This window comes from Oryctolagus cuniculus, chromosome 5 (genome assembly GCF_964237555.1).
Source record: "Oryctolagus cuniculus chromosome 5, mOryCun1.1, whole genome shotgun sequence".
NCBI lineage: Eukaryota > Metazoa > Chordata > Mammalia > Lagomorpha > Leporidae > Oryctolagus > Oryctolagus cuniculus.
Window position 1 is genome coordinate 64,662,487 of NC_091436.1, and position 224,552 is coordinate 64,887,038.

The 224,552-nt window shown below is 46.2% G+C and overlaps 1 protein-coding gene across 3 annotated transcripts; it reads right to left on the reverse strand.

The window, feature by feature from the left end:
- Positions 1-1,234: 1,234 nt before the first annotated feature.
- CRYBG1 (crystallin beta-gamma domain containing 1) lies at positions 1,235-206,764 on the reverse strand. Of its 3 annotated transcripts, XM_070073735.1 has the most exons (22): positions 206,485-206,764; positions 114,881-115,019; positions 52,679-54,240; positions 45,156-47,370; positions 40,983-41,030; positions 40,777-40,895; positions 38,841-39,006; positions 35,612-35,751; positions 25,152-25,278; positions 21,274-21,309; positions 20,593-20,750; positions 19,838-19,964; positions 19,601-19,746; positions 15,141-15,267; positions 14,902-14,934; positions 13,890-14,002; positions 11,364-11,493; positions 8,467-8,606; positions 7,108-7,231; positions 6,552-6,710; positions 4,502-4,664; positions 1,235-1,821 (listed from the first exon to the last, which is right to left on the reverse strand). In XM_070073735.1, the coding sequence occupies exons 1-22, from the start codon at positions 206,655-206,657 to the stop codon at positions 1,733-1,735; spliced, it is 6,234 nt and encodes a 2,077-aa protein (XP_069929836.1). In that variant the 5' UTR covers positions 206,658-206,764; the 3' UTR covers positions 1,235-1,732. The 3 variants fall into 3 exon arrangements, with proteins under 3 accessions (XP_069929836.1, XP_069929837.1, XP_069929839.1); XM_070073736.1 differs by lacking the exons at positions 114,881-115,019; positions 206,485-206,764 and adding an exon at positions 105,184-105,474; XM_070073738.1 differs by lacking the exons at positions 114,881-115,019; positions 206,485-206,764 and adding an exon at positions 68,894-69,034.
- Between the last annotated feature and the right edge of the window lie 17,788 nt (positions 206,765-224,552).

Here is a 224,552-nt window from a genome sequence, read left to right on the forward strand (position 1 = left end):
ACAAGTGAGATGTACTCCCCTCCCAGCAGAGCCCAGGCTCACCATGTTCTGAGCTCAAAGGCCTGCTGTGGCTGGGTCTCGCCCGGGAATGCGTCGAGCTGTGTGCTCCCGCGTCACTCAGCTGCAGTAAGTCGTGCGTTCCTGTCACCCTCATCTCCATTATTGCACTTGGATACTTGCAGTCCGCTTTTGAGGGAGACCCGTTTTGAGAAACCTTCGACTTGGCTTATTCCTCTCGGAGACTCACTGTTTGAGGTGGACTTTTCTCTAAGATGGCTTGTTTAACAAGCTAACGTTTTTCAGTTACAACCCCCTGCTCTCGACTTCACTTCCTCTGAGGGTTCCCTGGTGGTCGCGAGGGGTCAGTCAAGGGAGGGTAAATGAGCCCAGACCCCTCCCCCTCTGTCCACCGCCTGGGATAGCAGGAGCGCGGTCAGCCACACGCCCGCCGCCGCCTCCCCTGTGCGTGGCTCCTGTCCTAGCTGCTGGCTTGCTCTGATGTATCGGAGTCCCTTCAGCAGCCCTCATCCACCAGATCGCACCAAGCGAGCCAGGTTTACTCCAGGGATGAATTCCGCACAGGCTCATGTAGAATGTCTTACCCACCCTGTTCTAATGACACTCAAAAGGTCTAAAGTCGGCGCTGTCCATCTGAGAGCAAGACAGACATGTCAGACGCTGTGTGCACGTTGTTTTGAACCTGAAGGCAAACTACGCTAAGGACCATGATTTACTGCGAGGCTCACCGAGGGTCACCGTTTTAGAACTGGAGACACGCTTGAACAGGCGACAAGAGCCCCAGTGTTCAAGACGCGAGGCCTGAGGGAGGAGGAATACAAAACTGACGCCCACTGTGTGAACAGCAGCGTACAGGCCAGTGCCTTGGCAGCAGTTAAGTCTTGATTTCCATCCTGGAAATGCTGACTGCGTGCATTCCAGGGTTCTCCGAGCCCCGAGACTGGAGCAGCACACCTCTGCAGCGGCAGCGTCTCCTCTCCGGCACGGTCTGGAGAGGACTCTGGGCATCCTCTTGAGCCTTGCACATCCAGGGGCTGCAGAACTCCCCGCCCCGAGGCTGGGCAGGCAGGAGACCAGGCTGGAAGGTCTGCGAGCGACGGCTGGCAGAACCTGGCTCGGTCCCTGGGCAGCAGTGCAAGACGGCGGTAGTGCTGTTGTCACTGAGCACCACGTGTGAGGGAGCTCTAATCACTCTTAGCAGACAGGGACATCAACGTTTGTAAATGTATAGGTTTTTAATATTACCTGAAAGAAAATAGGATTTTGTTGGATTTTATTGAGTTCCTTAAAATATGAGTATCTAAGGCTTCCTTACTTTGCTATACAAGATAATTAATAGTCCCGGTAAACAGTAAGGCCACTGACCAAACTTGCAGGCCACTATGGCCCTTCCCTCGGGGGTCTGGAGGTCACTGAGACAGGTACGTGGTCTTGAAATCTTGGAGTGACGTGTGTACAAAGCCCCCAGGAGCTGCCAGGGAGGAGCTCCCGCGAGGAGAGGCAGACGACTGGCTTCACGCGGTGGTGGCCTCGGAAGCGGTGAGCCGGACGCCCTCCCCGCCGCGCCGCCTCACTGAGACTGAGCTCGTGGCTGCTGAAGGAGCCGGGTCTCGCTTTCCACTCGGCTCTTTGTGGGCCTCGTGCTTTTGTGAGTCTTAAATGAGGTGACCGGACAGGCCTCCAGGAAGATTCCTCCTGCGTTCCTTGCCCAAGGTCATAGGACCATGGCCTCCCACACCTGTGTTAACTTCTCTTTGCTCACGGTGTTGAGGATGATGTGATTCTGATCATACTGTGCACCCCCTGAAAGGGAAGAAGGGAGACAGTGAAGGGAAGTGCGCGAGGGGGGCAGTCACCACAGTACCAGCGAGCACCAGCCAACAGGGTGTGAACACGCAGGGGGCGGGGAGCACCAGTCTGCTCAGGCCCACGCTCTCTCATGAGGTTCCTGAAACTGGGGGGTGCGGGGGACAGCTTAGAGACGGAGGAGGGAGCAGAAGGGACCAAGATGCACTCAGGATCAGAGCTGCTGGGTGCCAATGAGGCAAAGGCCGGCCGAGCAGGCAGAGATGGGAAGGGAGGAGGGGTGGAAAGCAGCGGAAACTGGCGGCACGCAAACTCGTGGCCTTGAAGACGCTGAGTGCCACTGCGCCATCAGTCGGGCATCGGGAACTCCGCCGCCGTCTCCTGCCAGGTTTGCTTACTGGGAACTTCAGGTAAAGACAGCTCGAGGCTTCTGTGGACGGGGAAGCATCACTCACGAGAACAAAGGGTGACCCGAGCAATTTTTCCTTTCAGAGACCGTATCTTTTTTTAGCGTTAGCCTCTACTCTGAGGTTCTGACACCGATCTGTGTAGACACAGGGTGTGACTGCTATTAAATTGATGCCTCAGGCCAAGAAGAAATAAACACAAACCTTCATGAACTCCCAAGGTCTGAAGATGGGCGGAGGAAATCCTCTTGTGTAAGCCTCTCGGGAGAAGCAGGTTTGTATCGTTGGTAACCCAGAGCCTCTACCCAGGTGGGTGTGGGTGTGGGTGTGGGTGCAGGTGCAGGTGCCGTGGGAACAGGAAAGTTGCCACCGCCATACTCTCCAACTCTCCAACATCACTCACCCACACACACACACCCCCGGACAGCACTGGGGCTACAGGAAGGATGGGGCCCTTCAGGAAGCCCGTGGAAAACCCCTCCTGAATTTGAGATCCATGCAGGTTTTTCATGAGACCGATTTTCCATGAACTTTTTGAAGACTCCTTGTATGCACGGATTTTAAAATTTTTTGCACCAAAACTTTTAATTACATTTTCCATATTTTTTTTTTTTTGAAAGATACGCTCATTATCTGAAGGGCAAAATGTCTCTTCATTCTTCAAGAGTAAGGTATCTTACGATCCTTTTTGTATACATCACATTAATTAGAAACAGGAAGACGAGGAAGTGCATGAGAAATAATCTGATTCAGTCTTTTGCTTTTAAAAAGGAAGGACCTAAGTCGTCACAGACTGTTGATGTTTTTTAAAATGAACATGAGTCAGTGTCTACTGTCGTTACAAGGTATGGCGTCTGGAATACAACTTGTTTGCCAAAACAGCTCATTCTGCAAACACAGGAGATGGCTGGAAGGGACAGAACGTGATCAGCTCGAGCTCCAGGCAGTTTTAGCAGGGAACAGGTGGCTCAGCAGTGTGAGCAGAGGCGTGCTTCGCCCCTCGCGCGGCTGTGTGGGGCGCGTGGCCCTACTCTCTCATGTCCACAAGATGGCACCGTTCTCCAGCGTTCTGAAAGTTACTCAGTTCAACAAGAAACTGACTGTCGTAGCTACCAGAGACAGTGGTCACAAATGAACGAGGACTTGATTAATTTATAACTAAAGGATTATTATGCATTAGAACTTACAGCTTGGAGTTCCCAAGTGCAGCCCTAAAGAGACCACCTCCTAAAGCCCCACTAAGTTGGAGCTAAGACTAGAAACCAGGTGTCCTTACTTCTGGCCCACTCCTAGTGTAGCAAGGAGGGGGGGGGGGATCCTATGCTGGGAGCCTCTGGCATGTTGTAGGAATTTTTTATTTGAAAGGCAGAAAGAGAATCTTCCATCACTAGTTGATTTCTCAAATGGCCACCACAGCTAGGGCTGGGCCAGGTAGAAACCAGGAGCTAGGAATTCCATCCAGGTCTCCCAGCTGTATAGCAGAGGCCCAAGCACCTGGACCATCAGCCGCTGCCTTCGCAGGTAGATCAGCAGGTTGAGCAGCTGGGACTGCTGTCAGAAACTACAATGCCAACCCGATTTTGCTGCAAAATACTGGGAGGCAGTGGTCATGGCTCAAGTCATTGGGTTCCTGACTCCCATGTGAGAGGTCTGGATCGTGTGGTGTATTTAGGGAGTAAACTCTCCCTAAATGGGAGCACACTCTCGCTGTTTCTGTCCCTCTGCTTCTCAAATATATTTTTTAACTGAACTACATGCATATGGGAGTTGTCAAAAAGTTCATGGGAAATACACTTGATGAAAACATTATGCATGGGTTTTCAAAATGTTTTGCACGAAAATAAACCTCTTAATTCTATTTTCCACAAGGTTTTTGAAGTGCCCTCCTCATATATGTTGAAAAAATTCAAGAAGAGGGGCTGTCATTGTGGCGTAATGGGTAAAGCTGCCAGCATCCCATGGGGCACCGATTCCTCAACTATTCTCGCTGAGCCAGATCACGGCCCTTATAGTAAAACCCATAGTTTATTAGAGCCCAAGGGTGTTAGGGTGACAAGTTCAGCCAAAATCTCACTCCTGCCTCTGGGCCCTCGGCCTGCTGTGAGGAGCACAGGGGATAATACATGTCAAGTGCTACAAACAAGGGCTGGCACGTAGTGTCTTTCTCGCTGTTACGAATAATAAGATACTAACGATTTTCAAAAGTTAAGTTTTTTTTTTTAAATTCAAGAAAGGCACGTTATAATAAAGAAAACAAACATCATTCTTACCTTTGATATCCAAAACCAAATTTGGCTTTAACTTGCTGTAGATCCTGCCGTCGGATTTCATGCACCAGAACTGACTCTCAGCGTTTTGGTCGAGGGCCAGGCCAAGCTTGGAGCCAGATGTCACCAGGCTGCCCACAATGGTCAGGCAGCAGTCTTCCGCTATCTGCTTAGAGGAACCAACCAGATGCGTCTTAGCAGTGGAGACGTATTTAAGTCTCATAGCAATCAATCCTCTCGTTAAATTGATCTGTACAGTTATCCCGGTCCCTGGCTCCACATGGCCCACGTTAGACACTTCAGCTTTCGGTGAGGGGAACTGGAACCAGACATCCAACATTATGCCCTGAACTTTCGATGACATCAGTGACGGCAAGTTCTCAATACTTGTCCATCATAAGGGATCTCTGCCTTTGGTAAGACTCCCTGTCTAGTGGTGAGAAAAGCCTCGGGATGCTGCAGCTACCCTTTGTGGTAACTTCCCCCATCAGAAGAATCTGATCAAGGCTAGGCCTGCCCCCCGGGCTCCCGGGCCCATCACCTCTGCCAGACTGCCTGTCCGGTATGTGACTGCACTTCAACCCTGTAGCAGCAGAATGGCCAAAGGGCATTTTATCATTTCAAGATTGAAACTGCATTTTTTGGCATCTCTTGTCCCTTCTTCAGGAGAAATGCCTAAATTTTCCTAAATAGCCATGCTACCCAACTATAAAGAAAGAGAGAGAGAGGGGAGGGGTGCGTGCTGTTGTTCAGTGGGTCAAGTCACCATCTTCACACCAGCATCCCAAATGAGTGCAGGTTTGAGTCCCGGCTGCTCCACTAACGCGCCTGGGCAAGCAGCGAATGATGGTCCAAGTGCTTGGGTCACTGCACCCACGTGGGAGATCTGGAAGGAACTGCTGGTTCCTGGCTTCAGCCTGGGTTAGGCCCAGCCGGTGCAGCCATTTGGGGACTGAACCAGCAGATGGAAGATCTCTGTTTCTTCTTCTAATTCCAACTTATAAATAAATAAATCTTAAAACTATAGACTCACTAGAGGCTGCTTTAATGAAAAGTTTACGAGTCGTTCCCTGCCCTCAACCTGCCCTTAACCCGAGGGTCGGCACGTGTGGGGCACCACGTGCTGAGAGACGCTTCTTCGCGGCGTGCTGTGCTACACGGAGACCAAACCCCGCGAGGGCCCGTGACCCCGCACTCCTCCGCCTCGGTCGGTCGAGTGGTTACGTAAATCACCAGGACGTCTGTCAGCAACCGCTGGCGGGCCCCACTCTCTTGACTTGTTTGAGGTTGGCACGCTGTGTGTTCTCGCGTGCCCCGACAGTACGTCTGTTTGCTGCAAGGACGCGTCTCCCTCCAGCCGGGTCAGGCTCAGTGAACAAGGCGTGCTCCTCTCCCAGGGCCGTCTCCCGTCTGCTGACTCATGGCGCACTGCGTCTTTAAACATTGGCAGCCCATGAAAAGCATGCCGTAAAAGAGAGCCCCAGCGGGAGCGCGGCCTGCCCTCATCACGTTCAGCTCTGCAGCGCCCGTCCCAGTGGGCGTGGAGCTCGAGGAGCTGGGCCTGTCCCAACTCTGCAGCAGCGCGAGAGCACCGGGCGTGGGCGGCGTGCGCGGCGCGGGGCCTGCGGGTATCTTCGCCGCCTCTCCCTGCCGTGGGGTTCTCCAAAAGCACAGGCAGACCCAAGAGGGGCTTTCATTCACTGTGCTGGGGGTGGGGGGGTTAAGGAAAAGTGGAAGGGCAACAGAAAAACTTCCTTTTTCTATTGCTACATAAAAATCAATAACAGATAAAAATATTCTCACTGGACTGACCTCCTTTTAAGTTCCTAGACTCGTTCTACCAGAACCAGGAAATATTCTCATTAAAAAAAAACCAAAAACAAACAAACAAACAAAAAAACACACAAAAACTTCAAGTTTCTCTCCCCGAGTGCTGCAGGAACTGTGCAAGAGCACACGTGTCCGAGGACAGGTGAAGAGCCTGCTGCAGGACGAGTCAGCCCCGGCGGAAACCCCGGCAGAAGCCCCGGCAGACCTGGAACCCCGCGCTCACCCTGCACTTGATGCAGCCTTCCTGGTATACCCAGACCTGATCGTCAGCACCGACGTCCTCCATGACCTGGACCCTCAGGAGCTTCAGGTCCTCCAGGTTCCCGTTGGTCGACAGGAATAACCCTGTGGCCTTGTTTCGAAGTCTGAAATAAATCCGCTTCTAGAAGACAAAAATCCCAGTGATAAGTCCGAGGCGGGTTGCGCCGTGGAAGGCGCAGGGCAGGCGCTGACCCCGCGGGCGGGCGGGCGGGCTCGGTGAGGCACAGCCACACTCAGGAGCCGCCACAGCAGCTTCAGGATTTCCTCAGTGAGGTCATCTGACAAGCAATTTCAAGGGGCCCAGGGTAGGGCCTTGTCTGCGGACAAGCCAGGGCATGGGATGGCTGGACAGCATAGATTCTGGAGCAACCACACGGCTCCTCGCCCGCAGCAGCCCCCCCCCCCCCCCCCCCCGTTCGGGAGGGGAGCGCGGGAGAAGGGGAGGTGAGGCCAATGGCGGAGTTGACACTGGTGCTAACGCGCTGCCTTGCATAGGCAAGAGGAGGAGGAGGAAATACCTGAAGGAAAGGTCGTAGGGAGCCGATCTGGCGACAGCCACTGAACTCGTACCAGTTAGGCACTTCAGCGGGGGACAGCAGGAACTGTCGGCCTCGGTAGTTGCCGAACTCGTAAGTCACCCATCTGCAAAACGAAGCCGGCGGCCACAGTGAGCGCCAGTTCCCACTCAGCAGTGGACCCGACGCACTCTCTCTCCCACTGCCTGCAATTTCTAGACTGAACGACCCCATCTCCTGGGACACTCCCAGCAACTGCTTCTTGACAAATAGCATATTTTTAGCAGAAAGATCCATTCTTGAAGAGGAATAGGTAAGTTTTTTTTCCTCCAATAAAGCACAGAGATAGTTTTATTGGGACTCCCCAGCCTTTGCACGCACTGTTCATAAAACACCTCCAGTTGTAACAATGGATACTAAGTCATTTAAACAGTTAATATTCACAAAGGTACATGGAAATGAGGACTAAATAGAAAGTAGTTTTTCTTGTTTCAAATGAGAGTAACCTTTAAATCTGGAAAACCCTGGAGACTCAGGTCCCTTCCACCCAGAAGTGCTGGGGCCACACACATGGGGGGTGTGGGCTCCGGCATGGACCGCTGGGAGCAGCCCTGGACCCTCCCTCCTGCCCAGACGCAACACACTGCAGGGAGAAGGCGCTCTGCCTTGCATCCTGCAATTCTACAGTGTGGTCATTTAGGGAAAACTGTCAGCCATAATTCTACCACCCTGACGTTCCAGAACTGTGCTGTTAAATGGCCAAGTTCCTCTGCAACATTTGATAAATACAGGCCGACAACACCCAGTTTGTGGTGAGTAAAAGAAAACTACTTTCTTGAAAACACTTAATGCATCGATGGTGCTTAACTCATTTTTATATCTGACTCATTTCAAAATTATTAATGCTAAGAAAAAAAAAATCTTCCCAGGTTGACCTTTAATCATTTGTCCTGCAGTCGCTCCTACACAAAGGAAAATCTCAAGTCTGAACTGCAAAATCAAAGGACTTCATCTTTCAAAAGGACTTAAAAATTAAGCTCTTTCTTACTTGCTAAAAGAGCGCTCAGTACATTTGCCGAGCACCTGGGTACAAAGCATTCCCCCAGGGACTTTTGGAAGCCGTTAAAGACAAGGTCTTAACCCAAAAAAAGCTAGAAAACTGAATAAGGAGACAGAGGCATCTTAAACGTGGCTTTGCCCAGTGGGAGAAGTTACTACCAAGGTGCATCATTATTAACTATTACAGAAAATAAGGTGTTAAAATGTCAAGTTGTTTAAAGTAATGCAAGAGAGAAACCTGATCAAATGGGATTTAAAGAAACTACCTGCTTTATTGAGTCAACAAGGAATTACGTCACTCACATGCCACCAACGACCTGAACAGAGCGAATCTGCGTGTTGAATCCCAGGGATCGGAGATTAACCGTTTCTGCATTAAGTTCAATCTTTTTTCCTTTGAAGTTTTCTCTTTCAAAGAGAATAACCGTCGGTTCAGAAAATTCCTGTCGGGGAGCAAAAGCAATGTTCTGTTGCTCATTTTGCTCACAAATCTAATGGATACCCAGGAGAAAACCACCTTGTTGGAAGAAAGGAGCACCAGCTCCGCCTGCTTCCACCCATGCCCGGGCTCCCTCCCCAGGACCGTCAGAGGCGCCGAGGCCGCAGAGCACCAGGCTGGAGGGCAGAAGGGCAGGTGTGTGGGGTTAGGGTCACAGCCCAGGAGGGAATACCTGGGCACAAAAAATGGGAGTGTTTCTGGAATATCAACCTGTCCAACGCAATTTATTTTTGTATTTATTTGAAAGATAAGCCTAAGACAGAGGAATTCAGGTAGAGGGGGAGAGAGACATCTTCCATCTGCTGGTTCAGTCCCCACATGGCCTCACAGACACGGCTGGGCCAGGCTGGAGCCAGGAACTCCTTTGGAATTTCTCTTGGACTTGGCTGTTTTCATGGGGACAGAGGCTGGAAAGCCATGGATATGAAAAGCAAGGGCCAGAGGACTGCAGCAGGCCAGGGTCTGGTGGCCTGGGGGCAGACAGATGGTGCCAACTCAAGGCGCCCTGTACCCATTTTCAAATGTTTTGTTGTTGTTATTGTCTCCTTTGACTTATCAGCAAGACAAGGTTCTGTAAAAGCCATGCTTCCAAACCTTCCTGCAGGCGTCACCACGAGGTAGGAGCCCCATGTTCAAACTGTCAATCATTTTCAAGAAGACAGCAGTGTAAAAAGTTCACGGACTTTCAGAAACACGGGAAGCTGGCAGCTTATGTTTTCCAATTACAGAGCCTTCTGTGCCCTTACAGACAGCAGTCCTGAGAGCAGTGGTGGGGAGAGCACGTGGGGTTTCGGGGACTGCCCTGCCTGCCTCAAGCTTAGCGGCGGGGCTGTGGTGTGGCGACACGAAGGGAAGGGCGGTGGGGACAGGCGACAGAGAACGTACCCAGGAGACACCAATCAGCGTGGTAGCGGCTCTGCTTTGTACGACCACGCTCTTTCCTCAGAGATGGCATGTGAAAAATGTTCCAGACGCTCACCGTGAGTATCAGAAATCAGCCACACAATTTTGAAGGACTGAGTCACAATTCAAGAGGAACAGTCCCTGTATGGGTATGATCCTCACTTCCTAACCTGAACCTGAAAAGGCGGCCGGCCCTATGACGCAGTGGGTTAAGCCTCTGCCTACAGCGCTGGCATCCAATATGGGTGCTGGCTCGCATCCTGGCTGCTCCACTTCTAATCCAGCTCCCTAGTAATGCCCCTGGGAAAGCAGCAGAGAATGGCCCAAGCGCTTGGGCCCCTGCACCCATGGGGGAGACCTGGAAGAAGCTCCTGGCTCTCGCCTGGCCCAGCCCTGGCATTGAGGCTATTTGGGAAATGAACTAGTGGATAGAAGACCCTTCTCCCTCCCCCTCCCCTTCCCCCTCAACTCTGCCTTTCAAATAAATAAAATCTTAAAAGATGCCACGTGGCGTGCCTACATCCCATATTGGAGTTCCTGGGTGCAGGTCCAGCCTCTGCTTCCAGCTCCAGCTCCCTGATAATGTGCACCCTGAGAGGCAGCAGGGTGATAGCCCAGTAGGGTCCCTCCACCCGTGCCGGAGACCCAGATGGAGCCTGAGCTCCCAGCCTCAGCCTTGCCCAGCTGAGCGGACGGGAGGCTTCTCTCCCTCTGTGTGTATCTCTGTCTCTCCCCTTCTACCTTTCAAGTAAAATTAAATAAAAAATGCTTAAAGCCTTACAGCATTCTTTATAAGCTGATGAAGTTTATCACATCTTTCTGTGCCTGTTGCTGTTTTCCTGCCTCGGCAGCATTTCAGTTAAACAGGCAGGCCCAAAACAAAAATCACCAATTACATACGCTTAAGGTTTTTTATGAAAAAACCACAGACATACCCAGACTGCAACTTCTGAGTGTTCTCTTGCAGTTTTGCTCTGATTACTGCGCTGACACTATCAGAGCTTTCTGTCCACAAGGAGGCACCATATTCTGGATTAGCCCACGTGATAAACAGAGTTGGTGAGGGATTACAGATCTCTAACCCACAAACTGACCCAGTGGTGAGGTGGTAACCTGCTACTCATTCTATCAAACTGAAATTAGGAGGACAGAACGTGGGGACAGTGTGGGAAGCAGGAACCCACGGGCAGCACCGCTGGGAGTCTACAGTGGAGGGAGCTGGTGACACTGAAATTGCCTGTTCATATACGTTAAATCCAGCACCTCCATGGCCCCAAGCCACCCATGCAGGTCCCTAGGGACACACATCTGAGGATTACCTGGGTAAGTCAGGGTGGCTAGGTATTAGTGCCAGTTAGAATCAATAAACATACATAGAGCAAAACAGAACTTAAAAAGTGGTTAATGCAAGCATTCAGTTACGTTTATAATGCAATGAGAACTGTAGCATAATGTTTATAGGAATTAAAAGCCAACATACAGTTTTTAGAAAATATCTTTGGCAAGAATACCCAAGCTGTATCCCAACACATCAGAATGGGTGCCTGTGAAGGGGAGAGGGATGGAAGTGGGGAGGGGGCCAGAGCTAGCGGAGCACCCCACCCCCGGGCTGGGAAGCAGCCGGCAGGAACATCTGTGACGCTCAAGTTGGGCAGGGACCTAACGGCACAGCACGGGCAGCGCCCGGCAGCTGTGCTCCCTCTGCGTCCAGCTCTCACCCCGACAGGTTCTTGCTGCTGGGGTCCTGCTCCGAGACCCACCCGCTGGCACAGTGCTCCGTTCAGGCCGGCATACTTACAACATCTATAAAACGGAGGGACTTGAGAGTTGCTCCGGGCAGGCATCCCATGGCGGAGAGACAAGGATAGTGACCTTCTTCCAGCACATACTGATTGCCCGAGAAGTTCTCTCCATCATAGGCAACCCAGCTACGGGAGGAAAAGCCACACACACTGAGTATGCAACTTGAGTACTTCCTGTGAGGCGCACGCGTTTTTAGGGACAGCTCGCTATAGTTTAAGTACAACACTTGTGGCTATCAGGGCTCGCTCTTCAGAAACATCCGTACGTACATACTTACTGCATTTCATCTTGTGACCAACTAACACGCCAAGTCAGTTAACTCTGCATTTGGGAAGTAAAACCTCTCCACGAAATCACTTTTTACCTCTCCACCTGCCGCCTGCCTTGCTCCTCTCAACCTGCTACCAGGCTGCCATCCAAGGTTGCTTCGAGCCCTCGAGTTCGTTTTGAAGAACCACCTGCTGCAACTGCTGTAGCTACTCGGGCATCAGGGCCTGCTGCTTTCCTCCCCGACCCTCCGAACACTCCCAGCCCCTCTGCCCTGGGCCAGGAGCCAGGACATCCCAGGGGCTTGGTCTCTCCAGGCCTCCCGTGGAAGGATAAGCTGGGTTGGTGATGCCTCTCCAGAGGGCCTTGTGTTCTGTTGTCCAAACCCAACGCATGCTTGCTAGGGACCCACTGTGTAGCAGGTACTTTTCTGTGGCCAGAGATTCAGCAGAGAACAAACCCAGCTCCTTGTTCTCTGGAAGTCTGGCCAGAATAAGAAGCAGGGTAGGCGGGATAAAGAGGAGCTGGGCTGTGTGGAGAGGTGTGAAGTTTTACCTCTAGTCAGTGTCTGAATGCAAAACCAGTGCTCAGTCCCTGTGCAAGGCTACATGGTGGGACAGTGCTCTGTGGACCATAAAGACCTCTGATTGCAGCCAGCTTCACGGTTCAACTCTCAGCTGCTCCACTTCTGATCCGGCTCCCTGCTAGTGCACCCGGGAAGGTAGCAGGGGATGATCCAAGTGCTTGGGCCCCTGCACCCATGCTGGAGACCAGGATGGAGTTCCAGGCTCCTGGCTTGGGCCTAGACCAACCCCAGCTGTTAGCAGCAATTTGGGGAGTGAGACAGTGGATGGAAAATTTCTCTTTGTCTCTCCTGCTCTGTCACTCTATTTTTCAAATAAGTAAATAAATCTTAAGAACAAACCTCCATGATGAAAGGCACCAATACTGTTATTATCAGTGCGAGGCACGGAGTGCTCCTAAGGGTTCCTAAGTTCCCTTAGCCTGGGGCTCTCCCTTTTGTACTGGAGCTTTTGTCCCACTGCGCTGTTCTGCAGGGCCCTCTGAGCCCGCTGCCGGTCCTGTCTTGTTTTCTACTGCATCCATCGAAATTCAACACGCCTGGGGGATTCTTACAGCCTGATCCCACCATCCCCTCCCAGTCCAACCCGGCTCTCCTCCCCAGCACAAAGCCCCGGGGAGACCAACTGCCCTCCAGCCATGGACTTATCTTCACTAGCCAATCATGCAGCGTGCCCATTCTATTCCTAGCTACCTGTCTAAAAGAAAATCTAGGGGGCCAGCGCTGTGGTGTAGTGGGTAAGCCACTGCCTGCAGCACTGGCATCCCAAATAGGTGCCAGTTCGAGTCCCAACTGCTCCACGTCCAAGCCAGCTCCCTGCTGATGTGCCTGGGAGAGCAGAAGATGGCCCAAACGCTTAGGCTCCTGCGTCCACGTGGGAGACCCAGATGGAATTCCAGGCTCCTAACTGGCCTGGCTCAGCCCTGGCTATCCATGAAGTAAACCAGCAAATGAAAGATATTCTCTCTCTCTTTTCCCTCTCCCTCTCTCTCTGTATCTCTGCTTTTCAAATAAATAAATCTTTAAAAAAAAAAAAAAAAAAAGCGAAGGTTCCTGGAGAGGAACCTTAGCAAATATCTAGAGTGCAGCTCTCCCGTTACAGATGATGGAGTGTGTAGAGAGCACAGAACCTGGTCTGGGGCCAGCACTGTGGCACAGTGGGTTAAGCCAACGCCTGTGACGTGGGCATCCCATATGAGCACCGGTTTGAGTCTCGGCTGCCCTGCTTCCAATCCAGCTCCCTGCTAATGCACCTGGGAAAGCAGAAGATGGCCCAAGTGCTTGGGGCCACTGCCACCCATTTGGGAGACTTAAATGGCATTCCAGGCTCCTGACTTTGGCCTGGCTGTTGTGGCCATCTGGGGAGTGAACCAGTAGATGGAAGATCTCTCTCTCTGTCTCTCCCTCTGTAACTCTGCCTTTCAAATAAATAAACCAATCTTTAAAGGGAAAAAAAAAATCGTGGCCTGAATTCCATTGCACAAGGAGGTGATCTTCAGCTTCCCCAACCCACATTGGCACCCATATGTCTTGTGACTTCAAGCACACTTTCCAGCTAAGGTGGTGGATTTGCAGAGGGCCAGGCACTCAATGGGTGTCCCTAGGTTCTTGCCGACGTGGGAATTCTCTTACCCCAGAGGTCTGGCTCTGTCACACCACTGTGTTGCTCACCTGCCTCCTAAAACTCTGCAAGACTTGGTAGAAAATGAGTCGTCAATTTGACTTGTTGTTTCTTCAAAAATTTCACAGTGACCTTGAAACTGTGGCTCCGAAAACAAGTGGATCTTTGAGAAAGCAGAAACACACACAAAATGATTTTCCTAAAGTCGCAAACTACAGCTTGTGAAATGATGACCCTCCCGTGCCGTGTTAGCGCTCATCGTGGTAACTTGGTGTGAATTTTATGAATGCTGCACTTTTCTGTTTCTGCACTAATGACCAGTTAGAAACACGCTGGCTGCGCCGTTCATGGCTGTTTTAATTCAGAGGCATCAAAGGACAAGCCAACAACAGAAGCGACTTTCAGTGGAACACCCTCTTGTTAACAAGCCGTGAGCCACTTTAAAGCTTTGCCGTGGTCCCCAGTCCTCACATTAGCAGTGATCCCTGTTTTGGAAACAGGTAGTATCGGTGTCTTCTCTCAATGGAAGACACTTGCTGACTCATGACAATGTTGTACCTGCCCATACGGGAGGCTGCGGGTGGTGGCTGTGCCCCTGTAATTATGGCTGGCTGAACACTTCCAGTAAAAGGCCCATGTAACAAATGTAATGCTTCAGCGGATTTAAAGACTCAGCATTCAAAGGGCTTGAGTGAGACCATATAAAATGTTTGATGCAGACACAGCAAACAGGAAAATTCACTCTACTACTTAGCAGATGAACTGCATGCTGTTGTTTGAAATATTAGTTTTAGTTTATTAATGTAAACTCTGACTTGATGTTATGCTATAAAGTTCAATGTTAAATATGAGCATTTTATCAGAAATCTTTAGACATGAGTCAGTGTTGTCAATTAAGCATTAAAGTCAACTTAAATTCCATTTTTAAAATATAATTGTGCTTTCAGGAATAAAAATGGATAAAACTAGCAAAATGTCTCAAATGTCTGATGTTTTACATGTAAGTTCAGCTTCCTCAAGGGAAGCCTCCCATTTATAAAATATAACATATTTTAAAGTTACCTGATTTCGTCTCCTTGGCCCATTGAAAGAATCCTAAAAATGTTGAAAGGAAGAAAAAAGGGAATGAATGGAACAAACATGTTGGAAAGCAGTTTTTTTTTCCCTCCCAGATCATCGCAATTACTGTTAAAAATAATCTGAGTATTTTTCATTACAGTCAATGTTATATGAACCAGAAGCACACATTACAGAAGTCCAAATTCAGTTAAATATCCTCATTTAAAAATATAACTCCTTACCAAACTTATAGGTTGAACGGAAGAGATCTTACAATTTTTGCCTCCCCAGTCCTCAAAAGTAGTGTATAAGCCTTTATCCAGTATATACTGCTCTCCTGTGAAATCAGGATTTTCATAGGCTACCCATCTAAAGAAAGAAAAACACCTTCTTAGTGGAGTTCATATTTTACACATCAAACTGTCACACTGTCCTCAGATGCACTGTTCAGAAGTTTCCATTTGTTTGACTAAGCAGGCTCCTTAATTTTTCTGATTCTCCATTAACCTTTATGAGCAGACAGACTTATCTTCGTGACAAATGAAAGTGTTAAAGGAAATCTGTCGATGTCAACTCTTGAGGTCTTCATTTATCAAATCCTAGTCCTTGAGAAAGCTCCAGTGGGGATACTTTGTGTTTTCCTAATTCCATTAAACAAGCAAACTGGACTAAGAAGAACCTGGTTCTTTAATAAGCAAGGATTCTTTGTGTTTCAATACTGAAACAATGTTGCCGGAAGATCCTGGCAGGAAGCAACATCTCTGTTACACCACAAACCACCCACACAGCAGGGAGGAGAGTCAACAGAAAAAAAAATGCTACACAAAATGTAGCGAAGGAACTCAACTTTTGTTTCAGTAAGTATTTCCACGAAGACACACTTATGTAATAAGCAAAACTGAACAAACTCCCAGGAATACTAGACAAATCTCTTTGAGGGATGTTTTCATTTGTTATCTTTTAAGTGATCTACACTCAAAGGAAAATCAACAAAGCCAAGTGATGACACTGTTTCCTATCTCAGGACAGAGTCTTTGAAGGGAGGAAAGTGGTTCCATCTGTTACAGGCACACATACTCAGCGCCCACTCAGTTAATGCACCGCTCTGATGGTGCTTGCTGCCTGCAAGAACGGCACCTGAACCTGCACGGTGCTTGGAACGGTCTAAAGCGCTCCCACATCTGCCATCATCCTGAAGCCCGTGCTCCCACGTCACAGATGTGAGGACCGTATGCATTCAGTAAACTGCCCATTTGCCACAGGCCAGCAGCCAGGCTCACACTTGGAATACAAAGAGGCAAAAGACAGCATCCTTTCCCTGCAGTGTTCACAGGTGGGAACGCAGCATCCAGTGGGACTTCTGAGCAGTGAGTGTTCTGGACAAAAAGTGATCCAAACAGGGGGACACAGTCGATCCATGGCCAGAACAGGTTTGCGCCTTCTGAGGCTAACCGCCCTCTCCTTTGCTTTGTGACCCGAGCTGCCAGGTGCCACGGTTCCCTTCCACTGACTGTTCTATCAAACCATACCTGGGGCCGGCATCATGGCTGCAGGAGGCTAAGCCACCCCCTGCAATGCCAGCATCCCAGATCACAGCACCAGTTTCAGCCCCCGCTGCCCCACTTCCAGTCCAGCTCCCTGCTAATGCTCCTGGGAAGGCAATGGAAGATGGCTCAAATACTTGGGTACCTGCCACCCACGTGAGAGAGCTGGATGCAGCTCCAGGCTTCTGGCTTCAGCCTGGCCCAGCTGTGGTCACTGCAGCCACTGGGGGAGTGAACCAGCAGACAAAACATCTCTGTCTCTCCTTCTCTCTCTCTGCCACTCTGCCTTTCAAACAAATAAATATTTTGAAATTACCTAAACAGTCTATACACTTTGTACACTGGCTGCTTGGCAGGAAGATCTGACATGAGTTAGAGAACAGAGTGTCATGGGCCGTGTGGAATCCAGGTTTGGAGGGCCATCAGCCAGTGAGGAGGGGAGGCCAGAGCCCACAGCAGAGAAGACAGCAGCCAGGATGGTCCCAGAAGCAGCACTGGCAGGGCTGCCTCCTCGCAAGCATGCAGCCTGCATTTCCCTACAAAACTACTCCTTGTGAGGTGGCACACGACACCCAGCTGAGGCCAAGCTGCCGAAGCGGGAGAACAAGGCAGTGAGATGGGACCTGCGTTGACACAGTGCTGTTGTCACCCCATGATGCAGCCCCGGATGAGTCACCCATGAATACGAGGGGCAGAGAGGTGAACCCCAGCAATCCAGATCAAGATTCTCTGCTCTGTGACCTGGAGCCTGCTGACAGCTTATACTTGGCACTCGAGGGAACTCCTCACTGTCCTTGCTCTGAGCCACTGCACACAGGGGAATGCACCTTCTAAGCCTTCGATTGCTGGGTTCCTAAGGGTTCTTCCCAAAAGCTGCTCACTGCTCCACAGCTGATACCCACGTGACCAGGGGCACCTGGTAGACACTGCCACAGAACATGAATTGCAAAAACATTTTTGGTTTTGTTTTTACTTTGGGTTCCATGCTAAAGAATAAAGAACTAAACTAAGATGCTTATTTATCAAAAGAAAGCCATTAAAACAAAATCACTGCCTGTGAGACTAGTCTCCCGCTCTCATCACGAGCCATCTCAGCTGTCCTACCCTGAGTCTGGAAAGTAAGCTCTCTCTGCAGCAGGTCCCCAAAGCACTCAGTCTGTACCTCTTTGGTAGGAAGAACAACTATAACTGCTTTGCACAGAACAGGCCTCCGTAAATATTTGTCAAAAGTCAAGTTGAAATAGAAGGAAGCAGCTGGCGCTGGTATGTGCGGAAGCCTCTCCACGTCCACAGACCGTAAGAAGAGGCACCCATTGGATGAGTGTGTGTGCAGGTGCGTGTGTGCGTACATGCGTCCCCTTCAACTCCCCCCACAACATGAAATCCAACGACTACAACCAGAATGCATAAGCCAGGAAACCTTCTGAACAACTAGAAATGACTCACATAAAAGCAACATTGTATAAAGGAAACCAGCTTCCTCTAAGCAAGGGCTGGGGAAAAAGGAAAGGAGACAGGTCCGTGCACAGTAATTCCACCTGTGCTACCAGCATAATCAACATAAATGCCCCAAGAGGATTCTACGCAGCATCCCTTTGCTTCCTTTGCTGGGCTGGATGACTGGCCTCTCAGCAATGGAACCAACACACCTGGTCAGTTTCAGCAGCCTGAGCAGGTCGCGGCATTTGCCTTCTAAGGAATAATCAGTAAAGACAACCTGTGATACTGCAGAGCCGCAGCAACGTTCCAGATGACCTCGGCCTTCTGCAAATCACCCACCAGGATTCTGAAACGCCAGGGCTTCAAAACAGGCCCCGAGAGAAGGCATTTCCTTCCAAGAAGGGAAGACTCAGAAGTCATGGATGTCATTCTGCCGAAAGGTGGCACCACAAGCAATAGCCTACGCTGCTTAGATTTGGTGAGCGTGAGTAATAGTCAAGGTATATTACCTCGTCGACACATCCCACATATCCAGGCTATTGTGGGAGGCCCCATGAAGTACAATAGAATGACTCAAACAGCCTAGGTCATGCATGGATGGCATCAAACACTTGCAACAGAACCAATGTCAGATTACCTCACGTGAGCATTTAGGGAGACTCTCACTTTCCAGAACGTAGAAGGAACACCAGCATGGGTCACACAAATACTTACGCGACTCCCAGCAATGCTCTGGTTTTGCCCATCTAGTGTCTATCCCTGCTCTCCCTGCGTTCCCGGGGAAGCCCCTGCCCGATCATTCCCCACGGCTCCCAGGGTCAACGTGCCTTATGTCTCAGCTCTCAGAATGGGCGCATACTCGAGCCCGGCCATCTCCCTGACTGAGGGGCTTGGCTCGAGCACGTGCGCATGACTCAGGCATCAAAGTCAAAACTGGCACTTCCGAGGGAGAGAGCAGCCCTTTTCACTGTAAGCACTGAGCGAGAACAAAGGTCAGATGCAGCTCTAGGCCAGCAGAGGAAAAGAGCCCGCCTAAGGTGAAGCCAACAGAAGAAAAAGAAACCCGGTCAGGAGGCAGAGACCACATTCTGAGCACCGAGTTTGATCCCTTGCATCCAGCCAGGCCAGAAGCGGAATCTTCCCCCGGAGTTCTGGTTACATAGTCGCCTGAGCCAGTTTAGCTTGGCTTGCTGTCACCTGCGTGCCAGAGAGTCCTCACTGATCACCGTTCAACGTGAACTTGTTCTGTCACTCGTAAAGCACTCAACTGCTAACTCCAAGGACACTGAAACAATCACGTTTATGTCCAAACGACAGCGAGGAAATGCACTGGAGCAGGGGTGGCAAGTCGGGCGATCTAATGGGACTTGGTCCCACCGCAGGCTGCCATGTCAGGTTACTACTGTTGCTCAATTCCCATAATCAGAAATGCATGCTGTTCCATGCAGATCGACAAGGGAAGCAGATTTGTGGCTCTCCATCATGAGGTGCACCCAAAAGCCTACTCCAATGTTTTGCTACATTTAAAAAAAAAAATATCATATGAGACATTTTAATAAAATTAGGAAAATGTTGTGGCCATGTATTAAAATGCCTGAATTACTGTTTAGCTACTGACATACTTATTGAGAGCTTATTTGATGTCAAAGGTTCTATTGGTTTAACACAAACCAAGGTGAAATCCATGCTGAAAATTCCAATTGAATTATTTTACTTACACTCCACTCAGTACATTAATAGACTGTGTCTTCACTCCATATCCAGTCTCCTTTAAATTAGCGACAATTCCCAACACATCAATACTGGAACCTTTGGATCCAAAGTTTTTCTCACTGTACATTATCATATGAGCATTTGAGAAGTCCTATTGAGAAAAAAAAATTCAAAATTCAAAAGCTGGCCAACTATTATCCAAAACAGACCAGGTTTTAGCCACTAGCTTCTTGAGAACTTACACCTAAAATGGGCCGTAGAGACTGGAGTTCTCCACTGTAACCGCCCCAGTCTTGCCAGTCCTTGTATTCTCCCTCTTCCAGCAAATACTGATGGCCTGTGAAGCCAGGCTTTTCATAAGCCACCCAGCTGCAGAGAGAGAACAGGAAGAAGCAGTTGCTTTCAGACACTGAAATTTCCCCGTGTACATCTCCGTTTTATTGACAGATACAAATAGTTACGAAGCTCCAGGTGAACTTCTGTATTAGTATTTGAATTCTCTAAAATTTGGGAGAGGAACAGGCTGGACCCTACCTCACAGTTCCGCAAGGGCGCGTAGGGAACGCATGTGCACAAGCCCATGTGTGCGTGTATGTTTAATAAGAACAGACTCAAAAGAACACCAGAGAAGTGAAGCTAGACTTTCTTCAAGTAGTCATTACAATTTTATGAATTTTTGACTATTTCTATGACCCATTTCAGTGTGTGCATCTGCAGGGAATGGCTAAAAATCTATAAATGCAAAACAATGAACGTTAGAAAGCACTAACAATTCAGTAGTTTGGAGATCATTCCAATAACGGAGACCCTAGGTGTCCGCGATCAGGACAGGCCAGGTCATCACTGGCCTTTGCCAGGGGACCCCACCCACGCCAGGCCGAAGAGAACATGGAGACAGGCGTGGACACCACGGTACCTTTGCGGGGGAGGGGAGGGAGGCATGTGCAGTGCCTTGTTAAGGAAAAGAAGCGGTGCTCGGTGACCCTCGTCTACTCACATGCCTCTCAGGACTTTCATGGAGCCCACCGATGACAATGGCAGACAAGCGTCTCCTGCCGTTTCTCCCGTCTCACCTCCTTCCACGCTAAGACTACACATATCTGTCTCCAGCTCCACACATTTCCCCTCAAAGAAAGGCTTTTCATAAATAACAACCTACAACGGAGATGAGACACAGCCACAAGTCGCAAGGAGTTAAATATCCTGACAGATAAATATTCAATCAGTCATTTGATATCATTAAGTCCTGGAACACAAATTAAACCTCTGAATCATGTTTTTAAAAATTAACTAGATCCCAACCTATGATAATGTAGCAAAAAAAAAAAAAAAAAGGCTGTTTTCCCTGGTGTGGTATAGCCCAAAGCCAAGTTTCAAAAGCCTGTTTTTTGTTAATTTATTTTTGTTCAGTGCCTAGAAGTGGCATTTAGAATGTTAAATATAACCACCAATTACAAACCTAACAATGAACGCTTTGAGCCACGGCTACACATCCTGTTAGTGATGACCAGCATGATTAGCACCCTGCTCTAGCCTGAAGGATGGCACGTGTGAGCTGAGTTTCCTTCCGCTGTAATTACGTTTGACGGAGGTTTGTATGTGAAGCCACACAAGCATGATCTGCATGGAGACAGAGTGGGGATAGATGGTGGGTGGGTGTGTGTGTGTATGTGTTTACCTTGGGATCTGTAGGGAATTCAACTTTACGGCCACCCTGGAAAGAAAAACAACAAAGAAAAACAGTTTCCCACTGACACATAAACCATTGTATATCACCCACAGCAGTTTGTGGTGAGCTGATGAACCTCACAGCATAAATGCATCCCAGTTTTTTTTTTTTTTTTTTTTTAAGATCTATTTATTTATTTGAAAGGCAGAGTGACAGAAAGGGAGAGACGGAGATGCTCTATCCACTGATTCATTCCCCAGATGACTGCAGTGGCCTGGGCCAAAATGTTTCAAAGCCAGGAGCCAGGACCTTCATCCAGGTCTCCCACGTGGGCAGCAGGGGCCTAAGCACCTGGGCTGTCTTCCACTGCTTTTCCCAGGCCATCAGCAGGGAGCTAGACCAGCAGTGGAGTGCTGGTGCCTATATGGGATCCTAGCAATGGCTTTACCTGCTATGCCACAGCGCCAACCCTCCCAGTTTAATGTCTGTGCAACAGTTCTAAAATTGCCCTCAGGCACATGAAGACACAAGAGAAAGCCCCGTTAGAGTAGTCTCTCACAGTGGTCTGTTGTGTAAGCAGAATCTGCATGTTCAGTGTGTCTTTTTCACTTAATTCTTTTTAACTCAACAAAACTTCTCATAAAATTCTGAATTTCTCGGGGCTGGCATTGTGGCATAGCAGGTAAAGCCACTGCCTGTGATGCTGGCATCCCATATGGGTGCCAGTTTGAGTCCTGGCTGCTTCACTTCCAATCCAGCCCCCTGCTAATGCACCTGCATTCCCAGAAGATGGCCTAGGTATTTGGGGCACTGCCAGTTATGTGGGCACCTGGCTCCTGGCTTCAGCCTGGCCCAGCCCCAGTCTTCCAGTCTTTGCAGCTACTTGGGGTGTGAATCAGTAGACAGAAGGTCTCTCTCTCTAACTCTGTCTTTCAAATAAAAAAAAAAATCTGAATTTCTCACTGCTCTTGATAAATAATCCTAAAAGCTAATGTCTGGGGACCTGGATCCCCACCTTGACCTTCAGCATTTGTTAATCCCACACTGGGTTCATCGTTCAGCCTGGCACAGGCCCCAGTTTGCCTGGCCCCACCACTCCCTTTGGTGCAACTCCCAGACAGCCTCACCCATGTGTACTTGCAGCCGACTCCTGGAGGCATTTAATTTTGCAACCAACTGCCTACAAAGCTGTTGAGGCTCATTCAGTAAGCTCTGGAGAACTACTGGAATAATTAGACAAACAAGTAGGCAAAATTTCAAACGTTGCCAAGCATGGGTCTGGGGTAGAAGAGGGGGGAGGCTTGTTATCTTTTTATAATTAAAAAAAAAAGCCGGCGCCGCGGCTCACTAGGCTAATCCTCTGCCTAGCGGCGCCGGCACACAGGGTTCTAGTCCCGGTCGGGGCGCCGGATTCTGTCCCGGTTGCCCCTCTTCCAGGCCAGCCCTCTGCTGTGGCCAGGGAGTGCAGTGGAGGATGGCCCAGGTGCTTGGGCCCTGCACCCCATGGGAGACCAGGAAAAGCACCTGGCTCCTGGCTCCTGCCATCGGATCAGCGCGGTGCGCCGGCCGCAGCGCGCTGGCCGCGGCGGCCATTGGAGGGTGAACCAACGGCAAAGGAAGACCTTTCTCTCTGTCTCTCTCTCTCACTGTCCACTCTGCCTGTCAAAAAAAATAAAAATAAATAAATAAATAAATAAATAAACAAACAAACTTTTTAAAGGTTTTGAAGGTGGGGCCGGCACTGTAGCGCAGTGGGTTAACGCCTGGCCTGAAGCACCGGCATCCCATCTGGGCGCCAGTTCGAGTCCTGGCTGCTTCACTTCTGATCCAGCTTTCTGCTATGGCCTGGGAAAGCAGTAGAAAATGGACCAAGTCCTTAGGCTCCTGCACCCGCATGGGAGACCCAGAAGAAGCTCTAGGCTCCTGGCTTCAGATCGGCACAGCTCTGGCCATTGCGGCCGATTGGGGAGTAAACCATCGGATAGAAGATCTCTCTCTCTGCCTCTCTTCTCTCTGTGTGTAACTCTGATTCAAATAAATGAATAAATCTTAAAAAAAAAAAAAAGGTTTTGAAGGTTTCTCACCAAACTACCCAAATAAACCAGAGAAGAGGTACTCCAAAAAACATTAAACAGGTCAAGAGTTGAAATCAGCAGTGAGAAAGTCAGAATATTTTTCACCTATACACCTCCACAGCTTACAAAAGGTGACAGCTTATAAAAGGTGCAGCTACAGATACTCAAATGCATCAGAGGAATTCAAATTACAAAGGCCTGTGGCTGATTTTCTCAGCAAGCCAGTGCTTACACAGCCAAGTAAGTCCCTTTGCTAAAGTAATCCTTTTCAAACACCATCAATCTCAGGGTTCTAAAATCATTATTACATACTACTGTTTTCGAAACCTGGGAGAATTCTTTGATACAGTCACACGCCTAACAAAACTTTGCTCTTTGAAAGTGGGTTTCCTCTTAGGAAAAAAAAAAAAAAAAACAACTCCTTTGTGTTGAGTTCAGCAAACATGCAGACAATTAAACCAAATGCTTTGTCAGGAGAGGTAAATTTAGGGTACAACGCTGGCATCCTAACTTCCTCAGACGGGCTTTGAAAACAACTGCAAAGTGAGTTTCCAAAACATGCTGGTAACAAGCGCCTCACTCTTTTTGGTTTTCTGTTTGTTTAGATTGTGAACTTTATTTGAGAGAGAAGCCAAGAGAGATCTCCCATCCATTGGTTCACTCCTCCAAATGGCCACGATGGCCAAGGCTGGGCCAGGCTGAAGCCAGGAGCCAGGAACTCCATCCAGGTCTCCCATGTGCTGCAGCCCAGGGCATGCTAAGTTACCAGGAGGCTTGGATCAGAAGTGGAGCCAGCGTGGGATGTGGGCATCCCAAGCAGCCCCTTAACTGCTGTGCCCAGCCTCCTCCCTGCCCCAGGGCCGGCCCTCCACGGGCCCTTTCCCAGCTGTGCACTCTGGCTCATGCAGTGCCTTCCCTGATAGCTCCATCTACAATCACCCTAACCTCCTCTTCCAAAATACATTTTTCACTCATTTGAGAGGCAGAGAGAGAGACAGCTAGAGCTCCCATCCACTGGTTCACTTCCCCAGTGGCTGCAGTGACCACGGCTGGGCCAGGCAGAAGCCAGAAGCCTGGAGCTCCATCCAGGTCCCCAACATGGTGGCAGGAACCAAAGTACTTGAGCCACCTCCTGCTGTCTCCCAGCACTGCAGTAGCAGAAGGCTGGAGCCAGGCATCAAATCTAGGTACTCCAGTGTGGGATACAGTCATCTTCTTTTTTTAAAAAATTCAGAATAGTTTTAAATTTATGAAACAGAAGTTGTTGAGGTAGTAATACAAAGAGTATTACCTCATTCTAATTTCCCTGCTGTGAACATCTCATATTCGTACCTTTGTCAAAATAAGCCACACCCAGATTCCCAAATTCCTTTGAACCGCTGCACCAGATGCCAACACCCCCCTAATCCTTGCTCATTTTTAAAGACCAGCTTATCATGATGCCTTCCTCATCATCGCACACTGTCACTTGACCCACACATTCGCGTTTTATCCCTCCTTCCTCCTGTTGTCCACAAATGTCTGATTCTTCAGCCACTTCACTTAAGACACCTGCACTGGGCTGAAGTTCCTACACCTGCAGTGCAAGGCCGGCACTGCCTCCAGGGCCAAGGCCACAGCCTCTCCTTTTGTTTACTGGTGGCCCCTGGCAAGTTATCGACTCTCTTATGGCTACGAAGCCAGAGGTGCCGTCTACTACAGATGTTTTGAAAGAGTCGGCTGCATTACTGCAGTCACACCCCGCAAAGGATGGTGGGCCAGCTGACGGGGCACCACCGCCTTCGACCACGCTCAGGCTGCCTTCACGTTTACCATTTTCAGCGGCCGCATGGATCCGATGTAGGCTTCCTCCGTGTCCCAGAAGGACAAGTCAGGGTATTCTCCGGGCTCCAGGATGAAAGGGACCCCTTGAAATCCGGGTTCTTCATAAATCAGCCATCTACAGCCACCATGGGAGGAGAAAACAGACACAGCGCATCACTTACTTTGGTTTTTCCTGCCCTCAGGTGCATAGCACCCCGCTGCCGAGAGACCACTCGGACCCCAGAGATGAGAGGTACACACAGAGTGACCTTCCACGCAAGGAGGTACTAGGCATCCTGTGTGCCTCTTCCCGACATTTCATTTTCCTATGTCTGGCTTTGCTCGCTGGTTTTAATTTAGACTCATTGCCTCTAAGTATAAGTGCCTCTGTTACTTCCAACTAAGAAAGTGAGTTATGGGAAACAGCACGGTAGTAATGCTGGCATCCCAAATTGGGGTGCCAATTCGAGTCCCGGCTGCTCTGCTTCCAATCCAGCTCCCTGCTAATGCACCGGAGCATGGCCCAAGTTCTTGGTCCCCTGCCACCCATTTGGGAGACCTGAATGGAGCTCGTGGTCTGGCTTCAGCCTGGAACAGCTCTGCCATGGTAACCATTTGGGAAGTGAACCAGCAAATGAAAGATCTCTCTTTGTCTCTCCCCACCCTCTCTTTAACTCTGCCCTTGAAATTAATTAGTCAATCCTAAAGAAAAAAAAAACAAAAAGGAGGTATCTTGTTGCACTGTATGTATGTAGAGAGGCCCTGGCTAGGAAATCTCAAGCCTGGTTTTAAAAGGCAAAGAATGGAGTGTCCTACCTACCCATCTGCAACGTGTCAAAAATCACTAACAGCTAACATCTCCCCAGAGCTGGGGGCAGCCCAGAATTTCACAGCATCCTCACAGCAATGCTAAGAGAGGAAGGAAGACTGCTACTCCCACTTTGCAGATGAGATTAAGTAAACTGCCCCAGGCCAGACAGCTGCAAGTGCCAAAGGCAGGGCTGACCCAAGCCAACTCCACGACCAGGCTCCCGATCAGCCGTGGGCAGCGAGCATCCTCCTGACAGGGGGTGCAGCGGGCGGGGTCTCTTCTTGTGCAGTGGCTCAAGATCATCACGGTGAGCCTTACTGAAAGCTTGGGGCCGGGGCAGCCAGCGGGCTGCCTGTTCCCAGGCCGTGCAGCTCCCCGTGTTCTTGGTTCTGATTCTCAGGGCTTTTCAACACCACACCTTCTATCAGGCTTGGCAGCTGTCACTTCTGCTTCAGGAGCTTGGCAGCCCCGCCCGCCTCTGTTGTGCTCGAAGCACGAAAGCAGAAAATCGTGCCTGTTAGAACTGCCCCTGAAAACAGCACCTGCCGCAAGACAGGGGTGAATGAGCCCTCTTTGCAAACAAATGTGGGATTCTGGCCAGCCGGTCAGGCAAGCACTCTGATTCCTTATGAGCACTGGCCCCTGGGATACCCTCCAGACACCATGCCAAGAAGAGGATGCATGTATACTGTATACAAATGAAATCTTCTACAAGCAAAACAGGTCTGATGCTCCTCCTCTTTGCAATTCTCTTGCTCCCAATTTTGAGAAGGCACACATCTTTCTTTTGAACTGAGAGGAGGGGGAGAGAGGGAGGGAGGGAGGGAGGGAGCGAGAGAGGAAGGAAGAGAGAGAGAGAGCGCGCACGAGCGAGCCCGCAACAGCCCCCGGCCAGGATAGGCTGAAGCTGAGAGCCAAGAACTCCATCTCGGTCTCTGGTGGGTGGTAGGGACCCAACGACTTGCTGCCTCCCCAGGTGCACCAGCAGGAAGCTGGAATTGAAAGCAGAGCTCGGATTTCAATGCAGGCACTTCAATATGGGATGCAGGGCTCTTTACCGCGGTACCACACAGCGGCCCTTCCAAGGCACGTTTCTGATGAAGGTTTTTGTTACAGATCCCCCTGGATAGATAACTTTTGTAGCTGCAATGGTTATCCAGGGATTCACAATCAGAGTCCTACTGAAGATCTGCCCCTCTACACACACACACATACACTCACTCACTCACTCACTCACAGAATGCCGGGAGGCCAGGTGTGGAATGTGGAATGTGACTGTTGAATCAAAGCTAACCTATAGCCCTAGAAGCCACAGCAACACTGGGTGAACTGGGTGTGAGTGTGACCTGCGAGAGGGCACCTAAGATGTTGGAATATTCTCTGTCTTCTTGGCCAGGGTGATGGTTACATGTGTATGTCACTGTATGAAAATCCCTCAGCATATACACATAGGATTTTTCTAAAATGTTATACTCCAAAAAAAAAAAGAAAGAAAAAAGAGGCTTATCTGTTAAATGCCCCTAGAATGACTCCTTGCCACAAGAGAGCAGGCTCCACAGGCTTTGTAACAAAGTGGATGCAATTGGAGATCACTATGCTCAGTGAAATAAGCCAGACCCAAGAGAGAAAGATATCACATTTTCTCTTCTTTCTGGTAGTTAATATATATAGATATACTACTGTAGTTTTAATGATCTGTGATTACTTTAAAAGTTACTGGATATGAGTGAAATGGACATCTTCTCATTTGATTATTGTTCATGTCTTTTTGCTCATTCTTTTTGCTTTTTACTTATTGAACTCTTCAATGGAGCAGACAGCCTTTGATGATAATGTAAACTGAAAACATGCTATTAAAATTGAAAAAGAAAGGAAAATTAAAAAATTAAAATTAAAAATAAAGGAAAGAAAGGAAGATGGAAGGAGAGGGTGAGGAAGGAAGGGAGGGAAAAGTATCACTATATTCCTAGAATTGTATCTATGGACTACACTGAACCTGTTCTCCTTGTGTTAAAATCACATGAAAGAGAAAACTGATGAAAACTGTATGTGTACTTATCATGCATTTGCTGTAATCCTGAGAATCTAATGTATGCATCAATTCCTTAAAAAGAAGAAGAAGAAAACAGGCTAAGATTGAGGTTCTTTAAACTTCCTCATGTCTAAAGCATGATGGGTAAGGACTTATTGCATAATTTTGGAGCTCAGAGTTGCAAGCGGCACAGCTGCATGGATTCCATGTTGTAACTGAATGATAGCAGTCCGGTGAGAAACTGTGTGATTCGGCTACCAGGTCAGAGGCCCAGAGTCAGGCTGCTCACCAGTGAACAGGCAGCATCTTTCATAAACACGTGATTCCGAGATTTCTGAAATGATGCTCCTTTTATTAAATCTGTACTTCTAGAGTTCTTCTAAAAATATTCAAAAGGGAGAGAGAGAGAGAGAGAGGGAGGGAGGGAGGGAGGGAGGAAGGAAGAGAGGGAGGGAGGCAGAGGTCTTCTAGCCACTGCTTCACCACCACCCCCACTCCCCGGCCAAGGCCCACAAGAGCCAGGGCTGGGCCAGGCAGAAGCAAGAAGCCCACAACTCAATCCAGCTCTGCCACCTGCGTGGCAGGAACCCAAGTGCTTGAGCCATCACGGCTGTCTCCCAGGGCGCACATTAGCAGGAAGCTGGGATTGCAAACGGAGAGGATTTAAACCCAGGCACCGCGACATGGGGTTCAGGCACTCCAAGCGGTGGCTTAACGCTGTGCCGAACACCGCCCCCTCCCCTTTATAGTTTTGAGTCCTGAAGGGATTTATTCATCTAATATTAAATCCTCACTGCCCGTGAAGCATGTGGTACAGTCACTTAGCATTTTAGAAGGCAGGCAACTTTGGGCAAAGGGGAGTTTGCTAACACCCTGGACGCACAAACGGCTACATGTGAAGCGGCTGCTGCTGGAGGGCACCGCCCAGTGAGTGTGCGCGGGGCCTGCTGGGGAACTCACATGCGCATGGCCGGGGGGAGACTCTGGAATCTGAAAAGCCAGGCACAGAGTGTGACTCACTTCTCAACTCAGTTCCCATGAGAGACATTACTCACGAGGCCATAGGAGAAGCCAGACTACCCCCAGGCAGTCTCTCGTTTTCCCTCTTAGGTAGTGAGCTTTGCCTACACACTCAGACATAACAAAGTATGATTCTAGCGTCATACTTCATGAACAGTACAACCACAAAGTGCGATCCTAGGTTGCAAACCCAGGTATACACACAAATGGATACTGAAGTCACGATGACCATGGATGCTCATTAAAAGTACTTGCATAATTTCTCTTGTAGGAATACCCTTTGAGTCATACAAGAAAAATCAGTCTTATCTTGTTCATTTGTTCCTAAACCAAATACAGTGTTTCCTGCTGGATCCCAAGTCTCATCGCCCTAACCCCAGACATGGCCGTACATGAATCCCACTGGATTCTTGCAAGATTAACTAGGAATGTGCTGACTTTGAGGTTGTTCACAGGAGGGTAGGCTGGAAATCTCAAAGGGAAAAGGTACTTTACAATAGAGGGCTGTGGGAGGCACCACTGCAAGCAAGCAAGTTTGGAAGCAGTAATGGGTGAACTGGTTAGCACATGCCGCTGTGATGCAAATACACGGCACGACCTACATGAAACACCCTTGCCAAAACTGTTCAACCTGAACCTGATCAATCCTCCAGACCCAGCCCCCTGCACATCCAAAATCAAGCAGTCAAAATTAAATATCACAAGGAAACATTCCAGACAAATCCAGAATATCACACCTTCTGGGAAAATCTGGTTCTGGACAACAAAGTAGCTAGTCTCAGGGGCACACTGTTCATTTTCTTAGGTGTAATCTTGACAGGCAGGATGATGCATGAGATTCAGGCTAAACGATGACTGAAAGGTCATGGCATCTACAGCTTCAAGGACTCAGGAAAAGATAACACAAATATGGCAGAATGCCAACAGTTGCGGAATCTAAGTGGATGGTACCTAGTGATCACTGAATTAGTCTTTCTTGTGTCTGTGTTTGAAAACCTTCATGATAAAAAATTGGGTTCTGAGTGTTAAGACTCCTCAATGAAATATACATGGTAAATATTAAATAGCAGGCCGGTGCCGCGGCTCACTTGGCTAATCCTCCACCTGTGGCGCGGCATTCTGGGTTCTAGTCCTGGTTGGGGTGCTGGATTCTGTCCTGGTTGCTCCTCTTCCAGTCCAGCTCTCTACTGTGGCCCGGGAAGGCAGCGGAGGATGGCCCAAGTGCTTGGGCCCTGCACCCACGTGGGAGACCAGGAGGAAGCACCTGGCTCCTGGCTTCAGATCAGCACAGTGTGGTGGCCATTTGGGGGGTGAACCAATGGAAGGAAGACCTTTCTCTCTGTCTCTCTCTCTCTGTCTAACTCTGCCTGTCAAAAAAATAAATAATTAATTAATTAAAAAATATATTAAATAGCAGTGAAAAAAAGGATCAAATGCAGCCAACAGTCATCATTATGGGACATCTCATGAGAACGGTTTCATGTGTGGAGGAGTCAGGGGTGGGACCACAGGGGGCCACACAGGGTTCTGCAGGTCTCGAGGTGGGCAGAGCGCCCATGGGGTTTGTTTCACTGTAGGCTCCATTACTTACATATATATGAGAATGCACTCTCTGGTGTACATCAGATTTCATAGTAAAAATGACCAACAAACGTGTGCCCACTGGGAAGTTCCTTTGCCTTTGGAACACTTGCATTCTAGCCCACATTCTGTGATCGATGGCCCCAGTCTGCAGAAAGTGGCCAGTGCCTGCCTTCCTTGGCTAAATGAGGGTTTTGGCAAGATTCTCTTTATACAATCTATGAAGTTCTAGAATCTCTGCTTTTATTGGAAATTTTTTCCCTTTTTGGGAAAAGTACTCTTTCACCTCTGGGAGGGTGGGTGCTGGGACTGGCCAGCTGCTTGCAGACTTAAAAACAAAGTACACTCAAAAGAATCAAAAGGGCAAACCGAGTTAGAAATTACTCATTTCCTCAAATAACAGTGTAATAGGACAAACCCTTCTGCTGTGTGTGTGCAGAATGGGCCTGGAATAAGGAAACTGAATCTACAAAGGCCAACTCTACAAAGCAGACTTCTATGCCAGCTGAGGGGACAGGCACACTACAGAAGCAACATGAGCTCGTGTACTGCGTATCTGTTAATTCTCTCCGTGCATCAAGACTTTCCTTACAGATCTGTAAAAGTACTGATGGCCCAGTGCCCAAGCTCACCTACCAAGTTCAAGGAGCGCAGACTCTGAGTTGCCACCCAAGGCAGCTTTCCATTCTCCTAATGAAAACAGAAAGGAACTCAAGCCCATTATAAATTCCAGGCTATGACAGCTGGGAACTACCGCCTGTGAAGCAAAGCCAACCTTACTGCAAAGGCGGAAACACAAAGGCTGTGTGGCTTCAACACAGCCCAGGCTTGAGTCATCCAGTCTTCCAGACACTGTCATGAGCCCAGTATGGCAGGTGTCTTTTTCATTCCTTCCTAAGGAAAGTGATGCTTCCCGACTTAAAGCTAACACTTTCAGAGAGGAGAAAAGAGATGCAGAGATTCCTTTCATGTGACACAACTGAAGACAGCAAGCAAGAGATGAAAGCATTTCTTTAGCTCAGATTCCTTTTCTTCCCAATCAGAGGCGTGAAGGGTCTTCAGAAAGTTCTGGAAAATGGGTCTTGTGAAAAAAAAAAAATTGGCATGGACTTCAAAATTTTTTGCACTGAAATAAAGACATCTTTTAAAAAATGTTTATTTTCATCTACTGAAAGGTGGAGTCACAGAAACACAGAGACAGAGATTTCCCATCCATGAGCTCACTCCCCAAATGCCCCCAACAGCCAAGTCAGGGCCAGGCTGAAGCCAGGAACCCAGAACTCCATCCATCCAGGTCTCTCTATGGGTGGCGGGGGCCCAGGCACATGAGCCATCATCTGCTGCCTCCCAGGTAAGTTAGCAGGAAGCTGCACAGAGAGCAGAGGTGGCACTCAACCCAGGCACTCCATCTGGGCTGCAGGCGTCCAAGCAGTGGCTTGACCAGCTGCACCACAACACCTGCCTGTCCCTAAACTTATCTTTTAATTCCACTCTGCCTTGATCATTCTGAAGTACCCTTGGATAAACGTGCCTAAGGCTCATCTTGCTCCTCTCCCCTTAACTGCACTCACTCTGCTTTGGGACCCCATCCTGTGCCTGCTTAAAATACTGTCTCTTTGCCAATGACCCCTAAATTTATATGTCCAGCCTCTCCCCTGAACACCAGCCTCACACATCCAGTCAGCTTCCTGCCATGACCCTTGGGCTCAGCCTGTCCAAACCTGAACTCCTGAATTTCTCTCCCTCCCCATCTGCTTCTCCAAGCCGCCTCCAGCTCAGCACATTCTGAGTTTATGCCCTGGACATTTTTTGCCCCTCCCAACCAAACACACCCGATGCTGTTGGTTCTACCTTCAAAGTGCATCCGCACCTGACCATTCCCTGCCACCACTATTGATATGGGGATGGGGGAGAGCAGGCAGGGAGTCGGAGGAATTTCTGGCAGCCCTGCGTTGTCACTTTATCCCCTCCCCTGTCAGTTTGAAACTCCTAGTTTCCCAAGATGCACCTGCGTCCCCTCAGAGACTAGGCAGGAGGAGGAGAAGGAAGTTAAACTCCAGGTGAAGGTACCATGAAAACACCAAAAAAAAAGTCTAGGGCACACTAAACTCCACCCAGACCCCACCTCAGCCGTATATGTATATTCAATTAAGGCCCCACCCCTACCTCATAAAAGAGGCTGATAAGGTGGGAGGGGCGCCTGGGGATCTTCCTGGGGCGGCCTCCTCCTGGGGCGGCCTCCTTCCCCTCTGCCCCCATAGGCTGTCCTGCCTGTGACCCCTCCTTGCCCCCTCCCGCTCCGCAGCCCCAGGCAGGTGCCCTCATTTCCTCCAGGCCCCAGAGAGCTGCCCCGCCCCCCCCACCCCACCCCCATAGCGCTGCCTCTGCTCCTGCTATAACTGAGGGGCCCTGTAACCCATCCCACCTGGCGCAGCGCACCTGTGTCATCCACGCCCAGCAGTGCCACTCCCCAGGAGGGCAGGGACACCTGTGCTCCCAGTGCTCAGAAAAGCACCCGACACACAGCAGACTCATCATTCAGGAGCAGACTGTGGCAATGGACACAGCTCAGTTGCTGTTGGAGGTCTGTATTTGTGAAAGCCTTAATCCCTGACCATGTTTTAGGACGTAAGATGCCCGTGCCCTGCATCAGAGTAGGCGCCTGGGTCTGCAACCCGGTCTGGCCCTGACAGGGCTTCCTGCAAGCGCAGACCCTGGAGGTGGTGGTGATGACTCAAGTGAGGGGGTTCCCGTGGCCCACCCTGGAGCTCTGCAGTGGGGTCCCAGTCCCCCACCCCAGGGCCACTGTGGACAGGAGCTTTTTCTCCTTCTCTGTCTCTCTGCCTCTTAAATAAATAAAAAGAATAGAAACACCAGAAATCAAGCCAAGCATCTACACCCAATTTATATTTGACCAAGGAGCTAAAACCAATCCCTGGAGGAAGGACAGTCTCTTCAACAGATGGTGCTGGAAAACTGGATTTCCACATGTAGGAGTATGAAGCAGGAACCCTGCCTTACACATTATACGAAAATCTATTCAAAATAGATTAAAGACCTAAATCTATGACCTGTGGCAGTGCCTGCAGTGCTGGCATCCCATATGGGTGCCGGTTCTAGTCCCGGCTGCTCCACTTCGGATCCAGCTCTCTGTTATGGCCTGGGAAAGCAGTAGAAGATGGCCCAAGTCCTTGGGCCCCTGCACTTGGCTTCAGATCTACCCAGTTCCAGCCATTGCAGCTAGTTAGGAGGTGAACCAGTGGATGGGGGAACCTCTCTCTCTGCCTCTCCTTCTCTCTGTGTAACTCTTTCAAGTAAATAAATCTTTAAAAAAAAAAAAAAAAAGCAGTGCAGTGTACCATGCTCTAGGACAGAGACTTTGTACAGCAAAGGAGCTATCTGGATTAACACTGCTATTTACACCCTACCTCTGCCCAGCTGAATATGTCCCTGTGAGTCAACAAAGAACCACCACAGTCCTCCCTCTCACTCGACTTGTCTGGGTGAGGGGTCGGCACAGGGGACGCACGCACTGGGACACCTGGGGCTGGTGGGGTTCCTGCTCTCGACTTGAGTGGCACCTACTTAGGGGTCACTTTAGCTGCACACTGACCTTCTGCAAACTCTCTTCCCAGGTGTTGCATTTCAGGTGTCAGAAGCAAGCACACACGTCCATGAACCAACAGTCTCGAAGGAGCCATCCACCTCACACTTTTCTCTCAGTGCAAAGACCCCTGCAGTAAGCTGCTCCCCCTCCTCTGCAGGAAACCTTCTGTGACGAGAAACTCTCCCTTCGGAGGCAGCCCACCTGCATGTTACCCACCCTAACCGCCAGCAAGGCCTTGCCTGGGTCAAGTCAAAACCCACCCTTCCTAATGTCTACTGGCTTTTCCTGGGAGCTCCGAGGACATATCGGGGAACAAGACTGCCTTCCCAGCCTCAAGGGTCACACTCCTTAGTTAGACGGCACTTTTTAGTTCCTTATTTCGGGAGGAACCAAAGTCAGAGTCTCTGAGGTCTGATTTACCCAGCTCCTACGTTCTGCATAATCAAATCATTCTTCCAAGAACAGCGGCACGCCAAGACTTCTAGTGATCAACAGAACGCAAAAGACACAAAGAAGGAGCACCTTGTCATTTGCGGCAGAGACAGTCCGTAGCATGGATAGGGGAGACTACACACCTGCTTAACTGCACATCCCATTAGTAAAAACTCATGAACAGTCTCTGAAAATCAGATATCACCACTGAATTAACACATTATACATATTAGAAATCATACATAAAAATCAAATCTGAAAAGGGAGAAACTTCCAGCAAAACGCAACGAGGCTGCGGAGTTCCATCTGCGTCTCCACAGCCCCGGGCTGCACACTCCATTGAGAGGCCGCGTTTCTGCAGGACTGCAATCTGCACCTGCTGGCCCCATGCCTCCCCTGTCTGAGATTTTCCCAATTCCTTCGCCCATTCCCTGTGACTTGTGAAACCAACACCCTAGGGGCTGTGGGCAGCATCGTGTGCAAATCCTAACAGAAGTACCCTGCGTGCTGGCTGCCAGCCCAACTGAAATACCAGGCACACAGGCTCCAAGTTACCATCTAAAAGTGACCAATCTGTAACGGAGCCTTGAATGAATCAGGTTCCTCTGCGATAAGGAAAGCCTCCCACTAAACACTTCCTCTAATAAATGGTTATTGTTTCTGAGAGGTGAGTCACAGTAACACAGGGGCCAAAGAGTCAGCATTTTATGTGCCTTATGAAGAATACATAAGTGAGTTTCTCGTCACAGAAGGTTTCCTGCAGAGGAGGGGGAGCAGCTTACTGCAGGGGTCTTTGCACTGAGAGAAAAGTGTGAGGTGGATGGCTCCTTCGAGACTGTTGGTTCATGGACGTGTGTGCTTGCTTCTGACACCTGGTTAGTCAACAGGACAACAAATCACCGTATCTTGTATCTTCTTTCCAGGACTACACTCAAACTGCACAAAAAAACATGTGGTTAAAATCGCATTTGGAATAAAATACTCACGTGCCCCAGTGTACTTTAATGGAACACGTCTTCTGCATGACACCAAATCCTTGCATTTCTTCAGTGTCATCAAAGTAGGAATTCTGGAGTCCTAGCCCCTCTGGTTCAGTAAATAAGTCAATCTGACTAATTCTGTAATCCTGAAAAAAACACACAGGCACATAGAACATTATACATGCACTTAACTCATGGTCACCTCGTTGTTCTTGCTTTACATATTCCCATGTCATGGCGCACTTGCCATGTCATCCTGCCCCATCCCACCCGTGACGTCACAGTACGCTGCTCAGTCACGCAACTCCAGGTCACAATCAGACCAAGATGATCAGAAATGGGTTTGACTTGAGTCCTGAGACGTTTCTTCCTCTCATCCTCAGTTGGCTCTCCTTGGTCACCGGAGTCGGTGCTTGGTTCTGAGCTAACTCTCCACGTGCAGGTGCAGGTGCAGGGACTCTGGGCCAGAGCATGGCTGCACGTGGCTTCTCCCTCAGCTCTTTCCTGTGCCCATGAGCCCTCCTTGACTGTCACTTTGTCTCCCATCTACACAGGTAAGAGCACCCATTCATGGTGGTTTACAACATCTGCACCATGACCCCTGTTCTAGGCCCTGCAGGTCCATGGTCCTTGCACACTCTTCAGCAGGCCCTCCTGGCTGACAGCCCAAGCGCCAACTCAGGATTTCCTGAGCTTCTCCCATGCTGCGGAGCTGGGTGAACTGCAACACGGAGGGAATACTAGCGCCTGGGTCAGGTCAGGCAAGGCTCTTTCAGACACTACCAAAAGGAACAATGCTAAGGAATTATAAAGGTGACCCCTTCACGTATATCTTGTGACGCATCCAAGGATCCACACACCCAGTCTGCAGAGAGAATGTAATTCATGACACTGGCATCCCATATCAGAGCGCTGGTTCTATTCCCAACTGCTCTGCTTCTGATCTGGCTCCCTGCTAACACGCCTGAGAAGGCAGCCGAGGAAGGCTCAAGTGCTAAGGCTCCTTGGAGTCCCAGATAGAGTTTTCGGGATTCTGGTTGCATCCCTTTGGGGAGTGAACCAGTGGATGAAAGATCTCACTTCCTGTCTTTCCCTTTCTCTCTCTCTCTCTAATAAATAAATTTTTAAAAATAGAGCACCGTATCTGTATTATGATTACATGTACAAAAACAGATAGAAAATGGCCAACAAAGGGTAAAGAATGAAGGGAGAGGACATTTGCTCTGGGTGGGATTCAGGTGATATTTTAAGCATTGTTTTACTGCCAATGTTATTGGACAATAAATAAAAACTGTAAGTAAAATATTCCACTAATGAGGACATTTTGAAATAGGGCTCCTCATGTATTACTTCCTATCACATCACTTAGGACACCCACCAATTATCATCTAAGTCACTCGGAAAGGTTGACATAGGAGACAAGGATCAGTTTCCTCTACCAAAATCTGCTCCTCGTTCTCATTCAATTTGGAATCTTCCAGTTTCTCTCTACTGCATCTCGAAATCCATCTCTATTACACAAACTTGGGACTTTAATTTCCTCTTGGAAGATACCATTAATTATATTAAAATATGTTAATATTTTTGTTTAATTGAAAGGCAAAAAGAGTGATAAAGAAAGAGCTATAGAGAGACAGACAGAGAGACAAAGACAGAGAGACAGAGAGAGAGAGAGATGGATGGTCTCCTGCCCACCGGTTAATTTTCCAAATGCTCACAACAACTGGGGCTGATCTGAGCTAAGCCAGGAGCCAGCTCACACTAGGTCTCACCCGCTTCCTGCCAGGGTGTACATCAGCAGGAAGCTGGAATCAACAATGGAACTGGAACTTGAATCCGGGGACTTCAATACAGGATGTGGGCATCCTAAACAGTGTCTCAATTGCTAGGCAATGTCACTAATTATGTTTTGAAAAGGTAAAAGAAATAATAATCTCATGAGCCACAAAGATTCTGATAATATCTTTCTCCTCAATGAAAAAAGTAGCCAAGAAATTGTACCAAATCCAAAATGTAGTCTCAAATGTCTCAAATAATATTCTTTTCAACCTACATGAAACCCCAGAGTTGCACTATCAACTTGGATAGTTTTTGGATTATCGGTACAAAGCTGAACAATTATAAACCACTCAAAGCAATCAGAAATCATGAGTAACCAAAATACTAAGTAAATGAAAATATGATCATATAGGGCTCACCACAACCAGGTTACTAAGTAGAAGATGAGAACAAGGGCCAGGAGTGAAAGATTTACATTGAGGATTTATGGTGAAAAAAAAAAAAAAAAACACTTCATCAGTTAGACCGTTTTCTAATTCACTCTAAAGTATACAGACACTTAAATTATAGAAAATATATCCATAAAGTATCAATCAAATAATACTTTTCCTTATCATTCATTTCATAAAATGAAGTTTTCCCTTAAAGTAAGACTCCTTCCTGGGGTAGGCACAGTGGCAGAGGGGACTGAGTTGTCACTTGGGCCGCTGGCAACCCCATATCAGAGTGCCAGTTCAAGTCCTGGCTGCTCCACTTCCGAACCACACTGCTGCTAATGCACCTGGAAAGGCAGAAGGCCTTGCAGCGCTGGCACACCGTGTTCTAGTCCCGGTCAGGATGCCAGATTCTGTCCTGGTTGCCCCTCTTCCAGGCCAGCTCTCTCCTGTGGCCCGGGAGTACAGTGGAGGATGGCCCAAGCGCTTGGGCCTTGCACCCCATGGGAGACCAGGAGAAGCACCTGGCTCCTGCCTTCGGATCAGCGCAGTGCACCGCGCAGGCCATTGGAGGGCGATCCAACGGCAATGGAAGACCTTTCTCTCTGTCTCTCTCTCTCACTGTCTACTCTGCCTGTCAAAAAAAAAAAAAAAAAAAAAGAAGAAGAAGAAGAAGAAAAAAGGCAGAAGATGGCTCAAGGAGCTGAGCCCCCACTCACTCGTGCGGGAAACCTGGATGGAGTCCCTGGCTCATGGCTTTGGCCTGGCTGTTGCAGGCATTTGAGAAGTGAACCAGTGGATAGAAGACCAATCAACTGATCAACAGCTCGATTGATTTCTCTTTCTCCTCTGTCTCTCCCTCTCTCTCTCTCTGTTGTAATTCATTAATTTGAATAAATCTTTTAAAAACACGAAATTAAAAAAAATTTTTTTGAATAAATAAATCTTTAAAAAATTATTCTCTCCTGGCATTTAAAAAACACACTAAAGAACGAATGAAATCCAGATTTAGGACAACCCACCTGGACCACATGCCTGATGGAGCCAATTACCACGGGCTTCTCAGACTCCTCTTCCTCGCTTCTTTCCAGAAGATCTTCCATACCCCAGAGACCAGAGAGTTCCAATTCCCCTTCTTCTAACGGAATGGAGTGCCCTTCAAAATTTGGTTTCTCATACAAAATCCAGCTAAGGTTAAAAAAAAAAAAAAAAGAAAGAAAGAAACCATTAGCCAGTTTCAGTGAAAGGTTTTGACTACTCAGATACTCCCGCTCACTTCCACTACATAGAACTTTATGTTACTGACAGAGTCTCTAGCAATTAAAATAACAAACTCTCCTTGAAACTAAAATTTGACAGGGTCTAACGAAGCTTCTGATAATTCAAGAACTACATCAGGGTCTTAGAGAACTTTCCAATGATCAAAATGAACACTGTACAGCTACTAACGTCCTATGGGATTCTCAGCTGGTTAAGACCTCCAAATGAGAACACAACAGGTAAACGAGGGTTGGCCACAGTGCTTCCCCCCTCTTTTTATGTGTAGAAAACATTTCTCTTAGAGGAATTCTAACTTACATGGTACAATCATATCAACGGATGTTGATAGAAAGGACTCCATGCATGCTAGCAGAAAGCATTCAAAAAACAGTCATCCCAAGAACAGCCAAACACTAAGAAAAACGTCAAGTCAATGCAAGTGCTGTCTTTAAGTGCTTATGCTTCCAAGGAAACAAAATAAGGTCACTGAAGGCAAAAAGCACTGTTCCATTAAAATCAAAAATGTGGGAATGGCATTGTGGTGTAGCAGGTTAAGTTGCCAACTGCAACGCCATATGGGCACCAGTTCATGTCCCAGCTGCTCCACTTCTGACCCAGCCCCCTGCTAATGTCCTGAGAAAGCAACAGAAGATGGCCCAAGTGCTTGGGGCCCTGAAGTCACATGGGAGAACCAGAAGCAGCTCTGGGCTCCTGGCTTTGGCTTGGCATAGCCTCGGTTGTTGTGGTCATTTAGTGAGTGAAACAGTGCATAGAAAACCTCTCTCCTTCTCTGTCTCTCCCTTGCTCTCTATAACTCTGCCTCTCACATAAAAATATAAAATCAAATTATGATACATTTTAAATGTAATTTTCAATCTTTCAACTTAGGAATAAAAGCAGGGGACAGCACTGTGATGCAGCAGGTAAAGCTCCCGCCTGCAACACCAACATCCTGTAAGGGCTCTGGTTCTAGTCCTGGTTGCTCCACTTCCAAACCAGCTCCCTGCTCATGTGCTTGGGCAAGTAGTGGAGGATGGCCCAAGTGTACCCATGTGAGGGATCCAAATGAAGCTCCTGGCTCCTGGCTCCTGCCTGGCCCAGCCCTGGCTGTGGCTGTTGTGACCATTTGGGGAGTGAACCAGTGGATGGAAGCTCGCCCTCTCTCTCTAAGTCTGCCTTTCAAATCAATAAATCTTAAAAAAGCAATTTCAGAAACTGTCAAAGTACTCCCATTTTTACCAGTTTCTTGATTTAATCAAAACTATCTTTTAACCAAAAGAAAAATGAGAAAGTAAATTAAATTTGAAGCTAGTCCTTCACTGACCAATCATTGAAAAGTCAGCAAAAGTGTCTGTCCTTACACACTTCTGAAGTCACATTTGGCCTCTCAATATGACAGTGCAGTTCTTAGTAACCTCGTTTACTGACCAAAATTATCTGATGGGCTCTGACGTATGATCAATCCACAGCAACGCGTTGGGGGACACATAGGAGAAAGAAGCTTGTTCTACTTTATTCTTCTGATATTTCTACCATAACTAGGAACCATTCCTATAATCAGAAACTTGCATCAAAGCGGTATTTCTTAGAAATGAATTCCTTATCTGACCACGACTGGTTGTTTTCTGAGCCTGGCGTTGCTAACGACGGCTTCACACAAGCGGTGAGGGAGACAGGGAGGGGAAGTGCCATTCTCACCAGCCTCGAACCACTTTGATGAGTATCAGTGGGGACAGGCTCCAGGAGCTGCAATCCTGGACGTCGCTAAACACTTCCATGCACTTCTCAGAGACGTCAGGTTCACTGTAGATCACCACCTACAAAACGGGAGGCGGGCAGTGCACTTGGTTGTACTCTTTGTGGACCAAAATGAAATCCAGACTAGAAACGGAAAATGAGCTCACCTTTCCAGGTCGGGGGTTGAGTTTATTTTGGACTCCTCCTCTGAGTGTCTGCAATCAGAAGAACAGAAACACGATGCCAGTTACAGCTCCATAGGACAGTCCTCGGCTCCACCCAGGGGCCTTCCAGGAAGATGGTATTTCCCTCACTGTTCACCTGAGCTATGCCAACATTCTGTTAAAACTCTTTGAGTTTATTCTACTAAATTAAGAGCTTTTTCCCTCTAACTGTTATTGCTCATTTACATTTCTAGGGTAGGGGGCCAGTGCTCTGGCCTAGTAGGTAGAGCGGCCGCCTGTGCCAACATCCCATATGGGTGTCAGTTTGAGACCTGGTTGCTCCACATCCAATCCACCGTCCTGCTAATGTACCCGGGAAAGCAGCAGAAGATGGTCCAAGTACTTGGGCCCCTGCACCCACATGGGAGACCCAGAAGAAGCTCCTAGCCCTGGATTTAGCCTGGCCCAGCACTGCCCATTATAGCCATCTGGGGAGTGAACCAGCGATGGAAGACGGATCTCTTTCTCTTTCTCTCTCTTACTCTGACTTTTGAATAAATACATAAACCTTTTTTTTAAAGATTTATTTATTTATTCGAAAGGAAGACTTACAAAGAGGCAGAGAGAAAGAGAGAGGTCTTCCATCTTGTGCAGGTGCAAGAGCTTGGGCCATCTTCCATTGCTTTCCCAGGCCATAGCAAAGAGATAGATCAGAAGTAGAGCAGCCAGGACTTGAACCAGCGCCCATACGGGATTCTGGCACTGCAGGCAGCGGTTTTACCCACTACGCCACAGCATCGGCCCCTAAATAAACCTTTAGAAACAAATTTCTAGGCTATTTCCAACAATGTTAGAAAATTCAGGTCCCCAAAATCAGACCCATATGCCAGTTCAGAGAACAAGAATCCACCGAAGAGATTATAATTTCCATAATCTCTGCACTATCTCAAATATATGAGAAACTGAAATGTATTTATCACTTATCTACAAAGAGCTGAGTCAACTTTATGTGTTCATACACACACCCTATTTGAATCTACATACATTGTGTTTTCATAATAATATCTACCATCATGTACTAACTACTAGGCCAAATAAAAATGTTTGTATTCCAGAGAGTACACTGCACATGGTATATTTAATCCCCCGGTTTTAGTCATGGACAAAATATCTTTGTATATGCCTCCCAAAGTAATCATTTTCAAGACCATCCAACAAGACCAGTAAAACCAGAAACGCCTAAGATAATAAAAATGGTAATTACATGTGTAAAAATATTACAAAACATGGACGACTTTCAGTGCTGACCAGATGCCTATTCCAAGAATCACCTTTGATCTGACTGCTCTTGCATCATATCAGAGAATACCATAAACCCACCATGGGAAAAGAAAATTAAAAGGTTAAGTTTCCTTTGGTGCAAAAAATTTTGAAATCCATGCATATTTTTTCATAACACTCATTTCATGAACACAATTTTTTTATATTTGACTTTTTTTTTTTTTTTTTACTTGACAGAGTTATAGACAGTGAGAGAGGCAGAAAGGTCTTCCTTCTGTTGGTTCACCCCCCCCAAATGACTGCCATGGCGGGCACACTGCGCTGATCCAAAGCCAGGAGCCAGGTGCTTCCCCCACCCCCCCACCCCGGTCTTCCATGTGCATGCAGAGGCCCAAGCACTTGGGCCATCCTCCACTGCCTTCCCGGGCCACAGCAGAGAGCTGGACTGGAAGAGGAGCAACCAGGACTAGAACCGGCGCCCATATGGGATGCTGGCACGGCAGGCCAAGGATTAACCAAGTGAGCCACGGCGCCAGCCCCTTGACTTTTTTTTAAAAAAATCTTTTATTTATGGGTTTAATTTATTTGAGAGGCAGAGAGACAAAGACAGAGCTCCCATCCAGTGGTTTTTTTCCCTACAACAGCCATGAGCCAGCCAAGATCAGAAACTTGGAAGTGGGTGGCAGGGACCAGGTACTTGAGCCACCACTGCTGACTCACGTGACTCCTGCACACCAGCAGGGAAGTGCCTGGGACGTGAACCATGCACTCTGATACGGCACAAGGGCATCCTGGCTGGCAACTTGCCTGCTAGGCCAAACACCCACCCCTCCCACAAACTTTCTGAAGACTCCTCGTACATATCAGAAGTAGATAAAATGAAGAAACAATGTAAAAGTCAAGCCAAAACTCAGGTTGAATACAGGAATGGTTTCATAATCAACCAGGATTCAAAATGACTCTTCTAATCCTAAAAAGACCTTGACAAAGTATGAAGCCCTTTGCTTCTCCCTTTTACTCCAATTAACTGGTTTGCATAGGAAACTGCACTACTGTAACATAGATGATCTACAAATAATTTAAAACAAAGCCATCTTGAACAGAAATGCTCGCAGAAATTCCTTCCGTGCTTAAAGAGCAGTAGCTTAAAACCTTATAATTTCTGAGTACTATGGGGTGATTCAATCTTACTTGTCTGCAACAGTGAATCTCAAAGTGTGGTCCCGAGGTGCTCAGGGGAACCCCCAAAATGCTTCTAGTTTTGACTATCCTAGGAGCATAAGCCCCATGACGAGTAATGGTGACATTGCTCTGATGGCTACTGAATGCATGCTTGTGTTCTGATGTTCAAACTCTTTCTCAGTATTAATTTCTAATACCCTAAGTTCTGATAGCCATAGCCCATATAGCAACTAAAGCTCTCTTGGGGTCCTCAATAATTTTAAAGGAATCTAAGACAAAAAATTTGAAACCCACAGGTTTACAAAATCACATGGAGAAGGGAATCTGAAGCCAGGAGTTTGGTGCAGGGTTAAGATACCACCATGCCCTACTGGAGCACCTGGGCTCTAGTCTCAGCTGCACTCTGATTCCAGCTTCCTGCTAAGGCACACCTTGGGAGGCAGCGGGTAATGGCTCAAGTACTGCCACCCACTTGGATTAAGTCCCCAGCTCCTGGCTTCAGCCTGGGCCAGGGCTAGATGTTGGAGGAATTTGGGGAGTGACCAACAGGTGGAAGATCTGTGTGTGTGTGTGCGTCTGCCTTTCAAAATGTGTAAGTGATGAATTATTTTTAAACAATAAAAAGCAAAGGGGGATGTTATCCTGCTATTGGAAAGCCAACTACACATTTTGAAAGAGCTTCCGAAGCCACTCTCTATGAGGGGGCTGTAGCAAGAGCCAGTATCACGCCCTGGAACATGCTGCAGGGCCTTGGACACATGCAGGTGAGCGCAAAGTATTTTCTCCCTCAGTTAACTGCCTTGGGTCACAGTCTACACTTGTCAGGAAGCCTGGCTCACAGGCTGGGCCGCCGACTCACGGGCTCCGCTCAGATTTCTAGGACAGCAGAGCTGAGCTCTGGACTTGCTGTTCTGCCTCCCTCAACGTTGAGTATCCAGCTTGTTAACAAAAAGGTACCAATTCATGTAGAAAAAAAAAAAAAAAAACAAAAACAAAAAATGAGGAAAGAAAACACCCTCCAGCCCTCAGATACAATGGGCTGGAGAAATCCTAACTGTTCCCCCAGATCATATTTGGCTGCCCTGTCTGTGTTGTGGTATTCGAGAAAAGATCCAGCATGAACCAACACTCTTTATTCTCCAAAACTTGGGCGGGGGGAGACAGGTGGGCGACGTCCCTGATGAGAATGCATCCCCAGTCCCAGCTGCAAGGGAGAAGCCAGCCTTGCTTCCCAGGGAAAGGCAGAGCGAACCTGACGGCTCGGCTCGGAGAAGGGAGGAAGAAAAGGTTTCCGGGGCGGGCTGGGGCTTTCCCAAATAGAGGAAGCAGCTTCACAAGCCAAAATTCTAAGTACAGAACAGAGCATTTTTACAGAGAAGAGCCGTGGAAAGGCTTCTTGTCTGCCTGCACACTCTCCAAGCACCTGCCCTATGCCTTTCCTAACACAGCGTATAAATTCACAGGTGCCTTGAAATCTTTCTGCCTTCTCCTCCCGGCTGGACCGCAGAGGACTAGAGAGAAGAAACTTACCACCTTTTTCTTTGGGCCCTAACAGTCCAGATTTTTCAAATATGCACGCATATATGTGAATGAACAGAAAACTCTCTTACACAAGCATAACCACTTCTCCAAGAGTAACAGAAACTGCTCATGCTCACTCTCTCGCCTCTGCTTTGTAAATCCCCAATAGACCGAGAACAGGTCGCTACTCACCATTGTGTCCGACAGTGACATTCCCGAGAAGGCCACGCTTGGGTCGTACCGGCTAGATCTGAAAAGCTCCATGAAGTCGGGGTCGCTGCTTCCATAGGTCGGCACGCTCGATTTAAGGACGCCTTCCACATGATTCGCCCGCTCCGTGTCGTCGGTGTCGCTCTTTGGCTTTGAAAGTTCCGAAAGCCTGGTTTCTGGCAGGTGCGGGGTGCTTTGGGGATGCAGCTCCTCCTTGGTTTCTTCTTTCTGCAGGTGCTTCTCCATGGGGCTGGCACTCTTCAAGCCAGGGGGAGGCAGATGTGAATTGAAACTGAAGACCTTCCCTGAGTTGCTGGGTGGCAGGCTGGGCGGCTCGGGGAGTGAGCCACAGGGCGGGGCCCCTTCTGCAGCGGGCTGGGGTGCTGCAGACTGCGCCGCGGGACTGTTCGGAGAATTGCTGAACGTTGTGGTCATCGTGTTGACTGACGTCACAGAGGGGGAAAAGACTTTGTCTTGCGGCAGAGACGAAAGGATGCTGGAGAAAAGGGCACTTTTCTCCAGCCTCGATCTCTTAACCCCACCCCCGTTGGGGAAATCCCGCGTCTCTCTGTCATTGCCTTCTGGCACGGCCGCAGGCTCGCTCTTCCCGTTAGTGGTGGCGTGCAAGGACTTGAAGAGGATGCTCTGCTCAGTGGACGCGCGCTTGGGTCTCAGCTTGGATTTCGCGTCCAGGTTCTGCATCAGGTGCAGAGCCGGTGACATTTCTGCCTGGTTTTCCTTCTTCCGCCCCAAACCGAAGGTGAACACATTGGGATCAAACACCTTTTCTAAGTTGTCTTCGTGAATGGGCGGCATGGCGAAGTGAGGGGCCGGGGAGTGCGGCACCCTGGCCTTCTTCTTCTTCTGGGGCAGGCACACTGTGCTGTCCATCTTCTTGATGATCTCGGTGAATTTTTCCATATCAGAAGAAGAGTCAAACACACTGTCATCGCTCCCAGCAGAAACATCCAGAAGACTGGCCGGGGTGTCCTGGCCGTTCACGGCACTGCCATCAGGCCCTGCCCGTGCTGGGGTTCTCTCGCCCTGACTTTGAGCCTGTGTGGGCAGGGCCGCCTCTGTGTGCCGCGGCGAGACTTGCGGGCTCGACTCCGCCACATGTCCTCCCTCGCAGTGAGGGTGCGTAGGTGACAGGCTCCTACCACCCAGCACTTCCTCTTGCTGGGTGGGGGCACAGCTTGCAACCGAAACCACTTCGAGTTCATTGTTGTGACAGCTTGGCAACTGCACTTCCCGAACTTCAGAGCTTCCTGAGATGAGGTGGGAGCTGACATCCCCGGGGCTGTCCAGGGGCAGCACGTAGGACCTGACCTGGACAAGGACTCTTGACGGACACTCATTTCCCTCCGGCTCTGGGGACAAAGGAGGGTTTGCTTCTCCCCCTGCAAGTCCAGACTCTGGCGCTTTCTCACTGTCCCTCCACTCTGTACCTCCGTTCTGGCTCTCTGATGCTTTGAGCTCAGGACACGGCAAGTCACTCAGGGGGACTTGAGAACAGGTGTCTCTGGGGCTGTCCCCAGGAATGGGTGCAGGCCTGGGAGGAGGGGGCCCCTGAGCTTCCTCGGAGGGAGGTTGTGAGTCAGAACACTCATCCTGCGGCTTTGGTGTGGGTGCTGGAGGCAAACCTTGGGTATCCAGAGTGGCGGGGACGCCTCGCGCTGCCTCAGGCATAGCAAGTCTCCTGCTGTCAGCGGCCTCTGAGCTGTCCTCACCTAGGAGCCCCTGGTCCTTGGCAGGGATCGGAGAAGCAGCCACTGGTTCCAAGGGGCGGCCAGCATCTGGGTGCACACCTGCTTCATCGCCATGGCTGGCCGCTGGCACAACCTCCCCTCCAGGCACGGAGCCCTGGGATTCGGCAGGGGCCTCTTTCTCGGCCACTCCATTCTGGTGACTGCTTGGCGTTCCTTTCTTTTCGGGTACATCCATCTCCTTGGCTTTCTTGGCTAAATTCAGCTTTGCCCTACCGACAAACGTTTTATTAGAGGCGGGGCTGTTCCGTGGGCCTCGGACATCGGCGTGTCTCGGGCTGCTGGCAGCCCGTTTGTTTTCAAATAAGGAGATTTTGGTGGCGGTGTTTCCCTTGTTAACCGGCTGGCTAAATGGATTATGCTCATTTCCCAAACTGTCCAGGTTCTTAGGGGTTTTAAGATTTAGTTCCACGTGTTTGGGCTTGGCAGGGCTGTGAGAGGAGAGAGGCAAGACGCAGTTAGCGACCCAGTGTGAAAAAACAGTAACTCACAGGCCAGCGAATCGCAAAACCACGAGCAGCCTCTCCCTTCCTGGTGCACGCTATTTGATTTTTATGAAACGGGTTTTGATCAACCCTAGGTATACTACCAACAACGTGAAATGGCTCTTTTGCTGGTGCACCAGAAGGATGTGTAGCTAAGAAACTCTGGAGTGGGGCAAGGTAACGTAGGCAGCAACTGTGTGAGCCCAGGGCCCAAGAACGCTAGAACAGACCTCAGTATCTAACGCTCTGCCACACTTGCATAGGGAAATGACCTCCCCGAACATCAGTTACATGTTTATTTCACCAGTCCTTCAGAGAATATCTCAAAAGGCTAGATTACAAAAACATTCACTACAGATCTCCTTGGGGATTTCATTCCTTCTCTGTAAAAATTCTTCTGATCGATGTGGTCATTATGGAAAATATTCAATAATCACAGTCCAACCAGAGAATACCCCTGTTAACATTCAACATATTTCTAATCTTTGTATATGCATAGTAAACTATCTTTTAATAGAACTGAGATTATTCTGCTCAAAGAGTTGGTGTCATTTTTTTTAAGAGGCAGAGACACACTAAATGCTCACAAGAACCAGAGGCAGGAACACAATCCAGATCTCCCACATGGCTGGCAGTCATCCAATTACTTGAGCCATCACTGCTGTCTCCCAGCATATGCCTTGGCAGGAAGCTGGAGGCAAGGGCTAGAGCCAGGAATTGATCCCAGGCACTCCAACGTGGGACAGAACATCTTGACCACTAGGCAAAATGCCCGTCATGTGTGGGTGTGCGTGCGTGTAAAATTACTTAATCTTACAGTCAACTTTTGTTAGCTAACTAAAAATTTTTGTTTAAAGGGTCTTCTTTTTTTAGATTAAAATTTCTTTTTCCTTTATAATATTTATTTATTTGAAAGTCAGGGTTAGAGAGAGATGCAGACTCGGGGAGAGAGAGACATCTTCCATTCGCTGGTTCATTCCCCAAATGGCAGAGACAGCCAGGCCTGGGTCAGGCCAAAGCCAGGAGCCAGGAGCTTCCTCCAGGTCTCCCATGTGGGTACAAGGGCTCAAGAACTTGTACCACTTTCCACTACTTTCCCAGGCCCATTAGCAGGGAGTTGGATTGGAACTGGAGCAGCCATGACTCAAACTAGCACCACAGCACTGGCCCTGCAAGTGATTTTTTTTTTTAAAGATAAGTTAATTTATTTTCATTTGAAAGGCAGAGCAACAGAGAAAGAGAGTGAGAATTAGAAAGAGAAAGAACTTGAATCTGCTGGTTCACTCCCACAAATGCCTAAAACGTCAAGGACTGGGCCAAGCCACAGCCAAGAGCTCAGAACTCCATCCAGGTCTCTGACATGGGTGTAGGGGCCCAAGAACTTGGGCCATCTTCCACTGCTTTCCCAGGCCATAGCAGAGAGCTGGATCAGAAGTGGAGCAGCTGGGACTCGAACCAGTGCCCATATGGGAGGTGGCTTTATCCACCACACCACAGCACAGGCCCCTAAAGGTTTTCTTAATGCCTGCATAAAGTCTGTCATACGCACATACATTAATTTACTTATCAGTTATTCAAGTGTTGCTTTGTCACCACTTCTTGGGCCAAGAAAGCATCCTCTCTGTCAAGTTGTTAGGTGTAACCGCCCCCTAATGGAAATCCTAAGTTTTGAGTGTACACAGTGTTTTCTTTCCCAGAAACAACATGTGCTCTGTTAGGCACTCACAGCTCTGGTCCTGGCTACACTAATGACCTGTGTGAACCTGGTCAGATTGTTCTCCCTCCCCAGCTGCTACCTTCTCAGTCTGGGGCAGGGGTGTAAGGGATCCTAGATGACATAGAACAGGGGTGTTTTCCTTCTCTCAGGTGCAGGGCCGAAGGAATCCTTGGAGTTCTCTCTAAGGGCTGCAGTTGAGAACCACAGGGACCAAGGGATGGAGCTGTCCACCTGCCTTTCAACCAAAATCACTCCCACTCACTGTTTACATCCCACTGCTACATAAGCTCCTTTAGAAGAAAGGGCTCCAACGCTTAAAGAAAAAAAAAGCTAATTCACTGGTCTAGTGGCTTATAAATAATTGGAGAGAGAGAGAAAAATCATCACTCCTAGCCACCGCCAGCCAAGCTCCCACCAAGTACTCTCCATGGCTGAGCACACAGTGTGGTCCTGGCATGATCTATTTTAGGATGAGGAAGTTGAGGTTCAGAGAAGGCAAGTAACTTGCCTGAGGCCACACAGCCAGCAAGTGACAGGGCCCTGAGTTGGGGGGGGGGGGGGTTCAGACGCCACACTCCCCACCAGGACACCTTTCTGCTTCCCCAGAAGTGGAAGAGCTCCTCGGGTTCTTCCCATCTCTACCAGTTAAGTGAGCTCTACGGGATCGCAGTCAGACTGGGGAGACCACCTTATGGAGCGCACGCCCATGGAGAAGCACTGCGCTCTCCCGCCATCTCCCGCGTGGACTTGGCCTTCAGGAGGCACGGCTGTGAGGAGCCGCTAGGAGGTTCAGGCTGTATGACTGTGGCCGAGACATCTGGTCTTTCTGAATAAAATGAAAGGACTGGGCTAGGTACCACCAAGTCCTCCTCAGATGCAGTACTGAGAATTTACATTTTCAGTCTTGTACATTTTACCAAAATACTAAATCTGAGATGTGCGCATAAATTTCTCTGAATATCACCTTTAAAAAAAACCAGGCTCGGGGCTGGCGCTGTGGCTCTGCAGGTTACACTGCTGCCTGAAGTGCCAGAATCCCATTTGGGTGCCACTTCAAATCCCACCTGCTCCGTTTCCAATTCAGCCCCCTGCTAATGCTCCTGGGGAAAGCAGTAGAAGACGGCCCAAGTCGGTGGGTCCCTGAACCCACATGGGAGACCTGGAAGAAGCTCCTGGCTTTGGCTTGGGCCAGCCCTGGCCATTGTCACCATTTGGGGAGTGAACCATTAGATGAAAGAACTCTATCTCTCCTCTCTCAAACTCTGATTCTTAAATAGATAAATAAATCTTTTAAAAAAAGAAAAAAAAAAGAGTAAAGAAAACCCAGGCTCCCTGACTGTAGGCCCATACCATAAATTTAAAAGCAAAATTAACTAGTAAGCATTCTCATCAAGATTAAATTCTAAAGCCACTAAGATGATCAGCAATTGTTAAAATGCTATCAGTCAACAAGGAATGTGCATTGAAAGAATTCCCACCAGGCAGCTCAGGGAACAGTACTCCAGTCCAACATCAAAGTGTATTTTATGATGTGAATGGAAAATGCTACAGGTTAGCCCACAAGCTACCTTCAGCACATGTGCACTTGAAAGATCTACACCAAGATCAAAATGCATTTTACAATCACACTTTCTGTGTTATTGGGTCCTGCTACCAAGAGTCACTGCAATTAACCTAGTTCTGGCTGATTACAAGGCAGGTTCCTATAATACGTGTTGTAAAGCCCTCATCATAATAGGAGAAGGGAAAACAACTGGGAGCCCAAAAAGCCATAGTTACAAACTACGAGGACAATGTTCCTTCTTCCAAACATGCGACTTTAAGAATTTCAACAGCCAGCTTCCCCGGTACAGAACCTGAATAATTTCTCCAACAACATAGAGGCACGCGGCTTCACAGCCACGCTCTTCCAGGGAATATACACAGGCTTTGCTAATTTTTCAGTCTTGAATTGCTTTTTTAAAAAATCTGATTAACATCTTTACTTGAAACACAGTCATAGGAGAATGAAAGGGTGTGACGAAAACCCATCAGCCCAACAGAAATGGGTCAAAAAGACTAAAAGTGATTAATTTTCCATTTCAATGGTTTGCCAGTCCACCATGCGCAAAGCACCCAAAGCACCGTGCAAAACAATTATTAAACTGAGCGGTAAAGAAAATGTTTATATAGAAAGCAAATCAGTGCTGAGAAAAAGACAAGGGGGTTCATTGTGGCACAGGAAAGAGCCAGTGACTGAGTTTCACCGTGAGACGGCCTCCTGCTGTTTACCCTGCCCCCTCCCAGTGTCACACTTCAGGTTTTTCCACTGGTGCTTTCATATTGGAAGACAGGTGAAGCAAGGCTTCGCCAGGGATCCCAAGGGAGCAAGCTTCAGCGTGCGGTCAGCCTGATCTTCTGCAAATAATGGGCATCATGCAACCAGGGAAGGAGGCCTCTCTGAAGCCACCAGTACAGAACAAACACCTGATTCAATCAAATGCTGACAGCTGGTTAGTGTGGTTAGCCGTTAAGCCCATTCTTCCTCGCAAGTGTTTACGAAATAGACCTCCTACTCTAATAATGCTCACTTACCCAAGCGATCACAGAGCAGGAAAGCGTCAGCTCAAAACCAGAAACACTGTCAACGTGCCTGCTCTTTTAGTGAGTGTGTGAAGGTAGCAACACCTCGAGCCCTTAGACAATCACTTGTCACCTGTGCTACCTGGGTGGGGGACACGAAGTGTGGGAAGGCAGGATCTTCACCTTCTTACAGTGCCCTCCACCTACACAAATCCCACTTCTCAGGAGGCACAAGGTCCCAGCTCCTCCCAAGATGGGGCAGCCATTCCTTCCTGCCCTGGCCTTTAGAGAGCGGCAGAGCCCTTCTGTTCAGTCAGACAGCCCTTCACATCTTTATCTGATTTGTGTGTGCTGGGGCCATCGAGTGTTCCGGGGCAATGTGTGTGCCCTTCCCCACCCTGGCACCACCTAGCACAATCAATGTTTGCCAGACAGATACACCTAACGGCAAGCAGTCAATCTGTTGTCTTGCATCCTTTGGTTTAGCAGATAATCTTCCCTCGGGGACAGTGATTGGTTTTAAAAAACTGCACACACTACTTTCGGACCTGGGGCCAAAATATCCCCAGATCTCCTAACAGTATGGGGGGTGGGGGAGGAGAGACACTAAGACGCCTGGATTAGGGCCATTTAAAAATTATTATTAGCCAATCATGCACTAAATCCTGTGAATTCTTTAAAAACCCACACATGTCAAAGCCAGCATTTGCCCCGTGCTTTCTAACGCACCGTGTGGTTTTCGAATGCCTGATCCTACCCAGGCCGGGTATGTTTGGAATAACGAACAAAATCAGTTCATGTCAAGCCATGAAGTTTTACGTCTATTTCTGTAAACACTGCTCCTCCAGGGCCAGTCTAATTTTCGGAATTAACCTACCAACGGGTCACCCTAAACCTTAATCAACCGGTCCTCTACTGTGCTAAGTTCAGCCCCGCGAGGCAAACCCGGCGCCCGCCGAAGCCGCAGCTACTTACAGGGTCACTTTGGTGGTCACCGTCGACCTGCCCGCACCTAGGTGGCCCCGGGGCTTCAAGCCGTCGGCGTCCGCAGCAGGGGCCAGCCTCCCCGGCTCTTTGCTGCGGCCTCCCTCTCCCCGGCCGTCGAAGTGGTTGGGCAGCGGGCCCCTCTTGTGCTCGGGCTTGATCTCCGGCAGGAGCGAGCTGCTCTTGACCGTGAGCTCGCGGGGCACGACCCGCGCCGCCTCCTCGCCGCTCTCGGCCGCCGCGCCCTTGGCGGCCTGGCCAGGGTCCGGCGCGGGCGTGGGCGCCCTCCTGGGTAGGGACTCCTTGGCGGGAGAGCGCAGAGCACCGCCTGGCGGGGTGGGCACGGCCTCGGGGGCGCGGCCCCTGCCCCTCCTCTTGGTGGGCGAGGAGGCCGGGAGCGCCTGCTTGCTGCGCTCCGGCTCTCCTCGGAGCTGCCCTTTAGGCCCGGGGCTGGCTTTGGACTCTGGGCTCGCGGCGGAGGCAACGCCCCCGTCGGGGGCAGCCCGCGGAGATTTCACTTTCTTTTCCGCAGCCTGGCTCTCGGCCGCCGCGTTTGGTGCCAACTCGTCGTCGAACACCGCGTCATCCCGGCCGGCGCTCTCCGACAGCGCGGCGTCGGCGCCCGGCGAGTCGGTGGATTTCTGCGACTTCCTCCGCCTGCCGGACCGGCGGCCGCTCGACCTCTTCTCCATGTCGTCCCCGTCGCCACTGTCCTCCGCCTCGGGCGCAAGGACGTCTGACTCGTCCCCCTGCGCTACCTCGGTCTTGCTCAAGTAGATGTCCAAAGTTAGCACTTTGGCGGGGTGGGCGCGCTCGCCCGGCCGGGACCCGCAGCCTCCGGGCCGCGCTGGGCTGCCCGCCTGCTCCGGGCTGGCTGAGCTCTCCGCGCCCTCGGCGGGAGGATCACCTGCAGGAGCAGACGCGTCCTCGCGGGACTGGCCGAGCGCTCCTCTGGACCCGGGAGAGCCTCCCTCTGGCCACGCGCGGGGGGCTGCGTGCGGGGCCTCGCCTCGTCCTCCCGCGGGCCACTCGTGGGTGGGCGACCCCCGCACACCCCTCGCACCCGGCGCGGGCTCGGGTTCGCCGCCAGCGCCGAGCGCCGCGTCCTCCCCCGCACTGCGGGCGGGCGTCTCCGCGCGCTCTAGCCCGGAGAAATTCCGGGGTGCGGAATGCGGCTGCTTGGCAGCGGCGGTGGCATCTGGGAACGGCTCTCCCCCTGCCTGCGGAGGTTCTAATTGGGGTGATTCACTTTCGTGGCGCGAGCGCGGCGACCGCTCGGCAGGGGGAGCCGCCGGGACGCAGCCCTCCGGGCGCTCGCCCGCTGCCTCCTGCGGGCAGCCCTCCGGGCTGGCGTCTGTTTGCTTGGGTGGGCTGCTCTGAGATGGACTCTTCCCGCCCTCTCTCTCAGGCAGCCTGGAAGCAGCAGTTCCATCTTTGGGAGAGACCGACTTGGCATCTGAGCCGGTGTTTCTCCTCCTGCCCGCCGTGAAGAGAGTGCCAAGTTTCCCCAAAACCGGCTTCCTTCTGTTCTCTTCCGGTGGTTGCGCTCTGGACTGAAAAATAGAAGGGATTGGGGAGAGAAAACATGAGAAGCTGGTTTCTCCCCCTTTGGCAGTGTATCACAGGACAAACCAAAATAATAGACCGGAATTTCTAATTGAAAATAAGCAAGCTGTGTCTGTTTCATCCAGCAGAAATAAACTTACTTTCTGAATGTCTTAAACACCTAGAGTTTTGGGCACTTTAGCACTTAATATTTCCTTTAACCATTTTTAAGGGAAAATTCGAAAGGTCCCTTAATAGTGTACAAAAACAAATCCCAGTTCTCTCTTGGGTCTTGGTGGTTTTTTTTTTTTTTGAACCCTCCTTCCTCCATTAAGACGTAATTTCAAAGCAGCCATGCGTGACAACGGGGTAGCAAACACTAACGTATTTTAGGGCGGAATATTTTTCGGAAACACCGCCCTTTCTTTTTGTGGGAGGGAGAGGACTAGGAAAATACAATACTGGCAGAACATTGAGAAGACACCTGGCTCCAACACTCGGGCAAAACGCAAAGGCGCACGACCTCGGAGGAGCCGCGCCCCTGCGCCCCGCCCTCGGCCCCTCCCGCCCGCCGCGGGCCGGCGGCTCTGCTCCTCCAACCGGAGACGCGCGCGGGCTTCAAACGCCTGCACGCCCGCCGCTCGCGCAGCTCCAGAGCGCACCTGGAGGGTTCCTGCCTCTCCCGGCGCGAAGGGAAGGGGGCGTGGGCACTGAGATGACCGTCTCCGCGTTACCTGCACCCCGCCCAGGGGCCGGCCCACCCACGGGAGGAGCGTGAGACTCCGGAAGGGGAGGAACCTGCGCTTCCCCTCGCCTGGAGCCAAACGGCCGGTACCAGGTGCCCGTGCGGTCATCCCGGAGCGAGCCCAGGACAGATCAATAAAATCAAAGGCGCTGATTGGCGCGCCAGGGTGCGCCGGTGCAGGGAAGGGGAGGCCGAGGGGGCAGGGAAGGTGTGTTTCAGGTACACGACCTCACAGAAACCAGGCCCATGCGCGTGGCCACTGTCACTTGGGAACCAACTCGGGCTCAAAACCCAGGAGCTGGCTTGAACTCTGGTGAGGCAGAAAAAGTCCAGTCCCCCACCACTTAGCCCCCTTTTCGGCAAGGTCACATTCAGGACCATAATAACTACGCCCCTGGAGATTCCCCAGTCACTCCTTAAAGCAGCCGTATCTGATATGGATGCCGCGCGGTCTGGGGACTTTGGAGGCGGTGGGGATAGAGCAGACTAAGAAAGTAAGGGCCGGGCTGCACTGGGTCGCAGGCCTTTGTCCATTCAGTCCTGGCCCCGCGCATCGTGTAAGCCTGCGGCAGCCCAGGAAGGTACCACTGTTGCCCCACAGAGAGAAGGGAAGGAAGCCAAGAGACTACGAGGGTCTTGCGGGTGGGATTCAAACCCGAATACTTGGCTTCCACCGGGTGCTCCTTGGACTCCACCTCTGGGGCCCCTTGTGGAGGCCACGGAGGTGCAGAGGCGCCAGGGCGGCTGTGGCCCGAGTCGGTCCTAAGGAACCAGTCTCTCACCCTCAGAATCCGCGCTGCCGAGAAACTGCCCATGAGCCTCGAGCGCTCGCAAACTTCTGGCGGTTCCTCTGCTCCGAGAAGCACCTGGTGGGCGCTCTGGCAGCAGCGGCTGCTGCTCCGGACAAGCTAAGGGGCAGCCTTGGAGCTCTTGTGACAAAGGGCTATGTGCTTCCAACTCTATCCAGATCTTCATTAATCTAACGTTTACACAAATCACAGTGTACCTTTAAGAAAATACATCAAAATATTCTGACTTACAAAGAACCGTTTGGATTCTGTTACTACAAGGATGTTACATGATTTTTAATCGTAATAGGATTTACTGAGCCTTTTTAAATTTTATTTTCAGAGAGGCAGAGAGAGAGAAATCCTATTCACCTGTTTATTCCCCCCAAATACCCACAACAGCTGGGGCTGGGCCAGGCTGAAGCTGGGAAGCAGGAACTCCATCCCAGTCTCCCACACAGATGGCAAGGACCCAGCTACTTGGGTTACTGAGGCTAGGCATTAGCAGGAGGCTGGACTAGGGAACAGAGCCAGGACTCGAACCCAGGCATCCCAAGCTACCCCGTAGCCACCATCCAAACGCCCACCCTCACTGGGCCCCCTTGATGTGCCTGACACTTGCCTAGTGATTTCTGTGGTGTTATTTTATCCTCCCAAGAGTCCTTAGGGCAGGCAGTCTTCTAAGCCCACTTGCCAAGGTCATGAAGCTGGGTCCCAGACCCACCCCAGCAAAGTCTGTCTGGCGCTGGGTATGGAGCTCTTTGTCTCTACTGCCTGGATAGGTTTCAGACATCCTGAAGACGTAACTGGAAAATGGGTCTGAGACTACTGGCTCTACTCCAGTCCCTGTCAAAATAAAACGGCTAAGTGTATACATTACTCTGCCCCACCAGGGATGGTGCAACTGTTTTTTCCCACATGGTGAGAATGCTTGGTCAGCAGTCCCTCCATGCTCAGGGCTGACACTTTTTCACTTTTGGCTATAGCTGCTTTTTACAAAATAAGCTGTTTGGTCTTCAACTTTGCTCATCAACTACTTAACCCTCCCCAGCTACTTCTCCTAAGGTTTCATCACCAGCCAGACACACTGCTCTATTGAATTTCCTAGAATTCCAGTCTTGTTTGTTTACACACAAGTATTCTTAGAAACTTCACTCATTATAGCTAAAAAACTGGAAATGACTCAAATGTCCATCAACTGGTGAGTGGTTAAACAAATCGTGGTCTCTCTATACAACAGACTACTACTACTCAGCAACAAGAAGGAAAAACTTTCTGAGTTGTGTAACCACATGGATGAATCTCCAAGGCATTTGCTAAATGGAAGGCAGATAAAAGGCTGCACACAGTGTGGCTGTATTTCTATGACATTCTAGATGATCTAACCTATAATGATGGAGAGTAGATTGGTGTTGCTGCAGAGCGGGGACAGGGTAGCAGGTGGGAGGGCAGTATGACTGGGAAGAGGCAAGAGGGAACTTTTGGGTGTATTGGAAATGTTTATCTTGATTGTAGTGATGGTTACGAAACCCAGTAAACACTTAAAATAGGTATTCTGTAATTTGCTATATGTAAATTCAATCTCAATAGGTTGTTTTTTTTTTTTTTTTTTTTTACATGCAGAGTGGACAGTGAGAGAGAGACAGAGAGAAAGGTCTTACTTTTCCATTGGTTCACCCCCCAATGGCCGCTGCAGAGAGCTGGACTGGAAGAGGAACAACCGAGACAGAATCTGGCGCCCCAAACAGGACTAGAACCTGGTGTGCCAGCGCCGCAGGTGGAGGATTAGCCTAGTGAGCTGCAGCGCCAGCCTAGAGTTGTTTTAAAAGTACATTTTACCCCATCCCTGGAAAATAAAGCAGGGCATGGGCCCTCTGGCTTGGGTGTACATTTCACAGTTCTTATTGGAGGGGGTGGGTTCACGCTCTCATTTCCAGGGAAGGTGGTGCTGGCCAAGAGGCCAAGTCCCTGCAGACGTCCCGGCTCTGACTTTTGGACAGAATGCCCCACGCCTCCCGAGGAGAGTTCTCAGTCACTTCGGGAATGAGGCATGCCTCTTCCTAAGCAGGATACACATTTTTCAGCCAGGGCTTCTTTCTTTCTGGGGTCAGTGAGGGAGTCATGGCAGGTGGAGAGTGAAAACCCAGATGGCAGAGTCCTCAGGAAGAAGCCTCATCAGCCATACTCCCTTGGCTCCATGCAGGCAAGTCGTCCCGCTCCCATTTTTGGCTGTAGCTGCTTTCTACAAAGCACCTGCTGGGGCAGGAGCTTTGGGTCTGGAGTCTTAAACCTAGGATGGGAGGTCACAGACCAGCACGTTCTCCCTCAACCTTGATGACAATGTGTTAGGATGTGTTTTCCAAAGAGGCCACCCAGATTCCTACCTCTCTCTCTGACCCTCTGCACCGCAGCAGGGCGCCAAAGGTTCCCAGAGCCCATGGTATCCCTGGACCTCCATGGTAGCCACCTGGTGACCGTGCACTGTCCGCCCACCTTTCTTAAGGCAGCCAGCACCCCTCATAGTGCAGAAGCTACACTTGGCACCCTCCCAACCCCCATGCCCTGCTGGGGAGGGAGCTGTGCGCAACAGCACTGTTTTGGAGATGGTCCACCGGCTGTGTGTGGAGACCTGTTTAGAGAGGTCTTGTTGGCTAATAGTAAGTGTGGCTCATTAGGCAGCATGTGTAAGCAGTTCTACACAGGGTGGACAGTAGATCATCATTCCCGCCGTGTGGAGAGGCTCAGGCAGTGCTGAGTGCCCTGCTGTTTTGGGATTCTGAACCCAGTGGCACCATGTATACGTGTCACTTACTAAACATTACCTGAGCTGGGATACACAGCTTCAGAGACATATGCCTCCTCAACTAATGGGAAAGCAAAGGCCAGGACATAGAGGAAGAGGTGTTACTACACTGCGGTGTGTCCAAATTGTCTGGACACATGGGCAAAACAGTGTCCTTACTTCTCTGTGTTTTTTTTTTTTTTTTCTTCAGATTACCAGTTAGAATCATTGCTTTAAATTTAGAAGTATTTCACCTGAAATCATGTTTGGAGGTTGAAGGAAAATATTGAACACATCATTTGAAGATATAGCTAACATCCTGTTTAAACAGAAGTCTTTCCCATGTTTTCCTACCTTTGCATTCCCCATGGAATGTCAGCCCCTTGCGAGCAGGTAAAATGTCCTGTCTGCATTCCTAACAGGACCACAGCAAGAATGGACATACTGAAGAACCAGTGGCTCCTACTGAAGAACCAGTAACACCCCTCCTTCTGTCAAGAGGGAGTTACAGGAGGGGGCACAGAGCCCAGCCATTAAGACACCCATGTCCCACATCCGAGTGCCTGGGCTCCATGCCCTGGCTCCTGCCAATCCAGACCCTGAGAGGCAGCAGCTGATGGCTCAAGTGGGAGACCCGGATTGCTTTCCCAGTTTGTGGATTCAGCCCAGCCCAGTTCAAGCCTTTTTGGGCATTTGGGGAGTGAACCAGCAGACACAAGCCCCTCTCTGTCTCTGTCTCTCAAAGAAAGAAAAGGGAGTTATCAATATTCTTGCAGATAACTAGAAAACAGTTAGCTCTAAACAAAACGGAATGAAAACCTTTTCTGCCCAAGATACAGCATGGTCAAGAATTTGCAGCTTCTTCCCACGTACAGATTCTGTACATGGATGCAGCTATTGGCACACAAACTGGGATTTCTTCAAGTTTACTGCTGTCTTGCAGCCCGAAGCTGTCTCAGGAAAGCAGATAAAGATCTTCTGCATGTCCTCACCTGTGCCTTGTTCTTAAAGATACCTTAGATTTAACTTCGATTCCAACATAATGAGAAATGAGTCAAATAGACACTATTGTGAAGAGATGACTGGCCATGTTACTTTGATAATGCCTTCAGTTCACAACATATAGGTTTGTGTTTGTGAAAGAATGTTTTCCAAATAGATTTCTTTTTAAATAGCTCTAGTTGTGTAGCCTTAAAATTATAGGGATTTAGGGGCTGGTGCTGTGGCATAGAAGGTTAAGCATCTACCTGCAGCACCAGCATCCCCTATGGGCTCCATTTCATATACTGGCTAATCCTTTTCCAATCCAGCTCTCTGCTACTGGCCTGAGAAAGCAGTGGAAGATGGCCCAAGTCCTTGGGCCCCTGTTCCCACATGGGAGACCTGGAAGAATCTCCAGGCTCTTGGCTTCGGTTTGGCCCAGCTCTAGCTGTTGTGACCATCTGGGGAGTGAACTAGCAGATGGAAGCTCTCTCTCTGCCTCTGCCTCTCTGTAACTCTGCCTTTCAAAAATAAACAAATCTTTAAAAAAGAAAAAAAAAAGCAGATTGTCAGTTTTAGGTAAGAGCTGTCTTTATTTTTTGACAGAGACAAAATGAATTGACTAAAACCACTGGCATTTGATCAATCAGGAAGATAAGGGACCCTAGCATTGTGGCAAAACAGGTTAAGGCGCCACCCATGACACCAGCATCCCATATGGGTGCCAGTTCAAGTCCTGGCTGCTCCACTTCCAATCCAGCTCCCTGCTAATAGCCTGGGAAAAGCAGCAGAAGATGGCCCAAGTGCTTGGGCCCCTGTCACCCACATGGGAGATCTGGATGAAACTCCTGGTTCCTGGATTTAGCCTAGCCTAGCCCTGGCCATTGCAGCCATCTAGGGAATAAACGAGGGGTTAGAAGATTCTGTCTCTGTCTCTGTCTCTGTCTCTTTCTCTCTGCGTGTGTGAGTGTGTGTGTGTGTGCGTATGTCTGTCCGTCTGTCTGTCTCTGCCTCTCTCTAACTCTGACTTTTAAAATATATAAATAAGTATTTTTTAAAACGAAAGGAAGATAAAAGGTAAGATTGTGGGATATTTGAATTGTAGGATAATTTACTCATTCATTACACTGATAATTATGGAGCTCTATAATGTTAATATGGAACGCTGGCTTTGAAATTCAGTTACCTCCACAAACAGTCCATTCTGGATATTTCTGCTGGCTCATACTTCCTCACTGTTGCCAGGGCCCCCACTGCCAGCTTTGCAGGAGTGGAGATACTGTCTGCGGCCCTTTAGGCCTTGGCTGGGTTCAACAGTGAGAGGCACTGGCAGAACCCAGGGAGGGACGGGAGTGAAGGCCAGGCGCTTTCCCCGCGCCCTCCCTCTCCCAGTTAGATTCTGGGCTGGAGGTGCTGGGTCTGAACAGAGCTTCCTGCAGCTCTGCGCTGTCTCCAGGCTCCAGTTCCTCCTCCTGCTCTTTCTGGTCTAAGGCAGGAAAAGGTCTCTGCAGGTGGCAGCTGGGGAGTGCTCCCCTAGCCTTTGCCTCTGCTACAGGCAGATTTGTGGGTGTAAAGTGTGTGACTTGCAAGGTTTCCTTCTGAAAAAGAACACAAACTTCCAGACTGGAGCACACAGCCTTAGAAGAGGTCATGTGAGCAAAGAATTCTGAAGTTTAAGCTTCTTTATTGCCTCTTGGTCCTTAAAACTTTGCTCCCACTTGTAAATGGTCCTTATTACTTTTCTCAGTTAGCCAAGCTGAGCGTGCTCTCTGCTTTCTGACCAATGCTTATTGTAATATAATTATGAATAATGAATAACTGGAATGTTTCTGTATACATAAACTGAACAGTCTCCCTAATATTTTTATTTTCTTACAAAGATAACAATCAGCTTGAATTAATTTGCTCTATACTTGAGATATCTGATCCTAAGTTGGTAAGTGCTTTTTCCTTGTACATAAAGGGCCATTAAAAGGAAAGAGAAGGGTTGGAAATTGATAGCAAGAATATTTATTATTCTGCTTCCTGAATTATATGCATACCCTGATTTACAGTGAAATCACTGCCTATGTATAAAGTTTAGCCAAACTGGAAAATGCAAATGTGCTCACTGAGAAGTAGTCAAAAAGTTCCTTTTTAATTGACTTGGAACCAAACACATAAAGCATGTTCCTTGTGCAATTTTAAAAGAATGATCTGTATAACAGCTCATGCTAGTAAATGCTTTAAAATACACTAAACCATCAGTGATCACCAAAGCACCAAAGGACCAAGGACTAATCTTTAGTTCTACTATCCATGTATGAGACTACTTCAAAATGTTCAAGGAAAAATGGAATTAAAAGGTAAGTTTGTTGGTGAAAACAATTTTGAAATCCATGCATACTTTAAAATAAAAAAAAATCCATGCATTTTTTCACAACATACATTGTCCATGGACTGTTCAAAGATGCCTTGTATAAACAAGACAACGATGGAGATGGGGGAGGACAGGCAGTGGGCAGTTCTATAAAGAAGAGTGGACAGATCTCTCCCACAGAGCACTACCAATCCTGCACTGCCTCTGAGGCTTCCAGTGACCTTGAGACCTTATAACTTATGGTCAGTTTAACCCCATTTTAAAGCAGGCCAAAGGGGCCGGCACTGTGGTGCAGTGGGTAAAGCCACTGCCTGTAGTGCCAGCATCCCATATGGGCACTGGTTCAAGTCCGGGCTACTCCACTGCCAATCCAGCTCTCTGCTATGGCCTGGGAAAGCAGCAGAAGATGACCTAAGTGCTTGGGCCCCTGCACCTGCATGAGAGACCCAGAAGAAGCTCCTGTTTCCTGGCTTCCGACCAGCCCCGCTCTAGCCGTTGAGGCCATTTGGGATGTGAACGAGCAGATGGAAGAACTTCTCTCTCTGTGCAACTCTTTCAAATAAATAAATAAATAAATAAATAAATAAATCATGCCAGAAAATAGTGGGCTTACTGTTGGGAAAAGGAGCGATCTATCTTTCCAATTAATCTATACTGCCCTGCAATCTCAGTTTCCTATAATTGCTAGCCAGAATGGATTTCCTAGCCATGTTTTCAAATTAAGAAGCAGAATGCATGCTTCCATGAACTCAGGAATGTGAGGGATCTTCAACAAGTTAATGGAAAGTGTGTATTGTGAAAAAAATTAGGCATAGATTTCAAAAACATTTTACACCAAAACAGGTTTATCTTTTAATTCCATTTTTTCCACAAAATTCTGATGTAGCATCACACTACTAAAGGGGATTGAAGGCCCAGTGTTGTGGCACAGTGGGGTTAAGCTGTGGCCTACAATGCTGCCATCCCATATGGGAACACCAGTTTTTTGAGTCCTGGCTACTCAGCTTTCAATCCAGCTCCCTGCTAATGTGCCTGAGAAAGAAAGCAGCGGATGATGGCCCAAGTAACTTGAGTCCCTGTCCCCCACATGGGAGTCCTGGATGGAGTTCCTGGCTCCTGGCTTTGGCCTAGACCAGCACTAGCCATTGTGGTCATGTGAGCCATTGCAGAGACTTAACCCACAGTGCCACAATGCCTGCCCTTAGCCCTCCTCTTTAATGCGCCATGACTAGAATAAAGAAAACCAACAGTCTATACTTTCAACTTTTTTTTTTGGTAGATCATACTGTATAGAAGACACACAACCAGGTAGGGTACACGCCTTTGGATCACCCCAACATAAAATAGCACACTCACTTCCTATAACATCGTCCTCCTGAAACATGGTACATGTTTGTTTGAATATTTTTATTGCTTTGTTGTCTGTCGGTCATTACAGAATGTAAGCTTCATGAAGACAAGAATGGAATTTTGTTTTCCACATTCCCAGCTCTTCATCAATGCTTGGTACCAATAAGCACTCAAAAAGCTTTATCAAATGATTACAACATCAAACACATTTTCTAGGAACCCCTTACTCTCCCACCTATCAGTAAACAAGACCCACACAATGATGGTGTGTAACAGAGCAGCCAGCAGTTTGGGGGAATCATTATCACACGTCCTGGGAGCAACTTTCCTGCAGGATCAAGGGCTTCTTTCTGGCCTTTGCTTCTCAAATAATTCCCCCAAAACCCCAGCTTCTGCAGTGCTTGTCCTCTGGATAGCTTTGAAAACCAAAGGAGATGTTTGTGAAACACTTAGCGCTCTCTGAGAAAGAGGCAAGGAATGAAGAAGGAAACCATAAATAAATACATACTTATATTTGAAATTCAAAGTCAAGAGCAAGTGCAATGACAAAAAAAAATAGAAATTATCCTTACCTCTTCTACCCCCAAACACCACAGTTATTATTTCTGCTTCCTGGATTTTTCTTTTTAGACTTTTATACACTATCATTTTGCACATACTATTTGATATATTGTTCTTTCACTGAATTCATGCTATCAAGTATATTTCTGCATGAATATTCTAATGATTGCACTGAATTCCACGATATGTGTACCGCAATTCCTAGTTTCTCATTTATGTTTTTTTTTATTTTTATTTTTTTTTTTTGACAGGCAGAGTGGACAGTGAGAGAGAGAGAAACAGAGAGAAAGGTCTTCCTTTGCCATTGGTTCACCCTCCAATGGCCACCGCGGCCGGCGCACCGCGCTGATCCGATGGCAGGAGCCAGGTACTTATCCTGGTCTCCCAAGGGGTGCAGGGCCCAAGCACTTGGGCCATCCTCCACTGTACTCCTGGGCCACAGCAGAGAGCTGGCCTGGAAGAGGGGCAACCGGGACAGAATCCGGTGCCCGGACCGGGACTAGAACCCGGTGTGCCGGCGCCGCTAGGTGGAGGATTAGCCTAGTGAGCTGTGGCGCCGGCCTCATTACGTTCTTTACAATGTATTGCAGACTGCCAAAGACATTTGTAGCTTACCTCTATAAACAGCTTTAGTTATTTCCATAGGATACAGTACATTCCTAATTGTTAGTCATGACAATAGGAAGAGAAATCAGAGGGAGATACCTTTACTCAACCACCAGATCGGAAAAATGAAGAAGAATGATAATTTCCAATGTTGGACAGGCCGTGGGACAACAAGAACTGTCAGCCACTATGACGGGAGTGGGAATTGCAGCACTGCATTGGCAGAGGGTCTGGTGGTATCTACAGAGCTGGAGCAATGCAGCCATCCGATGAGCAAGCAGCCCCACTCTGCAGAAGCCTCCTTCCTTGGAGCGGCAACTCTCAGGACTTCGGTTTCAGAACCGCTTGATGCTCTCAAAAATTAAGGACACTTGAGAGCCTTTGCTTATGGAGATTATATCTGTCAACACTTGTCACATTAGAAATTAAGACTGGGAAGTTTTTAAAATTCAAGAAAACTTGGGACACATTCTTTAGCCATCAGAGCTGCAGATCACTGCACATAGCTTGGATTTCTACTGTACGCTGGTGGGCACATGAGGGTGAAAAGCGAACACAACATCCTAGCATGATTATGGAAAGAGTTCTGACCTCACAGGTTCCTCCTGAAAGGTCTCACTTTGAGAACTGTTGTGCTCAAGGAACTCACACACATTGTTCCAGGACACCTGCTGACAATATTCAGTCTTGTGGGTTGTGGGCCCCAAAAACATCAGACCTGGTGCCCACCCTTAGTAGGATGTACAAATTAATTGTGGTTCATTCATGAAATAGAGCAGAGCAATAGCAATGAGTGGCCTTCAGCTGCACAAAATTCATATGTGAATTTTATCAAATATAATCCGTCAAAAGAATCCAGATATATGGGCCAGTGCTATGGTATGTGGTTTAAGCTGTAACACCAGCATCCCACATGGGCCCTGGTTTGAAATCCGGCTGGTCCACTTCCAATCCAGCTGCCTGCTAACATGCCTAGGAGAGCAGCAGAAGATATCCTGAGTACTTGGGCCCCTGCCACCCATGTGGGACACATGAATGGAGTTCCAAGCTCCTGGGTTTGGCTTGGCCCAGATTGGGTTGTTGCAGCCACTGAGGAATGAACCAGCAGCTGGAAGATATCTCTCTCTCTCCTTTTCTCTAACTTTGCTTTTCAAATAAATAAATAAATCCTAAAAAAATAACTAAAAAGAATCCAGATACAAACAAGAGCGCCATGTGTAATCCCGTTTACATTAAAGGGTAAGAAAAGGAAAGCTAAATGGTACTATTTGAGAATTTACTCATAGATGATAAAACTAAAGAACAGCAGAGATGCAACTATCATAGCAGTAAGAGAGTAGATACCTCTTATGGAGCATATCCTGTATTTTTTTTAAATTTTGTTCATCATGAATTTTTTGCATTAGTTTTTACTTTTTAGTGATGAAATAAATTCAGCATCAAAATACCCTTTACCTTGATTATTGTCTTGAGGCAATTGTCTCACTCCCATTACTCTAATGGTGATGGAGAGGTTGTGATCAGAGAGACCCATAGGAGACTAGGGATGACAGCATGTACCATTCCTTCTGTGTCTAGTTACACAGGTGCTTGTGTCTAGTTACACGGGTGCTTTATAATTAGTCATTTGCTCTACATTTATATCTTACACACTTCTGACGCAAGCTATGTTTCACAATAAGTAGGTAACATGCCTTTCTTTGGTTCCTAATGGCACTGAACATGTTTTATATACTTATTGGCCTTCCATATTTCCTCTTTCATGATGTACTTCAGGTGACATTCCCTAAGAACCTATTGTGGGCCAGGCACTCAGCACAGCCCTGGGGAGTGGCGATGGCCATTTTCCATTCACATCCAGGAAAACTGCGGTGCGAATGCACTTGTTTGGTGAGACTAAAAGATGCATAGTAATGCATATGCTGCTTCTTTCTTTCACTTCCTTTCCAGTTCCTTTTGGCTTCATTTGACTATCACCTGGACACAGGTGCGCGTGCACACACACACACACACACAGGGACAGGAAGACCAGGGCAGGAAGAGCTGAGAAGTAAAGCCTGCTGAAGGGCGGGAGGGGCAGCAGATGGAAGGGCAGGAAATCAACCCTGGAAGTCAGAAGTAGGAGCCTAAAGAGCTATGCAGGAACCAGCTTCTGGGGGCGCTTCACGCTGCAACTTGCTGGGGTCTAGAAAATCATCCTGGTGGGGTTTCTCATGCAACACTGGCTGTATTTCCCCCTCCTTGGACCCACTGCCCTTCCACTTCCTTTCTGCCCACACGAGCTTGCCTTCCTCTCCTTTGGATTTTCATTTTATTTCACTCCCTCCCTTAATCCCTGCCTTGGGGAGGCTGGCATTTGGGTGGCGGGGAGAGGCCGACGTGTATGTCCGGTGTGGAAAGACCGTGAGAAATCTGCTCCCCTTCGGTTTTGAAAGGTAAAGCTTTTTGTCACGTGGCACGGCTCCGTCCTGGCAGGCGGCGTGGGCCAGGCGGCCTCCTCTGCCTCAGCTTGTGTGTCTAGGTTGCATATTGCAAACCTTGCTCCTGTACGGGCTTGAGGCAGACAAGCCTGCACACCCAGGCTTTCCTGCACTGCCCTCGTCCTGATTACGCCTGGAGACATGGGCAGCCGGCCCTGCCCATCTCAATATTTTCCATTATAACTGAAATGCCGGCTCCCTGGCCACTGCGCTTGACTCCCAGCATTGCAGTCCACTCAACTCTCTCCCATCACAGAGAAACTCGAGGGAGAAATACCCTTCCAAATGGTCAGCATGGCTGGCATAGCTCTCCCTGCAGCACTGCCCACCGCACCCAGGCTTACTCACCAACCTACATGGGCTAGGCTTCAATTCATCTACTTGGTACCTTTAAGATATTTTAGATACAGTTAGGCCTCAATAAAAATGGTTGGCCAAAATACAAGAAATTTTACTTACTAAATTTAAAATGCTTTCTGTAGGTTCACAATCATGAGACTTTCAATCCTAGAAGTTTGACTTTTTTTTTCTAAATCTATTTGGCAAATCAGTTCAAAAATGCATTGTTGTTGTTGTTGTTGTTGTTGTACACAAGGTATTCGTTGTTAAGATTTCTTGGGGAAAAAAAAAAAAAAGAAAAAAATGGGCCGGCGCCACAGCTCACTAGGCTAATCCTCCGCCTTGCAGCGCCGGAACCCCGGGTTCTAGTCCCAGCCGGGGCGCTGGATTCTGTCCCGGTTGCCCCTCTTCCAGGCCAGCTCTCTGCTGTGGCCAGGGAGTGCAGTGGAGGATGGCCCAAGTGCTTGGGCCCTGCACCCCATGGGAGACCAGGAGAAGCACCTGGCTCCTGCCATCGGATCAGCGTGGTGCGCTGGCTACAGCAGCCATTGGAGGGTGAACCAACGGCAAAAGGAAGACCTTTCTCTCTGTTTCTCTCTCTCTCACTGTCCACTCTGCCTGTCAAAAAAAAAAAAAAAAAAAAAAAAAAGATTTCTTGGAGGACATCAAAAGCTCAGACCTTGGGTGAAGGCTATCTGCCTAGTTACCAAGCATGGTGTCTAGAATGTCAGATGTGGAGGAAAGTGTTAAAGCCTTCAGGGACCAGGGCAGCAGTAACGCCTGCCCCTTACTCTGGGCTTCATAGTTACGCCTCTGTGACCAAGCCAGTGAAGCAAAGTTTAATGGGTCTTACATAAACTCCTTTTTCTTAAAAGTTTACAAGATTGCTTTTTTCTCTTCACCTATTTTAATCACTAGCACCTCTTGAATGTCAGGGCTGTCCGAAGGCGAGGCGTTCCCATAAATGTCTGTGTCCTAATAAATCTCGTTTGGGGAAAGTCTGTGCAACACATAATGACTCGCGGCGGGGACAGGCCCAGGAGGCAGCAGGCGGCCAACACCCACTGGGGAACGCATTGGAACGATAACCCACATTTCAGAAGAATGTGTAACAGAGTGCGAACTTCTGCCACAAAGAGAAATGAAAGTCAGCCCTAACTCTCAAAACAGCACTGCCCCACTGGTCTTCACCCAAGGGGCTGGAGTGCAGCTTGCCATCGAGATTTCAAAACCGGGCTGGGAGAAAAGGTGTTTTTCGCCCAGGGAAGAAAAGGATGAACTAAGTTCTTTATAGCACACAGCAGGAAAGAGGTCTATAAAATAGACATTGCTAGATTGCCGATGGAACAAACTCGAATGTGTTTAACAGGAGTAGTGTGCCAATGATCACCTGCTACATTTTAAAGACCCTGAGAAAGAGCAGATAGCAGCAGACCAGGTCACAGTCGTTTTCACTTCCACATCAAGCCAGCATCTGCAAGGATCCTCAGCTTCCTACCATATTCCTTCTATTCACAATGCTTACGATTCTTAAGGCAAAAGAATTTGCCAGATCTAAACAATGAACACACTGTGAAGCTAATTGATGTTACTGATACTATCACTACTACTATGTAAGTTCTAAACAAAGACTTAAGCAATGAAGAGAGAACAAAATGTCAGTCTCTTACCATGACTTTGCTTCCTTTTTGGTTTCTATGGATACAGCAAGAGAATATGAGAAGGACAATGTAGCAGTGCGTGCATTACCGGGGTCAGTCTTCTTCCGTCTCCAAAGAGCCCGTTCTTGCCCTCCTCCTCCAACCTCCTGGGTTTAACTCCCCGGCTCACCTTCGGGCGGCACTGCTCTCTCCCAGAGAGCCAGAGGTGAATGACAGATACTGACTGTTTATGTGAAAAGCACGTTTAATAAGGGTGTGTTTGATTCAACAGTTGAAAGAGTTAAAGAGGTGTGCCCTTTTGGCTGGGTGTGAGACACTGAACCAGAACTGCTGAAAGGACAGCAGAGGAGCTAGTAGACGGTTCGGGGAAAGTCACCCTGCTTGCAGGAAATTATGTGAAAACCTGGTTGTAGGAGGCCAGAAGCAGATAGAGCTGGGAGGATATTTTAGTTTTGATTTTCTTCCTCCGGTGTACATGGTCATTGGACTTCAGTGGTGAGTTTTTGTTTTAACTCCAGCCTTTATGCACTTATGCTTTTTAAATAAATAAATATCCCAAGTAAAATGACAAAATTTGTGGGCAAACACGTAACATAAAAATAGAAAGAGTAAACATTACGTCCAACCTTTAATACCCAAATAATTGACACCTACATTCATCAATAAATGTAACTCAATAATTATAAACTATCATAACACTCACTCTGTTGGTTTCTAGTTTGCATCTGTTTTATGAGAAGTTTTCAGTACTTGGCAACCTGCTTTTGTTAAAGTTCTTCTCTTCAAGTCACACAACCATTAGACCTCCATTATTCAAGTCTTTGAGGTGATGCAAAGCAGAAAAGAAAAACTCTCCTATCTCTTTCATTATGATCACCAGTATTAGAAACAATTATTAAGCTCCTACTGACTCATACCAATGTGTGGGCATAACTTGATGATGGTGAGTGCATGAGGTAAAACACTCTTTTTTTTTTGTCTCCTTTTAAAACAGTGGCAGAAGCATAGAACATAAAATTTACCATCTGAACCTACCCATTTTTTTTTTCACTCCTCAAATGCTTATAAAAGCTGGGGCTGGGCCAGGACTGGAGCCAGGAGCTGGAAACTCGAGCTAGGTCTCCAAGCAGGGTGGCAGAGACCCAACACCTTGAGCCATCACTTGCTGCCTCCCAGGTCTGCACTGGTAGGAAGCTGGATTTGGAAGCCTGACTCAGGAATCAAATTCAGGGCAGTCTGATGTGGGATATGCATCTTGACAGCGAGGCCAAATGCACATCCCACTTTAACAATTTGTGTATTGTTAACTATATTCACATTGCTGTACGAAGGATCTCTAGAACTTTCTCATGTTCCAAAATGAACACTCTATATCTATGAAGAAGCTCTACATTCCTCCCTGCCCCCAGCATTCTACTTTCTCTCTCCCTGAGTTGGACTATTTTCAGTACCTCATATAAGTGTACTGCATTGGTCATCTGGTGGTTGGCTTATTTCATTGACACAATGCCCTCAAGTTTCATTCATGTTGCAGCATGTGACATGTTTCACTTACTCATTCAGCAAACATTAATTGGCGGACAGCTGTGTAGATTCAGTGTTTAAAAACAGAGGCCCTAAAATCAAGGATTTCACCACAGTTTGGGGTAAATTAAAAGGAAGCAAGACAGGCCGGCGCCGCGGCTCACTAGGCTAATCCTCCGCCTAGCGGCGCCGGCACACCGGGTTCTAGTCCCGGTCGGGGCGCTGGATTCTGTCCCAGTTGCCCCTCTTCCAGGCCAGCCCTCTGCTGTGGCCCGGGAGTGCAGTGGAGGATGGCCCAGGTGCTTGGGCCCTGCACCCCATGGGAGACCAGGAAAAGCACCTGGCTCCTGGCTCCTGCCATCGGATCAGCGCGGTGCGCCGGCCGCATCACGCTGGCCGCGGCGGCCATTGGAGGGTGAACCAATGGCAAAGGAAGACCTTTCTCTCTGTCTCTCTCTCTCTCACTGTCCACTCTGCCTGTCAAAAAAAAAAAAAAAAAAAAAAAGGAAGCAAGACAGATGTCTGAAGACAATGCAAGAGGACACTGTCATTTAGAGGTATGAATGGGATGCAGGGGGCATACAAGGATAGCTATCACTTGCGAAGAACCTATGTATAAAACGCTTTGTTAAGGGCATGCCATTTGAATTAAGAGTTGATGTGCAGGTACCCTAGCTCTGGGCTTTTTTTTTTTCTTCCTTTCTTTCATTGTAAGCAAGTATTACAGGGGCCAGTGCTGTGGCACAGCAGGTTAAGCCTATGCCTGCAGAGCCCACATCACATATGGGCACCATTTCAAGTTCTAGCTACTCCACTTCTGATCCAGCTCCCTGCTAATAGTCTGGGAAAGTGGTGGTGGAAGATGGCCCAAGCCCTTGGGTCCCTGCCACCCACATGGGAGACCCAGAAGAAGCTCCTAGCTCCTGGCTTTGGCCTGGCCCAGCCCCAGTCCTTGAGGCCATTTGGGGAGTGAATTAGTGTATGGAAGACCTCTCTCTGTCTTTCCTCTCTTGAAACTAACACTGCCTTTCAAATAAATCTTTAAAAAAAAAACACAAGTATTACAGGTGACAAAACTCTTATATTTATCTAACCAATAATCAATTTTGAAGCAATCATTTATATTAAAAACATTTACTTGGTACTATCACTATACACATACTTGACAGCATAATTTGAAAATAAGAATTCTGCTGACAGAGAAGAAACAAAACATCTTCTATAGAGCACTTACCATGTACTCACGATGTGATAGAGAATATAAAGTTTATTTCGCCTTCTAGAAGCTTATAGACTGGTCTATAAAACAACCACTGGGGTGGAGGCAGGCATCTAATTAGCTGCTAAAGTGTGTAGTAGACATTTGTACTCCTTTAAGAGTTCAAAGAGGAGGAGATCAGTGAGGGTGTGCAGACAGAAGGCCACAGGAAGAAGGCAGGACTAGCCTTGAATTTAAGAAGACAAGGTTAGGGGACGACACTCCAAGTGAGGGGCAGAGCCTGAAGAAAGGTGCCCAAGTGACCACTGGCACAGGGGGCATGACAGTGGTCAGCAAAATAAGTAAAGTGGAAGGTTGAAAGATGAGATTAATCTCACCTGGCAAGGCCTTGGAATTCAAGAAGCCTAGGTGCGATGCCATGGGAAATACGGAATCTTTGCAGGGTTCTGAGCAGGGAGGTGATGTGATCCAAAGCAGTGTTGGAGGAAGCAAGCACAGGAGGCTCTGATGGGCCCAGCTGGCTGGGAACGTGGAGTCACAAGTTCAGATGTGAGCACCGACGGTGGAAATGGAGGGAAGGCAAGAAAGGACAGTGGGGAAGCAGACGCAGAGAAAGAGAGAGAGAGAGAGAGAGAGAGAGAGAGAGAGCTGAGCAGGAGGGATGCCCAGCTCAGTCAGAGGCTCAGGAGCCTGGCACGGGTCATGTGGAAGGTAAGGGACGGTTGCCATTCCCAAAAGGAAATGCCCACAAGCCATGTAGGTTTCCTGCTTGAAGCTATACAACCGGCTTCATCTGAACCCTAATTTGCATCAGACCTCACTTTGCTAGGAAAAATAGAAGCACCCGTTGGTGATGGCACTATCCCCTCTTCTGTAGGACAGTAAGCGCTGCTTACTCCCTGTGAAAGACAAATGACACATTTCTGTGTCTGCAGCTCCATCAGCACCTGGGAGTTTCCTGCTTGTTCTTCATCAGGAGTCAGTCCTGCACGCGGCCTGTCCAGGGCGGCACACGCTGGACAGCGTCTGTAGTGAGGGGCTCACCAATCAGCATACGTAATAACTACTCTGACACGACTCAAGAGGATTTCATCATTCTGTTTAAACAAAGTGTCTGAAAAAGGTTTGTGATTACCATAAAGAACGAAATAAAAACTGCAAGCCTGTAGTTTTGTGCTTCAACAAACCAATGAAATCCTCTTGCAAGAGACATCATTAACATCGCAGAGATGAGAGGAAGCCTTGCCGGTTCTAAGACTTGCAGCCCTACTCGAGGTACCGTGTTGTTTGATGAGCACACTTTGTTGTCTGATGAGCACACTTGGAAAACTGCTCGTGTGCTCCTCACTAGCAACAGGCCTTTCCGCAGAGGGTACACTAATTTAGTGTATTTACTGCCTGTCCCCTCAGCCAAATTCCCCAGGGGTCAATTGGAGCTTGGGGACTTTCCTCCCATGCTCAGTCTTCCTGTGAATCTCTGCCCCCGCCCCTGATCCCAGGACCGGGTGCCAGCAAAGCACAGAGAGACAGCAAGGGGCAAAGGAAAGCAAAACCGCCCGCACCTGACTTTGCTCCCACGTTGCCCAGCCCCGCCCTTCCATACCAAACTGGGAAGAATGCATACAAACATAGTTCAGCTCTGAGCCACAGGGTGCCTGGGAGCAGCCGTGGAACACGTGTTCGTGGGACCCCTTCAATATTCCAGTGGGAAAATCCCATGTTTAAAGCTTGCAACTTCCCAGGAGAAATCACCTTTAACTTACCAACCTCTGTTTTTTTTTTTTTTTTTTTTTTTTTTTTTTTTGACAGGCAGAGTGGACAGTGAGAGAGAGAGACAGAGAGAAAGGTCTTCCTTTGCCATTGGTTCACCCTCCAATGGCCGCTGCAGCCGGTGCACCACGCTGATCCGATGGCAGGAGCCAGGTACTTCTCCTGGTCTCCCATGGGGTGTAGGGCCCAAGCACTTGGGCCATCCTCCACTGCACTCCCTGGCCACAACAGAGAGCTGGCCTGGAAGAGGGGCAACCGGGACAGAATCCAGCGCCCCGACCGGGACTAGAACCCTGTGTGCTGGCGCCTCGAGGCGGAGGATTAGCCTAGTGAGCCTCGGTGCCGGCCCCACCCTCTGTTTTCATCTGCTCAATCTATCACGTTTGGTCCCGGCCAGTTCATCCACAGTTTCCCAAGGGGGTGAAATGTTTCCCCAATAACTGAATTACAGAATTGTCTTTCTGTCCTCTCTCCTCCAGTGAACCTCGTGCCACACAAGCATACTGTAAAGACGGCTATGTCACGGTGGCTGTCCCCGCATAGGGTGACCTAGGAATTCTCCTGGCATCACGTCACTGCTGACCGGTGGATATACTTGACTAAAACACTGGGTAGAATTCCAAGAGGGAAGCCAGACTGTCACGTGGGTTCATTATGAGACTAAAGACTCCTCTATGGTCGCATTTACAAGCCCTGCTGAAGGCATGAGCCTCTCCACAGATGACAAAATCCTTCCAGACATCTATCAGATGCCTGCAATAGCCAGGGCTAGGTCAGCCCAAAGCCAGGAGCCTGTAACTCACTCTGGGTCTTCCACGTGGGTGGCAGGGGCCATCACTGCCTCCCAGGATGCATAACAGGAAGCTGGAATCAGAGGCGAAGCTGGAACTCTAACCCAGGCACTCTGCTGTGGGTGTCTTAACCCCTGCTGCCAAACACCCAACCCTTAATTCTTCATGTTCTTCCACCTATGCAGTTTTAGACAGATACTCACTCTGTCCCCCCAGCTATTAACAAACTCAAGTCTGTCACTTATGGAGGGTAATTTTGTGTTATTGTTTTTAAATTAAATGAACTGAAACTAACTTTATGAAATGAACTTTAAACCACATAGACTTACAACTTAACTAAAATGGTTTAAAATCAACATTTTCTTTCTTAAAGATTATTTATTTATTTGAAAGGCAGACTTAGGCCAGCGCCGCGGCTCAATAGGCTAATCTTCCGCCTGTGGCGCTGGCACCCCGGATTCTAGTCCCGGTGCCCCTCTCCCAGTCCAGCTCTCTGCTGTGGCCTGGAAGTGCAGTGGAGGATGGCCCAAGTGCTTGGGCCCTGCACCCGCATGGGAGAGCAGGAGAAGCACCTGGCTCCTGGCTTCGGATCAGCGTGGTGCGCAGGCCGAAGTGCACCAGCCGCAGCAGCCATTGTGGGGGTGAACCAACAGTAAAGGAAGACCTTTCTCTCTGTCTCTCACTGTCCACTCTGCCTGTCAAAAAAAAAAAAAAAAAAAAAAAAAAAAAAAAAGCAGACTTAGCAAGAGAGAGAGAGAGAGAGAGAGAGAGAGAGAGAGAGAAAATCTTCCACCCTTTGGTTCACTCCCACAATGGCAACAACTGGGACTGGGCCAGGCTGAAGCCAGGAGCCAGGAGCTTCTTTCAGGTCTCCCATGTACGTACAGGGGCCCAAGGATGTGGGCCATCTTCTGCTGCTTTCCCAGGCACGTTAGCAGGGAGCTGGATCAGAAGTGGAGCAGCTGAGACTCAAACAAGTGTCCATATGGGATGCTGGTGCCTCAGGGTATGGCTTAACCCACTGTGCCACTGAGCCAGCCTCTAAAACCAACATTTTCAACCAACCAGAAAAGTCTTCCTCCAAATTCCTTTCAAATAATAATCAACTTGAGGGTTTGTCCCTACTATTTTGTAGCAAGTTTGGGTCATGTGATATAATCAAATCTGCCACATTTTACCAAAGTGTTCACCCCCAAATCTTTGTGGTCATAAGAATTTTAAGAGGACTCCTGGATCCCAGCCCCTGGTGCACTTGCCCTGTGTAATGGCCTCTTGCAGAGTGGGCAGAACCTGGGAACAGGATCAAGCTCACTCCTTTGATTAGGTTACAGTACTTGGCAGGTGACTGGATTTTTGCAGGTGCAATTACTCCTTAATGAGTTGACTTGGAGATACTCAAAAGGGAGATTATCCTGGGCAAGTCTGTCCTAATTGGTGAGCCCTCTACAGGGCATCCAGAGGTCAGAGGTCTGCAGCTGCCAGGAAGTGAATTCCAACCACCACCACCACCAGGGCTTGGAAGAGGACTCCAGGTGTCAGATGAAACTGCAACCCCACCCACACTCTGACCAGAGGGCCCAGCCAAGCCTTGTCCAGGCTCCTAACCCAGGGAAATGACAATGAAAATACAGGCTGCTTTTAGCTGCTGTTACTATTTTTCTTTTAAAGATTGATTGATTCATTTGGAAGGCAGAGTTAGGGAGAGAGAACCAGAGAGACAGAGAGAATCTTTCATCCATTGGTTCACTCCCCCAAATGGCCAAAATGATTGAGGCTGGGCCAGGCCAAAGCCAGGAGCCTGGAACTCCATCCATGTCTCCCATGTGGATGGCAGGGGCCCAAGCACTTCCCTGGATGGGAAGTGGGGCAGCTGTGACTTGAACCAGTGCTTTTATGGAATGCTGGCATGACAGGCACCTTAAGTTGCTGGGCCACAGCACTGGCCTCTCAGCTGCTGAGTTTGTGTTAATTTGTTATGCAGCAATATAAAACCAATTCAACATTTGATCAATATTTCTTTCTTTCTTTTCTTTTTTCTTTTTTTTCTTTTTTTTTTTTTTTTTTTTTTTTGACAGTCAGAGTGGACAGTGAGAGAGAGAGACAGAGAGAAAGGTCTTCCTTTGCCATTGGTTCACCCTCCAATGGCCGCCGCGGCCGGTGCGCTGCGGCCGGCGCACCGCGCTGATCCGAAGGCAGGAGCCAGGTGCTTCTCCTGGTCTCCCATGGGGTGCAGGGCCTTAGTACTTGGGCCATCCTCCATTGCACTCCCTGGCCACAGCAGAGAGCTGGCCTGGAAGAGGGGCAACCGGGACAGAATCCGGCACCCCGACTGGGACTAGAACCCGGTGCGCCGGCGCCGCAAGGCGGAGGATTAGCCTAGTGAGCCGCAGCGCCGGCCTGATCAATATTTCTTAGCCACTGTTTATGCACTAGGCTCTGTAGTACATTTTGTATAACTTATACATACGTATGAGTGTATCTGAGGAATTTAATCCACCAGGGAGTCCTAACATAGGCACCTAAGTGATGACAAAATGAAGCAGCAGGTAGCTGTATGAGTCCCATCAGCTAAGTTTTGGAACTTGAAGAAAGAGCAACAAGGACGACTTTGAAGCTGGTGGCACAAGCTAGGGTTTCAATCGTGTTGTATGTAGAAGGCTGGTGGAGCAGGAGCAAGGCAGGGAAGCACAGGGTAATGTTTGCTCTGCGAGGGGCTGGGGGAGCCCTGTGGTGGCTGAGCCCCAGGGCTAGCTTGGGACTTCCCCAGGGGTGAACCAGCAGCCACTGGGGGATTGCGGGAGGCACAAATGTGGCAAGCACTTGGTCTCCTTCAGTGTTGAAAGACTAACTGCTTTCTTAGTACCGAAATGGGGAAGAGGAGGCCCCTTATTCTGCCCTCTCCATCTTACGGATGCTGACACTCAGCCTTTTCTGTCTCTTGGGAATCTCCAGGTTGTGCAGGAAACACTAGCTTCTCCCACAACAATATCCCAGGTGCCTTGCTTAAACAAACAGAAAGGAAATTTTGCTTTTTTAAAAAAATCCTTGGTTTTCAGCAACCATGACTATACAATTTTTTTATTCATTTATTTGAAAGGCAGAGAGATGGAGAAACAAAGATCTCTCATCTGCTGGTTCACTCTCCAGATGCCCGTAACAGCTGGGGGCTGGGCCAGGCTGAAGCCAGGGGCAGACAACTCCCTCCAGTTCTCTCACTCAACTACTTGAGTGGGCTGCCTCCCAGGGTCTGCATTAGCAGGAAAATGGAATTGAGAATGGAGGAGGACCTAGAACCCATGTACTCCAAAATAAGATGGGGGTGTCCCAACCAGGGTCTTAACAGCAAAGCCAAATGCCTGCCCCAGAAATTTTACTTTTTGCAAGGAAACAGTAAGGGAATCCATTTCTACAATGGGGTGGGGCAGGGTGGGTGGCACCCAGCAGAGTAATTCACAAATCTATTCTGCTTGCCTTCTTTTAAGAGTTGATTTTGGGGAAGGGCTTTGGCATGATGGTTAGGAACTGGTCAGTAACCCCTTGTCTTACAAGGGAGGACCTGGGTTTGACCCCGGCTCCTTACTCCAGCTTCCTGCTAACGCATACCCTGAGAGGCAGCAGATGGTAGCTGGGTCCCTTCTCATGTGGGAGACCTGGATGGAGTTCCTGGCTCCTGGCTTCAGCCTAACCCTGCCCCAGATGTTAACAGGCATTTGAGAAGTAAACCAAGAGATGGGGGCATTCTTTCTCTTTCTCTCTGCCTTTCAAGTAAATACAATCATTTCTTTAAAGTAGCAATTAATTTTGAAATCCATATATAGGTTTTTCATAATATACATCTTTCATGACATTTCTGAAGATCCTTTACATTCAGGGATTTTAAATATTTTTTGCACCAGAATAAACTTATCTTTTAATCCAATTCCCACAAACTGTCTGAATTCCACCCATACCTCTTCGTTTCTTGTCTGTCACCTGTTAGAATGGGAGCTGCTAGAAGCTAGGAATTTCATCCCCTTCAGTCTGAATTCTCCAGTGCCTGCAGGAGCTGACTCCTGGCCCTTCAACCACAGAACCAGTGCACTTCACAGAACCGCTCTACAATGAAAGGCTTCAGGGCTGGCCTGTGCGGCATAGAGATGCCTGCCTGGGAGGAGGGGTCTCAGGTCCTCAGAGAAAGCAAGAACAGGAGAACAGGGGAAGTGGCTGACTCACTGGGAGCTAAGAAAGAAGTGAAAGGAGCCCTCAAGGGAAGGGTCTTACCCCAGGACTAATGGTGGGCAGCCCTGAGGGCAGCCCTGAGGGCAGGGAGGGAACAGGAAGAGGCCTCAGAGAGGGCTGTGCAGGGGGCCTGCCAGGGGCTGAAAGACAGACAGCCTGCAGGGAGGATGGAGCAAGGCGAATGGATGCAGTGGTCTCACTTCCCTCTGTCTCTGAGCTACCGCCAAAACCAACCCCCAAAACACACCAGAGGAGAGTCCACACACCCGAGTCCTTGGATGGAGCTGACCCAGGACACAGGGCAGGGTGGCTAGGGCGAAGTGGGACCTCACGGTCAAAGAGACATTTCTAGAAGAGGATCCTAAGGATCCAAGAAGGGCCTCTGTCTCCTGCTCCTTCTGAGGCAGGAGATGCAGATGAGCCTAGAAAAAGGATGAACTGAGGCCTGGGTTCTCTTAAAGACCTGTGTGGAGTATCGGAGACACACAGGGACTTTTTTCAAGAGACTGCCATGTGTCTTATCTCACCTCTCACTGTAATTTGTCTCTTCTTAAACTTTAGACAGTGAGCTAAACTTTTTTTTTTTTTAAAGATTTATTTATCTGAAAGTCAGAGTTACACAGAGAGAGGAGAGGCAGAGAGAGAGAGAGAGAGAGAGACAGAGACAGAGAGACAGAGACAGAGACAGAGAGACAGAGAGGTCTTCCAGCCAATTGTTCACAATTGGCCGCAACTGCCAGAGCTGCGCTGATCCAAAGCCAGGAGCCAGGAGCTTCTTCTGGGTCTCTCACATGTGTGCAGGGGCCCAAGTACTTGGGCCATCCTCCACTGCTTCCCCAGGCCACAGCAGAGAGCTGGATGGAAAGAGGAGCAGCCAGGTCTGGAACTGGAAACCATATGGGATGCCGGCGCTTCAGGCCAGGGCGTTAACCCACTGCACCACAGCACCAGCCCTTGAGCTAAACTTTCACCTCCATTGTAGCAGCCACATTTCTTCTAATGCCCAAATCCTCTTGACAATGCCAGGCTGCAGGGACCTGTATTCACTTGGTCACAGGGCCAGCCAGGCCCTCCTGTGGCCTGCATCACTTTTGCCTACCATATTGTTCCTAATCAGAGCCACTCAGTGTCTGCCCTGTGAGCTTTATCCTTCTCCTAAGTCCCAGCAACCATTGCTTCAATTATGTCTACCCTGGCATTGTGCCACTGAGAAAACCGACTATTTCTAGCAAAACTGGATGTGACCCCTACCTCACCCCATATCTATAAATTAGTTCAAAATGTATCAGAGTCCTACATGTAAGAGCTAAAACTATAAAACTGGAGGAAGCAAAGGTGTAAATTTTTGTGATTGAACTTGGCAATGGTTTCTTATGATACCTAAAATTCAACCACCCCACTCCCCCCCCCCCCGGGGGAAAAAAAAAAGGCAAACTGAACTTGTTCAAAATTAAAAAGTCTGTACTTCTAAAAACACTATCAAAAAAAGTAAAAAGACATACTGTAGCATGGGACAGAATATTAATAAATCATGTATCTGATAGTGGTCTAGTATAGAGACTCTAACGATTCAACAGTATAACTACAAGTAACCTAATTCAAAATGGGCAAAGGGAGCAGACTTTTGGTCTAGTGGGTAAGTGTGCATCCCATTTTGGAGTACTTGGATTCTTTTCCCAGCTCCGGTTCCTAACTTTAGGTTCCTGATAATGCAGACCCTAGGAGGCAGCAGTGATGGCTCAAGTTACTGGACTACTGATGCCTACAATGGAGGACCTGGATTGAGTTTCCAGCCCCGACTTTGGCCCCCTGGAAGTTGTGGGCATTTGGGAAGTGAAACAGTGAACAGAAGTTCTCTATTTATGTCTCTCTCTGCCTCTCTAATAATGAAATATTATTAAATATTTGAACTTCAAATAGAACTTGAATAGACATTTCTCCAAAGATGGCCAATGAATATAGGAAAAGATATTCAGCATCACTAATCATTAAAGAAACACAAACCAAAGCTATAATGACATTTATACGTCCACATAAAAATTTGTAAACCAATGCCTATAGCAGAATTACCCACAGTTTTTAAAAATTGGAAACAACCCAAATGTTAATCAATGATAAGCAAACTAAAAATGTGATTTTCAGCAACAAAAAGGAATGTAGCATAATGATACATGCTACAACATGGAAGAACCTTGAAAACATGATGCTAAGTGAAGGAAGACGGGCATGAAAGGCCACATAATAATTCCATCTAGCACATGTGCCTAGAATAAGCAAACCCACAGAGACAAAAAAGTAGATTAGTGGTTGCCAGGGGCTGGTGGAAGCAGGGATGGACAGTAAATGCAGGGCTGCCTTTTGGGGTCCAGTTCTGGCCATAGTGGCCATTTGGGGAATGAACCAGCAGCTAGAAGCTCACTCTGTCTCTTGTCTGTGTGTGTGTGTGTGTGTACATATGCATGTGTTTGTGTCTGTGTGTTTCTCTGTTGTTCTGCCTTTCAAATAAAAATTATTTTTAAGATTTATTTATTTATTTGAAAGGCAGAGTTACAGAGAGTCAGAGGCACAGAGAGAGAGAGAGGTCCCCCATCCACTGGTTGACTCCCCAGATCACCGCAATGACTGGAGCTACACTGATCTGAAGCCAGGAGCCAGGAGCCTCTTGCAGGTCTCCCATGCAGGTGCAGGAGCCCAAGGGCTTGGGCCATCTTTTACTGCTTTCCCAGGCCATAGCAGAGAGTTGGATCGGAAGAGGAGCAGCTGGAACTCAAACCAGAGCCCATGTGGGATGCCAACACTGCAGTCGCCACTTTGGCACACCAAAGTGCCAGCCCCCAAATAAAAATTAACTTTTAATTAAAAAGGGCCAAATTATACTGAATGTCACGTGAATGCAAAACAAGGTCAGATGAGTTGTCCTCATGTTCAAGGAAGACACTAGACATAAGGGCAACTTCTCCAAGGCCACATAGCAAGTAGAGTTGCTAAAATTCATACCAGGCCTTCCTAAGAAGATACACCTCCTATTACCACAGTATGTGAGAGGTACTCAACACTGTGGTCAAACACATACACACTGGAGCTGTGCAACATGTGTTCAAATCCCAGCTCTGACACTTGCCAAAGTGAGTTAAGAGAACTCAGTATAATCATCTGGTAAAATAGGAGCAACTGTATCTACCTCAGAGTTATTATGAAGGGAGTAACTGTACCTACCTCACAGAGTTATTATGAAGATTAAACAAGTTAATATCTGTGGAGTACTTAGAATAGTGCCCGCCATGGACCAAACACTGTGCTATGCAAGACTCAGCTATTGGGCCTGTGCTGTGTTATTTTGGGTGAGCTGCCACCTGCAGCACCATCATCCCCTATGGTTGCTGGTTTTGGTCCCAGCTGCTCCACTTCTGATCTAGCTCCCTGTTAATGCACCTAGGAAAACAGAGGAAGATGCCCCAAGTGCTTGGGCCCCTGCAACCAAATGGGACCAGGAAGAAGTTCTTGGCTCCTGGCTTCAGCCTGGCCCAACCCCAGTCACTGCGGCCATTTGGGGAATGAAATGGCAGATGAAGACCTCTGTCTAAAAAAAAAACTTTGCTATTAGGGTATAGATAATTCCTCCAAATCAGAGCAGTGCAAGATAATGAGCAGGTGTTCTGGACGGATCATCTGTGTTCCCCTCACATTCACATGCTGCAACCCTACCTTGCACTGGGATGTTGTTGGGAGGTGGTTAGGTTGTGAGGGTGGAGCCCTCTGGAATGGCATTCCTGCCTTTTAAGAATCACAAGAGACTTAGGTGAAGACACAAGAAGTCAGCAGCTTGCAACCTGGAAGAGGGCCCTCAGGAGAACCCAGCCATGCTGGCTCCCTTAACAACACTTCTAGCCTCCCAAGCCATGAAAACAAATTAATTTCTTTTGTTTATAAGCAACCCAGTATATGACATTTTGTTAAAGCAGCCTGAATTAAATTAAGATCAGATTTAAAAAAGTAAATATACCCATTTGTAACAGAATCTTAAAATGGAATCTGAAATTTCTGCTCAGTTTCATCTGAGTTTCCAGAGAGTCAGTGTAGACACTGAGTTAGGAGTCCAGCTTGAGGAGGTGACCTGGGGGTGGGAAAGGCACAGCTGCTAATGGAGGAGCCTACAGCCTGTAGGGGAGGAAGCACGAGATCCATGGAGAATAAGATGAAACTTAACAGCACATCAGAGCCATGGCGATGGTGCCTCCTGCTTTGGGAAGATGAGAAGAGAAGGAACCTGCAATCATATAGTATGTACCAGAGACCCAAGTTCAATTGGTGGAAATGCTTTTGTATCCAAGTTCATGCTCTGATGTTACAGCCCATCAGAATTGTGCTCACTCATTCGTTCATTCAGAATTGTGCTCACTCATTCGTTCATTCAAACACTGACTGAGCATCATCAACTTTTATCCAGCAAGTGTTCTCGTGTCACAGGTTTCTGTCTAATTAGAGAGGCATGCTGATGATGATGAGCCTCCCTTACCAGTGAGCTGAGAAAGGCATGGTCTCCCTAGCCACGAACAGTGAGACGATCAAGTGATGTGACTTGGTCCATTCAGGCTGAGCAGAAGCGTTATGACGGACCGGGGACTCATAAACAACACGGCTGTATTTCCTGCAGCCCTGGGGTTTGGGAAGCCCAAGGTCGGGCTGGTGGCAGATCCCGCGTCTGGTGAGGGCTCCTTTTTGCAGCGCCTTCTTACAGGGTCCACACGGTGGGAGGGATCAGCTAGCTCTCCCAAGTCTCTTTTTAAATAGGTTTTTAATTATGTATTGATTCATTTATTTCAGAGGTAGCCATACACACAGATCTATACATTGATTCACTCCCCAAATGCCACCTACAGCCTGGGCAGGATCCGGCCAAAGCCAGGAGCTATGAACCCAACTGGGTCTCTCATGTGGGTGGCAGGGATCAGATACTTGAGCCATGGCCACCTGCGGGGTTTCTTTTCTATGTGCAGTCACCCTATCCAGCAGCGTTCCACTCTCATGGCCGAATCACCTCCCAAAGCCCCATTTTTTAATACCATCTTACTACAGGGTAGGGTTTCAGCATCACAAATATTTAGTTTACATCACTACTGTCAGTATTCAAAATAGAATATAGGCCGGCGCCATGGCTCAATAGGCTAATCCTCTGCCTTGCGGCGCCGGCACACCGGGTTCTAGTCCCGGTCGGGGAGCCGGATTCTGTCCCGGTTGGGGCGCTGGATTCTGTCCCAATCTGTGAAGCTTTACATATGTTCTATAAAATGGTATGTCTGAGGTAGAAATGCATTTTGACATGGGCACATTTTAAAAAAAATACTTATTTATTTGAAAGGCAGAGTTGCAGAAAGAGAGGAAGAAACAAAGATGGGGGGAGCGATAGGGAGGGAGGGAGAGAGAGGAAGGAAGAGAGGGAGGGAGGTGAGGAAAGAGAGAGAAACAAAGAGGGAGAGAGGGCGAGAGACAGAGAGGATGTCTTCCATCTACTTATTTATGCCCCAAATAAGCACAATGTCTGGGCTTGGGCCAGGTCAAAGACAGGAGGCTGCAACTTCATCTGGGTCTCTCACATGAACGGCAGGGACCCAAGAACTTGGGACATCTTCCACTGCTTTCCCAGGCATAACAGCAGGGAGCTGGACCGGAAATGGAACAGCTGGGAACTGAACTGGTGCTCACATAGGATGCTGAGAGGCACAGCCCAAGCCTTCAGGCATTGTCCTGTGAGCCAATTACTTTCAGCACAAGATAGCATAATTCAGCAAGTGCATCAGTTTCTAAATGGCAGCTATTATCAGTCTTAGCCCAAACCACAGTTTAACCAACTGCCTTTATTTGGTTACAAACATAATTGGAATTAAAGCTTAGAAGGAGAGATAAGAGAGATCTAATCTTTGTAACAAAAAAGAAAAACACATACACACTCATTATTGTCTTTATCATTTCCGAGTACCCTCATTATTGAGGAGTTTTACCTGGTATACAGACCCAACCTATTAAAACAACACATGAAAGATTATCCCAAACCTTTCAAGCCCAGGGAGCAGTGGCCAGCTTCCCTCGGCTCCAACCCAGCTGCGGGGCACAGTCTGGCACGTGGGCAGCTGGTGGGCTCTGCACCAAGGAGACAAACAGCTGTGCCCTCCACTATTGTACAGGGCAGGAACTCGGCTCTGCCTGCACTGCCCGAAGGGGAAGGAAGTAGAGCTCGGCTCAGTTTTCCAAACAGCCGCGGTTCCCAGCTCTGGATCACCCAGAGGGAGGATGAAAAGACCTTTTCATGGCTTGAGATCCTCCAGACGGAAGAAGCTTCACGCCTGCTTCTCGTGAGCCCTACAAAGACGGCTCCCTCTCAGCCTGCGGGGCAGACAGATTTCAGGACAACCCCCAACCCGGGCAGAAAGATCATTCACCAACAGGGCAAGGGGATGCAGGAAGGGTGGGGCCACAAAAGGACCCACTGTCGGTGCCCCTCCCTCTTGGTTTCTGTTGTGGAGAGCTGGTCACAGCTTGGGTCATCAAGCATGACAGAGAAGTTGCTGAAGCTTATTTGAGATAATGTGAGGTAAATCATTAACTCTGAGCCGAAGACCAACCTGAACTCCTTAACCAAAAGGAAGCTTGGAAACGGGACTAGTTGCTGAAACGCTGACTCACTCCTTCTGCTGAACTTGATGTTTCAGCTCCTGGAACTACAGCAGAACTTTTCTTCCAGTAAACACCCTTCAGGTGAATATTCATTGCCTACTAAAATCGCAAGATTCACTTCCGCCGTTCCTTCCGCCTCTACCCCTCCTCTTCCTGCACGTCCATTCACTGTGGGACACTGTGTGTACCCCACACAGAAAAACGCGTTCCTCTTCAGTAAAATGCAAACACAATGGAGCACTGATTGGAACAGTGCCATTTTTGTGGCTTTGGAATTCAATGGGACCAATGGCAAAAAATTGCCAAAATACTTTAGTCTCAAAGTAGATATATTGGGTCCACACAAATTTGACCTCAAAACTATATGTCAGGGTCCCTTCCTACGTCAACATGTGTTCTTTTGCCTTACCCAATAATTATACTACTCTGCCAAATGTGTATGGTAGGTGGTATTCTAAGCACTTTACGTGTAATAAACACATTTAATCCCCATAACAACCTGATGAAGAATTTGACTAATGCACAGGAAGGTTTGGTAACAAGCCCAAGGCCACACAGCTATCAAGTGGCAGAGTTTGGATTCGAATCTGAGCAGATGTGAGTTTAGAATCTATGCTTCTAACCAATGCTTACTGCAGCTCATTCACAATAGCAAAGGTATGGAATCAACTTAGAGGTCCATCAACTGATGAATGGATAAATAAAATGTGGTATATATACACAATGGAATCTTACTCAGCCATAAAAAAGAATGAATTCCTGACATTTGCAACAGAATACATGAAACTAGAGACCATCATGTAAGTGAAATAAACCAGCCTCAGAAAGACAAACATCACTTGTTTTCTCTTACTTGTAGAAGTTAGTATAAAGTATAAAAACTGTGCAGATGTCATATTCATAGACAGAAGTTATCAATATTGCTTCACGGATCATACCATGTAAATGACATTACACCCTTCTTTCCCCATGGCATGATCAGTGTCATGAATCCTTCTCTTCATGATAGTAGTATGTCTGTTTTAAAGAAAAATTGAAAAAAAAATTAAAAGGTGCTTATGGTTCTGCATAGGGAAGTGACCAAACTTCATGTCCCTACAAAATTCACAAAAGGAGTATCATCCAATAAACCACACTTACAACTCACCTGTCTCTTGGGTGATTTGCGGGAAGGGGAGACATCATTTCCCTGAACAACCTAACTTTGATACACAATCAGCATTAAGAAAAACCCTGCCTCAAGTTTCCCACGAACTAATCACAGATAAGCCCGTTTGCTGCGTCATTCTTCAGTGTCATGGCCACCAGGAAATTCAACCTGAGTCTGACTCACGGCCTATTTAGAAATCCATGCTATTAAATCTTTGGTGCTGGGTCTAATTTACAAAAAGCACAGAACCACAGAGCTGAAAAGGACCTTGGAGTCTGCAGAATGCCATCTCCTAAGTGAAGCTGCCCAGGAAGGTGCCCGGGGCTCCCAGGCCCCGCAGCCGCACCACAGTGGAAGCGCCATCAGGTGAAGGGTCGCAGGCTCCCGGCGTCCAGTGCCTCTCTGTGCTTTCTATGCTTTCTCACGAGGTCCACCACACCCCCAGGACAGTCTGGTATGACAAGGGAGCATGCTCCCATGACCTGGGGCCACAGTGCCTCCCCATGCTCAGTAGGGACAAGGTGAGCGCAGTCCTATCTCACTGGCTGGACTGTGGAAATACACACAGTCTACTTCCAACACAAGCTGGGTGCTGCTAACCTGCTCCTCATTAGAGTGGCAATCAGGTAATATCACAAAACACGGACGGACACAAAATACGAGTATGCTAAGTGGAAAATGGGTATTACTCTATCTTACATGGGTACTCATTTTCTATTATTCTGTTATATTTCATCATTGACCATTATTTATTTATTTATTTCAAAGGCAGAGAGTCAGGGACAGAGAGAGAAATCCATGTAGATGTCCCACATGGATGGCAGAGATCAAGTACTTCAGCTACCACCTATTCCCCGCAGGAAGCTGAAATCAGAAGCAAAGCAGGGACTCGAACCCAGGCCCTCTGATAGGGCATGCCTGTGTCCCAAGTGGCATCTTAACCATTGCGCCAAACGCCCACCCCATTATCAATCATTTGATCCCAGGGGAAATCACTGGTGATCTCTGAATTTCTCTTTCAGTGGAAACACATCGGATCCTCACCCTCTTCTCTGGCTCAGGAGCTCAGAAGCTCATGTCTGCCTGCCTCTTGTCTCCCCCTGCCAGGCCATCCACACAAAGCCACGTGGCTGTTCTTTTCAAGTCCCAGATTTTACCCTGGCATGTCTATCTAGAAATCCTTCAGCGACTCCCCACTCCACTTAGCATAAAGTGTGGCACCGTACTCGTGTGCCTGCCATGTCTTCCAGCCTTGCTGGGCCTGCCCCAAACATCGGTTCCACCCCAGCAGGTTCCCAGTTCCCCAAACCCACACGGTACCTGCCTGTCTCTTGGCGCCTGCCCATGGGGCTCCTCCCTCCCAGAACATCTTCCCTGGGCCAACCCAGCTCTGATTCACACGGGAGAGCCCAGCCCAGGAAGCCTCTCTGAGAACCACGGGTTACTGAAATCCTTCTCTGAAAGCATTTATTACTACTAACACCAATTTCATGTCTTTGGTCCTAATTTTTTAACTAGAATGTTTTAATTTAATGTTTAATGTTCTAATTTTTCTATGTACATCTTTTCTACTTTCCCATTTGGTGTGTTGATTTCTTTACAGCAAGAAATGTTTCTTAGAAAGCTATTCTTTTGTGCCAAGTATCAGATCATTGATTATCTAATTGTCTGCCACTCTTACCCCATAGTCTCCTTGAAGAGTTGGTATTTAACACTTTGGGGAATTTTATGGATTTATTCTAAAAACCCAAAAGCTCATGGAACTCAAAGATACTAAAAAAGTTCATGGAGGGGCCGGTGCTGTGGTGCAGCAGGTTAAAGCCCTGGCCTGAAGCGCCAGCATCCATATGGGCACCAATTCTAGTCCCGGCTTTTCCTCTTCTGATCCAGCTCTCTGCTATGGCTTGGGATAGCAGTAGAAGAAGGCCCAAGTCCTTGGGCCCCTGCACCCATGTGGGAGACCCAGAAGAAGCTCCTGGCTCCTGGCTTTGGATTGGTGCAGCTACAGCCATTGCAGCCATCTGGGAAGTGAACCAGTGATGGAAGACCTCTCTCCCTGTCTCTCTCTCTGTAACTCCATCTTTCAAATAAATAAAATAAAGTATTTTTAAAAAAAGTTCATTGAACATGAATATTATAAGAAAACTATGCATAGACTTAAAAAAAACCCCTCATCTTCTAATTTCTTTTCCCCCACAAACTATTTAAATTACCATTGTATATTTTTAGGTGGAATCTTTTACCTAAAACTTATGGTTAAATTCAAAGATAACCTGTTACAGAGTATTTATTAATAGGTTAAGAGAATTAAAAAATTAGCAACATTTTTTTTTTTTTTTTGACAGGCAGAGTGGACAGTGAGAGAGAGAGACAGAGAGAAAGGTCTTCCTTTGCCGTTGGTTCACCCTCCAATGGCCGCCGTGGCCGGCGCGCTGCGGCCGGCGCGCTGCGGCCGGCGCACTGCGCTGATCCGATGGCAGGAGCCAGGAGCCAGGTGCTTTTCCTGGTCTCCCATGGGGTGCAGGGCCCAAGCACCTGGGCCATCCTCCACTGCACTCCCTGGCCACAGCAGAGAGCTGGCCTGGAAGAGGGGTAACCGGGACAGAATCCGGCGCCCCGACCGGGACTAGAACCCGGTGTGCTGGCGCCGCTAGGCGGAGGATTAGCCTAGTGAGCCGCGGCGCCGGCACAACATTTAGACTCAATTTTGTTTTGTTTTTAAAACAAATTTACCAGGGCCAGTGCTGTGGCGTAGTGTGGTAAAGCCGCCTCCTGCAGCACCAGCATCCCATATGGGTGCCATTTTGGGTCCCAGCTGCTCCACTTCCGATCCAGCTCTCTGCTGTGGGCTGGGAAACCAGTAGAAGATGGCCCAAGTGCTTGGGCCCCTGCACCTGGGTGGGAGACCTAGAAGAAGCTCCTGGCTCCTGGCTTTGGATCGGCACAGCTCCGGCTGCTGCAGCCAATTGGGGAGTGAACCAGCAGATGAAAGACCTCTCTCTCTCTCTCTCTCTCTCTGCCTCTCCTTCTCTCTGTGTAACTCTTTCAAATAAATAAATAAATCTTTAAAAAAAAAAAAAACAAATTTACTCAGGGTGGACATTTGGCATAGCAGCTAAATTGCTGCTTGGGACACCCACATTCCATAGCAGAATCACTGGGGTTAACTCCTGGCTCCATTTCCGATCTAACTTCCAGATGATGTGCAACCGGGAAGGCAGCTCCAGTGCTCGGGCCCCTGCCTCTCATGTGGGAGACCTGGGTGGAGTTCCAGGCTCCTGGCTTCAGCTTGGCCCGGCCCTGGCTGTTGTGGGGAGTGAACCAGCAGACAGAATATTTCTCCTCATCCTTTCTCTTTTAAATAAATAAAAATGTTTATTAAAAAAAATCTATCCAACGTTGCCCCAAAAGTGGTGGTGAAAGAGGAACAAGAATATACATGCAGCCTCAACTACAATACATTTAATATTAAAGTTACAGATCAACTAAGAAACTGGTAAATGATGTTCTGATTTCTTGCCTTTACAAATGTGTCTTCACAATGACTTTGAACAGCCCTTGTTTACTGTTGAGAAACAGTTTTTTTCCCTCATACTATTTGTTGAACTCTTTACTTAACATAGACTTAGTCATATGTGTATGAAGTTCATTGAAAACAGATGTTAGTAAAAAATAAAAGTGGGAATAGGAGATAAAGGGGGAAGTGGGGTGGAGGAGTATGTGGGAGGGCGGGTTTGGTGGGAAGAATTGCCATGTTCCTAAAGTTGTAACTATGAAATGTATGAAGTTTGTATTCCTAAAATAAAAGGTTTTAAAAAAATGTCTTCAGGGCTGGCACTGTGGCATATATAGTAAGTTAAGCCTCTGCCTGCGGTGTCAGCATCCCATATGGGTGCCGGTTCTAGTCCCGGCCGCTCCTCTTCTGATCTAGCTCTCTGCTATGGCCTGGGAAAGCAGAAGATGGCCCAAGTCCTTGGGCCCCTGCACCTGCAAAGGAAACCCAGAAGAAGCTCTTGGCTCCTGGCTTTGGACAGGCCCGGCTCTGACTGTTTCAGCCATCTGGGGAGTGAACCAGAGGATGGAAGATCTCTCCCTGTCTCTCCATTTCTCTGTAATTATACCTCTCAAATACATAAATAGATAAGTCTATTTAAAATATATACATCTTCAAATGACCGGAAGCCGGGGTTTGCCTCTTCCCTTTCCTCTTCCATCTCCATTCTACACCACAAGCGGCTTCCATATGGGCCTGTGGCCACCTCAGCAAGCACATTCCCTGCCTGTGGCCAGCCTGGCAACAACGTGTTCTCCTCTCAAAGCGACGGACTGAGAAGAGGTCCACAGGGATCTTTGTTTTAAAGCGAGGCCACTTGTGATCAGATCAAAGGGAGACACTGAATCTATTCTTTTTTCACTTCTTTTTAAAGACTATGATGTTTACTCTTTTTCTTTAAAAAATAGTGTTTCATGTTATTTGAAAGGCAGAGTGAGAGAGATGGGAGATCTTCCATCCCCAGGTTCTCCCTCAAATGCCCACAACAGTCAGGTATGGTCAGGCCAAAGCCAGGAGCCCACAACTCCATCTGGGTCTCCCATGCGAGTGTCTGGGACCCATGTACTTAAGCCATCATCTGCTGCCTCCCAGGATGTGCGTTAGCAGGAAGCTGGGTGGGAAGCAGAGCAGTCAGGACTCAAACCAGACACTCAGATATGGGTTGTGTGTACCCTACATGGTGACTTAACCACTGAGCCAAGCGTTTATCCCTCTTTTTCACTTAACATTTTCATTCAGAATTTTTAGCTGCTTTCAAAATACAAAATAGCAGCCGTCATTTGACACAGTAGTTGGGACACTTGCATCCTGTATCAGAGTGCCTGAGTTTGTGAGTCCTGGCCTGGCTTCTGGCTCCTGCTTCCTGCTTCCTGCTAAGGAGCACCCTGGGAGGCAGCAGGTGACGGCTCACGTATTTGTTCCCTGTCCCCCACATAGGAGACCTGGATTGAGTTCCTAGCTCCTGGCTTCTGCCTGGGCCAGCCCTGGCTGTTGCAGCCATTTGAGGAGTGAACTAGTAGATGGAAATTCATTCTCTCTCTTTCTCTCTCTTTGCCTTTTGAACAAATAAAAATTAAGAATTTTTTTAAAAATATAAAATAAAAAGTAATACCTTTATGACTTTAAAAACTTAGTAAACCTTAGGGGTTGGTATTCAGCCTGATGGTCAGGATGCCTGCCTCCCACCCTGGAGTGCCTGGGTTAAGTGCTCCGCTCTGGCCCCTGACTCCAGCTTCCTGCCAATGCAGACTTTCAGGGTCTGGATGGATCAGTGATGGATCCTGCCACCCACCCAGGAGACCTGCGCTGAGTTTCCAGTGCACAGCTTTAGAACCTCCTCCCCGTCCCCAAGGCGCCATTGCAGGTATTTGGGAGTGAACCAGCAGATGGTCCCTCTCTCCCTGTCTCTGTGGGTCTGTCTTGCCTTTCAAACAGATAAAGTAAATAACACTGATAAATCTAGGTAAATCTTTACAAGGAGTTTCATTTTCTTAACTGGGAAAGCACATAAAAAAAGAAACATATGGTATAATGATAAAATTTGTAACGCTAAAAGTTATCACATACCGTAATAATTCCTAGTAAGATATCAATCTTTTAACATCAAGATGATTTGTATTAAAAACACATTGATCGGCCGGCGCCATGGCTCACTAGGCTAATCCTCCACCTTGCGGCGCTGGCACACCGGGTCCTAGTCCTGGTCGGGGCGCCGGATTCTGTCCCGGTTGCCCCTCTTCCAGGCCAGCTCTCTGCTGTGGCCAGGGAGTGCAGTGGAGGATGGCCCAAGTGCTTGGGCCCTGCACCCCATGGGAGACCAGGAGAAGTACCTGGCTCCTGCCATCGGATCAGTGCGGTGCGCGGGCCACAGTGCGCCGGCCGCGGCAGCCATTGGAGGGTGAACCAATGGCAAAAGGAAGACCTTTCTCTCTGTCTCTCTCTCACTGTCCACTCTGCCTGTCAAAAAAAAAAAAAAAAAAAAAAACCAAAACATTGATGGGGCCGGCACTGTGGCATAGCGGGTAGAGCCACTGCGTGCACTGCTGGCATCCCATATGGGTGCTGGTTCGAGTCCTGGTTGTGGGTATCAAATCTACACACTCTGACATGGAATGCAGGTTTGTTTTTTTTTTAATATTTTTTTCTTGTTTATGTATTTGAAAGTCAGAGATACAGAGAAAGATGAGAGACCGAGAGCTCTTCCATCTGCTGGTTCACTCTCCAGAGTGCTGCAATGGCTGAGGCTAAGCCAGAAGTTAGGAGCTTCTTCTGGGTCTCCCACATGGGTGCAAAGGCCCAAAGACTTGGGCCATTTTCTATTGCTTCTCCAGGCATTCTCATGGAGCTAGATCAGAAGTGGCACAGCTGGGACTCGAGCCAGTGCCCATAAGGGATGCCGGTGCTGCAGGCCATGGCTTTACCCACCACGCCACAGCACCAGCCCTGGGATGCAGGTATCTTAATCAGCATTATAACTGCTAGGTCAAATGCCCACCCAGGCACTGTTTTCCCAGGCCATTGGCAGGGAGCAGGATAAGAAATGGAGCAGCATGGCCAGCACCATTTCTCACTTGGGTAACCCTCCGCCTTTGGCGCCGGCACCCCAGGTTCTAGTCCCGGTCGGGGCGCCAGATTCTGTCCCGGTTGCCCCTCTTCCAGTCCAGCTCTCTGCTGTGGCCTGGGAGTACAGTGGAGGATGGCCCAAGTGCTTGGGCCCTGTACCTGCATGGGAGACCAGGAGGAAATACTTGGCTCCTGGCTTCGGATCAGCACAGCGTGCTGGCTGTAGCAGCCATTTGGGGGGTGAACCAAAGGAAAGGAAGACCTTTCTGTCTCTCTCTCTCACTGTCTAAATCTGCCTGTTTGAAAACAAAGAAAGAAATGGAGCAGCTGAGACTTGAACCATTGCTGACAGGTGATGCTGGTGTTGCAGGAGGTGACTTTACCCACAACACTACAGCACTAGCCCTGTGATTGACTTTATTGAAACTCTGGGGAGACCGCGGGATGGGCGAGTTGAGAGGTAGAGAAGAAGCAATCTCGCCAGAACTTGGTGATTGTTGAAACTGGATGATACATAAATGGAAGTGCATTGGGACGGTGGTTCATTATTTTATTCTCTACTTGTATGTTTCAAGTCCCATAACAACTTTAAAAAGAAGAATGGTGAGGGTGGGGGAGGACACTTCAGCCTCATTCCATGTTCCTGTTACTCTTCTACTATATACATTCTAATGAGCATTGCTGATTAATTTCCAAACACATAACTAATCAAAATATCAAGATTTTTGAAGGTGCACACTGACAAAAATAAGAAATGATGGGTAAAAAGAAGGCAACATCTGGAGAAACCTATTAGAAATAAGAGCAAGGGGGATGGCGCTGTGGCATAGCAGTGCTGCCAGCCCATATGGGCGCCGGTTCGAGTCCTGGCTGCTCCACTTCCAATCCAGCTCTTTGCTATGGCCTGGGAAAGCAGTGGAGGATGGCCCAAGTCCTTGGGCCCCTGCACCTGCATGGGAGACCCAGAAGAAGCTCCTGGCTCCTGGCTTTGGATCAGCACAGCTTTGGCAATGTGGCCACCTGGGGAGTGAACCAGCCGATGGAAACTTTTCTCTGTCTCTCTCTCTCTCTACCCCTGCCTCTCTGTAACTCTGCCTTTCAAATAAATAAATAATTTTTAAAAAAATCATAAAATAAATAAGGGCAGGTGTTTAGCACGGTAGTTAAATCACCACTTGGGATGCCTGCATCCCATTTCAGAGTGCTATGTTCAAGTCCTGGTACTCCCCTTCCAATCCAGCTTCCTGCTAAAGCCACCATGGGAGGCAGCAGTTGATGGTTGAAGTACTTGGGTACCTGCCACCCTCGTGGGAGACTCAAATGGCTCAGTCCTGGATGTTGCAGGCATTTGAGGAGTGAACCAATGGACAGAAGATTCTGTCTGCCTTTCAAATAAAATGAAAATAAAAAATTTTCAAAAATATCAAAATAACAGAGAAATGATAATTTACTGCAGTAACAGGTAGACTATGCACTTCAATAAACTTGAAGAATGTTACTACATTTCTATAGAAAAACTCTCTTCACAAGAATCATATTATCATCATGGAAAAGCTAAACAATGCTTAGCAAATTCTGTTTTTTAAATACAGAAAAATAAGCATATTTTTAGATGGGTTTTATTCAAAGAAGTCAGAATTCTAGTTTTTAACATACAAAGATAGACACTAAGTCATCTACAAAATTCAGCTGCTTCGCATAACTCATTTTTCAGATTTCAGACAGTTAAGTGTTACAGTTCAGTTACAAACATACAATTGTCTCTCTGCAAAAGGGAAGCTAAAGCCACAGGTGTTTGGTGTCCCTGTTAAGACAGTGCATGGGGCTCCAGCATCCTCTATGGGAGTGCCTGGGATTCAATCCTGGCTCCACTGCTGATTCCAACACTCCTGCTACTGCATGCCCTAGGAAGCAGTGCTGACGGCCCTTGCAGTTGAGTTTCTGCCACCCATGGGCTGAGTTCCCAGCTCCTGGTTTTGGCCTGGCCCAGCTCCTGGTATTATGGGAATTTGGGGAATAAACCAATAGATAGGCGATCTTCTCTCCCTCATCCTCTCTCTTCTCCCATTCCCTGTCCTCCCCTTCTGCCTCCCTGTCTTTCAAATAAATAAAAAGAAATACTTAATATTGAAGAAGAGGAACCTAAAGCCATCTTAATATGTCTAGTGTTCAGAGAGCATGCTTTGCCTAAACATTTATGTAGATCTGAACTCTTTATTAGATTAATCAGGTGAAAGAACTGTTTCAATAGTTGCTATTGAACTTTTCTCCCTAAGTCAGATCAAAGGTAAGAGTTGATGTGAAAGAGCCTGTCTTTTCCTCGCTGTTCTCAGCAGACACACAAATAGGACTTCTCTGCTCTCCTCTCAATTCTTGGCATTAAGAGTACTTAAAAAGGCTACAGCACCCTTTGGGTGGGTGGAAGAGGGGAGAGCTGGAGAACTGAAATAGCCCAGAGGTTGCCTCCTTGCCCCTAGACTGACCCACAGCCCGCCTGCCACCTGGTTGCAAGTGCTGCAGTGTCCCTGGGAGCGTAACTGGCACTGGAAAGTCTGTACCAAGTGCTCTCCTAAGAGGACTCTTCTTGGAGTGTAATGTTCCAGAAATAACCCGAGTTATGTCTTTACTCATCTGGTGCAGAAAGGTATCTGGGCTTATCTGAATAATTTATGGAGAAGACTAAAATAGCAACGATCCTGGGGAAGCACAAATAGCAGGAGCCAGGCCAGCGCTGCTATCGCAGACCAGGCAGCCTGCAAAGAGGACCCCACACTGAGATCTTGTGCTGTCTCCATCTTCATAGATCTTGGTTCTGCCCTCCCTGTGCTGGGGTGCTTCTTTTATGGGTAAGACTTGTCTGCTGTTTGCTTATACGATTAACTGGGAACATTCCTGAAGGGAAGGCCAGGCAGCAGGCTCAGCCCTACTCCCTACAGACCAGCACGTCCCTCAGACTTGAGCAACATCCGCAGGAGCCTGCTGCAGTCACTTCTCCCCAGACACCGGGAACCATGTGCTGCATGGACCCTGCACTGCACTCCACCATCCTCCCCGCTTCCCCCCACTGTCCCTGTCCTCCAGCTCCCAGCCATGCCAAGCAGGGAGCATCTTCACTCGGGTAGAACACAACCAGGGTGGGGCTGCAACACTGCCAGAACAACATGTATTTGGGTTATTTTCACTTGGTTGTCTGCTCCACGGTGCAGGAAGCCTGAGTTCAGACCGAGAGTCTAGAATTCCAGGATCCTTTATGGAGTCTGGCAACACCTGCTTGGAGTCTAGGTACCAACACCCTTGCTCTTCCTTGTTTGCAAAGCAGGGATAATGACACCCAACTCAGGGGCCCGTGGATGGCCTAATTACTGATGACATGAAGGTAAATATAAAGAAGTTTCATGGGACAGGCAGGTAACATGACCTTTTAGGCGTGAGACGCATTAATTACACTGCGTCGGAGCCCAGCACAGCTGTCAATCACTTTGAGGAAGGTGGTCTCTGCAGATCTACCCACTTCCTTTTCACGATTAGCCATTTGCTTTTGGGGTCTTGCTGCAGGCTAGTCCTGTTCAGAGTGCAGAAGCGTTTTATTTGTGTGACTTCCTTAGCTCCTTACACATGCTTGGCTTTCCTTCGTTTCAGTTCAGTGGCCTGCTGAGAGTCACTCCGAATTCTGGGTGTGTCACAGAGCGCAGTGTTTACCGGGCTGGTGTTGGACAGACAAGGCAGGGGTGACCACACCTGCACCCCGAGGACTAAAGAGGGAAGCTCCTGGTTCCATGGAGAACTCAAGACTGCGCCTGGCAGCCAGATGCTCAGCAGAGGCATGGGGGCCCTCGCCCAGCACCTGTGACAGCCTACCCTCTTCATGCAGGCAGGCCTCGGGGGCCATGAAGCAGAACTGCCAAAGCTGTTGCTTGCAAAACTTCTTCCTGACAAAAAACGTATTAGTCTTCTGTTACGCAAGACAGCGCAACAGAAAGACTTTGTTTTTCTTTCAATGCCACTACCTGGAGCCATGCATGAGACCACTGTGGCACAAGGGAACAAAATAGGTTTAGGACCGGGCTGCCTAAGAAACCTTGCAGGGATGGTCAATCCCTAAAGTTACAAAGTTGTGGGAAAGAGAAGCAGCATCTTCTTTTTTTTTTTTTTTTTTTTTTTTTTTCTGACAGGGAGAGTGGACAGTGAGAGAGACAGAGAGAAACGTCTTCCTTTGCCATTGGTCCACCCTCCAATGGCCGCTGCAGCCGGCGCACCGTTCTGATCCGAAGGCACCGCGCTGATCCGATGGCAGGAGCCAGGTACTTATCCTGGTCTCCCATGGGGTGCAGGGCCCAAGTACCTGGGCCATCCTCCACTGCACTCCCTGGCCACAGCAGAGAGCTGGCCTGGAAGAGGGGCAACCAGGACAGAATCCGGCGCCCTGACCGGGACTAGAACCCGGTGTGCCGGCGCCGCAAGGCGGAGGATTAGCCTAGTGAGCCACAGTGCTGGCCAAGAAGCATCTTCTTACTGCAGCAAACTGAAATAAACCAAGTCAAATTGAACAAGCTTCCAAACATCTACTAAGTAGTAAGTGATTCTCGAGAAATAATTAAGTAAATGAAGGTGAAACTAAAAGATACAGATAAAACATTAAGTTATTCAAGCAATATTTACTGAGCATCTAGCATATGGTAGGAATACGATATAGCAGTGAGCAATTGAGCCAAAAACGTCTGCTTCGTGGAGTTTCTATTGTAGGGGAGAAGGACAGACGGTAAAGAAGTAGGCCAATGTTATAAATTTCATTGAATAGCAAGATAGTCACAGCCAGCCAGCACTGTTCACACAACTGGATGATAGATTTATGGTGTTTAACTAGCCCACCCTGGCCCTTTTGACAGCCGTCGGTTTCCTGTTGACTTCCCACCATACTTCCATCTGAGGTTACTCCAAAAATAGTCTTCTCCATCATCGATTCTCCCCCAGACCCATTTTTGGCAATAATATTCTTTCTTTCCCTACAGAGGAAAGTGACTCTGCATTGTGAATTTCCTCTATCATCTTCCCATTCTGCTACTGCTCTTAGCTCAACTACACGTGTTTCCTCCTTTCCAAATCTGTGGTCCACCCAGGCTTAACATTCTCCTTCTAACCTATTTGTACCTCCCCAATTATCCCCTCCCTCCCAGGCATTTTTTACTATATTCCCTTCTCCTTTTTGTTCTTTCCTGATTCTAAAACTGCCTAACATGACCCATCATGGCAAGCAGCCCTTCTCTTAACTGCGCCAGCCCCATGGCAGCCACCAAGCTTCACCTCCTCAGCTTTGCCTCTCCTGGAAGCAAATCTTCAGATTCTCTCTCCAGTTACTATCATCCACCTGCTTGTACTCCCATAACCTTCAAAAATCCCAGATTCAACAATATCCCCCTTCCCACCAAATCAAATAGCCTCTTGCTTGAGTTTCCTCTTCTATTTTCTATTTGTGTGCAGTTTTATGTTTCTCTTTTCAAGTTTAATCATTCATTATAAGTCTCATCATGTGTGATTCTGTAATATCCTTCACAGCTAGTCTTTTGAATTTTTCATTAGGGGCAGGGAAGACAGAGAGAGAGAGAGGGAGGGAGGGAGGGAGGGAGGGAGAGGCCAGCGCTGTGGCTCACTTGGTTAATCCTTCGCCTGCAGTGCCGGCATCCCATATGGGCACCGGGTTTTAGTCCCAGTTGCTCCTCTTCCCATCCAGCTCTCTGCTGTGGCCCTGGAGGGCAGTGGAGGATGGCCCAAGTCCTTGGGTCCCTGCACCCGCATGGGAGATCAGGAGGAAGCACCTGGCTCCTGGCTTCAGATCGGCACAGCGCCAGCTGTGGTGGCCATTTGGGAAGTGAACCAATGGAAGGAAGACCTTTCTCTCTGTCTCTCTCTCTCACTGTCTGTAATTCTATCTGTCAAAAAAAAAAAAAAAAAGAAAAAGAAAAAAGAAAAAAGAAAGAAAGAAAAGAAAAGAAAAGAAAGCGAGCAAGTGAGGGCTTTCCTCAAATACTCCCATTGAAGTGGGCTCGGGCCAGAGCTGGGAGGCAGGAACTCAACCCAGTCTCCCACAGGGGTAGCAGGAACCTAATTACTTTAGTTACCACTGCTGCCTCCTGGGGTCTGCGTTGCTCACTGCCATTCTTTCTCTAAACTCAATATAAGCACACAATCCCTATGCCCTCATGAAAAGCTCCTTGGAACAGCATATTTCAAAAGAAATAATCTTCAGATTTTAGAAAGGTACCATGGGCACGTATCATGACCCATGAATATTTCTGCAGCAAAAGTGCACAGCTATTCACACTGTAGTGGGATAATTAAATAAAGTAATTAGTTGCCTCATATTAGTTCAGGTCAGATTTTGCTGCCAAATGAATTTTCATATTAATTTACCAAAAAAAAAAGAAGAAAATTTTGAAAATTTTCAGCTTCTAATTTGTTCTGATGATATTACAAATCTACTTCTCTTTACAACTCCCCCCGCCCCATTACCCTAAAACTTTCTACAGAGTTTTCAAGTTGTTATTTCTAAAGCCAACATTTTCTACAAAGAACAAACAGATTTTTCTTGGCAATCAGGTTTTCTTTTGGAAGAATCTCATCTGTTATTGGGAACACCATTTTTCTAGCCTCCTACACTACAGTCATACCATCTTTTTTATTTCACTTACTTTTGCTCCCACATGAGATCTATCAGCAAATCTCTTGACTTCATCGCATTCAGCAACCTTTTACATGTAAGACCAGACTGTTCCAGCTGCCTCTTGTGCAGTTTGTGGAAGTTCAGTCCCCAGCTACTTTCTATTTCCCTTCACTCAACTCTGCCATCATGCCAGCAAAGCCAAACCCACTGTCTGTGAGATATTTCACTGATTACAGATGTTGCCTTGCTCAAGATCTTAAAACAATGTCTTTGTCTGAATTTAAAGAATGGAGCATGCCCACATTTATTCGTGAAAAAAAAATTCTACTTCCCGAGGTTACTTTGGTTTTTAAAATTACTTATTTACTCATTTGTGAGGCAGAGAGAAAGAGGGGCTGAGGGAAGACAGAGACAGAGAACTCCCACCTGCTAGTTCACTTTCCAAATGCCAGCAAAACTAGGGATGGGCAGGGCTGAAGTCCACAGCCCAGAACTCATCTGAGTTTCTTAAGTGGGTGGCAGGGACCCGACTATTTGAGCCATCACTGGCTGCCTCCCAAGAAGCACATGAGCAGGAAGCTGGATTAGGGAACAGAGCTGGGACTCAAACCCCGTATATGGGACACAGGTGTCCCAAGTAGTATTTCATACATACACCAAACTCCCACCCCCACCCTTACCCCACCAAAGTTCCTCTGCACCATCCTCTGGAAACACCATTCTACCCTGGTTAACTCAGCCTCCCTGTGTCCCAGTGGCATCCAGTCTATGATGCCTTCCCTAACCGTCACATAGGGCAACATAATATTAAATGCAACAAATACGATACAGCTTATTTTTTTTTTTTACTCTTTAGTAAAATGAGTTTGTCATTCCTCTTAGGCTTGGTTTTGACTAAGTTGTTGGTAATTTACTTAGCGTACTTCCAGTAATTTCCTTTTCAATCTCTTCCAACTTCTCCAAAAGAAGAAACTCCCTGGGTACCTCATTAACAAGTACAGAATGAATAAACGAATACCAATATACCACAGAAGGAGCAAAGGACAGGCAATGGGGTAGAAGCTTCCCATCAGAACTGCAGCAGCATGAGGGACTTTGAGCTTTGCATGAATATTGTGTGCATGGGTATTTGAATTCTTCCATTTCTTGTTTTTTTTTTTTTTTTTTTAATTAGTATATTTATTTGAGAGGCAAAGAGAGAGTTCTCATTTACTGGCTCACTCCCCAAGTGCCTGCAACAGCTCAAGTCAGAAGAGGGGAACACAATCCAGGTCTCCCACATGGGCAGCTGGGATCCAGTTACTCGAGCCTTCACAGCTGTAGGAAGCTACAGGCAGGAGCCAGAGCTGGGAAGTGAACCCAGGTACTCGCAAGTGGGACACCTGCTCCTCCCTTACTCTACTGCGTGTGCCTTGACCTGAGACTTCTTTCCTTTTCTCCTGTAACACACCTAATTCCTTCATTACTATTTATGCTGTGCAAGTATGTGCTGCTCCATTGAGTGCTCGAGTGAAAGCCAATATTCTAACCACCTTGAAAATTCTTTGTTCAAGTGTGATTTTTTAAAAAGAGGAAGGCAGAGAAGACATTTCTTGCACGACCAGCCAGCAATGTAGGAAAGTCAGCTACTCCCTCCCCTAGTTGCTCCAAGTTGAGAATCATTCCTTCCAGGGACTTCACAAATGACTGGAAGGAACTGATGAACCCAGACATTTAAGGTTGCCAATGCCCAGGTAGATAAGAATAAAATTCAAATCAACTCATTAAATATTTATAGAGCAATTCCATAAGGTAAAGGAAATCCATTAAAGACAGGCAGCTTAGTTAGGATAAAGAATAATTACAAGATATAATAGACAAATTAACTAGGTATTAGAACAATAAGGGCCTGTGCTGGAAGAGGGGGAAGATACATAATGACTTAGTGGTAGTCACCAATGTGATAAAATTTCTTACAAAAGGCAATGTGTTGGGGCTGGCATTGTGGTGTAGCAATTAAAGCCACTGTCCGCAACACTGACATTCCATACAGGTGCCAGTTCACGTCCCGGCTTCCCATCCAGCTCCCTGCTAATGGCCTGGGAAAAGCAGTGGAAGATGGCCCAAGTGCTTGGACCCCTGCACCCATGTGAGAGACCCAGAAGAAGCCCCTGGCTCCTGGCTTCAGCCTGGCCCAGCCCAGGCTGTTGTGGTCATCTGTGGAATGAACCAGCAGATGGAAGATCTCTCTCTCTAACTCTGACTTTCAAATAAATAAAATAAATCTTAAAAAAAAAAAGGCAATGTGATAATGAAACGAATTAATAAACCTGCTACATAAAATCAGAATACAAGATGAGGAAAAACATTACACATGATCTAGTCCAGTTGTTTTCCAGATCTGTTTCAGCAGTACATTTTATTCAAAAGAACTCCATACAGATCCTGGCACATATTAAAAACAGGTGAACGTGAGCTTGCAAGCCTGAGTTCCTCTCCCACCCAGCTGCCTCTTCCGTCCTGTTGCAACCCTTGAGGCATCTCAAAGGAACGCGTGGGGCTCCACCAGGCACAACTAATCCAACTGCCATCCCCTAATTTACAGACACCAAAGCCAACGTGCAGGAAGGATAAATGACCTAACCCACAGAAACACAGATGGTCTAGAGAGGAGCTGAAAGCGGGACTCTGGTCTTGGCTCCACTCAGTGCTTCATAATTCACTTGTCCAGTCGTTGTGATTGCCCGTATTGGATGTCATCTGTGTGCAGCAGGTTTCAGCATGACATTAGTCCCCTGTTCTACAGCAGCAAACTCTCCAGTGGAGAAGAGATATAATTTCTGAATAATCATACAGAACTATTATCTGAGCTATAACTGAATTTCATGAGCAACATCTGACAACACCAACTGGGAATGCAGGAAAACTTCACAAATAAGATAGATCATCAGTTTTAAAGATCAATAAATCTCAACAGGTATAATCTCTGAATTTACAAATATTTGCTAAACTACTACAGCCAGTTTGGATAGGGCAGTTTTAAACAAAATATAGAATGAAAGAAGGTTTTTATGGGTACTTTAACATTTTTGTAATGTATATTTTCATTTTGTAAAATAAAAAATTCAATATTTTGAATTAATATATGCATTATGGTGAAATATTTCTTAGTTCCCTAAGCCTTTAGAAGCTAACTTGAAAGAAGTACCTGAATATTCTTTTGTTATTTTAGACAAACGTTATGAGCAGACCCAAAAACAAAGGCATGTGCATGGGCTTGAACGGCACCATCACCAAGAGGAAGACCTTTTCAATTAGGACTCTGAGCATCAGTGCCAAAAACAGTTCCTACTTCCTTCATTTTCTAAGTTGGGAGATCTTCACTATAAGGTGCTGCAATTTTTTATTTATGTATGTATCTTATGTATCTGAAAAGCAGAGTGATGAAGAAAAAAGAGATCTGCTCTCCACTGATTCACTCCCAAACGCCTACAACAGCCAGGGCTGGGCCGATCTAAGCCAGGAGCCGGGAACTCAATCCAGGTCTTCCACGTGGATGGCAGTGAGCTAACAACTTCTTGAGCCATCACCTGCTGCCTCCCAAGATGTGCATTAACAGGAAGCTGGAGTTGGGCACGGAGCCGGGATTCCCACTCAGGCAGTCCAGGATGGTATGCAGCGGCATCTTAACTGCTGTGCCGAACCCCTACCTGCTATGCTTTAAGATTCTAAGTTGAATAGGACAAAGAGTTTCTCTTTATTTACGGTACTTCTTCAAATCATCTTGGCAAAAAGTATGTGCCCCTGCAGGTTCCTGAGATCCTCACTGAAAGTCAAGCAGGGTGCTGGGTCGGGTGGTTCCCAGGTTTGCTGCGATGACCCAGGTTGTCCTGGAGTCAATCCTTTCGGCTGTATTTGTCATAATCATGGAGACCTCTCTCTCTCTCTCTTTTCTTTTTTAAATTTTTTGACAGGCAGAATGGACAGTGAGAGAGACAGACAGAGAGAAAGGTCTTCCTTTGCCATTGGTTCACCCTCCAATGGCCGCCGCAGCCGGCGCACCGTGCTGATCAGATGGCAGGAGCCAGGTGCTTCTCCTGGTCTCCCATGGGGTGCAGGCCCCAAGCACTTGGGCCATCCTCCACTGCACTCCCTGGCCACAGCAGAGAGCTGGCCTGGAAGAGGGGCAACCGGGACAGAATCCGGCGCCCCGCCCGGTGTGCCAGCTCCGCAAGGTGGAGGATTAACCTAGTGAGCTGCGGCGCCGGCCGAGAGACCTCTCATAATCACAGGTCATCACAGCATTTCTCAGTATTTACGTTAGAGTTATCTGTTTACACATTTTAGATTCCCCCAAAGTTCTCTCAGACATTTTCTTTCAAGTTGGTTGGAAATCATTAGAAATATCCTCTGGTAGCTGACAACTAACCAGTGATTACTGAAGCACATGAACCCATGCCTGGGCCTTTTGGTCTTCTCTCTATAGAACATTTGATTAAAGCTCCCAAGAGAGTCAACAGGTTGAACAGCAGAGAGAAATCAAAGCTCTACTAAGAAGAAATGACAGTAAAACCAATAGTCGTGAAAATCAAAGGAAAAATTACAGTGCTGAATCCCTTTCCCACTGTCTCAAATGCAATAAGCAATGAAAAGAGTCCATCTGACTGATGTGGTGAGTGCATTGCCAGCACCAAACGTTTTACTCCATCTGCGACTATTGCTTCAGCGCTTAGATGCTTTCCAGAAGTATGCGTGTGTGTGTATATACACACACAGAGAAACAAATATTACTAACATGTATACATTACCTAGTTCATCAAATTATAGGTTAGACACTAATCAGTACCCTCACAGGAAAAAAAAAAAAAAAGAATAGATCGGAAGTTTACAGGGCATGCTTTTTCTTAGAGCACGTTCCAAAATGAGGCTGACATACATTCTACACATTCCATCCAACAGCTTCAAAGCCAGCAGGTGCAAAACAAAGCAAACATGTACTATTACAGCTGGGGAAGAGAAGGATGAATAAGCCTTGGAGGTGAGCTCGGGCTGGTGGAGATGGCCACCCTGTGCCTCACCAGAGGAGCACAGAAGATTCAGTACAAAAACACACTGGCTTTCACAAAGGGGACTGGTGCTAATGAACAGCCACCAGGCTTAGGAGCTGGACTCACTTCTCAATGTTAAAGTATCACCTTTCAAAATGGTACACAAAAGGCAATTCTGAGCTATTGATTCAGAATCTTACCCAATCAGGCCATTTCCCAAGCCATCTTTATGGGATTTACTATTATCAAGTCAAATAAGAACTGGGTATCCTGCAGATGAGCCCAGCAAAAAGGAAGTGGTTTTTGAGAGAATACAATACTGTTTGGTTCCTACTGCAATGCTAGAGGTGCTAAAAAGCCTAGCATAGAAATTTGAAGTCTCAGGGAACAATATCCCCCAGGAACTGGCTTCTACGACACTTAGTTTGTTAATTAAACTCTAACCAACAGCAAAAAGCAAACAAAAAAATTGCTTAACATTCAGTGAAAGAACAGCTGAACGATTACACTAACATACATGACTCTGAAATATGTAGTTAGCCCTGTGCAATAGATCCTGTAGTAATAGATCCTGATTCACAATCATGGACCTCAAAACCAATCAGACACTGGAAAAACCAATGACGCTGAAAGATCTCCTCAGAAAGGACTTACCTCCAGATCCGGATCCTGGTCATAGGCTCTGTTTCTGGGATTTTCGTATCTATTCCGGGAGTCCAGACACCTGTTCCGAGAGTCAACACTCCTGCTGCGATTGTTGGCACAGCCATTACACCTGCGACAGCCACATCCACAGCAGGTTCGACCCCCCATTGAGTTTCTGGATTGGGACAGTCTTCAGATTTTCCCCAAGAGAGGAGAGGGAGTGCTATAGAATGGGACTGTGTCCAGAGTTACATACACAGCCAGGGGTCCCTCAAGAGGCCCAAGGCAGAGCGCAGCCAGTGACCTCTGCTCTGATCAAAGAAGAGGTCCCCAAAGAGGCTTTTCTAATCCAAACGAATGCTCTCTTAGGAAAGACCCTTCCTCAATTCAAAAGAAGACAAGCTCGCGGTTATACATCTCTCCAGCCTCTCTTGGTGGCCTCGGGAACACAAATGAGCATCAGTGATCGGTGACTCCCCTTTATTAGGGGGGTGAGGTCACCAGAGCTTTAATTTTCTCCTGGACTGCAATAGCTGCTAGGAATTCAGTTTGAAATGTGAGGATGTCAGAGAACAATAACAGTAATTACCCCTCACATACAGCTTTGTACTTGGCCCGTGGTTTCCAATCACTGGAGATTCCTTGGGGCAAGACGGGCGTGCTGGCCAGGAGGATCACCGCCCCTGTGTTCCTGGTGAAACACTGGCTCACAGAGGACTTCACCTAAATGATGTTCCTTCCTGGGGCTCTAAGTCTAGGACGGCTAGTGTTAAATGCAAGTTTATTTGAATGAAGGGGTTGAAAGAGCTGGGGTAAGTGAGAAGGAAGAACTCTTCGGTTACTCTCCTGAGATCTGCATTTAACCCCACTGCATACGAGTGACCAAAAACTACGGTTTCCAAATGCCAGCCTGCTCTAGAACAAGGGCAGAGAAGTGGCCATGTTCTGCATCACTTCACAGCTTCGCCTCTATAGAACCTTCCACCTGAGGAACTCACAGCAAACGTACACCCTGACTGGATGACAGAACACTAAGTAATGTGCTTTTCCAAAAAGGGGGGGAGACCCTATGAAAAAACAACTTATCAATTATGAATACCAGTGATTATCACTTTATCACAGCTTCAGCAAGATGCACAACCCAATATGAAAATGAGCAAAGAACTTGAAAACATAATTCACTGAAGAAACACAAAAGGGTTGTAAACATAAAAAAGAACTCATTCTCACTGTAACTGAAGAACCGCAAATTTAAATATGAGATAGGAACGGACTGGCAAGATGAAAAAGTTTGATTGTATATGACATTCATAAAGAGGTGAGAAACAAACACATTCATTCACCATGGGAACACATATTGATTAAGCCTTTTTAATCAGCAAACTGATAGTATCTGCATTCTTTAAAATCACGCATGCTGTGGATTCAGCAGTTCTAGAGAATTTACCCCTCAGAAATAACAGGCCAAGGACCGACATTTGGCTTGGTGATGAGGACACCGCTTGGGACACGCAGATCTCATGTCAGAGTATGTGGGTTCCAGTCCTGGCCCTGCACCCATTCCAGCTACCTGCTAATGCACACCATGGGAGGCAGCAGGATGGCTCTCAGCCAGCCATGTGGAGACCTGGGTTGCATTGCAGGCTCCTGGCTTTAGTCTGGCCCAGGCCTGGTGGTTATGGGCATTTGGCAAGTGAATCAGCAGATAAACGATCGCTCTCTTTTTGCCTTTCAAATAAATAAAAAAGTCTTAGAAAAAAAAAAGAGAAATAACTGGCCAAAGAAAACATAAGGACAGATTGTTTATGAAAGAAAAAAGGCAGAAACACCTTAAGTGTCTGTAAATAAAGACTGGTAAACCATATGATAGTATGTCCACCTTATACACTGGAATATGACTTAGAAACTCACAGGAGTCATATTTATAGAAACTTATATGGAAAATGATCACAAAGATTTCTTGGTTAAAAAAATTAGAGGGGACCGGCACTGCAGCATAGTGGGTAAAGCTGCCGCCTGCAGTGCTGATATCCCCTATGGATGCTGGTTTGAGGCCCAGCCTCTCCACTTCCTATCCAGCTCTCTGCTATGGCATGGGAAAGCAGTAGAAGATGGCCCAAGTCCTTGGGCCCCTGCACCTGTGTGGGAGACCTGGAAGAAGCTCCTGGCTTCGGACTGGCACAGCTCCGGCCGTTGCAGCCAACTGGGGAGTGAACAAGCAGATGGAAGACCTCTCTCTCTCTGTCTTTGCCTCTCCTTCTCTCTCTGTTTAACTCTGACTTTCAAATAAATAAATAATCTTTAAAAAAAATTAGAGGCGCTAGCATTGTGGCATAGAGGGTAAAGCTGTGGCCTGCAGTGCCAGCATTCCATATGGATGTAGATTGGAGTCCCAGCTGCTTCACTTCCCATCCAACTCCCTGCTAAAGTGCACAGGAAAGCAGCTGAAGATAGCCCAAGTGCTTGGGCCCTTGCATCCCTGTGGGAGACCCAGATGAGGTTCCTGGCTCCCTTCTTTGGCCCAATCATTGCAGACATTTGGGGAGTGAACTAACGAATGGAAGATTTCTCTGTATCCCCTTCTCTCTGTAACTACGCCTACCAAATAAACAAATAAATCTTTAAAAAAATTTAGAGAATTGTAGGTAGTAGATAATCCTTTTTTGGTTAACAACATAGAACATAGGAAAAAACAACACAGAACATAGAATATATACCAAACTACTCAATTTTCAGGATAAAGAGAGAATTTTTTTAAGGAATACAAGCTTCATGCATTTAGTATATACAAATTTGGGGACAATGAAGAGAGAATTTAAGTATTTGTTTTATATGTTTTAATACTGTTGGGATTTTTTTTTTTTTTTGTAGTAAGCAAGTACAGAAAAAATATATATACATACGTATAACCACACTCTTTCCAAAAACACCCTACAAGAGACAATGCCTTCTAGTTTGGGCTAAAACAGGAAATGGACTGGCTGACATATATTTATACATGTGTACCTAAGAGGCACCCACAATCACTGCTTCAAAGGAAGACAACACATGCACTTGGGGCAGAAAGAAAAACAAGCCACTCACTGAGCTTTCCTGTTACAAACTGGCGACCAAGACACCTTCAAATGGAAACATCACGGATAGATAGGGATAACCTGAGTTTGTCCAAAGCTGGTTGTAAGTAGGCAATCGATCTCTTTCATGCAAGAGCAGATATTTGGCTTTCACGAGGAAAATACTTGGTGCCCTGAATCCCACTGTTAGCAGTGTCATGCTTAGGATACGAAGCAATGTCCTCCTGTCCTTGGATGCCTGACTTCAGAAACCTTGTATGTATGAAAGGCAGCTCTTGCTGCACCTGGTAACCCTGGGCTTTTTCAGAGTCGGAGCAGTGCTCCCTAGGCCATCATATTGTTTTCACCTTGATCCTGGCAATTGCACAACACCAGTGCTGGAGGGGCAGGGTGGAGTCATGCTCTGGAAACTGCCACATTCTCTGCTGCCCACACAGGGCTCATTTATGTAGGGACGGATCTGGTGAGATTTCCTGCTCTACCCTCCAAAGCCTAACTGAAAATAAACCCATACAAGGGCTGCACTGCAGCACAGAATGCAGCAAGCACTGCGTGTTCTGTTTTTCTTTTCCTCTTTTTCATTGTGAATATATGCATTTTACTGAAACATTTATAAATAATGCTCCAGGTACACAAATGCATTTTGATCCTTAGAACCTCCTACTCTATCTGGTAAGGCTTGTCAATCAGTATAGCAAATGCTGAGTTCTAGAAATGTTCATCACAGTGGGAAGCCCAGAGAAGACCATGAACAACCTTTCTGGGGCAGACAAAAGGAGGAACTGTTTGAGCAGGATCTTAGAGGACTAATAGAAGTCTGCAGGTGTGCAAAAAGCAGAACAGCTTCCTAGCCATGGGAAGGCATAGAGCAAAGGTGGTGAGATGGCCCATTTAAGAAACTTGGGAGCAACAATAGCTTTCCCAGACAATATAATCAGGACTGGTGTAGTTTACAGCAAATTGAGAGAGTCCTAAAAAATTACACGTGCATACCTAAGCCATTTTAACTTTAATCACAATGTAACTTATTACTCTGACATCTTCAAACATTTTTTGAAGGGGTCTGTGTTGTGGCACATTGGGTTAAATTGCCACCTGAAACATCGGCATCCCATAGGAGCAAAGGTTCAAGTTCTGGCTGCACTACTTCTGATCCAGGTCCCTGCTAACAGGAAAGCAGTAGAAGATGGCCCAAGTACATGGGTCCCTCCCACTCACATGGGAGACCCAGATGGAGTTCCAGGCTCCTGGCTTCAGCCTGGCCCAGCCCTGACCATCATGGCCCATTGGGGGAGTGAACCAGCAGATGGAAGATCTCTGTCTCTGCTTCTCTGTAACTCTGCCTTATAAATAAATTTTAAAAAGATTTATTTATTTATTATATATTATTTATTTATTTAAATAAATAAATCCATTATTTATTTATTTATTTATTTGACAGGTAGAGTTACAGACAGTGAGAGAGAGAGAGATAGAGAGAAAGGTCTTCCTTCCATTGGTTCACTCCTCAAATGGCCACAATGGCCGGAGCCACGCCAATCCAAAGCCAGGAGCCAGGTGCAGGGTGCAGGGGTCCAAGCACTTAGGCCATCCTCCACTCTCTTCCCAGGCCACAGCAGAGAGCTGGACTGGAAGAAGAGTAACCTGGACTAGAACCTGGCGCCCATATGGGATGCCGGCGCCGCAGGCAGAGGATTAACCTAGTGCGCCACCGTGCCGGCCCAATAAATAAATCTTTAAAAAATGTTTTTGAATAAGGAATACTTGCACAGAGCTCAGAAATAAAAACATTAAAAACTGTGCAACAAAAATGTATATGTTCTACAGGTAATTATTATTAGCTTTTAATGTATACTTCCATAGTTTCTTAATGCATCTACCAATACATACACATACACACATACTACAGAAACATATATTCTATTTGCCCACTTTTCTACACAAAATATAACATGCCATGGGGCTGGCATTGTGGCACATGGGTTAAGTCACTATTTGTGACACTGGCATCCCACATGAGTGCTGGATCAAGTCCTATCTGCTCCATCCAATCCAGCTGCCTAATAACGCCTCTGAGAAGGCGCAGAAGATGGCCCAAGTACTTAGGCCACTACTACCCATGTGGGAGACCCAGATGGAGCTCCCGGGTCCTGTCATGAACATTTGGTGAGTGAACCAGCAGATGGAAGATCTCTCTCTCTCTCTCTAACTTTGCCTTTTAAATCAATCTATTGATTTATCTATCTACAAAATATGCTATACACATTATTCTCTATCTTGCCTTTTCCCCCAGCAGTGTGTTCAGTCTTTTTGAGCCGTATTTTCAGAGCACATAGACTCCTGCCATGCAGAAGCTATAGAGAGGACTAAGAAACTGAAGCTGGATACCAGGCCTGCCTGTGTGCATAAGACAGGTGCCCAGGTTGGTGGGGTGAAATTATGTCAAGATCTGACTAAAAATCAGAGATTTGGGACAGGGGAGGCCCAAGGGCTCAGTCATCTTTGGTCACAACACAGGATGGCACAGATAATTCAAACTGGAGTTCCAGTGGAAAGGTGGACTGTAGTGCTGAGTGTTACATGGACGATATTCCTAAATTCTTTATGGAAGCCACCTTGGGGGAAGGTGGAAACCTAGTTAGTAAGAGCTCCACTCCCAAGGCTGCAGCAGTAGGATGGACATCAGGGTATGGGGAGGTCCCACGTGTTGCAGGATGATGCAAGCACCATCCCTGGGGAGGTCAGCAGCCTAGGTGGCTCAGACAGAGTGGGAGTTCTGTGATCAAGGTTCATATACTGTGTCCTAGGCTTAAGTACTTTATACTTTGAACTTGGGTTGGCCTAAGGAATGAGGTGAGGGTGGGGAGGATTTGACATTCAGACAAGCCAGTGGATTAGTGTGGAACAGCTACAGGGAGAGAGGAGAAATAGAGAAGTGGGAAGGGAAATGACACAGAGGGGTGGGTTGCCTCTATGAGTCACGTGGAGAATGCACGTTTGTGCCAAGGCTTGTTGAACTGAAGTGTTATAGAGTCATGTAGAACATCAGGCTAGAAACTGAGAGACACAACATCTTGACTGCTTTAAGGTTAATTAAGAAAAGAAAAAGCTGCCAAAGGTGGCTGCAGCGGAGCCCTCTCTGAGCCACTTCAGAGCAAAGCAGACACCTGTCTATTATGGATGATGTGGGTGCATCCCGGTCTTAAACAGTGAGAGTAGCACTGAGTTGATATGATTTCATCTCCTCTATAGGTCAGTTACTTCTGTGGGGTTTATTCATTCATTCATTCATTTACTTTGTAGGGGAGGTGGGTTTGTTTTTCTTCTTAAAAAGAAACAGACACACACACACACACACACATACTTTGTTAGGAAATAGTGGCTTTATCTGGCTCACCAATAAGGAAAAGATCCAAAGAATTAAAGCCAAAATAGCTTTTTTACTTGAGTTACTCAAATAGCTGCTGTGCATTTCACTTGTTTGAATGCATCTTGAGAAGACCTGAAAATATGGCAATTTCATTTATATTCACGATGGTCATATACAATCTTCAGCATTTTCAAAATAAGCTATCAGAATTTAAGGAGAATTAAAATATCATTACAGGAAAATTCTCATTAAAGTATCTGCCCTCTTTGCAGAGATGTATGGGCCGGTTCACCCCCCAGATGCCTGCAACATCCAGGGCTGGGCCAGGTTAAGGCCAGAAGCCCAAAACTCAGAGTCTCCCATACGGGTGGGAGGCACCCAAGTGCTCAAGAAATTGAAGCTGGGTACCAGGCCCACCCATGTGCGTAAGAGACAGGTGCCCAGGTGGGGTGGGGTGAAATTATGTCAAGATCTGACTAAAAATCAGAGATTTGGGACAGGGGAGGCCCCAAATGCCCACAACAGTCAGGGCTGTGCCAGGCCAAAGCCAGAAGCCCAGAACTCCACCCAGGTCTCCCACATGGACAGCAGAGACCTAATTCCCTGTGCCATCACCTTCTCCCTCCCGGGGTGCACAGCAGCAGGAAACTCGATGGGAAACAGAGGCAGGACTGCCTACCAGGCACTCTCATATGGGATGGAGATGTCTCAAGTGGCAGCTTAACCCTCTGTGACACATTGTCTATCCCAGAAACAGTGATGTTTTAAATAAAATGTCTTCTGTTCTAAAATTAACTAAAAGTTTAACATAGCCACTCAATGGAAAATTTGTTTTGTATAAATAAATGAATGATTCCTGGTGCTTTTTCCCATCCAACATTTAGATTCTAGTAACATTCTGATTTGTGGTTCCACTTCCCCCTAGCTGGTATGTGGAGACATAGTATTGTCTTTGTAATTATAAATCATGTATCTGCGTATACTAGCAGGTACAGCAAATGTCTTTTTATTTTAATTGAAGGATTCAGCATAGTGTTGTCAGGTTGAAGTAATATTGTTATAGCACATTAAAAGCAATAAATAAGTAGGGGCCGGTGCTATGGCATAGTGGGTAAAGCCACCTCCTGCAGTGCCAGCATCCCATATGGGCATCTGCTCCACTTCTGATCCAGCTCTCTGCTGTCGCCCGGGAAAGCAGTAGACGATGGCCCAAGTCCTTGGGACCCTGCACCCACATTGGAGATTTGGAAGAAGCTCCTGGCTCCTGGCTTCAGATTGGCTCAGCTCTGACCATTGCAGCCAATTGTGGAGTGAACCAGCAGATGGAAGACCTCTACCTCTGCCTCTCCTTCTCTCTCTGTGTAACTCTTTCAAATAAATAAATAAATCTTAAAAAAGGCAAGAAATAAATAAAAACAATAACACTGAGTATACAAAACACATATAGAGAGTGGATAAAAATTCTGCTTTTGGGAAATAGAAATTGCTTAGAGTTAATGCAAATAAAAAAATAAATCCTAGTTTGAAAAAGTAGATCCAATTTTGAGGGCTAGATATACTCAGGAATGGGAGGCCATCTGTCCAGGAGAGAAGGTCCAGGGTGGTCCTTGCATTGTCGCTTCAGTAAACCTACTGGATCTCATGCTCTCCCACTGGGGAGAGCAGACTGAGAGAAGAGTAATTTGGAAGGTCTCAGAGGTGCCCGGACACTCACTGTGAGTATGCACCACCCAGGATCTCAGTACACTTAAAATTTGTTTACCAAGAATCCTGGCCACAGTGGTGGCATGTGTGGCAGAGAGAGAGAGAGTGAGCGAACGAGAGAGAGTAGAGAGAGAGAGAGAATATGAATGAATGCGAATCTTCTACCTGTTGGTTCATTCCCCAAATGGCCACAAAGATCAAAGCTGGGCCATAGCTGGGCAGATCTGAACCCAGGAGCCAGGAGTTTCTTCCAGGCCTCCCACATGGGTGCAGGGGCCATCTTCCACTGCTTTCCCAGGTGCATTATCAGGGAGCTGGATCAGAAGTGGAGCGGCACCCATATGGGATGCCAACACTGCAGGCAGCAGCTTTACCCTCTACGCCACAGCGCTGGCCCCATGTGTGGGGTCTTGCACTTCGGAACTAATGGTCCAGTTGGCCCTCTTGGCCATGACTCATGAGACATAAGGTGTAAAACCCTCTGGTTGGGGAGAGAAAGGCTGCTGCTCTGCCTCTTCCCTGTACTCTTGGTATAACATGCAAAGACCGAGAAAGACTGCAAGAGTGAGAAAGTGGGAGGTGAAGAAGGAGGAGGGAAGAAGGAGGAGGGAGGAGGGAGGAGGGAGGAGGGGAAGGAGAGGGGGCCAGCAGAGGAGGAGAGAGGAAGGGGGAGGCAGCCAGATATGGGTGCCTGTTTGAGACCTGCTCCTCCACTTGCAATCCAGTTCCCTGCTAATGTGCCTGGGAAATGAACGGAAGATGACCAGAGTAATTCTGTCCCTGTGACCCACATTGGAGACCCGGATGGCGTTCCAGACCCTTAGCTTCAGCCTGGCCCAGCCCCAGCTCTTGTGGCCATTTGGGGAGTAGACCAGCAGATGGAAGATCTTTCTCTAACTCTGCCTTTCAAATAAATAAATTATTAAAGAAAAAGAAAGTACTCCTGATGAGATACTAGCACTAAGTGCTTTATAGTAGCAAGAAGTAGGTGTGCTTTTTATGGGAAACACTAGTCCCAAAGTTGATGCCATATTACTTTGTGCACCGTTGTGTTAAATCACAGCTTGTGTAACAAGAACAAGGCAGAAAAGGGCAGCTATACAATGAAGAACACCTGAGGCAGCAGAGTCAAGTTCACACAGAGACTCATTATTAATAATACGCTGCTGTCATGCATAATGTTAGAGACGGCATGCAATATGCATTATATATTCTGTAATACTTATATTTAAACAAACTATTGTATTATCAAATATAATAATATTGTACAACATATATGTATACTACATATATCATATGTGATATGTTATAAATGCTATTTTGAAAAGTTCATGGAGAATGGAGTTAAAAGATGTCTATTTTGGTACCAAAATTTTTTAAAATCCATGCAAACTTTTTTTTCATAACACACTTTTCCATGAACTTTCCGAAGACCTCTCACAATATATGTTGTGCCCATCAAGCACGAGTTTTTCAGTCAGATAGGGGTGATTTTGCAGTATTTAAATGTTTAGCAATGTTTATTCTTGGGAGGCAAATACTAGAAGTGAAGCATTACCTTTTTCAGTGTTCTAGATTCTGCGGGCAAAGGACCAGGTGCATGGCTGGCGGTGAGAAGGGACTGGGGATCCCCACCAGGCAGTGCAATGTCCCGGCACTCCTGAGCCGCATGGCTTCCATCCAGGCCCTCCAAAGCTCTGTAAGGAGTGGAAAACACATTCACATCAATGAGCTCTCAAGAACGCTGAATACTCCAGGAACCCAAGGCCCATTTCCCTGTGTATTTCTAAGCAGCTGAGATGAGGAGTCATTCTTCACAAGGAGTACAGCATTGCAGATACTGAGACATGCTCATAACATGGGAGCAAGACCAGGGCTTTGATGGAAAATACCAATGAAGGAGAAGGAGAACTACAAAACTGCTGTTTTACAGAAGAAGTACAAACTTCTGTGGAATTTTGATGCTGTTTTGAGGTTAGAAAGGTAAATCAGGCATCATACAAATACTTTAAAGGCAGATATATATATATCACTATGGCAAAATCAGCAAGGGTGATTTGTATGAGCATAATTTGGGAGAACTCTATCATGTGTATCTTTGTTTTAAAAGATATTATTCTTAGGGGTGGGCATTTGGCACAGTAGTTAAGACACTGCCTGGGGTGCTCACATCCCATAGCAGAGTTCCTGGATCTGAGTCCTGCCTTGCATTCAGTTCCTGCTTCCTGCTGGTGCATACCCAGGGTGGCAGCAGGTGTTCAAGTGGTTGTGTCCCTGCCGACCACACAGAAGACCCAGAAGACTCAGATTGAGTTCCAGGATCCTGACTTAGGCCTGGTTCATCCCCACCTGTCACAGATCAATCAATCAATCAATCAATATCTCTCCCTTACAAATAAATTAAAAATTAAAAACATTATTCTTCATATTATATAAAATGAGAACCCCCATTCTTAAAAAGATTTGTTTGAGAGGCAGAGTTACAGAGACAGAGACAGAGGTCTTCCATCCGCTGATTCACTCCCCAAATGGCCACAACAGCTGGAGCTGTACTTATCTGAAGCCAGAAGCCAGGAGCTTCTTCCGGGCCTCCCATGCAGGTACAGGAGCCCAAGCACTTGGGCCATCCTCCACTGCTTTCTCAGGCCATTAGCAGAAAGCTGGATTGGAAGAGGAGCAACTGGGACATGAATCACCGCCCACGTGGGATGCTGGTGCCATAGGTGGAGGCTTAACCTACTATGTCACAGCATCGACCCTGAACCCCCAATTTTGTAATATAAAAGTAATACATGGTAAAAAGCAGTACACTATAAAAAAGTCAAATCAGTAGATAAGGGCATTGAAATAAAAAGAATCTCCAGTGGGATAACAATTCCATACTGCATAAGTAATCGCTCTGGACAGTTTCTTTCTTCCAACACTTTATGCCACATCAAGCACTTATGAAAATGCACTTCTATCCTCTGAAGAGTGCTGAAGGGTATCTTTGAGGCAAATCTCTCTCAAGAATTTAAAGAGTACAGAGAAACCGAGATCACCTAGGAGAATTCAGATGGCAACTGAAAGATCCCTTACAGTGAGAAGGTGTTGCAGTCTTACCATGGATGCATGGATGCATCTGCATCAAGACCTCTTTTTAATTCTCACAAACCCTAGCCCACAGCGTTCACTTTGTCCTTTGGCTCACAAGTACACCAAGAGAGGCAGCAAGCAAGAGAAGACCCCTTGGATCTGAACTTATTCCAACCACAGTGGAGTTCTCTATTGTAGAAGTAAACCAGAAATGTATAGGCAGGCTGCCACCCACTCTTTGTTGAAAAGTCTATTGAATGACTCACAAGACTTCAAGATACAAAGCGATAAAGCATGGGTGTTTAGCTTAGCATTTAAGATGTCAGTTAGGACACCTGAGTCCCACTGGTTCCATGCCAGCTAATGTAGACCCAGGGGAGGCTGCACTGATTGCACCAACTGGCCCTTCCCTTCTCTCTTTGGTTTTTCTATTCCCTGAGACAACCCCATTGAAGTAAGTGAACCAATAACCCTACAGAGGCCTCTAAGTGTTCAAGGGCAAGGAAGAGTTGCATGTCTCTGACTTTAAGTCAAAAGCTGGAAATGATTAAACTTAATGAGGAAGGCATGCGGAAAGCTGAGATACACTGATAGTTAGGCCTGGTGCACCAAATAGCCAAGTTCTGAGCACGAGGAAAAAGTTCTTGAAGGAAGTTAAAAGTGCTACTCCAGTGAGCACACGAATGATAAGAAAGAGCAAGGGCCTGATGGCTGATATGGAGAAAGTTTTAGTGGCCTGGATAGGAGATCAAATCAGCCCCAACATTCCTGTAAGCCAGCATCTGATCCAAAGTAAGACCCCAACCCCCTTCAAGTCTGTGAGCCTGAGAGGGGCAGAGAAGAGGAAAACTTTGAAGCTAGCAGAGGGTGTTTGATGAGTTTTAAGGAGAGAAATGGTCCCCATCAAAGTGCCAGGTGAGACAGCAAGTGTTGATGCAGAAGCTGAGCAAGTGTGCAGAAGACTATTGGTGCAGGTGGCTACACCAAACAACAGGTTTTCATTGTTGACAGAAAAGCCTTCTCTGTCAGAAGTCAGTACAGCCTAGGACTTTCATAGCTGGAGAGGTCAATGCTTCCTACAAAGCTCCAAAGGACAGACAGCTCACTCTTATTAGGAGTGATTGCAGCTGGTGACTTTGAGTTGAAGCCAATGTCTGTTTATCACCTAGAAATCCTGAAGACTATTACTTAAAATCTACTCTGCCTGTGCTCTCCAGGTAGAATCATCAAGTCTAGATGATACCACATGTTTATAACTCAGTATTTGAAGCCTGCTATTGAAACCACTGCTCAGAAGAAAAAAAAAAGATTCTTTTCAATATATTACTGCTCACTGACAATGTTCTGGTCACCCAAGAGCTTTGACAAAAATATAGAAGATTAATATTGTTTTCAGGCCTGCTAACACAACATCCATTCTGTTGTCCAAGGATCAAGCAGTAATTTTGGCTTTCAAGTCTTATTATTTCTAATAACAGTTTTTTTAGAAGCTTTATTTACTTATTTATTTGAGAGATAGGAGAGGGAAAGAAAGCAGTAGGGAGGGGAAGGGAGAGGAGAGGAGAGGAGAGATTCTATCTGCTGGTTTACTCCCCAAATGCTCACAACAACCAGGGCAGGGCCAGGCTGAAACCAGGAGCCAGGAATGAAATCTGGTCTCCCCACCTGGGTGGCAGCAACCCAAGTACTCAGGCCATCATTTGCTGCTTCTCAGGCACATTAGCAGGAAGCTGCATCAAAAGGGGAGGCAGGACTTGATCTCAGGTGCTCAGACAGGTGACATGGGTGTCCCAAGTGGCAGACTCTTTGTGCCACAACACCTACCCCTCAAATCTTATTAAGAAACACATTTTGTATGGTGATAGTTGCCATAAACAAGTGATTCTTTTGCTGAACATGTTGAAAGTTAATTGAAACTCTCTGGAGAGGATTTTTACCATTCTATATGCCATTAAGAACTTTCATAATTCATGGAAGGAAATCAAAGGATCAACATTAACAGGAATTTGGAAGAAGCTGACTGAAACCCTCATGGAAGACTTTGAGGGGTTCTAGACTTCAGTGGAGGAAGTTGCTGCAGAGGCGGTGGAAATGGCAAGAGTGGAATGGCAAGAATTCGAAGTGGCGCCTTGGAGCCTGGTGCTGTGACTGAAGCACTGTGATCTCATGATAAAACCTCGACAGATCAAGAGTTGGATGAGCAAACCAAGTGGTTTCTGGAGATAGAACCTGTTCTGGGTGAAGACACTCTGAACACTGTGGAATTAATGACAAAGGATTGACACATAGGCTTACTTGAAGCAGCAGCAAGGTTTGAGGGGGATGGACCCCAATTTTGAAAGTAGTTCTGTGGGTAATACACTACCAAATGGCAAACAGAGGAATCTGTTCTGAAAGGAAGAATTAGTTGAGGTGGTAAACTTCACTATTGTATTGTTTTTAGACATTTCAGCGCCAGTGTTGTGGCATAGCAGGTGCCAATTCACTTCCGATCCAACTCCCCACTAATGTGCCTAGGGAAGTGCAGAAGACAGCCCCACATCCTTGGGCAGATGGCCTTACCCATTTGGGAGACCTGGATGAAGCGCTTGGCTGCTAGCTTCAGCTTGGCCCAGCGCTGGCTGTTTTGGTCGTTTTGGGGTGTGAACCAACAGATGGAAGACCTCTCTGTCTCTCCCTTTCTCTAACTCTGATTTCAAATAAATAAATAAATCTTAAAGAAATGTCCATATCCACTCCTACCTTCACCTTCAGCAGCCACTACCCTGATCAGTCAGCAGCCAGCAACACTGAGGTAAGACCCTCCAGCAGCAAATCACACACACACACACACACACACCAATTTGCTGAAGGCTCAGATGTGTAAGAAAAAAAAAACATTTTTTAATTAAGGTATGTACCTTTTTAAGGCACAATGCAATTGCACACTTAACAGTGTATATGTACGGGGAAACCAAAAGATTTGTCTGATTCCCTTTATTACAGTATTTGCTTTATGGCAGGGGTCTGGAACCCAAAGCACAACATCTCTGAGGTATGCCTGTATCCTGCTTGGAAACCAGTCCCCACTCATCGTATGGAGCCCACCTGCCTGACAGTAACAGGAAGTCCAAACACAGAAGCCTGATTGATGTTTAAAAAAAATATTGTCACGTATAAGACAAGAGAGGTGAACTGAGTTGGTCTATTCAGCTTATTCAGTTGCTACAGAATTCAGTGGCTGCTACCACGTAATTGGTCACAGAAGGGTGCGACAGTTCCTGAGGCTGACATGGCTGACCCGGAAGTGAATATACGTCCTGGAAGTGACCCGGCGGACGGCTCTTGCCTGAATCGGCCCGATCACCGGGCCTCTGAAGGGCACTGCTGGGGTCCTGTGAGGGGAAAAGGAGCCGTGGAGGCCATGAAACGGGTGGTGGCGTGTGTTCTGCCACCGCCCTGATCTTGTCTTGAAACCTGTTTCCGACACTGATGGCGCTGCTGGTACAGTTGCTATGGATTTATGATTACAGCCACAAAAGGACGTTCCTGAGTTCGGCCTCACAGCGTGTTGAACCCAGCAAGCTTCCCACCCTCCTGATACGGGGAAGAAGCTAATCTGACGTGACATGCTGCTCTCCAGGGCTCCTTTCTAGAAGCCTGGAGTCAGGATCTCATGGACGGAAGGATACACATGGCACTGGGGGTGGGGTTAGTTTGTTGATGGCCAGAAAACGAGGGAAACTATCACAGGTAGCTCCAGGGAAGGTCCTTGCTTCCCGTAATTCTGAGACAGGAAGTTGTGTGTGTTCATAGTACACCCTATGACCTCCGCCCTGCCTTGGAGGTGGGAGGGAGAGGAGGAGGAGGAGGAGGAGGAAGAGGGTGCTGACCGACTTCCCTTTCCTGTGACCCAGATCCAGGCCACAGGGGCCATTATTTCCGGGTTTGCTCCAGGGCTTGCTTGAGAGGTGAGGCAAGGTCACAGGTGCGTGGGCTCAGAGGGCTTCACAGGCAGAGCTCGGCTTGGGGGAAGCTTCCCTCTCACCCAGCCCTGGGTGTTCAGGCCACCCAGAGAGCATTTTCCACCTCCTTTTCTGGAATATCAATCAGAGGCCTTCTACTCAGAGCAAACTCGCTGGACTAGTTTATCTCCCCAAATACCACCTTTACAACCTTTCTCTTCTTTACGGGAAAAAGAATCCTATAGTCGAAGCTAGGGCTTTGATCACAAGCAAAATACAGGCCTGAGTCAGGGACAGTGAACCAACATAACAGGTCCTCGGTTAACTTTGTACCTTTTGGATCTTGCGCTACCAGAGATGCCTGCCCTTGAGGATACAAACGTCTAGGCCACACAGGGGCTCACCAAATAGGCAGCACTTGGTGTTTTCAGTCCTGGAACACAGGTCGTTGCTGCACTGGGAACCAGCCACACATACCTCACCCCAGCCTAAAAGCCGACCTTCCCATAGCTTTGCAACAGGAGATGCTGATTGGAACATGTGTTAATTCTTCTTTCCCAAAGAATAAATTTTAGTTTCACTCCTGATGGGTAGGTGTGGTCATAAGCTCCTCCTCTCCCACCCACCTCCGAGGCAGGTCAGAGGTTACTGGGTGCACCAAGACCACACAGAATTTCCTGTCTCAGAAATGTGACCAAGCAAGGATCCTCCCTGGAGCTATCTGTCAGTTTCCCCATTCTCTGGTCATCCACACACTAAACCTACAGCAGATGACAAGCTATGCTTGCTGTCTGGTATGAGATGCAAGGCTTGTAAATGGAAGCAGAATTTGCTTTGTGAATGGTTGCCACTGCTCACTTACAAGGACAACAAATGCTTGGGCCAGTAAAATGAGATGAAATGAAATGCCCCAATGCTGCCATGTTGGGCTAGTCTCAGCGGAGGCCAGTGTGTTCATTTGCTGATGACAATCTTCCGGATTTTCCGTGGAGGCACAGACACAGCACTTGTGGAAGAGTTTCAGTGAGTGCTCGCTTTTATTCACACTTTTAAGTGGGACATTTGCTAGTTCATTTGATTTCTCTTTATTTCCTTTATATCTTGCTTACTTTTAAAAAGCAGATGCCCTTCCCCATGGAGATTAAGCTGATGGCAACATTAATAATGACAAGATTGTTTTTCCTTCTCTCAGGTTAAAAAAAAAAAGCCACAAGGCTGTATTCAGAAAAATCCAGCCTTTCTATGGCTTGGAGCTTATACAATATGGAGGCAGGGACTCTTGTTAAGAAAAAAAATGTTCTTTTTCAGAATTGCTGGTGCTGGGGTCTCTCCTAAGGTCTTGGAGGGAGCCCTGAAGTTTAAGCTCCTTTTTCTCCCTATAAACGAGCATCAGATTTGCGTGATGCTGGTCTAGCCTTTCAAGTTATTCCTGGAGCATTTTAGCATGTGTAGTGCAATATAAAGTTAATATGAGTTTCTTTATCAAATAATTCTTGCTTCCAAGACAATGCATAAGAAAATAATAAAACGTGGCATAAGTTATAGTGTAGGTATAAATTGATGCTGTACTGCCACCTATTGTCTACCCAAAGAATTATTGGAGTGTTCCATCCAGCCTCAGAAGAATGATTTACAAGTATCAAAGAATACCTCCACCTGTATCAAATTATTTCTTAGATAGAGGTTAAAATGCTACATACTCCTCTGAATGAAGACATTGGTTGTAATGCTACCCAAGTTTCCTGGCCACAAAGGAAGGAGAACATTAAACTCACTAACAAGCAGCACTAACAGTATGTGTAGCATCTCTTCACTGCAAATGCCAAATGGGAGAGAGCTGCCATTTACCAAACAACCTGTGCCCTGCTAACACAGGACTCAGTGTTAGACTATGGACATACACCATCAGTCATTCTACACCTGAAAGGCTGCTACTGACTGCCTTGGTGCAGACACCTCACTGTAGACTTAGAAGACACTGCCCACTGAGAAACCATGTGATTGACAGCACTGAGCCTGCTGGTTACCCACGCCTCAGTTACTGGAAGCCACATTTCCGTGCCCAGTCTCACAGGAAGGCAACCAATGACAGCATGAGAACACAGCCATGTAAATCTAACCATGTCCAGAAAAACAAAGTGTCACAAAAGAAAATAAAAAAGGTATCTGTTGGGGCTGGTGCTGTGGTGTAGTAGGTAAAGCCACCACCTGTGGTGCTGGCACCGGTTCAAGTCCCGGCTGTTCCAGTTCCAACCCAGCTCTCTGCTATGGACTGGGAAAGTAGAAGATGGCCTAAGTCCTTGGGCTCCTGCACTGTGTGGGAAACTTGGAAGAAGCTCCTGGCTCCTGGCTTCGGATCGGCACAGGTCTAGCCATTGCAGCCAATTGGTGAGTGAACCAGCAGGATGGAAGACCTCTCTCTCTCTCTCTCTCTCTCTCTCTCTCTGCTTCTCTTTCTCCTTGTGTAACTCTTTCAAATAAATAAATAAATAAATCTTTTAAAAATGTATCAGCTTGCAAGATCAAGGAGTTTGCATTCACGAATAAGGTTTGCTTTTTTTATTTTCTTAAAGATTTATTATTATTTTTTATTTTACAGAGGGGGTGGAGAATAAAGAGAGAGGGATCTTCCATCTGCTGGCTCATTCCCCCAGTGGCCACAACAGCCAAGCCTGGGCCAGGTCAAAGCCAGGAACCAAGAGCTTCATCCAGGTCTCCCACATGCAGACAGGGGACCAAAGACTTGGGCCATCATCTGCTGTTTTCTCAGGTGCATTATCAGGGAGCTGGATCAGAAGTGGAGTAGCCAAGACTTAAACCAGCACCCATATGGGATTCTAGCATTTCAGGCAGTGGCTTAACCTGCTATGCCACAATGCTGGCTCCCACAGGTAAGTTTTTAATTCAGAAGCAATACTGTCTTCAAACTTAATAAAGGATATCTCAACTTAATAAAGGATAATACAGCAGCCTGACCATTAGTTGTGTGGTCTTGAGCTATTACTTCTCTAAACCTGGGTTTCCTAGCCTGCAAAATGGAGGTAATAATCAGATTGTTGCAAAAATTAAATGAGGTAATATTTATAAAATACTTTGCCTAGTGCTGGCACATAGCAGATGTTCAATAAATCATCAGCTGTTTCAATTAGGCATTTGAATGTCAGCTGACAGTTTTCAGAGCATGCAGATGAAATATGAAGTGACACAGAAGTGAGAATATACCATTGGACCATAACATTGTGACCCAACCATCCAATTTGCAAATGAGTTCATGGGGCCCAGAGACATTCATTGTTCAAGGTCACTGGCTAATTACTGGCAGGGTTAGGAGCAGGGAACCCACCTGATGCCTCAGAGCCTAATTTCAAACTTCTCAGAAGATGTCTTCATGATTACAGAATCCCCAGTTAGATAGGGAAATGGACAGTTTTCTATGCTCATTCAAATTTAGTTGATTTTAAATACTGGAGTACTTTATTTTTACATATTTTATGAGAGAGAGAGAGAGAGAGAGAGAGAGAGAGAGAGAGAGAGATATGGGGTGGGGGGGATCCTCTATCCACTAATTCATTCCCCAAGTGCCTCTAACAGTGGGGCTGAGCCAGGCCAGAGCCAGGAATTCAATCTCAGTCTCCCACATGGGTGGCAGAGACCCAATCACTTGAGCTATCACCTGCTGTCTCCCAGGATGCACAGTAGCAGGAAGCTGGAATTGGGAGTACAGCTGGAACCAGGCACTCTGATATGAGATGCTGGCATCTCAGGTGGCACCCTAACCATTGTGCCAAATGTCTTCTTTTCTCATTCAAATATTTAAAAGTCAAACATCATCAAAGTTTTAGCTGAATGAATACCACTTCATTAATCGAAGTATTTAGAGTCAGCAAATGGAATGCTGAAACTCTGCCATCTGGTGGCTGCTCTGAGTATCAGCCTGTTCGTCTTTTTGAGTAGTGTTCTGGGGTATTTTTCATTCCCCCTGGTCCAGTTGGCCTCTACTCCCTGGTTGCTTCCATCTTCTTGGGCACCTTGGCATTTGAAATGGCACTTGAAGGCCAGGAGCCATATCCCAGTGTGTTATGAAGGGCATAAATGTGCAAGTTCCACTCATGTCTGACCAGTGGAATTCAGATCCTCTCTCTGACAAAGGCTGGCCACCCATGCCCTAAGGGCCCATTTGGTGAAATCTAGGCTGTGGGTGCCACAGAGTCTATGAAAGTTAACCAAGCTATCTCAGAACCAATGATTTATACTTTTTGGTCCTTTGGAACTTTGATATATACTCTGCTTGAGGAACAAATTATGAAATCCACCCAGGGCCAGGCTGGGCCCAACAAGGTTTGACTTTATTGGCCCGAGAAGGAGGAAGGATTTTATTCTAGGCAAGAGCAGAGAGCAGTAGAGGACCCAACAGCCTGGGGAACCACGGCCTGAAGCCACACTGAGTGGAGGAGCCACGATCTGAACCCCGAGGAAGCCTCAGACTTATCGCGAATTGGTGTCTGCCACATGATGGCGTGTTAGTTTTGAGATGTCCATGTGCAAAAGAAGCTTTTCTGACTGCTGGAAGCTCCCTTTCAAGGCAGCTCCTATTCCCAGAAACCTAACGGCTTCTTTTGTGATGGCAACCCCCAAAGAGAGACTAATGACCTAACTGATCTCATCAATAACACATCAATAGGGGTCGGCACTGTGGCGCAGTGGGTTAACGCCCTGGCCTGCAATGCCAGCATCCCATGTGGGCACCAGTTCGAGTCCTGGCTGCTCCTCTTCCAATCCAGCTCTCTGCTATGGCCCGGGAAAACAGTAGAAGATGGCCCAAGTCCTTGGGCCCCTGCACACTTGTGGGAGATCTGGAAGAAGCTCCCTGACTCCTGGCTTTGCATCAGCACAGCTCTGGCCATTGTGGCCAATTGGGGAATGAACCATTGGATGGAACACCTCTTTCCCTCTCTCTCTGCCTCTCCTCTCTCTGTGTAACTCTTTCGAATAAATAAATAAATCTTTAAAAAAAAACACATCAATAATACAAGAGTGTTTTAAGTTGCTATCCTTTGTAACACAACACAAAGCTATTGGTGATTAGATTAGCATTGAGCAGGAAAAGCAGAGGAAGCCTGGTGGAAGGTATTTTCAGGCACAAGGGTAGAAAGGGCACCCTAAAACCACCAGGGACAACTATAAGGAGTCATCTCTGAGCCTCCTGCCGCAGTCAAGCTGCCTCTGATCACTGGTCAAGAGATTCCTTGTCATCGGACCCAAGCTTTGCCGGCCACTGTAAGAGGCAGCCATGCCAGGACTCCTCGCTGGACCCATCACAGGGAAGTGAGAAGGGTGTTAGCTGCGATCTCACTTCATATCCTCCCTATGGGGAATGAAGGGAGAAAGATGTATCATTCTCAAGTTCCAAGAAAAGCTGTTCTTTTCCTCATCCATTGTCTTCCAGTAGGATGTGCACCTGATCAGGAGTCAGCTTTAGTAATCATATAGAACTTTACGAATGTATGGTTTGGGCAAAGTAACTGTTACTCAGGTTTTATCATATGACCGTACCTTTAGTTTTCTGGTCTTTACCTATTTGCATGGCTATTTGGATATAAACCACTATAAACCCTTCAGAGGAGGAAGTGATGAGGTGCTGGATATACATACATGAAACATGTGGCTTCCACCTCACCAGTGTGATACTTGTCCACTCTCGTTCACTGCGGTCCCCAACATCCCAGTTCCCAGCCTCCCTGTCTTCAGTATAGTGACTCTTCTGCTATCAAGTCTCTCCTCTAGCCTCTAACTCATTCTAACTTTACAAATAGACCTTCCTGGTGCATTCTCTTGTGTGGAAGTCATTTCAAGTGCTTCCAGCTTCTGGATCCAGTGCATTTTTTCTTTATTTCTTTTTTAAGATTTATTTATTTATTTGAAAGTCAGAGTTCACACAGAGAGAAGGAGAGGCAGAGAGAGAAAGGTCTTCCATCCATTGGTTCACTCCCCAATTGGCCGCAACAACCAGAGCTGTGCCGATCTGAAGCCAGGAGCCAGGAGCCAGGAACTTCCTCCAGGTCTTCTCATGTGGGTGCAGGGGCCCAAGGTCTTGAGCCATCTTCTACTGCTTTCCCAGGCCACAGCAGAGAGCTGAATTGGGAGAGGAGCAGCTGGGACATGAACAGGTACCCATAGGGGATGCCGGTGCCTCTGGTAGAGGCTTAGCCCACTACACCACAGGGCCAGCCACTGAGAAGAAGCTCTTTAAGGGATCCCATGTCTGATTCCTGTGTTTCCGCCATAGCATATAACAGCTGTCACATCACAGTTGCTCAGTAAGGGTGTCCTGGGAGAGTGACTACTAAGCCCCTTCGGTAAAGATGGTTTGATCATGAATTCAGCAGCTGCTGGCAGAACCTGCTGCTGTTTACAACCATTTCAAATAACATCAATATAAAACTTTGGTTCAAAAGCATCCCCTTCTAACCATGACAGTTGCATGCCAGGCTGCTCTGTCGGTATTTTCCAGAAGTCCGTGGTGACGTCACACACTTTGAAGTTGACTTTATAGCACCTTTAATATGCATCATCTGCTGGTTTTGTTTACCTTTGCCCCACCTTAGCTCACTAGCTCAAAATGACTCATGCCAGGGACAATTAGTAAGAGTCTTGAAAAGCTGGGGTCCCCTAAAATGCCTGGCACCAAACTCACATGCCTTAGTAAGTCATTCCAGGACCTCAAAGAATTATCTTCATTAATCCTACTCTTTGATGATATTTTTTTGACAGGCAGAGTTAGACAGTGAGAGAGAGAGAGACAGAGAGAGAAAGGTTTTCCTTTCCGTTGGTTCACCCCCCAAATGGCCACCACGCTGTGCCGATCCAAAGCCAGGAGCCAGGTGCCTCCTCCTGATCTCCCATGAGGGTACAGGGCCCAAACACCTGGGCCATCCTCCACTGCCTTCCTGGGCCACAGCAGAGAGCTGGACTGGAAGAGGAGCAACTGGGACAGAATCCGGCGCCCAACTGGGACTAGAACCTGGGGTGCCGGTGCTGCAGGCAAAGGATTAGCCAAGTGAGCCGAGTGCCGGTCTCTTTGATGATATTTGAATTATTACAAATGTCATTTCATGACTTAAAAAAAGATTCATTTATTCAAAAAGGAGAGAGAGAGAGAGAGAGAGAGAGAGATCTTCCATCCATTGGTTCACTCCCCAGATGGCTACAATGGCCCAGGCTGGGACATGCCCAACCCAGGAGCCAGGAACTCCATCCTGGTTTCCCATATGGGTGGATGGCAGGGGCACAAGCACTTGGGCCCATCATCAGCTGCTTTCCCAGGTGCATAAGCAGGCACCAGGACTGGAAATGTGATAGCCAGGACTCGAACCAACACTCACATGGGTTGCCAGCATGGCAAGTGGCAGCTTTATCAGCTATGCCACAATACTGCCCCTTTCATAACATTCTTAGAAGCAATAAAATTTCAAGAGATATTGTGTAACTGTTCTTACCTCAAAATTTCTTAAATTACTGTACTTCCTGAACTCATAAACATTTTATTTTCTTACCAGATACTCAATTTTCTTAGATAAAATAAGGAATTTAAAAGCTGTCTACTCAATCTATCCTTCCAGATGGTGATATAGAAATCTTATACATCTAGAAGTGAGAACTGAGTCTTTAAGTGTTAATTTTTGACATATAGAACATTCCCTCAAACAATACAGTGCTTATGGTAAATATTTTGATTGGAATGTGAAATTAAGGAAACTGTTTTAAACTATGAGGTTTCTTTATCTTAATTTTCCAAGATAATTCTTATGTAGGTTAGCTTTTACATAAATTTCCATAACTGTCAGTTTCATCATCTTAGTCAACTTCCCAGTAGCTGCTAGTTGTTAAATGATGAATATAAAATGAACAGTAATTAGTACATAACTCACATCAGTCCATGAATCACATCTGAGGCGTCCCCCTTCCACCTGCACCGGGTAGGTCAAGTCCACAAGAGACCTGAGTTGCTTACAAGGCTCCTAGATACAGGCTTTGGTGGGGACTAGAACTGTGATTATAGATCTAACGAATGAGCTCAATTACTGTATTACAACAGAACACTCTCATCAAGGATCATTTCTAATTAAAAATCACTTGTGTTCAGGCTGCAGCAGGGACCCTGATTTGCTGAGTGAGGACAAAGAGAAGGCCGTGCAGCTGAGTTGGAGAGGCACTGCTACTTGTCCACTCAGCTTTCCGAAACAGAAATTCTCTCAGGTGCAGAGGCAAGGCAAGATTGTCGCAGTGCCCCTCCTCTCCCTCCGGCTTAATAGTGATATCCCTACAGAGGGGCTGGTAAAAGGCTAACAAGGCCATTGCAAATTCCCAACCTGAGGGGTCCTCTAGAATTGCTTTTGTCTCCCTCCAATGTCAGACTTTTGGTGTGGGCAGAGATCTGTTTGCCATTCCCTCACACACAAGGACAACTTGCCCCGTTATTTACACATCTCTGCTTGCATTTCCTACCAATTTTTCCTTCTCTTCTTTGCAGCTGTTGGCTATGAAATTCCAGCGAGTCTACCTTCAAAATCAACTTCCTCCAAGGGTTCTCTGATTGTAATAAATCTTGTGTTTCCTAACCCCTTCACTATCTAGTTTGTACAAAAGGAAGTCCCAACTTACAACGGGGATATGTTCCAAAATTGTTTTTTTAAGGACAATGATTTATTATCCTGATTTTCAGATAAGTCCCTAAAAGTCAGTTGCATAAAACTGAAATACTGTATCATAGCAAAAAAAAAAAAAAAAGTAATGAATCATAAAGTTGCTTCAGTATTGCTTTAAAAAAGAACAAAAAACAATAAAATAGTCCTAGAAATAGTGTTTACTTTTCTCAAGTACAGACTATTCTTTTGTTAGAAGAGGAATTAATGGAGTGGATATTATGGTTGAGCAGGTTAAGCCACCTCTTGGGACACCCACATCCTAAATCAGAGTGCTGGTTCAAGTCTTGGCTCCTCTGCTTCCAATCCAGCTTCCTGCTAATGCATCCTGGGAGGCAGCAGGTGACAGTTTGAGTACATGGGCCCCTGCTGCCCACATGTAAGACCCAGAGGGAATTTCTGGCTTCTAGTTTTGGGCTGGCCCAGCCATGAGTGTTGTGGGCATTTGGGGAGTGAATCAGCAGATGGATGATACCACCCCCCAACACCACCATGTTTCTCTGCCTTCCAAGTAGATGAAAAGTCAATAAACCCTTTAAAAACATCCATTTAGAGTAGGAATTATTGAGAGAAAGCAGGTTCAACCAATGAGATTATGGTTGGAGAAGTTTTCATATATTGCAACATGACTTTTAGAGCCTTTGTTTCTGCTAGTGTTAATTATTTCTTTTATTTTTTTCCTAAAGATTTATTTTATTTATTTGAAAGACAGAGTTACAGAGGTAGAGACAGAGAGTGAGGTCTTCCATCTGCTAGTTCACTCCCCAGAAGGCCGCTATGGCCAGAGCTGTGCCAATCCGAAGCCAGGAGCCAGGAGATTCCTCCAAGTCTCCCACATGTGTGCAGGGGCCCAAGGACTTGGGCCATCTTCTACTGCTATCCTAGGCCACAGTAGAGAGCTGGATTGGAAGAGGAGCCGGGACTTGAACCAGCGCCCATATGGGATGCTGGTGCTTCAGGCCAGGGCTTTAACCCACTGCACCACAGCGCAGGGCCCATTGTGTTAATTATTTCTAATTTCACATCAAAACTTAGTTTTCTCTTACTTTCATGCAAATGCATCACTAGCATCACAGCCATAACTGACTGATGGTGATTCACCGTGAACTGAAATAAGAAACAAAGAATGGAAAGAAAAAAAAAGAAAGAAGAGGAAGAGAAGTGAGGGAGAAGGAGCAGCTGCCCTTGACCAAGACTAGAAAGAGAAGGAAGAGAGGAAAGTATGCAGGGGGTGTGCTGAGGAGGAAGGAACACTCCCGCTCTGTGGACAGCATCCCTAAAGCAGAGGGCCGAAGAAGAGAGTCCTCAGAGCCAGGGCACAGCTCTCCAAGGGAAAAGCCACTGGCCGCACCTGCTCCCCAGGGAGCACTGAGCGTACCAGGTTCAACACAGGCCTTTGCATGCATGGTACTTTGTGCACAAAAGACTGAAGTATGTGTACAACATACGCAAGGAACGGTAGCTGGCTTTGAATTTTGACACTGAATATTACGAAATACCACAAATACTGCAACTTCCTGTGATTGAACCTAGTATTACTGAGAATGTATTCATATTAGGGTTCCTATGAACATATGTCAGTTTTTCAATTATAGATGTTTTGTGAGCTGAAAGCCATATTATCTTCTAACCCTAAAACCTATGCTCACTGGGTTTAAATCATACGCCTTTGTTTCCCACTAGGGATGACAGAAAACAAGTCTTTTCTTGTGCCACCGGCTGATCAGGCATGCAGACTCCCAGCACTGAGTGAGAGAGAGTTGAGTCACTAAACCACAAAGCATTCTGTCCCAAGAAAATATTTATTTTGTTTGAGAGGATTTTAAAGGAGGGAGTGTTATCTCATCGGGTAGAACGAGGGCTTGTGAGTCAACTGCAGGTTTTTATTTCTGTCCTCAAGATGAAGGCAAGAACTTTCACAACACTGGTGAAAACTGGGCCCAGTTTTACAGAAAGAGCACATGCATTCATTGTCTTCACTGAAAATACCTCCATACTGGTTTTGTAGCAAAAATGTTCAACTATCACCAATAATTCCAAAAGGAAATACAATTTTTAATATAAACTGGATAATGGTAAGATATATGGATATGCATCCTAAAAATGATAAATTCACAAAATCAAAAAGCAGATACATAAATTGCATTAAAATTTTTCATTTCATATATTGTTTAAACCAGAAAAAAATGCTATTGGCATTTCCAAGCTTTGGAAATTTTTTCACTGAAAAGAATAAAAATAATTTTATTAGCAAAATTGATTTCTAATATGTCATCTTTTTAAAAAAGATTTTATTTTATTTATTTGAGAGGTATACTTTCAGACAGAGAGAGGAAGGGATAGAGAGAGAGGTCTTCCATCCACTGGTTCACTCCCCAAATAGCTGCAAAGGCTGGGGCTGAGCCAATCTGACGTCAGGAGCCAGGAGCTTCCAGGTCTCCCATGTAAGTGCAGGGGCCTAAGCACTTGGGCCTTCTTCTACTGCTTTCCCAGGCCATAGCAGAGAGCCAGATTGGAAGAAGAGCAGCTGGGACAAGAACCAGTGCCCATATGGAATTCTGGTGCTACAGCAGAGACTCAGGCAACTATGCCACGACCGGCCCCATGTCAGTGATTTTGATCAATTAGATTTCATTCTGTCTCTGTCAAAAAATAAATAATCTAAAGACAACTCTTACCTGAAACTGAGAATCTGCTTTTTTTTTTTTTTTAAAGATTTATTTATTTGAAAGGCAGAGTTACAGAGAGGCCGTCCATCTTTTTTTTTAAGATTTTGCTTATTTATTTGAGCTGGATAAGAAGAGTAGCTGGGATGTGAACTGGTCCCCATATGGGATGCCAGTGCTGCAGGTGGAGGCTTAGCCTCCACACACAGTGCTGGCCCCATGTCATCCTTTCTTCCCTTTAAAAAAAAGAAAATTTCAGGTTGTCTCATGTAGTTAATACTCAAAAAGAAGTATTTTTTCTTGTTACCAAATCTAATAGTTACAACAGATGTCACTAAATTTCAACTGTGAGAAAATCATATAATTGTAATTACTGTTTATATATATTTTTGAAAGCAAAAAAGATTTGACGTCAAACCATTACATGGATCATTCCAATGGGCCATACATTTTATCCTGTCACTCCCCTAACAGTTTGCCTATTTTACTATAGGAAAGAGGGATGGGCACTTGGTGCCATCACTGCTTGGGGCACCTGCATCTCACACCTGAGCTTCTGGTTCACATCCTCACTGCTCTGCTTCTAATCTGGCTTCCTGCTACTGCACACCATGGGAAGCAGCAGAAAATGGCTCAAGTCCTTGGATCCTTGTCATCTACAGGGGAGATCTGGATTGAACTCCAGGCTCCTCACTTCAGCCTGGCCCAGCCTTGGCTATTGCGGGCATTTGGGGAGTGAACCAGTGGATGGAAGATCTCTGTCTCTTTTTCTTTCTTTGTTTCTCTGTCTTTTGAAGAAAATGATCATAAATTAATAAAAAGGAAAGGAACCTGTCAATCAAACTAACTAAACCACGCAAAAACTGGATTCTCCCCTTGAAACGAATACAAGTTACTGAGAAAGCAGAATACATGTGGATTTATGGTGGCTACAGCTGCAGGAGCAACCATACCTGCACACACGGGGAAGAAGGCAGCTGCCAGCCCCAGAGAGCCGCAAGCACTGCCCAGGCCACCAGAAGCAGGAAGAGGCAAGGCACGGATCTTCCCCCGGCCTCGGAGCAGAGCCTGGTCCCGCCCACACCTCCACTAGCCTCGGAACTACGAAAGGATAAACTTGTCCTTTGAAGGTACAGGGTCTGCAGCCTTCCTGGGCAGCCAGCCCTAGGAACTAATACCCTGTGCTCCCCTGCAGAGAGCATGCATGGCACGAGACTTCCAGAGCGGTGGGTGGCGTAGAACGCAGCGATGAGACCACGGGTCTATGTGAGGAGGAGCAGCACCAGGGTAGCAGCCCTTCTGCACACCTGTTAGTGAAGTGGGAGATGGGCCAGCCTCCTGTGGGGCTGTGGGCACAGCTCTGTCTGGGTTCTGGGTGCAGCACCCTCTGAAGCCCCACGCAGGGATGAAAGGGAAATGAAAGGAGGAGGTAAGTTCTTTGCCGGCCTGGCACTCCAAGGACAACAACAGTCTCAAGACAAAAAAACAATCTTGGGAAATAAGACACCCTCAAGTAAATTCAAGAATGGAAGTGCGGAGTGAGAATCTTGCGGTTAGAGAAAGCAGTCTGTCTATACCACCCATTCCTTTAACGCCCAGCCACATTACACCACACAGAAAAGTTAATTCCTGGTGACAAAAAAAAAAGTGTAGAAACAGCAAATCATAAAGAAGAGACACATATTAGAGTATGTTATAAGACACTACAGGGTGGGGAAGAACCTCTTTAGATTAAAAGCAATGGGAGAAATCAAAAAGAAAAATATTTTCTATAAAATTTATTTTACCATAATTTAAAAATTAAAGGCAACAAGCCTAGGGAAGATTTTTAACAAATATACCTGACAGTTAAAAACCATACTAGAGGGGCTGGTGCTGCGGCATAGAGGATAAAGCCGCCACCTACAGTGTCGGCATCCCATAAGGCCACCAGTTCGAGTCCCAGCTGCTCCATTTCCCATCCAGCTCTCAGCTATGGCCTGGGAAAGCAGTGGAAGATGGCCCAAATCCTTGGGCCCCTGCACCCACGTGGGAGACCCAGAAGAAGCTCCCTGGCTCCTGGCTTTGGATCGGTGCAGCTCTGGCCATTGTGGCCAATTGGGGAGTGAACCAGTGGATGGAAGACCTCTCTCTCTCTTTGTGTCTTTCTCTCTCTGTGTAACTCTGACTTTCAAATAAATAAATAAATCTTTTTTAAAAAAAAGCCATACTAGATATCATACAACATTTAAGACAAATATAGCAACTCAACAAAATGGGCAAAGGAAATGAATAATTTTCAAAGGAAGAAACAAAGTGTTAATAAAAGTATTTTCCTAACCTCATTAGTAATCAAAACATGCAAATTAAGGTAACAACAGGATACAATATTAAAATTGACAATGTTCATTGCTTTTACATACCACTGGGGGTACATTAATTGCTATAGCCTTTTAGCAAGCAATTTATCAGTTCTTATTCTTAAGAGAGTTAAAAATGCTAAAATACCTAAACCCTATAATTCTACTTCTAGAAAATGATCCTAAGGAGATGATTAAAGGAGCACAGATTTATTTACAATCATGCTTATGGCACTGTTATTTCTGATAGTAAAATCTGCAAACAACTCAACCCACTCAGGCAATGATTCATTATTGCACATCTGTGTTACTGAATGCCATTTATCCTTGAAACCACAGGGCTAGAGCTGTGATATAATAAGTAGATAAATGGAATAAGAAATTGTACATCAGCTGTATTCCAAATCCAGGAGCATACTGAAAACAAATACACTAAACGCTTCTCGGTGGCCATCTTTGGCTGGTAGGATCATGAGCAATCTATATTCACTTCCGTATTTTCACAAGTTGACGTGCATTTTCTTATTATAAGAAAAATATTTCATTAAAAAGTTTCAAAACTGCTAACAGATGCCTCAGAGAAGTTTAAATAAGGACTTCGAGTGGCAGAAATGTAAAGTAAAACCCCAATGATGGAACAGACCTTTTTATATAATCTAATAAAATATTAATGCCCAGATTTTGCCTGCCAGTCTAATTTCTTAGGCTAATAATTCCCAACCTAGACCTTGGAATACCCTAGGTTATTGTCAGTTTTCTCATTAGAGCCACACATTTTTTTCTTGGATGGGTTCAAGACACTATTTGTTTTTAAAATTTGAAAGAAAATAATACTTGTAGAGAACTTTACCCATTTAAGGCAATCAGCATGTGTTTTGGCCTTTGTCACATAACAGAATTAAAACAATCATGGAGGGTAATTTTGCAGCAGCGGCAGCTATATTGGGGTAGGGATAGGAAGGCACAGAAACTGACAGGAGAATGACTTTGTTTTATTGCTTACTGTGCATGCTTTCCAAATCACTTATTCCACTTACAGGAGACAACAAATAATGAAAGGGTGTCCTGACCCCATTCATTGCTTCCCTTTGCCGAGCTCTGTATCCCTCCCATGGCTTCTCTGTGTTACCCACACACATTTCTTAGAACTAACCAGGGAATCCATAAAATGAAACTGGTGAAGATTTACAAGTAAATGTTCCCTCCTTCACACTAACTTTTGGATAACATACTCTGATTTAGTAGTTTGCAGTTATCCTTTAGGTTAGGGGTTAGCAAACGATGACCTGCTGGCCAACTCTGGCACACACTTGTTTTTGCAGATAGTCTGCTGGAACAACCACCTAACACGGTGTCGGCAGCTGCATGGTGCTGGCATGATGGGCTGGGCATTTACAACAGAACCTCTGTGGAAGACAGCACTGAAAACAGTGACTATTGGCCCTTCGAAGAAAAAGTTTACTGCCCCCACTTTAGCTATTTATTGTTTAAATTTTCATTTATTTATTTGAGAGGCAAAGAGAGAGAGAGAGAGCCCATCAGTTGGTTCATTCCCCGAACATTGACCACAGCCAAAGCTAGGATCCCCAGCCAGGTCTCCCTTGTGAGAGCAGACACCCAGTCACCTCTGTTCTCACTGCTGCCTCCCTGCCCCCACATCAGAACCTAAGTTCTGACAAGCTTGCTGGGTACAGTCTTCTTTTTGCACCTGTACAGCCTTCAGTGAACATTTCAGGACTTCTGGAACTCTAATAAAGGTTATCAGATAATTATAATTCAGTATAAGCATCAGTTTGCCCAAGTCTGGGTAAATTCAAAGATAGGAAAAATCTACCCACAGCCCTAGATACGTGTCAAAACTCTTAAAAGTTTTCAAGTTTACTGAGTTTTCCTGACTCCCATTGAAGCCATCTTCCAAGGTATTCCACACAATCCTTAGTCAGTATTTAGACCTCACATACCTCCCCCCTTCACATATAAGTGATGACATCTCACTTCCAAGACTGGTAATGACACCACGCTTGCCCATGCCCCACACCTCTCCCCTTGACTGCCCTGGGGGAAGCCAGCTTCCCTGCTACCCGTGGAGAGGCCCAAAGGAACTGGGGCCTGCAGCCGAGGGCAGTGAGGCACTGAGGTCTCCCCGTAACAGCCTCCTGAGTGAGCTTGGACATGGAGCCTCCAGCTCTGCTCCAGCCTTCAGGTGACGCAGCCCTGGAGAGAACGCAGCTCCACCAGCAGCTGGGCTGCTCCCGCGTTCCTAACTGTTCAGACTGTGAGGATAAATATTTGCTGTTTCAAGTCACTAAATGTGGGGGAAATGTGTTACACAGCAATGGAAATCTAATCTCCTTACATCTGGCACCTCCTTATACACCCCAGCCTCCAGCTTTTAAAAGCACACGATGACTGTCAGACACAAGCGTTACCTTGACATAGACTACAAACTAGACCCAGCCCAGGTCACAGTATTAACATAGTGGGCTGCCAACACACCATTAGACTTCCCACCATACCAGAAAAACCAAAGGTTTAGGTCAGATTAGGGCAGGTTTCAGTATTCTACTCTATCTGACCCTAGACAAAGACTTACGGGTGGGTAGTGGGCCTATCAGTTAAGACATCGGCACTGCACGTCGGCATGCCTGGGTTGGAGTCCTGATTCCAGCTCCCAAGTCCAGCTTCCTGCTAATGCACGTCCTGGAGGGCAGCAGGTGATGGCTCAGGTAGTTTGGCCCCTGCCACCTATGGGGAAGACCTGGTTTGGGTTCTCAACTCCTGGCTCTGGCCCGGCCCTGGAGCACTCCTGGCAAAGAGAGAGAGAGCCCATCAGTTGGTTCATTCCCTGAACACCAACAACAGCCAAAGCTAGGAGCTCCAGCCAGCAGTCCTGGATGTTGTAGGCATTTGGGGAGTGAATCAGCTGATTGGAGCTCTCTAACTCTGAAATGTAAGAAAAAGATGTGGAATGGAGGAAGATTAAATGACTGAGAAAATCAGCACTAGAAACAACACCATGTTCACCCCAGGAGAACTGAAAACACAGCAAACACATCCAATGGCCAAACTCCCAAAGCAAACCTCAAGCTTCTCAAACTCCCACAAGTTTAGGATTCCAGACAGCTTCACTGTGACCAGGACAGTGAACTACAACTAAACTAATGTCTTAGGTTTGTGTAGTCCTTTATCATGTGAAAAGGAGTGCTCCGGAGTACATTATCTCTATCCTCAAAGCAATCCTGACTTGAAGGTTTCAATTAAGAGTCATCTGATTTTTTGTGTAAAAAAAGGGGTAGGGGGAGGTGTTAGCATAAAAATAGAAAATAACATCTAATTATTTCTGTGAAGTAGTAGGACGCTCTCCAGAAAATGCAAAACACAGAAGTTTAGGGGAGACTGAGCCAGGGGCAAGTGGGGGAGAGGTGGTGGTGCACCTGGTGGGCCCATTACCAGGGTCCTACCAGAGAACTCCATTTTTCCCCACCTGTTCAGCCTCGCACAGCTAACACTCTCCAGAATTACTCTGACACTGAGACGGGAGTATTGCACCTTTAACACTCTGATGTTTAGGGCCCCCATAACCTACTGATTCCCCTTAAAAGGCACTGAACTCCCCCTGAGGGTGCATACTGGCCATCCTTCCCCTTGGTGCTCCCAGCAGCTGGCAGTAGCACAGTAGGCTCCCCTGGGAGGTACTTGATACCTTTCTGAAATGGAAAAGGAGGGAGGAAAGGAGCAAAGAATAGTTTTGAAGTACAAATGGTTTTTTCTTTTTTAAAAGACACTTATTTATTGACAGTTTGAGAGAGGGAGAGAGAGAGAATTTTCCATCTGCTGACTCACTCCCAAGATGCCACAATAGCCAGTGCTGGGCCAGGCCAAAGCCAGGAACCAGGAGCTTCTTCCAGGTCTCTCACTTGGATGGCAGGGGCCCAGACACTTGGGCCATCTTCCACTCTTTTTCCCATGCAATGAGCAGGGAGCAGGATTGGAAGTGGAACAGCCAGAATGCAAACCAGCACTCATATGGGATGCCAGCACTGCAGGCAGTGACTTTACCTGCTATGCTACAACACGAGCCCCATGGTTTCCTTCAAACTATAAAACCCATTCTATTGCAAAGTCTTATAATTATTTTTTTAATTTATTTATTAAGGGGCAGAGTTACAAACAAGGAGAGGCAGAGAGACAGAGAGAAAGGTCTTCCATGTCCTGGTTCACTCCGCAAATGACTGCAATGACCAGAGCTTAGCCAAACAGTAGTCAGGAGCTAGGAGCCTCTTCTAGGCCCCCCATGCCAGTGCAGGGGCCCAAGCACTTGGGCCATTCTCCATTGCTTTCTCAGGCCCTCAAGAGGGAGTTCGATAGGAAATGAAGCAGCTGGGACTTGAACCAGCGCCCACACGGGATGCCAGTGCCGCAGGTGGATGCCCTTACCTACTGGTCACAGCGCCAGCTCCTAAAAAGTCTTTTAAACAAACTTGGGTAATTGCTTTCAATGGACTCCTTTCCATTTAAAAGTCCTGAAATGGACAAAGTCATGCAGAACACAAGTACCAAGCAGGGTGGGAGAAATCTTTGCATTAAAGGTGATTCAACTCCCAGGTTATGAGGTACAATTAGGAGAGTATGGTTATTTGACTATTTCACTCCGAGAGCTTGGAGAGACAAGGGGCATTTAGAAGACAGCAATGATTTTGCCATGCTAGAAAAAAATGCTGGCTCATTAAGAACTTAATCAGTATTTGGGGCTATGTTTCCTATAAAACAGGAACCTCCCACAAACATTTTTATAATCTAATTGACGCCTGAGCAAATAACAAAGAATCTGCTCCACGCCCACACAGTCTTTCAAGCAGCAAATCCATCATGTCATTTGCACTCATTGATGATATCTGGTCCACTCCAGCTCTTGACCTTGACAGAACTCCCAGGGAGCTAGCCTGCCTTCCGTACAGAGGATGCTTCAGGATACAGAAATGCACAAAAACAGTCCCTTTCCTACTCCTACAAGTCATATGAGAAATATTTACAGTATTCAACAACAAAATTACAACACACTTCAAAAAGCGTGGCCATTTCTGCATCCATCTTCCCCCTTCATGGTGTATTCTGCCCACCTACAGGTAAATTGATTAAGTCAGAAACACTCTCCTACACCACATGCTGTACCTCCCATTGAGGGATGGAGTTATCTCCCTCTGTTGAGCCGCCCTGTAGGAGGAGCAGCGACACTGCTGCAGAACCCACACGGACAGGGCAAAGCCAGTGAAATAGAGCCCAAAGTCATTTTCAGGCTGGTCTTTGTGTTTAATTGGAACAATTTGTTTGCCAGTCTGGGTCTATAATCCAAGAGTTGACCTCAGACATAATTCCAAGATAGTTTGGAATTGAATGTTTTCATTTATGAAGACTGTGAAGAAAGAAGAAATCAGTCACGTGAGTGGGCATTTGGCACAGCAGTTAACACTGTCTCATATTAGAGTACCTGGTTCAAGTCCTGGGTCTGTTTCTAATCCAGCTGCTGCTATCATGCACCCTGGGATGCAGCAGGTGATGGTTAAGGTACTTGGGCCCATGAAACCCTTAGAGGGAACCCAGATGGAGCTCCTGCTGGCTCCTGGCTGTTGCAGGCATGTGGGGAGTGAACCAGCAAATGGAATAACTCCATCTTTCTATCTCTCAAATAAAACATCAAAAGAAGTGTCCATGTAGGAATGTACAGCCAGCCCTCTGTAGCCAAGGGTTCTGTATCTGTAGATTTGACCAATCATAGGTCAAAACATTAAGGAAAAAACTGCCTATGTACTGAACATGTGCAGACATTTTTCTTGTTATTAATCCCTAAATAAGACAATATACCAACTCCTTAGCTTTTAGACTGTATTCAGTATCATAAGCCATCTAGAGAGGATCTCCAGTATGCAGAAGGATCTGTATAAGTTCTGTGCAAATATGATACCATTATACGTGAGGGACATGAGCATCTGCGGATCTGGGTACCTGAGGGGAGTCCTGGAACCAGTCCTCCACAGATGCTGAGCCACGACAGCATTTATATAACACTTGGGCAGTTGCTGTTCATTTCACGAGGCAGAGCTTGGGACACTCTATGGCAGAGGTCCATACATTAGGAGGCTGTGGTAACCCATCTCCAAAGACAGCCAACAACCCTCCCTTGCCCTGCACCTGCCGGTAGTCATCTTCCTCTTGAAACCACCTTGCAGGAGACGGCTTCCCTGCCGGAGCAGCTGCAGAGACAGTGAAAGCACAAGAGACTGTGCGGGCAGAACCTCAGGACCCAAGCGACGGCAACGCAGGAGGTGCAGACATCATGAGCCCAGGGCAGTTGGTTCAGCTCCGCTGTTCAAGACCCCCCAGCAGAGATATGGGGCAAGGGGCCTCTGGAACCACCTTGCTTGTTCCAGCCCCAAGAGAGACAGGCAGGGACCCCAGGCCTTGCCCAAGTTCCAGATGCACAGAATCACAAGAAGCAATAAATGTTATTTTACAAATGTGGGGGTAGATGTTATGCAGCAAGAGAAAACCAAAAGAGGCCAAAATCACGTAGCCTTGTGCTAAAATCTGCTCTTCATAGAAATCACATTTGGTCAATTTCTTTTTTTAATAATAAAAAGTCATTTTTTTGTTAGTTTGGCATCTATTTGTAAGGCAGGGCTTGGCCAACCCAAAGCCAGGAGCCTGCCATGTGGGTGGTGGGGCCCAAGCACTGAGACTCCAGCATGCATTAACAGGAAGCTGGAGTGGAAGCAGAGTAGCTGGTGCTCAAACTGGTACTCTGATATGGGATGCAGGTGTCACAAGCAGTGGATGAACCCATTGTGCCACAATGCCTACCCCACACTTGGTCATTTCTTACAGAAATCATCCACAGAACATCCAGCCGTTTAGAGAATTAAGTAGAATTTAACATCTGAATAGATAAACTTTAGAAAAGATAGGTTCAGGGAGACTTTTTAAAAATCATAGGCAACATATTTCTCAATTGATCTCTTACTATTTTAAATAAATAGGGCAGTAGGAAGCGCAGAGAATTAACTCAGTAGTACTAAGCACATCTACATCCTACTTAATTAGTAATTTCCTGTTATTGGTGACTGCTGTATCCCAAGCACTGTGCCTAGCACCTTACATCTATTATCTCATTTAATCCTCCAAACCAACCTGTGAGGTGGGCATTGTTACTGGTATTTTGTGTGGGTGAGGAAATTGAGATTTGAAAAGATGAAGTGATTTGCCTGTAGTCTCACAGTAACTAGTGGAGCTAGCATTTGGCTCTGCTCAGCCTGACTTCAAAGCTATATAACTATTTACTGTACTGTGTGGCCCCATGTTTAGAAATAAAGTCACTTCATTATTTGGTTACTCTCCTGTTCAGAGAGGAATGGGTCCCCCCATAAAAAGCTAAAAATAAAAGTGATTATCTTGATCCTGAGTAAGTGACTTGATATACTATGGATGTGATTTGGCATCCTCCTGCATTTAACTGATGGGATGTGACGGGGTTCGTGTTACATAACTCTAGGAGGACACAGGAATAATTCCTGTACATGGTATGGGACACCCGGCCTTTCTTTAGTCTGCCTTTCATTGCACAAAACAGAGAACTGAGACACAGGCAACTTATTCCAGTGACTTATCCAGCTCAGCTCTCCTGTTAATTAACTCACCCTCTGCTTTTGCTGGTTCTTCTTGGCCCACCTGTTTTCCCTTCTTTCTAAAGCACATGCTCTCCCCAACAGGAACACATGCCATCTTGGCATCCAAGAGGGCATAACATGGTTGGCAAGGTTGTCAATGGTGATCCCGTCCACCCAGAGGTGGAAAACAGCAAGAAATGAAAAGAACATGATTTAGCCAGCAGGAAATTTCTCCAGATCAATTCTGCTGGCCCCATCTCAGTTTTTCTATCCCAAGGAGTCTAAAACATCATAAGAACTCCCACAGGGAGAAGATGCTGTAATACCAAGTGGATGGCTGGTTTGGGCTGTCTCTAGAACCTCAATGAGCAACTTATATTCACAAAGGATCAAGGGAAAGGGGATTCTCATTTATGTGATACAAAGCTGGAGACGTCTCCGCCCCTCAGGACACCTGATCTGGTCCTTCCACAAAGACCCATCACAGCTGGGCCAGACTGCACTAGGATTCAGGATGGTGCTTTGATACACAAACAGGACAATGAGCTGAAGGGCTGAGACACCTGCCTCAGACCAAACATCCTGTGTCCCCAGCACAAAGGGAAGGTATAACTTGGTACCAGAAGACTGTGCTTAAAACTGCATCTCTGCCATATCTAAGTATACCACTCAAGGCAAGACAATTACTCTCCCTGGTTTTCAGCTTCCTCATCTGTAAGACAGGATGAAGGGGCTGGCATTGTGGTGTAGTGGGTAAAAGCTGCTGCCTGCAGTGCCAGCATCCCATATGAGTGCTGGTTCGAGTCCCAGCTGCTCCACTTCTGTTCCAGCTCTCTGCTATGGTCTGGGAAAGCAGTAGAAGATGGCCCAAGTCCTGGGGCCCCTACACCCATGTGGGAAACCTGGAAGAAGCTCTTGGCTCCTGGCTTTGGATTGGCACAGCTCTGGCTGTTGTGGCCATTTTGGGAGTGAATCAGTGGATGGGAGGCCTTTCTCTGCCTCTGCTTCTCTAACTTTGCCTTTCAAATAAATAAATAAATCTTAAAAAAAATAAAAAGATGAAGAGAACATTTCACAAGATTGTTACAGCATTTAAATGAGATACTGCTTAGGAAAGCACTTTCTACACTGTAAAATTCATCACAATTTTTAATTATCATAAGGTCTCTTTATGGGAACATATTACATGAGCATGCTTCTTTCAAAAGTTTTTATTTTTAACTTTTTAAAGGATTTTTATCTATTTATTTGAAAGGCAGTTACAAAGAAAGATGGAGAGGGAGATCTTCCATATGCTGGTCCACTTCCCAGTGGCCACAACAATTAGTGTTGGGACAGGCGAACACCAGGAGCCTAGAACTCCATCTGGGTCTCCCACATGGGTTGCAGGGCCCAAGTACTTGGAACATCTTCCACTGCTTTCCCAGGCATGTTAGCAAGGAGCTGGAGGGAAGTAGAGCAGCTGGGACTCCAATGGCACCCATATGGGATGCTGGCATCACAGGCAGTGGCTTAACCTGCTGTACTACAATGCTGACCCTGTTTCCTGAATTTTTAAAGAAAATATGCCACCCTTTATTGTATTGGTTGTTTATACTGGACACACTACAAAAAGCACTATGTGCTATTAAATAGAAATATTCATTCAACAAAAAATTCTTTAATTACTTGAGAATCAGAGAGATAGAGACAGACTTGAACCCAGGCACTCTGATATGGGATGCAAACATCCTCCCAATTTTTTTTTTGAGTAACTCATCATTGAATGACATAAATAAAATAATGCCTTTATATTTTGAATGAGAGAGACACAGAATAAACACAAAACAAGCTGCTACTAATTATAATGCCAAGTATTGGTAAGGTCTACAAAGAAAAAGAAAATGGGTTGAGAAGATAAAGTACTAAAAGGCCCTGTTTTCAGAGCAGTCAAGGCAGGTCTCCCACAAGGGTACTGTTTGAAGAGAGCCTTAAATAACGTGAGGGAGGGAGCCAAGCGGGACCACTCGTAGGGGTGGGGGAAGCCTTATCTCCAGGAGGAACAGCAAGCACAAAAGCTTCAGACATGGGCCAGGAAAGGCAGGAAGGCCAGTGTGTCTGCCAGGGCCCAAGCAGTCAGGGATTAGGCCACAGCCCAAGCTGCTCTGGCTCTATTCTGAGTATACCGGGAAAGCACTGGAGTGTACTGAGCAGGTGCATATCAAATGACTTAGGGTTTTCAAGAATTCCTCTCTGGAGCCCATGTTGTAGCTGGCAGGCATCCATATCAGAACCCTAGCTCGAGTCCTGGCTACTCTTGCTTCCCATCCAGCTCCCTGCTAATGCACCTGGGAAGGCAACAGAAGATGGCCCAAGTGCTTGGGTCCCTGTTACCCATGTGGGAGATATGGATGGAGCTCTGGTTTCAGCCTCACCCAGCCCTGGCTGTTGCAGCCATTTAGGGAGTGAACCAGTAGATAAAAATTCTGTTACTCTTTTTCTTTTTTTTTAAAAATTATTTATTTATTTGAGAGGTACAGTTACAGACAGAGAAAGGGACAGACAGAGAAATGTCTTGCATCTGCTGGTTCAACAGCTGCAATGGCCAGCCAGAGCTTGGCTGATCCAAAGCCAGGAGCCAGGAGCCAGGAGCTTCTTCCAGGTCTTCCACATGGGTACAGGGGCCCAAGCACTGGGGCTGTTTTTCTCTGCTTTCCCAGGCCATAGCAGAGAGCTGGACTGGAAGTGGAACAGCCAGGGCTTGAACCAGCGCCCATATGGGATGCCAGCACCACAGCGCCAGCCCCATCTTTTAGTATTTTAAAAACAGTGCCCCCATAGTTTAACTAGAAGAGTTCACTAGAGCCACACTAACATTTCAGTGCCTCAATATACCCCTTGTGTTACACAGAGTTTCTGGTGCAGAAAATTTTACAAGGAAATATCTCTCTCTCTCTCTCTCTCTCTCTCTCTCTCTATATATATATATATATATATATATATATATATATATATTTCCTACAGAATCAGTCCAAGAATGATAAAGGAAGAAGCTGGATGACTGAACTATGGCTGGGAGATAATTTAGCAAAATGCATTAGCTATGAAAAAGTCTTATTGATAAAAAGCAATCAACTCTAACGTTTACTTTGAGTACTCAAATTTTGTTCTGCAGGTGTTATCAGTCCCTCCACTCTTTCAGCCCAGCTAAGAGTCTCTAAGGCCAATTTACTATTTTCTGCAGGACTAGGGGCCATTAAAAGGTAAATGCAGAGGCTGGCACCATGGCTCACTAGGCTAATCCTCCACCTGCAGCGCCAGCATCCCGGGTTCTAGTCCCTGTTGGGGCACCGGATTCTGTGCCGGTCGCTCCTCTTCCAGTCCAGCTCTCTGCTCTGGCCCTGGAGTGCAGTGGAGGATGGCCCACGTCCTTGGGCCCTACACCCACATGGGAGACCAGGAGGAAGCACCTGGCTCCTGGCTTCGGATCGGTGCAGCGCACAGGCCACAGCAGCCATTTGGGGGGTGAACCAACGGAAGGAAGACCTTTCTCTCTGTCTCTCTCTCACTGTCTAACTCTGCCTGTCCAAAAAAAAAAAAAAAAAAAAAGTAAATGCATTTTTCCAAACATCAAGAAGTAACTACATCAAGAGAGAAAATTATCAAATGGTGGCCTGATAGCCTTCAACATTTTGTTGAATTTATCTATAGAAACAATTCATTTAGAGTGTTTTAATCATCATTGGCCCCAGAAGAAAGGAGCTTAAATAGCTTCTGTTTTAACCTGCTTTACCATGACCACACCACTGTCAAATTGAAGTTCCTAGTCACTAGGGTTTCAGAACCACAGTCCCAGCCCTCAAGAACGGACCAACAGCTTTGTCATGCAAACACTGTTTCAGAAGGAAGTTTGTGTGTATAGGCTGTAGCAGTGAACAAGACAGGGGCCTCAATTCTAATACGATGATGTCAGAAAAAACCACAAGCCGACATCAAGGCTCGGAACAATGGAAGAAAGCTAAGTTTGGTGGATGCTGAAATTGGGGAAGGTGAGAGCAGCAACATGACACCCAGAGGGTGCTGAGACTCTAGTGCATAGATTAACAACAGGACAAGACACTAAGTCACACCAGAGGCAGTCGCATCACAACCAATGACCAAGGCAAGGCTCTTTGCTTTCCAGCACAAGAGGCCCTACTCTCTCAGGTGCAGCAGCCATGCTTCCAAAAGCACACTGTATCCAGATGCCTGAAGAACACATCTCCACGTGTAAGCTCAGCCATTTCAAACTCATCACCACTCCACCTCCCCCTGTGCCAAAAATGAATTTTTACCCAGGTTAAAGGCAGACCTGAAGCCTAGACATCACTTTCTACCCTAGAGCCTGCCTGGAGCTGTATCGTGTCCACGACCACCCTGTTAGGAGCGCCTCTCTGTTATGATGCTCACACCGGGCTCCTACTGTCCATTGCCACTGTGGGCCTCCAACACGCAGGATGTCACTCCCTAAGGCCTGAATAGTGACAAGCGGCTCTTCTCCCCTTCTTTGGCCTCTGCTGCACTGCACTCCTCTTCTGGGTGTGTTAACTGCCTCAGTTTCTCAGAGTGCACGATTTCCTGTCTCCATTCCAATACAGATGCACGCCCTCAGGACGTCTCTCCACAAGCTAGGAAGCTGCCCAGAGACATCCCCTTCCGTGGTTCTTACTCTGCCTGATGTTTGGCTACTGCATTCTCCTATCACTCAAATCCCACTAGGATTGCCCCATATCAGTGAGCACAGCCGTACCCATAAGTGAATGCACTAGAAAAGTTGATCAAATTTACAAACAAAACCTAGCACTTTTCTGTAGAAATTTGACTACATGAAAGATGTACTTCTTTGCCTTCAGTGTTTGTTAAATGTTATTTCATATTTGTCTTTAATACTTAAAATTATATCAAGGCTGGCATTGTGGTGAGCTGCTCAAACTGCTGCCTGTGATGGCAGCATTTCCTCTGGCCACAGGTTAGAATCCCAGCTGCTCCACTTCTGATCCAGCTCCCTAGTAATACATGTGGGAAAGCAGTGGAAGATGGCCCAAGTGCTTGGGCCTTTGGGTCATCCCACTAACACCTAACACCCACACAGGAGACCTGGATGGAGTACCAGGCTCCTAGCTTTGACCTGATCCAACCTTGGCCATTATGGCCATTGGTGGGTGAACCAAAGATGGAAGATCTCTTTCTGTCTCTTCCTGTGTAACTCTGCTTTCAAAAAAATTTTTAAAATCCACTCTGCCTGTCAAAAAATATATCAAAATGTATAAAATCATTACACTGTACTGTGGGATCCAGCTGGGAGAACTTCTTACAAGGCTCATTCCTTATAAGTTGAGGTGAAAGGTTTCTTAGCTGTTAGACTTAGGAAGAATTGCAGCTTAAATCAGAATCAAGTCACTAGACGTGAGTTTATAGACACAGGATTCTGAATCAACATCGTCTGGCCTAGGGATGGCTTCAACTTTCTGTAGAGAAGGGAACAGAGACTTCAGAGCACATATACAAGGGTCTTCAAAAAGTCCATGGAAAATGCGTATTATAAAAAAGCTATGTGGGGTTGGCATTTCATGCAATGGTTAAGATACTGCTTGGGATACCTGCATCCCATTCTGGAGTGTCTGGGTCCCAATCCTGGCTCTACTCTGGATTCTAGCTTCCTGCTAATGTATACCCTGGGAGGCAGCAGGTAATGGCTCAAGTGCTTGGGTCCCCACAAGCCACATGAGAGCCTCCGATTGAGTTCTGGGCTCCTGGCTTCAGCCTGGCCCAGTCTTGTCTATCTGTCTTTCTCTCTCCCCCCAACTCTGTCTCTCTGCCTTTCAATAATTTTTTTAATTAAAAAAAAAAAAACCACCATGGATAGCTTTCTAATTGTTTGCATCTTACTAAAGTCATCGTTTAATTTCATTTGCCATGAGCTTCCTGAAGCATCTCCGTTCTTGCTGCTCAGGAATTTTCTTCCTGCTTTGTGATTTTGGTTTCAGTCTGAGCAAAGCGTGCTGGAGGCTCTTTGTCAGTGTCATCACTTTTTCACTTTGCAACTTGGAAAGGTTGTTTCTAACTCTTGCATTTTTTTGTCTTTCTCATGGTTCAGTGCTTGCTGAACCATGCCATACGTGTATTGAGTCCACAGTAATGAGCCCAGGTCACTGCCAAGACTCATGGCGGGAGTTGACCGGTCAGGAAAATAGCTGTCAGTTGATGGGGAGGCTCTTCCAGAAGAATCCAAAGTGGAGTTTGGAGAAGCGATTTAGAATTCAATGTTAGTGGCCGGCACCGTGGCTCACTTGGCTAATCCTCTGCCTGCGGCACCAGCCCGCCAGATTCTAGTCCCAGCTGGGGCACCGGATTCTGTCCCGGTTGCTCCTCTTCCAGTTCAGCTCTCTGCTGTGGCCCGGGAAGGCAGTGGAGGATGGCCCAAGTGTTTGGGCCCTACACCCGCATGGGAGACCAGGAGGAAGCACCTGGCTCCTGGCTTAGGATCAGCGCAGCACGCTGGCCGTAGTGGCCATTTTGGGGGTGAACCAACGGAAGGAAGACCTTTCTCTCTGTCTCTCTCTCTCACTGTCTAACTCTGCCTGTCAAAAAATAAAATTAAAAAAAAAAGTTAAAAAAAAAGAATTCAATGTTAGAGTTGTTCATGGTAAAGAAGTTATAAGCTATTCGCTTCAGCCATAAGCCAATGAGGGAAGCAAAGCAGAGGGAAAGGACAAGTGCCTCCATTATTTTTACAGAACTTTATACTTCAGCAGCCAAGCACACCCCCTGGATCTGGGGCTGTGGTCCAGAGGACAGACAGAGGACTGCCTTCCATGTTTTGCTCTTTTTGGTTCTTTCCAACAGGGCTGGGCCTAGGGTGAGGTGAGAGAGGCAGGTAGGCTGCAAACGGAAGGGAGCCCTCACCTCTGTGCACCTTGCCCCAGTTCATCTGCACTACCCTGGAAGCAGGGACTGCCTTCTATTTTACACCCTAGACGCTGCTTTGTCTCACCCAAGCACCGGCTCAGCCATCACATTCTCTTCCTTCCTTTTCACCATTTCAGCTGCCAGTTTGCCGCCCTGCTTTTAAACTTAAAATAAATTAGGAGGGAAGGGGTCTGCGCTGTGATCCAGGTTAAGCCACTGCTTGTGACTGTGACATACCACATCCAAGCCATGGTTTCAGTTCCATCTGCTTTGCTTCTGGTCCAGCTTCTTGCTAATGTGCCTGGGCCCCTGTCATCCATGTGGGAGACCTGGATGGAGTTTCAAGCTCCTGCCTTCCACCTGTTCCAGCCCCAGCCATTGTGGCCATTTGGGGAGTGAGTCAGTAGAGAGAAGCACTCTCTCTCTTTCTGACTTTCACATAAATAAATAAATTGTAAAAAAAATTTTTTTTAAAGTTTTAATTAAAAAAGAGATTTTAAAATGTAAATTCCATCACTGCTTTTTTTTCTTGTTAATTAAGGTAAAACAAACTCCATGTAAAACTCAAGAAACCCAGAAACAATCTGGAAATTAAAATCTTCATAAGGTACTACCCTGAGATGACCATGGCATTTTTCAGTGCCTCCTCACATGTTTTCAACAAAAGTGAGATTAGACTGTATATTGTTATTTCTTCAATTGATTAACAGTGTACCACCAGTGTCTTCTGTTACTTAGCACACAGTATGCTTGATGAATACGGTCATTTGTTTAGTAAATCCTTCACTGAGGGACTTTAAGATGGTTCCAGGTTTTTGCTTTTATAAATCACTCTGAGATAAACATTCATCCATGGATTCACCCACTTACAACTTTCTTCTTTTCTCAACATTTCAGTCCAAGGCCCACATTTGAGAACAACGGGCAACACATTGCAAAGAAAGGCATCAGAAGATCTGTGCCGGCAGAGCTACAACACGGCAGAACCAGTCTAGCAACTACCAGCCCCTGCCTTTCACCTCAGGCGTCTATAAAACAGGCTGAAAAATCTCAAAGGAGAAGGAAGAGCACCCTCAAAACAGAGCTTACGCCTGGGTGTCCCCTCCCTCACAGAGGGGAAGAGGGAGCACCTCTCTGCCCCTGCTGGAGGTGCCCAGCGCTTCCTCCCTGAGGCAGGGTTACTGGGCTCTGGAAACAGCACCTGGGCAGCACTCTGGGGAGGATTTGGCCATGAGCCCTGCAGTCTGAGGATATACATGGGTAAGAGGGGGTGGCTTCCTGCCAGGAGAACCCTGCAAGCTGAAGACCCAAGCAGAGGACCAGCACAGGGAAGAGTTTACAGGGGACACAGAGTCAGTTCCCTCTGCAGGGGCTTTCCAGGTGGGCACTGCCTTCCACCCCAGGCCCCCAGAGGCAAGGGAAATGCAGCATAGGGGGTTCTGTGGGGGGGCTGCAAAGGGGCAGAGCTCAGGTAAGGGGTCCTGAGAGCCACCTCATTGACACATTAGGGAATGCTGCAGGGTGAGGCCCCTCTGGGTGCCTCCAGGGAATGCACAAAGCATGCCAAGGGAGAAAGAGAGGGGCAGCATTTGCATACCCATCAGGTAGAGTTGGAGAGAAGACAGTCAAACTGCACCAGCTGAGTGACAGTCTTGCCCCTTTTCCTCCAGCCCCCATTCCTCTGCTAAACCTTGAGAGCAGAGATGGAGAAAGAGCCTTGAACATCATCCCTATACAAACAGACTTGTTAAATGCATTGTTTACACACGTTGGAAACGGAAATACATTTTTTTTTTTTACAAATTAAGTTCCTATCTTGAACCACTTTGTTTTCTTTTATTTTCTTTTTTCTTTCTTTCTTTCTTTTCTTTTTCTTTTCTTTTTTTTTTTTTTTTTTTTTTTTTTGACAGATAGACTTAGACAGTGAGGGAGAGAGATAGAGAGAAAGGTCTTCCTTCCATTGGTTCACTCCCCAAATGGCCACTATGGCCGGAGCTATGCTGATCCGAAGCCAGGAGCCAGGTGCGTCTTCCTGGTCTCCCACGCGGGTGCAGGCGCCCAAGCACTTGGGCCATCCTCCACTGCCTTCCCAGGCCACAGCAGAGAGCTGGACTGGAAGAGGAGCAACCGGAACTAGAACCCAGCGCCCATATGGGATGCCGGAGCCATAGGTGGAGGATTAACCAAGAGAGCCACGGTGCCGGCCCCCTTGAAATACAATTTTTAAAATACAAAATAATGGTTTCTTCCTGAAAAACAAATATATCTAAAATGTGTAAATATGTACCTTAATGAGAAACTTGATGTAATTTAGCTTGAGTTAAAAAGTTGAAATAGGAGCCAGCATTGTGATGCAGCAGGTTAAGTTGCCCCTTAGGATTCCAGTTCAAATCCCAGCTGTTCTGTTTTTTGTTTGTTTGTTTGTTTGTTTTTTGACAGGCAGAGTGGACAGTGAGAGAGAGAGACAGAGAGAAAGGTCTTCCTTTTGCCGTTGGTTCACCCTCCAATGGCCACCGTGGCTGGCGCGCTGCGGCCGGCGCACTGCGCACTGCGCTGATCCGATGGCAGGAGCCAGGTACTCCACTGCACTCCCTGGCCACAGCAGAGAGCTGACCTGGAAGAGGGGCAACCGGGACAGAATCCAGCACCCCGACCGGGACTAGAACCCGGTGTGCCGGCGCCGCAGGTGGAGGATTAGCCTAGTGAGCCGCGGTGCCGGCCTGTTCTGTTTCTGATCCAGTTCCTTTCTACTGTACCTGGGAAAGCAACAGAAGATGGCTAAGTTCTTGGGCCCTTGCCACACTTACATGGGAGACCCAGATGGAGCTCCTGGCTTTAGTCTTATCGTTGCCACCATTTGGGAAGTGAACCAGAAGATAGAAGAGCTCTTTTGGTCTCTCTCTCTCTCTATTACTGAACCTTTAAATTAAATAAATAAATATATAAATAAATCCTTTATAAAAGTTAAAATCATGGGGCCGGCATTGTGGCTCAGTGGGTTAAGCCATGGCCCAATATGTTGGCATCCCATATGGGTGCCTGTTCAAATCCCATTTGCTTCACTTCTGATCCAGCTCTCTGCTAATGGGCCTTGGAAAGTAACAGCAGATGGCCCAAGTGCCTGGGCCCCTTCTGGCCCAGCCCAGAGCTACTGTAGCCATGTGGAAAATGAACCAGTGGGGGCCAGCGTTGTGGCACAGTAAGTTAAGACTCTGCCTGCAGCACCTACATCCCATATGGGTGCCGGTTCAAGTACCAGCTGCTCCATTTCTGATCCAGATCCCTGCTGATGGCCTGGGAAAGCAGTGGAGGATGATACAAGTGCTTGGGCCCCTGTACCCATGTGGGAGACCTGGGGAAACTCCTGGCTCCTGGCTTCCAATCGGCCCAGCTCTGGCTGTTGCAGCCACTTGGGTAGTGAACCAGCAGATGAAGGACCTCTCTCTGTCTCTCCCTCTCTGTGTGGCTCTACCTCTCAAATAAATGTCTTAAAAAAGAAGATGAACCAGCTGATGGAAGATCTTTCTGTCTTTCTCTGTAACTCTGCCTTTCAAATAAATAAAATAAATCTTAAAAAAATAGTTGAGATCATTGTGGGGGTCACCTGGGGCCCTGGCAATAAGGAAGAAGGCCCACAACACGGGCCTCAATTGGTTGTTCACTGTGATAATCACGGAATGGCCTTCAATATTCTATCAGTTTGGGCTTTCTATATTAATGGCAACTACAACTGAAAACCTGGACTCATACAGACTGTAGGAGCAGTAGAATCTGAGCTCTCATCCCTCGCGTTGCCAGATAAAAGATGTAAAAAAAAAAAAAAAATCAGAATTGCTTCAAAATTCTGCCAGCTGAATGTATCTGCATTATTTCTTTCATCCCAGAATTAATGAGATCATCTCTGGCAAGGACTGAGTCCTTGATTTTGCTAGCAGAAAGGAAGAGATTATAAATCTGTTTTCAATTTTAAACTCACCCTTCAAAAGAGTTCTGTTGCCTAGTCTGGTGTTTCTAGGTGGTTTTCGTCTTCAGAGAAAATGAAGACAGTCTGCCCAACACCTCCTCCACCCCCAGAAAGTTGACACTGTGTGCTTCGTTTCTTCTTCCAGAGGGGCAGCTTGGAGCTTGCAGCTACCCTCACCCTGCTTCTCTCCAGTCCAATGGTGGCCTTTGTCACATTGCCTGCAGGCTTGTGAATAACAAGGCTCCCATCCATCAGGCAAAAACGGTACACTATCGTAAGCCAAAGCCAACACCTCTGGCTCCCAGTCAGTGTGCTGTGAGAGAACTTTCTATTTCTCCCTCAAAGAGAAAGACACATTCTGAAGAAGACAAAAAACACTACAAACTTGTTTCTAGAAACCAGTGGCCTCCAGTGTAGAAAGGGAAGACTTGACACTGTGACCCCAATGTTGGGCAAAAACTTCTCAAAAGGGAAGTCCTTGTAGGCTGTGGCTAGAGTAGACAAGAGGAGACAAGCCTTCCTCTGGCCAGGCCTGCGTGGTGTCATGTTCCAGTGCAGAAATCCTTGAGCTGTCTCACTTGTGGAGTTCCTTCTTCATCATGAGAGCAAATCAGAGGCATAGCTATGCATAGCAGCGGAGTTCTGATAGTGCAGAGAGTAAGATGTACTCGCAGTACAAGTGCTGTTTGGAACAGTAAGTTTTCACTGTTTCCAAGATAGTGGAAATCTTTGAACAATCTAAAAGGGGCTCACAAAACAGAATTTTTTTTAAAGATTAATTTATTTGAAAGAGTCACACAGAGGAGAGGCAGAGAGAGAGAGAGAGAGAGAGAGAGTGTGAGTCTTCTATCCGCTGGTTCACTCCACAATTGGCTGCAATGGCCAGAGCTGCACCAATCTGAAGCCAGGAGCCAGGAGCCAGGAGCCTCCTCCGAGTCTCTCACATGGGTACAAGGGCCCAAGGAGCTGGGCCATCTTCTACCGCTTTCCCAGGTCATAGCAGAGAGCTGGATCAGAAGTGGAGCAGCCAGGACTCGAACCGGCACCCATATGGGATGCTGGCACTTCAGGCAGTGGCTTTACCTGCTAGGCCACAGCACTACCCCTGCAAAACAGAATTTTTTAAAAAATTTTGAGGGCTGGCACTGTGGTAAGGGGTAGAGCTGTCACCTGCAGTGCCGGCATCCCATATGGGCACTGGTTTGTGTCCTGGCTGCTTCACTTCAATCCAGCTCTCTGCTATGGCCTGGGAAAACAGTAGAAGATGGCCCAAGCACTTGGGCTCCTGCACCTGAATGGGAGACCAGGAAGAAGCTCCTGGCTCCTGGCTCCAGATTGGCTCTGCTCCAGTCATTGCAGCCATTTGGGAGTGAACCAGCAGATGGAAGACCTGTCTCTCTCTCTCTCTCTCTCTCTCTCTCTCTCTCTCTCTCTCTGCCTCCACCTCTCTGTAACTCTGCATTTCAAATAAATCTTTGAAAAACTTTTTTTAATTTTTGAGAGGTGAGGGAGGGAGGAGAGGGAGAGAGGGAGGGAGGGAGAGGGAGAGGAAGAGGGGGAGAGAGCAAGAGAGTGAGAGATCGAGAGAGAGAGCACGAGCCTATTACCAGATTCACTACCCAAATGCCCCTAAGTGAGAGCTGGGGAACTCAGTCCAGGCCTCTCATGTGAGTGGCAGGGACTCACTGACCTGAGCCTTCACTGCTGCCTCCCAGAGTACACGTTAGCAGGAAACTGGAATTGGAAGCAGAGCTGGGACTTGCATCCAGGTATTCTGATAGGGGATGCAAGCCTTCTAATTGGGGTCTTAACCACTGAGCCAAACGCCTGTCCCACAAAACAGAAATTGCTACCAGGTGAAGCAACACAAGTTGGAAGAAAATCAGGGGCTTGTTGCAGTGAAAGGTGTGGATAATTGCAGTCAACTGAATGCTAAAGGAATCCCAATCACTGCCAGTCCCCCCAAAACCTGCTATAAAAACTAGAAGAAATATCAGCAATGTTGGACTTCATAAAATTCCAGACTCTGGTACAATCTACTTCCTCAGACCTAAGGCCCTGGATGGCCTATAAATTCTCTCACCACACAGCTTCACTGCAGTCTGATTGTGTGTGGCTTCCTTTGTCCAGTGAGAACTTCCTAGACACTCAAAGACGTGGCTTCTGTGCCTGGGCAGATCCAAATTCTAGCAAAGTCTTCCTCAGGTTCATTCTCTTCTCCTCAAACACGGGTGCCCTGTCGGCAGTGAACACCTGCTTCCTCTCGCTGGCCCAGAGTCTCGGCGGTCTTTCTTGTGGTTGTAGCACAAGGCTTCCTCTGAGGCCAATCAGCGCTGCCCTGCTTTGACTGTGCGGTTCTGCTGGGACTAACCCAAAGCCCAGTCCTAGGCGTGGGCCCAACCCCTGTGGCTGGGAGGATGGAATGCACTGATTTCACAGGCATGGACTTGCAGCTCGAAACAGACCAAGGAGACACAACCTCACACCTCGTATCAGAGCAACTGAGAAAGACAAGCTGGGTTACGGCAGGGCTTGCTGGCTGTGGAGGCGACTGGTCTTAGGACTGATGGGAGCCACTTCACCGCAGGAGGTGGGCGCCTGTTTACCTAAGGATGTTGGCCTCGGTGAAGACCACAGAGCCAGGAGACCAGGAAATGACTCGAACGTCTAGGCTCAGCCACTCCTACAACCAGCATCACCTTGGACTTCTCAGGTGTGTGATCTGACAAAGTTCTTTTTTCTTAGAATGTGAGCTGGTTTTCTATGTGTGCAAGAGTCATGAGTGACACAAAACACCCACTTTCCTTTTAGATGGACACTTGCAGCTTTGTGGATTCAGCACCCACTGGGAAGAACTCTGCCACATGAGAAATACTGAAATTTGGAGGCTCATCAGGTCCAGAGCTGAGGGTAAAGGATTGGCTAATAACCTTTGTCTCATTTTCCTGGCTTTGACATTTCCCAACTTCTGTAGGGCCAACCTGGACAAAGACAGATGTCCCCTATCAAATTGGCCAGGCAGATGCCTTCTGATTCCTATCAGTAGCCAACCTAGCCACAGTGACCCTTCACTAACAAGGCACGCCATCCTACATGTGTGTTGGGTACAACAATAATATAATACACATTTTCCCTAGCAAAGTCAAATTTTAAATAGAAAGGACTTGAGAGAAAAAAAAATTTTTAAAAAAAAGGACTTGAGTCAAGGTGGTAAAATAAGGAAAATCAAGAAACCCTTCTCAGGGGCCGGTGCTGTGGTGTAGAGGGTAAAACCACCACCTGTAGTGTCAGCATCCCATATGGGTGCCAGTTCGAGTCTCGGCTGCTCCACTTCCAATCCAGCTCTCTGCTTTGGCCTGGGAAAGCTCAAGTCCTTGGGCCCCTGCACCAACATGGGAGACCCAGAAGCTCCTGGCTCTGCATTGGCACAGCTCCAGCCATTACGGTCAACTGGGTAGTGAACCAATGGATGGAAGTCCTCTCCCTCTGCCTCTCCTTCTCTCAATGTGTGACTGTAACTTTCAAATAAATAAATAAATCTTTTTTAAAAAAGAAAAATAAAAGAAACCCTTCTCTTCCTCCTCTAAATACAGGAAAAATTTGGATACAAGATAAAATATTGAAAGTACATAATGACACCCAAAAGTAAGAATTCTAAGGTGAAAAAGAGGAGGAGGAATAAGAAGAACCTAAAACCTTCGGCACAGGCAGTGATGAGCAGCCTGGCACAGGATCCAGCCAGAAACATTCAGCAGAGCCTGATCTTTAGTGCCAGCACCAGCACGGGTGTGGAGGCCTCTGGTCCCAGAGAGAGGAAGGGGAAACTGGGCTTCCCACATAGACAGCAGTGTTAAAAATGCTATGTTACCTGTGAATGAGGGGTAGAATTCCACCTACTAGCCTGGCAACAGGTACAAAGAAAACCTTGGGTGAAAGGATCACTTGAAAATAACTTGCACCCCAAGTCTTTAAAAAGATACCAATATGTAGCTCTGAGATAAGACATAAAACTAACATCAAAATTGCTGAGTCCTGATGAAGCCAGTAGGCAAATGCTAAGCTGCCTCCTACGTAGACCTCCACAAACCAGGGCTCACGTGGGACTCCCAAGGACAGCTACCCTGCCAAAGACGAGCTCCTATTAGACGAGTTCCCCCACCATAAAGTAGAAGAGTGTTATCTGAATGTTTTGTTCTGGCCCCCAAAGCCAATTTCCTCTAGAAATCCCCCAGCTTTGGGTAGAAAGTGTATTTCAAATGGATTTTATTATGTTATTTTTTATCACATCAACCTATGCAGATGCCTTCTGATTTATATACATAATTTATTAACCACATTTTATCTATCATCTTTTTTACCCAGTTCTCAAGAATAAAATCAATCTCCCTGGGGTTTTCCACCATTTGCATTTTTATGATGAATAGCTTACCTATTTTACTCTCCCACCCACTCAAATGTCAGTAAAGACATTAGGTGACTGAGAATTAAATGCTCAGATTAAACATTCATTCTTTTTTGAAACAGATTATACATTATGCTTCCAGATTTCTGCAGAAGCAACTCATGCACTCCAATTTTAATTTTTAATACTAAACCGATTAAATGATCTTGGCGGCACAACTCTCAGAGTTCTAGCACAGAAACACATACTTACCAAAATGTTGCACTGCCATGATTTTTTTTTTCATGCATTTGTATGAAACAGCAGGACAATGGAAAGATCACCAGACAGGTGATAAGGAAGCCTGAGTCCAGCCTCAATCTGCCTTCTGCCTAGGCATCTAACATTGAGGCAAGTCACTTCCTTACTTCCATTTCCAGAGGTACAAAGTGGCAATGGAGTCTCCATGTCTCATGGCTTGTTACGAAACGAACACACAGGAGAGGGTGAAGGGAATCATGGAGAGAGAGCAGATATTTGAGGACTCTGGGAAGACTCCTGATAGGACTCACACATGCCCTTGACACCTTCCAGCTGGATTCTCCAGGACCTGAAGTCCTTCCCACCCTTGACCTTCTATCATGAATTCCTTGTTTTGCATGCTGTTTCTAAGTCAGCACATTCTCACCTTTCCCAGATCACCTAAAGTCACCATTTGCTTCAGTTTTACACACATCACCTTTATCATTAAAATATGCACTCCCCCCTCAGAGTGTCCCTCAAACTGTACTTGCCACTCATGACTTTTGGCCACACTTCTGACAGCTATTTTGAAAACATCAATTGGAACACAAAATAATGGAGCATTTCACACTTAGCCAGGCTACGCACTGTTCATTAGAAACTGTCTCAGGGATGTATGTGCACATGTGCGTTTCACTAGGTCACAACGTACAAGGAGTTTCTCACTGTTGATCACATTAGGAAGTAGAAAGCGCTGCTCTACACTGTAGGGCAAGTGCAATCATATGTCCCCCTGCTGAGAACCCTTTGATGGTGACCCACTGCCGAGGACAAAACCCATCACCTTTAACAAGGACTGCAAGGTCTCGGATGGCCCTGTCTTTCTCTTAGAATCACTTTAGTCCAGGTGACCCCATCTCAGTCACACTGGAATCTTTTCAACTCCTCCAGCAAACATTTCTGGTGAAGAACCTACTGTACATCCCACAGTGTTCTAAGTGTAGGAGGCAGCCTAGTTTCCTGCCTTTCCCAGAGCTCATATTCTTGGGGCATGGTGCTCCTGTGGCTGGTAGGCTTGCTGGCCACAAGGCCACACCCTTCTCTCTCAACCTCCCCAGGCACACTGCCCAGCTCATACTCCTTCAGCCCACAGATCAAGGACTCAGTTGCCACATCCTCAGGGTCACCTTCCCTGCATGTCCCCACCATCCCCTGAACTATCTTATGTGGTTCTCAAAGAATCATCCAGAAGATGAGAGAATGCCATCACCAATGATAAAAAGCCTTGGGACTGGCTATCATGGCATAGTGGTTAAAGCTGTCACTTGCAACACTGGCATCCCATATGGGCACTGGTTCATGTCCTGGCTGCTCTACTTCCAATCCAGTTCCCTGCTAAAGGCCTGGTAAAAGCAGCAGAAGATGGCCCAAGTACTTGGGACTCTGCCACCTACGTGGGAGACCCAGATGAAGCTCCTAACTCCTGGATTTGGCCTGGTCCAGCCCCAGCTGTTACAGCTATTTGGGGAGTGAACCAACAAATGGAAGATCTTTCTCTCTCTCTCTCTCTTTCTTCCCCCCTCTCCGTATTACTGTGACTTTCAAACAAACAAATCTTTAAAAAACCAAAAACAAACACTGAAAATTCTCAGAATCTAACTATGTATTAAGGGAAGCAAATAGAGGCTAAACTCTCCCTACAGCAGATAACACACAAAATCCAAGCCAAAGCATTCACCAATTCTTACTTAAGAATCACGTTTTCCTTTCTTTTTTTTTTTAACTTTTATTTAATGAATATAAATTTCCAAAGTACAGTTTATGGAGTACAATGGCTTCCCCCACCATAACTTCCCTCCCACCCGCAACCCTCCCCTTTCCCGTTCCCTCTCCCCTTCCATTCACATCAAGATTCATTTTCAATTCTCTTTATATACAGAAGATCGATTTAATATATATTAAGTAAAGATTTCAACAGTTTGCACCCACATAGAAACACAAAGTGAAAATACTGTTTGAGTACTAGTTATAGCATTAAATCACACTGTACAACACATTAAGGACAGAGATCCTACATGAGGAGTAAGTGCACAGTGATTCCTGTTGTTGACTTAACAAATTGACACTCTTGTTTATGGCATCAGTAATCACCCTAGGCTCTTGTCATGAGTTGCCAAGGCTATGGAAGCCTTTTGAGTTCACCAACTCTGATCATATTTAGGCAAGGTTGTAGTTAGAATGGAAGTTCTCTCCTCCCTTCAGAGAAAGGTACCTCCTTCTTTGATGACCTGTTCTTTCCACTGGGACCTCACTCACGGAGATCACGGAGATCTTTCATTTAGTTGTGTTTGTTTGTTTGCTTGTTTGTTTTTTTTGCCAGAGTGTCTTGGCTTTCCATGCCTGAAATACTCTCATGGGCTTTTCAGCCGGATCCACATGCCTTAAGGGCTGATTCTGAGGCCAGAGTGCTGTTTAGGACATCTGCCATTCTATAGGTCTGCTGTGTATCTCACTTTCCATGATGGATTGTTCTCTCCCTTTTTTATTCTATCAGTTAATATTTGCAGACACTAGTCTTGTTTATGTGATCCCTTTGGCTCTTAGTCCTGTCATTATGATCAATTGTGAACAGAAATTGATCACTTGGACTAGTGAGATGGCATTGGTACATGCCACCTTGATGGGATTGAATTGGAATCCCCCAGTAGGTTTCTAACTCTACCGTTTGGGGCAAGTCAGCTTGAGCATGTCCCAAATTGCACATCTCTTCCCTTGCTTATTCCCACTCTTATATTTACCAGCAATCACTTTTCAGTTAAGTTTCAACACTTAAGAATAACTGTGTATTGATTACAGTATTCAACCTAAAGTATTAAGTAGAACACATAAGAAATACTAAGAGGGATAACGTATTAAGTTGTTCATCAACAGTCAAGGCAAGGGCTGATCAAGTCACCGTTTCTCATAGTGTTCATTTCACTTTAACAGGTTTCCTTTTTGGTGCTCAGTTAGTTGTCACTGATCAGGGAGAACATATGATATTTGTCCCTTTGGGAGTGGCTTATTTCACTCAGCATAATGTTTTCCAAATTCCTAACAGGGATCACTTTTCAGTTAAAATTTAAACACCTAAGAATAATTGTGTGTTAATTACAGAGTTCAATCAATATTACTAGAACCAAAAAATACTAACATGGATAAAGTATTACACTGTACATCAATAGTCAGGACAAGAGTTGATCAAGTCACTGTAAGAATCACGTTTTGCAGACGAATCCAACTTTACTATCTGCTCCGTGGGTTGAAAAGAGGTGGAAGGACCTTCACAATTCCAGATTTAATATGAAGAAAATACCAATCTTCCTTATACCTGTTTTTATCTGAAAACTCAATTAAGACCAGAAGGCCGCTAGATGATCTAGGAGCTTGGAGGAGGAAAAGCCAGCACCTGCTGGGCACTGCCTCATCAGAGCATGAGACGAGACACTGCCCAGTATTTTAACTAGCAGCAAGGATGATGGCTGCCCCACGCCCTGGCATATGGATGATGTTTTCCCTTGCTTTTACCTTCTTCTACCTGACAAAACCCTTCTCCTATTTTGTGATTTAGCTCACATGTCTCCTTTGTGAAACCTTAGGCTTTCCCTTAGAGAACCAGTCACCCTCCTTTATGTCCTCATACACACTTGCGGCTGTGTGGCTACTGTCATTCTCATATGGCTTTATAAGCAATGTCAATCTAACTCATTCGATAAGGTCCATGTACACAGAAATTGTGTCATCTTCATTTTTTCCTTCTACTCTTGGCTCCTTGCACAGTTCCTGGCACTTAATAGAGTTTATTCTGAGGCCCATAAATATTTATGGAATATTTACAGAGCCAACTCTTAATGAGTTCTGCTGTCATCTAGTTTCCTACAACACCAAGGCAACTCTTTCCATGATACAAATATTCTGCCCACTCTTGTGGCTGAACTTCTCTCACTGCACCTGTTTCTACTCTTAATCTTCTGTAATATTTTTCCATCCACTGTTAGGATCTAATAAAGTAAGGCAAGAGATGAAGAAAACACAAACAGAATCATACCAATATGAAAAATAAAGTTTTAGAAAAGGGCATTGTCTCAAATAAGATTTGACCATGTCTATTGTTCTGTGTGTAGGTCAACATCTTTAATGAACATAGCATCTTAAAAGACAGATGTGGAAAACCCAGACTGAATTTATCACATAGAATATTCATTTCCAAACCATAAGAGAATACTGAAAGTTTACCTCTTGGGGTCTTGATGGTCTTCAAAAGTTTTACCATGCCTGTATCATATATCCAAAAATTGTTCGAACAGGTGCCCTCTGAAGGTCCACCGCTGTCTACGAGACATGAACTCAACTTTTTAAGTTCGTGATACTAATGACTGAGCCACAAGAGCACCAAACAAGTTGTGGAGTCGTAGTGAGTTATTTTTTTGGTTTGAAATTCCTCTTAAGCAGATTCCAAAACCTGATTACAAACCTGATATGAGTCTACTGACTCATACCAGGATTTTCCACATAAAACTATCAAAGTGCTGACCAACAGATTTTTCTGGGGTGAAGAGGTTTTGATAGGAAATGGGAAGGTGATTCATCAGGCTTCTTCATTTTTTTTTTTTATTAATGCCTAGATTCCAGTTGGAATTAAACTGGGTATTCATAAGTATTCACATATATGTATATTTGTCAGATGCTTCTACTATGCAAAACAAACTGGCTCTCTGGGCAAACTTCCTCATGAAGAAGGCTTAGCAGAAAGGTGAATTCCAGGTCTTCGTGGCAAGGTGAAAACCCACTCAGGACATGGCTCACCAGAGGACTAGCTCCTAGTCTCCATTAGTCACTCAACAGATCCTGTGAGAAACACGCTGCAGACCACCACGGCTCACGCTAGGCATAAAGTGTGAAAAGACGGTGCCTGCCTCTCAGAAGTTTTGCCGTGGGAGAGGGAGGCAGGCCTGTAAGCAAAGCAAGAACGCATTACAGGCATTGTGACAGAGGGATTCAGAAGATGTGGCAAACAGAAGTAAGGGAGTCAGTTGTGCATGGAGCAAACCCAGAACGCATGGAAGGGATGACGCAGGCATGCTAGCATAGCAGCTGAGGAGTGGGAGAAGAAAATGAATGAAGATAGCTTAGGGGTCAGAAAAGGGGTCTCCCAACATAAGTCTCTGAATATATGGGGATATTTAAAAATACTGTTTAAAAAGAAAGCACTTCCTATATATTTTATCAGGAGTGGGTTTCGCTCTCAATTGCTGAAATGTTATTTTTTTAATTGTTATTCTGTTCTCTCAGTTTAGCTTGCCCAAGTCTGTTAGGCCTGAGAACCTTTAAAAGTAGGGAAGGTGTGGGGCCGGCACCGTAGCTCACTTGGTTAATCCTCTGCCTGCGGCGCCGGCATCCCATGTGGGCACCGGTTATAGTCCTGGCTGCTACTCTTCCAGTCCAGGTCTCTGCTATGGCCCGGGAAGAGAGTGGAGGATGGCCCAAGTCCTTGGGCCCCTGCACCTGAATGGGAGACCAGGAAGAGGCACCTGGTTCCTGGCTTCAGATCGGCGCAGCTCCGGCTGTAGCGGCCATTTGGGGAGTGAACCAACAGAGGGAAGACCTTTGTCTCTGTCTCTGTCTATAACTCTACCTGTCGAATAAATAAAAAATAAAAAAGTAGGGAAGGTGGGCAAGCGTTCAATCTATAGACTGTACTTCAAAACCTCCTGGAGAAAACACAGAAAACAATTGTGTCATAGCTCAGTGAGACTCAGTCTTTTCACATTTACTGGTAAACTATAAGATGAGCACCTGCCACCATGACACTGAGTTCCAGAGAATGGCAGGGGAAACATTTATGATATGGAGATAGTCAATTTCCAAAAGTTCCATTGCCACAGAGCTAGACCAGCGAAAGGTGAAAATGGGCTTTCTGGGACTCCTATAGGGAGTAGGTGACTATGACAATTTACATCTGGCTACTCCTTTGTTCCAAATGCAGAGATCGTCACTGCTCGGGGGGTCACAGATACTGGGGTTACACCCTGCTAATTTCATACAGGGAGATCCAGCAGTAGCCTTCCAGTGACCCTAAACCAACAGTCTCAGCACAATGTGCTGACTTTAAACTCTGTTCCTGGGTCACGCCCTCTCCTTTATCAGGGAGGAAGGGCCCCAAGCCGAGGATTACAGAAAGATTATGCTGAAGCACTGAGCTGAATCAAGTTCATTCAAAGCACCAACCCTTCTGGCTGCTAATGTCTTCCTTGATGTTTGTCTTATTTGAGGCAATTTCTCAAAGAATGACTCCAAGCTCCCTATGAGTCTATAGTTACACTCGTATTAAAAATATCATGGCTTCATTTATACAGGATGAATAAATTTTGGAGAAATAATACATAGCATGGTGACTCTAATTAACAATACCGTACTCTAATCAATCAATATCATATATTTTATATGTATAATTATATATATATATAATTAACAATACCATACTCTAATTAATCAATACCGTATATTTGAAGTTTGCCAACAGAGTAGATCTTAAATAGTTCATTAGCTTGATTGTGGTGATTACTTTACAAATTATACATGCATCAAAACACCATATTATTTTTTATAATCTACACAATTTTTATTTGGCAATTATACCTCAATAAAGCTGAGGATAGGAAAAAAATCAGAGTAAACTTCACCTAGAAAAATATAGCCCTTAGGCCGGCGCCGCGGCTCACTAGGCTAATCCTCCGCCTAGCGGCGCCGGCACACAGGGTTCTAGTCCCGGTTGGGGCGCCGGATTCTGTCCCGGTTGCCCCTCTTCCAGGCCAGCTCTCTGCTGTGGCCAGGGAGTGCAGTGGAGGATGGCCCAGGTGCTTGGGCCCTGCACCCCATGGGAGACCAGGAAAAGCACCTGGCTCCTGGCTCCTGCCATCGGATCAGCACGGTGCGCCGGCCGCAGCGCACCGGCCGCGGCGGCCATTGGAGGGTGAACCAACGGTAAAAAGGAAGACCTTTCTCTCTGTCTCTCTCTCTCACTGTCCACTCTGCCTGTCAAAAAAAAAAAAAAAAAAAAAGAAAGAAAGAAAGAAAGAAAAATATAGCCCTTAAATATCACGACTTCCTTCATGTGATACTGCAGCAACTTTAGTTTGGATGTCTTTGAATACAGTGATATAATCAATCAAAAATGTCAATGTGTCAATTGTGGGTATTTCCCTGAGGTCTTGTTTTTCTGGCAGAACCAGGTGTCAGAAAGTCTACAGTCTGCACATTTGCTCAAGAGGCAATACCACTAAACTTGACCTTTCCACTTACACATGCTAACAGCAGCATGCCAGAGATTTCAAGTACTGGTTTTTGTCTTTGACACTAAAGTTGTCTAAAAGGATGAATGGGTAGGGCCAGTGCTGTTGCAAAGTAGGTAAAATCCACCACTCACAGCAGTGGTTCGAGTCCCAGCTGCTTCATTTCTGATCCAGCTCCCTGCTATTGTACCTGGGAAAGCAGTAGAAGATGGCCCAAGTTCTTGGGCTCCTGCACCCGTATGGGAGACCCGGATGAAGCTCTGGATCCTGGCTTCAGCCTGGCCCAGCCATGGCTGTTGCAGATGGAAGATTCTCATATTCTCTCTTTCTTTCTAACTCTTTCAAATAAATAAAATGTTTTTAAAAAATGGAAATATTGGAGCCAATGCTTGGCATAGTAGGTTAAGCATCTGCCTACAACGTCAACATCCCAAGTTGACCAGTTCGAGTCCCAGCTGCAAGATTTCCAATCCAGCTCCCTGCTGATGGCCTTGGAAAGCAGTAGAAGATGGTCCAAGTGCTTGGACCCTTGCACCCATGTGGGAGACCTGGAAGAAGCTCCTGGCTTCAGATCAGCCCATCTCTGGCCATTGCAGCCACTTTGGGAGTGAACCAGTGGATAGACCTCTCTCTCTCTCTGTAACTCTGCCTTTCAAGGAAATAAATAAATTTTTTAAAAAATGAAATACTGAAAATTAATGAACTAATAAGCACTCACTCAAAGACAAAGAAAAGACAAAGAAAAGCATAAACTCAAATGAGAAGGAAGCAAATATGAAAACTAGAAATGAACACGACAGAAAACAAAGAAATAGCAAAGGAAAAGAAAACTTAAAATATTATTAATAAAGACAGAAACCTAACTATGAAAATGGAAGCTGATTTTTAGATCACAAAAGTACTATGCCAATACATGTAAAAATTTAAAGAAAGCATAAACTTTAAAAAAAAATCCTACAAGGCCCTGGAAGGCAGTGGAGGATGGCCCAAGTGCTTGGGCCCTGCACCCGCACTGGAGACCAGGAGGAGGCACCTGGCTCCTGGCTTCAGATGGGTGCAGCGCACTGGCCGTAGCAGCCATTTGGGGGGTGAACCAATGGAAAAGGAAGACCTTTCTCTCTGTCTCTCTCTCTCTCTCACTGTCTAACTCTGCCTGTCCAAAAAAAAAAAAAAAAAAAAAAAAAAAAGCATACAAATAAACAAAACTGATTCAAGATGAGAGACACACTAAAGTAAAGATGCTGAAGCACTATTTCAAAAAGCTACTGGCTGTGAATAACAAACTGCCTTCTCTGAGCTATGAAGTCTTGGTATCTTCTTTTGGCATCTACGAAGTTCTAGCAAGACAATCTGCTTACTTGCTTGCTGGTGTTTTGGAGACTTGTTACTTTTGTCATTCTCAATGAGGCTAGAGTTCTGTCAGGATCTACGAAAAGCATACAGTAAGCATCATTCGATAGCAAAAAGTTACCCCTCTGTGAAACAAGCATTTCCGAGGTCGATGGAGAAATGCAACATCCCTTCTCCCTCTCCCTTTCATCAACAGAAATGTGATGACCAGCAAGTTAGGAGTCGATCTCCTGCCTTAAAGTTCAAAAAATGTTGGCTGAGTTCAAAATGAATGGCAATGTTTCAGAACTTAAATGTTTTTCAAAACTTAGATGTTTTTCTACATTGCTAAAAATATATTACCATGAAAGTCCTTAATATTATATTGCTTTCAAAGAGAAGACAGAGAAAACTGTAATGCAGCATCTTCTAATGCACTAGGAAGACTGGTAAAATCTTTTGGAAGGGTTGGCTGATGTGCCCGGAGAAGTCATACACAAGCCATGAAAGTAAAACATGAGCTGGCAAGAACACAGCAGAGGAACACACTCAGAAGAAGAGAGACAGAAACGGGACAGAGGGGCCAACCCTAAAGTGTGTCTGTAATAGCTTTTTGTTGGTTTGTTTTGCTTTAAAAGAGACAGACAAGGCAAATTGTTAAGAACTGTAAAATCTGTTAAATTTTTTGGTGCATAAAATGTATATTCTATAATTTTTCTAAAAGTTTTTGAGGACATAGGTGTGTACACATACTTTTGGAACCTGACAATATAACCTTAACTTCAAAAGTGATCTCCTATTTAAAGTCCTCTTAAAACTATGCCATAAGAAGTAAAAGTTTGGGGCCGGTGCTGTGATATAGTGGGCTAAGCCTCCACCTGAAGCACCGGCTTCCCATATGGGTGCAGGTTCAAGTCCTGGCTGCTCCACTTCTGATCCAATTCTTTGCTATGGCCTGGGAAAGTAGCAGAAGATAAGTGCTTGGGTCCCTGTACCCGGATGGGAGACATGGAAGAAGCTCCTGGCTCCTGGTTTCAGATCGGCTCAGCTCCAGACGTTGTGGCCATCTGAGGAGTGAACCAGCAGATGGAAGATCACCTCTCTCTCCCTCTTTCTCTCTCTGTAACTCTGCCTTTCGAATAAATAAATCCTTAAAAGAAAAAACAAAGTAGTAACTTTTAATAACTGTAGGAAATATGGGGCTGGTGTGTGTGGCTCAGCAAGTTAATGCCCTAGCCTGAAGCGTTGGCATCCCATATGGGCACCGGTTCTAGTCCCAGCTGCTCCTCTTCTGACCCAACTCTCTGCTATGGCCTGGGAAAGCAGAAGATGGCCCAGGTGCTTGGGCCCCTGCACCTACGTGGAACACCTGGAAGAAGCTCCTGGCTCCTGGCTTCAGATCAGTGCAGTTCCATCTGTTGCAGCCAGTGGGGAGTGAACCATCAGATGGAAGACCTCTCTCTTTCTGCCTCTCCTCTCTCTGTGTAACTCTTTCAAATAAATAAATAAATCTTTAAAAAAATAACTGTAGGAAATAAGACTTTGCAGGTTCATCCTTTTTAGGTGTTGATAGGGGAAATTCTTCTTTCCCTTGAATTGTCTGTTAAAAATTAGGTATATACTGAGTTACACGAGGAGACTTCAAAAAGTTCATGGAAAATAGGACTTAAAAATGTAATATTATTTCTATTAAATAAGCTTATATAACTTTATTTTCAACCTAAGCTCCAACGAGTTCAAGGCACATTTGCAAGTGGTAGTACCAATCATTTAGCATACAACTATAGAGTAGCAATAAAGAACTGAGGGTCCTGGGAATTTAAACATGTTAATGTACTTTTTTTTTTTTTTTTTTGACAGGCAGAGTGGAGAGTGAGAGAGAGAGACAGAGAGAAAGGTCTTCCTTTGCCATTGGTTCACCCTCCAATGGCCGTTGCGGCTGGCGCACCACGCTGATCCAATGGCAGGAGCCAGGTACTTATCCTGGTCTCCCATGGAGTGCAGGGCCCAAGGACTTGGGCCATCCTCCACTGCACTCCCTGGCCACAGCAGAGAGCTGGCCTGGAAGAGGGGCAACCGGGACAGAATCCGGCGCCCCAACTGGGACTAGAACCCGGTGTGCCGGCGCCGCAAGGCGGAGGATTAGCCTAGTGAGCCGCGGCACCGGCCTAATGTACTCTTTTTTACATGATTAACTGAAGAAAATTGGATGTTCTTCAAAGATTCAAATTTTTAACTTATGTTTTATGTATTTTAGAGATGGTAGGAAGGAGGCAGTGGGAGAACTCTCTCAACTGCTGATTCGCTCCCCACATGCCTGCATGTGGGTGACAGGACCCCAATTATTGAGTCATCACTGCCTCCAAGGGTCCATACTGGTGGGAAGCTAGAGTCAAGCAAGTGGAGCCAGGAATCAAACCTATGGACTCCAGTGTGGAATGTGAGCATCTTAACCACCAGGCCAAATGCCCCCTCTCTGTTTAAACAGTTTTAAAGACTAGAGAAAAAAAAAAAAAAAAAAAAAAGGAAGTCAGAGAAGGAAATGAGGACTGCAAGGTGACACCCACATCACCAGCTGAAGGTCTCTGCCCTTTCTTGATGAGAAACACTGTGATGATGGAGAAAGACTCTCCAGAAGTTTCCCCAGGCATTTTCAATGCTAAAGCTTTGAAGGACTTTCTCAAAATACTCTCCCAGAAAGTCAACAAGCAAAATACCTTCAGCATCCAAAAAATCTGTTGCTATGACCTTTGCTCTTAACTGGTTTACTTTTGCTTTTTTTTTTTTTTTTAAAGACTTACGTATTTATTTGAAAGGAAGAGTTACAGAGAAAGGGGTAGACAAAGAGAAGAAGAGATCTTTCATCCACTGATACACTACCCTAAGTGGCCCCAATAGCCAGGGCTGAGCCAGTCAGAAACTAGGAGTCTGGAACTCCATCTAGGTCTACCACTTGGGTGGCAGAGGACCAAGCACTTGGGACATCTTGCACTGTTTTCATTTTCTGCTGCCTTCCCATGCACATTAGCAGCGTGCTGGATCAGAAGTGGAGCAGCCATGATTTGAACCAGAGTTCTTATGGGATGTCAGTTATCCACACAGCAGATTAACCTGCTATGCCACAACACCAGTCACCACTTTGGCTCTGACTGGACCACGTGCACCTGCTGGTAGGCATTCAGCTTTGATTGCATTTTGTCTTCAGGATTGTGCTGGTAAAGCCACGTTTCATCTGGTGTTCCAGTTCTTCAAAGAAATGCTTCAGGACCTTGCTCCCACTTGTTTACAATTTACAGTAAAGGCCCTGCTCTTACCTGTAGCCGATCGGGACACAACAGTTTTGGAATCGATCAAGCAGAATGTTTGTTCACTTTAAGCTGAATCAGTTGAGATGTCTATGGTGCTGGCTATTATTTCTGCTGTCAATCACTACTCCTCTTCAATTCGGGCATGAACAAGTGTCATTTTATTTTCCTTGCCCATTGATGTGGGTCCTCTAAGACTGTGGGCTTTATCTTTAACATCATCTCATCTTTTTTTTTTAAGATTTATTTATTTGAAAAGCAGAATTATAGGGGTAAGGAGGGGCCAGGTGGAGACAGAGACACAGCGAGACAAACCTTCCATCCACTGGCTCACTCCCCAGATTGCTGCAAGGGCTAGGGCTGGACCAGGCTGAAGACAGAAGCCAGGAACTCCATCTGGTTCTCTCACATGGGCAGCAGGGGCCCAAGCACTTGGATCATCTTTCACTGCTTTCCCAGGCACACCAACAGGAAGCTGGATCTGAAGTGCAGTAGCTGGGTTTTAAACCAGAGCTCACATGGGATGCTTGCATCACAGGTGGCAGCTTGACTCTCTATGCCACACTGGCCCCTTGTCCCTTAAAACACATTATCCATTTATAAACTGCTGATTCATTCGGTACAAGTACCCCCATACATTATGTAAAGCAACAATAGCATCACCATGCTTCCACCCAGGCTGCACCATTAATTGTATATTTGCTCTTACTTCATAAATTTTAGAGTCCATGCTGTTCTGAGAGAGGCTCTTTTTTGCAAAAAAAAAAAAATTGTGAAATTTATGTATATACTTTTTCTTTTTTAAAAATATTTATTTTATTTGAACGAGTTACACAGAGAGAGAAGGAGAGGCAAAGAGAGAGCAAGAGGTCTTCCATCCTCTGGTTCACTCCCCAGATGGCCACACTGGCTGCAGCTGCACCAATCCGAAACCGGGAGCCAGGAGCTTCTTCCAGGTCTCCCACTTGGGTGCAGGGGCCTAAGAACTTGGGTCATCTTCTACTGCTTTCCCAGGCCATAGCAGAGAGCTGGATTGGAAGTGGGGCAGCCAGGACTTGAACCAGCGCCCATATGGGATGCCAGCACTGCAGGTGGCGGCTTTACCCGCTACGCCACAGCACCAGCCCCTATACATTTTCTTAATATGCATTTAATATGAACTTTTTGAAGACTTGCTCATATTTAAGGTTCTAGTAAGATCTCAAGTCTTCTGCACTCTTTCCTTGAGGTGTAAATATTTTAGAAAGAACATTTAAAAAATGTATTTAGTATCAACTCCTGCTGTGCATTTAATCTACTATTAGTATAACCTCTCTAAAGCACTGCACTACTCATTGAAATATTCTTTTTCTCCTTTGAAAGATTAAGCCTGTCAAGTTTGAAAAAAAAAAAACAATGTTTGTGTTTTAACTTATCATCTATAAGCAGAAACTGCATGGTTCATTTAACTCCAATGCACTCTTATGAAACAAAGTTCACTTACTTGTTTAGAAACTGCTTTACTTTCAAAAACAAGCTTATATTTTGGAAACAACTTTAAAAGATCGTCATTTCTTTCTTTCTTCTTTTTTTCCAGAGTGCTAACAGTGCTAGGAGTGAAAATGAAAGTGTCCTAAATGTCACTTTCCTAGAATTCAGCCCCTAAAACAATCCCTTCATAACAATGTTAAGATAATCTTATAAGAACACAAGGAAAGCTTATAAAAAGTTTGACAAAAATTTCCAGAGGCTGGACATAAATGGAAGTGGATATGACACAGAAAATGTGGCCACTAAGTCAACATTTAATGAGTGTTGATGTAAGAGCAAGATGTAGTTATACAGGTATCAAAGGTGGAAAACATGAGTGAAGAGGAGAAAGAACAGCGAAAGAGGTTAAAGTTGCTCATTAACAAGCTATGTTCAAAAATGATCAAGAAATAGTATGGAGAGAGGGAGCTTGGGCATGTGTATCCAAGGCTTTGTAGCCTGGATAAATTGTAGGTGCAACAATTTGATGTTCCTGGCTGTTCATAAACTCAATAATGGCCATCTATGCTGCATTCAATTTCTGATTTTGAAAGGACTATTGATCAGTAGTCAAATATTCTAACGACAGGAGAAGACATAAAGGTGAGGAGAAAGAAGGGCAGAGTAAGATCTAATTGCAGTTCCAAGAATCCACAAATGGAGGAAGGAGTTGACAAAGAATCATTTGTCTTTATTCCTGACAGCAGTGCTAATATTCAAACTATTTCACAGGAGAAGGACTGCGTACCATGTAATCCCTGCCCGTGCAGGCATGCAGGGCTCTGATCTAGAGGTCCCCCTGCAGTGGGAGTCCAGGGAAGGTCCAGGGAGTCAGGCAGTGGGTGGCAGGAGGAATAACCAGGCAGCTTTGGACAGCACCTGTTTGCTCACCACTTTGTTAGTGTTTCAGTACTTCATTAAGGCTGCACAGTTGCATACAGGTACACACTAGCACTGTGATGATGAGGGCTTTAAGAAGGCACTTCAGCCATTCTCCCTGCACTCCTTGAGCCACATTGTCCCACGTCCCCAGGCCTTATTTTCTAGACAAAGCTATCAGATCTCCTCTGTGTTGCTGCACAGAACTCTGAAGAGCTGGCCCACCAACCACAACTTAGAAACTATCGGCATATTCGAGGACAAAAGACCTGTGGTGAACAGTAGTCTAGCATACAGCGTGTTGTTTAGAATTGTACAAGTTGCAGATCCAGCTTAAACATTCAGTCATGAACGTATTAAACTGTGCTACAGAAAAGGAGCACTGAACATAATTAAGTCAATGACAAAGGAATAAAAAAAAATGCTCTGCTGTCTACCAATGTTCAATAGCTAAGAGAATGACAATCATAAAACCTATTTTTCCAAAATAATATATGGCCTTAGCTAGTCTATTTTCAGGGCTAGAATTATTCTGCATAGGTGTGTTTTTTAAAAGCTCTCTAAATATTGATATTTTAAACTGTAAATATTTGAAAATAAAATATTTCCCAAGTATACTATAAAATTCCCCTGCCTTCTCAAAGAGGACAATTTAATCTTTTTTTTTTTTTCTGAATAACTTAGGATAATCATGTGAGGCAATTCTCTTCAGCCACTATAATGAACAAAAATGAAAATCTAGGGGGCCGGCCTGTAGTGCAACAGGTTAAGACACCATCTGCAGTGCCAGCATATAGGTGCCGGTTCGAGTCCTGGCTGCTCCACTTCTGATCCAGCTCTCTGCTATGGCCTGGGAAAGCAGAAGAAAATTGCCCAAGTGCTTGGACTTCTGCTATTCATATGAGAGGCCCAGAAGAAGCTCCTGGCTTCAGCTTGGCCCAGTCCTGGCAGTTGTGCCATTTGAGGAGCAAACCAGTGATTGGAAGATCTCTTTCCCTCCCTTTCTCTAATTGCTTTCCAAATAAATAAAATAAGTCTTTAAAAAAAGATGAAAACGTAGAGATAAAAAACATTCTACAGACTTTAAACATTCTTGAGGTCACATATAGTAATACTAACAAGATATTTTTATTTTCCTCATATATAATACAACACCATCAAGGTCTGTAAAAATTATTATAATGGGAATCCTAAGAGAGATGGAACAGATTGTTAAACCATTATTCCAGTAATTTCATGTACAATATAAATACAATGTGTGTGTGTGTGTGTGTGTGTGTTATGCTCCTTTAGCACAGCTAGAAAGACACCAACATAATTCAAATAATGCCTTCATGGTGAAAGACAATGAGACATTCCTAGTGAGCAAAAGCAAACCTCACTAAACATCTCTCTTTCAAACAACCAAAACATCTAATGGGTCTTAAGCAGTGTTGCCCTTTGCACAATGGTGAAATTCATTTGTGGAAGATCTGATTGCTCTCCACTTGTCCTTCTGTGCTGTGTGACAGCAGAGGGGCTGGCTCAAGCAGCACTGCACATCCAGCAGAAAAGAGAAAGGACTGATGTAAACAGCCACACTGCCTCCAGCCGCCCAGCCCTCCCTGTTCCCACAACTCCCACAGCCCAACAGATTTCCTGGGCTCCCCTGCACTGCATCCCATCAAGAGTCTTCTTTGCCATCCTCCAAGGTGGTAATCGGCCACCAGGATGAATTAATCTAAAAGCACACAGCTGCTCATGCTTCCCCAAGAGAAGGTTCACCCCCATGCTCTCCTCTTCTTCCCAGGAGACAGACAGACAGACAGACACACACACACACACATTTCAATTATAAACTAGCAGCAGCCTCACCTTTGTGCTCTGGCCAGTAAGAGTGCCTCTAAAGCTGGGAATTTGTCTCTTCTTTTTGGTTTTGTTTTATTTTACTTTTAACAGACACAGAATAACACTGGGAATTGGGAGAGCAAGAAGGAAGCAGGTGTGGTGTGTTGGCTGAGCTGCGAGAGCTCTGACTCTTCGCTTCAGCATTGTCTTTCAGGCACCAAAGCCCCTGTTTTATTTATTTCTTCCAGCCTCAAAGGCAGCTAGGCCACCCTCAGTCTCCTTTCATGTGTCCAAAAAGCACTACATGAATGGCAGTTACTTTAAGATGATTGTGAGGGCCAATGGTGTGGTGCAGTGGGTTAAGTCACTGCCTATGACATCAGCATTCCTTATCAGAGTACCGATTCAAGTCCAAGCTCCTCCACTTCTGATTCAGCTCCCTAATGTACCTGGGAGGCAGCAGATGATGGCCTAGGCTCCTGGCTTTGGCCAGTTGAAGTGTGAACCAGCAGATGGAAGATCTCAGTTTGTCTCTCTCTCCTGTCACTCTATCTTCCAAATAAATAAAGTAAATCTTTAAAAAATTAAAATAGTGGCCGGCGCCGCGGCTCACTAGGCTAATCCTCTGCCTTGCGGCGCCGGCACACCGGGTTCTAGTCCCGGTCGGGGCGCCGGATTCTGTCCTGTTGCCCCTCTTCCAGGCCAGCTCTCTGCTGTGGCCAGGGAGTGCAGTGGAGGATGGCCCAAGTCCTTGGGCCCTGCACCCCATGGGAGACCAGGATAAGTACCTGGCTCCTGCCATCGGATCAGCGCGGTGCGCCGGCTGCAGAGCGCCAGCCGCGTAGGCCACTGGGGGGGAACCACCAGCAAAAGGAAGACCTTTCTCTCTGTCTCTCTCTCTCTCTGTCCACTCTGCCTGTCAAAAAAAAAAAAAAATTAAAATAGTAAAAAGGTGATTATGACATGTAATTTAAAAATGGAAAATTTATGTGTAGATATATACCTACAAATTGATTACTTTAAAAGATAATGGTCCATTTTCTAAAATGGGCAAAACATTTGAACTAGCACTTCCCATTAAAGAATATTGAGCAGCCAATATGTTTATGAAAATGTGTGTGACATTGTTAGTCGTTAGGGAAATGTAAACTAAGAAATCACAATGAGATATACTATCAACTGCCATTGCACACTGGTGTGACTAAAATTAAAAGGACTGACAAGCCACTTCATCTGCTGCTGGTTAGAGTGCAACTTGGTACAAGCACTTGGAAGCAGTTTGAAGTGTCTACTAAAGAAAGTTATGCTGACCCTATATCCTGGCAACTCAAATTCTGGGAATATGCCCAACAGAAATGACCAGATACTGTATTCACCAAATGACACATACAAGAGTGGTCCTAGGATCTTATTTCAGAAAAGTAAAAAACTAGAAACAACCCAATAACCAGTGATAATAGAGTGCATGAAACTAAGTGAAAGCTGCCAGATACACCATAGGACTCCAATGATATGAAAATTAAAAAGCAAAAAATCAATATTCAGTGAACAGAAATGAGAAGAGTGCTTACTATCATGACTTCAGGGAGGTGCACAAGACAGCTTTCTGGGGTGACGGCAGTGTCCTATATTTTTATCTGAGTTGCGGTTACGTGTGTGTGTATATATATATATGTAAAACTGGCGTTGCATACTTAATATGTTGTATTTTGATCTGCGTAAGTTGTAACACAATTAGAAAGGAAAGGAGTAGAGAGGAAAGAAAAGGGAAGGCAGGGGAGAAAGGAAGGGAGGATCAGGCCTAAATCATGCCACAGGTTTAGACAATGTGAGTTAATAAGGGAGAGCTCCAAGGAGCCAAAGGTGACTTTGGCAATTCTGTTTTCTGCTTTGTTACCAAGTTCCCCAGACCCAGCGTTTCCAAGAGCACAGCTCTTGTTCTTTGGCATGTCTGATCAGAACACAGTTTTCTTTTCAGGTCCATTTCACAAATGATTCACCTTAATGTTATCTGTCCCTGAACGAAAACAAGCTTCATGGATAAAACTAAACTGTTTACCTAGACCAAGCGATTACTTCCCATGAAAATTAGTTATAGGATAAGAAAATACTTTCTCAAAGGGTTTACATAAAACATATCCTGGGGCTGGCGCTGTGGTGTAGCAGGTAAAGCCGCTGTCTGCACTGCCAGTACCCCATATGGGCGCTGATTTGAGTCCCAGATGCTCCACTTCCTATCCAGCTCTTTGCTATGGCTTGGGAGGGCAGTAGAAAATGGCCCAAGTCCTGCACCCATGTGGGAGACCTGGAAGAAGCTCCTGTCTCCTGGCTTGCAGCCATCTGGGGAGTGAACCAGCAGATGAAGATCTCTCTCTTTCTCTGCTTCTCTGTAACTCTGCCTTTCAAATAAACAAATAAATATTTTTTTAAAAATTGGTGGAAATGAACAATGATTATTACATCAGTGATTACATCTCTGTGTAGCTGTCATTTTTGTTTTTAAGTTTAGAAGTGAAGCAGCCATTGCAGCACAGCTGGCTGGGTCCTAATGGAGATGCCTACATTTCATATGGAGCACCTGGGATCAGGCCTCACCTCTGCCCTTCTGATCTAACTGGGTTCCTGCCACCCACGTGGGACGTTTGGGATCAAGTTCCTGGTTCCCGGCTTCAGCCTGGTCTAGTTCTGGCTTCTGTGGGCATTTGGGGAATAAACAGAGGTCTCTCCCTCTCTGCCTTTCAAATAAATAAGTAAATAATCTTTAAAAAAATGAAAAATTTAGAATTATTACATTGTCTTAGCTATCATAATAAAGAATTGTTTTTCTTTTAAAGTTGTAATACTATAAATTGTACTACTATCTTTCTCTTAGCTAGCCAGCCCTGTGGTATACAACTAGCACTTTTACAAAATAGCCATAACCAAAATAGTGTTTCTTATAAGGTGACATCATACTCTGTCAGCACAGTACTTAGAAAGACACAACTTGAGAAATTATCTTGCCAACCTGAAACTACAAAGTAAAAAGCACAATGCACAAAATCATCTGTCAAAAGGTATTTTTCCATGCACAATGATAGTTGATACCAGAAATTATTATTCTATCTAGAATTAAACTATGTTTTCCCTTTTAAGAAGCATCTACCTAAACATTTTAACACATATGATTACAAATCCAAAATGTTTTACCCCATAAGGGCCTTTGCTCTTAGCTGCGAATAATAAAGCTAGAAGGAGGCAATTCAATGAAAACTTTGCCAACTTTTCATAAAGAACACTTCAGTTCTGAGCTTGGGATGAAGGGGAGGGACAAGGGTGGAAAAGAGAACCAAAACTCCCCTCCCTGGGGCATGCATTTGGGGTAGCAGTTAAACTGCTGCTTGGGATGCCCAAATCCCAAGTTACAGTGCATGGTTCAATTCTCAGTTCCTCTGATTCTAATCCAGCTTCCTGCTAATACCCATCCTGGGAGGCAGCAGGTGAGGGCTCAAGTACTTGGGTCCTTGCCAATCATATGGGAGACTCAGATGGGTTTCTGGGCTCCCAGCTTTGGCCTGGCCCAGCCCTGGTTGTTGTGGGCATTTGTGGGGAGAAACAGCCAATGGAAGGTCTCTATCTCACTCTCTGCCTTTCAAATAATAAATAAATAAGAATGCTAACCAAAACAAGGCTCTTTTTCTTCCTATGTATGTGCAAGGACAAAACACTCAATGCTCCCTTATCACCCCCTGGGATACTTGTAGTTGAGGACCCAGAGAATTTTGGAGTTGCAAAGATGAAGGCGACGAGCACATCCTTAAGTAATTTTCAGACTTCTGGCGAGTGTCAATCTACCTAGAGAAGACGCACAGGTAACTGACCCCTCAACCAACATGGCAGCAGAAGCCTGAGTGGAAACGCAGAAAAGCAGTCACAGTGCGCAGGCAGGTTCTTGGAGTAGTGACACGGCATATGGTCCAGAGTGACTCCTTTCAGAACAAGAACAGCGCTAGCCATGACTGTGCTGAGACAACAGCCCTGCAGGAGGGTTAAAGGCCACCGGTGACCTTTATAGCACCTGAGAATTCTTCAGTAACATTCATGGATGACCAGAAGCAGGGAGACAGCACCATGAGCTATGTCTGAATCTTGGTGATGATAATCCCATCATTCCACTATCGTGAGAACTCAAAAGCTTCTTTCTTGGGTGGGGGAGGCCTGTCCTCCTCAGATTTCCTATCCTAACTCAATTAAATTATTAACCCAATTCATTTGGGATGGAGCAGGAGTTTTATACATGGGTACTCCAAAAAGTTCTTGAGAAAATGAAACTAAAAGAGAAGTTTATTTGGGTGCAAAAATATTTTTTGAAATCTATATACTTTTTGAAAACCTCTGATAACCTCATGAAGCCACAAAACAGACTGTGGGCACCAGCTGGATTCAAACATTTATCACATTGCGGAGGTGTGACAAGAAGCAGGTAGCATTTGGTGAACACAGAAAGACAAACAGGTGGTTGGAGAAGGCCACGTTAGGGGTCAGCTGTGAGTACAGAGAGATGTACAGCTGCCCCAGCTTGAAGTCCCACTGGGGGAAGTGAAGGGCAGGTTGTAATATTATCTTCCTCAGCCTCGCTTCTCTCCTCACTTCTCCCTGTGTTTATATCACAACATTTCATTTCATGCAGAGTTCAAATCATTTAACAATTCCAGTGACTATCTCCCTGGGGAAATTCTGATAAGGAAACATGTTGTATAAATCCCTACAATTTCCTGTTGTCATTTCATTAATTTGCACATCAGCTCCTAGGCTGTATTGCATTGGCCCCCTGCAGATTTGCTTTAACAAAATTATATACCAAGTCAATATCAGGAGCTATAAGAAACATCCTCAGGAAGTCTGTTTAGTCTGGTTTTTTTTTTTTTTTAAAGCTGTCAATAACATTGTTCCTTACTTCATAAAACTGTCTTACTCAGGATGCCCCAGAGAGAATTCTGAGTACAGAGAAGGGTTGTAATTCTCCTCATATGGCTGTGCTTATCTTAACAAGTTAGCTGTATAACTCAGTTTATATCCCATTTTACTGAAAGTGTGGGAAAATTTAGAGCCAAATTTGAGACCCAATCATATTGATCATAATGGATAGACTATTATGATCAGCTGGTTCAGCTTTAGCCCTTATTAACATGGGTCCTGCTTTTATTTTTAATTTCTTGTTTTGCTACGTCTATAATTCTTGCTATCATGCTTCTCTGTCACACTTTGTTTCTGGTAAACCTCTTGAAATCCTCACTAAATTAACATAAGACTAAGAAGAGGTAGTAGACACCTGGCTTAGCAGTTGGGACCCCACATCTGATGTTAAAGTACCTGGGTTCAAGTTCCAGCTCTGGTCCAGATCACAGCTTCCTACTAATGCACACCCTGGGAGGCAGCAGTGTTGGTTCAAATGGCTGGGTCCCTGCCACCCATGTGGGAGACCTGAATTGAGTTCCCAATTCCAGGCTTTGGCCTGGCCCCGCCCTAGCTATTGGGAGAATTTGGAGGGTGAACTAGTGGATGGGATATCTCTCTCTCTGCCTTTCAAATATGATACATAAATACATTTTTAAAAGAATAAGAAGGAGAACAGGAAAAAAAAAGTAGAGCTACTCTTCCAAATTCCAATTTTACTTTAATCAATATCCAAATCAACCCTATATTTTCAAAAATTAATACTGTCTTCTAAAAGAAGGGGGTCCAGGTGCTATGGGAGGCTCTGGAGGGCCAGTGGGTCACAGAAGAGTCTCTGCACCTCCTGTGGGGTCAGGGTTTAAACTCATACAATTTCTCATGCTCAACACAGTGACACCACCACCATCAGCAGTGAGTGCTCCACAAGGCATTCCAGAATCGAGGCTATGTGCAGGCGACGTGCTCTCCCCTGGTGCCTGCGTGGCCAACACTGCACAGCAACAGGAAGATCTGCCTCATTAGAAAAGCAATTTATGAACAAGGAAGCATTTTGTTAATTTGTGCAATGCTGACCAGCCACATGCAGGAATGAGAACCACAATTACAGCTTCCCCAGCCAGCCCCAAGTACTAGTCACACAAACTCACCAGCCCAGATGGTCAACACCTATGTGAATCTTTTTTTTTTTTTTTTTTTTTTTTTTGACAGGCAGAGTGGACAGTGAGAGAGAGAGACAGAGAGAAAGGTCTTCCTTTTGCCGGTGGTTCACCCTCCAATGGTCGCCGTGGCTGGCGCACCACGCTGATCCGATGGCAGGAGCCAGGTGCTTCTCCTGGTCTCCCATGGGGTGCAGGGCCCAAGGACTTGGGCCATCCTCCACTGCACTCCCTGGCCACAGCAGAGAGCTGGCCTGGAAGAGGGGCAACTGGGACAGAATCCGGCGCCCCGACTGGGACTAGAACCCGGTGTGCCGGTGCCGCAAGGCGGAGGATTAGCCTAGTGAGCGGCGGCGCCGGCCCCTATGCGAATCTTAATAGTCTACCCTAGAACACATAGGAGATTGCATATGAAAAGTTGCAGGAGGAAGCTGTCTGTAGCAAACTTACCAAATATGAATGAGAGATGTGGAAATGAAGAAATGATCAGAGAAAGAGTATGAGAGATTAACCATAGGATACATCACAGCGGAGCCTTGTGAGAAGGCCGTTCCTACGAGCACTTTGCATCTGTGTTGTTTTGTGGCCCTTTACTGAATAAAGGCCAGCATTGCAAAACCATCTGTTATTCTAGTCTATGTAAATTGCCTTTACATATTTATCTTTATAAAAGCATTAATCTTTAAACATCTGCTATATTTAGTTAGGTAGTAAATTAGGACTTACTTGTGCAAAGGATGAGTCTGGAATATGGATTCAAATATTTATCAAAAAGTATAAGCATAATATAGAGAAATGAACATTGAATTTGAGAGAGTTGTATTCCGGCCTTGGCTCTGCCACCAGCCAACTGGGTCCCCTTGGGAACTCCTCTTGGGATTTCAGTTTCCTAATCCCTACTGGGCGAGATCATGGCTCTCAACCTTTTTTTTTTTTTTTAAAGATTCATTTATTTTATTTGAAAGGCAGAGTTAGAGAGAGAGAGAGAGAGAGATTCTTCCATTCACTCTCACTCCCCAAATGGCAGCAATGGCCAGAGCTGACCCAATCTGAAGCCAGGAGCCAGGAGCTTCTTCTGGGTCTCCCATGTGGGTTCAGGGAATATTTGGGCCATCTTTCACTGCTTTCCCAGGGGATTAGCAGGGAGCTGGGTCAAAAGTGGGGCAGCCAGGGCTCGAACTGGCACCCATTTGGGATGCCAGCACTGCAGGTGGCATCTTTACCCAGTATGCCACAGCACCGGCCCCAGTTCTCAAACTTAAATGACTAACTGGAGAGACTGATAAAGATGCAGACTCCCAGGCCCTACTCCAGGCCTTCCAAGTGTTTCCAGAGGCCTCATTAGACAAGTCTTCCCGACTCTTTTTCCACAAACAATTCTGATTTGGATATTTAAGCAGCACATTTTGAGAAAAACTACACTAGATGACCTCTTCACATACTTTTTAGAAGTCTATAAAATTCTGGTTCCATGACTAAGTCAAATTGAATTCACAACATTGTTTCCCATAAAAGTTACCTCAGGAATCTGTCTACCCACCTGACTACACACCTGCCTTCATGGATACAGACATATGAAAGATGATTTCAGGATTTCCCAGTAGCTCCCTGTTTGGATATCAATCATTTTGCAGTAAACAGGTTACCTAATAGGAATAATGTTGTGATATCTTAATTGTAGTTTTCTTTTGCAACATGGCTCATTCAAAGATAATGACTTTACCAGGTCATTTAATGTTAAAAATAGCTTTTCATAATAATCACAGGTACATGGATTATCAAGAACCTTCTGCTAGTGTTACAGGCCAGCTGTCCCCTAAATACGTGGTTTCCAATTCTGGCTCAAGTGTTAAAATTAAAAATCTAACTTACTATTAAAAAAAGGAAACAATGTTATAATTCTGACAGAGATAACACATTTTACTATTGCATAAAGAGCAATTAGTATAAAGACTGATTTTTCAAAGGCAAGTTGACTTAGAAGTGAGTTTTCATAAAGCCTTGGTGAACCATTCAGTGCATTGCCAATGTTCTGTTTCAAGGCCCAGATGTTTCCAAACTTTTCAGGGATGCTGGTGACAGCTTGTTGGATTCTTTAAAGAACAGGATATAAGATTCTGTACCTTGTAGCATGGTTTTTTTGTTTTTTTTTTTTTTTTTTACAGCATATCAGAGAATCTGCTTTCTCTAGCAAACAAAGAGTTTCTACAAAATATATCAAAATCTGCATGTAGCGTCGCCTTTTGTATCATGAAGACAGAGTCCTCCTGGGTGATCCTTCCTTGACAGTGCTTTGTTCTAGGTGTAGCCAGCAATTAGGCCCTGCAGTGGTGATCAGGGACAGCACCTAGACTGTCAACAGGCCTCTTGGTGAGGCCCAGCACGGGCCTCCCCAGGCTCAGGCTAGCAGGCATTCAGGAACCCGCCCCTCCCTGGCTGCCGCATGCCATCGTGTTTACAGGTAGACACCCAAGGACTGCTGGTTGCTTCCTGGTGCCCTGCTTCGGTGTCTCTTGTCGAAGTCAGAGTGTATCAACCTCCTTCTCTCAGAGCACCACAGGGCAGTGACTGGGAACTCCTACTCTGGCTTCACCACTGCAACCCAGCGAAGACAGAGGGTGTCTGCCCTGCCCTCTGTACTCAGTATATTTATATCCCGGGATAGCTGGAACTTTCTGGCTGGCAGGAGCCCACACTGCCCGAGATGGGAAGTGCCAGAGAAGCACTGTGCAGAAGGAGCCATCCTCAGCAAGCCGCTGGCAGAACTTGGACCGAGCGCCCTAGTTCCTCTCCCCCAGGGCCTGCCTAGCTCCCAAGGGGATTAACACTTCTTTGCCAGCATTGGAAACAGGCATAATCATTCCCCTTTTATGAGCTGGCTTCCTTTTCCTGCCTCACGTCCTCATTCCCTACAGGTATTACCTGGATCACATTTGTGTGTGAACCCTTGTCATGGGCGGACCCACCTAAGACACCAGTCTCCCAGGTAAAACCTCCCCTCGGTGGAAGTGCCTCCCGCTGGATTTGGTGGTCAGTGTTTAGGACTGGCTGGCACAGAAACGCTGCAGACCACACCAGGCTTCCGTTGTTCATGCCCTTCAGTCTCCTCAGCAGCAAGCTGGGACCTCCGGACAGACAGAACGTAAACTTTGGAATGAGATCCACGAGAATTCTCCCGCCCTCTATTGTTGAGGGCACTGAGACTGAGCCCCACCGGGGTGACAACACAGTCAGGAAATGGCTGAACCAAAAACAAAATTCAGCAATTTTGGTCACAAACACAGAACTGAAGAAATTTGCCTAAGCCTGTAAACAAAATGCCATTTTATTAAGGCAAAAGATACATTATGACTACACAAAAGCCAGACAGTGAAGTTTTCTAAATCATTTCCTGTTTCTGAAGTTTTTTTTTTATCAGAAAATCTTCTAGGCTGCACATAGGAGTGCAGTACATATCTCAGTTTATATGCTATGATTCTTCTATGATTCCTTTTTTTTTTTTTTTTTTTTTTTGACAGGCAGAGTGGACAGTGAGAGACAGAGAGACACAGAGAAAGGTCTTCCTTTGCCGTTGGTTCACCCTCCAATGGCCACTGTGGCCAGTGCACTGCACTGATCTGAAGCCAGGAGCCAGGTGCTTCTCCTGGTCTCCCATGTGGGTGCAGGGCCCAGGGACTTGGCTATCCCCCACTGCACTCCCAGGCCATGGCAGAGAGCTGGACAGGAAGAACAGCAACTGGGACAGAAGCACCGGCCTATATGCTATGATTCTATGCTGATTATTAAATTGATGATTGAACACCCAGACACAAGTATAGCCATGTCCATCTTAAGAGATTCCTCAAAATAGCATTTATTTTATTTTATTTTTTGATAGAGTAGACAGTGAGAGAGAGACAGAGAGAAAGGTCTTCCTTTTGCCGTTGGTTCACCCTCCAATGGCCACAGTGGCTGGCGCACCGCACTGATCTGAAGCCAGGAGCCAGGTGCTTCTCCTGGTCTCCCATGAGGGTGCAGGGCCCAGGGACTTGGGCTATCCCCCACTGCACTCCCGGGCCACAGCAGAGAGCTGGCCTGGAAGAGGGGCAACCGGGACAGAATCTGGCACCCCGACCGGGACTAGAACCCCGTGTGCCAGTGCCGCAAGGCGGAGGATTAGCCTATTGAGCCACAGAGCCGACCCCAAAATAGCATTTAAATAATCTACCCCTTCATCGATCTAAATTAAATGCACCACTTTTGCAGTTTTTTTCTTTCCCCTTTTGCAATCATCTAAGATGTACAGGTTTCTACTGAGAAGAGTTTACAAACCCTAACCTTGCCAGCTTACCCTGTGACTGACGGCTCTCTATACCAAGGGGACCCCCTGAAAAGGGTGGAGATAACAGTTTATCACCAGAACTGATGTGGGATAAATAAGCAGGCAGCGAGATAGGTCCATGTGAGCTGGAAGTACCTGCAAACCTCCCCTCCCTCAATGCCCTTCTTATCAGTCAAAGCGTACATTTCCCCGGATGCATCTGCTTCACCCAGGACCTAAGGAGCGATGGATAGTAAGCTCCACGTGGAACTCGGGAGGTACCGTAAAATTCCCAGGTGCCTTCAACCTGCAGAGGCACCTCCTCCCTGCTCCACAAAGAGGTCAACAACTCGGGGAGATGAGAATAAGCATCATGATCAAAGACTGGATTCATCCTTCCTACTATCAATGAGGCATTTAAGCCTCGAGAAAGTAATTTTACAGAATTACCATAGCTAATAAGCACAGATTCAGATCTCTGGAACTTTGGTCTACTTCTTTCCTCCAATTGTTACTCGTATTAATCTTCTTTTCTGGCTTTATCTATAACATTGGAATACAAATGAAATCCTAAAGGCTGTGACAGAACTGTTCCCATCGCCTGCTCAGCCTAATAAACCATCAGACTCATTTAGGCTCATCCTTCAGCCCTCTGGTCCACCACTGGGCGCTGATGCCTCAGTGAACTAGGGTTTCGGCTATTCTGGGTTTCTGTCCCACATCCAAGACTAAGTGTCAGCTCTGGAATCCCCTGAGAATTCCAATAGCAACCTTCTCAAGTCAAAAGCTCCCAAAGGAGAGTACTCTAGGATATTTGTAATTGTTCATTATTTGAATTTCCTAAATACACTGCACTGAATTCTACTTGAATTTGTACTTCAGAAAAAACTGAGATGCGTGTCAGGACCTGAACATCAACAGCTCTACTCAGAAAGGTATCTGGGGGGGGGTGGGTAATACCTTGTGGGATTTCCTCCGAACGAGTTAGGGCAGTGCCTATGGTTATCAAACTCCAAACATGGAAATGCCCTGGAGACAACTGTCTTTCAGAAGAGCATAAAGTAGGTAAGCATTAAAAAAACAAACAAACAAACATATCCTATCTATAGAATTTTCTTAGTGGGGCCAGTGCTGTGGCATAGTGGGTAAAGCCGCCACCTGCAGTGCCGGCATCCCATATGGGCGCGGGTTCGAGTCCCGGCTGCTCCACTTCTAATCCAGCTCTCTGCTATGGCCTGGGAAAGCAGTAGAAGATGGCCAAGTCCTTGGGCCCCTACACCCACATGGGAGACCCAGAAGAAGCTCCTGGCTCCTGGCTTCAGATCAGTGCAGCTCCAGCCAGTGCAGCCAATTGGGGAATGAACCAGCTGATAGAAAACTTCTCTCTTGCTCTCTCTCTCTCTGCCCCTCCTTCTCTGTGTAACTCTGACTTTCAAATAAATAAATAAATCTTTTAAAAAAAGAATTTTCTTAGTAATATTACATTAAAATTTAATAATCATCATAGTGTAAATTTTAATTATAAAAATCAATATCTTACATGACTAATCAAAGAGTTTTCAATTCCTTGTACTACTTCAACATAATTTTACTCCACACAAAGTTAAAAAAAAAAAATAAGAAAGGTTATAACACTAAACAAGTAAAGCCACAAAACAGCCCCGACCCGCTACTCTACGGGAACATTTGTGGAGCGATGGTGAAAAGAGCATTGGCTAAAACTATAGGATTTAATCCTGAATATAATTAAACCATTTCATGCCTCAACTGCTTAATCTCTGGAATGGAGACAAGCAAACCCAACCACCCCTTGGAATTAGCTGGGCTTCCGATGAGATTCCTCTGGGAAACAGGTCATGTCTGAAAGAGAAAGGCAACATGGCAGCAGTGGCATGTATGTGTGTCCAGTGACAGCCACCCTAGAGGCATTGGGGGGGTGGGTAAGAGGACTGTAGCGAGCTGGGCAGGGTGGTGGCAGCAACCACAGGCCCCCACTTCCACCTGCTGCTGTACACACGGAGAGTGATGGGAAGGCCCTGACCTGGCTTCCAACCAGAATTCCAGAGATGTTTTAGAAATAGGCTGAGAAGTTAGAAAACAATGGCTGGAAAGGAGGTGGGGATGGAGAAAATGTAGGGAAAAGTGATTCCTCCTAGTCTCTCCAATCACTACTGAACGTACAAGGCTTCCAGAAAAGAAGCAATGCTAGAGTTTACCTGTGCCTAATGCCCCCTACTTCTCAACACCCTTCCACATGTGGTCAGAGGAGCCCCTGGCAGCCTTGATGGTGACCAGGGACACGTTGGTGTCAGCCTCACCTTACTGAAGAATGCTGAAGAGTTTAGGAGATTTGTCCAAAGTTGCTTCATCCCAAGAAATCCAGGGTCAAAGCCCAAGCCCTCTCGTTCCTTCACTTGTGAGTTTTTGTGTGTAACTTTTTTTTCCAACATCACTGTCTTTATCACAGCTTTTCCACTGGTAGTAAATGGAGGAAATTTTATATATTGAGGTTTTTTTAAGCAAATTATCCTTATTTTTACCTGAGGCAGAATATACTCTGAGTAATTAATATTCTAAGAGATTGAAATAAGAATATTAAATCAGCAATGATATTTCTTAAAATAGGTAACATTTAGTTTTAAAATGGACTAGGATTTTTTTAGGTCTTGTAGTTTCCTATGTTACACCTATCTATTATTTTATTTTAGATGCAGAGAGAGAAACAGACAAAGAGAGACCTCCCATCTGCTGATTCACTCCCCTAAATGTTTGCAACAGCAAGGACTGGGACTGGCCAAAGCCAGGAGCTGGGAGTTCAATCCAGATCTCTCTCACATGGGTAGTAGGAACCCAAATATTTTAGCCATCCCCTAATACCTCCAAGTGCATGCATTAACAGCAAGCTGGGATTGGGAGCAGAACTAGGACACAAACTCCACTATGGGATGCGGGAGTCCCCAGCAGTCTTAACCACTGCACCAAACACCTGATGTTTGACTAGGACCTTTGAGAAGCCCAGTGAGTCCTGCAGAAGCCTCACCTTCCACATCAGTCAGAGATCCTGTCAGTGATGAGCTGGTAACCACAGGAAAGATTATCATTCGCCTTAAAAGGTCTGTGAAATACTAATGGCCCTAGTAAGTTTGATGACCACTTTGGCTCTCATTCTGGAAAGTTACACCTAAGATTTAGGGCTGAAGCAAAGTGGAATGAAGTTAACTGCTTGTTACGTGCTTTTTGTTTCATTTAAGGACCAAGGACTAAGCCCACAGGCGGAGGAATGCCAACAATCTGTTCAGCTCACAAAACCCTGCAGGTGCCTTCTATGAGGGAGAAGTCATGAGCAAACATGTGGATGAGAAATGAATATACAGTGTACACAGCGGACTTCATATATACGGATGTGCAAATTGCCTAAGAAGAGTAAGAAAAGGGTAAGGGATTAGCTACAAAAGCCCTGAGTGAAAAGGGAAATGAAGCAACTGAACCAATACTATCCAAATGAAACAAGAGAATGAAAACATTTGGCAAGGAAGGTATCTTCAAGCATCCAAAAAAAAAGTACATGGAAGAATTTACTGCTCCCTTCTTTCTGTTCCCATAGCAATTTGCTTATAGCTCATTGAGAATGCTTTTTAACTCAATCTATGCCACTCTTCACTAACACTAGCTCACATCTGAACTGATTTAACCCCCCGACCTAATTCTGGACTATCTTTTATCCCTCTGCAGTACAAAGTCCCAAACCTAAAATATAATGAAAAAAACATCTCTCTTGTTTTAGGATATGTCAGCCAGGATCTCAGCAGGGAACAGAGGATACACACAAAAGAAATGATTGAAAGATGTTCAAAGGACCACTTACAAGATGCAGGCAGGTAAGGAAAAATCACTAAGGAACGGCAGAGTGGCCTAGGGCTCTCAACAGGTGGAAGCCATCACCACCCCAGGCAAGTGCTGAGCTACAGTTTCTCTTTCAAGCCCCCACTATAAAGGAGGAGAAGGATGGAAAGCAGACCTGGAGGCATAACAGACTATCCAGAGATGAAGGTTTAAGGCATGGATTGAGGTTTGGCATAGAGAAGGTCACTGCAGCATTAACTGTAATAATGAAACTTTAGAAGGACCCTAAATGGACAGCAGCAGGAATGAGCATGAAAATTATTTTACATTTTGGTGAAATGAGAAGATTTTTATGATATAAAGTCAAGTGAAAAACAAGATACAAAAATAAAAGGCATCTAAATCGCTACCTTTGAAATTTCATATTTGGTGCTAAGTTTCATGGAAATACACATAGATAGAATTTTTGGATGATTGTGATAATGTGGTAAAGATGCCAAAATAGGGCAAATGTAGACCATACGGGATGTTCTCAGGTCTGACCCATTTCCACAGAACTGGACAGGACATCAAAAGAGCCAAACAACCAATCAAACCCCTTCAATAAATAAAGGGATACCTTTTGGGTCTGGAATCCAACCCAAGAGGAGCTCAAGAAGAAATGGGCTGCATTTATCTGTCCTCATTTTCCCTAGTTCACATCTCTGCCGGCTCCCAGAAGACTTCTTTCCTTTAATCTACCATATACCCATTTACTTCCAAAATACCTGCAAGCCCCAAGTTGGAAACACAATCCAGGTCTGTCATGCAGTGACAGGGATTCAACTACTTCAACCATCACCAGTGGCTATCAAGGAATGCATTGGCAGGAGGCTGAACTGGGAGCAGAACTGGGACTCCAACCCAGTCACTCCTATATGGGATGCTGGTGTCCTACACAGCTTAACTGATAAACCAAACACCTGCTTCTACCCCAAAGCTCTTTTTTTTCCCCCAAGAATTTATTTAATTTTATTTGAAAGACAGAGTTACAGAGACAGAGAGAGAGGAAGGAAGGGAGACAGAGTGAGAAAAAGAGACCTTCCATCTGATGATTCATACTCCAAATGGCTACAACGGCCAGAACTGGGATGATCTGAAGTCAGGAGCCAGGAGCTTCTTCTAGCTAGTCTTCATGGCTAGTCTTCCATGTGTGGGTACAGGGGCCCAAGGACTTGGGCCACCTTCAACTGCTTTCCCAGGCGCATTAGCAGAGAGCTGAATTGGAAGTGGAGCAGCCAAGACTGGAACTAGAGCAGATATGGGATGCCAGCACTGCAGGTGGAAACTTTATCTGCTATGCCACAGCGCTGCCCCTCATCTCCACCCCCGCAAAGCTCTTTAAACAAGGTCTGTACTATTACCTTTAGAAACTTTCAACACTAAAAATATCCCTGCCCTTCCCTAAAAGGTCACTCAGAACACAAACCATTCTAAACCCTATAAAAATTGAATATTCGAAATATCACAGAACTTTCAGACATATTTTATATTTTTTTTTCTCTCATCCGCACTCTGTTGATGCTGTAAGCACCTGCTGAATCTACCAAGTAGGTCATCTATCTCACACTGAGTGTTTAATGAAGTATTCAGTATTAGTACCTGCATATACACATCTGTATCTATATTTAAGAACTTATATAAGAATCATATATGTGTACATATGCACTGAAACCATCAGCTATTGTTTGGAGTTCCCTTAGCAGTAACAGTGTTGAGAGAGCTCTCAAGGATTATAAATCCTGCATCCTCTGTTCTAAGTTTCTTTCTCTCTCCACCTGTCTTGAACATACTGGAGTATATTCTTTTCTCCTCTATTATAACAGCGAATGTAACAACTGTTTTCTTAGTGGCAAACACTGCTTCTCCAGAAGGTGGAAGAGGGAGACTCAGTTTCCCAATAACAGAGCCTGAACTGGTTTGCCAGCAAACACCCCAGGGCCTCACACAGCAGGTGGCCAGAAATGTTTGTTTAGTAAATAAGTTATACCAGTGCAGTTTCACTCCTGTATTTATTTTTTGTCCTAAGTGTGACAGACACATTACTGAAGACCATACAGTACGGCTGCTTTGGAGTTACCTGGGGCATAGATGAAAGAAGCAAGCCCGATGCTTTAATTGCTCTCATCACTGGATACTGATTTTTAAAAACAGGGAAAGTCTATATAAGAAAGCATAGTTTAAGATAAGGTAGCAAAAAAAAAAAGATAAAGTAGCAAATTTGCAGTTGTGCTCTGGAAGTTGAACAGTATTGATGACTATAGTCAGTTATGCTTAAAAAAACTACTTATCTAACAACCAGATATCAGAGAACATACATTTCAGTATAAGGTAAAAAGAGGTTTTCTCTCTTCCATAGCTGTTAGTTCTGTGCACACAGTATTCATAGAAATCAATGTGCAACCTTCAGTACAACTTGAAAAGTTTCTCAAATACAAAAAAAAAAATCAAAATAAAATTCAACTTTGAGACAAATGGACACTGACAACAAACTTCTTGTTGGCCCCTAACAAGGGTTTCCACAATCCTTCATACCACACCTTCTGCAGCTACATCTTTCAAGCCAACTTGTTCTTCTATACATTGGGAGTTGAGGTCACCAGCATTTTCTTTCCTCTTTCGGGGCTGTGGTTAACCTTCACACAGAGGGAAAAATGGCCAACATTTTCCACCTGAGATTCCTTTGCATGCTCTGAATCATCTCGGCAGGGAGTAGGACTGTGCGGCCTTTTGGCTGGATTGGAAATCAGGTGCAACAAGTTTAGTTAACACTTGATACTGAGTCACTGATTCTCAGGACAATCATCTTGACAGAGAAACAAAGGTGTCCCAAAGACTTTGTGATGGACGTGAATCCTTCATTCCTGGAGGTTACCTTCTCTGTGATGGGACCAGGTAAAGAGCAGAAAATCAAAGAGGGGCAGTCCTTCCTCCCTGGATTTTCTTTTCTTTAAATTTTTATTTATTTTTTATTTTTTTGGCAGGCAGAGTGGATAGTGAGAGAGAGAGAGACAGAGAGAAAGGTCTTCCTTTGCCGTTGGTTCACCCTCCAATGGCCGCCGCGGCCGGTGCGCTGCGGCCGGCGCACCGTGCTGATCCGAAGGCAGGAGCCAGGTGCCTCTCCTGGTCTCCCATGGTATGCAGGACCCAAGCACTTGGGCCATCCTCCACTGCCTTTCTGGGCCACAGCAGAGAGCTGGCCTGGAAGAGGGGCAACCGGGAAAGAATCCGGCGCCCCGACCAGGACTAGAACCCGGTGTGCTGGCGCCGCTAGGTGGAGGATTAGCCTAGTGAGCTGCGGCGCCGGCCAGCTCACTGGATTTTCAAAGAATGCTAGCTGAGAGTAAAAGGATACCGACATTTCTGTGGGATGCCTGCATTCTCTGGCTAGCAACTTTCCATGCATGCACTCACAACCCTCTACCAACTACTCCTTCAGTGAGCTTTAATATTCTCATGCTATGGCCCAAGTATTATGACCTTTGGAGTGAGAAAGAACTGGGTTCAAATATCGCTCTGAAATTCGCTAGATAACTCACCTCTTTCAAGTTCTCTTTTCTCAATTGTAAAGATGGGATTTCTAAGAAGATTAAATGAGATGCGTCAAGCAGGAAAGCAACTACCACATAATAAGTACTCAAAAATCATCCATGCCCCTTGTCCTAGTATTTTAAAAATTTGTAGGCCGGCGCCGTGGCTCACTGGACTAATCCTCCACCTGCTGCGCTGGCACACCGGGGTTCTAGTCTCGGTCGGGCGCCGGATTCTGTCCCAGTTGCTCCTCTTTTGGTCCAGCTCTCTGCTGTGGCCTGGGAAGGCAGTGGAGGATGGCCCAAGTCCTTGGGTCCTGCACCTGCATGGGAGACCAGGAGGAAGCACCTGGCTCCTGGCTTCAGATCGGCGCAGCGCCAGCCATAGTGGCCATTTGGGGGGTGAACCAATGGAAGGAAGACCTTTCTCTCTCTCTCTCTTTCTCTCTCTCTCTCTCTCACTGTCTGACACTGCCTGTCGAAAAAAAAAATTTGTAAAAATTATTTATTGTTCATTTGAAAGGCAGAGAAGCAGACATCTTCCATCTGCTGGTTCACTCCCCAACTGTCTACAACAACTGGGGCTAGGCCAGGCTGAAGGTGATACAGGGGAACCCAGCAGAAAGTTAGATTGCAATAAATGAGCTGGAAGATTTCTCCACAATTTCTGTCTCTGGCAGCCCTGTGCTATAACTCCACCCACTTGCATGTCAATCTAGTAATTTCACTTTCCCATGATGCACCTGAGTTTCCAGGACTGGGAAAAAGGAGATGCTATCATGAACACATGTAAGCTGAACTCCACGAGGAGATGCCAGGAAGCTCCCAGAAAACCTCATGCATACTAAGCCCCGCCCAAACTCCCACCCATTTGTATGTTGAGTTAGGACACCACCCCTTTCACCCCAAAAAGGGGACTGCTACAGACAGGCATGCTTCTTCCTTTTTGGCCTCCCTACTTTTGCTTTCTCCTATGTCTCACCTTGTAGGCAGTTCTCTGGCCCTTTCATGGCAAGTATCTCTCCACATGTGGTTGCCCACACTCATGTGTGAATGTATATTTACTCTCACTTTCAATAAATACTGCTGTCATTTTGCATGTTATTTATGCCTCTGCTTTAAAGTCTTATCTCATGTGGGGCAAGGACTTGGAAAAAAAAAAAACTGGGAAACACATTCTGACAACAAAGTCAGGAATTGATAACTCAGTCCAGATCTCCCATGTGGGTGGCAGGGACCCAAGTACTTGAGGCATCACCTGCTGCTTCCCAGGGTGTATATTAGCAGGAAGCTGGAGTCAGGAGCAGGGCTAAGACTAGCCCAGTTACTTGATGTGAGAATTAAGTGTCCCCAGTGACACCCTAACTGCTGTACCAACATCTGCTCTTTCTGTTTATTTTTGTCCTCAAAAGTTCCCTATTTCCTTTGCAGGTGAGCTTGCGAATTATCTGCCTGAAAGACATTCTCTTCCTCTCTTCCCCATGCCACACTCATTTTCCTCAGTAAGCATGCTCAAATCCACTGGCTCTTCTAAGTTGGTCAGTTATTGAGTGTCCTTAAGATATAAATCAATGCTCTTCTGTCTAATTTCTGGTGGCTTGGCTTTGTAAATGAGTGGAACTGCAACCAAGATAAGCTGACACACACAGACAGGCACCCAGGAATCCTCCAATAAGCAAGGAGGTTGATGCACAAACTCCTGAGGAGTGTCTCAGTAGGGAGAAAGGACATGATGATGGAGGAGACACATCTGCTCTGTCTTTTCAGCAGTTGTCACTTAGATCTAGGGCTGGCTGTCCCTTTGTAAGCATTAAAAACAAACAAAAACCCCAAAAACATAGTTTAAACAAAAGTGAAATAAGAGAGAAGAGTACAATTATATGCCAATGGTACACCAGCTACTAAGACTTCCAGGTCAAAGGACTTGAAACTTCTTATGAGATTAGGACAATTACAGAAGGCAAATTGGTAAAAATCAAACCTTTGAGCAAACTCCAGACATTCAGTCATATTTTGCTTTTGCTTTTATCTTGAATAAAACCCAAAGTTTCATTTTAGACTGGCTAGCTTAAACATGTTTCCTGATAAATGCTCCGCTTTCAACCCAAAGGATGCTCCAATGAAGGATTCCTGATCAATAACTAAGTTCACTCCAGACAAAATAGTTTTGGATAGCCAATGCTACAAGAGAACAGCTTTGTAATCCCACCCTTCCAGAAGCTACATCTTCTTGTTTTGAAGATAGTATCAACCAGTTTGTTCATGGAGCTAAACAGAAAGGAAGCAAGTCACTATTTGCAAAGCAGTAGAGCCAAGAATGGTTGGCAAGACCTGTCTGAGCCTCCACTGCACAGGTTTGAAAAGGGCCATTTCTTAGGTTTGTGCATGACACATACGATGAAAGAGATGCTGTATTTCAACATGATTATCAACAGCTGCTTCAACTAGCCAATCTTTTTCTCATAACAGACGCAAAAGCAATCAAGCTGTACTTTCCTGGGATATTTATGAATCCATTAATATTATGACCACACTTAAATGACAAATCATAAATAAAATATATGATGTGTCACAGTATCACTTCAAGCCCATAAAGGGAGCTCTTGTGTACAATATGGTACAATACAGATAGGTTCCATAACTCCAAATGACATTTTGTTGTTGTAAAATGTAGCTTGCACATGCTTAATTTTTCAAAATTTATTTGAGACACAGAGAAAGATACAATCTACCAGTTCACACCCCAAATGTCCTCAACAGCCAGGGGGTTGAAGCAAGGAGCTAGGAATTCAACCTAGGTCCCTGACATGAGTGGACATAACCCAAACATGTAAGCTTCCCTGGGTCCACATTAGTGGGAAACTGGAATCAGGAGCTAGAACCAGGGATCCGACCCAGGCACTCCAATGTCACACTCCAATGTCACAAAGGCACATGGGGGTCCCAACCAGCATCCTATTGGCCATGCAAAAGCCCATCCTTTTACTGTCTTTTTTTTCAAAAACATGAATTATTTTATTGTATGTATCTGTTTATTTTTTAGGGAGTAGGTAAGGTGCTGATTACAGCAAACACTCTAAGAATTCAGTATGTCAGTAACCAGACTACAGCAAATGATTAGTAACTCTGTCTAGGGCTCAGACAGGCTCAGAGTTGTCAGTTTATGAAACAAGAGGATGATTTTCAGGGGAAGGCCACCAGCAGGTTAGATGAGTCATTTTGTCTCTTGCCAGAGGTGGGTATAGGCCAAGAGAAGAGGTATAATCTGCAATCCAAGAGAACCCAAAAAGAACAAGAAAGCAGAATCAAAATCTCAGTTTTAATCCTGCTTCCTTCATCTGCATGACGGTCTATGAACTTCAGTTTCCTTGTCCACAAAATGAGGGCCTGGGCTGAACTCACGGAGCCATTATGTGCCTCAAACAGATAAAATGTCAACACTGGTTTATCATCCTTAAAACGTAAGGTCAACAAAAGGTGGAGCCTTTATTCATTGACTGAGGGATTTGAAGAGCAGATCTTCTAGAGCCCTAAAGATTTCCATCAGCTGTTAAAGCAATGAGTGTACTTGAGAGATTCTGATATCCCTACCCAGCCTGAGCAGCAACTGCAAACTCAAAAAGTCTCCTAGGCGCCAGTAACCTGGTATTCTATGCCTGTACCTGATGGCCAGCAAGGAAGAAGCGAGTGCAGTCAGGGCCTGCCTCTGGGCTATGCTGTCTCCCCAAACTCAAGAGCTTTCATTTATAACATACACTGTAAAATCATTTGTTCTTCCAACAGCTTAATGGACTCATATTTCTATGAATATACATATTTGTATTCTATTAACATAGAATTGTCTTCTACTTAACATTAACTTGATTTCCTATACATATTTTAATTTCTGCTTATGAGAGCTAGAGCCTAAATATACTTGTTGCAGGAATATAAAGAAGGCAGAATTAACTGAGTGACTTGCAAGGATTAACTACTAGCAAGAACTCAAGACCCAGCGGCCAGAGAGGTAAGGTAAGAGGTCCACCCCTTACAATATGAACTCTGTGACTTCGGTCAAATTACTATACCCCTCTATGCCTCATTTTCACTCAAAATGTAGATAATGATACTTCCTACCTCTCAGGATATTATTCATTAACTGGAGTGAGTGAATACTTCTAGAGCACTTAGAATAATGTTTGATGCATGCAGTGAATGCCAAATAAACTGGATCTTTCAATCAAATCTCGATGGAAAACAATGTTTTCAAAGACATGTGCTAAAGTTGCTATCATAAACCAAATGTTTTTATTTTCTTATCTTATAGGGTGCATATTTCTTTGACCTTGGACTCCAATTATCAGATAAAGAACCATCCAACTAGAGAATCCAAAGAAATTTAAGGAGCTGATACAGCTGCTTACCAAGTTCAAGAAAATTAAGAGGTGTTTCACGCATGGTGCCTTGATGTCAATGTTGGCCAAATCTCTTACATGAGTTGTTGCTACTCACCTCAGAGATGGCATAACCATAACTTCTCACAAATAAGACACGGGTAGGGTCGCCGGCTTGAAATGACATCCATCAATAATAAACACCACAACAGTCAACCTTCTTCACCACAGAACATTCTGCCAAGGTTTACACCAACTTAGTTTTACTCATTTAACTGCCATTTATGGGAAAGTAAAAAACAAAAGGCCCTTGTTAATTCTGATTCACTTTTCTGTTAGCTACTGGTGCAACCTGTTCTCCGTGTGTCTATAACTTGTTGGCGAAAGAAATCGCAGACGCCACAGATGGACTTCAGGTTCTCTGCCTCTCAGGTATGTCCTTGGGGGTCAACTGCAAGTTTGTCACAATGATCCCCTACAATACAGGGTCTCTGTCATTGCTTATCTGCCACCAAAGAGGCCAATCCAGGAGACACACAAGGCTACAAAGACAGCACTAAGCAAATGCTCACTCTCTAGAATGATGATTCCTGTAAAGCTGAACCCACAAAGTTATTGATGAGGTATTTGGGTTAGCTCAAAACACCTCTGTTTTAAGGGAGCTATAAAGGAGCTAATGAGACTCATAAAAAATTCATTGTCTTTCTTGCCAAACTCTTCACATGTGTAACAGTCAGACACATGGAGATGCTTCAAAAGTTCATAGACACTGGAATTAAAAGCTAAGCTTATTCTGTTGAAAAAAATTTTGAAATCTATGCATACCTATTTTTCAAACCCATGGATTTCAAAATTTTGGTTACCAAAATAAACTTCTATTTTCATTCCATTTTCCACAAATATTTGAAGTACCCTAGTACTTAACCTTGAACATTCAGTTTTAGATGAGTTATTCAATACACATTTCAGTGTCCTCTGTGCAAAAGCCCAGGATTCATTTTTCTAAAGTGAATATTTGAAAGCACATATGTTGGAGTTGCCATGCAATTTGGTATGACTATCACGATAGGCTGCTGGGGAAGCAATTGGCATGGTGGTTGAAATGCTGCTTACAATGCCGTACACAGCCTCTGTTGGAGTGCCTGGGTTCAAGGTCTGTTCCACTTCCTATCCCTGCTTCCTGCTAGTCTGCACCCTGGGAGGCAGCAGGTGGTGGCTCAGGTACGGGGGTCCCTGTCATCCATGTGGGAGACCTGGATTGAGTTCCAGGCTTCAGCCTGGTCCAGCCCTGGCAAAAGCAGTCATTTGGGGAATAAACCAGTGGATGAAAAATCTGTCTGTTTCAAATGAATAAAAAAATGTAAACATAGGTTGTTTTTAAAGGAAAAAACCTTACTTTGAGAGCACAGGCAATGCAAAACTCTCCTTGACAAAGACTGTAGAATCATTTCGACAGAGATCGAAAAACCATCAAGGTAGCCATGTGCCCTAAATAACAGCCCTCTTTGGATCCACAAATATATTGGAAAATAATGTCAAGAATCCCTCATTTTCAGCATATGATTCTAATATTAACTTCATGCTTACTTATAATTTCCTCTGCTTTCAAGTCTGAAACAGTCCAAACCCAATCTTCATTCTGAGGTGCCAAAATACAAATAATCTGATCTTAGGCTCTCAATATCTTAGGGAATTGGAGGAAATTATGTATGTATAATCATGAATACATTATTCACTTGGTTTTAAATGCCACTATGGAAATAAGCAGTTTCCATGAATTTTGTTTTGGTCTGGTATTAGATATAGTTTATCCAAAGCCAGGAGCCAGGAGATTCTTCTGGGTCTCCCTCGTGGGAGGACTTGGGCCACCTTCCACTGCTTTCCCAGGCCATAGCAGAAAACTGGACCAGAAGGGGAGCAGCTGGGATTCGAACTGGTGCCCATACGGGATGCCAGCACTGCAGGCAGTGGCTATACCCACTACACCACAGTGCCGGCCCCCTCAATATAGTTTAAGATGATCATAACCTCAAGATTTAGAGCCTTTGATGGTTTCTATATTGGAGAAAATTTTCTTATTAATTATTCAATATGAGTAAGCCCTCTTCATGAGAAAATATTTTCTGCTTCTTCAAGGGAATCCTTTTTCTGATTTCAGTGCATTTGAAGAAGTCTTCTATTTCTATACCTAATACATCATATGTTCCTGTGTTCATTTTCATCTATATGTTCTACTATCTGCTAGACTACAAGCTTCTTTTTTTAACAGCAGAGATAATCTCTGAATTTGTTGTTCTATTCCACATTATATATAAGTCTGATATATAAGTGCTTGTTATTTGTTGAATATAATAAACATTTTAAAATTTAATCCATCATTATAGGGAGTCACAAAAGGAATTTATGCCATAGAAAACCCATCATTAATCCTAGAAAATGTTTTTAAAGATGAGAGTGCGTTGTTTTTCGTGAATAGGATCTCTAAGACTCCTATGCAGCAAACCAAAGGCTAAATGGAGGTCAAACAACTATTGGTGATGCTTTTCAAGGTAGGGAGAAAAGCTCAGAGTCCAAGCTTCAGAAGAACTTCTGATTGCAACCAGACACAGCTTTTGGAATAAATAGATCACTTTTCTTCTGCAGGGACATCCCTGAAATACAACTGATCTTTACATAAAGTGAACCTTTCAGACAAATACATGCTTTTAATGTTCATAGTGACATGGCATTTGGAATGAATAGTAGGACTCAGAAAGCTATTTCAGGGGCTGGCCAGTAAAGCCACTGCTCTCAGCACCAGCATCCCATATGGGCACTGGTTCAAGTCCCAGCTGCTCTACTTCCAATCTAGCTGCTCCACTTCCAATCTAGCTCCCTTTTAATGTGGCTGGGAAAGCAGTGGATGATGGCAAGCGCTTGGGCTCCTGCACCCACATGGAAGACCTGGAAGAAGCTCTTGGTCCGTGGCTTCGGCCTGGCCCTGCCCTGGCTGTTGCGACGCTATGGGGAGTGAACTGGTGGGTGACAGATCTCTCTCTATACATACCAGCAGATGGAAGATCTCTCTGTCTCTCTCTGTAACTCTGCCTTTCAAATAAATAAAATAAATCTTTTTTTTTTAAAAAAAAAAAAAAAGGCAGTTACACAGAGAGAGGAGAGGCAGAGAGGTCAGTCGGTCTTCCATCCGATGGTTCACTCCCCAGATGGCTGCAATGGCTAGAGCTGTGCCAATCTGAAGCCAGGAGCTTCTTCCGGGTCTCCCACGCAGGTGCAGTGGCCCAAGGACTTGGGCCATCTTCTACTGCTTTCCCAGGCCATAGCAAAGAGCTGGATCAGAAGTGGAGCAGCAAGGTCTCAAACCAGCACCCATATGGGATGCTGGTGCTTCAGGCAAGGGCGCTAACCCACTTCACCACAGTGCCGGCCCCAGTAAAATAAATCTTAAAAAAAAAAAGCCTTTTTGAACATCTAATATGTTCACTATATTGATTTATTCAAGGGCAAACAACAAAGCAGCAATTAGTTGTCTCATCTCACAAATAAGGTTTGTAATCAAGAGCTGAAGAAGAAGGAAGTGAGCCCAGGTCCCCAAGGTCTCCAAAGCCCTCCAAAAGGGGCTTCTGTGCTCACTACCACTTGTACGTGGACTAAGTGGATTCTGACTGCAAGTGCAGGGACAGAGAGTACACACAGTGATAAATGGGAAAGAAGCATCCAATACTAAGGCTCAAACCCAATTCAAGAGAAACTTCTACAAGTTCAAGTTTGAAGCTCATGAGTAACCTTGGCTTCTTCGGTAGATGTACTAAGACTTGGGAGTCACTGAAGGCAGGAAAGACATCCCGTTTATGGAGGAACATGAACATCCACATACTCAAAGGTACTTCAAAGCATGGCAGACCTGGCTACTTCTTCCAGGCTTCTGAAGTTGTTTGACTCCACTTACAAAGTAGCAGTGTATATATTACTACCCAAAAGGCCACAACAATCACATCTGTCCCTGCCACTATCATTCCTGCTACTGCCACCACCTGTCTTCCACCAAGCACCTGCCTCGGGCCAGGCCCTATGGAGGATGCTTGTAAAACAACCCATCCGCATAGAGTCTTGTAAGGAAAGCAAAATACTCCCACTTTTCAGATGAAGAAACTAAGGCTGAAAGAGGTTAAAAATGTATCCAAATGTCTGAGGCGAATATGAAACAGGGTCTGCCCAAGACCAAAGTCTGTGTTCTTTTCACCTCTTAAGAGTCCACCACCAAGCCCTGGGGTAGCCATTAAAAAAAAAAAAATATATATATATATATATATATATACACACACACATATATGTGTGTATATGCACATACACATAAGTGTATATGCACAACCCACTGAAATCTAACATTGGACACACACATATATGAATATATGTACATTATATATATTTACAGCTCTCAAAGCAAGGCTGAGAGACCAGTCTCAGATCATGTAATTGAAGCTTGAGCAGTAACTTCCCACAGAGCTCACAGCTGGTAAGTGATGGAACTAAATTTAAATTCCGAGTTTCAGAGCCAACCTGTGGCACAGCAGGTTAAGCTGTAGCTTGCAAAGGCAGCATCCCATACAAGCAGCAGTTCAACTTCCTGCTGTTCCACTTCCAATCCAAGTCCCTGCTACTGTACCTAGGAAAGCAGTGGAAGACTGTCCAAATGTTTGGGTCCCTGCCACCCATGTGGGAGACCTGGATGGAGTTCCTGGCTCCTGGGTTGTGGCCGTATGGGGAGTGAATCTGTGGACAGATCTCTCTCGATCTCTCTCTCTCTCTCTCTCTCTCTCTCTCTCTCTCTCTCTCGTATGCTTTCAAGTCAGGTACTGTGATGCTTCCAGCTTGGTTTTTCTTGTTCAGGATCACTGGCTATTCTAGATCCTTTGTGATTCCATACAAATGTTAGGATTGCTTTTGCTAGTTCTATAAAGAATGTCATTGGTATTTTGATAGGGACTGCATTGAATCTGTAGATTGCTTTAGGCAGTATAGACATTTTAATGATATTTATTCTTCCAATGCGTGAGCAAGAAATATCCATTTTTTTGTATCCTTGATGATTTCTTTCATCGATGTTTGACAATTTTCACTGTAGAGATCTTTCATCTCTTTGATTAAATTTATTCCTAAATATTTGTGGGGTTTTGTGTGTGTGTGTGTGTGGCTATTTTGAATGGGATTTCTTTCTTGATTTCTCTTTATGTGAGTTCATCATTAGCATACAAAAAAGCTACTTTTTTTTGTATTTTTTGTAACCTGCAGCTTTAATAAATTGGTTTATCAATTCTAACAGCTTTTTGGTGGAGTGTTTAGGTTTTTACCTATACAACATCATGTTATCTTGCAAACATGGATAGTCTGATTTCCTCTTTTCCAATTTAATGTCCTTTATTTCTTTCTCCTCAATTGCTCTAAAGCTTCCAGCGCTATGTTGAATAAGAGTGGTGGAAGTGCCCACCCTTGGTGCCAGCGCAGTGGCGCAGTCAGAGGGTTAAAGCCCCAGTGTGCAGTGCCAGCATCCCATATGAGCGCTGGTTCAAGTCCTAGCTGCTACTTTTCCAATCCAGCTCTCTGCTATGGCCTGGGAAAGCAGCAAAAGATGGCCCAAGTGCTTGGGCCCCTGCACCCACATGAGAGGCCCAGAAGAAGCTTCTTGCTCCTGGCTTCAGATTGGCTCAGCTCTTGCCGTTGTGCTCATTTAGGGAGTGAACCAGCAGATAGAAGACCTTTCTCTAGCTCTACCTCTCTCTGTAACTCTTTCAAATAAATAAAAATAAATCTTTAAATAAATAAATAAAAAGATCTTTCTTGCTCTCTGTCTCCCCATTTCTGTAACTCTCTTTTTCAAACAAATAAAATCTTTTTTAAAAGAATCCAAGTTTATCAGTAGTGAAATAAAACAAGTGTAAACTCTTGCCTTCAGCAAAGGAAAATAAGGGAACTAACCCAGGATCAACCCACTGAAATCTAACATTGGACAAAACAAAAATAGACTTACCTGGCTAAATCCCTTTGTGTTGGAGAATAATCAAACCTGTTTAGCGTTCCGAACACTAAGCCACAAAAGACTAAAAATTACAATAACTTTCATGTTAAGAAGTCTAACCCTCTGGGTTTAAGATGCCTTCAGGTAACATGCTTAAATGTGTGTTCTTTTCCTGAAGGAGAAACAAGCCTTCCAAATAACAATCCTCACAGCGTTCTGATGGCAGAAACGGAGAACAAGTTGTTTTCCCCTAACAGAAGGGAAAAGTCCATTCAAGCACAGAAAAACCAAGGGACTGTCTACAGCCTGGAAACCTGAGCCTGCTCCTGCTGACTCCCAGGTGGGGTCCCCCTGCCCAGCCAGGATGCTCTGCCCTCAGGCCCTGGCTGCACTCTCCTTGCCACTCAAACATGGTCCAGCTGACTGCAGAGGATTACAAGGCCCACGCTCCACTGGCGTTCGGCTCTTGCACAGAACATTAGTGCTTGCTTCCAGGTTAGGGTTCGAGTCCACCCAAGGTGACCACGCTGAGCTCATTGGCATTTGACCTTTAGCTGAGAGCCCCTTTCTAATCAAAGCAACACTGGGTGGTGGGAAGAGGGGAAACAAACAGCGAGTACCATTTCCATCATCTGGCAGAAAAACACGTGACTCCACCCAAAGGAGGCACAGGCAAGGTGTCAGTGAGCAGAACAGAAACGGCTCCCACCTCTCGAGTCACTGCTCTGGGTGTATGACCTTGTTTTCATTACTCATTACTCCCATTTTGTGGTTGAGGAAATTGAGGCACAAACAGGTTAATACCTTGCCCAGGATGACAGAACCAGGTGTCAGAGTGAGCAGGAGAACAGGGATTTAAACCCAAGCACGGAATCCGCCCTCCCAATGAACAGTTTGCAAAATGGAATAGAATTCTAAATGCGAAAAGCAATGGTGTTTGGCTGCTTGGGGTGGGGGTCTGGTCACAGCCCTCAGGGCCCTCCCCATGCACACCACTGGGCCCTGTGACGGCAAGAGAGCCGTGCACTGACCCAGGAGGCACGACTTCGTTTCTACAAAGAATGACACTGCGGTAACAAGTTTACCAAAACCAAGCTGCAAAAAAACTGTAAGAGTGAACACTAGGAAGACAGACGGCCATGTCTGAATTATTTTATATAAAGAATGATTGGTGTTTAGAACACCCACATTCAAACCCTTAAATATTTACAAAATACAAAAATTTGGTACTTGTAAACTTTACCTTTGGAATGGTAAGCGTTCCTAGGAGTAGAAGCATTTTCCCCCATTCAATTTTATTCTTTTCCCATTCTTTCCATTAGATCTGTCCTTTTATGATAATGATGATGAAGATGATAATCATGATGGTGAGGAGCAGGATGCTTTTACATTTACTGATTTTTTGCTTTCTTTCCAGAAGTGTGATAAGGGTTTTATATTGAATAACATAAACATTAGCGTCACTGTTAACTATTGGCGCCACTTTACAAATGAGGAGACAGAACCAGGGAGGTGAAGTAACTTTCCCAAGGTCACAGAGCCAGCACATAAATTCATTTTTGTCTGATCTAAAAGCATAATACAAATTATATATATATCCAGCAAATCAGTGTGCTCACCCAATTGTCCCTTCCTTAAATACAAAGGCCACAGTGAGTGCTGCACACTACAGCCAAGTTCCATCACCACCAAGACCTGGACAGAACTGAAGGGCACAGTCAGGTGGCTCAAGACATGTACAGTGGCCAAAGGCTGACCAAAGCCCAAGGTGTGCTTGTTCCGCTTTTACCAGCACATTCTCTCTCAGAAGTAAGTGAAATATTTATGAAGATGATCTAACCAGAAAAACATCCCAAAGACAGACCAGTAGGTTTAGTTGTAGGAGTATTTGTTAGGACAAAGTTCATTGTAGTTCTGAAGGAAAAGAATGAAGGGCTTCAAGACTGAGGGGCAGGTGCTGTGGTGTAGTAGGCTAAGCCTCCACCTGCAGCGCCGACATCCCATGTTGGCTCCTGTTCGAGTCCTGGCTGCTCCACTTCTGATCCAGCTCTCTGCTATGTCCTGGGAAAGCAGTAGAAGATGGCCCAGGTCCCTGGACCCTTGCACCCATGTGGGAGACCTGGAAGAAGCTCCTGGCTCCTGGTTTTAGCCTGGTCCAGCCCTGGTTATTGCGGCCATTTGGGGAGTGAACTATAGGATGGAAGCTCTCATCCTCTTTCTCCTCTCTCTGTGTCTCTGCCTTTCGAGTAAATAAATAAATCTTTAAAAAATAAATAAAAGACTCAGCTAAGATACAGGGAGCTCAAGGAGAGGAGCAAAGGCTCCTATTGTAAGTTTCAGATGAAAATGTATTTGCATTTGAGTAAATTTTCCACAGCTGTGCATCATACACAACAACTGGGTAGAAAGAAAATAATGGAACAAGGTCAGATAAGAAAAACCACAATGGCGACATTAAAAATATCTGTAGAGGTAATAGGAAAGGTACTTCGATATTGGGCACATCATTACTGAATAACCAATTTTGTTCCAAAGTCCAATCCACAATGAAGCACATTAAGTGTCTGCATCAATTAAGAATATGTTCTACTGCAACTGATTACCACTGTGGATTGGATGATAAAATATGGGGAAAAAATACAATGCTGTCTCTCTCAGCACTCTGTCCTCTACCTCCTCACAAAAACTCAGAACCAGTGCTTCTCTGGAGGTGTCTCGCTCTTGAGTGGCTGTGATGCTCAAGGGAGCAAACCCTGCCTGGAACTTGCTGCTCCTGCCCTTTTGTGGGGGAAACAAAGCCTCTTTGTGAACCTCCTCCAAGAAGCCTCCCCAGATGCACTTCTCTGCCCACCATTTACATTTTGGTCCCCACCAAAGACTAGGGATTCCTTGATGACTGAGAATTGTTATTTTCTCTTGCTGTTTTGTGTGTGTGTGTGTGTGTGTTTTAATACCCGGCATTTAGCTAAGGTGCTCAATAGAATTTTTTAAGTATTTATTTATTTACTGGAAAGGCAGAGTTACAGAGAAGGGGAGACCTTCCATCCACTGGTTTACTCCCCAAATGGCTGAAATGACTGGGGCTGGACAGGCAGAAGTCAGGAGGTAGGAGTTTCACCCAGGTCTCCCATGTGGGTGCAGGGGTCCAAGTACTTGAGTCATCTTCTGCTGCTTTCCCAGGCACCTTGGCAGGGAGCTGGATTGGAGGTGGAACAGCAGGGACTCCAACCAGTGTCCATGTGGGATGCCGGATAGCATAGCTTAACCTGCTATGCCACAATACCCACCCCTCGATAGAATATTTTTTTAAAGACTTATTTATAGGGCCGACACCTGCAGTGCCAGCATCCCATATAGCTGACGGTTCAAGACCTGGCTGCTCCTCTTCAGATCAGCTTCGGCTATTGCAGCCATTTCAGGAGTGAACCATCATATAGAAGATCCCCCTCTCTGCCTCTGCCTCTCTGTACAACTCTGCCTCTCAGATAAATAAAATCTTTCAAAAAATTATGTATTTATTTGAGAGGCAGAGTTAACAGTGAGAGATCTTCTATCCACTGGTTCACTCCCCAAATGGCCACCAAATGGCCAGAGCTGGGCCAATCCCAAACCAGGAGCCAGGAGCTTCTTCCGGGTTTCCCACACACAGGTGCAGGGGTCCAAGCACTTGGGCCATCCTTCACTGCTTTGCCAGGCCATTAGCAGGGAGCTGGATCAAAAGTGGAGCAGCCAGGTCTCCAATTGGTGCCCATATTGGATGCTGGCACCACAGGTGGAGGCTTAACCTAAAAAGCCAAAGAGCCAGCCCCAGAATTTGTATTAAATCAATGAAAATAGATTGCAGGGACAGGTGTTTGGCCTAGCAATTACTACACCTGTCCCATCCTGGCTCCTTTCCTGATTCCAGCTTGGTGTTAATGTGCACCTTGTGAGGCAGCCGCGATGTCTCAAGTACTTGGATCCCTGCAACTCACACGGGAGACTTAGGTTAAATTCCAGGTTCCTGGCTTCTGCCTGGCCCAGTACCAGCTGTCCTGGGCATTTGGGGAGTGAAACAGTGGATGGAAGATTCTGTGTTCTCTGTGTCTCAAATAAATAACGATTAATTAAAATCTAAATAGATTGAAACATTAAAATTTTTTAGAAATAAAAGTAAAATGTCTAAATGTAAATTTTGAACAAAAGTATTATTCTAGCCATGACTGTACATCATATGTTACAAACACATTCAGAAAGAAGGTACTGGGCATTGTCAATTGTCCATCACAAAAAATATTCTACACCTCCAAACTACAAAATCAATTACTATCCACTTGAGGAAGCAAGTCTGATAATATAACTGGGCAATTATACAAATAGAATAACACCAATACAAAAATCATGAAAAAATGGAAGGGCGCAATGGCGATTACAGGTTGAGTGCACTGTTGCTGGCTGGTTCTGCCACTGACTCCCGCGGGGACACGCCATTTACCCTTGGGTCTCAGTGTCTCCACTCAGAACACAGGGCTAATCACCTGCGCCACTTGCTCCTGCTGCCTCACTCGTGGCCTGGGGCGTTGGCGGAAGCGCGCTGCCTCTGAGTGGGGGTCTTCCCGACCAGGTACTATCATCACAGCGTTCCTTACGGTCATCACCCTTCACCACCCTGGTGGAGACCCTCGCAGGTCAAAACGCAGGCCACCTGGGTGGGCGCGCGCCCTCTCGCTGGGGCTTCGAGGAACCTGGTAACCTGCAGCGGCCCCGACTGCGCCCCTGGGAACCCCGGGACCCTGCTGCTAGGTGAAACGCACCCCGGGTGACGTCGGCGGCGAAGACCCCCGGGTCGGCGCGGCCCTAGACAGCGCCAGGAAGGGTGCCAGAGTGCAGCGCTCCGGGCACGGAGCTTACCTGTCCTCGCCGACGGGCGCGGGCGCCGGGTGCGGGACGAACACCCCGCAGTCGGACGGAGGAGGCTGCTGCTTCTTTCTAGAGCGCCAGATGTGGAAGGTGGCGTGCTTCTTGGGGGCCTTGGACGGGCTGGACTCCCTGGGGTCGCCTGGCGGGGGCGACGACAGCGGCATCTTCTCGTCCGCCTCCTTCTCCCACGGCTCGGACGCTGTCTAGTCGGTCGGCCGGCCCTTGTGGAAGAACACACCTGAGAGCCACCTCGCCCGCCTCTCCCGAAGCGCCGTCGGACCCCGCCCCCTCGTCGCCGCTGCGGGGGACGGCAGAGGGTTGGAGGGCCAGGGCCGAGCGCAGCCCGAGCTCCCGGGGCGGAGGCCGAGGCCCGGTCACCACACAGCGCACCCGCGCGGCGCGGGCAGCCAGGGGCGCGAGTCCAGGTGAGGAGGCGCGCGCCGGCAGCCCCAGGTGGGGGCGGATAGGACCCCCCTCGGGCAGCGACACCTACTGGCCGCGCTGGGAAATGCGCCTTCGGACCCCGCTCTGGGTTAGGAGTTAGCAGCCAAGGCGTGCACTGGGCATTGGTCGCCCCGGGGGTTGTTGACCGCCCTGGACCTCTCCCAGGCTGGCGGGTGAGTGGCCGTTTAGCCATGAGCCCGGACTGGAGAAGGAAGGGAGTGGTACATCCATGGCCGGGCCGCCCGGCAATAAGGACTCTTCTCTGCTCCTAGGTTGAGTTGAGCAATGTCATGTGCTGGGTGGCTTCTGTCCCCATTAGTCAACACGGAGGGCAATGGCCAGCTCCCCCCCCTTCTCGAGAATTTGAATAATTAATTCTTGCATCTCATGCAGCACAAAAAGATAAAAAAAAAAAAAAAAACAGCACTAGCCATAGTCCCCAGTTCCAAAAGGACTTCTTAGATCACTCAGTGTGCCAGGAGGTGCTCACATTCTGCTTTGCTGGTAATGACTGTCATTCCTAAACCTCACCATCAAACAGCAAAGGCAACCGATGTCAGCAAAGAAAGGATGTGGATGATTATTTCAGGCATGATCACAGTGTAAAGAGCTCGAGAACCAAGCACTGCTTAAAAATTCAGTGCAGTACAAGTCTTTCTTCCTTTGTGACTTTCCTCTTTTCTTTCTCTCTGACGATCCATTTCATTCATTCATTCACTCACTCATTCATTCCTTTTTATTAATTATTTTTAATTTACACTTTTGCAGAGGTATAGAACCTATGCACCCTTAAGAATGCACCAACATTTATGTGGCTGGGGAGTACAATGTTTTTTAATGAAGGACATTGATATTGTCCTAGAAAATCCTTCTGTATGTGACTTGTGAACATACCACTGTAAAAATACAAAGCTTTTCCAGGATTGCAGGAATATCTGTTCCCTTTCACGGCGTTACCCCTTCCTCCTGTGAAAGTTGGCCATCATCTCAATAGCTCTCACCAGAGACGACTTTACCTCTCCTGGAACTTCACTGGAGTACAATGACAATAAGTATTCTTTTGTGTATGACTTAATATAGTCTTTAAAAATAATACCTATTATAGCTTAGCATTCTTTTTTAAAAAGGCTAGATACTATTCTGTGATATGAACATAACAAAATTCATTTATCCATTCTTTTTTAAGATTTATTTATTTATTTGTAGGCAGAGTTACCGAGCAAGAGAGGGAGGGAGAATCTTCCATCTACTGGTTCACTCTTCAAATGGCCGCAACAGCCAGGCTAGGCCAGGCCAAAGCCAGGAGCATCATTTAAGTCTCCCCTGTGAGTGCAGGGGCCCAAGAACTTGGGTCATCATCCACTGCTTTCCCAAGCCATTAGCAAGGAGCTGAATAGGAAGTAGAGCAGCCGGGACTGGAACTGGCACCCATAGGGGATGCCAGTGTCGCAGACAGCAGCTTTACCTGCTATGCCATGGCACTGGCCCCTACTTAACACTCTATTGTGGGTAGACATTTAAGTTGTTTCCCCTCTGGGAATATTATGGATAAAACTGTTATAATTATAAATATGAACATTCATCTCAGTTGGAGACACACACACACACATACACACCCAGGAGTTCAGGCTCTGGGTAACAAGGCACACATATGTCTACTTTATTGAATTGTGCCAACAGTTTCCCCAAAGGGTTGTCCCATTTTCTAACCTTTCCAGCAATATTTGAAATTCCCTCGTTTGTTAACATCTTCATCAACACTTGAAATTATCTGTCCTTATCACTGTGGCCACTCCCGTGTGAAGATGGTAGTCTCTTACCGCAGTTTGCATTCCTGTTCCCTCCAGAAACATTTATTCAACATCCTGTGCCAGGATCTGGCTGATGGGCATCCCTGGCAGACACAGAGGTGATTACAATGAAGGCTAGGAGAATCAGCAGGGGTATTGCCCAGGGCACTGGAGGAGACTGGAGATGTTACTAACCCTGGCTGGTAATTGGAGAGGGAGGAAGGGGAGTGGTCATTAAAAATTCATTATAAAGCTGCCTTTTAGTGGAAGCCTAAAAGGCAAAGGAAATAACAAGAAAGGGGAAAGAGAAGAAAGGGGAAATGGAGAGGAAGTCTTGTGCACACTGGCTTCCATATTTGCACACTCAGGAAGTCTTCCTTCCTGCTGCTGCCCGGCAGGAACCTCACTCCTCCCTTTCTTTGTGCCACCAGGGAATCAGGAATGTGATTTCTTCAATCACACTTTTCACATTGCATGAAACTTACGCATCCGTGTCTCCTTTTAGCCAGAAAGAAATGTAAGGACACTTCTCGTTTATATCTTCAAGACACAAGACTCATTAGTTGAAACAATTAATGCAATGAATTGGGGACTCACTCCCTTGGACATGTAGCATGCTGCAGGCACAGATCTTTTGGACAGCATGCTTCATCAGAGCCAAGGTCACATGTCTCCTTTTTCACTATTATATCCCCAAAGGTAAGCATAGTGCATGGCACAACAACTATGCCTTGAATTATTCAAGAAATTAGAACGATGCATGGGAGGGTAAGACATAGCTACTGAGATTTATCTGCTATGGCGGTCAGACACCTATGCAAATGCATATAATAATATTTGATAAGTGTCCTAACCAGGGTATTTCAGGCATGTTATTTTCACTCATTGCAAAAACACATCCACTCAGACTTATCTAAGCAGTAAGTGAATTTGTCAAGGGATATTAGGTGGGTTACAGACTATCTAAGAACAGCTGAAGAGCCAGACTCTGAAATGCAAACATTCCCAGCTGCAGAAAGCTGGTCAGGCAAACCTCGCTCTCATGATCCCCCAGCACCAGGGGCACCGTACCAGCAGCTCTGCCACTCCAGATCAATCTTGCCAGGAGAACAGTCTCCTGCCTTACCTCCCTGGCACACAGATTGCTCACTTCTGGAAGAAAAAAAAAAAAGCTCTAGCAAATACATCAGACTGGAAGATCCAGGGCCATTTATCTGCCCCCTAGCAGCAAGGAAAACTTGTGTTCTCTGGGTTCTTCTCCAAAAGGTGGAATTCACGGAGCTACAGATTTGCTAGCGTAGTGTAGGTTTTTCAGAAGAGGTTAAGCACACGAAAGTGGAAATGCTGGCCGCTGCCTAAGGAAGGGGCAAAGGGTTACAGGAACACAAAAGAAGTGACTAAGTCTGGATGGCCAGGGAGGTCATCAGAAGGGAAATGACAGAAGTATGATCTACAGGTGATGAATACGAATTTAGCAGATGGAGGAGTGGGGGCGGGCACTCCAGGAAGAGTAAACAACGTGGGGTAAGGCCCAGGGTTGCACAAGGGCAGGGGAATAATCAGAGCTCAGTGATGCTGGAGAAAAGGGAGATGGGGTGAGGCAGAGTGACAGGAAACGACATTGGTCAAATCAGGTGGGGTCGAATTGCTCAGCACTTGGTAAATCAGGCTTCGGGGCTTAAATCTAGCTTTAGAGGCACTGCGGGGCTGGCGTACATTTTTAAGAAGAGGAGTGACCTGCATAAACTTGGGTTTTTATAAAGCTTGGGGATGGGGTGGAGTAAGGTGAAACTGTGCATGTTTGAGGGAAACTAGTTAAGTGTATTTGGCAGGAAGTCCGGCAATGCTGTGATAATGGAGAGCAGGGAATGGATACAAAGGTAGGAGATGGACACTCCAGGACTTGAAGTGAGTGAAGGAGAAGCAATCCATAGTGACCACGAGCTTAGATTTCCAATTAGTTTACTGAGTGGAAATGAAGCCATGAGCTAAAACCAGGAATACAGGAGAAAGATCAGGGCTTCTGGGCATGAAAATAGGTTCAGTTTTGAATGCATTGAGACTTAGAGGCTATATAGCCAGACATGTCTAAGAGTTCATGGGGAACTGTGGTCTAGAGGTCACAGGTCAGAGCTACAAATGCAGATCGGGATGTCATCACGGACTAGGAGGGAGTTGATGTTGCAAAATTAGATGAGATTCCCAGGGCAAATGTGCAGAAAAAAGAGAAGCAAAGATAAAACCATAGGTAACATGTCAGGGGTAAGGGAGCGCCCACAGACAGCAGAAGCCAGACAGAGCAGCTGAAGAGGAGGCTAGCTGTCCAGGTCAGAGGGTTGAGGTTGACCAAGGTCATGCGATTTCTATCTTCAAGATCTTGCTTTTGCTGTGTCTTCTATCTTATAATGCCTCCTCTCTGTTCAATAATCTGAAGTCCATTTCAGATCTACCTCTTTCCTCCAAGAGACCAACCCCCTACACCCCACCCTGTATTCCAGTGTTTAGTTCGTGGCTTCACTTCTATTCATTTACCTAAGCTGGAAATCTAACCCCATAGTCGTCTTTGATTGCTTCTCCTTCACTCACTAGAAGTCTTGGTGGGTCCAACACTTACATGTCTTTTGTATCCATCCTCTCCTCTCCGTTCTGCTTATTTCTATTATTCTGTCTTTGGATTTCAACTGATGTCATAGTAAGTTGCACAAATGCTCACAATTCTCCCTATAAGAAACAGTCTATTTTTTCACTTCTTATTTTTTTTAAAAAATTTTATTTGTTTACTTGAAAGGCAGAGTTACAGAGAGAGAAAGAGGGAGAGACAGAGAAGACAGAGAGAGAGAGAGAGAGAGAATCTTCCATCTGCTGGTTCACTCCCCAAATGGATACAAAATAGCCAGAGCTGGGCCAATCTGAAGCCAGGAGCCAGGAGCTTTTTCCGGGTCACCCATTGGGTTCAGGGGCCTAAGCATGTGGGCCATCTTCCGTTGCTTTCCTAGGCCATTAACAGGGAGCAGGATTGGAAGTGGTGCAGCCAGGACTCTCACCACCGTCCATATGGAATGCCAGAATCAAGGCAGCGAGCAGCTTTACCCCCTACACCACAGTGCCGGCCCCTTCACACTTCTTATGTCTGAGTTGGCTGTGAGACCTACTTTGGCAAATGAAACATTAGCAGATATAATCCAAACAGAACTTGAGAAGTGTTTCACATTGGAGCCTACCTTTCTGATGCTCTTAGAACCTTGCTGCCATTTGAACATACCTAGAGTAGCCTCCTGGATGATGAGATAAGCGGCCAAATCACCCACACCAACCCAGCCAACAGATAGCCAACCGTCAGAAATGAGAATGGGGCCATGTGGAACCAGTCCAACCCACAAACTGGGCTCGGACATACTGAAAGAGCCCATTATGGGGCCAGGACTGTAGTGTAGTAGGTTAAGCCTCCACTGCTGTGCCAGCATCCCATATGGGCACCAGGCCCCGACTCAGCTACTCCATTTCCAATCCAGCTCTCTACTAATAGCCTGGGAAAGCAGTAGAAGATGGACCAAGGGCTTGGGCTCCTGCACCCACATGGGAGACCCAGAAGAAGCTCCTGGCTCCTGGCTTCAGACTGGCGCAGCTCCAACAGTTTTGTGGCCACTGGAAGTGGCCACCAGCAGATGGAAGACCTTTCTCTCTGTCTCTCCCTCTCTCTGTAACTCTTCCTCTCAAATAAATAAATAAGAAAAACATCTTTAAAAAAGAGAGAGAGAGAGAGCAGGGCCAGCACTGTGGCATAGCAGGTAAAGCTGCCACCTGCAGTGCTGGCATCCCATATGGGCGCCAGTTCAAGACCTGCCTGCTCCACTTTCAATCTGGCTCTCTGCTATGGCATGGAAAAACAGTAGAAGATGGCCCAAGCTCTGGCCATTGTGGCCATCTGGGGGAATGAACTAGCAGATGAAAGTCCTCTCTCTGTGTCTCTCCGTCTCTCTGTGTATAACTCTGCCCCTCAAATAAATAAATAAATCTTAAAAAAAAAAAGAAGAAGCACTCATGTATACTCATATATAGAAGATGATGAGGAACTTGCTCATGGAAAAAAAAATGAGTAGGTTGTGTATGGACTTTATGCTAGTCATTGCTTTTTTAGAAACAAATATTTTTATACAAAACAAACAAACAAACAAACAGTGCCTTGAAACAGCATCATTTACTTAGCTCATGATTCTGCTGGGCACTTCTGGTCTGGGACAGTTTCAGCTGACCTCTAATGGTAGCTCTTTTTTTTTTTAATCAATTTATTTATTTGAAAGGCCAAATTACAGAGAGGCAGAGGCAGAAAGAGAGAGAGAGAGAGAGAGAGAGAGAGATCAATCTTCCATCGCTGGTTCACTCCCCAAATGGGCACAACGGCCAATCCAAAGCCGGGAGCCAGGAGCTTCTTCTGGGTCTTGCACATGGGTGGCAGGGGCCCAAGCACTTGGGCCATCTTCCATTGTTTTCCTAGGCCATTAGCAGAGAGCTGGATCAGAAGTAGAACAGCTGAGACTTGAACCAGCACCCATGTGGGATGCTGGCATCATGGGCAGAGGCTTAACCTGCTACACCACAATGCCAGCTGCATCCCCTTCTTATCAGTACCAAAAAAGCAAACTTGTAGCTTGTTCTTATCTCTGCAGAATTTTAAGGCCATCCATTCTTTCATGTGAATGTTTCCACGTTACATGTGCATCTGTGTTTATTTTGTTACTTGTAATATGTATGTATATAATTCTTTATTAAAATCTACCTCTAAAACAAGACTGTATTACAAGGACAGGGAATGTTTTTCTTGTGCCCTAAATGTGGACCCTCAGTGGGAGTTTAATTGGTCCCTTAAAAAAATTGTATTTATTTATTTCAAAGAGTTACAGAGAGAGATCTTCCATCTATCTACTGGTTCACTCTCCAGGTGGCCACAACGGCCAAGCCTAGGCCAGGCCAAAGCCAGGAGACAGGAGCTTCATCTGGGTCTCCGATGTGGGTGCAGGGCTCCAAGCATTGTACCATCTTCCACTACCTTTCCCAGGCTATTAGCAGGCAGCTGGATCAGAAGTGGAGCTGCTAGGGTGCTGCTATGCCACAATGCCGGCCCCATTGTGTCCCTTTTAAGTAAAGGAATATTCATATATTAGCTGGAAGTATGGTTTTTTAAAACATATTTATTTATTTGAAAGTCAGAGTTACACAGAGAGAGAATAGGCAGAGAGAGAGAAGTCTTCCATCCTATGGTTCACTCTCCAGATGGCCACAAGGGCCGGAGCTGTGCCAATCTGAAGCCAGGAACCAGGAGCTTCCTCTGGGTCTCCCATGTGGGTGCAGGGGCCCAAGGACTTGGGCCATCTTCTACTGCCTTCCCAGGCCATAGCAGAGAGCTGGATTGGAAGTGGAGCAGCCAGGACTAGAACCAGCGCCCATGTGGGATGCCAGCACTTCAGGCCAGGGCGTTAACCCGCTGCACCACAGCGCTGGCCCCAGTATGTTTTGACTGTTCCTTGGACATTAAAAGGGTAGAAGAGGAATACAGAGAATAATAAATTTGATCTTCAATTTGCTGCACCATAATGTAGGAATTTATTAACTGTGGGAGAGTTTTTACTGTCACAATAGAAAAATTAATTTTGCGTGTTTTGAAATAGCCTTATAAAACAACCTTTCAAACCTGTGCTCAATATTTAAATTTCATTTGTAGAAGTAATTTGTCATATTGACAAATGCCTGTAGTCATGTAGCTGCCATTACAATCATGATATAGAACATTATCATGGGGACAGCACTGTGGCGTAGTGGGTAAAGCCGCTGTAAATGATTTATTATGAGCTAAAGGATTGTATGTTGACTTAAAGGTATACACTCTGGGGACCTGGCGTTGTTGGCGTAGCAGATAATATGATGTCGGCATCCCACATGGGTACTGGTTTGTGTCCTTGCTGCTCTACTTCTGATCCAGCTCCCTGATAAAAGCAGCAGAGGGTGGCCCAAGTGCTTGGGTCCCTGCACCCACATGGGAAACCCAGAGGAAGCTCCTGGTTCTTGGCACTGGCCTGGCCCAGCCCTGGCCCTTGCTGCCACTTAGAGAGTGAACCAACAGATGGAAGATCTCTCTCTTGCTCTCTCTCTCTCTCTCTGCCTCTCCCTCTTTCCTTGGCTCTGACTTTCAAATAAATAAATACTTTAAAAAAAAAAAAAGGTGTACACTCTGCATTATATAACATTAAAAGCAAACAAAGTTTTAGTTCATTGGTATGGTAGTAAGTATTTCAATATCTTTTGAGTTCTAAGTTCACATCACAACCAAGAAACTCATCAGTCACTTGCATCTAGAAATCTCCCCAAATAAAATCTGGGAGTTGATGGCTACCTGATGTGTCAGACCTGGGTGAGCTCCATCCTCCAGCAGCTCGCCTTTGAGTTTTGCAGGTGAAATGATGATCAGCATCTATATCGACAGTTTTGATATAATGGTAGCCTTAGCTGACACTGGCTCTGGTCTGATCCAGTTCCAAAAATCCATCTTATGATTGTTGCAGAACAAAAAAAAGCAGTAGAAGGCAGAAAGAAGGTCAGCCTTGCAGAGCTAGCTTCATACACCCTTTTGTGAAGTCAGCATCTCCGCTGATTCAAGCTGTAGGAAACAACCAATTATGCTGCTGAACACCTAGAACCTATTCTGGTTTAGAAATATATACTTTCTAGCAATACTTTTCTAGCAAAGAAGCTTCTAATACAAAGAGTGGAAGACTACTTCCATTGCATAATGCAAAGTCAAATATGTTGCTTTCTGCTAATCATATAATATCTATTCCATACTTTTTAAAAAATCTAGACATTTGCTTATAGTCATATAATTTAGCTGTTTTCCTATCTGTGTTCCATCAAGCCTCTATGGCCCCTGGTGATGCTATTATTACAAATATAATTGCTATTCACCAACTTTGAGTTTTAAAACTACATGCTAAAATTTTTCTCTTTATTAATATTTCATTATTATTAATATTTTGCTAACTTAAAAAGTGCATGAGTTAATTATAGATAGTCCTTACTACACAATTGAGACCTGTGTATGTAGTTCAGAATTTCTCAATATGGAAACAGTGTATTAGAATAATCCTGTATCATGTTTATTTTAGTATATTTAAGAGTTGCAAAATTTGTTCTTTAAGGACTTTTTAAAAAAAAGCCAAAAGTTATCTATATACAAATATAGCAAATAAAGTAAAAGATCCAACATATACATACTTTTCAAGTAAGCATAAAAACTGTATTTGTAAACAAATGTGAATTATTTCTCTTATTTATTTCTTTAACTGACTCTAAAGACAATCACAAAAGAACTCTGTTGATGTTTTGGGTAATTACATTGTTGTTTAACAAGTGTGTGGTCTTCTGGAGTTTTAACTTTAAAGAAGGACTATATATATATTTATATATATTATATATTTGAGATGTAGAGTTACAGACAGTGAGAAGGAGAGACAGAAAGGTCTTCCACCCGCTGGTTCACTCCCCAAATAGTCACAACAGCCAAAGCTTCTTCCAGATCTCCCATGAGGGTACAGGGGCCCAAGATCTGACCATCTTCTACTGCTTTCCCACGCCATAGCAGAGAGCAGGATCAGAAGTGGAGCAGCCAGGACTAGAACCAGTGCCCATATGGGATGCCGATGCCACAGGCAGAGGATTAACCAACTGCACCACAGTGCCGGCCCCAAGGACAATATATTTTATGTTGCTTTATGTTTGCTTAAAAAAAAGTGACCTGGCCGGCACCATGGCTCACCTGGTTAATCTTCCACCTGCGGCGCTGGCGTCCCATATGGGCGCTGGGTTCTAGTCCTGGTTGCTCCTCTTCCAGTCCAGCTCTCTGCTGTGGCCTGGGAAGGCAGTGGAAGATGGCCCAAGTGCTTGGGCCCCTGTACCCGCATGGGAGACCAGGAAGAAGCACCTGGCTCCTGGCTTCAGACTGGCGCAGCGCCAGCTGTAGTGGCCGTTTGGGGAGTGAACCAGTGGAAGGAAGACCTTTCTCTCTCACTGTCTATAACTCTACCTGTCAAATTAAAAGCAAAACAAAACAAAACAAACAAAAACAAAAACAAATGACCTAACTTCATGAAAAGTTAATCATAAAGTTAAATCCAGGAATCCATTTTAGTTATAAAGAGAATTTACTAACAATTGGAGTTAACAGTGGAATTTTTTAGATAATCACCTTTCAGTCAATCAAAAAGCATTGCTCAGGTCAATGTGAGACTGAAAACATCTTTTAGGAATTTAAGATCGAGTTGGCCGGTGCCATGGCTTAATAGGCTAATCCTCCGCCTAGCAGCTCTGGCACACCGGGTTCTAGTCCCGGTCGGGGCACCGGATTCTGTCCCGGTTGCCCCTCTTCCAGGCCAGCTCTCTGCTGTGGCCAGGGAGTGCAGTGGAGGATGGCCCAGGTCCTTGGGCCCTGCACCCACATGGGAGACCAGGAGAAGCACCTGGCTCTTGGCTTTGGATTGGCGCAGTGCGCTGGACGTAGCGGCCATTGGAGGGTGAACCAACGGTGAAAGGAAGACCTTTCTCTCTGTTTCTCTCTCTCACTGTCCACTCTGCCTGTCAAAAAAAAAAAAAAAATCGAGTTGGACACAAATGACTAATAAATGTCAAATGATTAGCAGATAAAATTAAGGAGTTTCTGCTTTAATGTAGAATTTTTATCATTTACCACTCACTAAATCTAGTACACAAATACTAATAATACATGCTATTTTTGTCTCACCTTTTAACCATACTTTAGTCCCTATAGCTCCTCCTCTCCTCCATGCCTGGCCTAAATAATTAATCAGGACAACACCCATACCTGATTTCCTAAGTCAGTCACATAGATTGGATGAGGTCCTGTGCTGAAACTAACATATGATACCTTTGCATACCACACTGCTTAAGCATCACCTACCCACAGCAAATTGAGGACATTATAGAAATTCTTCCAGGTGAGTGAGGCTTTTGCAAGAGAGGACATAATTATTAGATGAAGAAATGAAAATAGTAATCCTTCTTCTCATTTGCAATGCTTATTAAGTTGTATGAATTATATATTGTTGATCACTGATTTGTATTTGCCTTGTTCTAAAAAAGGATTTGAAGTTAGTTATTTAAATATATATACATATATATTTATATAATGCATAAGAATTCTGTGTGGGTTGATTTCCTTGGTCAGAAACATAGAATATAATGTCATAGAGTATAGTAATATCATAATAAAAGTAGCATAGGTGTAAGCAGCCAGTTCAGGCACTGCTAACCTACCTAATCACACAGATCATGCTCTAATGTAAAAGGATCTGAGAGGAATTTTACTTAGTCTAGGAATGAAAGGGCAGAGATAAGTGGGAAAAAAAAAGTAATGCAGGAATACTTCATGATGAATAGGTTTATCTCTTAATTTCTTAGTAGCTTGGCTATGAGTGTCAGAAACTAAAGAGAAATCTGGAAGGGAATACGGATGATCCAGAAGTGGCCGGGAGAAACACGCTACGGCCTGTCAGAACTCCCTCATCACCAAGAGCAGTTTCTAACACTGGAGCTTCATTTAAACTGATGTGTGAGGATTTTCAAAAAGTTCATGGAAAATTTGGGTTGGGAAAAAATCATGCATCAATTTCAGGATTTTTTTCACCAAAACAAACTTATCTTTTAATTCTAATTTCCAAGAACTTTTGGAAGTGCTCTCATATATATAGGTATATGTGTGTGTGTGTGAGATTTATTTATTTATTATTTGAACGGCAGATCAAGAGCAATAGAGAGAGATTTTTCTAGCCACTTTCACTCCCCAGATGGCCACAATGACCAGGGCTGGGCCAGGCCTAAGCTAGGAACCTGAAACTCCATTCAGGCCTCATGATGGCAGAGGCCCAGGTACTTGGGCTATCATCTGCTGCCTTCCCAGCAGGAAGGCTGGATCAGAAGTAAAGCGTGTGACTCAAACCAGCACTCTGTTCTGGGATGTCAGTGTCACAGCGGCAGCTTAACCCACTGAGCCCCAACACCAACCCCTTGTGTATCTTATAAAAGACAGTGAATATGAGCATTTGCCCATTAACATGTGGTGCCTTCTGGGAGATGACGGCTCAGAGATCTCCAACTGGGAATGAGAGGAACTGGCCAAGGGCCTAGCAGATGTGCTCTGAAATCCTCACTTCCCGTGTGCAGCTCCCTGCAGGTGACCGAGTAGGGCAGACTCTACGGTAGAAATTTCTGAGAAGACATGGGCTCCATCTGACTGGTGACTTTGGCCTGGGGACTCCTCAGAAGTCCTTGTTGCCTTCTAGACTGCAGTCACTTCCCTCCACTTGCCCCTTGTCTGCATCACGCCCCTGGCTGCTGCTGTCCCTCCCGTCTTCTATCACAGAGATTGCTTCTAATGCCATCTTTGCTTGTTGAGTTCCATTTGGGGTCTGCTTCTGGGAGGGCCTTGACTGATACAAGTGACACACGACTCTGTGCAAAAACGCCTCTTGTCCAGACTTCCATCTCCAGTGGTCCATCTCTTTCCCTGTGACCATAACATTCCACAAGGAATCTGCACAGATAATCCTCTCATTACCTTTTTCAAATAGACTTTGTTTTTCTAAGTAGACTTAGGTTCAGAAAAACTGAACAGAAGGTACTAAGATGTCCTTTAGATCTACCCCCATGTCCCACATAAATAGAATCTCCATTATCATCACCCACTAGAGTGGCATATTTCAACGAATTAACCTGCATTTACAGCATCATTGCCACCCAATGTCCAGAGTTGACATCAGGGTTCACTCTTGGTGTTGGGTAGTCCATGAGTTTGGACAAACGTGTAACAACATATATCACATCATATAAAAAGTTTCACTGCCTTAAACCTCTCCTATGCTCTCCCTAGTCATCCTTCTCTCTTTCTAACCCATCACAACCACTGATCTTTAGAAGTTGCTGGGAAAGGGTGGGGCATGTAGGACATGGTACTTTATTTGTGTTTATCTTTCATTAACACATTGATTTCAGATTGTGGTTAATAGGTGAAAAAGAATGTTAGCAAAACTGCGTAGAATAAGGCAGTCACCAGAATTAGAAATATACAGCGGGGTATATATTTGGCATAGTGGTTAAGAGGCACTTGGGATATCCGCATCCCATGTCAGTGTGTTTGCGTTCAGTCCCGACTCTGCTCTTGATTCCAGCTTCCTGCTAATGCACACCCTGGGAGGCAGCAGGTGATGGCTCAAATGGCTAGGTCCCTGCCTCCCACATGGGAGAGTCACACTGAACTCCTGTCTTCCAGTTTAAGCCTAGCTCAGCCCTAACTGGTACTGACACCTGGGAGACCAGTGTATGGAAGGCCTCTGTCTGTTTTGTCTCTCTCTGTCTCTGTGCCTCTTAAATAAATATAGTATGGCAGGCATACCACTGTTACATGCCAATTAAAAAAAATACCCCTTACTAAATGAGTAACAAAGAAAAAAAGTGTGTGTGGCAGGAAGAATAGGAAAGAATCCTGTTTAAGAAGGATAGATGTAGGGGCTGGGACTATGGCGCAGCAGGCTAAAGCCCAGGCCTGCAGATCTGACATCCCACATGGGTGCCAGTTCAAGTCCCAGCTGCTCCACTTTTGATTCAGCTCCCTGCTAATGCACCTGGGAAAGCAGTAGAAGATTGCTCAAGTACTTGGGCCCCTATACCCATGTGGGAGACCCAGAAGAAGCTCCAGCTGTTGTGGCCATTTGGAGAGTAAACCAGTGAATGGAAGACCTCTCTCTCTGCCTCTACCTCTCTCTGTAATTGTCTTTCAAATAAATAAAATAAATCTTAAAAAAAGGATATATATAGTCGTGCCTTTTGTTTTCAGGTCATAGAACTGAGATAAACTGGTTTTCTATGGGGGAAGTTTAGTTCATGGCCCAAGAAGCAGCCTGGGATACTTGAGAGAGGTAGGGCCCAGGTTGTCTAATGGTTACTTCCTAACATCAGTCTCTTGGTGCTTAGATAGCAAGGCAAGTTCACCTTGACACATACTTTTCAGACTTTGTACATCGGTGTCCTCCTAACTTTGTGTCTGTGTGATTTGAGTGACTGTTTCTAAAGAGCACCTCCCGAGTTGTAGGAGCTGCTTTCAGACTTTGGTTAGATTATCCAAAAATATATTTCAGAGTAATACCCAACAGGCAGGATGCTTTGTAAAGAGTGCTGCAAAAAGTTCATGGAAAATGGAATTAAAAAATAAATTCATTTTGGTGCAAAAATTTCAAAATCCATGGACAGTTTTGTTCATGATATGCATTTTTCATGAACTCTTGGAAGATCTCTCATGGGCATGGATTTCAAAAAATGGTATACCAAAATAAACTTACCTTTCACTTCTATTTGTGGGGAGCAGCTCGGACTAGACTAAGTTACTGGAATTAAGACTTATTCTATGCATCTGCTCTCCTCTGTGGGGAGCAGCTCGGACTAGACTGTTACTGGAATTAAGACTTATTCTATGCATCTGCTCTCCTACAATATGGCGCTGGGAGAGGAGAAAACAGCTTCTACCCAGCTGCCTCCAGTTCAACCAATTAACTGTAGGACTTGCTCCTGATTGGAGAGCAGCGTACTTGGCGTGTGGGCAGCCGAGTTAGGATTGGCGGAAGAGGACTATAAAGGAGGAGAGAGACGGCACGCACCGGGAACATCTATGGGGAACATCTAAGGGGAACACCTGTGCAGCCCCCAGAGAGCCGGCCGGCGGTGTGCCGCTCCCCTGCGGAAGTGGGGAATGCGGCCAGGGGGAACTGCCCTTCCACGGAGGTGGAAGGGATAGTAGCCAACCCGGGAAGAACCAGCAGCAAACCCGGGGAGGGCCGAGCAGACGAAAGAACAGCGCAGGGTCCTGTGTTGCTCCTCCACGAAGAGGGGGAGCGACATAATGGTGCCGTGACTCGGATAGGAAACCTAGCTTGGATAGGAAACCTAGGACAGATAGCAAACTTAGGAGGGAAGAAACGGGAAGAACTGGGAAAATATCGGAGAGAGAAACTAGCAAACAGCCTAGGGAAATTACCGGAGAGAGAGACTAGCAAACAGCCTAGGGAAAAGCCGGACGAAAAGGGTGCCGGAAGAAGCTATTGAAAGCCTAGGCATAGACTCGGATACGGACTACGGGGGGAAGCTGGGAGAAATCTCTAAGGTCGAAAGCGAAAGTGAAAGCTAGAACAAACAGATTCGGACGCGGACTGTGGGGAGAGGCCAGGAGAAATGAGGGAGGAATATCGTTGGAGGAAAGCTTGGGGAAACATACCGGGTAGAGAAAACTGTTAGGGAAATTGAAGCCGCGGGGGGCAGGCCAAGGCGGAAACGAAAGCCACTTTGGGGTTCTCAGGTTAGCCCGGGAATAGGGGGCGAAAAGTTGAAACCAGAAGCTGAGACGTAAGCCAGATTGGGATCCGTCTGATTAGCCCGGGGAGCAAAGGACGGGAAGCCAAATCGTGGGGCGGAGACGTACGCTGGGTTGAATTCGCCAGGCTAGCCCGGGGAACTTGGATTGAATGCTAGTGGTGGAGACGCAAGCTACGCTGTGTTACTCGCGGAGGCCGCCGCGTGCAGAGAGAGCACGGGGCGTGAATAGATAGGGAACGCTGGCGTAGGCCGTGGTTCAGACGCGAAAGGGTTAAGCGTGGAGACCGCGGAGCGCGCGAAGCCGAGCCGCGCAAAGCCGGGAAGCTGCGCAGATGAGAGAGGCGCGCGGGCTGAAGCGGCGCAGAGCCGGGAACCCGCCGGCGCGGCGAGGTGCCGGGAAGCTGCGGGGATAAGAGAAACAGAAGTTTTAGAAGTAAAGTGAGAGAAATAGGAATGCTGGAAGATAGAAGTGAAATGGGAGAGGTAGGAATGCCCGGAGATAGAGAAATAGAGAAAAATAAGGCCTCCCCTCAACATGCCAATTAGAAGGCTTGGATTCGGTCTGCCCGATTAGTGAGGCGATGAGCACCTGGGCGGCTAGCCGCAGGTCACCGAAGACAGGCACGAATTAACATCAGTAAAGCTTCCCCACAATGCAACAATTAGGAGGCTTGGATTCGGTCTGCCTGATTTAAGGCGGTAAGCGCCAGCAAAGCTCGACCAGAGTATGAGCTGCAGGTCACCGAAGATAGGCACGAACCAACACTAATAAGTCTCCCCCACAATAAGGCAATGAGAAGGCTTGGATTCGGTTTGCCTGATAGGTTTTGTAAACACCTGCAGGCAGTTCTAGCAGAGCAGAGCATGCGCTGCAGGGCACCGAACACAGGCACGTATCAGCGCCTAAAAACCTCCTCACAACATGGCGAAGAGAGGACCCGGATTCGGTTTGCCTCATTGATAGGACTTGTAAGAACCTGTGGCAACTCTAGCAAGTAGAGCAGAGTGTGTGCTGCGGGACACCGAAGACAGGCGCGTATCAACGCCAAAAAAATAAAAAGAAAGGGGGATCTGTGGGGAGCAGCTCGGACTAGACTAAGTTACTGGAATTAAGACTTATTCTATGCATCTGCTCTCCTCTGTGGGGAGCAGCTCGGACTAGACTGTTACTGGAATTAAGACTTATTCTATGCATCTGCTCTCCTACAATATGGCGCTGGGAGAGGAGAAAACAGCTTCTACCCAGCTGCCTCCAGTTCAACCAATTAACTGTAGGACTTGCTCCTGATTGGAGAGCAGCGTACTTGGCGTGTGGGCAGCCGAGTTAGGATTGGCGGAAGAGGACTATAAAGGAGGAGAGAGACGGCACGCACCGGGAACATCTATGGGGAACATCTAAGGGGAACACCTGTGCAGCCCCCAGAGAGCCGGCCGGCGGTGTGCCGCTCCCCTGCGGAAGTGGGGAATGCGGCCAGGGGGAACTGCCCTTCCACGGAGGTGGAAGGGATAGTAGCCAACCCGGGAAGAACCAGCAGCAAACCCGGGGAGGGCCGAGCAGACGAAAGAACAGCGCAGGGTCCTGTGTTGCTCCTCCACGAAGAGGGGGAGCGACACTATTTTCTAAAAGTTTTTTTTTAATAAGATTTATTTATTTATTTGAAAGTCAAGGGCCGGCACTGCGGCTCAATAGGCTAATCCTCTGCCTGCAGTGCCGGCACACCAGGTTCTAGTCCTGGTCGGGGCGCCAGATTCTGTCCTGGTTGCTCCTCTTCCAGTCCAGCTCTCTGCTGTGGCCCGGGAATGTAGTGGAGGATGGCCCAAGTGCTTGGGCCCTGCACCCGCATGGGAGACCAGGAGAAGCACCTGGCTCCTGGCTTTGGATCAGCGCGGTGCGCCGGCCACAGCGGCCATTGAGGGGTGAACCAACAGAAAATGAAGACCTTTCTCTCTGTCTCTCTCTCTCTCACTATCCACTCTGCCTGTCAATAAATAAATAAATAAATAAGAAAGTCAGAATTACACAGAGAGGAGAGGCAGAGAGAGATCTTCCATCCAATGGTTTACTCCCCAGTTGGCCCCAATGACTGGAGCTGTGCCAATCTGAAGCCAGGAGCCTGGAGCTTCCTCCAGGTCTCCCGAGCAGGTGCAGGGGCCCAAAGACTTGGGCCATCTTGTACTGCTTTCCCAGGCCATAGCAGAGAGCTGGATTGGAAGTGGAGCAGCCGGGGTTAGAACCAGTGCCCATATGGGATGCCAGCACTTCAGGCTAGGGCGTTAACCCACTGTGCCATAGTGCCGGCCCCTAAAAGTTTATTAATTTATCATCATCTTATCTGAATGGCAGAGAAATGGAGGGAGAGAGGCAGAGAGAGAGATCCATCTGCTGATTTACTCCCCAAA

Excerpts from the sequence above, each read along its gene's own strand:
- CRYBG1 (XM_070073735.1), bottom strand. The coding sequence starts at position 206,657 with ATGCCGCTGTCGTCGCCCCCGCCAGGCGACCCCAGGGAGTCCAGCCCG. Across the intron at positions 19,747-19,837 it reads CTCTACGGCCCATTTTAGGT|GACTTCTCAAATGCTCATAT; the intron begins GTAAGTTCTCAA and ends TTTTCTCAATAG. Across the intron at positions 7,232-8,466 it reads GTTCAGGTCGTTGGTGGCAT|ATGGGTGACTTACGAGTTCG; the intron begins GTGAGTGACGTA and ends TTCGTTTTGCAG.